The sequence below is a fragment of the Monodelphis domestica genome, chromosome 4, assembly GCF_027887165.1.
Source record: "Monodelphis domestica isolate mMonDom1 chromosome 4, mMonDom1.pri, whole genome shotgun sequence".
NCBI classification, from domain to species: Eukaryota; Metazoa; Chordata; class Mammalia; order Didelphimorphia; family Didelphidae; genus Monodelphis; species Monodelphis domestica.
In genome coordinates, this window is record NC_077230.1 from 430,586,108 (window position 1) to 430,868,625 (window position 282,518).

Genomic DNA, 282,518 nt, shown 5'->3' on the forward strand with positions numbered 1-282,518 from the left:
CGTAAATTCTGTCTCTCCAGCTTGATATCCTGTTGCCATGTCAACCTTAACATATCCCAGACCAAATGGCTCTCACTAACTTCCCCGTTTCTCTTTTCTCAGTCACAGATGTTCCCCCAAGAGCTTCCATGAATATTTCCTCTCTCCCATGTTTATTCTGTTGCTGTCTTGTCTCGACTCCAGCCCTCTCTCCAGTGATATGGCTCTAATTTAGACTTTTGTCATCTCTCAGTTGGACCATTGCAGTAGCCTGTTTTCCTTTTTTTTTTTAAACTTTAACTTCCTAGTTTTCTAACAACTGAGACAGAAGGACAAGGGTTCGGCAGATGGGATGAAGTGGCTTCCTCAGGATCATGTAGCTAGGAAGTCTCAGGCCAGATTTGAACCCAGGGTCTCCCAGTGCCAGGCTGGCACCTCTTAGTCCCTTCTGATTGCTCATTTATGTTGCACTTCAGAGTTTTGATGTTCCTCTGCTGCGATAACGATGAATCCCACACACACACACACACACACACGTAGAATTCTAATCGGATTATCTGGGTGAGTTATTCTTTGTTGTAAGTCTATCGACTTTGCCTCCTAGAATATCTTCGCTCTGCCCCCTTTGTCGTGATGACTGACAAGCCACGGGTACTCTTGAGTGTGGCTCTTGAGACTCGAATTCGTTCTTTCCGGTTGCTTGCTTGCCTTAGAAACTCTGGAGTTTGGCTACAATGGACCTGGGATTTCCATTTGGGGATTGACTAGGAGGTGACATGTGGATTCTGTTTCCACTTTGCCAATACGATGTCTGCCCAAAGATTCCGAAATGCTCCTTCCTCAGTGTGTTTTCCAGGTCGGTCATTTTTGCCATGAGAGAACTTATATTTTCTTATATTTCTCAGTCTTTTGGCTTTGCTTTATTATTTCTTACTGCCTTGGGGAATTTCTAGCTTCTCTTTGGTTCATCTGCTTTTCTGGGAATTTGTTGCTTGGACAAGGCTCATGTGAACTCACTCGTTTCCTTTATGGTCTTTTCCCGAGTTCTTGTTTCGTTTTCCGTGTTTTTCAGCCCATAAAACCGTCCTCTACAACTCTTACATTCTCGCTTCGTCCCGTGCAGGAATTCTAGTTGAACTTGTGCCCGAGTTGTGCTCTTTGAGGCTTTGTTTGTAGCTCCTTCGGAAGCTCTCTGCTCTCCGGCTTTGCTCTTTCTTCTTCCTGACTTTGCGCGTAGCTCTGGATGGCTCTCTCGGAGGCAGCTCGGGGTGGAGTGGCTGCTCTAGAGGCTCCCCCTTAGGAGAATTCCAGTCCTGCAGGCCTTACACGGGACCAGAAGCTGGAAGGAAGCTCTTGTTCTGCCCCGGATCTGGGCTCCCGAGCTTGCATTTGGCCCTGCCCTTGTAGCCCTCTTGTAGCCGCGCTCCGTGTCACGTCCCCAGGCTTCTCTGTGCCCCCTCCACGTCCAGAGCCGAGCCCCCCTCCCCCTTCCTCCTCCAGGCTTCGGTCAGCCGTGTGAACCCCCGACAGCGGCCTATTCCTGGCCTGGGCCTGGGCGCGCCCCCTCCTGGTTCCGCCTCCTCCCTCAGCCTTTCTGGTGAAGATCAGATCCCGCCAGGAGCCGCCCTTCCTGGGCGTCGGGCGCGGACCCCGCACGTGACCACCCACTAGAGAGAGCCGCGCTTACGTGCCTGGGTCCCCTCGAGGAAGGGGGCTGCGGCTGGCCGGGGCAGAGTGGTAGAGGCAGAGGACCCTCCGGGCTCGCTTCCAATGCTCGAGCTCCCCGGAAACCGAGGCCCGGCCAGGAGGCTTGGCCGGAGTGCGCCCTGCTCCTGGCCCCTGCTGAGGCGGAAGCCTCAGGGGTCGCGGGAGGGTGAGCAGAAGCGCCCGGACCCCTTCCCTCCCCCCAGGCCTCTCTGGGGGACAGCAGGCGGCAGGCCACTTCCCGTCAGGTCCAGAGGCCTCCCTGCACGCATCCTTCCCCACCCCAACATGGCTGCAGATGGCGCCCGAGAGCCCAGAGCGCAGGCCCGGAGTTGGGGTCAGATGAGGCCCTATTTACTGGTTAGCCGAAGCTATGGAGATGCTTATTCTCTTCCCCTCCCCCCGCCAGCCATGGGGAAACTGAGGCAGCAGGGAGCGAGGGACCCAAGAGGCCAAGGATAGGCCCATGGGGGGGACCGGAGGGGGTTCGAGGATGGCAGACAGATGAGACGCCCAGCCAGAGCCAGAGGCAGCAGAAGATGACCAGTGGAGGAAGGGCAGAGCCAAGAGATGGAGTCTTGGGGAGCCTTGAACGCCAAGCACAGCTTTAGCATTTGAGCTTGGAGGCCATAGGGAGCTCTTGCAGTTTATGGAGTAGGGGATGACTGATGGGCTCCACTTGGGGGCGCCAAGGGAATGGATAGCCAATTCCAGTTTGGCCCTCTTGGGATGAAGAGGTCTTTGACTTCCCCTCTCAGAGGGCTGGGGGCATCCTCAAGGGGACCCCTGTGGACAGAGGGGGTCCGAGGGGAAAGAGGGTGGGGCCAGACTTGGGGAGGGGGGAGGGGGAAGGGGCTCCTAGGGGCTCTGCCCTGGTGGAGGCATCACAGGGGCAGGGATCCGGGGGCCAAGAGAGGAAACTGCCGGAGAGCCAGGAGGGGCCCTCAGAGAGGGGCGCCTCTTTTTGTGGCATGAGGTCAGGGCAGAAGAGCAGCAAGGGCTGGTCACACCGCTAGGGAGCGTTGGTCACCCAGGTGCCCCTGTGTAAAGATGATTTTAGAGTTGTGACTTAAATTTGGTCACCAGGGAATATTCCAAATAAAATACCCAAGTCAGTCTGGAAATTTATAGTAATTTAATTAATATAGAGGGAAGAAATTTAAGGAAAAAGAGGGAAGATGGTATAGGATTTCTCCCACCTGGCCTGTGCCCGGTGGAGTTTAGAATCCCTGCCTCTAGGTCTCTGAAGAAGATTAGAGGCTTCTAAGAGGATAAAGTTGGAAAGTAAAGGAGGAAACTCAGCCAAAAACTCAACACCAAAACAGACAATAGTTTGTAGCCACGCTAAGATGCCGAAAGCTCAGCACGCTGCTCTCGGCTAACTCTCCGCCACCAATCAGGGAAAGAGTCCCGAAGAGACAAAACATCCCCAATAAATAGACCTTTCACCCTTGTGTCCCCTCCTCTAAATGCCCGTTCTTTAGTTCTCATCTTCTTTGGTTAGATTATATCTTTAGAGTTGCTTCACACTTCTTTGTTAAGTTCACCTTTGGCGAGTTACTTGACCTTTTTGTGAATAATTACTTTTTGTATTAGATCTAAAAATAGACTTAGCTTCACTAGAAGGTGAGAACTAAGTACCTTCATTGTGTAATCAGGATATCACAACTTTATCTTCCCCTGAAGTGCAGTCTAAGTAGGGTGGAGTAATTTAAAGTCACACCTGGCACACCGGCGTACCTCATTTCTTTGGCGCTCCTGCAGTTCTGCTTTGCCCATAGGGCACCCAGCGGCTGTGCTGCCTCTGCCAGGGAAAACCAGGGTTCCTCAGAGAGACCCTGAGTGTGTCCTTGCCTTGGTGAGTTCTCTGTGAAATGCTGCTCTCTGTGGCAGAGTCAGGCCTTGTCTCTCGCCGGGGATCCTCACGCAGGCGGAAGCCATGTGTTTCCTGGCACCGTGCTGCTAGGCCGGCTCGTGGGGATTGGCCAGGCAGAGGGAGGTGAGTCGTGCAGGCTCTCCAGCGGAGCCTCAAACACTGAGCTGGACCACACGGAGATGGCCGAGGGAGGGGAGCTTCTCCACCCACCACCCTGGAATGGGGCCAGCTGGGGGAGAACCTGTTTTCTGGGGGTTGCAGGCCACGGGCGATGCTGTTCCCAGGACTGCCCGGTCTGGAGGGCCACCCACTGGCCAGGGCCTCCGAGGGGAAGACTCGGGGATGGCCGTGGCCTCTCGGAGCCTCCTCCCAGCTCCACACTGAAGTGGCGCCACAGCCCTCCGCCGGTGCTCTTCTTCCCAGGACTCTGCCAGTCTGAGGCCACTGCGGTGGGGCCTCGGCTGCTCCGGCCTCCGTCTCCTGGGCTGTTGGAGCAACCGGGAGGTGGTTAGCACTGCGTCGTGGGCGCCACAAGGGTCGTCCTGGGCTCCGTCCCACTGGGGCCCGGTCGGCTTACCTCCTGGCCAGGGGCTGCCCTTGGCTTTCTCCCTTCCCCCAACGCAGCAGGTGAGTCCTGAGTGTTGACTGATGGGCACAAAGGGAGCGGAAAGGGGAGGCGGCGCCAGCCCTGGATGCCCCCTTCCATGGAGCAGGTGGGGGAGGGGACAGCGAGGGTTTACGTCCTGCACTTGTACCCCCCAATGCTCTGATCTCCAGGGCCCTGAGAGCCCTGGTGGGAGGATGCCTGAACCTGCCCCTACAAAGGTGCGGAGGTGGGACCCAGGAGTGCTTTGGGTGGAGCTTCAGCTGGGGGGCGGGGAGAGGCAGTGAGGACGTGGGTGGAGGGAGAGGAGCGGGGGAGGGGAGGGAGCTGCTTTCTGCGCCCCCAGCGGCCGGATTGCAAAGATGGAGGAGGAGGGGAGGCGGGGACAGTCCCCTCAGGAGCCTGGCTTCTCGGCCATCCCGGGAGCTCAGGGATTAGAGCAGGAGGCCTCCCTGGGCCTCAGCTCTGGGGAGGAGCAAGAGAGGAGTTGGGGCGTCCTGTGATGGGGCAGAGAGGACCCCCCTCCCCGCCCCCCAAGCCACTGTGCTGAACCCAGAGTCCCTTCAGCCCTGGTCTGGGGCTCCTCGGCGCCCCTTTGGGGGTTTTCTTGACAGATGCTGGAGGGGTGGCCATTCCCTTCTCTCGCTCATTTTACAGATGAGGAAACTGAGGCCAACGGGGAAGTGGCTTGCCCAGTGTCACCAGTGTCGGTGGCCAAATTTGAACTCGGGTCTTCTGTCTCCTGGCCCGGAACACGCCTGCCTTCCCAGGGTGACCAAGAGCGCCTTTCCTGCCCCTCCATCTGTCCCCAAACGTTCTCAGGCCCCGCCTGCTCGTGGGCCCCGGGCTTGGGCTAGCAGGGGGGACCCCGTGCCGCGGGGCCCCTCCCCAGGACCCCTCTCCCCCCCTTCTGCAGCAGGCCCCGCCCCACCAGCTGGCCCGAGGTGACAATCCCAGCGCAGCCTGCCTCGAGGGGCTCCCCGAGGCCGCCCTTCCCCCACCCTCAGGAGGTGGCTTCAGCTTTAGAAATGGAAGCTCCCCCTCCCCCCGCAGCCCCTCCTGCCGGTCCAGCTCACCTCCTACAGGAAGCCTTCCGGGGCCTTCTCGGTTCCTCCTCTCCTCTCCCCGGGCAGAGCCTGTCTTAGGCCCTTTGTGTATCCCCAGCGTTCAGCACGCAAACAGGGCGCGGAATCCCCCGCGGGGGCCCCCATCGGGCCTCCCGAGTGCCCAACTGCAGGCTTGCCTCCTCGGGCGCCACCGCCGCAGAGGGTTTGGGTGAGTCCAGTCCAAGAGCCCGCCGTCCTCCGATGGAAGCGGCTTCCGGGACAGCCGAGCCCCCATCGTCCCCCCTCCAGAAAGGCCGCCCGCCCCACCGTGCACCCCCAGGAGGGCGGCCCAGTGTGGACCCCCCCATCTCCTCTGGGCCAGCCGAGCCCTTCTGTGGGCGTTGGTGCTTCCCACAATCGGCAGCAAGAGCAGGCGCGTCGGTAGGTGCTGCAGACGCCACTTAACGCGGCGGATGCGAGCAATCGCCACAGCGGCAAAGGGCCCAAGAAAGCAGGAAAACCACCCGCGTCCAGGGAGGACCAAAGAGGTGCCGCACTGAGCTGGCCTCCGGCAGCAGCCCGGCTGAAGAGGGGAGAGGGCGGGAAAGGGCAGGAGCACAGGGTTGGGGCGCCCGGAGCCCTCTTTGGGAGGTTCAGTACGCTCAGAGGATCACCTCCCTAGCCCAATCCCAAGCGCGGCAGGCTGCGCAGTCTGTACTTCCTGAAAGTAGCGCCCGGTGCAGGAAGCGCTCGGATTCCCGGCACATCGCACTGGAATTCAGGTTGGGTTTGTCCATCGCCCATCTCCTCCTATTGCCGTTATCCCTCGTCTGTCTTGGAGGAGGAACCAAGTCAGGCTGGAAAACCTCCAGGGAGGCAAAGTGGGCCCCAGCCTGATACGAGAGGTCCTGCCACCGCCAGATCTCTACCATTGGGGGGACTAGAACGGGCCTGAGCCGGAAAGGAGCAGCTGATTCGCATATGAGTGCCTGGACATCCCACGGACAAAATCGCCAGCTTGACAGTGATGTCTCCGTGCTTGGCGATTGTCACGTCAGCCCAAGGCGTAGAAGTGACAAAGGGCTTGGCCTCTCCAGGCAGATGACCAAGGAACGGTTCATAAGGAGAAACATGACCATGGTAGGTAACAAAAGCAGCATCTGAGGGGCAGCTGGGTGGCCTAGACACAGGAGCTCCTCAGACTCTTCCCAGCCGTGCAGGGTGACCCTGGCCAAGTCACTTAAGCCCCGTTGCCTGGCCCTGACCGCTCTTCTGCCTTGGAGCCAATACACAGTATTGTGTACCCAATGATCAAGGATAACCAAACCACGTGTCTATCGAGCAACTTTGGGCATGTTTATGAAACTCATTTGAAAAGCCTCCCACGGGAGACAGGCTAGAGGGCAGCCACCGTACGCAACCTCTCTAAAAGCACGTGGATTAAGAGCCCCACATTGAGGACAACCCACAGTGATCCCAGCAGCTGTGTGATTCCAAGTGCTAGCCAGCCTCTTCTTCTTGTATCCACAATTGCCTGTGCCACCAAACGCGGGCCTGCTGCTAACTTTGTTGGGAAGAAATGGCTTGCCCTCCTTACTGCTTAGCTTAATACTGCGTGATCCAGGTGTCACTTCCTTGTCTTCGCACATGATTCCTGTCCAATTTCCTTGAGGGCGAAGAGAATCTTTACCTACATTTGGTTTCTCTTCCGGGGTAGCCAGCCTCAAAGTGATCTTTGGCTGCTGACTGGGCAGCTAAATCGGCTCTTTTGTTTCCTCTGGACACAGGATCACCTTTTTTGTGTGCTGAACAATGTATCATGGATCAACAAGTCCTTTATCAGACCAGAGTGGGCTTGTTTTGTCCAGTGGAGGTGAGGAAGCCCCGTTGGAACCACAGCATTCCCGTGGCGTGGCATATCCCCCCAGCACAGCGAGAATCCGAGTAGACGTTAACAGTCTTTCCTTTGGATGAGAAACAAACTTTCGTTGGTGTGGTCAGTTCAGCAGCTTGGGCACCCCATTGGAAGGCAAAGAGGCTGCCCATAAGATTTCATAGTCCGTAACCACAGCTGCCCACATCAAAGGACAGCCCTGTCCCACCAGTCCTGAGGTGGCCTGTCTGATGGGAACAATTCACAGTCGGGCTAAGGCTCTCCTGACACAGGAAGGTCTGGGCGTAGCGGGGAAGGACTGAAGGTGTTGCATCTCCTTGTGGCGATAGTCTCATAATAGTCACTTCCTGTCTAGGAACTCACGTGCGTTCTGTGTCTCATCCATGGAGCCGCACCGGCCGTCCAAGGACATCCCAACACTAGGTCTAACGACTGATGGGCTGGCAGAGCAGCTTCGGCCACTGCATGCAGATAGGGAGGAGCTCCTGCTGCCACACGGTCTCGCTGAGCTGAGGGGAAGCTACAGGTCGTTGGGGAAAAGCAAAAGTTGCTGCCCCTCCTCTTGTGCGCCAACCGAGTGAAAGAGCGGCACGCCCGAGGGAGGGCGCAGGCAGAGCCCCAAGCTCTTCTGGTGTCAAGGCCAGCGGCTCAGTGCGATTTCCCCATAGGCACGACAGCGTTGCTCATGCTTGCTTCCTAGTCTTGGGAATGCTCAGGTGCTGCAAAGCCTGAACTCTCTTTTTCCTGGTGGCAAGACAAACCCCCGTCCTCGGCTCGAGACACACCACTGCACCTTGTTCTTTGACCCGTCTCTCGAGCAAGCTCTCGGACCAGGTTTCCCGATCTGGCGAAGCGGGGGCCAACCATGGACAAACGGAATCAAAGGAGGGTCTTCCTCTTCCTTGCGATGGTAGTGCAAATCTTGCTGTAGTGTGGGAGAGCAGTCGCACGGATTGAGGTGTATTGCGATGCAAACTGGGGGTTCTGGGCTAGCAGGAGTGGGATGGAAGGCTGCCCATCGATCGGAAGCAGACAAGCGAGTGGCGCCACAAGGAAAGGGGCGACACCCAACAGGGCGTAGAGGAATCGTGCACGTAGCTCTCCAGCCTGGACAAATCCATCTAGATGGGCTTATCTTCAGGGCCAAGTTCACGTTTGTTTTTTCCCCTCGGGAAGTATGGGAGCATCGACTACAGATGGACATGGAACGACAACTCCTTGTTTAACCAATGAATCAATTATGGGGCGATTCCCGCAGTGGCTGCTCGAGCTAGAGGCCGCTGAGGCACAGCTGGTGGCTGCCCTCCTCTAGTAGCAACAGAAACTGGGGCGGGCGATGTGGAGCACCCGGCATCAGGAGAGGGAGCTGCCCACACCTCTGGAGGCGAGGAGGAGGCATCAGGCCAACCCTCGGCACAGCCACGTCGGCAGGTACTCGTGCAGGCTTGCCAGCAGACAAACCACCAATGGCTGCCTGGTTCCCACAGTAATCTTGGCCCGGCGAGGGCGTTCTTGTAGTTGAAGCTCTATTCACTTCGAGGCCTCGGCTCCCACCACATTCGTCGCCTCAGCTATACCCCCTGAGGCTTAGAAATGCACCCAAGAAACGAGAGACCGCATCAGCGCACTTGGGGAAGGGGGGGCTAGAACGCAGGAAAGTCTGCCCCTCCCTTGGCCCGATCGGCGCCTCCGATCTCTGTTCTGACCACTCCGGTCGCTCTGAATGTGTGGATTCCAACTTGGACTGGCCAGTTTCTGTTAGCGTTTCCCACCCGAGCAGCTCCGCGCCTGTTCCCGAAGTTCTCATCCGCGAAATCCTCCCTTCTCTGACGACTTTCTGCATACGGCCTAGCGCAGGCCAGCGTCCTTGAAGCGGAGCTAGAACTGCCTTGGAAGCAGCTTCTCTATCTTTCGCGTCGTCTCTTCCTTAAACACCTGCCAAGAGCCTTCCATGCCAGCCTGGACGGTATTTCAGGAAATGCGCCATCCCAGGGTTAATAGGCTCTAGGCTAGCGAATCTCTTGGCACGTTTACACAGCCTGTCATAAGCCTTCAGAGGTGATCCATCCGCCTCGGGAAACTTGCTATGATTCTCTGGACATTCTGAAAACAAATTCATTCCCTCTTTTTAGGTTAATTCTGGTATCAGCTGAACTATTCTATCCCCAACAGTGTCCTGGATCTTGTACTGAGCGGGTCCCGACCCCTCCTGGGCCTGCCACTATCCTGTTAGTGATTTCTATCACCCCAATCTGAGGGGGGTCTCATCAACATGCCTAGTCTGCCCTCTTTGCCCGATTCTGGGCAAAACTTTGTTCTCCACCCATATCTTGGCAACGTTCCCAGAAACTGGACTCTCAGCCAGGCGTTTGCTGGGTTCCTGATTTTGGACACTGCTCTTCCCCTTTCTAGTTTCAGAATAGAAAGGAGGGGCTAAGAGGGATTGCGATAAAAGGTCCCAGTTTTTTCTTCACCTCTTCCTCCTGCTCAGTTAATTTTTTTACTTTCTTGCTCAACCAGATATTTCCAATCTCCTAAATATTCAAGAAAAATATGTAAATATTCAAAAATTCAAATATTGCCAATTTTCTTATTTCTCTAAGAGGGTTTCTTAATCATAAAATTTTGGGTCCCAAATTTTGGCCAGAAGTTCTTAAGGACTTTAGATCAAAGAAAACAATAGTTAATAGATTTATCCCTATCTTTTCCTTGTTCAAAAGGCAGATCTCCATTATCCCAAGCCTTTAAAAATCTGTCTAGGGGGTAGCCTTCTGGAATCAGTCCCCTCGAAAGTCTAGAGCCCATATTGGGAGGTGTCCCACCTGTCAGGGGTGTGTCAAGGAAGTTCATTCTCTCTCCCTCCTGAGTAGCTTGACCTGTTCATCAAACATTCCTGACATAACACTTGCGCCAGGCTTGCGTCCCTCTATATGCTGTATGTCAATAAAAGTCAAGGCTTTGGGACTTGTGAGGGGGGAGAATGGAGAAGAGAAGGAAGAAGTCAGGAACAGAGCAGGCAGGTGAGAGGGAAGGAGGAAGAGACTTGCAGGCTAGGGACCATGTGGTCAGGTTACTTAGAGGAATGATGAGATTTTAAACTGATTGTCTACCCTTTCTAATAAACTTTATAAAGTACATATCTGGGTAGAAATATTATTTCAAGTCTTACAGGGGTCACAAAGCTTGTCAAGAAGAAATATTAACCCTTCGTGTTCCCTAGACCCTGCCTGCCACACAAAGCACCATGTTTGGTTGGGGGTTTGAGCACTCCACATGCCAGTCTTGGCAAGGGTTTCTCAGGCACACCCAGTCAAGGGGTTAAAACTGAGAAACCCTTGCCAAGTTTCTTTGGCCACAAGACCAGCACTCTGGTCTCCTTGGGAGTTCCAGTTCTCCCGAAGCACACCACAACACACACACAAAACTACACTAAACTAAATATGTGAGTGAGTGGGAACAATTTCAACACAGTGTGAATGACCCCAGGCATAGACCTAGCCGTGGACCCTCTAGCCGCCAAATCTAGCCCTCTGACTCTCCTTCCCCAAAACTTCTTGTCCAAGCATAGGTCCATACACAAAATTTTAAACCTGAACCATAAAAAATAAAAACCTCATGTTATTTATTCATGGAGTCTGCTTTCCCTCATAGAGAGCTAAAAAACAAAAAAAAATCTCAGTTTTTAAGAGAGCATAACACATTAAACAAATAACCTAGACAGCAATACTTAATTTTCTCTCTCCAATTTACATATTACTTAGCCTAGGACATACAGAAAAAAACTGCCTTATTAATTTTAATTCACTAAAAAACAAAACAATTTTTTTTGTTTCTCATTTCCACAAACTATAAGAAGAAAAGTTTTGGTCTCTCTTTTTTCATGTAGCACACCAGGCATGTTATCATCTGGGAAGTATGATTGATGTATTGATATTGTACTACCAGACACATGGTCAGGCCTCTTGATGGTCATCGTATGGAAAGGGACAGGCCGAAGCACTAGCAAAGGACGGGCAAATTCATGGTCTGGGTCTTGACGGGGCCATGCTGCCTCAGCTCGGAGTACTTTTATTAGCATAGCACGGTTTGATTAGGACATTTCTCAGCTCGGACTACACTCATTTGCAAACGGCACCTCTTTGATCTCATCATTGTCAATTCAACCAATGTTAAATCCTTTGTCATGATAGGTATTTGTTGATCCACATTCCTAAAACCTTCAATAAATACTGGGGGACTAGCGCGAAACTCCCTCTTACTAGCCCTTTACCAGCTCTCTTGAACTAGCTCTCTCCCTCTGTTCCGCCTCTCTTCTTACTCTCTTGCTTCACTGTTTCTCTTTCATAGCGACGCGGTCGTCCCAGTGCCTCGGCACCAAGGAGTTGAGACTTCCCACTTTTCCTAGCGACGTTGTCGCCCCCAAAGCAGACTCTTGTCTATAGGAGTATCGAGGGGTTGGTGCTCCCCACCTGTCCTCTTATTCTTCTTATAACAATCTGAGATTTCGGTTGTCATATAAAGATTTTCCTTGTGGGAAGGAGAAGGGAGCCGGAGGAAAATGGACGATAAATGAAGACTCAAAGACAAGTTAATTGACATGGGGGAGGCGCGTTCTCCTGATAATGTTTTCCCTTGAAGATTAACTAAAGGGAAGCATGAGAAATAGGAAAACACGGGGAAGTAAGGATTCCGACACAGAAAGCATGTGGGCGGCAGTGTTGCTAGGAAAGGTAAGGAGAGAGATTAGGAGAAGAACTGGGAGGATGCAGGAATCAAGAGAGAGAATAGCAAGCCTCACCCCGGCATTGTTGTGGATCGAGAGGCGATCAATGAATACGTTCTCAGCACTGGTTGGATAGGCAATGACAAGAGCAGAGGAGTGTGGTTTGATCACTGTGACTTTCAAAACTGCCCCACCCTATTCAGACCATCCATTAGAAGAGGGGATTTGGCTATTTCCTGATCAGTAACAATGGGGATTCTTGGACTAACAGAATCAGGTCTTGGAAACTCCATTTCTCCTCCCTTCTTAGTTTAACACGATCAGGAACGGCTGCAGCAAACTCAAGATTTAATTATCTGAGGAGATGGCCCTCAACAGACACGTGCCAAAAGGACAGACCTCTGGGCAGTCCTAGGTCAAGCTAGAGCCACGATTTACACATGTGAGATGCAGGAAGTGAGGCAGAGGACAGCCTCTGGAGTTCTTGGGACTTCCTGGGAGGAGGGAGAGAGGCAGTGGGAGGCTGGTGCTCGGAGTAGGAGGGGCCCACGGACTGTTTTTCTCCAGATTGGTCTCGTGAGTGATAAGGCCTGATCCCTTTCCCTGCCTTGGCTACCCAGGGCCTTGGGCCCGCTTTGGCTCCGCCTGAGCAGAGGGGGCATTTAAACCCTCTTTCCTTCTCTCCTAATACTTTCTTCCTCCTGTTTGTAATTAAAACACCATAAAAAAGGTTGGCAGCTGACTTGGGCTTTTCATTTAGGAATTTCCTAGCTGAATTCCTGGGCGCCCTTACTCCATATCTGTCTTTCAAGTGACTTCCATGTCACACCAGGTGAGGGCGAGGCCTTTGTGGCGGCTCAGGAATTCCCCTGCCCTTTGGCCTGTAAGACCTGCCCGAGGGTCTGATCAATGAATACATCTAGAACAACGTCAACCTCTCGCCCATACGTCCAGATGCCAACGTGCCTGGTTTGCCCCACTTATTTCCTCGGAGTTCTCGTTCCTCCCCCGTGTTTCTGCTTCTGCCTTTGAGTCATTGTTGCGGCCCCTCTCCTCAGCCTCCTCCCCCACCTCAGGCCCTTCCCACAGATGGTGCTGTAGGACCCCCGGGGGGGGCTACATTTCACAACCTTCTGGCTCACACCGAATCTAAGGGACGGCTGAAGAGAAACGAGAGACAGGTCTGGAGATACCTCCGAGGGGCAGCCTCCGACCTTCCTGGGACGAGAGGAGCCACCGTCCGCCCACCGAAGCATAAATCCGGTGGGTCCCCCTTGGAGACAGCGTTTGTCTGTGTGAAGCGGAGACACCTCGGAGGTGACGAGGCTGTCACGCTTACCCCACCTGCTGTGAAAGAGAAAGCCACAGACTCCAGTAGACAATTGGGGTAAAGTCAGAAAGCCAACGTTCTCCAAGCCAAGGTAGAACGTCGGATTTTATTGGAAGAGGGCCGAGTCCTCCAAGACCCCGGCACGAGGCGGCGCCCAGAGGCCGAGACCTAGCAGCAGAGAGACCCCGTGTAGCAAGTTCCGGCTGGTGTAACGGTCAAGTCAAAGGACCGCGATGCCCGCCCAAGCTGGGGGACACGAGGTCCCGGGAGTCGGCGTCTTACGGGAGGGCCAGCCATCCGGCTGGAAGCGGTCTTGAAGCTTTGGTCCCGAATCCAGGTTACGGAGGAGTCACGGTGCCAAGTGCCTCGCCCATCACCGTCGCTGAAATCCACTCAAGCGGATGGAGAAGGGTGCCTGTGGGCAGTGGCGCTGCGGGGCGGCCCCTCCCCCATCAGTCTGGGAAGGGGAACCCTCCCCACGCCTGCTCCAAGCACTCTGTCACCTCCTGCGGCACAAAGCAAGCAGTGGGATGGCCGCAAGCCCACACAGAACTTAGGAAGGCACGTCCCACCCCAGACCAGCCCCTTCTCTTCCCGGGACTCGGTTTCCCCATCTGTAACATTTTGGACGATCTGCTCTCTTCAGGCCCTCCCAGAACCCTTCCACCCCCTTGAGGTTCACATTGGACACACAGAGTGATTTGAAGAGGGAGAAAGAGTTTGCCTTCGGGGAGCAGCCAGAGCTTCATGGAAGGGGTGGCCCATCGGCTCCCCAGTGTCTGTATTCCCAGGACTTGGGGCACAATGAGTGCTTGATAAATGTTCCTTGACTTGCTTTGCCTTGTCTTGGGTTCAACCTGGGGGAAGACCAGGGTTCTGAGAGAGACAGACAGACAGGCAGAGAGACAGACAGGGAGGGGGGACAGAGAGAGAGGGAGGGGGGAGAGTCAGAGAGGGGGTGGGGGGCAGGGGAGAAGGGACGACGTCAGCAGGGGGTGACATCTCCACTAGGCTGAACCAGGAGCAGAGGAAGGGGTCCGAATGGGGAGGCCTCCGAGTGGGGGCAGTGTGGGGATGGGGCAGAGGGCAGCGGGAGCACGTTGGGGCATCCCCCGCCAGGAGGAGCCTCCTGACTCGAGGGAGCCCCGTGGCCCCCAAAGGTGTTCTCGGTCTCCCTGACCCCGTTTTCAGCTGAAGGAAGGGGCTCCCCCGTGCCAGGGCTTGGGGAGGCTCAGGCCAAGGTTCTCTCCTCGGACGGTCTGGGCCCAGAGAAGAGGCGCCCCGAGGGAGTGGGAGAACCCTTGACTGAGCCCGATGCCCGGCTCTGCAGACAAGCCACAGAAAACGCATCTGGTGGCCTGGCTTTTGCCCAGCCGCAGGCAGCCCCTTTTGTTCCATTGATTCCGCAGGCTGGGGTTGGGGCCTGGAGCCACGGCTCAGTGGGCTCAACTGCCTGGAGATGGGCCACGTGCAGAAAGTCAGGTCCAGAGATGGCAGATCCTGGGTTCAAATCTGGCCTCAGACACCTCCTAGCTGGGTGACCCTGGGCAATGACCCTCATTGCCTAGCCCTTACCACTCTTCTGCCTTAAAACCAATAAATAGTATTGATTCCAAGATGGAAGGAAATGGTTTCTTTTAAAAAGAATTTTTTGTTAATTTGGATGCTACACCATTTGGTGCATTCATGTTGAGTGTTATTTCCTCACTGTCTATACTGCCTTTTATCAGAATCTAATTATCTTCCATTTGGCTTTGTAAGATATGAATTCTGTCTTTTTCCTAGTTGATGCCCAATAGATGTTGCTACAGCCTCTTACCTTTACCCTGTGTGTTTCTTGTAGACAACATATGGTAGGATTTTGGTTTCTAATTCATTCTTTTTGTTTCCATTTTATGGGCGAGCTCATCCCATTCACATTCAGAGTTATGATTCCCACCTGTGCATTCCCCATCATTTTTATTTCCTCTCCTAGTCCTGCCCTTCCTTCTTTCACTATTTCCTTCTACATCAGTGTTTTGCCTTTAATCAGGCCCCCTAAGCCCCACCCTTATTTTACTTCCCTTCCTGTCCCCTCCCTTCTAATTCCCCTTATTTTTCTTTAGGGTCTATTAAATTCTCTCCCCCCCTTACCCTCCTTTTTGGTATTCCTCACCCCACTCCCCCCTTGGTTTTTCCCTCTCATCTTCTCTGTAGGGTAAGATATAATTTGAAACCTAAATGGATCTAGATGTTTTTCCCTCTCAGCGTTGATTCCACTGAGAATAAGGTTTAAGTTTTACCTATTAGCCCTTTCTTCCTCTCCTTCTTATAATAGTATTCTTCCACTCACCTTCCCATAGGTCTCTTTATGCGTTATAATTTATCCTATTTTTCTTAATCCTTCAAGTTTTTTGGTGCCATCTTCTATTCCCCCCATTTCTTTTTTACATATCTTAAACCACTTAGTACCCCAACCTCTCTCTATGAATAATTCTTATAACTACTATGATGGTGAACATAGTTTTGAGAGTTACAAATATCATTTTTCCATATAGGAATATAAACAATTTGACCTTACAAAGGACCTTAAAAAAGTTCCCCCCTTCTTGTTTACCTTTTCATGTTTCTCTTGAATTTTGTATTTGGACATCAAATTTTCTGTTTAGTTCTGGTCTTTTCTTTACAAATACTTGGAAATTTTCTATTTTGTTGAATGCCCATACATTTCCCTGGAAGTATATAATCCGTTTTGATGGGTCGGTGATCCCTGTTTGTAGACCCAGTTCTCTTCCCTTTCTGAATATCATGTTCCAAACCTTGTGGTCCTTTACTGTGGAGGCTGCTGGGTCCTGTGTAATCCTGGTTGGTGCTCTTTGATATCTAAACTGTCTCTTTCTGGCTTCTTGCTATATTTTCTCCTTAGCTTGGAATTTGACAATTATATTCCTGGGGGTTGTCTTTTGAGGATTTAATGTACAGAGTAATCTATGGACTCTTTCAATGCCTATTTTTCCTTTTTGTTCAAGAACATCTGGACAGTTTTCTTGGATAATTTCTTGCGATATGATGTCAAGGTTTCTGTTGATTTCTAGGTTTTCAGGTATACTTATAATTCTCAAATTGTTTCTCCTGGACCTGTTATCCAAGTCATTCATCTTCTCAATGAGATATTTCATATTTCCTTCTATTTTTTCATTCTTTTGACTTTGTTTTGTTAATTCTTGCTGTCATGCAATAATCCAAGACAGTTCTGAGGGACTTATGAGAAAGAATGCTATTTGCATCCAGAGAAAGAACTGTGGAAGTAGAAGCACAGAAGAAAAACAACTGCTTGATCACATGTGTAAATGGAGATATGATTGGGGATGTAGACTCTAAGCAGTAAGCCTAATGCAAGTATTAATAATATGGAAATAGGTCTTGATCAATCACACATGTAAAACCCAGTGGAATTGCTCGTCGGCTCCAGGAGAGAGGTGGGAGGAGGGGAGGGTGTGAATATAAATCTTGTAACCGTGGAAAATATTCTAAATTAAGTAAAAATTTTCAAATCAAATTAATTCTTGATGTCTTATAAGATCATTAGCTTCTACTTGTCCAATTATACAGTGTTTAAATACTGATTTTCAGCTATAATCTTTTAATTTTCCTTTTTTGGTTTGATCTATCCTGCTTTTCATGGCTTCTAGCAGGTCAATTCTATTCTCCAATTTGCTTATCATTTCATTTGATTTCTGGGCTTCTTTTTCCAAATGGGAGATTCTGTCTTTTAAACTATCATTTTCTTTTTTAACTATTTCCCACTTTCTGGCCAAGTTTCCCCTATCTTTCTTACTTGATTCTTAAACTCAAATTTGTGTTGCTTGAAAGCTTGTGACCAATTTCCATTTTTTTGGGAAAGTTTGGGTGTGTTTGCTTGTTTGTTACCCTTTGCTGTCTCCTCTGTAGTCTGCTGCTTTTCTCCATAGAAACTGTTGAGGGTCAGGGGCTTTTTCTTATTCTCTTTGGTAGTTGAAGATTGTAGTTCTTGGGTGTTGATGGCCATTGCTGTGTTAGTTTTTTCCTCCCTTCCAAGCCAGAAGTCTGAGTGAGGAAGGTAGGCAGGTGTAAAAAATATCATTTAAATTACAAAGTTTAAATTCCTTTTGAGAAGAATTTTAGGTAAAGAAAGATGCTACCTCTCTGAATCCAGAAACTGAACTGTTGGAGAAGACACCATGAAGAAGCCTCCAGACCACAAGCTGCACAAAAATGAACTTTGGGTGTAGTTGATTGAACATTTATTTGTATGTATACTTTCATGCCAAAGGGGACTGCCTACCCCCTAACTGGCTTTTTGTCAATGTGTCCAGCAATTATTGGGGTTTTTTTCTCTTATCCTCAAATTATTGTCATCTTTAAATTGATTATGTTTTTATGATCCTTTGGGGAAGTCCTCCCCAGAGGATCAAACGGAGGAATGTAAAAATACACACTTGGAATGGAGAGAGACACAGAGTAAAGACTCACACTTGGAGTGGAACCTCCTTTAAGAAGCAGTTCTTCTGGAGCTGAGGTTGATAAAGAATCTGCTAATCGAACTGACATGTGGTGAGTATAAAGACTGACTTCCTTTCCTTGACCTTTCTGGATGCCTCCAGAAAGGCCCATTGTTCCTTCCCATTGTCTTGAGACTTTTTTCCCCTGGCTGGGGCCTCTGAATTCCTACCTGGCTCAGAGGAAGCTGGAAGCTCTCTCTCCCCTTTTCTTCTCTTTCTCTCTTCCTTAATATCTTCCCTTTATTATAAAATAAAGTACCATAAATTCCATTCTAACTTTAATAATTCATTTTGGGGATTTAGTAACTAAATCCCTGGTGACCAATTAAATATATTCAATCCAGCCATAAATTTAACAGTCAATAGAAGGTATCCATGTAAGTAATGAAAAGTTCTTTTCTCCAATTTTGATAGCCTATGGAGTGGTTAACAGTACTTGAAATGGACCTTTCCAGGTGGGCTGAGTTCCTCCAGGGTCATGGAGTTCTCACAATTTGACCTGTAAATCCTGAATATAAGGAGCAATGGAAATATCCCCCCCCCCCCCCCCCAGTAATGGTGTGTATGCAGGAGAAAAAGATGTAGCCTGTATGGTGGGATGGCCAAAAAGCATCTCAAATGGTGAGACATGTAGATCTCCCCTGGAGGGGAGAACCTCAGGCCATCTCAAGGAAGTCTCAGTGCATAATTTTCCATTCCTATTTTTAAGATTACCATTTATTCTTTCTTCATGGCTTGAGACCTTGGAGTATTAGGGTACATGGAATTGGTGAGTGACCCTGAAACAAGAATTAATCTGAGACAAGAAAGAATTAGTAAAATTAGTTCCCCTGTCTGAATCCACCTGTGCTGGCATGCCAACGCAAGGGACAGTCTCCCTTAAGAGCATCTTAGCAACAAGCGCTACTGTGGCCAGATGAAATATATAATACCCAACCTTGGGTGCGGTAATAAGTCCGTTTGTAAATGCTCAAAAGGTGTGTAAGCCGGAGGGTGCCCACCAAAAGCATGTCATGAAAAGCCCGTTGAGTGGGACAAGCTGCAGACACTTTAGAGCCTGTGCTGATTATACCAGGGGCTAGCCACACCTTTTTAACCGTCGACAAGCCGGGGATGGCGATTGTCTGTGTGCGAGTGTGCACAGACACTTGTGCGTGAAGGAGATTTAAGTGGAAGAGTCGATGCACAGAGACAGCCCCAAGCCTGGGTCCAGCGGCACGAAGAGTCGTTACACCTGGAGACTTCCTCAGCTGCATTGGATGGCCGTGTTGTCCTTTGTGCTCCAACACGCCCTGAGCACTCCACAGTGCTTTGCTGCGTTGCCCTCTCAGCCGTTGAACCTTCTTGTTGCTTTCTTCCACCTGTTCCGCCGAAGCAGTCTTCACATGCTGGGTGAGCAAAGCCCTGGTTCACCAGGGGTCGACGACCCGATGGCTACCCTCCCAAGGTTTAGTCGGCCTGTCCAAGCCGTTGTCCGGGGTGTGGCCGCTGCCGCATGCTAGCAGCTACTGGGAGCCACCAGTGAGAGCTGGGTGTCAGGTGGGGGTCAGAGGCTGGAGAGCTGCCCTAGGAGGGCACGACAAGCCCTCCATACCAGAGATACTACCCCTCCCTGAGCACCCCATACACCCCTACCCCTCCCTGAGCACCCCATACACCCCTACCCTTCCCTGAGCACCCCATACACCCCAGATTAGTAGTAGTATTTTAAATTGCCTGCAGTTTTTACTTCTCACCTGTGGGTGGAGGGCAGGACACTAGAGAGTAGGGTGGGGGTTCCTAAAGATTAGGGAGAAAGAGAAAAAGAAGGGAAAAATTGGTGTAATTGTAGATAAGCCCTGGTGGGCATGGCCAGTCTTTAAGGAATGTTTTGGGGGGAAACTTCCATCCTTTCCCCTCCCCCAGAGGTAAAGCCCATGGCCATGTGTTTTCAAGGTTTGGGGGCTGGGCCTTAGGGGCATTTGGTAGGGAGCTCCTCACTGCCAGTGGCTTTCCGAACTAGTGTCAGAATTTGAATCCAGGACCTCCCGTCTCTAGGTGTGGCTCAGTCCTCTGAGCTAGACTGCTACCCCTAGGTGGGATCAGGGTTTAGAGGGTCTCTCCAGGGAGCCACACCTCAGTCTCCCCCCCTCCCCCCTGCACAGCCAGGGAGCCCCCCCCCCCAGTCAGGCTCTGTGGGAGCTCAGAGCCTGTCAGCTTCCCCGGGCCAACACTGGGGAAGGTGCAGGGAGCCGGGGTCTGGGAAGGGTGAGGACTTCCTGCGTGCTCCCAGGGCCACGTGGATTCGCGTGGGGTTTGCTGAGGCTCAGCCTAGGCCCGGCTGTGTAAAGCTCATGGTCGCGCTTCTCCCCCAACACCCCCTCCTCGAGGCTAATGGGGGGGGGCATGTGGGGGGGGGGGCTCTTACCGACCCGCCCAGCAAAGGTGTCCATGAAAGCATGCACGGCTTTGCCAGCCTCCCTCTTCTATGCTATGCTGTGGCCAAGGAGGGACAGGGCGTCCGCAGCAAAGGCTGCTGTAAATCTTGAAATCTCTCAGACTTGTGAATGTTAAAAATTTCCCCATCGGGGAATCCTCCACTGGAACAAATTCCCTGCTGGGAACATTCCCCATTTTGATGTGAGAACTCGCCAGGATCAGAAATGGGAGGACCTCTACTCCACCCGTACTTAAGACTGCTTTAGGGGAGAAAACTCCTTGCTAAACAATGAAAGTCCTTGGACCCATGCTTATGATGAGGCAGGGAGTTCTTTGAGCCAGGCCTGTTTTTAGAATTGATACAATGGGATGCTAGGTACCTAAAAGGGTCGGGCAAGTTTTCTCTTAATGGGATTAGTTGACTCAGCTGTGTTTTCTCTGGTTCAGACTTACTGAGGGGATTAGTCAACTTAGTAGGAATTCAGATGGGCAGGCCTTTGGAAAGCATCTACAGTGATTGGTAGATGTAGGGACTTAGGGGAGGTGACATGGGAGAAAAACCCCCTATATAAGAAAAGGAATCTCTTGAAAGAAAAAAAAATCCTTTTGGAAGATCTCTGATGAGGATCGCTTGGGAAGAATCTCTTGAGAGAGGCTCTGGAGAAGGGAAGCCTTTGGAGGACAATCTCTAAGGAGGTCTCGCTGGAGCTCCTCTAAGGGGACTCTGTCCCTCTGGAGGCTCTGGAGAGAGGCCCTTTGGAACAGTCTCTGGCTGGAAGGCTCTCTGGTGAAGTCAGCTGAGATGGAGCTGGCCTGGTGTCACTAGAATCCTTGTTTAGGCAGACCTTGTGGTGAGTGTTAAAAGACTGACTGACTGATTCTCTCTCTCTTAAGACTCAGGTCTAGGCCATATTGGCTTGAGGCCCTTCATAATTATTCCTTTCCTACTCTTTCTCTCTTTCTCTAATTCCTCATTATATTATTAATTAAAAATCTCTATAAAACCCAGTTGACTTGGGTATTTGAATAATTGGGAATATTTCCCTGGCAACCACCTTATATTTGATTTAAAAACCAAGACACTGTAGTGAAACATATTTTCTGAGCTCAAATTTACTCACCCTCTCTTATATCTATCACAATTTATATCTTCCACCATTTTAACTCACTACAGTTTAAGACCTCAACCATTTTAATTATAACACTGCAGAAGCACCGCCAGAATGGGCCCCGGATAGAGGCCAGTGTCGGGACAGACAGTCCTGCTCTCTGCCTTCTCCCTGCAATGTCCACTGGCTGGGTCTCCATCTGAACTCTGTCCTGTGACATGGAAATCACTTTAAAAGACTGATATATATTAATTTAAGGTCGCCAAGGAATTCAGCTATGTAATTCCTAAATGAAAACTCAAGTCAGCAGTCAACCTTTTATGGAGTTTTTAATTACAAACAGGAGGAAGAAAGGTATGAGAGAGAGAGAGAGAGAGAGAGAGAGAGAGAGAGAGAGAGAGAGAGAGAGAGAGAGAGAGAGAGAGAGAGAGAGAGAAAGGGGAGAGAAGGGAATAGGGCTTAAATACCCCCTCTGCTTAGGCTGGGCCAAAGGCCCAAGCCCTTAGATAGCTGAGGCAAAGAAAAGAGATCAGTCCCTATCACTCACGTGACCAAAATGGAGAAACAGTCTCAGGGGCCTCCACCTCCAGCCTCCTTCAGAGCAAGCCCTCCTCTCAGACCTCTCCAGGAACTCTCCCTCCAGGACCTCTCTCCTCTCAGACTCCTTCAGAGCCAAACCTCTCAGAGCCAAACCTCCTCTCCTGTCCTCAGACCCCGCTATCTTTAAGGAAACCATCTAAATCCCCTCCCCTCAGTTCTCACATCTACCAATCACTGTCCATGTCTTCCCTGTGCCAATGGTGGCTCTAGCTTAACCCAGGACCGCCCAGAGGTCTGTTTCCTTTGCACATGTCTGTTGAAGGTCATATTCTCAAATAATTAAATCTTGATCTTTGCTGCAGCCCTTCCTAAATCCTGTTACTCTGAGTAGGGTGGAGATTGGAAGTTCCAAGACCTGGTTCTGTCATTCCAAGTATCTCTATTGTATCAATTCTAAAATCAATCATGACTCAAAGAACTTCCTGTTCTATGCTTAAGCATAGGTCAAAGCCCTTTCCATTGTTTAGCAAAAGGTTTCTGTCCTAAAGTAGTCTTAAGTAGGGAGGAGGAGGAACCTCCCATGCCAAGGAGTTTCACATTCCAATAGAGTTCTTACTAACAGTAGGAAATTTTTCAAGTATGAAATTTCCCAATGGGGAAATTTCCAACATTCATAAGTCTAAGAAATTTTAAGGTTTACAGTCCCACCATCCTCCAGCCCAGGAATCAGCCCAGGACTAGGGGACCCAAAGCCTCCCTCCCCTCAGCATGTTGCGTTTCCCTCCTCCTAGATAAGCCCCTTAATTAAACCTAGAAAAGGGAGTCTGATCTGTCTTACAGACCAACATACTCACTCTGAGCTGACGTCAGTGATACCAGCAGAAGGACCGACTTAGGGGGAGGGGAAGAGGCAGGAAGGACAGGGAGAGGGGAGGGGAGGAAGGAGACTGGCCGATCTGGGCTTGAAATTGTCATCCTCCCCTTAAAATAGTCCCCGAATACAGCTGGGCTCCCTGAATAGACTGTACCCACATCCTGGAGAGGAAGCCAAAGAGAGAAGACAAGATGCTCAAACAAATAGCGTGTGGGATGATAGTGTTGGCAATAATTGCCGCCTATTGGGGGTAGTACTAAGACCACTAGTATAAAGATAAAAATTTAGGGAGACTGAGGCAGGCAGAAATTAGTCTCTCTCTGTAAGGAGTATTATATTTTATGAGGTTCATTGAAGATTAAGGATTAAAGAAAATACAAAATGAGAAAGCACATGCCTAGGCCAGAGAGGCCTAGACAAGATAATTTCATGTCATGGAAGAGATGTGTCTGCTCCAAAACGGAAGTCCAAAAGACCCCTCAGTAGGCAGAGAACTCCTTTAAATAATCATTTGTGTTCTCACCCAGGCGAGAATTCAGTGTGATTACAAAGCACTCTGGGGACGTGGATAAAAGGATTCTGGGGATTGGAGTCCTGAATTCGAGTCTATTTTTACACTATAGTACTAGAAACTATGGAGTGCCTAAAAAATACCACCACTTTTATACTAAACCTGCCATTAAAAGATACTATCCTATGGCAAGTACTAACTCAGGCTTACATTTTTACCAAGGCTACAATACAGACTCTTACTTAGAATTTTTAAAGATAAAGGGGTTAGATCAGATCAAAGATAATGGAAATGGACAGGCACACAATGTAACAAAGGATAAAGAAAAGAAGGCCAAGAAAAACAAGTTGGGTGCACAGGGAAATGGCAAGGACAAGGACACTAATGAAAACAAAGAGGCTGAGAAAATTTTTCCATTAAAGGACATTACTAAGATTTCTGACACAGCTGGAGTGTTATACTCCAAAGTCCATAAACAATTCACAACACAGAATTGGATTCTATCAAGAAAAGATTCCCAAAATTTATCTCAGAGCCTCATAGATCTCACAAGGAATTAAAAAGGGCTTTTCATATTTTTGAAACAAGCTTTGATGACACAAAGTTCTTTTTGGCAGAATTATTTAGCCCCCATGAACATCGCCAAATTCATAGACAAAACGAGATCTGAGAGCACCCTGACGAGCTGGCCAACTGAGGAGCATAGAGAGGATATTTACTTCTCTAAGCTGGTATGAATGACCTCTCTGAGGAAATTCAGGGAGGATTTGCTCCAGGCAATCAAGATGTGTTGTTCCAAGTCAAATGCTTGGGGTAAATTTCACAAAATGGTCCAAGAAAAGTGTGAGCATCTATCCACATTCAGAGACTGCCTTTCTGAGACCTCAGAGGCTATCATGGGAATAGAGACAGATTCTGAAGAGTCTAGAAGACAATTTTTAAGAGGGTTCACACCACACCTTGGGAATTTCTTCAAGAACTATTTCCCCAAATATGATTCAGTGAATCTTTCAGAGCTTTGAGACTCTGCATCATATCTTTATGATAGTCACACAGATCAGAATAGACAGTTATCAGAATTAAAACAGAAATTACAGGATACAGAACAGAGCCTAAAGGAAAAAGAGATCCAAGAAATTAAAAATCTCAATACGTTCAAAACATACACAAAACTTCCTATCAGCAAAGGAAAGTACAAAGGGAGACCAGACAATGCTTTTTCTGTCACAAAACTGGACACCTAATAAAAGACTGTTTTCTTAAAAAAAAATGTGAAGTTAACAACAAGAACACACAAATAAAACACTATAATTAGCAGAAAAATACCTGCTGCAAACACTGCACTTTAAGATTTTGAATCTTAAAACTACTCAGACTCTACTTCAGAAGATTTGATTAAGCTATTCCCCATTTTTAAGAATGGAGGTACTTGATCAGGAATGTATTGAGAACTTTTAAAATTACTCCACCCTACTCAGACAATGCCTTAGGGGAAGATAAAGTTGAAAACTCCTAATTGAACAATGAAAAGTCCCTAACTCATGCTTATAGTAAAGCTAGAACCTTAAACTAGGTCTCTTTTTAGATCTACTACAAAAAGGTGATAAGTACCTATAAAGGTTAAATTAATCACTAAAAGGTCAAGCAACTTACAAAAGGTGAGCTTAAAAAAAGAGGTGTGAAGTATGCAGTGGATTTAATCTAACCAGAGAAGGTGAGAACAAAAGAAGATGAGAACTAAGAATGGGCAGTCCTGGGAAAAAGCATCTACTGTGATTGGTAGACGTAAAAATTTAGGGGAGGTGATTTCTTTAAATTTCCTTAAAAGGAAGGGGCTTATTGAATTTGGGAGTCGTATTTGAAGTTAGTTGGAGTTGGAGTTGGGAGTTGAAGTGAGGATATTTTGAATTGAGTTTGCAGTTGAATTCAGTTTGGAGGCTAATTTCAGTTCGGAGTGAAAGAACCCAGCTTGGAGACAATCTTTTGGTGAGTGATAAAGACTGACTTGCTCTCCCTTAGGCTCAGGCCTGGGCCAAATGGCCCAGGCCCTTTTCTACTGCTTGGCTATTCTCCCTCTCTATGTCTCTCTCTCTCCTTCCCTTAATTCCTTCATTTATATTAATTAAAATCTTCATAAATCCCCAGATGACTTGGGTATTTTTCATATTTGGGAATTTCCCATAGCGACCACTTATTTTTGATTTTAAGTCAAAACACAAAAATTATCCTTTACAGTTTGGCCAAAACCATTACAGTTTGGCATTTTACAGTTTTTAACATTTACAGTTTTGGCAACCATGTTTTGGCGGTTACAAGATCAAATCAGGAAGCATCAAACCTTCAGGAAATGTGTGAAGCTATAAATGCAGGAACTAAGCCCAATTATGCAGATATTGTAAGAAAGGACTTATGAAGCGAAAACCATAATGTATTTAGTTTTGTGCATGGAGATAGAGAGGTGCAAATAGTAAGAGACAGGCTGGTATAAAACAAAAGAGAAAACAGAAAAGGGACAATGCACAGGTGATGCAGAAAACTAAATCTGTGAGTAATGGTAAGAGCAAACCAAGCAAAATACCAAGTGAAAAAGAGATAAATGAAGGAGCTAGATGAAGAAGTTAAAATATCATTACTCAGATACAAACTGAAATAGGAGACTCAGAGAGACACTGTATAGTAACCACTCATAAAAAGTAGAAAACAAATTAAAACATACTTAGAAAACTTTTTTCGGTGCAGATTGGGCACAGGGATTGAATTTTGTACAATAAAAAGTTATGAAAACTCATATATACCTAAACAGGAGCTGGTGAAAGACACTGTGAAAAAAAATTTCAATTCCCTACAGCAAAAGGACTGTAGCAGAAAATCAAAGCACTAGTTTACTATTACAAATGATGTTAATGGAGCTGGAAAAGACCTGCAAACACTCACAGAAAAAAATAAAACCCCACATGAACAAGTTAATTCTTTGAATAGCTATATGGTACATATTTCCTTAGAAGAAACATCTAATTTGAACCTAGAGGCTGAAATTTATCATCCTACAGTGACTAATTTAGAAATTACAAATTTTAATGAAAATGAATCTGAAATTACATTTGAAAATAATAATCATATTCAAAGAGGCCAACCAGAAGGGTGAAGAGAAGAGGAGCAGAGAGCAAGGAGCAATAGCCTCCAGGAGCTGAGGAGGTGGTCCATTGGGAGTGGGACTGGCCCACAGAGGTGAGAGAATTTCTACTCTGCTGAATTATTTCTACTCTGGGGCTTTGAGCTGAGGCTCAGGTTCATCCCTCAACTTCTGGACTCATTCCTTGGTTCCCAGGAACTTCAGGGGACGCTCCATCCATCTGCCATCACTCCCAGGGTGAGAGTAGGTGTTCCATCTTGCCTGGTGAATACAAACCAGCTTAGGCTTCTAGATATGTCTGCTTCCCAATGGCACCAAGCCCTTGAATCTCTCTTGAGAAACACTGGATCTGGTCACTTCTGACTGAGCAGACCCTGGGGGTATGGGCCCAAATCGGGGATTGCCAACCCTCATGATGGAGGCAAAGGGAATTGTGGGAAATGTAGTCCAAAGATTCAAGATTCTAATTAATACATGCATCATGAGCTCTCCAGACCAGCTAGGGATCCTTGAGCCCAAGCGTCAGGGTTTCTGAGGACCCAGAGAAATCGCTGCCCTGTTGGTTCATTGGTTATAATCAACTGTTTGCCTTCCTCAGAACGCCTCATCGTCACAGAGGGGCACTTGCAGAGGCCATCCGAGGCAATGGAGTGGGCTTCCTGGGGAGGCAGGAGACAAGCTTCCTTCTAGGGGACTTTGTCTGGGGGAACCACACACACACATACACATACTCACACACTCACACACACTCACATACACTCACACATATACACACACTCACATACACACATACCCACACTCACATACACACTCACACAAACTCATACATACACACTCTCATACACACACTCATATATACACACATACCCATACTCACTCACATACATACTCATATACACACTCACATAAACTCACTCATACATACACACTCATATACACACACATACACACTCATACACACATACACTCACATATACACTCACACACATACACACACACTCCACTCAAGGATGGCCTGGAGACCCAGACTGGGGAGGTCCTTTCCAGCTCCGAGATTCTCGGCCAGCCGGTCTGTCTGATCCGGAACTTAGGCCTGATAAAGCAAAGAGGAAAAGAATAGCGAGATCCGCTGTGAGCCAGCCCACAGTGCCAACTGGAGAGCCCAGCTGCCCTGGGAGGTGACCTAAGTGGATTCCCCTGAAAGAGTCTCACCTCAGATGATGGCATTAAAGCCCAAGAGATGCCCGCTGACTCCAGGCTCTGCTTCCTGCCTCCAAGGAGGAGGCTTTGGAGTCCTGGGCCTCAGTTTCCTCATCCGCCAGAGCTGGAGGCCCCAAGGAGTTCTGCTTGGCTCCAACAAGCTGGCTGGTGGTCTTGAGGCAGCCCCAGGCGCCATCTTGCCATGCCTGCACCTAGGCTGCCCTCGGGTGCCACCGTCTCCTGGTCTGGGGCTTCTCCCCTCGGGAGGGACAGGAGCCCGGTGCTGGGGAGGTGCTCTGGGCACGGAGGGCCCGGCCCAGCCCAGATTCTGGCTCAGAAGCCTGCAAATCAGTGCAGTGGAAGGCAGGTCCTGCCATGGGCTCCTCCCCCCTTTGCACGCTTAACCCAAGACGGATGCAGAAGGGGCTCTTGTCCCGGAAAGCCGGAAGTGGCTTCCTGACTCCAGCCCAGAGCTCTCCAGCAGGCCCGTCTGGGGGAAGTGTCGGTTTTCCCCAACAGAATGGAGGCTCTGGGAGGGCGGACCTTCCTGGCCTTTGTCTGAGTCGGGATCGCCGAGGGGCCCATTCCAGGCGTGGAGGAAAGGCTGGGCAAAGGCTTGAAGGTGGGAGATGGGACCCAGGTATTCAGCACTTCAGCCAACGCCTAGGGGGGGCCTCGCTTCAGGACAGTCCCGGGGGAAGGAAGGTACGCCAGACCGGTAGGCCCCATGGCACAGAAGAACAAACGGGCTCCGAGGCAAGGCAGGATGAAGGGCCCGCCCACCGGAGGAGACGGCTCCCGGAGCAGTTCAGCCAGCTCCGCCAGGCAGCCGGAGGCGTCCTCGTTTCTCCGCAACGCCATTTCCCAGAAAGCACTGCTGGGGACGCTCGTGCCGTAGCCATGGCGACCCGGTGGGCGGGAATGACGCGCTGCCGGTTTCCATGGAGCTGGCCTGGGGCCGAGGCTGCTGAGGGAGGAGGAGCTCGGGTTCTAATTGGCTGATGGCGCTCCTGGATCCCGCCCACCCTTCGATCAGGAGAGTCGCCTCGCGGCTCCGTGTGTGCGCGTGCGCAGTGGCAGCGCGCTTCGTCGAGGCCGGAGGCATCTGGTGAGTGCGGGCTGTGCGAGCTGCGGCCTCTTGGGTCCCTGCGGAACTGCTGGGGTGAGCGGGCAGCTGTCCTCCGGCCCTGCTGGTGCCCTTGTAGCCCGTGCACCCACCTCCACCTCCTGACCCCCACCCCCGCCCTGGCCCGGCCCCTCGAGGCCTTTTGCCCGGCTTTTCTTCCTTGACCTGGAGCAAACGGCGGCTGCGCAAAGGCCGGATGGGGGGGTGAGGTGGAGCGGCTGTGGCGCGGCCCCTTCCGGGAAATGTAGTTCTTGGTTAGACCTGCGTGAGCGATGCCTTAGTTGGCGCAGGCGCAGTAGAAGGCTGGTGCGCGCGCGCAGCCTGGGTCGCCTCTCGGGAAGTGTAGGCTGGGTACCGGCGAGGGAGGTGAGCGAGGGCCAGCTTGGGCAGGAGGAGCTGGTGGTGGGGCCCGGGAGCCCCCTGACCCCCTAGAACTTCTGTGGACACCAGCTGACGTGGGGGGGAGCGCCTCCTCTCTCTCTCTCCTAGAGCTCCCATGGACACAGGCCGGGGTCTGACATTGGGGGAAACCGAGGCTCTGGGGGGCAGGGAAGGACCCCCCCGGGCTGGGGCCGGGCGCCTTCGACAGTGCCGGCTTGGGGGTGCCGCCATGCCGTGGGGATGGGAGCCTCCCGGGCTGGCCCAGGGTGCTCACCCCGCCCCCCATTACAGCGGAGGAAGCTGGGCAGAGGAAGAGGAGGAGAGCCGTCCCCAGGAGCCGCGCCGCCTCTGCTTTAGAGGCCCATGTCTCTGGGAGGCCCCCCCGGAGGCCTCCTGCCGGCCCCTGCACCCCCCGAGAAGCTGGTGAGTGAGGCCTGCAGGCTCTCCCCCTGGGGCGGCCGGGCTCCCAGTCCCGCCCCTGCTCCACCTGCCCTCTCTTCTTGCAGCATCCTTGGCCCGAGCTGTCCTCGCCCCCCCTGGAGGGCCAGGAGCCCCGCCTAGGCCTGGCCATGCCCGGCCCCCTGGGCTGCCTGGGCCTCCGGCCGGACGAGGAGGAGGGGGCTGCCGGCCCCGAGGCCTCCCGCCGCCGCTTCCGGAGGTTCCGCTACCAGGAGGCCTCTGGCCCCCGTGAGGCCCTGAGCCGCCTGCGGGAGCTCTGCGGGCTCTGGCTGCGGCCCGAGGTCAGCCCCAAAGAGCAGATCCTGGAGCTGCTGGTCCTCGAGCAGTTCCTGAGCATCCTTCCCGTGGAGATCCGCACGTGGGTGCGGGAGCAGGCGCCGCAGAGCGCCGAGGAAGTGGTGGGGCTGGTGGAAGGCCTGCAGAGGAACCCGGCCCGCCTGATGCACTGGGTAAGGCGGGGAGGCTCCGGGAGGGAGGCCTGGCTTCCCTCGCCCGGCCGGGAGGCCCCTCACAGCCCCGTTTCCCTCAGATCATGGGCCGCATTCTGAGCCAGGAAGGCCTCTCGCCGGGAAGCAGAGGCCAGAAGGAGGACGAGGCCCGGCCTCCGCCCGACGCCACAGAAGAAACTTCCCTGGGCATCAAAGAGGAGCCCAGCGGGCCTCAGGACACCAGTGAGCGCCAGGGGCCCCGCCTCCAACTGCAGCTCCTCAAAGCGGGGACCAGAGGCGGGGAGGAGGGAGAGGGTGTGACAGGAAGTACCGCCTGGGGAGAGGGCGTGACAGGAAGTACCACCTGGGGAGAGGGAGAGGGTGTGAGAGGAAGTACCGCCTAGGGAGAGGGAGAGGGAGAGGGCGTGACGGGAAGTACCGCCTGGGAGGAGGGAGAGGGTGTGACAGGAAGTACCGCCTGGGGAGAGGGAGAGGGCGTGACAGGAAGTACCGCCTGGGAGGAGGGAGAGGGAGAGGGCGTGGCAGGAAGTACTGCCGAGGGAGAGGGTGTGACAGGAAGTACCGCCTGGGGAGAGGGAGAGGACCTGATAGGAAGTGGGGAGGAGGGAGAGGGCCCGACAGGAAGCACTGCTGGGGAGGAGCCTAACAGGAAGCTCCTGGGGAGGGGCTGTCAGGGAGCTTTTTCCTGGCATCATACTGCTTTACTCCAACACTGGTCGCGCTGGGCTCCTCCCCGCTTGGTGTGGGCAGGGTCGGGTCCTTTCAGACTTCTGTGCCCTCTAAGGCTAGGCCTGCAGGGGAGGGAGGGAGGGAGGCCTGGACAGGAGCCCTTAACCTGCCCCACCTCCTTCCCAGCTGCCCCCACTGCCCAGACTCCTGCCCGACGACCGGAAGGGAATGGCCACGCCGACACGGAGAGGGCAGCCTCCTCCCTGCCTTCGGGATCCCAGGTGAGCTCTGAACCCTCCTGGCCCAGCAGGCCCCTCCCCAAGGTGTTCCGGGAGGCCCCGACTGGCCCTTCAGGGAGCAGCAGCCCCCCCTTCCCCCCCACTGGGTGCCCCAGATGGGGCAGAGAGAGGAGGAGGAGGGATCCGGCAGGGAAGGTCCGGGAGCCGCTGCCGGGAGGCCCAGCAGATTAGAGCTTGGGCTCTTCGGCCTCCTCTGAGGTGCCCACATGGGGCTCAAGACTTGAATCCAGGCTCGGCTGCTCCTGCTTTGCCCTGGCGGGCCCCACCTGGCCGGGCCTGACTGGGGAGCAGGGCAGAATCGCCCTCAGCGGCAGCCAGTGACCCCACGGAAGAGCATAGAATTCCCGCAGGAGGAGACGAGGCGGCAAGGGATGCATCCTGGAGGCCACCCTGGTGGAGGCGGTGGGAGGGGAGGCTGAGCAGAGGCCTGACTCTCCCGTGCTTTCTTGTCCCTCAAGTCTGGGTGCCGGTGAGAGCAGGGGGAGGGTCTGGTCAGCAGGAAGGCCAGGCGGGTCAGTGGGTCAGATGACTGCTAGGCTGCCCAGGCCAGTCGGAGAGGGAGAAGGGTGACCCCTGAGAGTGGGGCCGCCCCTGGTGCCCCTGAGGCCCATCCCCTGCTGCAGCCCAAACCCTGAAGAGTCTCCAAAGCAGCGTGGGGGTCGTCTGTGCCCGAGGACAGGAGGGCTCGGGGGCTGGGAAGGACTCGCCGATCGGGTGGCAGAGGACCTCTGGGGCTTCAGGGCCACTTCCGTCTGTTGAGAAGCATGGCGGACAGCCTGGAGGCAGCGTTCTGACCCGGAAGCTCCTCCGTCTGTGGAGGCTAATGCCCCGGGCCGCCCGCCGCCTTGCTCCGAGCCTCTCCTGGGGCCCCTGCCCCTCCCTTTGCTCCTATGGCTTCCTTCTGGCTCTGGCAGACGGCTGCAGGAGGTGCCCGTTCGCTGGCTCTGGTCAGGACCTGCCCCTTGACCACACATAGGAGCCGTCAGTGGGCCTGAGAAACCAGGGAAGGGGAAAGGTCTGGCGTCAGGAGGACTTGCTAGCTATGTGACCCTGGCCAAGTCACTTCACCCCAGTGCCCTCGGCTTCCTTGTCCACTCCGGGATTTCTTCCGAGTGCGTGGAGTCGGGCAGGATGGTGGCTCGAAGGCCTCGGCTTCCTTCCTGGGCCATCCGGCTCCACAGTGAGCCTCCCATGATCCTCTGCTCCACGGCAAGCCTCCCATGATCCTCTGCTCCACGGCGAGCCTCCCATGATCCTCTGCACCGCGTTCCTCCCTCCCGGCCTGGGGCCCCTCCGAAGGGACCGTCCACCAGTGGGCGGCCGTTCCCTGAGCGGCCTCTGCGGCTCTTTCTGCAGGAGGAGTGGGGCCTGCTGGACCCCTCGCAGAAGGAGCTGTACTGGGACGTCATGCTCGAGAAGTACGGCTCGGTGGTGTCCTTAGGTAAGAGCTGCTCCTGCCCGGGTCGGTCCTGGCACAACTTGGCCTCCAGGATTCCCAGAAGCCCTTGGGGGAGGCTCCGGGAGGAGACTGGCTTCCTCATGGGCGGCTCCCGCGTGGCAGCGGGCCGAGGCTGCTTGTGCTGGGCTCCTGGACAGGCTGGACGGAGGGCTCCCCCCGTGGAGGCCCTTCACGAGGCCCCACGCCCGGGGCTTGTGATTCAGGAGTGGCAGCCTCAGGCCCAGTGCCGACCTCTGCTTCTAGGCTGCAAGGCCGAGGCGCAGCCGGACCCTCAGGCGGCTGGGTAGCCTGCTCTGTATCTCACCTTCTCAAAGCCGCCCTTCCAGGGTCAACCCCACTCACAGAGGCTGGCTGGGCACGCTGGGCCGGCGGTGGGGCCGGCTCTGGCCTCGGGCACGGGCTCTCCGGAAAAGAAGGGCTTGGGGGCCGGAGGGGCCAGAGTGGCAGAGGCCGACGTCCAGGCTCGGGCCCCTGAGGTCAGGCAGGTACTCCGGGCCTTCCCCTCACTTCCTGGCCACGTCCCGTGTCCAGTGGCCGGCGTTATCGGGGCCTCTGTGCAGAGGGCAGCCAGCTGGGCCTACTTGGTCTCGGGCTGCCCGAACTGTCAGTGAGGAGGATGAGCGACAGCCGAGGCCCGAGGACTGGCTGCTTTGGGAAGGCCAGGTGGCTGCTGCTCGCTCCTCAGCCCCTGCCCCTGAGAGGGTGGCCCGGCCCTTTTTCATGTCCCTCGGACCCCGCTGCAGCCCTTCTCACAGTGGTGAGGGCCAGCCAGCGACAGACAGACGGACGGACGTTGATTGGCGGCTGGGTGGCCCAGTGGACAGGGTGCTGTGCCTGGAAGCAGGAAGGCCTGAGTTCAAATGTGGCCTAGGGAGCCTCTGCTCAGGAGGTCCCTGCAGGAGGGCCTGGGAATGCCCCGATCAAGCAGAATCCCAGCCTGCCGTCACCATCTCCTGGGGGAGCAGGGAGTGGTCAGCCTCTGCAAGAGAAGGCAGGGCAGGCTCCGAGGAGGAGATGGCTTTTGGCCAGGACGGGGGTGGGGGAGGATCAGGAAGGACCGAGTGCCAGGCGTGAGGATGGGCATGTGCGGGGCTGGCAGAGGGGGAAGGCTTCGCTGGGGAGAGGCCTGGGCGATCACACAGAACTTCATTCAGCAGCATGCTGGGACTCGAGGTTCAACAGAAGGGGGAGAGGGGGTTTCTGAATTCTTGGCCATGGGGCCGAGGGCGGAGAAGGTCAAGAAGAGGAAGGGGGGGGCTGTCTAGAGGGGAGCCTCAGCGAAGCTTGCTGGGCAGCCACATGCCCACAGACCCTCCTGCCCCCCCAGGGCAGCTCCCAGAAATGGTGGGAATTTCTTGTGGGTCTTGACCTGGGCTATTTCGCAAGGCTCCGGGGCCCTTCCCGCTTTGGGCTAGGGGTCTCAGGCAGTTGGTCCATCACCTGCCAGGCACTGGGGGCCAAAAAAGGGACAAAAGAGGGTCCAGGTGTGGGGACCTGGAAAGAACAGCTGCAGCCAAACAGGCAGGCAAGGAAGGCCCGTGGGCTCCCTCAATCTTGTTAAGCATGTGTGGGCCTGCCCTGGGGCCTGGCTCTTCTGTGCTGGCTCGCCAAAATGGAGACAGTGGCTGGCCAGCTCCAGGTGATTCCAATCCCCTCCACCCACAGGCCCTTCTCCCGAGTGAGCACAGCCCTGGGTCTGGGGCAGTTTCGTCCAGGGCCCCATGCCAAGGCCTTTCTCTTTCTCCCCCCAGGAGGAAGGGGCCAGAAGCCCAGGGAGTGTCCTTCCAGGGATGCTGCCAGGCCCCAGGCATCTCCGCACCCAGTTCCCCGACAAGGCCAGGGAGCCGGGCCAGGAGCCAGTTCAGGGAGAGGCCTTTGGCCTGTGGCTGACCCAGGAAGCCCCGGAAGGAAAGGCAAAGCCCCGTCGGCAGCGGCAGGGGCCTGTGGAGGCGGGGTGGCCCTGCAGGGCCCCCCGGAGCAGGTGTCCCCGTGGACGGACAGGGACAAAGGCTTCTTTCCAGGCCCCGGCCCGGGCGCTCGGGAGAAGCCCTACCTGTGTGACGAGTGCGGGAAGGGCTTCGACTGGAAGTCCGTGTTTGTCATCCACCAGAGGTCGCACGCGGGCCCGCGGGAGGAGAGGAGGGAGCCCCGGGCCGGGGCCGGCGGTGGGGGCCAGTGCGGCCAGGCCGTCCGGGAGCTGGCCCTGCTGCGCAACCACCGGCACAGCCACTCGGGCGGCGACAAGAGCTACCAGTGCCCCGAGTGCGGGAGGGGCTTCAACTGGAAGTCCCAGCTAGTCATCCACAAGAAGGCCCACGCGGGGGGCGACAAGCAGCACCCGTGCGCCGAGTGCAGGGGCAGCTCCGACTGGAAGTCGCAGCTGGTCATCCACAAGAAGGCCCACCCGAGGGGGGATGCCCTGTAGGTAATAAACCCCTTGGCGCCTTTCTCCACGTGTCATTCCTCTGGTTCGCTGGAGGGGGAAGGGAGGCCTCTGGCAGCTCAGCACAATAGGAGGCCGGGCTGGGGGCTGGGGGAGGGGAAGGTCGGGGATTGGCTGCAGGGCCCAGTGAGTCTGTCATAGCCCAAGTGAATGTTTCTTGCCTGAGGACTGAGGACTGGAGGATGGCCCCCTCCTACCCTGTGGAGATTCCTCCCAGAATCAGCTGCGCCCCACATGGCTGGCCTCAGGCGCTGGCTCACTACTTTGGATTGTAAACCAGGCTGGAGAAGGCAGTTCAGATCTAGGACCTCCCCCACACTGGCCACATGCCCTGGGGCCAAGGGGAGGAGGGGTAAGAAGAAGGACTAGCCACCAGGAGGGTCTGAGCTTCTTGCTGAAGCCAGGAAAGAAGGGGGCTCTGGAAGAGCACAGGGGGGCTCGAAGGCATCAGGCCAAGCTGAAAAGGCCCAGACAAGACTCCTTGTCCAGTGCTCAGAAAGCCAGCCCCACGGCATTCCTTGACCTTTGGCCTTTCCTTCAGTGCTGGGGCACAGGCCTAGGCTGAGGAGGAACACCAGGGCACTGTTCAAGGGGTACGAGTGAGTGGGCTTACTTACAAACTGGAGGGAGCGCAGGCCTGGAGAGTAGCAAGCCCAGCTCTCCTCACATCACACCACCTCGGAAGAACTGAAGGCACATAGATCCCGAGTGCCCACGCCAAAAGGAGCTGCACAAAGAATCTGAAGCTTGGAATGGAGCCCCCTTCCTGGCAGGTGCAGAGCCCAACTTTAACGGCTTGTAAATTAGAAGAAAAGAAAAATGTTGGAAAATGAAGAAACAACAACAAAAAGAAACTCAACATAGGAAGGTAGACGCAAAGTCAGAAGAAGACAATGTCAGTCCTGCTGCATCCAAAGCCTCTAAGCTCTCAAGCCCCAAAGAATTAGTGGAGGAGCTCAAATAGGATTTCAAAAGTCAAAAAAGAAAATTGGAAAAAATTAGGGAAAGACATGAGTGATATGGGAAAATCACAAAGCACACATTTAGACTTAGGGTTAAAAAAATGAATACCTTAAAAAATAGAATAGGCTAATGGATAAGAGGCACAAAAATCCAAAGATGATGAAAAAAAAATGCCCTGAAAAGAAAAACTTCTTGAAAGGCAGAATTGACCCTTTAGAAAAAGAGGTACACAAATTCACTGAGGAAAAGAACTCTACAAAGTCTAATTGGCCAGATAAAAAACAAGGTACAAAAGCTCACTCAGGAAAATCATCTCAAGAAGAAACTTTAGATTAGGGCGAGTGGAAGCTACTGACTCCATCAGACATCAAGAAATAATCAAATAAAGTCGAAGGAATGAAAAAGTAGCAGAAATGTGAAATACCTGACAGGAAAATATGATCATCCAGAGTGCAAAGTAGGTAGGACTTCAACCAAGAATCATTTACCCAGGAAAACTGAGAAATTGCGCATAGTCCTTTGGGGGGGGGGGGGGAGATAGTCAATGAAATGGAGGACTTTTGAACATTCCTGATGAAAAAAAAACTAGAGTTGAATGGGACATTTGACTCTCAAGTACTAAACTCAAGAGAATTATAAAAAGGGAAACAGGAAAGAAATCAAAAGACATTCAGTTAAGTAAAGAGAGCTCCAGTTCTTGAAGTAATTAAAGCTCTCTATACTCATGCAAAAATACACTTCAGTCACTATTATAAAGATTAAATCTAACCCTCTCCTGATTGTGAAGATTAACTCCTCTGCCCATTTTTAGATTTAATCACCAAAGGTGTAAACACCCCATTCACACTTGAGTGGAGGAGGTCTGTGACCCATGTGTACAATAGTGGGTGATGAATCAGAATCAACTGATTGCCCCCTGGACAGCCTTAAGCAAAGCTTTAGACTATGATTTGTCCACATAAAAAGTAGAGGAAGGCACAGGAAGTGATGTCCAAAAAAGTGTCTTTAAAAGGGAGTTACAACTTCCTGTGGGGGGTATTTTGACTTCTGGAGTACTAAGTTCAAGTTGGAGGCTGGTGAAGAATCTGCTGACTGGACCTGAGACCTGAGACTTGCTGAGACTGTTCTTAAATCTCTCCCTTCGGACTGATGTGGTGAACTTTCCTGGATTTTCTGAAGAGTTTGGCCTCAGGAGAGACCTATCTTCTTCAGAGAGGCTCCCTGCATCCCCAGGTCCTCAGCTACAAGAGCCAAAGCCTCTCTGATTAAAGGCTAAACTCTGCCTGTTTTGAGCCAGGGGTTTAGTGCTTAGGCTAGATATCTTACCCTATCCTCTCTCTGATTTTCCAAATTCACTCTATACCTTGTAAATAAATCTCTTTGGAATTAATTAAATTCCTGGCGACACTATTCTTCCCCTCACACTATTAAGAGAAATGCAAATTAAAACAACTCTGAGATACCATAACACACCTGTCTGATTGGCTATTATGACAGAAAAGGAAAATAACAAAACTTGGAGGGGATATGGGAAAAGTTGGGAAATGAATGCATTGTTGGGGGAGTTGTGAACTGATTAAATCATTCTAGAAAGTAATTTGGAGCTATGCTCAAAAGCCTAGCAAACAGTACATAGCCTTTGACTCAGCAATACATTACTAGGTTTAAATCCTAAAGAAATAAAAAACCAAAAAGGGGAAGTGTCTATGTGTACAAAAATATTTAAAGCAACTCTTATTGGGGGGGAAAGATTTGGAAAGTGGGGGCATAGCCATCAATCAGGGAACAGCTGAGAAAGTTAGAATATGTGATTGTTATGGAATACCATTTTACTGTAAGAAATGACTGACCGGAGGAACTCAGAAAAACCTGGAAAGACACACATGAACTGAAGCATAGTAAAATAAGCAGAACCAAGAGAATAATGTACAATGGCAGGAATATTTTTACAATGAACAAATGTGAATAATTCTCAACAATATTCTCAACAAAACAGTGATCCAAAACTATCTCAAAGGACTCATGATAAAAAATGCCATCTAATTCCAGAGAAAACCGAGTCTGAATCCAGACCAAAGCAAGCATTTTTCTCTTTCTCTTTTTTTTTTCTATTTGAGTTTCCTTCCACAGAAAAGAATAGTTTGGAAAAATGTTTTACATGATCACATATGTACTATCTACATGAGATTGCTTACCATCTCAAGATGAATAATGGGTTGGGAAGAGAGGAGGAAACACTTATAAGGATTAAAAATTATTGGTTTGACTAGAATATATGAAAATTATAAATAATATTGGTGGTCACCTATTCAAAGTACTATTGCTCAAAGTCTAAGTGGCCTTTAATAGCTTTCATTTAAAAAAGAAGTGGAAAGAGTGAAAGTAGAGAAATACAAAAGGGTAGAAAAGACATTAACCTATCTAACTAAATATTGCTCTGGTGCTTGACTCAGCCAGGACTTATTGACCTTCAACAGGAATTAAACTCTCTCCAGAAGACAGGAAGGGAAAGCCAGCTATCCACTCACCCAAGTTCCCTCCAAAAGGCAGGTCAAGACAATGACTTGAGCTGAAGGTTGCTCCTGAGGCCGACTTTCTTCTTGAAATCACCTTTTTGAAGCTGACTTCCTTCTTTGAGTCAACTTCCTTTTCAGTCCCAGAAATTCAGGGCCTTTTCTAGTGGCCTCTTGTCTCAGCTACCAAATTGTCTAGTACTGCCCAAGGGGCAGTGTTTGTTAGAACCAGTTCTCACCTTCTGGAGGGGTGAATACTCATCAAAAAGGTTCACAGATTCCTGGCTGATTGAATTTCTGAGGGTATAAATTCTCTAAGCAGTTTGCGAGCTCCTCCATTTAGTTCAAACTTTTGTTGATTCAATCAAAAAAATAGACAAAGGAGAGTTAATCCTGTCTTCACAATCTAGTATTATATTTAAATTAATATCTTCAAGTTTCTTATTTTTCATGAAGTTCATTAATAATCACTTGAAATAGAAAAGGTAGATGAGCATAGATTTAAAGTCTCTTCCTCACTCTAAGTCTGACCATGTGTAGCTCATCCTGCAAGATCCTCCATCCTTCCTTCACCTCCCTGCTCTGGGAAGTAGAGAGTGAAAGAAGACCCTTCTGGGCTCCACCCATATCATTTTATTTACGGTCATGGATACAGCCCTGGCTTGTGAAAATGTGATCAACCAGGTCGGCAATCTAGGAGGGGGAGGGGATGAAATTCCCTCAACAAAATCTCTCCCTGTGATCCTTTGGGAGACTAGTCTCCCCAATGGATCATTTAAACATAACTATCTTATACCTCTAAAGATCTTCTAGCTAAAAGTGCATACAATATTGCACTTTCTAAGAGGAGGCTACAAAAGTTAGAGATAAGAGGTGTCATGAGCAGGGTCCAGCCTCACTCTCAACTCCAGGGCTCCTGGCAGGTGGCGAAGGATCAGTCAAAATAAATAAAACAAAATTAATAACAAATGGAAGACAGCTTAATCATAATGGCGATGGGATTCCTTTGCATCTCAGCTGCTCCACTTTTCCGATGTCTGATCTTTATTTTTATACCCATTCTCTTGGCACGCAGATACACAAAATCAAAGAGATAATTGGAAAAGTCATACAGCAACTTTTAACAAATCACTTGATTAACATTCTATATTCTTGTATTGTGATTACAGACAGAATAAAGGTTGCACACAAGATAAATGATTTTGTCACAGGTGGCTTAATTGTCTCATTACCCTGTGAGAAGTTTTGAGCTAACACACAATCAAGGAAAATTACGTATTGCTTTTTTTTTTTAACCCTTACCTTCCATCTTGGAGTCAATACTGTGTATTAGCCCCAAGGCAGAAGAGTGGTAAGGGCTAGGCAAGGGGGGTCAAGTGGCTTGTCCAGGGTCACACAGCTGGGAAGTGTCTGAGGCCAGATTTGAACCTAGGACCTCCCGTCTCTAGGCCTGGCTCTCAATCCACTGAGCCACCCAGTTGCCCTATATGTATTGCTTTTAATAAAATGGAATAATTAATCAGCAGTTCTTGGAAGATGATTCAACAATCATATTGAGGCTGAGGGGTCTGGGAACACAATTCAAATTTAGACTGGTGGCTTCTAGGGACTTACTGATTTGTGTGATCGAGTCACTGAGGCATACTGAAGCTTGATGTACTTGTACTTATTGCTTGAGCCTCTATGATTGATTTGTGTACTGACTTCATGAGAATAGGCTTCTGTATGTGGGAAAGTTTTTGGCTTGGCCTGTAGCTGTGGTTTTGCAGGGAATTATGTACCTAAGTAAAAGTTAAGCCATGATAGTCTTTTGGGATTGGGTTTGAGGGTCTGGTCTTTTGGTGATGTTTTGGGGAATTGGGGTACAGGTGTTTTGCTCTTGCATTATTTCTTTTGAGACTAGGGGAAATAATAATCATGTCAATTCATAGGTAAGGGGCATTGATGAAAGAAGTCATGCAAGGGGGACAGAGTGGGCAGTCATATCTCACCAAGGACCACTCTGATCTCCCCAGATACCACGTGTGACTTTGTCAAGGCGTCATGGACTGATGGCCCCCAGCAAAGAGGGAAATAGAAGAAATGATTGATAAAGGAATTGACAAAATGCCAATTAGGGGGCAGTCCCTTTTGGCATAAGAGTTTACATTGAGAATAAGTATGTCCAATCCCCTTCAGTTCAGTTCATTATATCCCAGAGTTCATTCTGGATCTTTTGATGCAGTGTGTGACTTCTTCAGACATCTTTACAGCACCTTCTTCAAAAGGATCTACTTTCTTGATTCAGGGTGTTGGCAAATTTCTTTTCCTGAAATTTCTCCAGAAGATTTTAAATATTGTATTTTAGGATAATTACACAACCCCCCCCCCCCAACAAGGTGTTGACCAACACCAGGATCACCCCAGGATACATGGCTGAGTTATGAGGTATATGAAAAAATCATCAAAAGAAAAACAACCCCCCCCCAAATAAAAGAGCAAAAATTAAATTCTGGATAAAAATTTAAAAATAGAATAAAAATCTTAAGTGTATAAAATTCTGAGTAAAAAATAAAACCTGTAACAGGTCCTTGAATCACTAGCAAGACACAATTAAAGTGATTTATTTCCCACAAGCCTGTAGGACAATGGCAGCGATATAGCACTTTACCCATCGGCAGCCAGGACTACAGAAAATTGCCAAAGTATAAGAGAGGAGGGACTAGGTTTCGGCAGCAAATGGGAGATATTCCCTGGTCTGATTTACCTTCACTCTCAGGGATAGGGGGAGTCAGGATGATAGTCAAACTTCGGTACTTGACTAAGAGTATTTCACAAGGAGTCCTGTATCTTAACATATGTGAAGCGCCGCAACCTCGAGTCTCACACTAGGTTCAAGTCCTTTCATATTGGCATAGAAGTTCAACAATCCTACCTGGATTGGTTTGGTCCTCTTTGACCTTATGCTCCTAGGCACTGTGAAGATTTTCATCAATCCCATTGGGATTGGTTGGTCTCCTTGACCTTGTGCTAATTGGCACTTATAATGGCTCTTTTGTTCCCTTCTCCTAGAATCAGACACAATCTTTAAGCAAAATCTCATAATGTTTATCAATTCATGGCAGGTTTCCATTGTCTAAAGCTTCTGGGCATGCATAGTTATTAGGGCTAATAGATACTATAAACTTATCATTTAAGTCAAAAACATTAATACTAATTCCATGTATTTCAAGTACTACAAAAGAAAGTGAAAAAAGAAAAAATCAAATGTCCTATTATAAATATTAATAAAAAATGAATAAAAAATCATAATTTCATAGTTCACATTCCATGTGACAATGTGTTAGCTAAGCAGAGGCACAACACAAAGGTTTCTCAATCAAAAATGAAATCTATTTCTCTTAACTTGTCCATGATCCACAGTGTGAGTGTACATGATTTTTTCACCAGGTAAAAGCCTTTTAAAAACAGTAGTACAACAACTAATACAGATTCTAAAAAGTACCAAAATCCTCAAAATTATAAGAGCCCATTTTAGGATAATTGCAAACAAACCCATTCCTTGCAACCATGAGATGTTCCACCATCTATCATTAGGATTCACATGAGTCTCTATGGCTACTTGCTATGTGTCATTTAAAAGCTTTTGAAGCTCATGGATATTTGGCACAAGTTCTCCAGACCTATTTATATAAGAACAAGACTGATTAATAAATGCACAAGCACCTCCCCATGCAGCTGTGAGCATGTTGAGGGCCAGTCGATTTTGTAAAACTGTTTTTACTAAGGAGTCAGTCTCCTCCCGTAGATAAAATATGGCTTTGGTAGTTTGGGAGATGGCTCGAGATGTGTCTTGAGCCAATCTTTCAACCAGAGCTGAGATATTTCTAACAGAGTCTATTACTGCCGTCATTCCAAAATTTGGCAAGAGAGCCCAGAAAAACCTCTGTCCTGCTGATGAAGAGGCTTCAGAGTTTGGTCTTGACCTCTTGGGTCTAGAATGCCACCAAGAACCTAGATTTGTGGCTGTTGATTTGTCTATCCAGCCATTATAGTGATCATGCATGGACAGAGGTGGAATAACATAGGCTAAACCAGAAGTACCATGCCATCCTTGTGGAAGGGTAGAGTAAGCTGAGGAATTGCAAATATAGACCTGTCCAGGGGTGACCAAACCCAATGGGAAATCCTCCCTCCTCCAGGATGGGTTGTAACAGCTGTAAAAGGCATGTATTTAAATGTCCCATCCATTTCATTTTTAAGCTGTACTCTAGCACAGATAAATGTGGAGGTGGGGAATGCAATAGTGCTTTTGCACTTCACCTTGTCTCCCATGTACTTACTACTACTCAATGGACCCTTGCCTCTTCTTACACACAAGTCAAAGGTGGACGAATGAACAGTCAAAGGTAGTGGTGCTCCTAGATATCTGAAAATCACCTCTGAAGACCCATTACAAGTGCTATGTGTGAGCAGACTGCTCCCTGTGTTGTGCTGTCCTGAGCGAGGGGGGAGCTAGGACCCTGTCAGATTCCCCAAGGATTTGGTGCTGGGGAAGGTGCAGGCTTAGGAGTTCCTGCTGAGTCCCAGATCCCCTTGGATTTTTGGTGTGGCTTAGCCTAGGTCCCATCTGTGCAAAAGGCTTCCTCCACCACCCCACTCTTATCTAAGCTAAAAGAATGTGGGCGGTGGAGCAGGCTCACTAGGGAAGCAGCTGCTTATCTGTCTCAGCCAAGGTGTGTCCAGCATATGAAAGCAGGTGGAGCAAACAGGAGCAGTTCTTCTAAAGTCACCCTATTCATTACTCAAAACCCCCAGAAGGAAATTAAGAATTCTTTTTGTTTTTATCCGAATGTGGTTGCCATTTTGGTAGATTTAAATTAATATCTCCAAGTTCTTCTTTTCCATAAAGTTTATTAATAATCACTTGAAATAGAAAAGGTAGATGAGCATAGATTTAAAGTCTCTTCCTTACTCTAAGACTGACCATGTGTAGCTCATCCTACAGGATTCTCTGTCCCTCTCATCTGCCTGCTCCAGAACTAAAGGCTCCACAACGCTCCACTCACACCCTTTTTTTTTTTTACATTCATGGACACAGCTGGCATCTGAAAATTGTGATAAATTGAGTTGGCAATCTAAGAGGGGGAGGGATGAAATTCCCTCTACATACTTGTAAGGTACTATGTAGGAGTATATAGGTTATTGTTAACCAAAGTGTTAGCTCCAAGTAGGCAAAGAGAATAAAGGATTCCCTTTTACACAGTTTTGATTCTAAATACTGTAACAGTAAAAGTTATGGTTGGACTGAATATTTGAGAGTTTGGTCACCAGGAATTTAATTACTAAGTTACAATGAATTACTCAAGTCAGAATGGCTTTTATGGTAGTTTATTTACAAGTAGAGAGAAAGAAAGTAAGGAGAATTAGAGAGAGACAGAGACACAGAGAGAGACAGACAGAGAGAAGCGGGAGAGACAGAGACAGGGAGAGACAGACAGAGAGACAAAGAGACAGAGAGAGAGACACAGAGAAAGATGAGAGAGAGAGGGAGAGACAGAGACAGAGAGACAAAGAAACAGAGAGAGACAAAGAGACAGAGAGAGAGATAAGAGACAGAGAGAGCCAGTGAGCTCTGGTCTGGTCTGAACCAGGCAGAGATTCAGAGGCCCTAGCAAGGGGGGCAGAGGATTAGTTTAAATAGGCTTTCAGCCACAGATGAGGGGCCTCTCCAGAGGCTGGTGTCTCCAGAAAGCCAAGGAAAGGGAGTCAGCCTTTTCACTCACCACATGTCAGTCCAAAGGCAAGCAGTCTGAGATCTCCAATCCTAGCTCCTCCAAGGCCAAGTTAAAAGGTGAATACCTCCTTGTAGGAAGTGATCACCAAATTTAAAGGCAGTTCTTTGTGTCCCTTCCTGTGCCTATGGTCCACCAATGCCAGCTTAAACCAAGAGGCAGTCAGTTGTTTCTGATTGGTCACTTGCTAGAACACATGGGTCATAGACCTTCCTCCCCGACACTTAATCATTAAGTATGCCTTCCTGGTGGCTAAAAATCTAAAGAATAAGTAGGGTGGAGTTCATCCATTTTCACAATACTCTTTGAAAAATGTTGGAAACTTTTTACATATAATTTGGGGGCCATAAAGGTAAATTAAAATAATCAATCTGCTCATCATTTCTTATGGCAAAGCAGGATTCCATCACAATCATTTACCACAACTTATTCAGTCATTCCTTAATTGATGGGCACCCTCTCAATTTTCAGTTCTTTGCCACCAGAAAGAAAAGTGCTATATTTTAGAACATAAAGGTCTTCTTTTCCCTTTTCCCCTAATCACCTTGGGAAATGGACCTAATAGTGGTCTTTCTGGGTCAAAGGGTATACCCAATATTATAAGTCTTTATTAATTCCAGATTGCTATCCGAATTGTTGGATCCATTCACAATTCCACCAGCAATGTATTAGTGGCTCCATTTTTCCATATCCTTTCCAACATTTGTCGTTTTCCTCATCTATCACTTTAGCCAATCTAATAAGTATAAAATGAAATTTTAAAGTTACTTTAATTTGTTTCCCTAATCAATAATTTAAAGCATTTTTCATATAACTGCATATATATATATATATATCTTTGGTTTATTCTTCCAAAAACATCCTGTTATATCCTTTGATTATTTATCAATTGGGGGATAATTAACATTATTAAAGACTTTACAGACTTCTCTCTATGTTTGAGATATGAAATATTTACTGTCAAATAATCTTTCCGCCCAGTTTTTTTGTTTGCCTTCTAACCTTGACTACATTGGTTTTATTTGTACAAAACCTTTTTAATGTAACGTAATTAAATTATTCATTTTATGCCTTACAAAGTTCTAGAACTTTTATTTATTCATAAATTCTATTCATAAATCTTGTAGATAAACTAGGTTCCATTTTTTAAATTCTGCTTATGATATCTCCCTTTATGTCTAGGTCACATATTCATTTTGACCTTAATTTGGTAAACAGTATAAGATATTAGTCTGTACTTAGTTTCTGCAAGATGGCTTTCTAGTTTTGACAACAATTTTTACCAAACAGTTAATTCTTATCCTACAATCCTAAATCTTGATGTTTATCTTTTTGTTAGAGGTTTCAATATTTTATTCAAGTTGTGAGTACAGCATTTGGATGGGGAGGCATCTAACTCCACACAATGTGGAAGACTCCAAAATCTCTCCATTAATTGCTTAAATAAAATTAGTGTGAGAATACAACAAAAGTCCAATTTGTATTCCAAGTGATGTCACTGTGTGAGCACAATTACACAGACTCTTCCCTGCTTATGATTCTGGGTCCAAGCCTCCTCTTTGTATATTACTCAGCCAAAGTGAATGGAACCACAATGAGGCTGGGATTTAAGTACTATACATTGGCTTAATCACATCAAACTGGCTCCACAACAAAATGGTACAAAGGGGCCACCTAAAGGACTCTACAGGCAACTGTTGGGAGAAGAAATAACTTATCAAGCGTGGAACAACTCATAAGAATTTAACTTTAAAAAAGAGTCTACTATGTATCTCCAACACATCCCGACAGCAAGAACTAGAAAGAGAAATTCCATTTAAAGTCACCCTAGACAATATAAAATACTGAGGAATCTATCTGCCGAGACAAACCCAGGAACTATATGAACACAACTACAAAACACTCTCTACACAATTAAAACTAGATCTAAACAATTGGAAAAACATTGATTGCTCGTGGGTGGGACGAGCTAACATAGTAAAAATGACAATCCTACACAAATTAATCTACTTATTTAGTGCCATACCCATTGAACTACCAAAAAACTTTTTTACTGAACTAGAAAAAAACATAACTAAGTTCATTTGGAAGAACAAAGGATCAAGGATATCCAGGGAAATCATGAAAAAAAAAATGCAAAGGAAGGAGGACTTGCAGTCCCAGACCTCAAACTATATTACAAAGCAGCAGTCATCAAAACAATTTGGTACTGGCTAAGAGACAGAAAGGAGGATCAGTGGAATAGATTTGGCGTAAATGACCTCAGCAAGACAGTCTATGACAAACCCAAAGACCCCAGCTATGGGGACAAAAATCCACTATTTGATAAAAACTGCTGGGAAAACTGGAAGACAGTATGGGAGAGACTAGGTTTGATCAACATCTCACACCCTACACCAAGATAACCTCAGAATGGGTGAATGACCTGAACATAAAGAAGGAAACTATAAGAAAATTAGGCGAACACAGAATAGTATATGTAGCATCCCAAGCATATTCACATCTATGAAATATAGATGACTGTATTACTACTGTGTCTCCAAGCATGAGGCTTTACCGATAAGCTTTGTGAAGGTAACCTTGACCTGATCACGAGACCTATTGCCCAACACAAGTCCATTAACATGTTCGGAGACTTGCCCGGGAAAGTGCGGTTGCGTCCTACACGCCCAAAGGTGTTCCCTCTGCCTTGCCACCCAATCTTAATTGTCTATACTTTGTGATGTGGTTACTACGTCCTTGGGAGTACCGCCCAAGCAGGACATGAATAAATTCAGAGGCAATCCCATGAACTTCCTCTTGGCCTTTCTCCCTTCCATGGAGCTCCACTGGGCTCCTCTATGACTATGTCTCTCTCTTCTTGACCTTCTCCTTCCCCGAGGCTGGAACCATCTCGGCCTGCATTCTCTATCTTAATCTCCTCAACCACCTCGTATTCCATTATCCTCATTTTCCGCCTTAAGGAAAATCATAGGGGTTGCCTGCCCTATCCAATCACTGATTTGTCCGTGTCTTTCATTTCCACCCTGGTTCTCGGTTCCTACCTCTCCTCGGGTCCCATCACAAAGGTGAGCCCCTTCCCTTGTGGGACCCTGCTGGTCAGGGAAGTCCATTAAGTGACACCCCACACTTGGCACCCCGGATTTGGGAGCGAAATTCCTTTGTCCCAGGCATTCGAGCACCTGCAACTTGAGGAGCGATCACTGAGGTACGGAATCACAAAGGCGTGACCTTGCAGGTGGCCTCTGACGGTAAGAAACGTCTTTTATTTCAATTTCTCATTTTAAGAAATTATTCAGAACCGGGTCCATAAGCCTCATCATATACTAGTCACCTTAGACGGTTAATGTCTCTAATTGAACAGAAAGGTATTGAGATCTCTGAAGCATTGCTTAAGTGGGCACTGAAGGGAAGCATGAATTCCCAGCAAGGGGAGTTCCCAAAGTGCAGCTATGAGATCTGATTGGTAAAAAAAAAAAAAGAAAGAAAGAAAAAACGAGGCAGTATCAGAAAGAAAGACAAAATATCACAAGTCAGTTGGAATACTTGGGACACTACAAGGATGGCCTTGACGGCACAACCTGTGCAGACTTCAGGCATCACAGGGGCTGGAAAGCCAAGCCTCAGTCTAACCCGAATTCTCAGAATGCCGAAGGTCCCTCCACCTGTGGAGGAAGAAGCCTCTGCTCAAACCTATCTCTTAGGGCAGATGGCCGAGAGAGCGCCATGGGCAAGTCCAACACTTTCTCCTAATCCTTTCACTATGGAGGATTCCATTCTAAAAAGCGCAGAAGCCATGACGTTCAATGCGTTTGGCTCACTGCTCCCTCCTCTACCTTATAAAACGTGGGAAATGAGGCAAAGGGCGTTCCACGCAAAGCCATTTCAGCATCCCGATCATAAGGTAGAAGGATCTTTCCAAATGCAAGAGGACGTCTCTTCCTCGGAAGCTTTCAGTCTTCTTCAGCCACATTCATCCTTTAAGGCTTCTTATCTTGTGCAGCCCGCCCCTCCCCCGCAGAACTCTGCAAGCCAAAACAGCAATAAGGAGGCTACAGATAGCCCCCTGCAAAGGAGAAGCAGGATTTCTAGATTGTGCTGCAGCATGCAAAAATATGGGAAGCTCGAAGCATTGCAGAGCTGATCAAAACTCTTTAGCAACAAATTCTACACCAGACGATTGGAAATTAAGACAAATATTACCTGCTGCTAAGAGCACATGGATTCTGATTAAAGTGCTACATTAAACAAGGAGGATTGACTTATCTCTCAGTCTTTTGCTCTTCCTTTCACTAAAGATACTAACAATATACTTAACTCACTTCCTTCAGCCGACTGATCTATCCTTGCTATCTCTCCCCTGTCTGTTGCTGCAGAAACAGACAGAAATATTCCATGTCAACCTCTGCCTCCACCCATGCTTAATGTAGTATTATGATCATTTAAATGTACAGAAATAAGCAGGTAGAAATGTTTCTTCTACAAAACTTAGAAATGATTCCAATAGTACAGACGGAAGTTTAATTCAGCCTCTGGCCATTGAAATCCTGACTCCTATAGAAATCCAAAGCAGAGTATCGAGCTTCTGGCTAAAGCATACAGGGCTAGATAAGACCAAAACAGACAAGTCCTAGAACCAAACCATTCTTATCAATTAAATATAAGTTCATGGCAAGACATTTCTTGACTTAAACATTGCTTATTGCAAAAGTGAGGCAAGAAAAAAGCCAAAAATCGTAACTCTGTGCCATAACACTCATCTACCAGAAGTTACCTGGCACAGGTGAATGGTGAAAGCTTAATGAGCAACGCTTAAACTTAGAGCAAACCTTTCATCACTTTGGGCTACTAGCGTAAGGTTAAAGTGCTGTGAGGAGACGATCCCTCCCATAAGGACCATAAGATCATATCAAAGCATGAAAACTATTCCTTGAGCACCTAAAGGAAGACCAGTTTAAAAAAAGCAGAGCACGTGTTTGCCCTAACTAGGAAGCAGACAGACATTTTGCTCTCATGAGGACAAACAAGCAAAAAGACTTTCTTATCAGCAAACCTCTCCACCAGTTTAGCATTTCTAAAAGGAACAGGCCTTTTGAAGCAGCACCAGAGAATGCAGGAGGACTATGATTTAAATGTAAAGGTATAAACCTGTTATGTCTTTCAAACAGATCTTTGCTAAGAGATGGTATTATTATGAAGCAAAATTTAAAAATTAAATTGTCTTAATTTGGATTGGACATGGCAAAATTACATAAGAAGGTCCAATTGTATTTCTTATAAGGCAAAGTTTTAAAGTTAAAAAGTCAGAGAAAGACTTTTGTCATATGCTACAGGAGATATTTTATCTGTAATAATATTTTTAAAAGAATTATTGTATAACTGTACGCCAAAAACCAAGGTATAAACACAAATTTATCAAGGTTTTCAGAGGTAAAATCCTCATGGACTCTTGCAACCATGTGACTCACTACCAAAACTATTTGGATCTGGAAAGAAAACTTAATTCAGCAGTTTCATAAATTGATCCTGCCATATAGAAGGCAATGCACCTACACCTCAGGTTATAAGTTTTTATGGCAAGTATTGAATATTATCAAAAGCAAAATTAATAATCAGTGCAAATTTTTAATTGACCAACATCAATTGGCATATGCTTTAGAAAACTTTCAAATATATTCCAATTTTAAATATGTAGAAATCATTAAAAATTTTTAAACAGGACATAAGGTCAACAAGGATAAAAATTAGCAGCCATTATTTAAAAACCTGTACAAAGTTAAAAAATTGTATGTAAAGCACATCACTGCCACTTTATCCAAAAAGCAAATTAATAAGAATTACTCAATATCAAAATAATATAGCATCAATTCTAAATATGAAACACATTCTCAGCATTGCAAAGCCAAGGTGAAATCATTATCAAAGGCAAATGGCCTTGAGGACACTGCTTTTGGGCAGACACAGATCACTTGCACTCTCTGACACATCAGAGTGCCAAGTCCAATATTCCTCAATATTTTATGCACACAAGTGAAATTAGCTACCAGTGCAAAATCCTGTGAATGTTATCATGTCACTCATGCACTTCAGACAGGTGTCCAAACTAAACATTGTGGACTAAGGGAAGCATTACTACATGCCCCTATGGTATAAAAATCTAAAAGCTAATGTGATGGGAGATAATCACTCTCCTGATGTATAGGATCAAGCGCAAAATGATAAAGTATGCAAAGTTGTTACAGATCTTTTAAATAATTGGGCATATCTAACTATCCCAAAACAATTGTGGAGTAACAGTGCTTGTAACAGCAATACATGGGCTGACTGGGATAATCTATGGCCTAAATGCAAGCAATTTCAAAAGGGCTCAAAGGAATTGATAAGTCCCAAACTCCAAACACAAGGAGATATTTTCAGTCACTTTCTAACTTAACAAGACCCAATAAAGGCTTTCTTTTGGGGTCGAGATTTCTGTTTATTTTCTCAGATACCAGAAGTCCATGGAAGAAAACTGAAATGATCCAGCTGAAAGACAGTCTGCCCAGAAAGTCAATGCAGACGTGCCTGGCACCATCCACAACATGGCACCGATACCAGACAGCAGGAAAAGCAGCCAATGAGCGGGAAAAACCATCACTGCCCTATAGGCAGGTCTAATGCAATATCCACACAAATGTACTTGTATGAAAGACAATACCTAGAGAAAAATAACATTGTTACTCACTAGCATTCTATTCTGCCAGTATATGGGTGTTTGTTGTAAGATCTAAGTTCATCATGTACCTGAAAACTTCAAAGGGTATTTGTACAATATGTAACCTGCAATTATTTTAGTGGAATTGTTCCATGTTACCCAAATTTGATCAAATGAAAATCATACTATTGAAATATTGAAACAGTACAGTGAATACTGTCCAATTGTAACAAATTGTTGCTATCATCCAAAATGTATGTATAATATTTATCTTATAGGGTTCATTTTAAATTTGTAAGAACGAATTAGGTCTTCATTAGAATAGAATCAATCTTATTCAAGATGTTATTGGAAAAGCATTAAAGCTTTTAAAAAGAAAAACGGGGTGGAAATGGTATTACTAACCATCTATCTCTCCTACACCCCAGAAGGAATATAAGCTAATATTATTAAATCACAATTCTCATGTAATGACAAACGTTGCATTGTATGTTGTACATGGATTGGGCTGAATATTGCCAGGAGATTAAGACTGTCAGGGACCCAACAGAATGATAATTTTGGGTCGAGGTTTTGTTTGTATGTTTACAGAGAATGAAAACACCTGGTCACCCACCAAGCACGTCATGCCATGAGGCACGGGACCAGGAAGAGAAGCAGACGAGTACCATCTATGATGCCAGCTGATTGCATACCAAGCAAGCGGCAAGAAACCATTATTGGTGACTATAAAAACCAAACACTGACATTACACTACTTTTAATGACATTTACTATTCTACTGAAGGACAATTATCATGCTGACATCCATTGGTCTTTTATAACTAAACCAATATCAAGCATGTCAACTTGTATGGACTAAACCCCACTCATATATATTTATGACGTCAGAGGGATCCCACACTCCAAAGACTTTATCATGGGATCAACATCGAAACAGCTATAATTGTTCAAACACTAATGTATATCTTTCATTTTGGATATCTGTTATATATGTCAAAAGGAAATTTATTTTGTATGCATTGTAGAACTCCTTGTATTGTAAAAAATTGGTCTATCAATAAGGGTATAGACATTGGTATGACTCTCCAAAGGACAGGAGATAGAAATTTTTCATTCATGAATACAAGAATTATGTTCAATGCAAGAGATGTTGAACAGGAATGTTTAATGCACAGATGGTCCTGATGTCACTCTTAAAAAAGGGATGAGATATCAGGCAAAATGCACTTTAGAAATTTTTAATTAGGAACCAAGGTTATTGAAAATTGATCATCTACATCCATGTGTAGGTTATATTCCTGACAAAATCTATGTAGACATTATGTGCCAACTGCCATTGCTGTAGTTAAATGTTAACATCATTGTTGATCACTACTCCTAAAACTCCATCTTTTGGATTAATATCTTTATGGAAACTCTTTCTTGCTCTCTAACACCAGTCCCAGAATCCAGACGGCCGCTGGATTCGGGGTATATTAAGTTCCACTTCAGGTACTGGAAGACGTTCTGGTACATGAAAGTAAAGCCCAGGTTGGACAATCTCTGTGGACGCGCAGTTTTTGAACCTCCTAGATGGAATAGGTTATTACACACATACATGGAGCAAGGGCAAAGTATACACTAAGTTTCTCCTTTTTGGAGTATGTATTGAAAATAAGAAAAATTTTGGCACTAATAAGCTTGTAGAAAAAGCACGTTGAATATTATTCATTTACAACTAGGAAAAGTAAGTTACATCAAACTCTGTATGATCAAGTAACTGTAGAAATTGCTTCTACAGAGAAAGCAACTCAAGCTTCTATCACTCCAAACATTGGTTTGGTGGAATGAATTTTGCAAACATTGGTTATGTTATATTCTTGGTTATTATATTGATTAATTCATTTATAGCAGAGATTTAAATAAGGCTCGTATAAGAAATATGCAGCCAGAAGGTACAAAGTCATTTCATTAGCTTCATTCTTGTTATGTCTTCAACAAATCAAAATGTTATATTTATGGCAAAATTGATATTTGTATTAATGTTTGCACTACTGTTTGAAAAATGTAAAAGATGCTAATATCTTTGGTATGCTATTTAAAAAAAAAAGGGGGGATAAGTCAGAAAGTATTTTTAAGAACATTTTTATATCATTTTAATCCTTTTGAGCAATTTTGATTTGATGCTCTCACTTTATTTTCTTTGAATATTTTGATTATACTATGTTGTTTTCATTTTTCTCTTATATTTTGAAAAATATTTCAAGTACTTTTAACCTTGCAGAATGATTATGTAGCATCCCAAGCATATTCACATCTATGAAATATAGATGACTGTATGGTTACTGTGTCTCCAAGCATAAGGTCATACCAATGAGGCTTGTGAATGTAACCTTGAACTGGCCATGTGGCCCTTGGCTAAGACAAACTCATTAGCATGCTCGGACTCAATTCCCCGGGAAAGCGGGGTTTGCAATGTACACGCCCAAAGGTGTTCCCTCTACCTTGCCACCCAATCTTAATTGTCTATACTTTGTGATGTGGTTACTACGTCCTTGGGAGTACCGCCCAAGCAGGACATGAATAAAATCCAGAGGCAATCCCATGAACTTCCTCTTGGCCTTTCTCCCTTCCATGGAGCTCCACTGGGCTCCTCAATGACTATGTCTCTCTCTCCTCTTGACCTTCTCCTTCCCCGAGGCTGGAACCATCTCGGCCTGCATTCTCTATCTTAATCTCCTCAACCACCTTGTATTCCATTATCCTCATTTTCCGCCTTAAGGAAAATCATAGGGGTTGCCTGCCCTATCCAATCACTGACTTGTCCGTGTCTTTCATTCTCCACCCTGGTTCTCGGTTCCTACCTCTCCTCGGGTCCCATCACAAAGGTGAGCCCCTTCCCTTGTGGGACCCTGCTGGTCAGGGAAGTCCATTAAGGAAAACCCCACAGATTATCACCATAATGGGAATGAAGTTGGGCATAGGCACAGCCTTAAACTAAGGAAAGCAGGAAAAGTTAAAAGAATTAGGCGGGGAGGATGATCGCTATGGATGTGGAACACAGAGCCAAGAAAGAATTCTGAAAGTGGAAAGGTAATGAGGGCTAAGGAGAGAATAGGCTTGGAACTCTATAATCTAATCCATGAGAATTTCCAAAAGAGTTCAAGGACAAAGGAAGATGAGGGGAAGTGTCGGAGGGAGAGCTAGGCCCAACAAATGTCTAAAATCAGAGTCTACTCTTGTCAATCAACCAATAAGCTTTTTTAAAGTACTTTCAGTGCTCCAGGTGCTATGGTAGAGATGGGGATCCAGAACCGCAAAAGGAGACTTCCCTCCAGGATTGCATTCCATTCCATGGGGGGAGATGGTATGTGTTCATCTAAGCAGGATGAAACATGTCAAATCCCCGATCATTTGTGGGGAGGTGATGAGGAAAGGCTTCATGGAGGAGGTGCAGGTTAAGCAGAATGCTAAAGGCCAGTAGAGGTAATTAGAGCAAAGCCTCCGCAAAGCTATGCAGATAGGGCCCATAGTGCTGTGCATGAGGACCAGCTGGAAAGCCTGCTGGATAGGACTTTGAATTTCATGAAAGATTGTAATGAATGTGGCAAAGGAGGTTGCACCGAGATAGAGAAGGCTTTAAATGCTGAGCAGAGGAGGACCCAGGAATTCCTGAGCAAAAGGGAGTCACTAGAGAATGCCATGGGATCACTGGGGATGGAGAGTCAAGTTAGATTCTATAATCAATCACAGCAGCCAGCACTGTGCCCCAGAAAGAGCCCTGCTCGAGGGGGCAGAAGATCTGTGCCAATCCTTGACCTCTCTGAGCTCCTATTTCCTCAGATGCTACATTTTTACCTAATCAGGAGGCAGGGAAGGGGTGGTGAAAGGAAGAGCTCACCCGGCCTAGAGTCAGAAGACTTGAACTCAAATCTGGCCTCAGACCTTTCCTAGCTGGGTGACCCTGAGCAAGTCACTTCTCTGCTTGACTCGGTTTCTCAGTGGTAAAATGAGAACCTACTTCACAGGGTTGTTGTGAGGCTAAAAACCGAGAAGAAGATGTGTAAAGTGCTCAGCATCGTGTATGGCATGTCATAGGCTCACAATAAAAGCCTTGCTATCATCGATCTGTTCGTTGTCTCCAAGTCTATTGCCTTGAAATTTCTAAATTCTCTTCATCAAGTTATGGCATGTTTGACAAAACTCACAGTCCTGCCTGAACCTGAGAATCAATCATTGGGTCTGTCTACTATGAGCCAAGCGCTAGGCAAAGTGCTGAACATGCAAAAAGAGACCAAAAGAGCCCCTCCTCTGTGGAAGCGCCCCATCTAATGGGGAGACAACATGCAAACAACTACACGCCAAAGAGGTCTTCAACAGGATCAGTAAAAAGCCCCGGGAACAGCTCAGAACTGCCTCCCTCCTCCAGCTGTCTCTCTAGTTCCCTCAGCCCTTGTCAGAGTCTCCCTCTCCTCTCATTCCCTACTCACTTGTCTGTGTGCCTTGGGGTGGATGGGAAGCTCCTAGAGGACAAGGACTGCTTGCTTTTGTCCTCTGACTCAGCGTCTGCTGGAGTCCGCACCCAGTAGAGGGTTAATGGATGAGGGGTGCACTGTGGAATCACACTGGGGAAGTGAGGACCCCAGGAGGAGCCCAGACTTCCTTTCCTCTGGAGTCAGGGTTGCCTCAGTCTCCAGAAGCTCGGTCCTTATCTGAACCAGAGGTGGAAGCCCTGGGAGAGCTGGCAGGGGAGGACGTCAAGCGAGGGGGATGTGGAAAGGGAGGATAGCATGGGGGCAGCCTCAGCCACAACAGAGATGAAGGTCCCAGTGCTCCGGATCAAGAGAGAAGTCCCGGGTTCAGATCAATGGAACTAGAGCAGGAGCTCCTACCTGAAAGGACTCACCAGGGCTCAGAGGAGTCTGAGGATTTTCCATCGGATAGTAGAGACCGGCTCCCTTTGGCTTCCTTCCCTGGGCCTCAGACCCCAGAGCTTCTGCCTTTATCTAGCCCAGGCCTGAGTTCTGCCCACACCCCCCTGAGCCCAGCTGGGCTCGCCTCCAGGTGATGTGATTCCCCTCATTTGGGGCTGGTTTATCCGTGAGGGAAGAGCCCTGGGAAGAAGGTGTTAGAGAGGAACAAGATCCTGACTTTACTGTAAGTGCTGCAGGCTCTACAGGTACACTCAGGGTGGGTCTGAGCCCCTGAGCTCTTAGGTCCTACAGATCTGAGAAGCAGAGGCAATGACTCCACAGAAGTGATGATCAGGGCCATCAGAAGAGGGGCCCAAGGCAGGGCTTAGGAAACGGATCCCAGGACCTGGGTGACGACCAGAGCAACCCCCTTTGTCAGGTGGTTAGGAGCCCAGTGTCCCATGTTGAGTGTGTGACAAGGCCCTTTGGTCACAGCAGAGCCTTTCTAATCCCATTGCTATTCCTGGTCTATATTCTTTAAGTTGCACAGTCCCAGTTCATCAAACCATTAGAGGAATCCACTGGATTACGGGGCTGCTTACAAAGGTCACACTCACTCACAAGGTTTTCTTTTCTTTGTCAGTGTGTCAACACAGATGTGGGGCCCAACCTGGGCCAGTTTTTTAAAACAATATTTCATTTTCTTCCTCAATTCCATGTAAAACCAAGTTGATTCTCTCCTTCTTTCCCTTCCCCTCCCTCCGTCTCTGACACAGCCATGCAACCTCTTGAAGATTTCGCATGGGCCATAATGTGAAACCTTTCCCCATATTAGTCCTTTTGTGGAAGAGAAGCCAGCAAAGACAAAAGAAAGTGAAGTATAGAAAGGCTCAGCCTGCCTTCAGACTCCATCTGTTCTGGCTCTGGGGGCAGAAAGCTTTTTCAGCAGGAGTCCTTGAGGACTCTCTTGTATGTGTCTCCACTAACTGGTGCTAAGGAGCAGGTGTTTGCCTGCATGAGGCTCAGAACTGGCAAGAGAGAAACATTTTTCATTCTTTCCTGGAAACTCGTGGTGATAGGTATGTTTTTCAGTGGGCTGCAGGAGGGAGAAAGAGAAGATCCCTCACAGACATATAAAGAAATTGGGCTCCTCAGTATATAATTGGTTTCTGTTTGCTGCCCCCAAAACTTGTGGGGATTTTCCCCTAGTTAATATTCAAAGCCTGACTCTAGGTGGAACTCAGATAACTTGTTCTCCTTTGGGGCACCATTTTTCTCTATACTCTCTACTTCATATTGTTGTGGGGTGCTAGAGGTGAACCCCCAGGGTTGGGGAAGGATGCCTTTTGCAAGAATGCAAGACTCCACAAAGGATCAAGGGTATCCAGGGAAATAATGGAAAAAATACAAAGGAAGGTGGCCTTGCAGTCCCAGATCTCAAACTATATTACAAAGCAGCGGTCATCAAAACAATTTGGTCCTGGCTAAGAGACAGAAAGGAGGATCAGTGGAATAGCCTCAGGGTAAGTGACCTCAGCAAGACAATCTATGACAAACCCAAAGACCCCAACTTTTGGGACAAAAATCCACTATTTCATAAAAACTGCTGGGAAAATTGGAGGACAGTGTGGGAAAGATTAGGTTTAGATCAACACCTCACACCTTACACCAAGATAAATTCAAGATGGGTGAATGACTTGAGTGTAAAGAAGGAAACAATAAGTAAATTATGTGAACACAGAATAGTATACATGCCAGACCTTTGGGAAGGGAAAAATTTTAAAACTAAGCAAGACATAGAAAGAATCACAAAATGCAAAATAAATAATCTGGAATACATCAAATTAAAAAGGTTTTGTACAAACAAAACCAATGTAACCAAAATCATAAGGGAAGCAACAAATTGGGAAAAAATCTTCATAAAAACCTCTGACAAAGGTTTAATTACTCAAATTTATAAAGAGCTAAATCAATTGTACAAAAAATCAAGCCATTCTCCAATTGATAAATGGGCAAGGGACATGAACAGGCAGTTCTCAGATAAAGAAATCAAAACTATAAACAAGCACATGAAGAAGTGCTCTACATCTCTTATAATCAGAGAGATGCAAATCAAAACACCTCTGAGGTATCACCTCACACCTAGCAGATTGGCTAACATGACAGCAAAGGAAAGTAATGAATGCTGGAGGGGATGTGGCAAAGTAGGGACACTATAATTCATTGCTGGTGGAGTTGTGAATTGATCCAACCATTCTGGAGGACAATTTGGAACTATGCCCAAAGGGTGCTAAAAGACTGGCTGCCCTTTGATCCAGCCATAGCACTGCTGGGTTTGTACCCCAAAGAGATAATAAGGAAAAAGACTTGTACAAGAACATTCATAGCTGTGCTCTTTGTGGTGACCAAAAATTGGAAAATGAGGGGATGCCCATCAATTGGGGAATGGCTGAGCACATTGTGGTATCTGTTGGTGATGGAATACTATTGTGCTAAAACGAATAATAAAGTGGAGGAATTCCATGGAGACTGGAACAACCTCCAGGAAGTGATGCAGAGCGAGAGGAGCAGAACCAGGAAAGCATTGTACACAGAGACTGATAAACTGTGGTACAATTGAAGGTGATGGACTCCTCCACTAGGGACAATGCAATGATCCTGAACAGTTTGCAGGGATCTAGGAGAAAAAACACTATCCACAAGCAGAGGATAAACTGTGGGAGTAAAAACACTGAGGAAAAGCAACTGCCTGACTACAGGGGTGGAGGGGACATGTCTGAGGAGAGACTCTAAATGAACACTCTAATGGGAATACCAACAACATGGAAATGGGTTCGAGTCAAGAACACATGTGATACCCAGTGGAATCGGGCATTGGCTATGGGATGGTGGGGGTGGGGGGAGAAAATGATCTTTGTATCCAATGAATAATGTTTGGAAATGATCAAATAAAATAATGTCAATTTAAAAAAAAGAATGCAAGACTCTAAAACTTAGCTTAAAAATAAAGAGAAACTTATTCATTTAGAAAATAATGTTGAATCTAGCCAGGAGGATAGCAAGGTGAAACAGCAAGATAGGGAGTGGCTCCTTGGGAGGACAGCATGGCTGGAAAAGCTGTCCCCCAGATGCCATTAATTCCGGGGGTGTTATACTCTTTATACTCAGTGGAGAAGTGATGCTGTGTCATGGTGATTCTAGAGTGGTAAGCACTCAGGCATTTGGTGAGGGTTTGGTCATCTTCCCAGGTCTGCCTAGAGACATGGGGGTGACCCTCCTAGTTTAGGGGACAGATGGATGTCTGATATACAGCCTGATGGTATCGAGGCATAGCCTGGAGGTTCATCTCTGTGTCCATCTTAAATCTAAAGGACAATCCAAGGAGAAGAATCCTCTCAGGGTCTTATAGGAGTTATCAGATGTTTGGGGTTAGGAGTCCAACAGATGTAAGGGAGCAAAGGAATTTCCCTGTTCACAGTTTGCCTGGGTTTGGGGGGGGGGGTACAATGTCCATGACAATATGTTCTCTAATTTTGGATTGATCTTCTTGAGCAAATGAGTTTCCTCATTATTCAATCTCTTTGCTGTCCCTATGTTCCAGGAAAGCGGGAGGTTCATGGAAACAGGTCCTGGCAAGAGAAGGTGGGAAGGGTCAATTTTGCTTCCCTTGTGTGATTTTTAGATTCTCTCCATCTTGCGTGGTCTAGCACCCAGGGATGTGCACACCCACATTACACAGGTATGTGCTGGCAAATGACAAATCAGAAAAAGTGGACAGACCCCTGGGCTGTCATAAGTCAAACTAAGCTATCATTGGTACAGATGAGACTCAGGAAAGAGGCATAAAACCATCTATATAGGACACATCACTTTCTCTCTCTCCCTATTCCCCAGAGACACGACTCTGGCTGGCAGCATGCTAATCATTCCAACATCTTGGCGTGGTGGCAGCTATTTGTCTGGGTTTGGCAGTGAGTTTGCCCTTGAGCTGATTCAGTTTCAGGCATTTTGGCTGAGCCCTTTTGGAGATCAGGTTGATTCCTTCCTCCTTACTTTCTAGGGCCTCTGGTCTTCCTTCTGGCACTAGTCAGACGGGAGAAATCCTACTCCCTTTCCTTCTTCCTTCTTCTTAATCACTTTCCACTATATCAATTAAATCACCATAAATTTCCAGCTGACTTGGGTATTTTATTTGGGATTTTCCCTGGCGACCACTTAGATTTAGATTTAAGTCACAATGTTAAAATTATCTTTTCACTTGAAAGAAAACATCCAGAGCATGAGAGCTGCCCAGAGGCAAAGTGTTAACTGGAAAAAAAACACAGAACTATGAAATAGTCAGAAAAACCACTCTTTAATGAAGGAAAGGGTTTAGTGCTTTCCTCAAGGCCTCCACACAGATCTTTGCACTTCATACACATTCAGAGTCCCAAGAGTCTGGTTGCTCTGGTCACTGACCTCTGGGAGAGCCAACCATGCTAGACTGACAAGTCCGAGGAACAAAAGAATTTGGGGAACTTGTATACCTTTTGGGAAACTGAGGGACAGGGAAATATGCTTGATTGACATCACCATGGTGTCAACTAGAAAAAACGCAGAACTATTAAATAGTCAAAATCACTCTTTAATCAAGGGAGAAAGGGGTTAATACTACTAAATTATGACAACAGAACTGCTCCGCGAGCCTGCCCAGTGTCTGGACACCCTGGGAGTGCCACCGACTCAGGATGGACTCCAGGGAACAAAAGCATTTGGGGAACCTCTATACCATTTGGGGAGTCCAGGGGCAGGGAAAGATGATTGACATCACTATGGCTACAAGGAAAATGGGAGTGTTCAAACTACACTGACAGGATACAATCAAGCTTGGGAAAGGAATCCTAGCTAGAGGCTGGGTGTAAGAGGAGGGGCTGCTTACAATGGATACAGAAGGATGGTTCCTGCTCAGGTGTGGATCTTCTTGGGAAAAGTTCTGATACAATAGGGGAGACGCCTAAAACAAAGAGGGTCCTTAGCATATGCTTAAATCTCATCCAACCAGGATGGTCATTTCCCTGAGGGTCCCCCACTCAGTCTGAAGCTGCCAGCTTGGGATTCCCTTCAGGGTAGATTCCCAGGGGAACAGGGAACAAGGACAAGCTCCAATTGCTTAAGATTTTCAGATTTGGTCCACATGCCAGGCCTGTTGGAGCATTGCACACTGCCATTAGCAATGCCTCCCTGGCATGGCATAGCTGCAAATATCTGGCCTCATCATTATAATTCCATTGGGTTTTGTTCAGGCCAATGAACTGCATTCCTTCCTCTAGCTCTATTAAAAGTGGAAACGATTTTGCATTTCTCCCATTCAGTCAAAAATTCTTGGAGCAAGTTTTTTTTTTAATTTAATATTTTATTTGATCATTTCCAAGTATTATTCATTAAAGACATAGGTCATTTTCTTTTCCTCCCCCCCACCCCCCATAGTCAACGCGTAAATCCACTGGGCATTAGATGTTTTCTTGATTTGAACCCATTGCTTTGTTGATAGTATTTGCACTAGAGTGTTCATTTAGAGTCTCTCCTCTGTCACGTCCCCTCAACCGCTGTATTCAGGCAGTTGCTTTTCCTCGGTGTTTCCACTCCCATAGTTTATCCTTTGCTTATGAATAGTGTTTTTTTCTCCTAGATCCCTGCAAATTGTTCAGGGACATTACACCACCATTAATGGAGAAGTCCATTACGTTCAATTATACCACAGTGTATCAGTCTCTGTGTACAATGTTCTCCTGGTTCTGCTCCTCTCGCTCTGCATCACTTCCTGGAGGTTGTTCCAGTCTCCATGGAACTCCTGCACTTTATTATTCCTTTTAGCACAATAGTATTCCATCACCAACATATACCACAGTTTGTTCAGCCATTCCCCAATTGATGGGCATCCCCTCGTTTTCCAGTTTTGGGCCACCACAAAGAGCGCAGCTATGAATATTTTTGTACAAGTCTTTTTGTCCATTATCTCTTTGGGGTACAGACCCAGCAGTGCTATGGCTGGATCAAAGGGCAAACAGTCTTTTATAGCCCTTTGGGCAGAGTTCCAAATTGCCCTCCAGAATGGTTGGATCAGTTCACAACTCCACCAGCAATGAATTAATGTCCCTACTTTGCCACATCCCCTCCAGCATTCATTACTTTCCTTTGCTGTTATGTTAGCCAATCTGCTAGGTGTGAGGTGATACCTCAGAGTTGTTTTGATTTGCATCTCTCTGATTATAAGAGATTTAGAACACTTCTTCATGTGCTTGTTAATAGTTTTTATTTCTTTATCTGAGAACTGCCTATCCATGTCCCTTGCCCATTTATCAATTGGAGAATGGCTTGATTTTTTTGTACAATTGATTTAGCTCATTATAAATATGAGTAATTAAACCTTTGTCAGAGGTTTCTATGAAGATTTTTTCCCAATTTGTTGTTTCCCTTCTGATTTTAGTTATATTGGTTTTGTTTGTACAAAAGCTTTTTAGTTTGATGTAGTCAAAATTATTTATTTTACATTTTGTGATTCTTTCTATGTCTTGCTTGGTTTTTAAGTCTTTCCCCTCCCAAAGGTCTGACATGTATACCATTCTGTGTTTACCCAATTTACTTATGGTTTCCTTCTTTATGTTTAAGTCACTCACCCATTTTGAATTTATCTTGGTGTAGGGTGTGAGGTGTTGATCTATTCCTAGTCTCTCCCACACTGTCTTCCAATTTTCCCAGCAGTTTTTATCGAATAGTGGATTTTTGTCCCAAAAGCTGGGATCTTTGGGTTTATCGTATACTGTCTTGCTGAGGTCGCTTTCCCCCAGTCTATTCCACTGATCTTCCTTTCTGTTTCTTAGCCAGTACCAAATTGTTTTGATGACCGCTGCTCTGTAATATAGTTTAGGGTCAGGGACTGCAAGGCCCCCATCATTTGTGTTTTTTTTTTCATTATTTCCCTGGATATCCTTGATCTTTTGTTCTTCCAAATGAACTTTGTTATGGTTTTTTCTAAATCAGTGAAGAAGTATTTTGGTAGTTCAATGAGTATGGCACTAAATAGATAAATAAGTTTGGGTAGGATGGTCATTTTTATTATATTGGCTCGTCCTATCCATGAGCAGTTAATGTTTTTCCAATTGCTCAAGTCTAGTTTTAGTTGTGTGGCGAGTGTTTTGTAGTTGTATTCATATAGTTCCTGTGTTTGTCTTGGGAGGTAGATTCCTAGGTATTTTATTTTGTCTAAGGTGATTTTGAATGGGATTTCTCTTTCTAGTTCTTGCTGCTGAGCTGTGTTGGAGATATATAGAAAAGCTGATGACTTATGTGGGTTTATTTTGTATCCTGCAACTTTGCTAAAGTTGTTGATTATTTCAATTAGCTTTTTGGTTGAATCTCTAGGATTCTTTGAGTAGACCATCATGCTTGGAGCAAGTTTTGCACATCCTGATAAACAGAATCCTGTGTGTGTGTTTGATTTTCTCAGGAAAATGGTAGATAAAGACATCACTTGAGGATGCAGGAAAAGGGTTTCTGTGGGAAGTTAGAACAGAGAAGACACGGTCATGGTGGAGATTAGATAACTCCGTGGTGGTGGACCCAGTCTGCTGAGTTGTATGACTTCTGGCTTTGCTAAGCAGCATCAGAAGAGCAGCCAGTGGTGAGAATAATGCAAGGCTGGGGGTTGGTAAAGGATGAAGGGTAAGAGGACTTGGCACAGGGGATTTGAGAGGAGAAGAGAGAGTAGAACTGAAGTCGGAAAGGAAGAGGGTGTATTGATGGCAGGAAGACAATGGTAGATCACCCTTAAGCCAGGCCACATGTTCTATTGAAGTAGAACAAAGAAGACATAGAGTCAGGGAAGGCCCAAGTTTCCCCATGGATTAGAAGTGCTTTTAGTGTTTACATTAATCATGATACTTGAGGTTATGGCCCCACACTGTTGTTCCCACCAGACTCTCCACAGCCCATGCCTTGTCATTTGCTCATTTGGAGAATATCTTCTATAAGGTTCCCTGAGGGGTATGTGAGAGTATTCATTAAGAAAGAGGGAGCAGAGGAGCTCAACAAGAGTTACATCAGAAGCACACTTTAGCAATATAAGTAAGGAAACAGCTTAATCAATAGAAAAATTACAATAATTTTTACAATTTCCTTTTACCCTGCCCCAGTGGAGGCAGTGTTAAGGGTAAAATTTTAGGGTTGCGACTGAATATAATTTTTAGTGGTCGCCAGGGATTTGAATTCTAAATCCCAATGAAATACTCATCAGGATAGAATTTTATGGTGGTTTATTTACAATAGAAGGAAGAAACTAAGAATGAGAGAGAGAGAGGGGAAAGTGTAGATCTGCTCCAGCCTGGTCTGAGCCAGGAGTAGTTCAGAGGCCTCAGCCAAGGGGCCTTTCCAGAAGATTAAATCTAGCTCAGCTTCTAGACACGAGGCCTACTCCAAGATGAGGGGCTTTCTTGGAGGCTGGTGCCTTCATAAAAGTTAAGGGAAAGGGGAATCAGCATTATCACTCACAATGTGGTTGTCTCAGGGAAGCTCTCTGGAGTCCCACACTGGAGCCCTCCAAGCCAAATCCCACTGCCAAAAGACTGCAAAAGGAGCCTCTCACAGGAAGTGACGAGAAATATAAAGACAGTTCTTTACATCACTTCCTGTGTCTCACATGTGTACCAATGATGGCTTAAACTTGGCTTTGGACTACCCAGAGGGGTCAGTCAGTTGTCCTGATTTGTCACTTGCAACACACTGAGGTCACAGACCATCCTCCCTGACACTTAATCCTTAAGTGGGGGTATATACATTCCTGACTGCTAAAATTCTAAAGACTAAGTAGGAGGGGCAGTTGGGTGGCTCAGTGGATTGAGAGTCAGGCCTAGAGATGGGAGGTCCTAGGTTCAAATCTAGCTTCAGACACGTCCTAGCTGGGTGACCCTGGGCAAGTCACTTGAGCCCCATTGCCTAGCCCTTACCAATCTTCTGCCTTGGAGCCAATACACAGTATTGATTCCAAGATGGAAGGTAAGGGTTTAAAAAAAAAAAGACTAAGCAGGGTGGAGTAAATCTAAAATTCACAACAGAGAGTATTAGAAGAGCATAGAGTAGTTTACCCATCAGATCTATGGATAAAGGGAGAACTTATGTAGTTCCAACACTGTCTGCTTATCAAAAAAAATTTTTTCCAGGCTTCAATATCATTTTTTGAAAATCTAAGCTTGTCCAGGCATAAGGCTTCTAACACCAGAAATTAAGAAAATAATTACATTCTGGAATTACACATAGATAGTGAATACTGAATATTTTACTCTAAAACTTGGAAGAGAAGCCCTGAACAATTGCTATAAATATCTAGATTCATAGATATTAAGGTAATTAGCCTGTGAGAGACTGGGTTCTGGGTAAGAAAACCCATTTGTTGATTAAGCTAGCAATAACCAATAAATGAATTAGTCAGTGATCTCTCTCTGTGATCAGAGACCAAGATATTTTGTATCTTAAACCAAGAAATACAATTTTGGGAGCCCTTCCCTAAGCCTCTCTAATTAGTGAATAACTAATGGGGAGGAAAACGAAATTTCTTACAATCTCTTCCAATTCCTTCCTGGTGGTGATGGGGATCATGCCTGCTCATAATGTTCTAATAGCTCTTGGGGATCTGAGAGAAAGATTGAGTTTGGTCTGATTAGGTTCTGACGTCCATCACTCATTTCAGTGGAAGACCCGAGGAAGCTGCCCTGCTTCCTGGAGACGTATTTGGCTTAAGCCTGTTCTTGTTACCAAATACTTAGCCCTCAATAGTTACCATATCAGAAATAAATCTGTTCAAGCATTCATAACAAGATAAACATAAAGTGATATAAACTTTCTCATTCTAGTTAGCTATGAGGGCACTTCATTCTTCCTTCCTTCCTCCCTCCCTCTCTTCTTCCTTCCTTCCTTCCTTCCTTCCTTCCTTCCTTCCTTCCTTCCTTCCTTCCTTCCTTCCTTCCTTCCTTCCTTCCTTCCTTCCTTCCTTCCTTCCTTCCTTCCTCCCTCCCTCCCTCTCTCCCTCTCTCTTTCTCTCTCTCTCTCTTTCTTTCTTCCTTCCTTCCTTCCTTCCTTCCTTTCTTCCTCTCTCTCTCCCTCTCTCCCTCTCTTTCTTTCTTTCTTTCTTTCCTGCTTTCTTTCTTTCTTTCCTTCTTTCTTTCCTTCTTTCTTTCTTTCCTTCTTTCTTTCCTTCTTTCTTTCTCTTTCTTTCTTCCTTCTTTTAAATCCTTACCTTCCATCTTGGAATCACTATTGTGTATTGGTTCCAAGGCAAAAGAATGGTAAGGGGTAGGCAATGAGAATTAACTGACTTGCCCAGATTCACAGTGGTAGGGAATGTTTGAGGCCAGATTTGAACCCAAGACCTCCCATCTCTAGGCTTGACTCTCAATGCACTGAGCCAACTAGGTGTTCTCTGAGGCTAGTGTTTTCATTTCTGAATCTCATAGTTCTCAGGTTGAAGCATTTCCAGGCTTAAAATGGGCCTTGCCTAGGGTAGGCTATCAAGAGAATTCTCTCAGGGGAGGGGACCATAACTCAGAATACTCAATTCTCCTCTGGAGGCTTGGGGGATGCTCCTGTTGTGGTTCTCTGCTTCTTTTCTGGGTGGCCGAGGGGTTCAAATGGCTCCTAGGGGGCTGGACTGTCTTCTCTCAGGTTGGGGATCTCTTGGATGAGGTAGGTGTATTAGCTATCAAGTCCTTCAGCTTGGCAGTGGACTTGGTAGGGTCCTTTTCACCCGAGCTCTGCTTCAAGGCGTCCCTGTGCATGTAGACCTTGTCTTCTGGGTATTGGTCAGAGCCTGGGTGACTGGGAAACAAGATGGGTAAATTCCGGAGGTTTGAACTGAGTTCTCTGAAGCAGGCCAAAAGGGCGATACTCCTGGTAAGGGAGTTGCTGTGGGGCCAAAAGCGGGGCATCACGCCCCGACTGGCCATCTCAAAGGATGAGAGCAAACTTTCCAAAAGAGGCTGCTCAAAGGTTTAGGAGGACCAAAGGAAGGACTTGCTTAAGGCAGATTTCAATCACCCATGAATTTGGCAAGCTGAACCTCTATAACCAGCCAGGCAGCCACCAGCTGAGACACAACTGAGGCAGGGAAGGGAGTTCTTCTGGCATCATAGAATCCCCCAGATGGGGAAAGTCCTGCCTAGCAAACTCCTAGCCATGGCTGTTGCAGTGGCTTGCAAACAAGGAAAAGCTTCCCCCATCAGGCCTCCGAGAAGGAAGGCTGTAGCAGAACGAGATCGGTCTGCCAGGCTAGAAATGGGGAGAACCAAGGGAAGGGCCAACATCACGTTTCTGGTGGATTTCCCATTGCAGTTAAACATCCACCTCGTCTTCCCCCCCAAAGTGGGCCCCAGTGACTCAATGCTCACAAGTTGTTGCACTAAGTTCACCAGCAGAGGAAAGCAGAGAGCCTTTCAAATCAAAAGTCCGAGTGATTCCGCTCGGCACTCTTTCTACTAGGCTTTTTCTTTTCCAAGCACCTGGAGCCACCCTTGCACTCAGTTCTTAAAATGAGTTCCATCAAAGCCAGTATGGCCAAGGGAAGATGGCGCAGGTACTTTGGACAATCGTGGAATGGGTGCACTCTGAACCTCCCGGGGAACATCTGGAACTTCCCAAGGTCTCCTCAGATACCGAAAATGACTTTACGGGCTCCAAAGAATTAGGCCAATGCCCAGAGGGAGAGGCCTGCCATTCTCTTATCTCTTTTCCTCAGGGCCGAATCCTTGAGGATCCTCAGGGAATGCAGTGCTAGAGAAGGATTCACAATGGGTACAAGGCACAGAAAAGGCTGAGACCACATCTGAAACCGAATAGAGCATTAAAAACTTCAATGGGCAGCGATGACATTGCTAGGGAGGGTGGACATGACTGCCGGATGCCCATCTAAATTCCTCTGTAGCAGGCGAGGCAATAGGGCAGGATGACAGAATTGGAATCTCTTCTCTGCCATCTTCAGGCTCTGGGCCTCCGCTTTCAGGACCTTGGAGAGAGATCTCTGCTCTATCAAAATGACAGTAAAGCCCTTCTTCTCCACAGGACCGATTTCAAACAATGGACAGCATCCTTTTGGATCTATAGCCTAAAGAATCCAGAAATAGAAGAACTAAGGTTTTATCATGGGCATTAAACTGACATTAGGGCCGTACAGACACAGTACAAGCAGTTAAACTAAAAAGGCATGTTAATATTGCTTAGAGGGTTTTAGCCACCACAGAGTGGCTGAACTCCCAAACAGCCTCAATGTCAATGTTCCAGCATTGTTCTCTACAAGGCCGAACCCTTCCAAAAAGAGAAGAAAACGTGAAATGTCTCGTGGAAAAACAACTGCAAAACAAATCCAGGAGAGAAGTGAAGAATTCTTGGACTGCCGGAAAGCTGTCATCCAAGAGAACTCAGATATCATCCTTCAAGGAATCGTTAAGGAGACATCCCGCGAGGGGCACTGTAAGTATTAAAATAGTTGGTTGTCATAAATTGTAGTGATTAAAATAGTGGAAGACTTAAATTGTAGTAGATATAAGAGTGGATGAGTAAGTTGTGACCGCAGGAAATATGGTTTCACTACAGTGTTTTGTTTTAAATCAAATATAAGGTGGTTGCCAGGGAAATATTCCCAATTATGAATATATCCAAGTCAGCTGGGTTTATAGAGATTTTATTCATACAAATGAGGAATTAAAGAAAAGGAGAGAAAGAGAGAAAAAGGAAATAATGAGAAAAGGATAAGCCGGCCCTGGTCAGTCCTGGCCAACCCAGGCCTAAGCCCTAAGAGAAAGATCAGTCAGTCCTTAATCACTCACCACAAGATCTGTCCAAGCAAGGAATCTAGTGACACCAGGCCAGCTCCATCTCAGCTGACTTCACCAGCGCAATCCTCAATCTGAATGCCCATCTGAATGAATCTGAGCTCCTATTTAAAGGGCATTTTCTCCTATGTCACCTCCCCTAAGTTCTTCCGTCTACCAATCACAGTAGACGTTTTTCAAAGGACAGACCATTCTTAGTTCACACCCAAGTAGACTAATCTTTTGAGTAATTCACACCTGAGTAGACTAGAATCTCTGAGTAAGTTCTCACCTCTTGCCTGACCTTTATAGGTACTTAGCACCCCTTTGTATTAGATCTAAAAATAGGCATGGCTTAAGAACTTTTGTCCTACTATAAGTATGGGTTTAAGTACTTTCATTGTTCAGCAAAGAGTTTACAACTTTATCTTCCCCTAAAGCAGGCTTAAGTAGGGGTGGAGTAATGTTAGAGTTCTCACATTCCTGATCAAGTACCTTTACTGCCCAAATGGGGAATGGTCCCAATGGGAAATGTTTAAGGTTCACAGCACCCTAAGGAGCACATGAGCTCTGCAGGGCTGCAGCAGGGGAAAGGGGAAGAGAGCTGAAGAAAAAGCATGGCGGTTCTATTTGGCTGGAACCGTCCACTTTCTTCCAGAACAAGCTGGCCTGGGCTAACTCCAGTGGGATTGCAAAGCTGTCTCTTCCCCGGGGTGCACGGTGCTCTGTTGGGGCTTGAGTTCGTGGATCCATCCAAGGACACGGCAGCTCAAACAGATTGGACTCAGAACTGCCGGCCTGTCTACACCGAGCCTTCCTTCCTAGCAGCTGTGAGGATTTAGTCAGATGCTGTGGTGACTCCAGAAGGCGGCTCACTGGAATGCTGAAGTCCCTTTTCCCCATCCTGGAGTGGCTACCCAAATACCGGCTTAAAGAACAGCTACCTGGTGACCCAATTGCTGGTCTCAGCACTGGGCTTGTGGCCACTTCCCAAGGCATGGCCCAGGCATTATTGGCTGCAGTTCCTGTCCAGTGTGGTCTTCACTCTGCTTTCTTTCCCATCTTGACATGGTTTTTGGAACATCAAGACACAGCTCAGTCGGACCCTTCCCTGCGGTCAGTCCAAGGGTGGGATCTCCTGTGCTAAGCATGGCCTACAATGAACAGTTCGTCTTCCTAGCATTGATGGCACAGTCGACAAGGACACCCGGATGGCCATCGGCGCCAGAGATGTAGAGCGTCAATCGCCAGCATCCTCACTGTTTTGGTGGCATTATCCAGTGGGCATAAGGGGGTTTGCAGGTTGGATTCATCGTTGGATGTCTCACAGATCCATTCATTGGAGGATTCACGACAGCAGCTGCCTTCCAGGTATTTGTCTCACAGCTGAAAACTGCCCTCAACATTTCGACCAGAAATTATAATGGCATTCTCTCAGTAATCTATACTCAGGCTGAGACGTTCGGAAAGGTTGGTACCACAAACATGGCGGACTTCATTGCTGGAGCGCTTCCAACTGTTATCTGCATGGCTGTGAGAGAGATGAGCGATCCATTCAAACTCAGCATTCCGATTCCTCTTCCCATAGGAGTAACTGGGACAATAATAGCTGCAGCCATTTCATATGGAGTCAGCCTAGAAAAAAAAGCACAACACTGGTGTTGTCAAATCCAGCCCAAGGGGGGCTTTGCCCCCTGAGCCTCCATCAATAAACCTCTTTTCTCAGACAGCCACTTCTTCATCTCCCATTGCTGCGGTGGCCTGTGCAATTGCTGGGTCTGTAGGGAAGGTCTAGGCCACCACGTACAATGACACCATTGATGGAAACCAGCAATCAGCAACATTCTCTTGGGATTCCTCTCTTGTTATGTGGCCACCACTGCCCTGTCACGCACTGCTGTGCGAGAAAGCAGGGGAGAAACACAGGGGGCTGGCATCGTCTCAGCCCTGATTGTACTGATTGCCATTGTGGCTTTGGGGAAGCTGCTAGAACCCTTGCAAAAGTCTGTCTTGGCAGCCATTGTCATTGCCAACCTGAAAGGAATGTTCCTCGTCTATGGAGGCAGAATAAGATTGATGCTGTCATCTGGCCGTTGACATGCCTAGCGGCCATCATCGCTGGCCTTCTGTTTGGATTTCTGACTGTGGTCCTGAGAGTTCAGTTTCCCTCATGGAAATACCCTGGAAATGTCCCTGGCACAGACCTCTACGCAAGCACCAAGGATTACAAAAATGTTGATGAACCCGAAGGAGTGAAGATCCTTAGCTTTTATACTCCGATTTTTTATGGCAATGTTGATGGCTTTGAAAAATGTCTCAAATCCACAGTTCTAGGGTATAATAAAAGGCTCAAAGCACCAAGGAAGATACAGAAGCTTATCCAAAAGGGTCAGCTTTGAGCCACAAAGAATGGCATCGTCAGTGATGCCTGTGCCACCAATCAAGCTTTGGGGCATGACGAAGGTCCTGGAGACCTGGATATCCAACGAGAGAAGTCGAGCTCCGAGTAGACTGGAATTCAGAACTTCCCGTCAAAGCGAATGTTCCTAAAGTCCCCCTTCACAGCCTTCTCCTTGATTTTGGAGCAGTGTCGTTCTCCGACGTTGTTGCAGGGAGATCCTAAGAACGATTGTAACAGAATTCCACCAAATTGATGTGAACGTGTGCTTCACTTCACTTAAAGGCCACGTGCTAGCAAAGCTGGAACAGCGCCCGTCCATGAAGACGTGTTCTTCCTGCCTGTTCAGACAGTCAAAGTGAAAACAAAGCTGTTCAAGGCCCTCTCTTGGATAAGATAAATCTGATGCGACTATGAAACAATGGACAGAGCGGCGGAAGAGGCTGCCCCGGATGTCCGGGATGGGGCAGTGCGTCGCTTGCTTCCTGATGGAGAGCTCCTGAAGTTGGCTCCACCATTGTTGGTTTGCAATGTTTGCAAGCCCTCGGCATGCTGGGGAAACCTTGTTGTGCGGACTCTTTCTTCGAGTCTGGAAACTCATTTGTGTGTCTTTCTCTTGAGGCCGCGGTTAGGTCAGCTCTTAAGAGCATTTGCTGCGTCTGTCGCGAAGGTTCTCCGGGAAGTTTGCTGTCCGGGTAAAAGGAGGCGCGTGTTTGCCTCCAGTGCTGAAACGTAAAGCAGTGGCAGCGACGCACTGGGAATGGCGACATCCGCTTAAAAGGGGAGGTGCGTGCGGAGTCTGTACGTGCCGTCCCGCCTGCTTTTACAGGTCAAGGCTGATCTGAGCTGGCGGTGTAGACCGCTCTGCACCTAACAGCAATAGTGCGAGCCCTCTAAGTTCATACCCGTGAAGAGAACCGCTACCGCCTACAAGAGCGCTGGGAGAGAGGCGGCTTCTGTGAGCTTTCTTTACAACTGCCGGCATTTTCTAGGAAAAACTAGCTTTGAGAGATTCTAGACGTACCACATGTAAACCCCCAATAGAGCAGAGAAATGTTGAAAGTCCTTAAGCAATACCTTTCCGACGCTCTGAATTCGGAGCGATTTGGGACTGGCACTAGCTGTCTGCTTGGATGTGCATGTACACACACAACTGAGGAGATCCAGATTTGTGAACGACAAGCTTATTTATTATTTTTCCGAGTGCCAGTGCACGATTAGGCTTTCTAAAAACCGTCGGAGTAGGGGCCGTTAGGTGGCTCCGGGGACAGAGCCAGGCCTAGACACAGGAGGTCCTGGGTTCAAATACGGCCTCTGACACTTTTAGCTCTATGACCCTAGATGAGTCACTTAGCCCCCACTGCCCAGCCCTTATCACTCTTCTTCCTTGGAACCAATACACTGTATTGATTCCAAGATGAAAGATAATGGTTTAAAAAGGAATATCGGAATACGACTGGTCTGTGAATTTCTTTCGTCCTATAATTAAAGAAGTTGCATTTAGAGAGAAAAAGGTCTAGCCACCAAATGGAGAACGTGTCTTATTTAAAGCTAGTTCTCTAGTTAGCATTTATGTGTGAAATTCCATAGGTCTGGTAGCTGATCATAAATGTCCAAAGACGGAATCCCTTTTTCTCCAAGTAAAAAACAAATATAAATAACAATCATAGGATTTAGCGTTAGAAAAGATCTTAGAAATCATCTTGTCCAAGAAAATGAAGGCCTGAACAGGTTAGATGACTTGCCCGAGGTCACGTAGAAAGAAGACAATGGACCTGGGATTTGAACCCAGGACCATCGGACTCTAAATTCAGTGCTCCATTTACTATGTCATACTACTTTCTACTACTTATAGAAATAATTTTTTCCTTTGCATACCAGGTCTGAATAGTTAAGTGGAAACATCATGAAATAAGGAGCATGGCTTAAATACTTCCCAAATGAGCTAAAATGTACTATAATGTAAGAAATTTGTTAGTTCCAAAGATATAATGGGCTTGAATCTGATTTCAAATCTCTTCTGAGTCTTGGACCTGTCTGTTTAGTGACCATTTTAGCCCTAAAAATCCAGCTGTAAAATGAGACCTGGAAGGAAAAGAATGTAGGCCTCTGCTTAATAGGAAGAACACACAGGTTGGTTTTTCTGAGATGGAAAATACCAGTCACATAATTTATAATAAAGTTATTGGAAGTTTGTAAAGCCCAGTGTGTATCTGTGAGCTTTTCAGGCCATACGTGAAGTGACTAATTTTCCAAATAGGTCTTGGAATACCATTTCTTCACGCATTTATGTGAACTATAAATATCTTTACCTGCACTGAAAATTTTACTTGAAATGAATGCCTATTTTGTTATATTTTAAACTTTTATGAATAAGATTTTGATATTGTCAAGAGATTTAAATAAGAAAAAAATAATGTACATACTGAAAATATTTGCACATATTTTTGTTAATGTAAAGTTACCTTTTAAAAGACTATGTGTACTTTAAAATTCTTAAATAAAACATGGAAAACCAAAAAAAAAGAAATCATTAAGGAAAATTGCCCTGATATTCTAGAACCAGAGGACAAACTAGAAATGGAAAGAAGCCACCAATCACCTCCTGAAAGAGACCTCAAAAGAAGAACTCCTACGAATATTATAGCCAAATTCAAAACTCCCAGAATGAGGAGAAAATATTGCAAGCAACCAAAAAACAATTTAAATGTCATGCAGTCAGGATAACACAAGACTTGGCAGTTTCTACCTTAAAGGATCAAAGGGCCTAGAATATGATATTCCAAAGAGCAAAGGAGCTAGGACTTCGACCAAGAATCACTTACCCACCAAAACTGAACACAATCCTTCAAAAGGAAAAAATGGGTATTCAATACAATAGAAGAGTTTCAAGCCTTCCTGGCAAAAAGAACATAAATGAATAGAAAATCTGACTCTCCAGTACAAGACTCAAGAGAATCATGAAAAGGTAAACAGGAAAGAAAAATCAAAAGACACTCAGTAAGTCTTTTTCCTTATTGTCTCTTTGGGGTACAAACCCAGCAGTGCTATGGCTGGATCAAAGGACAGACATTCTTTTATCACCCTTTGGGCATAGTTCCAAATTGCCCTCCAGAATGGTTGGATCAGTTCACAACTCCACCAGCAAGGCATTAATGTCCGACTTTGCCACATCCCCTCCAGCATTCACTGCTTTCCTCTGCTGTCATGTTAGCCAATCTGCTAGGTGGGAGGTGATACCTCAGAGTTGTTTTGATTTGCATCTCTCTGATTATAAGAGATTTAAAGCACTTTTTCATGTGCTTATTAATAGTTTTGATTTCTTTGGCTGAGAACTGCCTATTCATGACCCTTGCCCATTTATTGATTAGGGGATGGCTTGATTTTTTTGTACAGTTGATTTAACTCCTTGTGTAGCATTCCAAGCATATTCACATCTAAGAAATATAAATGATTGTATGGTTACTGTGTCTTCAGACACAAGGTAATACTCTGATATCTCTGGGTGGACTCTTGACCTAGCCATGCCGCCTTTGTTCAAGGCAAACTCATTAACATTTGGTGCCGAGTCAAATTCCTTTGTAAAAGCGCTGGTTGAAGTCAACACGCCCAGAAGGTGTCATCATTACCTTCCCATCCAATCTGAATGATCTATGCTTTGTTACATATTTGTTGGGTATCTCCCAAGCCACACTGTAATAAAGTTGGAAGGCAGCCCCGTGACTTTCTCTTCTGGTCCTGCAATCTTAAAGTTTTCACTACTGTCCTTCTCCTTTATCTTTCCTACCTGCTTTCTACCTCAGAATTCTTACTTCCACTTGTCTGTAAGCTTCTCACATTTTCCTACCAAGGAGAACGTCACAGGGGATGGTGCCTTCCCTATCTATTACATTGACTTGTTTGAGTTCTTTCATCCTTCACCCATTTTCTCAGACTCCTTGCTCCTTCTTGAGCCCCAACCCACACAGGAAAGTTTCTTTTTATAACCCCTGCTGGACGGGAGGTTATCCCTTGTAAATTTGATAATTAGACCTTTGTCAGAGGTTTCTGTTATAAAGATTTTTTCCCCAATTTGTTGCTTCCTTTCTAATTTTGGTTGCATTGGTTTTGTTTGTACAAAACTTTTCTTAATTTCATGTAACCAAAATTATTCATTTTACATTTTGTAATGGGAGAGTGATTCTTGTCACACCAAAGAACTTTATCATTATTAGGGCAAGTAGAAGAAGTCTACATAGAGGGTGAGGGTGTTAGTTGAATATGATGAGATGATATAAAAGTAAATTAAAACATGAGAATGAAGAATCCATCGGGAGGAGGGGGAAAGGAAACTGGACTGGGGTAAACTATTGCACATAAAAGAGGCAGGAAAGAGCATTCCCAATAGAGGAGGTGGGAAAGAGAGCACGTGGAACTTACTTTCATCCGAACTGGCTCAATAGGAGAACATACACAGTCATTGCAATGTAGGAAGTCATCTTCCCCTACGGGAAAATAAGAAGGGAAGGGGATGACTTCTAGAAAGCAGGGCAAATTGGAGGAGGTGGAGCTTAGATCCTAAACAGGAGGAAATGGGATGGAAAGTGTAACCAGAAAAGAATAACTAATAGCTCCACCAGAGCTGGGAGTACGATTTTTGGAACGTAATAGTGGGGTTTTGGAGTAAGAATTTCGTCCCAGGCAAAAGTCTGAGTACATAATCAGTAAGAACGGGGTGACCACCCAGGGTGTCCCTGAGGTATTGCTAGCTTCCGGTGTGTGAGCATTAGCTAGTCCCAAATGAGTTGCTCCCTTAACTTGTCCATCACAGGGGAGCGACAACGAGCAGGAGTTCCTTCCGGGACTTCAGACAGCAGTTTTCTGTAGGCGGGGGTCAGTGTGTCAGTCTATGACTGCCTGGGCCTTCAGAAACTCGCTGGGCGGCTCCTAACGAAAGCATTCCTGGCGGACGTCAGCTAACCCGGGGAGGAGAATGGCTTGGGTTCAAGCTAAGGGCAAAGCCAGGCGCTTGCTGCTTCCCAGTGAGGGGCGCCCAGAGGCCTTGCACGCTGGGCTGTTCTGGTGTCGGCTGAATGACTTCCCGTTTCCCAGAAGTTTTCCGTCCTGGGACTCTGGCCTTGGAAGCTCCTGGTCTCCTCGCACTGCTCCCACAAGGAGAGAGAGGCTTTCCGGCCCGGTCGCGCCCTGGACGGGACGCCCAGAGCCAGCGCCTGTGACGTGGGTGAGCAGGCGGCGCCTCGGCGCCTCAGCTCGCTCTGAGCCGCAGTACCGCCTCCCTTCCCCTCTCCGTCCTCCGCCCTTTGACAGACTGGAAGTCCGGCGGGCGCGTGATTTCCGTGCCCGCGACCCCCAGGCCCTCCCTCCTCGGACTCAGGCAGGCTGGCCGACGTCCTGGGGAGAGGCGCGAACAGGGGGAGTCAAGGGAATGGAGGTGGGGCTGTCTGGACTACTAAAGTGGCCGGAAAGCCCGGCTTTAGTCCGGGAGGGGCCGAACTCTCAGACCTCCTCACGGGCGGGCGCATGCTCAAAGCCGCGCAGAGCCCGAGGCTCCGCCTACTCCGGGAGCGACCCAGCGCTAAATGGCAGCTCCGAGGAACCGTGGCGACTGGGGCGCCCCGACTGCAGTTGATTGACTTTACAACGAAATGAAGAGTTCTATCGGGGGAGGCTGATGCTTTACAACGGACACAAAAGGCAAAGACCTTTTGGGTGGGAAAGCCCAGCCAAGGGCTGGGCTGCCTGGGAACGGGCTTTCGCCAATGGGAGGAGCTAGTAGGACAAAAGGGCACCCAGCCTCACTTTACCGAAATGTAAAAAGCCGACAAACCATAGAAGTGAAGAAGCAGGAGCAAAGTCCACCCCGCGGGTTACTCGGGACTTGTCAGTCTGGAAGAGGCCCTGCCTTGGGTTTGACGGGCTCGTAGCCTTCCCTGAATTCCTGTTGGGCACACGCTTCATTTTCCCGAGTAGTTATTCCTTGGCAAGAAGGGCTCACTTACCATTGAGCTTCTGCCTAAATCTGTAGGGGATTTCATTAGCTTTCCTAGTCACAAAGGTTCTCTCTAGTCTCCCTGTTTCCTGCCTTGAGGCTCCAAAATGTACAAACTTGACTGGTACTGGGGAGCCATTCAGTGTCTCAGAAAGAGAGCAAGAGGAGATCTTGGATCCGCTCTCCTGGGGGTGCGTGCTGTCTGGAAATGGATGGGAAGACAAGACATTCCAGGAACTGCAAGCCGTCTAGCCATCGGCGGAAGGCAGTTGGGAGTGACGTTGGGCTCTAGAATGTGACCAACCTTATGAATGGCTGCCTCTGAGGCTCAGAGAATGTGTGAACGGGGATATCAGGAGGCTAAAGAAAGCAAGAGGCCAGCCTGTTGGAGAGGCAACTCCGGGGGTATTTTAGTCTCCAAGAATGAGCAGGAGGTTGAGTTGGAGGAGACGGTTCAACAGTAGAGTCCAAGAGAAGGACAAAATGGTTCTCGGCTGTTGGTCTCCTCTTTGACAATGCTGAAATGCTCCCCATGCCTTGCAAGTCTCACCAGTGGTACCTTTTGTCCACAGATGAAAAGCCAGTAGTGGGTGGGTGAGAGTTTTGTCAAAAGTCTTCCTGATGCTCTTCATGGCAGGTTTTAAGTCGAGTCTCCCAGTCTCCGTTGGAGTCTCGGCAATAGTCGGGACACGTCTCCATTTCTTCCAGAAGTGTGTAGACCAGCCCTGTAGGCTTCCTTGTCTTACATGAGCAGTCCTTATGCTCCATACAGCTGACTCGGGGAGTCTCCCTGCAGGGACCCCCACTCCGCCTGCACTCTTTGCTGTCCCCAAAACCCATGAAAACAGGAAGTTCATCTCGATGAGCCTGGCGAGAAAAGCTGGAAAGGGAAGATGGAGGAGGAGGAGGCTGGATTCTGTCAGGCAGGGCATCAGAGATCAGGGTGGGAAAAGGAAAGGGGTTGGGGGTGGGCATGGGGAGGCAGCGGGGCCAGAAGAGCCTTCGCTGGGAATAGAGGGGCAGCACTGCAGAGGACCCGTCCCAGAGGGCAGGAAGGGAGAGTTATGGCCCCAGTAGCTAAGGGAGCAGGGCAGAGTGTAGAGGAAGCAGCATGGGAGGGGAGGGGAGGGGAGGGACGGCTCAAAGCCAAGAGCTGGCACCGCCAGGGCTCCCGGACAGAAGGCTTTGCAGGAGCTGCCTCCTTCGGCCCTTGCAGAGAGGGGCTATTAGTGATGCACAAGGAGGGTGGAGCTCTAGTGAAGGCTTTCCCACGTGCCTCGCCTTTACCGGACTTCTCAGCAGTGTGAAAGCTCTGACGCCAAAGGCGGCCGAGCAATGCCTGAAGCCTTTCCCACAACCACCCATGCAGGAGGCTTTTCCCCAATGGCGTTGGTGAAGGCCCCCGGCGCGCCTCACCTTTATGAGCTTTCTTTCCAGTAGGGACCCTGTGCCGGCCAGAGGGCTTCCTCACAGCGCCATGTTCCAAGGCTCCCCCCACCAGCGCTACTGCGCGGACGGACCCGCGGCTGGGCTCAGCTCTTCCCGAGCAGCTGAGCCCCAACATTAATCACCTCACCATAAAGCCGGGCTCTGCTCAAGGCCGGAGACGCCCCTTTCGCTGCCCCAAAACGGAGCATCGTGTCCGATGACAGACGGAAAACACAAAGTGAGCCCGAAGCCGGCCGCGGCGCAGCTGGTGATCACACGCGGGCCGAGTCCGCGCAAAGGGCTCTGGGGGATGGCCAAGAGCTGTGACTCCGGGAGAGCCTCGCAAGGCCTCTGCAGCAAGGGGCGGGGCCTGCGCGTTGCTGACAATCCTTTGGGTTTCCGCCTCACGGCGGCACCCCGGGGTGTCATCCCCAGGAGACGAGCATTCTTCCGTGAACCCCCAAAGGCAGCCCGGCAGTCAGGGTCTGCTGGGCTTGGTAGCAGCTTGGGGGTTCCAGGCTCGAGGTCGACGTGCCCACCGCAAGACTGATGCCGTCCCGAGCTGTATGTGTCAGCGTTCCTGCGAGGCTGCAGAAGCAGCGACTGGGCGATACAAAGGTCACAAGGCGAGTCCGATTAAGATCCAAAAGGGGGCGGGGCTTCCCGTCCAAGTGTCCGGGGTGGGGGCTTCCCCCCATGCGTCCATTTCCCTCCTGTAAAAAATAGACTCGAATACAGGACTACAATCCCCACAAGCCTTTGCTCCACTTCCCCAGAATGCCTTGTAATCTCACGGGAATTCTGAGGTGGGCCCGAGATCGAGGAAGGATTGAAGCTGGTGGCAAAGGTTTGGGGGTCTCTTTTGGACTTCCGTTTTGGAGCAGACGCAGCTCTTCCGTGATGTGAGGTTGTCTGGCCGGGCCTCTGGCCTAGGCACCTGTTTGTTCTTATCCTGCCTTTTCTTTCATCCTTCATCTTCAATAAACCTCATAAAAATGTAATACTCCTTGCAGAGAGAAACTGGTTTCTACCTGCCTCCGTCTCCCTACATTTTAACCTCTACACTCCTCAAGGCCTCGCCCCCACCCTTACACAGGCTTCAGTGAGGTTGTCTGGGGATCCCCTGAGGGGAGTCCCAGGCCCACGGCGGACACTCCAGGCCTGGCCTCCTCCTCTCCGCCCCCATTCCTGCCCGTCACTTATTCCTGGGGGGACCTTTTGGCCGCGAGCCTTGACGGGCTCCTTACAAGGGGTGGGTTTGAGGGTAACCCCGACGAGCCATTTTCCTGAAGATGGTCGTTGGCTTGGCTGGCCGTCGTAGAGCTGCTCCGCGGTCTGTCTCCAACCTCCTGTCCTGCTCGTGCCCCCAAGGTGGGGCGTCTGCAGGAGGACCCGGAGATGGACTGGATCCAGTCTGTGACTCGGGCGATTCGAGGCAGTAGCCCCCCCAACCCCCCTCTAAGTCATGGTTTCCCGGGTAAAGAGGTTGTACTTTGTCAACACAACACAGTGCTGTAAAACAAGTTCTGATTGGCTAATAAAGGCTTTCCCACGTTCATTGTGAAGAGCCAGCTTCTCCCCTGCCTGTCCCCCTCCCCCTCCTGACACATGCAGGAGCCCATAGACCCCCACCCAGGAGTTCCTGGTCACTCCCCCCCCAGGAGTTCCTGGTCACTCCCCCCCCAGGAGTTCCTGCTCACTCCCCCCCCCAGGAGTTCCTGGTCACTCCAGGGTATAAAAGACCTGCAAGCCCCAGACTCTGGGCTTGAGCCAGTTTCAGAGTGTGGAGCCCAAACTGCAGTTTGTTTAATGAACTCCCTCCTGTGCGTCCCATTGTTGGTCTGTTTCATCCTTGGGATCATTCACGGGCACTTCAATTGCATTCATGTTTCCTTCCAGAAGGGCTCCTCTCGACATGGGCACCAAACCCCAGAATCTCGGGCACACTCTGACCCGGGAAGCCCCCTCCTCCCTCGCATCCCTGTGACTCTGAGCCTAAAGCACCCCATGGCCCCTCTGGGGTCCTGAGACGACTGTCCTCCTGTGATCGTCCTCTAGATGGGCAGAGAGAAGCACCCCCAGGCCACACCTCGATCCTATCAGACATCTGTTTGTCCCCTAAAACTAGGGAACCTCTATGTCCCCGGGCAGACCCCAGTACGATCACCCCACCTCGTGCCTGAGGGACTAACCCTCTGTTGTAAAGAGTATAAAATCCCCAGAACGGTGTTGTCTGGGGGAGCAGCCTTTCCGGCCATGCTGCCCTGGTGTTACGGGCGGGAGGGATACCCTTGGGGTTGGGAAGGATGCCTCTGGCAAGCATGCAATGACTCCAAATTAGCTTAAAAACAAGAGAGATTTATTCATTTAGAGAGCAATGTTGAGAGTGGCCGGGAGGATAGCAAGGTGGGACAGCAAGGTGGGGAGCAGTTCCTGGGAGGACAGCATGAAAGGAAGGGCTGTTCCCCCAAGAGGACAGCCTGGATGGAGAACCGATGTCGTCTGGGGGTTCTCACAACAGTTAGTCACTCAGGCATGAGGTGGGGTGGTCATACTGGGGTCTGCCTGGGGACATAAAGATTCCCTAGTTTAGGGGACAAGCAGATGTCTGATAGGATCGAGGTGTGGCCTGAAGGGCATCTCTCTGTCCATCTAGAGGACGATCAGAGGGAGAAGATAGTCATCTCAGGACTCTAGGTGGGGTCATTGGGTGTTTCAGGCTCAGAGTCAGGAAAACAACAAGGGAGTTCCCCCGACAATAGTTTGCCTGGGTTTCTGGGGTACAGTGCCCATGTCACTGGGGGGGGCAGCCTTTCCAGCCATGCTGTCCTCCCAGGAACGGCTCCCCATCTTGCTGTCCCACCTTACTACCCTCCTGGCCATTCTCAACATCACCTCCTAAATGAATAAATCTCTCTTGTTTTTCAGCCAAGTTTTGGAGTCTTGCATGCTTGCAAAGGGCATCTTCCCAAACCCCAGGGGTGCCCATCTGCACCCCATGACACTCCGACATGCAGTAACCATTGGCCCCTCACTGTCCTTTCCCACAGTCACTGTATGTATAGGGTTTCCCTCTACTCTGAGTCCTCTGGAACAGGAAGTGCTGAGCTCCGACTGAAGCTTTTCCCACATTGGGTGCATTCTCAAAGTTTCTCTCTAGCATGAATTCTGTGGTGTACAATCAGTCCTGAACTCGTACCCTATTGGGACTCACTGTCTGGGGATGCATTTTACTTTTGTAGCTGTGGAGCCATAAGAAGTGGGCCAGAGTCACGCGTGGCTGGCTTGGCGCCTCTGCCGCCTCCTCCTTGAGCTGGCTGCCCTGTCTAGAGGCACAGGGGGCTCCTCAGGCTGTGGTTCCACAGGACAAGCTCATGCGCTTGGGGAGGCCCCTTCCCTGAGCCCCTCTGATTTGAGCATCCTGACAAGAGGGACCCTGGAGTGTTTTGAGGGGTTCGTAGTGCACCCACAGTCTCTCCTAGGGCGGGCCATAAAGAGGGAGGGCTCCACCCTCACCCTCAGAGCGGCTCGGTTCAGAGGTGCAGGTGTAAGCTTTTTGCTTTGATTCGAAGGGAGAAAAGAAAAACCAAAGCAAACAGACTGTTCTGGGGTGCCCCAATGCGGTCCAGGGGAATACCCACCTTCCACATCCCCCCCTGAGACATGGGGAGGCAGATTAGCCTCCAACGACTCACCCCCCCCCATGACATCCATCTATTTCACGATCGCCTCTCCAACAGACAGAAGGGCCCAATGCCACGTTGGCCAATGGTCCGTCGTGTACAGTGTCGTCTTCATCCACAGAATCCTGCAGTAGAGCCGAGCCCACGGGGAACCCTCAATAAGTGCCTGTGCCTGGGCACAGCGTGGATCGAAGAGGGAAGGGAAGAGCTAAAAAAAGCCATAAACGCTCCAGGACGTGCCTTCTGGAGCCTGGAGGGTCCCCCCATGGCGTCCTCCCAGCCACTCCAGCATGGATCCCAAAGAAACACATTTCCCTTTTCCATCGATGCTGAGCTGTGGGGTCTGGCCCTCCCGCAAAGGGTCTCTGTCCTGAGCCCAGGAGCTCTCCTGGAGTGCCCATGCCAGGAGGAGGCTCAAAGAACTCCCTGCCTCATCATAAGCATGGGTCCAAGGACTTTCATTGTTTAGCAAGGAGTTTTCTCCCCTAAAGCAGTCTTAAGGACGGGTGGAGTAGAGGTCCTCCCATTTCTGATCCTGGCGAGTTCTCACATCAAAATGGGGAATGTTCCCAGCAGGGAATGTTTCCAATGGAGGATTCCCCGATGGGGAAATTTTTAACATTCACAAGTCTGAGAAATTTCAAGATTTACAGTTTGCTGCTCACTCATATAAAATGGCTAAACATTTCAAGCTGCCTCCACAATTCCCACAGTCTATGCCTCCTGAGGCTCCTTCATCATACAGAAAAGTTGCTAGTAACAGGAGAAAAGTGGGAAGTCACTTAAAATGGGGGAGAAAAGCTCCCGTAATGTGGAATATGAATGCCATTCATTAGCTGAAGAACTTGGCAGAGACTCAGCCCTTCCCTTCGCCCCTGTGGCTATCAGTAACCCATTTCCTCCAGAGCATCTCTTCTTCCAATGATCTTCCCATCCAATCCCCCCTTAGAAGGCCATTCTCTCTCTCCCTCTCTCTCTCCATCTCTGTCTCTCTGTCTCTCTCTCTGTCTCTGTTGCTCTGTCTCTTCTCTCCCTCCCTCCCCCTCTCTCCCTCTCCTTCTATCTCTCTCTCTCCCTCTCTCTGTCTCTCTCTCTCTCCCTCCCTCCCTCTCTCTGTCTGTCTCTCTCTCTGTCTCTCTCCCTCCCTCCCTCTCTCTTGTAAACCTCAAAATTTCTCAGACTTATGAATGTTAGGGGTTTCCCTCATTGGGGAATCTTCTACTTAAAAAAATTCCCTAGCAGATGGTGAGAACTCTACTTGAGTGTGGGGGCTCCTTGCCTTGGGAATATCCCTACTCCACCCTACTTAGGACTGCTTTAGGACAGAGAGCTCCTTGAGAACAATGAAAAGTACTTTGATCCATGCTTATGGAAGGAACAGGAAGTTCTTTGAGTCATGACTGTTTTAGAAGTGATACAATGGGATACTAAGTACCTATAAAGGTGGGGCAACTTGTAAACTACTTAAACCTAAAAGGGTGATAACTTATTCAGAGGTTTTTTCTAATGAAATTTGTCGACACAGCAGCATTTTTTTCCTGACTTACTAAAGAGATTAAATCTACTCAGCTGTGAATTAAAAATGGGCGGTCCTTTAGAAACATCTACAGTGATTGGTAGATGTAAGGACTTAGGGGAGGTGACAGAGGACATTTTGCCCTTAAAAATAAGAGCTCAGGGAAGAGCTGGGAAGTTATTCTGAAACATTCAGATTGGAGAGACTCATTCTGAGGAGACTGATTCTGAAACATTCAGATGGAGGAGGGAGCTGGTGAAAGCAGCTGAGATGCTGCTGGCTTGGTGTCATTAAAAATCCTTACTTAAACAGATCTTATGGTGAGTTATAAAAAACTGACTGATTTCTCTTTTAAGACTCACATCTAGGCCATATTGGCTTTGAGGCCCTTCATACTTATTCCTTTCTTACTTTCTCTCTCTCTCTTTCTTAGATTACTCATTGTATTGTTAATTAAAATCTCTAAAAAACCCAATTGACTTGGGTATTTGAATAATTGGGAATATTTTCCTGGCAACCACCTTATATTTGATTTTAAACCCAAGACACTGTAGTGAAACATATTTCTGTGGTAAAATTTACTCACCCTCTCTTATATCTATCACAATTTATATCTTGCACTATTTTAATCACTACAGTTTAAGACCTCAACCATTTTAAATCTCACACTCTGTCTGTCTCTGTCTGTCTCTGTCTCTCTCTCTCCCTCCCTCCCCCTCTCTGTCTGTCTCTCTCTCTGTCTCTCTCTCTCTGTCTCTCTCTCCCTCCCTCCCTCTCTCTGTCTGTCAATCTGTCTGTCTCTCTCTGTCTCTGTCTCTCTCTCTCTCTCTGTCTCTCCCTCTCCCCCCCCTCTGTCTGTCTCTCTGTCTCCTTCTCTCTGTCTCTCTCTCCAGACTCCAGATTCAAATCTGTTCCTAACAATTCTTTCTGGGATCTGTCATTCTTCCTGACTTCTTCTGATAGATGTTGAGCCAACCCAGCACTCTGGAATCTCTGCTGCAAACCCTCCAATGAACAGATGTTCCTTTCAAACCAGGTAAAACGCTGCTATTTAGACTTTCCTCCTTCAACTGACTTCAGAGACCAGCTCTGCTCTGTCCTTTGGGGTTCTCCACTTTGCTCAGGGGAAACAGAATTTTCAGAGTAGATCAAATGGCCGGTTTCTGTCCACTCCAGAAATCTGTCTAAAGCCAAAGACAATGATGAGAAACAAGCCTTTTCTGGAGCCAGATCTTGGGGCTCCTCCGGATTTCTTGTAGATTCCTCTTCAGGAGTCCTTCCGATTCTGGGCTGCATGAAAATCTGGTCCAGGCTTTGGGATCCTAAGAAGCTCCTGGAGGTAAGACTTTACCAGGTTTTACTCCCTCCACCCTCACGCCAGAACTGGGGGGGACATCCAAGGCATTCCTAGAACTCTCTCAGAGGTTCCCAGGTGGGGAATCCCCTTCTCTAGTAGTGGTCACAGGCCAGTGATCATCCAAAATGATGTGCACAAAACCATTCGTTGTCGCCACTTCAAAAGAAATTAGTCGTCGGTATTTGCTGGACTTCTCAGCAAAAACCTTTTTATCGGGAGGGCTGCACTCTGCAAACTGACCTTCAACATACCCCAAACTGGGTTATTGTTCCTGACTCAATTTTACTTTTTCCCAATCGAAACCCGGAACTTTTTCCTGCAAACACAAAACTTGGGATTCCCAGGAAAGCTTCCAAGTGACCCTAACTCAGAATGCCTCGATAATCCCTTTCCCTTCCTGACCTTAACTCTAGTTTACTTTGGGCTCTGAGTTTGCGTTCTCTTTGCCTGCCTCAAACCCCTTTGGCCAAGGCTAAAGCCGTTTAAACTGTTCCGGGTTTCCTCACCATTCAAAGCGATGTCTTTCCCCCCATATTTCTCATCATTCAATGACCCATCAGGCCTGCAGCTGACCATGCTAAAGTGAACTCTCTTTACTCCAGAACTCACACAGGCATCACTATTTGGAAACAATGAACAGCTAAAAACCATGAAATGAAGCCCTCAAATAACCAGGTGAGTCCCTAGAATCAAATGCACCTTGTTGCCATTAACTGCACTCAGTATACAGCATTTCACACTCCTGTCACCAGATCACCAGCTCTGGTCTCGCCTCTTCAGCTTTGGGGAGGAATTCATTCATTGGTAACAACCGTCAGGTGTGATCGCTAACGGTTAAATCAGCAGCATTTGAGGTTATTGGTGAGTCTCCGCCTAAGAAATCCACGAGACACACAGCAAAAGCCCCCAGAAAGCAGAGAAGAAAGCCAGAACTTGAGCTCTTCAGCTTCTCGCAGAAGCTCTTCCCAAACTTTAGGACCACTGAAGCCTCCAGCCAAGGCATGAATTCGTGAAGGAACTTTCTCCCTTTTAATCAACTTAAAGCAGTTCCTCAGACCCTCTATGGAACACTGGGGCTCTCACACTCCAATTCAAAGCTTCCAGCCAGCCTTTCCTGCCTCCGCCCTGCTCTCCTGCCCTCACTTCTCTCATTCTTACCCTTCTCCCACTCTTACCTGGTCCTTCGGGTGCCTCCCTTGAGCCATTGGTTGAAGACTTCTCTTTCCTCTTCTCCAATCTCTCGACCTGCTTCACTTAAAACAGACTGCAGAGACAATCTTTTCCTTATTAAATGAACCCCACCTCGGCCAGCTTCCCTTTGGATTGGCCTTTGGCACTGTTTGCCATTCATCTAAGTACGTGCCTCCATCAGGTCCACACTTCGAAACCATGTAACTTGTGACCATATTTCTAGGTGGCTCTTCAGGCTGCTGAAGGCCCCCACCTTCCCTTGGGACAACAGAGAAGCTGTTACCCACATCTCATAGTGACCGGGGGGCTATGGATGATGTGGCTCTGTGTACCCCACAGACGCCCAATTAAGAATCCCTTGATTAAAGAGTGAGTCCCTCCCAAACACAAGATGCGAGTCCTGCCTCCAAGAGCCACTTCCCTGGCCCTCTGCTAACCGGACTCCTGACCCAACCCCAAACGGGTTATGGGGGTACCTCAGGTCTCAGGTCCTCATTAGCGAGAGGGCTCAGGCAGCGGGGACTTCGGATCTCGCTGGGGCCTCCATTATGTCAACTAGAAAAAACACAGAACTATTAAATAGTCAAAATCACTTCAATCAAGGGCTAAAGGGATTCAGAGCTAAAGGCCTCAGCACTAATAGGCCACAACAACAGAGATGCTTGCCCCACATGACTGCACAGAGTCTGGATTGACCTCTAGACACCCTGGTCACTGACCCCTGGGAGTGCCACCAACTCAGGATGGACTCTGAGGAACAAAAGAATTTGGGGAACCTCTAGACCACTCTAGGTGACCCAGGGGCTTAGGGTGAGAGGGACAGTTGACTGACTTTACAATGGTAAGAAAGGAAAATGAGGAGTTCCAGACAGGAATAACAGTGAGGGGCTGATGCCCTACAATGGACACAAAAGGAAAAGATCCAGTCCAGGGCTGGGCACCTTGGTAATGGACCTTAGTCTGGGGGAGAAACCACTGGGGCAAAAAGGATTAGTGGCTCCCACCCAAAATACCAGGATGTCCATTGTCTGGTGAAGTGGGACCTTCCCTCAGGGGGAGACTCTCCTGTGACAAGGTCAAACCTGGGCTTTCGACCCTGAACTAAGTAAACTGGGGATCTCTAGATTTCCACGGTGACAAAACCAAGGCAGATTGGAGGAAGAGAGAGAGTGTGGAAGAGCAGTTGTGGAGAGTAAGTTGATAAGGCCAGTGTAGTAGATTGCTGAGAAGCAGTGAGAGCCTGCTGAGGTTGTGTAATGTTTTCTCACAATCGTACATCTTCCTTCGGGATCAATCAGATCTTGTGTCCAGGTTGCTTTGACTGTTGGGAGATACCTGGGGAGAGTGAGCCACCTCTTTTCCTGAATTCTGGGGTTGTATTTGGTCACTCTCCCCCTTCCAATTAGGAAGTCCCTCATCTTTTATCTACCGAGAAATCAGCTGCCATAATGTTGCATTGTTTCCTTTCAATTGATTGGTCTTGTTGCTGCATTGTTTTTAATGTGGGAAAGTCGATCCTCCCTAGATTTGGGGTCCAGCTCTAAGCGGAGGGAAGGACTTCATCCAGATTGATTAGGCTGTGGGCGTGCATTGCATACCAATCGATAAGCTCAGAAAGTCAGAGCTTTTCCTCCTCCACTTCATCTCAGTGCTGGTTACTCATCCCCAAAGCTCCCAATTCCTCAAATTCCTTGTCACCCTCCATCATGCTTTCCTCCCTATTGCTGTTCCCAGTAAAGGCTGCTTTGCCCTTTGGGCATGCCCATGGCTACCCACACCCTCTCCCTTCCCTCTATTCTGATTCATATGGCTCTGCCTCCAACTTCCTCCTTCGCCCTTCTCCTCCCCACTTGGCACCTCCCTTATTCCTCTTTCTTCCCTGGGCTGCTCTTCTCAACCAGGAAGCAAACAGTCCATGGCTCTCAGGTCCACAACTTGTGGCTTGAGAGGGAGGGAGGCATCCCAGCACAAGTGGGAAAGGAAGCTTGCCCTTAAGGCTCCTTCTATGCTCAGCCCCAGCCTCCCCTGTTGCCCTTTATGGCGCTCTCCAGAGGCCCACATTCTACTGCACGGGGTTGACTCGGGAATAGGAGTCTCCCTGGGACATCAGGCTCAGGTAGGCCCCCTGCCATATGTCCTAACTGGTCCTGCTGGGAGGGCCATAGCAGATCATCCTCAAGTGAGTCTTTCATGGTTGGGCTGAAGCAAGAATGCCTCCGTCATTACCCTCCTGGACAGGAAGCAGCCTCGATGTCCCCGTGTACTCCTATGGCTATGCACTTGGCGAAGACCACACAGCCATAGCAGTGATGATAAAGAGTCTTTCAGAGAAGCGCAAGATTCTAGTCAGAGTCCTTCACAGCCCCGGGACGCTGGGGGACCCACTTGGGAAAGAGGGAAGCGTTTTAAAGACGACTTGAGAAAGACCCACAGAAGTGGCTTTACGTGCTAGGAAAGGGGGATCCAAGGCAGGGGGGTGAGGAAGTGGTGGCCCCCTCCGGCAACGCTTCTTCTGGGCACAAGGTTTCCCCTCTGGGAGGCCAATCCCATCAATGACCGTAGCAGGCATCAAATGGCCACATAGTGATACCAGTCTGAGCTTTGCTGAACACGGGAGGGCAAGGAGGGTGTCCAGGAGGGCCTCGAATAGTGGTCTGAGGAGGGAGTCCAGCCCAAAGGCAGCCAAGCAAAGCAGCCACCATTCCAGCATGGGGAAGGAGGAGGCCATAATGGATACACGGGCAAGGCGTGGGATTGGTCCCCTTTGGCGACTCAGAGAGGGACAGAGAGGAAGCACAGTCCATTCCAGGCCGCCAGGCCTCAGACGTTTGGCTGCCTCTGACCTGCTGGAAATGTCCTCTGCCATACAGAGCCTCCTCGTCCAAAGAGACGCTCCATTTAAGGGCTGCCAACACCTGGCTGAAGAGACGACCACACGTGGGCAACAGAAGGGAGCCAGCAAGGAGGCGACCCTCCTCTGCAGCCCAGTCACAGGGGAATGGCTGGGGCAGCGCCAGAAATCAGGTCCCCGCACACAGCAGGGAAGGGGGGAGCCCTTCATCCGGGCCCCCTCCCTCGGGAAATCCCAGCACGGGCAGGTGAGAGCAGCAGGGCTCGGGCCTGGGGTCAAGGCAGAAGCTCCAGAGCCGCGGCCCAGAGGGGGACTGTTGAGGCCCGAGGAGGAAGCCAGAGGCAGCCATTCTGCGGTCTCTGAGGGGCCATCCTCGGGCTGCCTTCAGCCACGGTGAGTAGGGTAGCGGCCCTGCTCTGGCCCCATCGATCTGAACCTGGGCCAGACGCCTGTGGGGTCCGCCCTGGCCCCCCTCCTTCTCCCCCCAGGTGCTCCTCATCGCGCCCTCTGGGTGCCCCCCCCCTCAGCCGGGAGCCCCCTGTCGTCTGGCCCAGCTGTCTGCCTTGGGTTGAGGGCCGACAAGCTTCTAATGGGTTTTCTCGTGTTTAGAGCGTGGCGAGCCCTGCTTTGGGGGTGACTCTGGGGCGGCCCAGGAGCCAGAGCAGCGCCCCGCTTCCCTCTGCCTCTCAGGGCTGCGTCCTGGTTCCCACGGAATCACCGACAGGAGAGACGTCTGCCAAGCGAGCTAAGCCGAAAAGACCCTCCTCCCCTTTGGCTGGAAACCCTGGGGACGTCCGCCAGGCTCTTTGGGCCTCCCAACCCCCTCCCCAACGTCTCTGCACCTCCAGGGCTCTGCTGGCCTGGGGTCGTTGGGGTGACTCGCGGCTGGGCTGAATGGATTTAGTTTGACTTTCGAGGCTTCGTCTCTCTTGGAGGCGTTTTAGGGTTCGCCTATCTTTGAGGGCCAGCAGAAATCCAAGTTTCTGGTGCTCCAGATGCCAAGTGAATCGGTGGCTGTTGGAGCTTGGCCACCTTTAAGGCGTTTCTTCTCAAACGCGGCTGTAAAAACTCGAGAGCAGACATTTTGGACCGTCTTCGTTTATTTCCCTCCTTAGAGAAACTGATCTTGGAAATCCGATGCAGCGAAATCCCCTGAGCACGTGACCCGCCCCCGCAGGTCGCCTCCTGGCGTGCGTTATCCCGTAAGAAAATGAGAACCTGCAGGGTTCCGACTCATCTCCTCGAAGTTGGGTCCAGGAGGGTTAGACGTTGGCTTTGGACATTGAGATAAGCTTCGGCTAAGGAGGGCGCTTGTCCTTGAAGCAAACCATTTTATCTGCTGATGAACAAGTCTCCGTTTTTAACAAGCTGGTGACGCGGTCTGAGCGCTCAAAGGGCACGTTGTTTAATGCCGAGCTGGAGTGAACGGCCGCCCGGAAATGTCCTTCGTTTCCGAGGTTTTGGCCTTTCGCACTCGCTTCTCGTCTTGTTATCCAAGAGAAGGGTCGTTGCTGGCGGTTTTTACCCGCAATCTTGGGCCACAGGACTGAGGCAGAGAAGGGGCATCTGTAAAATGCTGAGTGAATTCAGCTACTCACGTCTGCTTGTATCTATCACGCTCGTGTGCGGACACACACAAGCGGGGTGAAGATTCAGCCTAGTCCAACACGGATCCGCCGGGCTAGAGGGACGCTCAAAGGAAGAGCCCTAGACGGGCTTGGGTCGGGCGCCGAGATCTCCCCCAGGCTCAGACCCAGAGGACCGGCGGCTGCGCAGAGGGTAGGAACACTGAGGTCGTCCCTGTGTGACCTTTTCCAGGGCTTTGCCTCGGGGAGAAGTCGGAGCCTCCTATCTCTCCCCTGATTGGTGAGCAGATATCACACTGCTGTGTGCTGGGGCTTCACGAGGGAACCAAAAGTACCCCAAGAGGCAAAGAGGAAATCGTTCCAAGGAGCCAAAGCCCAACGGGAGGCCTCTCCCTCCCGGACTCCCCAACTTCCCCAACTCCACGCGCTTCTCTTTCCGGAGGATGGAATGCGGGGGGGGGGGGGGGAGGGGCTCCCCCAGACTGGCTTCCCCTTCCTTAGCCCGGTGACATCCACGCTATAACGCCTGCTCTGTGCCTCGGCCACCCAGAGGATGCTTCCGCCGCAACCCGACATCTCTCCAAACGGGTCCGCCACAATCCCGAACGCTGGAGTCTCCTGGAACACTTTCTCTCCTCACTATCCATCTGTAACTCCTCCCAGACTGATCTCTGCCCCCTCCGACAACGGCCCAACCAACCGACTGTAAGGGAAGAAAGAGAGATCCAGGCGGTTGCAGGGAGAAGCCAGCCTGAAGGAGAGATCGCTGGAGAGCACAGAGAGAAACCCGGAGCCTTCGAAGCCAACCTCAACGGGCTTCCAGGCCGGGAAGTGGAGGAAAGCCCATCCGGTTGGGACCTGCTATTCCTTCTGGGACCCAAAACGCCACACGAGGACTCTTCAGGAACAGCGACCGGAATTCTCGAGGGGGTTTATTTGGACTCACGCTGGCCAGAGCCATCCAGATTCCCCTGAGATTTCTCTCTCCCTGACGTCTTTCTGGACTCCTGCAGTAAAAGCTAGTGAGCTGAGCAGCAGGGATCAACCAGCAGCTGCCAGAAGACGGCTCAAGGCACTCAGCCTGGAACCCTGAGAACTTGGGGGGCGCCAGTCTGCCAGAGGGGACAAGTGGTAGGGTTTCCCGCTCCCCCACTTTCCTTGCCTGACCCCCCCACCTCCCCTTCCCTGTGTGAACCCAAGAAAACTGTTCACTACTTCAGAATTAGGTCTGGCGGGTTTCTGACACTAGCAAAGGGGGCAGAAGATTGGGGGAGAATCACATCTCCCCCCAAGAGGAAGATGAACTCGGAATTCCAGTGATCCAATCGGCCTACCCGAGGAACAACCCCTCTCCCGGACAGTGGGGTGAGCCCAGGTTTCTGAAGGGAAGTGACAGCCGGTAGCCTTAAGGAGACCAGAGGCAGAGGAATCCATCCTGCCTCTCAACAATAGCTGGCACCAAAGGGGTGGCAGTGGGGCATCTTACCTAAGCTCATCTCGCCAGTTCTTGTCCTCCATCTCCCAGAACTATTCTCTGAGGAGTCAAAGTCCCTCTGTCAGGGGGACAAGACTTGGCTACCTCTCCCCCAACGAAGGGAGGGGAACAAGAATCTCTTCACCCTCTCTCCTTCCATCCCCCTGTTCACCATCACTTCTTCTATCACAGTATGGATGGTCTTTTCTTGACAGTGGGTGGATATAACAGAGCTTACAGTCTTCCCAGCAGTCTGCCCAAGTTCCTTTGCCCTCCCTGTTATATAGCTGTGCTGTGGTTGGATGACATAACTTACAGGAGCAACAAGAAGACAATTTTTAAAAACAAAGTGAGATTTTATTTCCTAAATATATAATGTAGACTGTTTTGAGAAACAAAAAAGTCCACATTTTGATTGTTCCAAATCCCCTAATCGAAACCATACAGAAAGTTCTAGTTTTCAAACAAGCAATTATTCTAAAAAGCAGACCCTATTAGGAAACAGAAATTCCAATGCTGGTATTTGGATAAAATGGCATTCAATGGAAATCACTACCTAGCTAGAAATGTGAAATATATACAGATTAAGATGAATACCAATCCTACAAGAAATTAGAAAGAAGGAAAGTGAAATATACTATTAAAAATGGCTTCTGTTCTTTGATTGAATCCAAATGAGTTACAGAATGAAAGAAACCAAATCCATTCTCATGGTGTTTACTAGAAATACATTCAGTAACAATCAGAGAGCCAAATTAAACGATGTGCAGTTAAACAATGCGCAATTTCTCAGTATAAATTTTCTGGTGTTGATAAAGATTTGCATTATACTCCTAAAAAGTGTCACATGAAGAGGATATAAAATATTTTTATCTAGCATGATTCTGATGATGCTCAATGTATACTGGTTCTTTACAGAGCCCTTTCCCATATCCAGCATATTTTTACAGTTTCTCACCAATTTGAGCCCTCTGATGTTGTAGAAGATGTGCCTGGTGACTGAAGGTTTTCCCACAGTCATTACATTGACATACTTTCTAACTGGTATGAATTCTCAGGTGCCTAAGAAGGTTTGTATTCTTACTGAAGGCTTTCCCACAGTGATCACATTTATAGGGTTTCTCACCACTATGAATTCTCTGATGTGCAACAAGGTGTGAATTCTGTCTGAAGGATTTCCCACATTCATCACATATATAAGGCTTCTCACCAGTATGAATTCTCTGATGTACAACAAAGTTTGAACTTTGCCTGAAGGCTTTTCCACATTCATTACATATATAAGGCTTCTCACCAGTATGAATTCTCTGGTGTACAACAAGATCTGAATTCCATCTGAAGGCTTTCCCACATTCATTACATATATAAGGCTTCTCACCAGTATGAATTCTCTGGTGTACAACAAGATCTGAATTCTGTCTGAAGGCTTTCCCACATTCATCACATATATAAGGCTTCTCACCAGTATGATTTCTCAGATGTACAATAAGGCTTGACTTGTGACTAAAGACTTTCCCACATTCATCACATATATAAGGTTTCTCACCACTATGAACCCTCTGATGTTGAAGAAGCTGTGAGTGTTTGCTGAAGGCTTTCCCACAATCATTACATGTATGAGGTTGTTTTCCAGTCTGAGTCCTCTGATCTACAGTAAGTGTTGAACTGTGAGTCAAGGCATTCCTAAATTGGTCAAATTTCTCTCCAGTGTGAATAACCTGATGCAAAATCAGTTTTGAGCTAGTAATAAAAGCTTTCCCACAGTCACTGCATTTATAGGGTTTTTCTCCAGTATCAGCCCTCTGATGTAGACTAAGTTTTGAACTCTCATTGAAACCTTTCCCACATTCTTTGAAATTGTAAAGTTTTCCTCCAGCATGAATTTTCTGATGTAAAATGAGTTTTGAGCTTTTATCAAAAGCTTTTCTACACTGGGGGCACTGGTGAAGTTTCTCTCTCTGGTACATTTTTGGTGCTTTAGTAAATCAAGCGGAAATAAGATGCCCCAAATGTGACTCCTGGCTTCCCTGATGCTTTCACCACTTGCTCTGCCACATTTCTTCTTTTCCAAACAGTCATGAAGATGAATATTCTTGCTGTCTTCTTCCTCAGAAATGTTCCAATTTAGAGTTGCCTCCTCAGTCTTAAGCAGTGACTTCCGGTCTGAAAAAAAGATGAAAAATGTATGAACTTCTGTGTTGCCCCTTCTAAGGGAATAGGAAGCACTGTGATGGGAATGAAGTCAGGCACCAAGCATTGCTGACAATAAAGCACAAGAGGATGAGCCTGAGCAATCTTAAACAGTCTTGAATTAAGGGGGGAAATACAGAAGATCCCCAGAACTGGGAGGGAAGGCAGACCATGGTGCAAGACAAAGGCAGAGCAGGAAGGAATTTTGTAGGGGAAGAGTAATGAGGAGGGATCAGAGAAGAGGCTTTGGGGCTCACAATGCAGGAGCCTGTGGGAGAGTTGAAGGAGGATGAACGAGAAGGGGGAGAAACATCAGAAAAAGATCTGGCCTTGGTGAATGTCTGAAAGCAGCCCCTGGGCCTGTCAAGTGACTGAAGCTTTTCTCCACGACTTCAGATGCTCCAAGGGCTGGGCTAGAGCTGGGGAATCCAGAGACCAAAAGGAAGGAGCCTTCCCTCCAGGAGCCAACATTCTATGGGGAGAGCCAGCATCGGGGCAGCCAAGAAGAGATGCAATGTGCCCTCCAGAGCAGGTCATTTGGGAGTGTGTGGAGGGGGCTGGGGCTGAAAGGCTTCATGGAGAAGGAGCATGTGAAGCCAGATTCTGAGGCAATCAGAGCTGAGGAGAGGCAGAGCTGAGCAGGGACTGTGCCAAGCTGTGGAGAGGGGGCTCTAGTAGTGCCAGGCGGAGGACCAGCAGGAAGGACTGTGGATGGCACGAAGGATGACGTCCATCAAGAGCCTGGAGGAGCAGGCTGGAACTAATGAGAGATGGCTTTGAAAACAGAACACAGGGGGAGGTACGAGTTCCAGAAGCAGAAGGGAGTGGCTGGAGCTGACCAAGCAGGAAAAGGCAGCAGCCTAACAGAGGTGGGAGAGCCAGGGTAGACTCTACCATGAGTCAGCAGAGGCAGAGCCTTTGCCCAGAGAGAACCCTGCCTTCAGAGGCAGCCGATCTGCTCTTAGAACAGCTACTTGGCACATGCACCGTCGGCCTCTCTGGGCTTGTTTCCTCATCTGCTAATGGAAGTGAGTGTCCCACCCAGTGGAGGGGCAGTCTGGGCATGAGGGGGGAAGGTTTCTGCTGGGAAGACTTGAGTTCAAGTCCAGCCTCTGACCTTTTCTAGGGGGGTGACCCTGGGAAAGTCACTTCCCTTCTTCCTGACTCCGTCCCCTTGATGTTACAATGAGAACCTCCCCCAAGGGTTATTCTGAAGGATAAAACTGATTGGTGGCGTGCTTAGTCCTGGGTCAGGCACATGATAGGTTCACACTAAACAATTGCTCTCCTCATTTCATGCCTTCATTCCCTGATCCACTGTTTGTCCTCTCTCAGTGTCTCCTCTGAAGCCTCCAGATTCTCCCAATAAAGACACGCACGTGTCATAAAATCCAGTCTTGTCTGTCCATGGCCATGAACGGAGGACCTCCGAGGAGCCATGCACGAGGCTGCCTCCTGGTGGCATGTACTAAGAGAGCCCAGAACCAGCCTGGGTCCTCCAGCAACTCAGTCAAATGGGCAGATACCGTGTCCCCGAGTGGAGGCCAAGAGAACTAGCAGCAGGATCATCAGGAGATGTCAGGGACCAGCTCAGGGACCGCCTCCTACAGGCAGCCTCTCCTGGTTCCCCTCAGCCCTTGTCCGAGTCGGGGTCTCCCCATCTCTCTCCCCCCCAAAGTCCTGCCCCCTCTCTGTGTGCCTGGACTAGAGGAAGAACCGCTGGAGGACAGGATCTGTTTGCCTCCCCAGAGCCAAGGCTGCCCCCTAGCAGAGGGCTCATTGGGTGAAGGCAGCCTTGTGGAACCTTGCTTGGGCCTGAGGCCCAGGAGAGGGCAGGGCCTCCTTGCTTGTGGAGGCTGGAAGGTCAGGTAGGGCTCGGGGGAGCAGGAGAGAGGGGGGAAGAGCACCCATGGGGGCCCAAGGACCAGGGTTCAGTCCAGGGCATGGGGGAAGGAGCCTCTACCTCCACAAGGCTGAGGATGCATCCAGGGAGCTCCGGCCTCCTCCTCTGGGCTCTCCAGCCTCCTCCTCAGGGCTCTCCAGCCTCCTCCTCGGGGCTCTCCAGCCTCAGCTCGGAACCCCCCAGCCTGAGTGCTGCCAGCCCTTCTTCCAGGTGATGGCAGTTCCCTCATTGAGGCCTGCTCTCTGCCCAGGAGGAGGAGCCCCAGCTGTCCACAGGACAGCCCAACCCACATTAGAAGGGAAGCCCCAGCTGGTTGGGAATCAATTGGCCTGAAGTTTCTTTGATGAGGCTCATTTCTCAGAGGCTGAGAATGAAGTAAAGGAAAAAGGTCACAGGACCTCCAACCCATCTGATAAACACATCCTCCAGCTATGCTGCCCAGTCAAACATTTCAGCAGATAGCTGACCGTAGGGTGTTTCAGGACTGTTGCAACATTTCAGAGAAATCACTAGCCTCAAAGTGCTCTAGGGTTTAAACAATCATCCAGGTTAAGTAATATTGTAAGGTATATATGTAGGGTCCCAACTCTGGGAGGACGGAACTGCTTGGCTGAGCTTTCCCCTAGCATGCTAGTGATAGTGTGCTAGTAATAAAGGCTTTCCCTTGCTTGAATTGCATTGTCTTCGTGTGCTCCTTGGGTGGTCTGAAACTCGGACCCTAACATTTGGGGGCTCGTCTGTGTGACCCCCCTGAGGACCACCATGACAAGGGAAGCTCTTTTTCCAGGTCCTGTGACAATTCTCAAGAGGTGAGACTGGGGAAGTGTGAATGGTTGTATGAATGTGTATAGGGGGATTTGGACTCTGGTTGGACATAAGGCTTAGTGGACAAGAGATCCAGTACCCCCGGATTGTAGGGGTTGTCCTATGCCAAGCCCCCAGGGAAAAGTCCTAATCCTCACTTGTTTCTGAGTGTAGACCACCAAGTATCTGCATTTCCTGTTTTTCTGCGAGGAACCAGGTTGGGAATGGTGGGAAGTGACTGTGCTGTGATGGGTAGGGAGAAATGTCCGGTGCCTTGAAATCTCATCTGGAACATGAGGGGGTTTGAGTCCCTCTGCCCCAACATTGTAGCAGGGGCACCAGAGTTCAAGTCTCTTGTGGTCCAGGGTTCAAGTACCTGAGACTGGGGTTTGAGTCCCCAACAAGGTAAGTCCCGTAGTGGACGTACTAGGGCACAGATTAAGTGAATGGGCACTGTGCACTGCAGGCACAGGACAAGTAAGAGGGGGGGAGTTGAAAGAGAATTCTTTGTTTGTCTGTTTGTCTCTTTATCTGTCTTGTTCTCTTTGTTATTGAACCACAGAAAAATCCTCTGTTTGGCACTCTGCCTAACACTTCGCTGTCTTGTTCTCTTCCTCTTCTTTTTTTGCCCTTGATCCTTTCCTCCATCCCAGTCATGGGCCAGGGGCAGTCAATCCCCCTGGACTTGGTTCTGAGCCATTATCTGGACTTCAAAGCCTGTGCCCATAAATTGGGAATGAAGGTAAGGCGGGGAAGGTAGTGGCTGTTCCTCCACTTCCCCCACCTGTATCTCAATGGGGTGGGTTATGGGGGAGGGGCTGTGACTGCTCCAGCAGCAAGCTCCTAAGCAAGAGAGAGAGTCTGAATAGGAGGAGATTTAGAAGTTCCTTCCTTGATAAAAAAAACCAGCGAGCCTCAGGAATAGCCCACCTCCAACCCAATTGGCCAGATACTCCAAGAGCATTTTGTTAAGAAATCTCAGTCAAAAAGAGTCAGTTTTTTATAAGATCAGTTCAGAGAGGGATAGGTAACAAGAAAGGCAGCTCAGCCAATCAGATGGCTTAGCTCATCACAGCTTCCCCAAGTATGCTGAAACTGTTTTAATGAATTTTTCTCCCTGCAAATATTTTTTTCTTAAGAATGGATCCTAAAAACACCTATTTTTTTCTCTCAAAGCATGATTGTCACAACTTTGTATGTTACTGTTTGTCTGTGTCTTTGTCACAGTCTCGTTTCTATGTGAAAAGAAGGGTGGAGTGGCAAGCTTGAACTTTCCACTGTCAAAAATCCTCAGCAGAGGACAAAAGCAAATACCTGTTCAGTGATTTTTCCCTCTTTCTTCCCTTGGATGGGCCCCCAAGGCAGCGAAAGAGAGAAATTCTGAGCAGAAAAGGGAGATTTTTTACTCCACAGTTAGCAATTTTCATTTAAAATAAATTCTCAACTTGGAGGGATTGCTAATGATTTTGATAGGTACAAATGTAATGTATTGTGGTTACTGTTTGTCAGTTAAATGTGAAATGTTAGCCAGATCTTATTGAGCACAAAAATTCATGGTTAGAGGGTTGTTTTGCTACATCTTTCAATGCATAATGGGTTCAGTGAATTTTTGAGAATTGTCCAAATGTGATTGCCTGACACAGAGAAGAAATGTTTATTCTATGAGGACAGAAATTGTATGGCTACTCTATCGATGCAAAAGTCATCCAGAAGAAGCTGTTATGTTGTTGAGAACTTATTCTAGGATTTAATATTGGGAATCTTCCAAATCAGTTTCATTTTAATGCATGTGATGTAAGAACTAGAAATCATGTAACACAAGAAGCTTTCAAAGTGGGTAATCTGTGCATAGGATTTAATAATACTAGTACTGAACTAAACAGTATTTTCTTTGACTAAGGTAATATGAATTATTTTAAAATGCATAGAAAGGAATTTGTGATCTAGAGATAAGTATTCAGATATAAATTATGTGAGCATTTGTACTATATTTGCTCCACCAAAAAAGGTTAAGGGCTTATGATATGCAAACTGTATGTCCTTAACAAGACGAATTTAACCAGCCCTGAAACAGAGAGGGCTTGTCATGAGGATTAAATACAGTCTAGTGCCTTTCCTCTACTTACAATAATGGTAAAGAAGAGAAGCCAGAAGAAATAATGAAGTAGTCTCCCAATAAGAGAAGACAATTAAATTGAAGTAGATAACGCAGATCTATCCCATCCTACATTCTTCTTAGGAAACAGACCCAGTCCCCTTCCCGCCAGGAGGTCAAGCAGGTAGACAGGCCACAGAATGGACTATAATTAGCCAAAGGATAAGAATTAGGAGGGTCGGGAAACAAAAGGAATTTCAGGAATATCAAAGAGGTCAGGCTGGAATGCCAGGAAACATGCAGCTAACTAGGGAAGTGATTAAGTACATGTGGAAGAAACCAACCCCTAAGGACAAACCTAAGGATTGTCCACTCATCACTGACCTCTATGCATAACTATGTCTGTGATAAGGTTTGCTTGATTGCCAAAGAAGAACCTGTATGTGAAAGGAAATAACTTTATGTCTTATAACCCATCTATATAAGTTAATAATTGAAATTTGGGGTGTCTGGATTTGTTCTATGAAGTGCTCCACTTCAATAAGAGTAATGAATAGAGATACTAACTGATACTATGAATTCTGGTATGAAATAGATCTAATTGGAATAATATTGATGGAATTCAATTAGGAATGCAGCAATGTTTTGAGCTACAAGAAGACTAAACTGAAGGTTCTATTCTACTTTGGACAGGTTTGAGAGAAATACAGGAACATGCTTTGCACTTCAGTTTGATCACACTGAAACATGCTAAAGGACATAATCAGAGTTATTTGGAAGTTGTGGGGCTCAAACTGAAATCCATTGAGAGTAAATTATTATGAAAAGAGTTTGATGCATTCAAACTTTTAAATTATAGTAAGCTCACTGGTTAAAGAAGGATGGGCCAAGGTTGCTAAGTAATAAAATCTAAATCAAGCCAAGCAGCCTTAGGATCAATTGCTCAGAAACTATTAACCCCTTCCTTGCTCACAGGAAGGAGAAAGAAGTTCCACACTGATACTTGGGGACTGAAATAGGGACCTCAAAGAGGTGACAACCACTGTGTGATAGAACTTAAGGTGTATATTTTAATTGTACATTTTGGGGGTTTTAAGGTGCTCCAGCCAGTGAACGTTGTCAGCCCTGTCTGACCAAGATGCTTGCTAGAAGCTGTGGGATATTACTGCAAACATTCCATGTCCAGAGTGATAAAATGAGTTGGGTGAGATGCAATTGATGTTACCTCACACAAGTTTTGGGGATTTGTTGGTTGATATTTTGATTACATTTTTGATCTGTATAAAGATATTTGTGGCACATAGTAGCCAAAGAGCGGGTAGGATGTAGAAATATGTATTTTAAGTATTGTTTGCATGTAAACAAAAGCTCATTGTAAACCTGTGCTGCAGATTTTGTTCAATACTCAGTGGTTACCTCAGTTTACCAATTTGTACTATGAACTGAAATTTATCATGGATGAGCACTCTGCTACAGATAGTGTTTCAATGATGTAATCCTTTAAATCAGAATTCGTTTGGGTTACTGATTAGGAATTGAAGTGATACCACCAATGTTTGTTTGATATGAGTTAGTCAGAGAAGGTGGGATGGTGTGTTGGATTTGAATTGGGAAGGAAGGGACTTTGATCTAAAGTCCATAAAGCTTCCTTAGAGAGATTCCTGACTGATCTTGTCTTATCAGATGGCCTAAGGTCAGGATTTGATCTGGCCCTGATTTGTGTTTACTGTAGAGCTAGAGTTCAACATTCCTGTTCAGGTTTTTGACTAAATTGTGATAAATCAATTATTGCCAAAATAGGCAAGAATAATTGCTATGTAGACTCATAGGCTTTAGGGAATCCTTAGAGAGGCCAAAAGGTCAGAAAAGCTTGTTTGAGGGTATGGAGATTTGTTTCTGGACTGCTGATAAGCAGAATTTCTCTGAGCTGTAATAGGTGAGACTTGTCCTTTAAGGAAAACAGAAGGCTTCTGGGATCCAGTGGCAACAAAGTTCTCTAAGAAGAGAGAAAGTCCTAGGATGGTTAGAGAAGGCAGCCCAAAGTTCACCTTGGACTGGACTTTCATGACCATCTAGATTGTTAATCAAGTGAAACAATAATGGCAGTGACAGCCTTGCTTGGGACATGAAGTCACTCACTGTGTCCTTTGTGACACGAGGAGATGTTTTCCCTTCTGGGCCTTCTTCCTTGGTGACATTCCCATAATCAGCACATAATACAAATTGGAAAATTAAAGTTTCCATTTCCCCAAACAACCTATTAGGTTACTAATTGAACATTCTCAAACTGTTAGGGAGCATACTTTGAGAAGTAGGTGAAGTTTATTCCTAGATGGCTTGTATTTGCAGCCTTAATTTACCACAGTTGAAGTTTGGATCTTGAGCTTGGTAGTATAGCTCAAAGCTCTCTTGAATTTCCCCCAGAATCTGAGGTAAAGGAATACATCTTTAAAATGTTGTTACTCCAGTGTTTATAGAGGTTATAGTTAATGAGTATTTTGCAAAAGGATATTCTTTAACAGAGACATCACATACCAGCTCTGCAAACAACTCAGGAATCCGATTTCCTAAAGGGATCTATTCCTGTCAGAAGATGATTTCTGAAGAAGTCTGTTGGATAAGATACCCAAATGCAAATGTGTAATCTCTGTTTCTATCTGGTGTTCTAGTGTTTGCCCAGGTTCCCAGCTACCTAGGACCCAGCATTCACTGAGGACATGTCCCTAAGACCCTGTGCCAGCAGCCTTTCCTTCCCTGCTCTCTTAACCCCTTTTACTTTAGCTCTTAACTACCTGGCCATAACTATTTCTTTCCTTAAATTTTGGGTCTTCTTCTATGTTTTAAATCATGCACGCCCAGCCAGCTGGACATATAATCCTATGATTCAGCTTGGGGGAGCAGTAGCCAAAGTGGGTCCCTCTAACTGTTGGGTGTGTAGGAAGCATCCCCAAAGTGGAGAGAACCCCAGGCCTCTAGCCCAAAATCTCAGTGCCTCTGAGTTGTATCCAAGACCTGAGGCTTTAAGGAGATTAGCAACCACTCCAGTTTTGGCTACTCCCTCGCGGTGGGATATGTGGACCTTGTATTTGTAACCTTGTCATCACTCTGGTTGCTTCTAGGGTAAAAGCACTCATGCGAGTCACCCAGATGCCAGATGCCACCATAGCCTCGGCCACCATCCCAGCCTGACGCTCTGGACATGGCCTACAGTCAATACCTCTCTCTCTCTCTCCTAATGTTAGGCAGGGACATCTCTACACCCATTCTCAGCTGTGAAGAAGTTACAGAAGACAGACCACCGTCCCTTTTCCCTTACATATTAGGAGAGGGGGGAGAGGACATGGGCACTGTACCCCAAGAACAGACTATTGTCAGGGAGATCCCTTTGCTCCCTTACATCCTCGTGACTCCTGGCAACAGTAAATACCTTCTGCCACCGGAAGGCGCCCCGTGCTTGTGCGCATCCTCAGGTTTGACCCCTGTGTAGCCAAAGACGCCATAGACTCAAAGGTCTTAATTAGAGAGGGGGAGATCTTCCATTCTCTGTGCTGCCCTTTGGGAGGAGGGTTGCTTCTACACAGACCGTACTGGAGAGTCCCCGGCAGACCTTCAGAAGGGCCCAAGTTCCTGCGACCTGGCTCTGTCCGGATCTCAGGCGTGGCCCCTGCGAGTTTTCCAGACACGCCCTGGCTCACGCCTTTGATCTCGAGCCTAGTACTCCTCCTCTTAACCTTTGGGCCCTGCATCTACCATGGCTGCAGAAGGGGTTCCCCCGGGATGAGGCCTTTCCCAGGGGGACGATTCCTCGTGGTGGTCCCCAAAAAAAAGTGAGGAATGAAGTAAGGGGGGGCGCAGGACCCCCAACCCGCCTGATGAACGTCCCCCAGCTCGGCTGCGCAGTCAAACTTCAGCAGATGGCTGACCGCAGGGTGTTTCAGGGCGCTGCAACATTTCAGAGAAATGACTCGCCATGAGGCGCTCCGGACAGTAATCCGGTGAGCTACACGTGCAGGGCCCCAGCGCGGGGGGGACGGACGCTTGGCTGAGCTCGCCCCTGGCAGGCTAGCGCTAGCGCGGAAGGCTCTCCCTTGCCGGAATCGCCTCGTCTTCGTGAGCTCCTCGGGCGGTCAGCGGCTCGGGCTTGAACGAGGAGTCGGCGAGGAGCCCAAGTTCGGGCCCGCCTGCCCAGGGCCGACGGCTTTCCCGGGGGGCCGAGGCTGCCTCTGGGCAGGGGGGCTGCTTACAGGCCCTCCTCACCCCTCTCAGACGGCCGGAGACAGCCGAGGACAACAGCACGTGCGGGCGGGGAGGAGGCAAACCTGGCACACGAGTGCACGGCTGGTGGAGCTGAGAACTGGCCCAGCCATTGGGGAGGCCCTTTGGGCCTGTGCCCTGTGCTCGCTGCTTGGCCCAACAATGCCCGTGCTGAGAGGAGGCAGGGAAGTGGGGGGGGGAGGCGCTCCGGACCGGGTCCGAGAGCTGCTCTTCTGTCGGGCCTGGAAAGCAGAGCCAGAACAGGCGCCGGCAACGGAGCGTCAGGGGAGAGGAAGGTCGGGCCAGGCTTCGGAGGCTCTGAGGTGCAGAAAGAGCTCTGGCTTGGGGGCTTTTAGCCTGACCAGAGAGGCCGAGGGGAGACTGAGGGAAGGGAAGGGGGGACGGCGGCTTCCTGGAGGCCCCCAAACCTCAGCGTGACACACAGCTTCGGGGAGGCTCCAGGTGTGCCCCGGTGGGGAATCGCCCGCGTGCCAAGGCTGCGGCGCATCCCTGAGGCCCCGACCTGTTCCCAGGGGGCAGCCATGGCACACCAGCAGCAGGATCCGGGCCACGTCCTTCCCAGCCCGCAGGGGCCAGGCTCCCCGTGCCCAGGCCTGGCCCGGCGTCCGCGCCTCCTCGGGCCCTCCGGGGGGACACGACGCCACCAGCCCGGCGGCTCAGAGAAAGAGGAGGCGGCCAAGGAGGAGCCTTCCTTCCGGTGACTCCCACGGGGGCCTCCAGAGAAAGCCGACCAGGGAAGGCAGCACTCGGCACGGAAACCGCTTCCGGTCCGAGGAAGCCTCCTCCGGGCCCGGCAATCCGTCCCAGTCACAGCGGAGCGGCTGGGCAGCGCCAGAAATCGGGGCCCCGCACACAGCCGGGAAGGGGGGAGCCCTTCATCTGGGCCCCCTCCCTCGGGAAATCCCAGCACGGGCAGGTGAGAGCAGCAGGGCTCGGGCCTGGGGTCAAGGCAGAAGCTCCAGAGCCGCGGCCCAGAGGGGGACTGTTGAGGCCCGAGGAGGAAGCCAGAGGCAGCCATTCTGCAGTCTCTGAGGGGCCATCCTCGGGCTGCCTTCAGCCACGGTGAGTCCATGTAGGGTAGCGGCCCTGCTCTGGCCCCATCGATCTGAACTGGGCCAGACACCTGTGGGGTCCGCCCTGGTCCCCCCTTCTCCCCCCAGGTGCTCCTCATCGCGCCCTCTGGGTGCCCCCCCCCTCAGCTGGGAGCCCCCAGCTGTCTGCCTTGGGTTGAGGGCCGACAAGCTTCTAATGGGCTTTCTCGTGTTTAGAGCGTGGCGAGCCCTGCTTTGGGGGTGACTCTGGGGCGGCCCAGGAGCCAGAGCAGCGCCCCGCTTCCCTCTGCCTCTCAGGGCTGCGTCCTGGTTCCCACGGAATCACCGACAGGAGAGACGTCTGCCAAGCGAGCTAAGCCGAAAAGACCCTCCTCCCCTTTGGCTGGAAACCCTGGGGACGTCCGCCAGGCTCTTTGGGCCTCCCAACCCCCTCCCCAACTTCTCTGCACCTCCAGGGCTCTGCTGGCCTGGGGTCGTTGGGGTGCCTCGCGGCTGGGCTGAATGGATTTTTAATTGGTTGCCAGAGATTTTAAACCCTAAAGCCCAATGAAATACTCAAGTCAGAGTGGAATTTTATGGTGGTTTATTTCCCATAGAGGGAGTTCAGCGGCCCCAGCCAAAGGGGGAGGGGGTCAGAGGATTAGATCTAGCTGGCTTCCAGCCATGAGGCCTCCTCCAATATGAGGGTCCTGCTTGGAGGCTGGTGCCTCCAGAAAGCCAAGGAAAGGGGAGCCAGCCTTGCACTCCCCACATGATTGTCGAAGGCAGCGGTTCTCAACCTGTGGGTCGCGACCCCGGCAGGGGTCAAACGACCAAAACACAGGGGCCACCTAAAGCCATCGGAAAATACCTATTTCCAATGGCTTTAGCCGCTGAGAAATTGCACTACTTTACAGCAAGATCTCAGAAAGAACGGGGACCCTGCTGCCCGCACATTGTACTAATATTAGTTACCTATCAGCAGTCCTCCTCCTATGAGGGGCGATGGATTTACCCTGTTGCCTGGAGACCAGACTCAAACAGAGACCCAGAGAGAGCACCCGGGCGCTGGCTCCAGAGGGGTTAAGAACGAGTCCTGGAGCAGATAACTCCTGGAGTGGATACCGGAGCCGAGTAACCCCAGCAAAGTGAAGCCTCAGCTCGAGCTGTAGGGAGACGACAGGAAGAAGGCAGCATCTGCGGACCTCCCACCCCAGTGCTCAGGCTGCCTCCTGCTGAACTAATATTTCTCAACATACAATTAAATAGTTTTTGTGATTAATCACTATGTTTAAATTATGTTTGATTTGTAGCAACAAGAATACATAATGCATATCAGGTATTTACATTCCAAATCATAACTGTAGCAAAATTACAGTTTTGAAGTAGCCACCAAAATAATTTTTTGGTTTGGGGTCACCGCAACATGAGGAACTGTATTGCGGGGTCACGGCATTAGAAAGGTTGAGAATCATTGGTCTGAGGTCTCACACTGGAGATCCTCCATAGTCCATTCCACTTCCCAATCCCTCTCACAGGATGTGATATGAAATAAAAAGGCAGTTCTTTACATCACTTCCTGTGTCTCAAATGTACTAATCGTGGCTTAAACTTGGCTTTGGACATCCCAGGGGTCAGTCAGTTGTTTCTGATTTGTCACTTGCTAGCACACTTGGGTCACAGACCATCCTCCCCACACTTAATCCTCAAGTGGGAGTGTATATATTCCTGTTCGCTAAAATTCTAAAGACTAAGCAGGGTGGAGAAAATCTAAAATTCACAATCCCCCCTGATGATGACTGGGGGACTAGTCTCCCCAATTGATCACTTAACATAATAATCTTATACCTCTAAATCTTCTAACCACAGATGCCTACAAAATTTCACCTTTTAAGAGGAAACTGCAATAGTTAGAGATAAGAGGGGAATAGAAGAAAGAGACAGCAAAACAAATGTTTTACTGGGCACACTGACAAAAACCAATTAGGAGGTAGTCCCCTCTGGTACAAGAGTATACAATCAAAATAAAATCAGTTCAATCATCTGCACCCCAAAGTTCATTCTGGATCTTCTTGATGTAGTGTAGGTTTTTCAGGCATCTTTATGCAAACAGTTCATTCTCTGGATTTTAGGAGTCAGCAAGCTTCTTTACTTGAAGATCTTTCTCGAAAAAAAATTTTTTTTAATCTTGGATTTTTGTGAAAATACAATCCCCCCTGAAGAGGGTGCTGAGAAACACCCAGTTAGAGTTATGGGGTGTCTGAGTCAATTATCAAAAGAAGAGAAAAAAGCCAAAAACATAAAGAAAAAATGGAAGATAGTTAAACTTTTGGGAGAAAGTAAAAAATTCAAAATCAGAAACAAAATATCAAAATCTATGTATATAAAAATTTTGAGTAAACAAGAATAAATTCATAATAGGCTCTTATATTATGGTCCAATTAAAGTAATTTTTATGCCACAAGTCTATAGGACAAAAGGCAGTAATATTTCACTTACCCATTTGCAGGCAAGACTACAAGAAGTTGCCATAATATAAGAGAGAAAAAAGGACTAGATTTTTGTGTGTGTGATAGGGAAGTGTCATTCCCTGGTCTGATTTTATCTTCATTCTCAGGGATAGGGTGAGCCAGGATGATAGCCAAACTTCAGTACTTGTCTGTGAGTATTTCACAAAGAGTGTGGCTCCTATGTCTTAACATATGTCTAGTGTTGCAACCTCGAGTCTCACACTAGATTCAAGTCCTTTTGTATTGTCTTAGAAGTTCATCAATCCCACCTGGATTGTTTTCTTTCTTTTTTAACCTTGTGCTCCTTGGCAATGTATAGGGGCTCTTTTTTTCCCTTCACCTGGAATCAGACACAATCATTGATCACAGTCCCAGGAAGGTTTCCATAGTTTAAAGCCTTTTGAGTATGCATTAATATTACAGCAAATATATATTTTAACTTATATGACTACAGAAAAAATATTGATTGTATGTACCTTAAATACAAGAAATGAAAAAAGGGGGAAATCAAATATTCTAATGAAAAGAAAAGAAAAGCAATAATAAAATAAGGGGGAAAAGAAAAAAAATCAGGAATTCAATGTGTTCTCGACAGCATCCACTTGTCAATGGATTATTATCTCCAATGCATGTGATAGGGTACAGTCAATCAGTCTCAGCAGAAGATGCTTTCTTCACATGTGAGCAATGAATCCAAGAGTCCTTTTCTCCAACCTTTATAGATGTTGGAGTAGTTAACAATATTTGGAATGGCCCTTCCCAGGAAGGCTGAGTTGCTCCAGTACACTGGAATGTCTATATATAGCTTGTCCTCTGGGTTCGGAATATGAAATGAAAAGTCTACTGGTCCAGCTTGTACTGCAGCTCCGGATTGTAAAGATTAAAATTTAGGGAAACTTAGGCAGGTAGAAATTAGTTTCTCTCTACAAGGAGTATGATATTTTTAGAGGTTTATTAAAGGTTGAGAATTTAAGAAAAATACAAGTAAGAAAGGCACGTGCCAGGTGGGCTGAGAGGCCCAATTCAATTTCACTCACATCATGAGACGCGTCTGCTTGCCAGCGGAGACAGGAAGAGAAGAGAGCCTGCCTATGGCGGAGACCCTTTAAATCATAATTTGCTCTCGACCCAGGTGAGAATTCAGTGAGATTACAAAGCATTCTGGGGAAGTGGAACAAGGACTTCTGGGGATTGAAGTCCTGGATTCCAGTCTCCATTTTTACAGGATTCATGGAGTTCACGCAGTTTGTGCTGTAATTTCTGTATATAGGAAGCAATAGTAGTATCTCCCCCTAATAGTGATATCTACAGGGGAGAAAGCCTTAGCCTTTATAGGTGGATGTCCAAAAAGCATCTCAAATGGTGAGATGTGTAGGTCTCCTCTAGACCTGCTTCTAAGATAAAATAGGGCCAGAGGGAGAATTTCAGGCCATTTTAAATGGGTCTCAGTGCATAATTGATCAGTCATAGTTCTAAGTTCTCTGTTCATTCTTTCAACTTGGCCTGAGCTCTGGGGATGAAAAGGTACATGAAATTTGGGAGTTATCCCCAAGCAAGAATATATTTAATTTAGGACAGAATCAGTAAAGTGACTTCCTCTATCTGAATCAATACGTGCTGGCAGGCCAAAGCAAAGAATAATTTCTTTTAAAAACACCTTAGCAACAAAAGCCACTGTGGCTCGGGTCGCAGGAAATGCTTCCAGCCATCTGGTCAGTTGATCCACTATGACTAGACAAAATTCATAATATCCGGCCTTTGGCATTCTTATGAAATCTATCTGTAGGTGCTCAAAAGATATGTAAGCCAGAGAATGCCCACCAAAGGCTTGCCCATGAAAGGTGTTTTGGTTATATGCTGGCAGGTAGAGCAGGCTGTACACACTTTAGAGGCTATAGTAGTTATACCAGGGGCTATCCATAATCTCTTAACAGAGTCCACAATGTCCTGGGTGCCAAAGTGACCATTTTTATGAATAGATTGGCAAATTTGGTGATAGAAACTTCTAGGGAGCAGGGGTTTCCCTTCAGATGATACCCACACTCCATTAATGTTTTGCTTTGAATTTTTGCTTCCATTTTTCCACTTCCTTTTCATTATACAAAAGTGATAAGTTTAAGTCATCAGTGGTTGTTAATGTTAAAAATTAATTCAGCCCCTTCTATGGCTGCTAGCTTTGCAGAGGCATCTGCTCAATCATTTCCCCTAGAGACAGGGTCAGAGCCACCTGTATGGGCAGAGCAATGAACTACAGCTAAGGCTTCAAGAAGCTGTAGAGCAGAAAGAACTTCATTAATAATTTCTGCATTAGCTATGGATTTTCCAGCTGAGGTTAAAAATCCTCTCTGGAGCCACAGCATCCCGACTGAGTGACAAATGCCAAAAGCATATCTAGAATCCGTATAAATTGTTGCCTTTTTGTTGGCAATTATATAGGCATGTTTCAGAGCTATGAGTTCTGCCCCTTGAGCACTAATGTTAGAGGGCAGTGAAGCTGACCACTCAGGGGCAAATTCTGAGACTACAGCAGCTCCACTGTAATGTATGCCATCCCTCATAAAAGAGGAACCATCGGTAAATAATATCAGGTCTGAGTTTCCAAGAGTGTCCAAGAGATCATCCTGAGGCTTTTCTGCCATGGACACTAGTGTTTCACAACTGTGTAATGGTTCTCCTGAAGTTGGTAAGTCTGGAAGCAAGGTGGCAGGATTAAGGGTTGTACAGTGTTTCAAGGTGATGTTTTCATTGTTTAACAAGGTTATTTCATACCTTGTAATTTGCTCATCCGAAATGTCTGTGTTCTATGCCTTAGCAATAATGCTTCTACCTCATGTGGGCACATAATTGTTAATGGACATCCCAATACTAGATCAACAGTTTTTGTCACTAGTAAGGCTGTAGCAGCTACTCCTCTAAGGCATGGTGGTGCTCCTGCTGCTACTGGGTCTAGTTGGGCAGAATAATAAGCAATTGGGTACTGAGAAGGCCCCAGAGTCTGAGTTAAAATGCCTGAAGCTACTCCTCTTCGCTCATGCACATATAAAGTAAATGGCTTGTTGTAATCTGGGATGCCTAGAGCAGGGGCAGACATGATAGCCTTTTTTAGATCTGATAGAGCTGACAAGTGTTCAGGCTCTAATTTGAGGGGTTCAGGGACCGAATCCCTTGTTAGTGCTATAAGGGGTTTAGTAATTTCCCCATAGCAAGGAATCCATTGTCTGCAAAACCCTGTTGCTCCTAAAATTGCTCTCAGATGTTTCTTAGTGGTAGGAGCATTCAATTTTTGAATATTCTCAATTAGTTTGGGAGAAATAAAGCAGGCACCCGCAGTCAGTATGAACCCCAAATATTCTACTTTAAGGAGACACCACTGAACCTTATCCTTTGAGATCTTATGTCCTCTTTTGCGCAATTCCAAAAGATGATGTTTGCTATCTTCCTGACATGTTTCTGTGTCTGTTGAAGCCAAGAGTAGATCATCTACGTATTTGATTAATTTGCCATTTTTAAATGTTATCTGTGTCTGTGCAAATAAACTCGGGCTTTCCACATAACCCTGGGGCAGGCAACTGCATGTATACTTGGAGTCCTTCCAGGTGAAAGCAAAGATATGCCTGGAGTTCTCATGTATAGGTATGGAAAAGAAGGCTGAGCACAAGCCTGCTATAGTAAAGTATGTAGCTGTGCTAGGAATAGAGGAAATAATCGAATTGATGTTGGAAACTACGGAGTGTCTCTTTATAACGTGGTTGTTCACAGTCCTCAGATCCTGCACAAATCTATAGAGGTGTTTGCCATCGGGCCCCCTTTTTGGTTTTTCAATGAGCAGGATGGGCGTGTTGTATGCAGATATGATGCCCTGATCAATGAATGAGTTTATTATCAGGCATCATCTTCAGCTTCCTCTCATGTTCTTTTCCCTTAACACAATGTAAAGTCCTAGAAAGGACTTTCTGCTTATTTTCTGCTTAGCAGTGTGTCTGGCACCAAACTGTAAATGCATAATAAATGCCAGACTCTCAGGAACTCCCGGAAAAGGTGGAGTGGGTGGGGGCAAAAACAGAACTTTAGAAATGCGCGCTGGAGCTGTCCTTTGCCAGGTCCTGAATGGCCAGAAATAGCAATGATTGTGGTCCTGGAAGCAGGCCAGCAGACTTCTCAGTGGTTTATCAGGTAGATATCGATGGTCATCTGCAACTTCCGGAGGAAATCACCAACGATTAGCCCGGAGACAAGATTCAAAGGGCTAGAAGAGTAGTCTTTAGACATCTAAAAAGCTTCGGTGGGGGGAGAAGAGATGTTTGGGTCTAGGAGGCAGAATGAAATCACTGAGAAGTCACAAGTAGGAAACTGAAGCCTGCTGTCCAGGAAATACGCCGTTACCCGTAGCTGATCCCTTTCCCTCTCTTGGAAATCGTCATGGGCCCGTGGTTCTTTCGTTTTCAAAGGGACCCGCGACATCACAGGACAGCATCTTGACTTGGGTGCCAACTGGACCTCGGTGAGGCGGAGTGGGGCCACGCCGCAGCCCCCTCTCTCTTCCAGTTACTATCGTCCAGTGGCAAGGCAGAGGGCAGGCCTAGCAATGGCTCAAGACGTGACGGGCCACCTCGGCTTCTTCAGCGTCTCACCAAGCTCTGAGTGCCAACAGTCACTTTCTGCCTCTCCGCCAGGGGAAGCCTTCACACGCCGGGGGAAGACGTCCCCATAACTCAGCAATGCATTTGACATCTGGTGGCTCCCCTCAATCTGGTTTAGCCCGCCTGCCAGGATCTCACTTTACCGTAACGGGTCACGGGCACTGCCGTGCGGCAGAGGGGCCCCAGCATCAGGGGGAAGCAGCCCCCAAAATGAACCAGAAAACATCCAAGGTGCCCGTCTTTGCTGGGTGCCTGGACACCCCTCCGGCGGTCGTGTCGGCAAAATGTAAGTCCACCATAAAGGGTGAGGGGCGGGCCCTAACCATAAGGGGATCACGAACCAGAGAAACAGTGACATTTCAGGGCGTTTCATCGGTTTGAAAAGGCGAAACGGACTTTACTCCGTCTGAGCCCCGCGAGCGAGGAATCAGCAGAGGACAAATCAGCTCTGCACGGTGCGAAGGGCTGGCGGCCCTCGTAGATGAAGCGCGAGAGCTTCTTCGGAAAAGGCACTTCCTGACGCGAGAGGAAGCGGAGCTCCCGTCTGGGCGGCTGGCTTCTCCCTGGCGTGGATCTTCTGGTGGCGGGTTAGGTGGGTGCTGCGCGTCAAGGTCTTCCCGCACTGCTCGCACCTAGAAGGCTTCTCCCCGCGGTGGGTCTTCTGATGCTTGCTGAAGTTCGAGTGGTGGTGGAAGGCTTTCCCGCACGCGCGGCACGCGAACGGCTTCTCCCCGTGTGGGTCCTCCGGTGGACGATGAGGGAGGAGCTGCTGCCGAAGGCCTTCCCGCACCTGTCACACGCGTACGGCTTCTCCCCGCTGTGGATCCTCTGGTGGACCGCGAGCTCCGCGCGGTGGTTAAAGGCCTTCCCGCACTCGGCGCACCGGTGGGGCTTCTCCCCGCTGTGGATCCTCTGGTGCTCCACCAGTTCCGATCGGTGCCGGAAGGCCTTGCCGCAGGCGGGACATTTGAAGAGCTTCTCCCCGCGGTGGGTCTTCTGATGCTTGGCAAGGCTGGACCCCTGCCTGAAGGCTTTCCCGCACGCGCGGCACGCGTACAGCTTCTCCCCGTGTGGGTCCTCCGGTGGACGATGAGGGAGGAGCTGCTGCCGAAGGCCTTCCCGCACTCGGCGCACGCGTACGGCTTCTCCCTCATGTGCACCCGCCGGTGAACGACGAGGGAGGAGCTGCTGCTGAAGCTTTTCCCACACTCGGCGCACGCGAACGGCTTCTCCCCGCTGTGGGTTTTCTGATGCACGACGAGGGCCGAGCAGTGGCTGAAGGTCTTCTCACACGCGCCGCACTGGCGTCCGGTGGCCGCGCCGCGCGGCCGAGGCTCCGGCCCTCTGCTCGGGGCCTCGCGGGGGCGCCCAGCCCCCTCCGGAGCTCTCAGGGCCAGCCCGCCCCCCCGCGAAGGGTCTCCTTTGGGGACGGCGCCCGGGAGCGTCTCCTGCGGGCTCTGCCGCGTCACGTCCCAGCCTGAAAGAGAGAGCAGGGAGGCCGAGGCTGCTCTGAGCCAGGCAGCTCGGGCGGTCCCCCAACGCGCTGCCCTCCCTGGGGGGCCGGAAAGGCTCAGACACGGGAAAGACAGCTCCAGGGCCGCACAAAGAGGCAGAAGGCGCCCCGCCATGAACCCCAAGAGGAGGTCGACCCCCCACACTGACCGCCCCCCCACGCAGAGGAGGCCGCCTCCCCCCTCACCGATCGCCCCCCCCGCAGCAATCGCCCCCCCACGCAGAGGAGGCTGACCCCCCCCACTGATCACCCCCCCAGGTATTTAGGGTTAGGGTTAGGGTTGCCATGACTCAGCGAGCTCAGACCAAGGGAAGAGCCTTGGCTGAGAGAGGGAGGAGTCCAGGGCGGGGCCGGGAGAGGCACCTCCCCGGGGCGGCCACAGGAGGGGCAGGACAGAAAGGTTCGGACCGCCTCAAGGCGCGGCTTGGGGGAAGGGACTGGTCCAGGGTCACCCAGCTGGGAGCCTCAGCAGGGGAACTTTCAGAGGGGACGCCGGGCTTAGACTCCAATGTCGGTGAGGCAAAGGCTGGGGGGGCAGCCCGGTGGCTCGGGGAGGTCCTGGGTTCAAATTTGGCCTCAGACACTTCCTAGCTGTGTGACCCTGGGCAAGTCACTTAAGCCCCACTGGGAAGCCCGCGGGAGGCGGGGAGGCAGGAGAGGACAGAGACAGACAGACAGAGGGGGGAGGGGGCGGCACCCCCCCCACCTCTGCCATCGGCGCCTGCCCTGGGGTGAGGGAGGAGACAGCAAAGATGGCGTCCAGGCAATAGGTGCCGGGCGGTGGCCGGAGAGTGGACAGGCCAGTTGGTCACTGTGGAGATGAAGGTGACCAGGGGGTGGGCGCCCGAGCAAAGCCCCGGGAGAGGCTGTGCAGGACTCCTGCAGAGGCACGCTCAGACCCAAGGACACGCACGTGGGCACACACATGTGCAGGCAGCACCCTCACGAGGCCCGCTGAACCCACGAACCAGAAGCACACTCCCTGACACGCGCAGGCACATACGTGTGCACATGCACACTCAGGCAAGCACACCCACATGGGGACACACGCGTGGCATAAAATACACACATGTGGAGACGCGCAGCTGCCGCACAGGGGACAGAACAGCCGCGTCCGCACACTCTCCTCGGCACGTGCAGACATTCGCTGACACGTACAAGACGCACACGACACGCAGGCACACACACCAATCGCGGGTGCAGCCCCTGCAGCCCCACCGCATTCACTGAGCGCCCCCCGACCCCGGGCGGCCCGAGAGGCCGGCCCGAAGCTGGGCCGCCCGTGCGATGCCCGAGGCCGAGCGGAGCCACCTACGTGAGCCAGGGCCGGCCCGCACCAAGAAGAGCTTGTGCGGAGGGCCCGCCTGGACCTCGTGCCCAGCAGACTCGCGGACGGGAACGACGGCACCAGAGACTCAGTTTACTCAGGAATCAGGTCAGTTTTCTTCCTTGTTTCTTACACAGCAGGCACCAGCCGCTTCTCCCTGGCCCCGTCTCGGCCCCAAAGTCTCCGAGTTAATACGCGTGGGGGGGGGGGGGGAGATATGGAGGTCTGAAGCCGCGTCCCCTGCTGTACCCACAAACGAACCTTAAATCTACACACGTGGGTCCACTCGTGGCAGTCCTCCAGTCCCAGCCCAGCCCCCAAGGGCCCCAGCCAGGAAGAAGAGGCTGCGTCACAGGGCCGCCTTACCCAGGGACACCAGGTTCCGGTACGTCTCCAGCATCACGTCCCAGTAGAGCTGCCTCTGCGCAGGGCCCAGCCGTCCCCACTCCTCAGGGGTGAAGTCCACGGCCACGTCCCAGAAGGTCACGGCCCCCTGAAACACCAAGCACATGGCAGCTGAGGGAGTGCAGGGAAACCAGGAAGAGGTTTTTCTAGGTCTTTGGCCTCCATTTCTTCTTTTGTCATGCAAGGTCTCTGCCCAGCAGGAGTGCTAAATACTAAAGTAAGGCCAGGGGCGTGGAAAAGCCTCCTGAACGAAGCAAGATCCATGTTCAGTCTGGAAGGAAGAAAAGCAACCTGATAGGTGGACAGGAAAAGACAGAGCACTCCAGACACAGGGGAGAGCCAGGACAAAGGTGTGGAGGTGGGAGATGTGGAATCATGTGAAGAATAGTAAGAAGGCAAAGATCACTGGATCCTGGCACACACAGAGGGAAGGAACCTGGACAAAGAATGAAAAAGTAGGATGAAGCCAGGCTGGGAAGACCTTGAAATTCGAAACAGGGGGAAGAGGGTCTGGAACTCAATGAACAAGGTGTAGACACAGGGGGATAGAGGATAGACTAGAGAGGGAAGAGGCACACAGAGCCCCCCAGCAACCACTGCAACAGGCCAAGCATGAGGTGATGAGGGACTGCACCAAGGTGAGGGCAGTGTCCAAGGAGAAAAGGGAGTGTATTGGAAACATTGGGAAGAAATTAAATCAATCAAATATGCTCCAGAGGTGAAACTGACCAGAGATGCTACAGAAGTGAAATGGACTAGAGATGCTGCAGAAGGGAAATGGACCAGAGATGCTACAGAAGTGAAATGGACCAGAGATGCTGCAGAGGGGAAACTGACCAGAGATGCTGCAGAGGGGAAACTGACCAGAGATGCTGCAGAAGGGAAATGGACCAGAGATGCTACAGAGGGGAAACTGACCAGAGATGGTGCAGAGGGGAAACTGACCAGAGATGCTGCAGAGGGGAAATGGACCAGAGATGCTGCAGAAAGGAAATGGACCAGAGATGCTGCAGAGGGGAAACTGACCAGAGATGCTGCAGAGGGGAAACTGACCAGAGATGCTGCAGAAGGGAAATGGACCAGAGATGGTGCAGAGGTGAAATGGGAGGAAAACAAGAGCAGAGGTGAAATTCACCCAAGATGCTTAGATGAAATCTAAGTGAGGTCTCCAAGGGAAAAGGCAGCCCAGGACAGAGCCTGGGGAGGCCTGGATGCCAAAAGCCAGTGAAGGAGACCCAAAGAGTGACCTGCTCAGAACCCCAGGAGAGAGCAGAGACACAGGAAAAGAAGGGAAAGGAAAGAGGCACAATGGGGATGACAACGGGACATCGGGCAGGGGCGTGGCCAGGAACCAACCAAGCGGGGCAAAAAGGGGAGGGAAGAGAGGAAGCTGAGGCTGCACAGTTTGGGGGTCTGTGAAAGCCCAGCAAGCCAGCTCCAATGGTGCGGGAGGCTCCTTCAAGCAACAGGCGCTGAAGACCAGTGAGGGGGGCTCTAAGGAGGCAGAGAGGCCTATGGGGGAAGGGCAGGGAGGCACGTGACCTCCATCCCTCGCAGCAGACCCCTGGGGTTTGAGCCGGGTAGGTGAGCCAGCCTTTAAAGCACCAGGGCGGTCCCAGAGTGCAGAAAAGGCGCACAAGTCCCTGCAAGCTGGGCTCTTTTGCCACCTACCTGGGAAGGGGCCTCTGGGAGCGTGGGGGTGGCTACACTGTCCTCCTCCTCCTGGTCCTCCTCGGTGGGCAGAGCTGGGGGAGGACACGAGAGCCTTGAGGCCCACCCCTCCCCCCTCCTCCTTCCGGGGGGGACCCAGAACAGCCCTCCCCCGCTTCCCTCCCTCCTCCAGCATCCCGTGAACGGCTGGTCCCAGCGCTCCCGCAGAGGGAAGGCGTTCTGCCAGTGTCCAGGTCCAGAAGAAGAGACCGAGGTTCAGAGAAGGCCGCACAGCTCCTCCACTGGGCAAACGAGGAAACCAAGGCTCAGGGAGGCGGGGGACAGCAAGCATCCGCCGGGGCCCCAACTTCGGCTGACGTCACGGCTCCTCGCCCCCCCCCCCCCCCCCCCGCCTGGAGCCCTAGCAACAAGCGACGTCACGCAAGCATGTCCCACTCTCTCCCCGCCCAGGACGCCGAGCACCTCCTGGAAGGGCTTGGAGGGCTCTACAGGCGGGAGCGGGGTGCGCGCGCACCCCAGAACCCGGCGCTCAGCACGCCTGCGTCCTGGAGGCTCTCTGAAGCCCCGTCCCCAGCCGCCTCCTCGCTCTGGGCGGAGTCCGAGGCCGGCATTCTGTCTCCATGGCAACCGCCTGGCTGGAGTGCTTAGCCAGGCATGGCAGGAAGGGAGAAAGGAGACTCCGTCCTTCCTTCTCGGAGCACCCCGAGCCCTTCCCAGGCCCCCTCCCCTACCCAGGCGCCAAAGTGGATCTGAAAGGTTGGGCCGCGCCCCTGCCGTCCCCTCCGCTTGCTTGGAGTCGGTGAGGTGCTGGTTGGCCTGCCTACCCGCCCGGCTCTTTCTGTGTAAAGCTGAGGGGTGACCTTGCCCTTGTCATTGCCGTGCCCCATCCCCAACCGTCCGTCTTGAACATGTGGGCCCGCTGGGGTAGAACGGCCGCCAGCCCTGCTGACCCGCCTTGGCCCCAAGCTCTTCCTCTCGTGGTTGCCTGTTCCCCACCAGGCAGACCCTGACCCTATGAGGTCGGAGGAGCGAAGCTGGGCCTGCAGGAGTAGCACCAGCAGGTGCACCCCAACCTCGAAGCACCTCCCCCCACGGTTCCAGTCCCAACATGGCTACTCCTCCCCCAGGCACTTCTAACGGCCAGTAACTGTCAGGTCCCATTTGGGGTGCCAGCTGTGAAGGAGGCAGGACAGGGGAGAGGCAATGAAGGGATCGCTCCTCTCCTCCCTTACTTGTGGCCTGCCCCCTTGAAGGAGGAGGCTCCCCAGAGAGGGAGGACAGGAGACCAGAGTGGGAACAGAGCCAAAGCAGAGCACTGAGGACCCGAAGCGTGGGGGGGTGACAGAGAGAGTGAGCCCGGCATCTCCCGGCCTAGGAGAGACCCCATTCAGCCAGAGGGAAAGAACTCGGGATCCCCCTGGCCCCCAACCGTGGGAGAATAAGGAGAGAGATTCTGCATTTAGGAGACACACCTGTCTCTTGGAGGGACCAGCTGAAGAGAGTGGGGGAGGGGTGAAGAAGAGCTGAGAGTTCTGAGGAAGACTCAGAGGCCTCCCGAGTCCGACTGACAGTTAGCTCGCTTCCAGCCTGGAAGGTGGATGTCCTGAAAGCCGAGAAGCACATTTCATTGGAGATTTACTCTCCCTGCGGAACCGTCTCTGGAGGAGCTGTGTCAAATCCTCGCGGGATCGCGGATTTGGACTTGCCTCGTCCCCGGACCCCTACTTTCAAGGGCTGGGAAGCCTTTGGCCTCCAGGCTCTGAACGGGGAACTCTGTCCCTTTGGGAAGCAGGAGTGTAAGATCCTCTCGCCTCTCAGGGACATCTGATGTGAGGGGGGTCTGGCCATCTCATTGGTCTCCTGTGGTCCCTCTCCGGGGAGCCGTCCTCCTGCTTCAGGGGGCCACAAGTAAGGGAGGAGAGGCACAACCCCTTCGTTGCTTCCCACCCCTTTCAGTGTCTCCACTCTGGGACACCAAGAGCTCGCAGTGTCCCAGCCGAAGCTGGCCTTGGCTGCCTCTCCTGCCTCTCCAGACCCAGCGTTTACCTAGGTGTAACCTACTTAGATTGGAGGAGGATTGCTAGTAGGGCTGGTCCCGCTGGGGAATGACAGGGAGACCTTGGCAACCTCTTTGCCGCGCCTTTCCTAACTTGTCTCAGTAAGAGACCCCGATAAGGCTCCGAGATGTGTCAGAGAGGGCGCTCCAGGGACTTCAGGTGAGCAAAGGTCCCAGGTCGTCCGCCATCGCTGACATCCTGGCAGGCTGGAATCAGAAAGACCTCGACGGGTGCTTGGCACTTGGCCGAGTCTGTGCCAAAGGTCTCTGCCTCACCCTTTAAGGGTTTATCTGAATGCCGGATCCCGTCTCTCCCTGCACTGAGTTTCCATCCCAGGGGCATACCGTGGAGGCCCGCCGGTCAGTGACAAGGGCAACCCAGCTGGGCTCCCCCATCATCAAGCCCAGCTAGCAAATAACAGCAGATAACAGGTTCTGGTCCTCCTTCTGGCAGCCCCCACTGCAGCCCCTTTCTCCACCTCTCCCCTTTCCTGGCTTCCTCTGACATGTTCTCTTCCCATATTGGGTTATAAGCCCCTTGAAGGCAGCGGCTGTCTTTTTCTTGTTTGTAGCTCCAGCACTTGGCACCTTGCCTGGAATACGGTGGGGGCCTTTGTTGTTCTCTGCTGCTTTTTAGTTGTTTAGGTCTCTTCATGACCCAATCTGAGGTGTTCTTGGCAAAGATCCTGGAAAGGTTTGCCATTTCCTTCTCCAGCTCATTTTACACTTGAGGAAACTGAGGCAAACAGGGTTCAATAACTTTCCCAAGGTCACCCAGCTGGCAAGTGTCTGAGGCCAGATATGAAGCCAGGAAGAAGAGTCTTGGTGGCAAACCTATGGCACGCAAGCTCCAGGCGGCACACAGGGCACTCTCTAAGGGCCCACGCTCCCTTGCCCACCAGAGTTTGTTACTAGAAAGGCAAAGGAATTTGGGGCCAAGAGGCTCTCCGCCCTCTCTCCATGTGTGTCTGAGGACAGTTTTTCACTTTAGCCCTCCCTCTGCCCAGCAGCCCAATGGGAGCACTTCCTTCCCCTGTCTGGGGGGAGGCTGGGGGAGGGGCCATGGCCCTCAATCTCTGAGAGATTTGCCATCCCTGTCTAGACCCAGCCTTTTGTCTCTAGTCTCCGTAATTCTGGCTTGTTCATACGTGTAGTTCCTTGGTCCATGGCCAGTGCACGTGGACACGCAGATGAGCGCCTTTGCCCACGTGGGACGGTCTGGACCCCTGAAGTAATCACGGGCCGGGACCTTCGTTCAGAGCGGTGGCCACCGAAGGCTCTCCGAGGAGGGGGTTCCTCTCGTGATTTAGGGAGCAGCCCAGGCAAAGTGACGATCCACACCTCAGTCTCCGATGGGGTTCCCTCGAAGACTATCTCCAGGAGACGCTCCGCAGGGCTCTCCTTCCCGAGGATTCCCCGAGGGGTTGGGTGGCTTTTATAGGCCTTTCCTGTCTCCGCCCCTTTTCACTGGACCAATCACCGCGCTCGGCGCTGCCTGTGGGACTGACCCCTCTAAAGGTGTTCAGTCTCCTCCCAGGATTCACAAGTTTCTGATTGAGTTAGAAGAAAGGGGGGAGCGTTCCAAGCATCCTGCTGGCTTCCCACCTAGCACTAACGCCCCGGGGTGGGGTGAGTCCCTCAGGGAAGGTGGGGCAAAAGAGTAAAAGGAAACTCGAAGGCTGGAGTTCAAGGGGGCCTCCGCGCGGGTCAGGCTGCCGGAGAGCCAAGGATCAAAAGGCGCAGGCGCAGGGCGGGCTCAGAAGGGCCCAATTTCCTGTCGAGTGGCCGCCCCTTTTAAAGGGGCCCCGCAGAAAGGGCAAGCAATCGTCCAGGAGAAAGCCACAGGAGAGCGGCAGGAAGGCAGATGGCGCAGCGGGGCAAGGACCCTCGAGGCCATGCAGTGGCCAGCAGGCGAAGGGGAGGGGCCTCGGCCTTCCGGTGGCGTCCAGGAAGTGTGGCCGGTGTACGGTATTCATTTGCCAGACACGCGCTCAGACCAGTTCACGGTCACTGCAAGGAAGTTACAGTCCGAAGGGCAAGAGGATGTCCGAGCGGCCCCAGGCCTGGCCCACCCCTTGTCAGACCGCTTTGCAAGGCGCCCATCAGGTGGATTCAGCCAATGTTAGGACCCGCCGCGCCATGTCATGTCCTCACGGCTCACCGCCCCATCCCCATCCCTAAACCCTCCAAGAAAGGCCGGGGACAAGCGCGAATCCCTCTTACTGCCCTGGGACTTCGGACTCCCCTGTCCTCTCTCCTCCTCCCGACCTCTCTCCGACCTCTCTCCGGCTTCCTATTCTTCCTCTGGCCCTCGGAGATGGCGCCACGCCCACGTGTTTTAGTCTCTCTTCTTATCCGCCCACTTCCTTAGTCCCCCTTCTTCTGGGTTATCGCCCACAGGTAAAACACACGGGTCCTTATGCCTTCTAGCTGCGTGACTTTGGACAACTGCCTTCCCCTCGCCTCTCCTCTCTGCCTCGGACCCTGAGACACGAGGTAAGAGTTCCGCGTCTCTGCTGACTATGGAGTTACTTCCTCAACTCCACGCTGCAGGGCCATTGGGCTCTTTGAACAGGACGGCCCTGTGCGCGCCGAATGAATGACGCCGAAGCGTAGCCCACGCGGCGCTCTCTCAGCCTTCCACACACGCACTCTCACTCCCCGTTGACTCTGGGCTTTGCTTTGGCTGCCGGGACCCAAGGGGGCACCGCGGCGGATGGGGGTGACGCCTCAGCGTGACCCGACTGTAACTTGGCCGTCAGTGACGAAGGGCAGGGCACAAAAAGCGAGGTCACAGGCATAGGGAACTCCCCAGGAGGAACTCCTCCTCTCTTCTCCGCCACCTGTCGTCTTGGGCACGTGACTGGGGGAGTCCTTCTGGCCCCCAGGCCACGCCTCCACACAGCGCGGTCTTTTCATGGAAGAAAGTGGATTATGGGGGACTTGCACTTTGAAACAGTCAGTCCTGGCGGCCACCGGCGTGTTCTTGTGCCCCAGAGTCGGGGAAATTCTGCCCAAGAAAAGCTTTTCTTACATGTCCCCGTATATAACAAGTCTGCCCAGTGTGGATCCCCGTTAATAATTGCCACCATAGTTTTCCCTTTATACATACTCCCACTTGGCCATCCCAACAGCCCGAGAGGTATGACAAGTCCCATTTTACGGATGAAAAAAGTGAAGCTCGGTGCTCGCCCACGTGTGTACAGTGAGGGGCAGCCCAGGTGTTCCTGATGGGAAGCCCACCCCCATGAGGTCTCGGCCTTCCCACTCGTGACACTGGCAAGGTGTCTCTCCGGGATGATGTCTAAAGACTTGAGCCGTGACTGAAGCCTTCAGGATGCCGGGAGGACGTCAGGACGGCTCCATCCGGGCCGTCGGGATGGAGGCGGAGACGGCGGCTCCAGCCAATGGCACGGGGGGGGGGGCGGGGCGATCAAAGATTCTGGCAGGCGGGGCGAGGGGTTGGGGCTCAAAGACCCTAAAGGGGGCGTGGGGCCGAAGCGGCTTCCCTGAGCAGAGCCCGGCGCCTGCGCACCCCCTTATTCGCCTGCACAGGCAGGCGACTGGACTTCCAGGGTGTCCTTCGACGGCCAACAAAGGCCGGGCCACGGCCAGTCTTGAGACCAAGACGTCTGAGAAGCGCCAGGCTGGGTGCCGGGGAAAGGCCTGGACCTGCCCCAGCCCAGGGGGCAGGCGCGGGGAGACGGCCTTACGTAGGAAAGGGGGGGGCAAGGGGGCAGCCAGGACGGCGACGAGGACCCCCGACCCTCTGCAGCACGTCCCCAGGCCGTGCTCGTCCCGAAGCCAGCCTCCTGGCAGCGGCCATCTCTGCTCCGGCACCTGGCCTCCCCCACTCGGACCACAGACGTCCCGGGCTTCCGTCACGCCTCGGCTGAGACCCCCGTCCGGGCCTCCCTGTCCCTCTTGTCCTCTCCCTGCCCCCTGGAGCTCGTGTGGCCAGGCCTTAGCGCAGGGCCTGGCACCCAGGGGGGCGGGGTGGGCGTGGAGGGGGAGCCCCGGGGCTGAGCACGCCCGAGGAGATGCGGGGGACCCGTGGGGCAGACCTCAGGGAGGCCTGAGCAAAGCTCTCCAGACCCAGTGGGAAGCCTCACCAGCCCTGGGCACAGGAGGGGCACAGAAGGGGGCACACGAGCGGGCAGGGCGGCCATCCAGGCCAGCACGAGGCGAGGGGGGAGCTGGCGGACACACATGGCCCCGGAGGCTGCAGAGGCTGGGGAAGGGGCCCAGAGGGGGAATGACCTGGAGGCGGGAGGGAGAGCACCTCTGAGGCCGCCACCCCCTTGCTCCAGCCAGGAGATCACTCCTCCCGGGCCTGGAGGGGGACACGCCCGGGCCGGACGGGCTCTGGCGGGGCTCCAGGCCTTCTACTGAGGGTGTCCCGGCAGGGGCTGGGGGCGCCGTGCAGGGCTGCCTCAGGGACTTCTTGGGGAAGGAAAGACTGCAAAGGAGCCGCCCAGGCTGCCATTCTGCTCTGTGAACTGAAGCGCTGAGGAAGCCTGGAGGCGGCCAGGAACCTCCCCCAAGCCTGGCTTGAGGGCCCCACTCGGAAGGCGGGCAAGAGAGGGCAGGGGACAAAAGGGGGCCAGGAGGCCGATGTCCCTGGGGAGCAGCCCTGAGACAGGGCAGCATTTCGAGAAGGGAGGAGGAAACCCCAACTCACCATGGAAGTGGCCTTTGGCGACCCAGCGAGGGCCGCCTCTTCCTGCAGCTCCTCCCCTGCACGCAGGTGCAGGTCAGGCCCTCAGAGGGCAGAGCTGGGAGAGAGCGGAGGCGTCGTGAGGGAGGGCAGCCCGAGGAGACCCCCTTCTGGGGCACCCCCCAAGGGCCTCCCAGGAGGGAAGATGATCCCGTGGCCGAAGCCTCACATGACAGATGGGGAGGCCGAGGCCCAGCATGAGCAGAGGAGCCCCAGGTTGGTGTCGGAGCCACCATGACTCTGAGACGAAGGCCACACGCTCTGATGGGGGTTGAGAGGCAGGAGGAGGGTCCAGAGAAAGTCACTCTTACTGGCACCCCCAGAGCCTGGGCTCCTCTTCTCCTTGAGCCCTCAGGTGGCTTCTCCCAATCTCCTTCCCTTCCAATCTTGCCATTTCTCCTCCCCAGGCCCAGTTGCCTGGAGTTGCCCAGACCCCCACCTAAGGCAAGGTGAAATGGCTGTAAGGAATGTGAGGAAGTTTGCAGAGGGAAGTGGCATGAGAACAGCAGGAAGACTGAAACTTTGAAGGAAGGCGAGGCTGGGACCAAGGCTGTTAGCTGGATCTCTGGAGAAGCTCTGAAGGTGGTGGCTATTTCTGTCCTTTCCTGATTGCTGTTTGCTTGCTGTATTTCACTGTGGCCATTTCTGGTGACCCGATCCGTCTGCAGGGCTTGTGAGATCGAGTCTGGATCCTTTTTGGATCTAAGATCTTCCCTGGCCCTAGCAAAGCCTTACATAGACCCTTTCCTTAAATCCAACTAAGGGGGGTTGAGTTGAGGGGATTAATTAAGATCAGGGACTGGAGATTTAGGGAGTTAGGGAGGATTGGAGTAGGAAAGTCACTCAGAAGAAATCCCTGTGAAGGGATATTGAGATCTGGTGGGTGGATTATCCCAAATCCCCTTTTCACCTTCCCTTCTTTATTGAACACAAACAACTATCCCTGTGTTACATAGTGGTCTGTGTTTAATAGCTCAGGGTCTGGCGCCAGATTACTGGCCTAAATTACCATCCCCTGAAACCCAACAGTTATTCCTTACAACAAAACTGCCCAGAGATGTAGGGGGGTGAAATGGACCAGAGATGGGTGAAATGGACCAGAGATAAAACTGACCAGAGTTGTAGCTGTGAAATGGACCAGAGATGCATTAGAAATAAAACTGACCTGAGATGTAGCTGTGAAATGGACCAGAGATGGGTGAAATGGACCAGAGATGTGGCAGAGATAAAACTGACCTGAGATGTAGCTGTGAAATGGACCAGAGATGCATTAGAAATAAAACTGATGGGGGGCGGAGTCAAGATGGCAGCTTAGCAAGCAGCAAAAGTTCAGACCTCGTGGAAGACCCTTCCTTACCGATACAGACTGAATGTTCCTAGGGCACCGAAACCCAACCTGAACAACAGGACAGAAGCGGGGAACCCTCCTTCTGGACTCAAATCAAAAGGTACGCCCCCCCAAAAGCCAGAATCTGAGAATACTCAGGGCTAAGGGGAAGGCAGAGGGTAGGTCCCAGGACCCCTCCCCCACAACCCAGAGCGCTGAGCCCCCAGCAGCAGCGGGAACCTCTGAGTGGGCAAAGGTGCTGGTTTGCAGGGTCTACCTTGGGAGCAGTGGGGCTCCGGGCTCAGAGCATCCAGCTTGGACAGCGGGGAGGAGCCAGGGAGAAACGGGAGGTGGCTGGGTCCCTCCATCAGGCTCCAGCCTCACCTTTGCCTCGGGGTACATCCAGACCAATCCAGTTAAATATAATCCCATCAAAACTCCTCAGAGTTTAGGGAGGCGGGCAAAGGCACTTGCTGACAGTGGAGAAGCAGCTGGAGGGAACTGGAGAGCCTGGGAAGCCCAGCCTTCCAGGAGTCTTCAGAGCCTCAGTGCTTCATACCATATACAACTTGACCCAATTGAACTCAATCCAATCAAAAGCCTCCAGAGGACAGGGAAGCTAACATTCCTCCCCTAGAGACTGTACCAAGAGATCTGACAAAGCTCCAAGAGGGGAGACTGACAGCCCCAAAACCAAAACAAAATGAGAGGAGCAAGAGCACAGCCAAATACAGGGAGCAAAGAAGGGGTAAACTCGAGCAAACAACAGAAAAAGAAGAAAGAAATTACAATAGACAGCTTCTGCACAGGTAATGAGCAAAGATCGAATGACAGAGGGGGAGGACCCAGCAAAGAAAAAATCAGAAATCCCAGCAAATTGGATACAGGCTTTGGAAGAACTCAAAATGCAATTCAAAACACAATTAAGAGAGGCTGAAGACAATTGGGAAAAGAACTTAAAAACTAAGATAAATCATCTGGAAACAGAAAATAGTGTCTTGAAAGCCAAAATCAACCAGCTGGAAAATGAGGCAAAGGAGATGAAAGATGAGGTGAAGAAGATGAAAAATGACCTCCAAAGAAAATCCGACCAAAAGGAAAAGGACGACCAAAAAACTAAGGATGAAATCCAGTCTTTAAGAACCAGAATACAACAACTTGAATCGAGCGACCTCACAAGGCAGCAGGACTCTATAAAACAAAACCAAAAGAATGAAAAAAATTGAGGAAAATATGAAGCATCTCATTCACAAAACAGAGGATTTAGAAAATCGTTCAAGGAGAGACAATTTAAGAATGATTGGCCTACCAGAAGACCATGACAAAAGAAAAAGCCTGGACATTATATTACAAGAAATTATTAAAGAAAACTGCCCCAAAATCCTTGAACAAGAGGGAAAAGTGGAGATTGATAGAATCCACAGATCACCTCCTGTACTTAATCCCCAACTGACAACACCCAGGAATGTTATAGCCAAATTCAAGAACTATCAGACCAAAGAAAAGATATTACAAGCTGCCAAGAAGAAGTCATTCAGATACCAAGGAACCACAGTGAGGATAACTCAGGATCTGGCTGCATCCACACTGAAAAAAAGAAAGGCATGGAATACAATATTCCGATATTCCTGAAAGCAAGGGAACTAGGTCTACAACCAAGAATCAACTACCCAGCAAAACTGACTATATTCTTACAGGGGAAAGTATGGTCATTCAACAAAAGAGAAGAATTCCAAGAATTTGTAAATAAAAGACCAGACCTGAACAGAAAATTTGATGTCCAAGCACAGAACTCAAGAGAATCATCAAAAGGTAATTTAAAAAGAGGGGAAAAAAGAAAAACAAACAAAAAATAAATAAAAAACCTTTTTTTTAAGAGACTCAACAAGTTAAAATGATATGTATCCCTCTAAGAAAAGAGGTCATTGGTAACTCTTAAATAAAACTGTTGCTATCACCTGGGCAGCTAGAAGAATTACACTCAGAGGGAACAGTGACAAACTGTATAGGATGAAAGGACAAGACATAAATAGATATATAGATATATGCATGCATAAATACATATACATGTGTATGTATATATATATATATATATATATATACACGACTAAAGCTAAAAAAGAAAAGAGGTTATGACCAAAAGAAATGGGAAAAGAAACAAATGGGGGTAAATTTATATGTCACAAAGAAGCTCATGGCGGGAGGGGGGAGAACATCGATACACTGGAAGGGTAAAGAGGATGGAGATAGGAAATGTGGGGTTTTCCTTAATGGACTTCCCTGTCCAGCAGGGTCCACAAGGGAAGGGGCTCCCCTTTGTGATGAGACCCGAGGAGAGGTAGGAACCGAGAACCAGGGTGGAAATGAAAGACACGGAAAAGTCAGCGGTTGGATAGAGCAGGCAATCCCTATGATACTCCCTTTGATAGGAGAGTATGAGTACAAAGGAACACGAGGTGGAGGAGGAGATTAAGGTAGGAAATGCAGGCCGAGATGGTTACAGCCTCAGGGAAGGAGAAGGTCAAGAGGAGAGAGAGACATAGTCATTGAGGAGCCCAGTGGAGCTCCATGGAAGGGAGAAAGGCCAAGAGGAAGTTCATGGGATTGCCTCTGAATTTATTCCTGTCCTGCCTGGGCCGTACTCCCAAGCACGTAGTAACCACATCACAAAGTATAGACAATTAAGATTGGGTGGCAAGGTAGAGGGAACACCTTTGGGCGTGTAGATTGCCAACCGCGCTTTCCCAGGGAACTGAGTCCGAGCATGTTAATGAGTGTCTTAGCCAAGGGCTGCATGGCCACTTCAAGGTTACATTCACAAGCCTCATTGGTATCACCTTATGCTTGGAGACACAGTAATCATACAGTCATTTATATTTCATAGATGTGAATATGCTTGGGATGCTACATATCCCCCTTTTTTTTTTTATAAAATGAAAGGTGGTTGATATAGAAATGTGACTAAAATTAAAAATATAAAAATCATGTAGCATCACCAATTGATGCTTCAAGTGATTAAAAATAGACATTCACCATATATTGCCAAAGCCTTGGCTGAAAAAAGTGTGATTATCAACAAAAATAAATCTTCCTCTTTGCTCATAAAGATTATTGCAAAGATAAAATGTGTTCTTAATACTAAACAATCAAGATCAAGGATGAAAGTTTCATAAAAGATTAAAAATAATGACAAAGAGTAATAAGAAAATAGTTTTCACTCTCATTTTCATGAATTATTGAGGAAGTAGCCCCATAGAACATAGGACAGGTGCATTAGCTTATCGCCCACACACAGTTAGGAGTATAAGAAGTTGCCAGAGCTTTCTTAGCCAAAGTAAAGATCACTGTGTCTGGATATGAAGGGGAATTTCCTTATTCTCCCTTGTACTGATTATGCATTTTAGGGATATACCCGCCTAGATGCCTGCCACATGGCAATATGGTTGCACTTTGATACCCTAGCCACCTGTGAATGAGGGTGTCAAACACCGTGTCGCAGTACCTCCAACCTCAGCAGCCCACATATATCCATCTCTTATGGAATATATATCTGTGTGTGTGGCTTTGGCTGTCTGGCCCATTGAGGTGTCCTCTGCATTCCCTTTTTATGCAATCAGTGATGGTTTCCCAGGATAGTCACCTGCAACTTAACAAATGCTGTCATGTTCTTATAATCTCATTCTGTTGGGTACATATAAAGAGAAAAATTTGCACCTTCATTGCTCAGGATTAGAGTGTTAAAAGTACTTGAAATATACTTCAAAATATAAGAGAAAAATGAAAACAACATAGTATAACCAAAATATTCAGAGAAAATAAAGTGAGAGCATCAAATCAAAATTGCTCAATAGGATTAAAATGATATAAAAATGTTTTTAAAAATACTTTCTCTTATCCCCTTTTTGTTGTTTTTGAATCGCATACCAAATATATTCGCATCTTTTACATTTTCCAAACAGCCGTGCAAACATCAATTCAAGTATCAAAATGGCCATAAACGTTACATTTTGATTTGTTGTTGAGATAACACGCATGAAGCTACTGAAGGGACCTTGCACCTTCTGGCTGCATGTTTCCTATATGAGCGTTATTTAAATCTCTGCTAAAAATGAACCATTCAATATAACCAAGAATATAACATTGCCAATGTTTGCCAAATTCCTTCCACCCAACCAATGTTTGGACTGATAGAAGCTTGAGTTGCTTTCTATGTAGAAGCGATTTCTACAGTTACTTGATCATACAGAGTTTGATGTAACTTACTTTTCCTAGTTGTAAATGAATAATATTCAATGTGCTTTTTCTACAACCTTATTAGTGCCAGAATTTTCCCTATTTTCAATACCTACTCCAAAAAAGAGAAACTTAGTGTATCCTTTGCCCTTGCTCCATGTATGTGTGTAATAACCTATTCCATCTAGGAAGGTCAACAACTGCGCGTCCACAGAGATTGTCCAACCTGGGCTTTACTTTCATGAACCAGAACGTCTTCCAGTACTTGAAGTGGAAGTTAATAGACCCCAAATCCAGCGGCCATCTGAATTCTGGGACTGGTGGGAGAGAGCAAGAGTTTCCCTAAAGATGGGGTTCCAGGAGTAGTGATCAGCAATGATGTTATCATTTAACTACAGCAATGGCAGTTGGCACATAATGTCTACATAGATCTTGTCAGGAATATAAGCTACACATGGATGTAGATGATCAATTTTCAATAACGTTGGTTCCTAATTAAAAATTCCTAAAGTGCATTTTGCCTGATATCTCCTCCCTTTTTTAAGAGTGACATCGGTACCATCTGTGCATTGAACATAATTTTTGTAGTCAGGGTTGCTAGGTTTGTGCTATGAATGAAGATTTTCTATCTCCTTTCCTTTGGAGAGTCATACCAATGTCTCTTCCCTTGTTGATAGACCAATTTTTCACAATACAAGGAGTTTTACAATGCATACAAAATAAATGTCCTTTTGACATATATAACAGATATCCCAAATGGAAGATATACATTAGTGTTGGAACAATTATGGCTGTTTTGATGTTGATCCCATGATAAAGTCTTTGGAGTGTGGGATCCATCTGACATCATAGATATAGACGAGTGGGGTTTAGTCCATACAAGTTGACATGCTTGATATTGGTTTAGGTATAAAAGACCGATGGATGTCAGCATGACAATTGTCCTTCAGTGGAATAATAGTAAATGTCATTAAAAGTGGTGTCATGTCAGTGTTTGGTTTTTATAGTCACCAGTGATGGTTTCTTCCAGCGTGCCTGTTATGCAATCAGCTGGCATCGTTGATGTTCCTCATCTGCTTCTCTTCCTGGTCCCGTGCCACATGGCATGACGTGCTTGGTGGGTGACCAGGTGTTTTCACTCTCTGTAAACATACAAACAAAACCTCGACCCATAGTTATCACCCTGTTGGGTCCCTGACAGTCTTAATGTCCTGGTCATATTCAGCCCAATCCCCATATATCAATCAATGCAACGTTTATCATGACATGGGAATTCTGATTTAATAATATCAGCTCATATTCCTTCTGGGGTGTAGGAGAGATAGATGGTTAGTAACACCATTTCCACCCCGTTTTTCTTTTTAAAAGCTTCACTGCCTTTCCAAAAACTTATTGAATAAGATTGATTCTAATGAAGATCTATTTTGTTCTTACAAATTTAAAATGAACCCTATAAGATAAATATTATACATACATTTTGGATGATAGCAACAATTTGTGTTACAATTGGACAGTATTGACTGCATAGTTTTAACATTTCAATAGTATGATGTTCATTTGATCAAATTTGGGTAACATGGAACAATTCCACTGAAATAATTGCAGGTTACATATTGTACAATTACCCTTTGAAGTGTTCAGGTACGTGATCAACCTAGATCTTACAACAAACACCCATATACTGGCAGAATAGAGTGCTAGTGAGTAACAATGACATTTTTCTCTAGGTATTTGTGAGACTCGATGGCTTGCAAGACTCATCCACAGGGTCGGCCAGTCCTGTGACATCCTGCTTGGGGTAACGAAAAATGAAGAGTAACAAAAGAAGAGGTGGACACTATATGAAAAGAGAGAAATAGTGCCAATTTTATTTGCTTCACCCAGAACTTTTATAGGCAAAGACTACTTAGACAAAAGCCACAGGAACTGATGACTCTTCATCCCAGAGACCCTAACCTTGGTCCAGGGATAGGCAGGTGTTCAAAGGTTAACCCACATCCTTCCTTTACTATAGATCCAAACAAGGGGAAGAGGGGCAGACAAGGGGATAGGCGCCCACCTAATCGCAATTTGCCCTTCATAAATGTTATCCCGCAGTCTTCTTGTTTACTGTTCCATCCTTGGTCCCAGGATGGGTGAAGGTTAATCCTCATCTTTGTCTGAAGCAAAGACAAGCAAGTCCACAACTTTATCTTAAGCAAATACAAATAACGAAAAGAGGAGGTATTCCTTGACTACAATTCCCCCTATTTGTTCTGCAACAGTGATCTGTGCAGGGCCAAAGTCCGGTCAATTTTGCCCAAGCTGGATGAAAGAGTTGGAACAGACGGGGAAGAAGGACCGCTAAGATAACTATGAACAGTATGAAGGTTAATATGGTTATACTCATTTGAGCTAAAGGAGATAGCCAACTTTGGCCTGACTTAATCCAGTTGTATAAGGAATCAGCGATATGTTCGGGGCGAAGGTCCTCAGCTAAAGACTTGTCCATCTCATCAATGATACGGTTCAGTTGTTGGATGTCCTCTGAGATGTTACTCTTTAACCAAAGACCTTGTAAATCATTTCTAATTTCTTCAAATGCATCCGACGTGTTAGCTTTAACAGGAAGAAGGCAAAAGGTTGAATAGCGATAATCACCCCTTAATTTACCCTTGATAGCTAAAATTTCTACTTGACTGGTTAACAACGATACCTCTTTAGATATTTGTTGTAAAGCATAAAAACCCTGTATTAATATCCTGCTGTGAGTGCAAAGCATGGGCTACGTTCTGCGCCAGCCCGTGTAAGTATGCCGCGTCATGTTCCAGGGTCGGTACATGAGCTACACTTTGTGCTAGAGAAACACTACTGACCGTTGTGGCTGTTATGGCGGCTATCAGGGCTACAATTCCTAAAACTAAGCAAGAAGTGCGTCTTCTCTTCCTGGGCTGATTAGTTGAGACAGTTTCTCCATTGCTCCATCTGCCGGTGGGTGATACCATCCCCCTGAGTGTCTAGCTCGAGTGTCCAATGTAGGAGTTCTAGTCACTGGTGTTTGGACGTTCCCAGTATTAGTGACAGTCACACAGGGAGACACGCTCTCTTTATCCAACGCCAGGGCTGTCTGTCCGTAATCAGTCAACGTCTGGGTGACGTAGCAGAGCGTCACCGATTAGCTCCGGGCGTCACCCACACATGTGAGCCTCTAAAACAGTCATGAAATCTATGAGTCCAGTTTCTGTCCAATCCGCCTTGTGTCGTCGTGCCAAGACTCCCAGGTCATGTTTGTCCAATGAATACGTGACGCCCTCTTAGATCTGCACGACAGCGAGGGCGGAAACATATTAACGGTGTCTCCTTGTTCACATCCCATCACAGAAGGACAAACAGGTCTTTGTGGTCCCCAAGTACTATCACAAGGTTCCCGCAGCCAACCTAGATATTGCCGTTGGTCGTGACCTTCCTATTTTACCCCTTTGTCTACACGACAAGGTCCTGTCCAGAAGGAGTCTGACAGGTCAGGATGGCCATAGTAAGGCGCCTGCAGTGATCTGAGGGGCAGGCAGGCAAGATGGTCTCGTGCGAGGCCCACTGGGGCGCCCCAACCAGTCCAGTCCAGTTGAAAGGCACAAACCAGTTGTTGGCCTATTGCTGTCCTTAGCTTGTCTCTCCCAATGGTAAATGCCAGGAATATCAGTTAGTTTGTGTATAGAAGACGACTCCCAGTAAAGCGTGTCCCATGCCGACAGACTCTACCCAAGGGGGTTGTTCCCCAAAGACCGTCTCTTTACTCCAGGAGCTGCACTTAAATTCTGGAACAGAAGCAGAAGAGGCAGCATCTCATGGAGACGTGGTCGAGGCTCCTTGCGAGGCTTCCTGCATCCTCTCCTTGCCCTTCTCTTTGGGGTCCATTTCTCGAACTCGGCGGGAGGGAGCCGAACTCTGTCTTCACCTGTGGAGACACCAACACAGCCAGCCTGCAGGACCCCTGGGTGGGGGCCTTGCCAGGATTGATCATCGGCTTTCCACATGACAGATTGTTGTTCTGGGGCAGGCAGGGAGCCCGGGAGTGGCGGTGCCTGAATTCTGTTCCTAGGAAAATGCAGAGAAACATTTTCCAGCCCTGGATGTTATTGGAAGCAAAGATCAGATTATGGATAGTATATACAGCTATTGCCAATCGTCGATGCGGGGTGCTGTCTCCCCCTTTTTGTTTAAAAGGAATGTTTTTAGTGTTTGATTACTGCGCTCCGCAGTAGCTTGTCCTTGTGGATTGTACGGATACCTGTGAGGTGTTGGATGCCCCGAGTTTGACAGAAAAGGAAATAAGCCTGTGGAGTGCAGGCGGTCATAGCAATGGGTACACCAATAGCCAAGACCATTCGTCATGACTTTGTAAGTATTTCTGTGGTATTTCTTTAGCAATGGGTCCCCGGATGTCCTGAGGATGCCGTCCTAAACCTCAGACCGCATGCTCTATGCCCTTCCATATAACTGAGCTATGAGACAGTCAGAACTCTGTCAAGCCTTTCCCAAATTGCTTTTTGGACGTAGCCATTCAATGACTCTGTTTCTCAGTTAAGGCACCTGTTGGTAACATTGAAGAGGCAAAAAGAGTCACTTCCACGGCGAAGGGAGGCGGATATGGTTAAGTGGAGCCTGATTCACTTTGTCTTCTACCATCCCTAAAGCAAGAGAGGCCTCGGGTGTCCGTATTCCAGGGGAATTCAAGTCAGAACTGCCTTCCAGTGTTGTGAATAACAGTTCTAATGTAGTAAGAAATAAATGTTGCCTGGCCCAATTGATGTCACCTAACCATTTCTGATAATCATTAAGACAGTCCTTTCTTTATTGTATTTGTGAGGCACAACAGCTGTTGCCTATAGCTGAGCCCCTCGAGAGAGAGAGTGCAGGACGTGTTTTGTGAATCTTTCCTTGAGCGATGGCTAAATGGTATTTTTGCCAGGTAATTTCCAACTGACTGTCGCACCTGCTTATTTGGGATTCACCTTCAGCCGCAATAAGAATATCATCCATATAGTGGATGATGTACAGAGCAGGAAAGTGCAGCCTTACAGAATGGAGGGCCGAAGCCACATATTGTTGGCTGAATAATCTCATCATTCTGGACAGGGAATGTTTGCACTAAGATTCCACAGCTTCAAACAAGCTACTCGGTCAGACGGGGCTGGCAACGTGTGTTTGTTTGAGCCTCTTAAAACCTCTGAATCTACAATTAAAATACCCTCCTCTTAAGTCCTATCACACAGTGGTTGTCACCTCTTTGAGGTCCCTATTTCAGTCCCCAAGTATCAGTGTGGAACTTCTTTCTCCTTCCTGTGTGCAAGGAAGGGGTTCATAGCTTCTGAGCAACTTATCCTAAGGCTCCTTGGCTCAATTACGTTTTATTACTTAACAGCCTTGGCCCATCTTTAACCAGTGAGTTTACTACAATTTAAAAGTTTGAATGCATCAAACCCTCTTCATAATAATTTACTCTCAGTGGATTTTAGTTTGAACCCCACAACTTCCAAATAACTTTAAGTCCTTTAGCATGTTTCAGTGTCACCAAACTGAAGTGCAAAGCATTTACCTGCACTTCTCTCAAACCTGTCTAAAGTAGAACAGAACCTCCAGTTTAGTCTTCTTGTAGCTCAAAACATTATCACACACCTGATTAATTCCATCAACATTATTCCAACTATATCAGTTAGTATCTCTATTCATTACTCTTATTGCAGTGGAGCACTTCATAGAACGAATCCAGACACCCCCAGATTCAATTATAAGCTTATATAGATGGGCTATAAGACATCAAGTTACTGCCCTTCCCATACAGGTTCTTCTTTGGCAATCAAACAGACCTTATCACAGACATAGCTGTGTGAGGTCAGAGATCCTTAGTTTGTCCTCGGACAACAGGCTGGTTTCTTCCACATGTACTTAATCACTTCCCTAGTTAGCTGCATGTTTCCTGGCATTCCAGCCGGACCACTTTGATATTCCTGAAGTTCCTTTTGTTACCTGACCCTCCTAATTCTTATCCTTCAGCTAATTAGAGTCTTTTTTGCAGCCTGCAAAAACTGTTTGACCTCCTGAGGGGGAGGGGCTGGGTCTGTTTCCTAAAAAAAACTTAGGAAGGGATAGATCTCCTTTATCTACTTCAATTAATTATTTTCTCTTATTGGGACTACTTCATTATTTCTTCTGGCTTCCCTTCTTTACCATTATTGTAAGTAGAGGAAAGGCACTATATGGAATTGTATTCAGTCTTCATGACGAGCCCTCTCGATTTCAGGGCTGGTTAAATTGGTCTTGTTAAGGACATGCAGTTTGCATATCATACCCTTAACCTATTTAGGTGGAAAACTGAATTCTCTTCATAATACAAATGCAGACATATTCTGTATTCACTCAGCATCACTAACTTCCAGCATTTGGTATCTGAATACATACATGTTCATCTCTAGATTACAAATTCCTTCCTATGCATTTTTCACATTTAAAAACAATTCATATAACCTTGATCAAAAACATCATTTAGAAATTCTCTCTTGCAAAATACCAAATTCTTAGTACTAGTATTATAAAATTCCATGAACAGATTAATCACTTAAACTTCTTGTGTGTCATATGATTTCTTGTTGCTACTCCTGACAGCACATGCATGAAAATAAATCTGATTTGAAAAAATCCCAAATTTAATTTCCAGAATAAGTTCTTCTCAACAACAGGATGACTTTTATATCTATAAAGTAGCCGGTGCAATTTTTTGTCCTTATAGAATAAAATATTCCCTCTCTGTGTCCGGCTGGCTATCAGCCACATTAGACAATTCTCAAATTCACTGAAACCATTATGCATAGCAATATTTAATAAAACAAACTTCTAACCAGGAGTTTTGTTGTGCTCAATAAAATCTGATTCATATTTCACATTTAACTGACAAATAGTTGCACGAAATTAAATTTAGATCATATCAAAATCATTAACAATACTCCCAAATTGCTTACATCAAACCATAGGATTAATCTTAAGTGAAAAATAGCCTCTAATTGTGGAGTAAAAATCTCCCATTTCTGCTCTGAATTTTTCTCTTTTTTGCTCCTTTGGGGGCCCATCCAAAGGAAGAAAGAGGAAAAAATCATTGAACAGGTATTTGCTTTTGTCCTCTGCTGAGGGTTTTTGACAGACAAGTTCAATCTTGCAACTCTCCCATTTTACATTTTTTCTTTTTGTGAGTGTCCAATTCAAGAATACACAGAGATGAGACTTTGACAAAGACAACCAAAAACAGAAACACACAACATTGTGACAAGCATGCTTTGAGAAAAAAAATCAGTGTTTTAGGATCCATTCTAAAGAAAAAATATAATTTCCCTCTCACCCTTAGAGTATCTCATATACTCACCACCGAGGGGATCTCCGTAGCATTGAAACTTTGCATGACCAGCACACAGCGTCGGGGGTTCTCCAAAGAGAACTGAAGGAAGGGTTCCAAGAAAAGAAAAGAATGGGGGGAAGGGGGTCCTAATAGGGGGCAGTTTAAACTAAAAAGCGAAAGAGAGAGAAAAAGTTGGGGAATAGAGGAGGCCCACAAATACTGCACTCTCTCTGTTCGATTCTTCTGCCCATCTGAGCTGCAGTCTCGGGGCAAAAGCTGTTAACTCTTCGTCATCCTTTGACCAGCAAAGGAATCAGGGTTACCAATGAAAGTCCCTGTCCGGGCGCCATTTGTGAGACTCTGTGGCTTACAAGACTCATCCACAGGGTCGGCCAGTCCTGTGACATCCTGCTTGGGGTAACGAAAAATGAAGAGTAACAAGAGAAGAGATGGACACTATATGAAAAGAGAGAAATAGTGCCAACTTTATTTGCTTCACCCAGAACTTTTATAGGCAAAGACTACTTAGACAAAACCCACAGGAATTGATGACTCTTCATCCCAGAGACCCTAACCTTGGTCCAGGGATAGGCAGGTGTTCAAAGGTTAACCCACATCCTTTGTTTATTACAAATACAAACAAGGGGAAGGGGGGCAGGCAAGGGGAGAGGCGCCCACCTAAGCGCAATTTGCCCTTCATAAATGTTATCCTGCATCCTTCATGTTTACTGTTCCATCCTTGGTCCCAGGATGGGTGAAGGTCAATCCTCATCTTTGTCTGAAGCAAAGACAAGCAAGTCCACAACTTTATCTTAAGCAAATACAAATAAAGAAAAGAGGAGGTAATCCTCGACTACATCCAGTGTGAGATTTCCCAATGGGGAAATTTCCAACATTCATAAGTCTAAGAAATTTTAGGGTTTACAGATTGGACACGGCAAAATTACCCAGAAATATCTGACTGTATTTCTTTATCGGCTATTTGTCCTATGCCACAGTCTCCTTAGATGAGAGATATTTTGTCTGTAATAGAACTTTACTCTAAATTCTAGTATAACTGGAGGGTGAGTACCAAGGTGCAAACAGAATTTTTTAAGGCTCTTGGTGAGAGGTGAAGCCACATGGGCTGCTCCAGCCATGTGACTTGCTTCTAAACCTGTTTGATCTTAAAAGGAGAGTTACGCCAGCAGATGAATAAATCGATCCTGCCACGTGGCTGGCAGCACATCTGCTCCTTAGAGCAAAAGTTTTTCTCACAAGTACTGGAATTAGTCAACAGGACAGTTAATACTCAGCACACTTGTTAAATGACAAGCACACACTGGTATAGGCTTCAGGGGAATTTCTAATATAGCCAAATTTCAAATATGCGGGAACAATTGTTTGTTAACAGGACATGAGGTCGACAAGGGCAGAAATTATTAGACATTGTTTGAAAAGCCTGAATGAGGTTCAGAAACTGTATATGAGGCACATTAATGCAACTTTACCCAAAAAGCGGATTATTTGTAATTCTTCATTCTCAAAATGAGGCAGCATCAGTTCTAGAGATGAGGTGCACCCTCGTCGTTGCATGACACCAGAGTGGACACAGTGTTGGGTGGATTCAGACTTTTAACCAGTAGTTATTAACTTTATTCATTAATTTGTTAACCAGGAACGTGATTTATTAGTAATTCAGTACTGCTACTTACCCAAATGGCAAATGTCATATTAGTCTAAGACCAACGACAAGAATATGAGTTCAAATGTTACTTGCACAATGTCTATTTTGGCCATGGAATTTTGCAAAGTTTGTAGGTAAGATTGATAATTCTAGTCATAGTACCAAAATCTTTTCAGTTATGAATTTGGATGTGATAGTTTAAACATAATAACATCAGTGCAACCGCTTGATAATGCTGTGCCTACTTTTACTGCATCTATTTAGGGAAAAGCACAAGTTCTATAGCAGACAGTTCTGTAATATTGATGCAGCCACAGTAAAAGTTTTTGCAGGAAGCAGAGTTGCATGCAGGTAGACGAGTGCTTTAGATCATAGCATAAACTTGTCAACTCATATATGATGCATTGCTCGGTGTTTTTATGATTATTGGTTTAAAAGGTGTATGTTAATCATCAATGTATGCTATCTTGCAAAGTCAAAGTGAAAACCTTATCAAAGGTCAATGGAGGCCACGGCTTTTTAGCAGGCAGATCACTAGCACTCTCTGCTCTATCAGAGTGCCAAGTCTATTATTCCTCAATATTCTATGCACACAAGTGAAGTTACTTGGCAGTGCAAAATTGGGTGGGTTTTATCATGTCACTCATTCACCTCAAAGAGGTATCAGCAGAATTTTAAGAACTACACAATGTGGACTACATTACAACATGCTCCTGTTGTAAAAATGGAAAACTAATATGTGATTGGAGACAATCACTCTCCTGGTGTACGGGATTAAGCTCAAAATGAAGAAGTATGCAAAGTTATTGCAGATCTCTTAAATAATCGTGCACATTCAACTATTCCAAAACAATTTTGGAATAACAGTGCTTTTACTAGCAATAGATGGGCTGAATTGGATAAATCATGGCTTAAATGCAAGCAATTGCAGAAAGGGCTCAGAGGAATTGATAAGCCCCAAGATTCAAAAACTGGAAGGATATATTTTCAGTCACTTTCTAACTTAATAAGACCCAATAAAAGCTTTCGTTTGGGGTTGAGATTTTCTATCTATTTTCTCAGACACCAGAAGTCCATGGAGAAAAACCAAAGGCATCCAGCTGAAAGACAGTCTGCCCAGAAAGAGAACAATGCAGATGTGTCTGGTACCACCCACAGCACAGCACAGAGGCCAGACACCAGAAAAAACAGCAGATGAACTAGAAAGGCAAAATCACTGCCTTCAAGAGGCAGATCTATTGCAACATCTGCACAAATTAACTTTTTCTGAGAGACAGTCGACCTACGGAAGATGATCATTAAGTTACTCACAGATATCCTATGCTACAAATATATGGGTATTTGTTGTAAGATCAAGGTTTATCATGTACCTGAAAATTTCGAAGGGCATTTGTACAATATGTAACTTGCAATTATTTTATTGGAATGGTTCCATTTTTACCCAAAGTTGATCCAATAACAAATTGTGCAATTGGGAATGTTATGGCAGTACATTGGATACTGTTCAATTGCAGTGGAAATTGTTTCCATCATCCAAAATGTATGTATGATAATTGTCTGATAGGGTTCGTTTTATGTTTGCAAGAAGGAAGTATGTCTTTATTAGAATCGGACTTATCTAAAAGTCCATTTTGTTAGCAATGGCATTTCCACTTTTAAAAGAAAAAAGGGGGCAGGGGTAATGGTATTCCTGACCATCTATCTCTCCTACATGCCAGAAGGGATATAGGCTAAGCCTGTGCGATTACACTTTGAATGTAATGATAAAGATTGCATTGAATGATATACCTGGATTGGGTTAAGTATTACCAGGAAATTGAGACTCTAAGGGACCCATCAGGCTGATAACTTTGGTTCGAGGTTTTATTTGTATTTTCACAGATAGTGGAAGCATCTAGTCACCCACAAAGCACATTATGCCAGATGACACGAGACCAGGAACAGAAGCAGACGAGCAACACTGATGACACTGGTGAACTGCATACCAGACACACTCCAGACACGCTGGAAGAAACTGTCACTGGTGACGACAAACACACCAAAGACTGACATGACACTGCTTTTAGTGACATTTACTATCATTCCACTGATGGACACTTGTCATGCTGACATCTACTGGTCTATCCTACCTAAACCAATATCAAGCATGTTAACTTGTATGAACTAAACCCCACTCGTGGTTGTTAATGACACCAGATAGATCCCACACTCCAAAGACTTGACCATGGGCTCAAAAGGGAATAGCTACAATTGTTCAGACACTACTGTATGCCTGTCATTTTATAAGCCAATGCTCTGGACTGTCAAAAGGAATTTATTTTGTATGCATTGTAAGATTCCTATTTGTATTGTGAGAAATGCTACTATTATACAAGGGTATAAACGTTGGTATGACTCTCTTAGGAGAAGGAGATAGAATTTTTCATCCACAGCATAGACCGAGTAAGCCTGACCACAACAAATGATGTTTAAAGCAGGAGAAGTTGCCCAGGGATTTAGGATGGACAGATGGTCCTTATCGAACTCTTAAAAAAAAAGGAGGAAATGTCAGGCAGAATGTACTTTGACATTTTTAAGTAGGAACCTAAGTTATTGAAAACGGTCATCTACATCTATGTATAGATGATGTTCCTGACGATACTTATATAGATATTATGTGCCAACCGCCATTGGTGTGGTTCCATGTTAATACCATTTTGGGTCATTACTCCTAGAAAACCACATCTTTGGGGGTGATATCTTGATGGGAACTCTTCCCTGCTCGCTCCCACCAGCCCCAGAGTTCAGGCAGGCCGCTGGATTTGGGGACTCTCATTTCCCCCTTCTAATACTGGAAGACGTTCTGGTCTGTGGGAAGTCTAGCCTCAGAGGTAACTGAGTGCTCCAGGTTGGCCCTCCTCGGTGGACGCACAGTTGTTGGCCCTCCTCGGTGGAATTCTTCCACACCTCCATGGGGCAGAGGCCACGTGTGCCCCAGATTCCCCTTCGGAGCGTACATTTAATAATGGGATAAAGCTGGCCCTGGTGAGCTTGCAGAAAAGGCACGCGGGGCGTTTCACGTGTGCGAGGAATGAAGCCAGATCCCGAGTGGGCGAGAAGCCGATCGAGCTTCTGTCCGCCCAAAGGCTGGTCGGTGGAGTGAATGTGGGCGGCGATGCTCCAGCCTTGGCTCTATTGGACGCCTCTCGTTTCATTCCTGAGCACAAAGGGGGAGGCGCAGCGCGCAGGCGCGGAAAACTTGGTCAGGTCACTTAATGGTCAGCGCAGGGGCGGCAGCACCCCTGGCCTGAGCCACCGACCTGATCCACACTGGAGGCTGGGGGCGGCGCAGCCCCCCCCCTCCTGCCGCCTCCCGGAAGTCCCGCCTCCATGCTCTTGTCCTCCCCTTTTCCTGCTGTTACTCTTCCGGGAGACCCGGTGCTGAGTGTGTCTGAGTCCTCCCTCACCGCCTCCCTCCCCGGGCCCCTCCCCCCTCTCAGCCGCATCCCACAAGAGGAACTTGGAGGGCTGCCCTGGCCGCCTGCCACGATGCTCAGAGGGGCCTCTCCGCCTCCGGGCCGGCCCGGCCTGGACGAATGACCGACTCTTCTGGGCTTCCTGCCTCACGGTCTGCGGGGGGAGGGGGGTTGCCGGCCCTTTTAGCTCTGCCTTCTGGCGTCTCGGAGAAGCCTTCTTTGGGCGGGAAAGCGGAGCAGGCAGGACCTGGGTTCGAATCCTGCTCCCGAGGGAGATGGGGCTTCGACTTCCTCTTCCCAGCGAGCTGCTGGTGGACTCGGGTCGGAGCCTCCCGAGCTCTTTCTGCCCCCTGAAGCAGGGATGGGCGGCCCCGGACCCAGCGCTGTTCAGGTGGGGCTCCCGGAAGGGCTGGGCCCATCCCTCACTTGCTCTCCAGAAGCACGAGGGAGCAGGCGTTCCCGGAGGGAGACCCTGCATGGGCACACACAAGGCAGCTGGGAGAGGCCATCTAAGGGCAGGCGGAGGCAGGCTTCCCCGATGGTTGGGCCCTCATCCCACGAGTTCCCCCCAGGCTTGACTACGAGTCCTGGGGCCCTGGAGAGCCCTTGGCACGTCTGTGGGAGGCCCCGGAGCCTCCTCCTCTGCCTGGGCTCCGCCTCGCCCCCTCGAGGCTGCCCGCCCCGCCCGCCTCGCCCGTGGCGCCTCCTGGCGGGCTCCGCGCTCAGGAAAGTGGCTTTTGCACCCTCCGAAGCGGCTCCTTTCCAGGCTCCGGCCTTGGGTCCGAGCACCGTCCCAGGAGCCTCCTCTCCAGCTCGGGGGCGCCGGGGGACCCTCCCTCTGAGAGACGGGCTACCGGGGAAACTGAGGCCCGTGTGGGAGGGCTGACAGAAGAGACGCGCCTCCCTCCCAGCCTCCTCAGCCCCCCTCAGACTAGTCTCCTCCAGGAAAAGGCGGGGCTCTGAGGGAAGGGCTGCGGGGTGCAGCCTGGGCTCCCCCTCCCCCTCCAGGGGTCACACCTGGTCTTCTTGGGGCACGCACCGTGCCAGAGCTGGCTGGGACTGGGTGGAAACTTGGGAACCAGGAGCCCAGAGTTCTGAGTTCGAGTTCTGCCCCCTCCGCCTGAGTGGCTCGCCCAATCACCTTCCAGCCCCGCTCCCTGATCCAAGAAGGGTGCGGGTGTTGGGAAGTGGGGCCGGACCCCACCACCTCCCCCTCTGGTTCTCAGAGCCGCTCCCAGCCCCTTCCCTTGCCTCTGTGGCCCCCCAGGCCAGCTCGGCCGCCTCCTCAGGCTGGTGTTGGCCCCCCTCCCCACCGGCACCCCCTTCTTCTCTTTCACTCCCAAATCCAGACGCCGGGCCCTGGGGAGCGTCTGGACCCTCCGTGGGCTCCTCCCCAGGCCCCGGGGAGAAGGGGCTGGGGGAGGGGGGACAGCGCCCTCCAGTGAGCTCCTGCCCGTCTCCGGCTGCCTCAGTTTCCTCCTCTGTAAACTGAGGGGGGCCACGCCGTGAGGCTCCGGAGAGAGCATGTGGGCCCAACCCAGTGACACGCGCATTTCTTGGCTTTTTTCCAGACTGTCCCGTCCCAGCGAGGACGTGCCAACCTCCAGGCCAGGGGCTCCAGGACGTACCGGGGAGGCCCGTGTCCGGCCTCTGGCCTGGAGCTCCGCCCTGGCCACCCAGGAGAGGACACACAGCAGGGAGAGGCCCTACGCGTGCCGCCGCTGTGGGAAGGCCTTCCAGGGCAGCTCGGACCTGAGCCAGCCCCAGAGTGTGGGAGGACCTTTGCCTGGAGCTCCACCCTCACCCGGGCGGGCCTTTGGGCAGCAGAGGATTCACCGTGGTGCCCAGAGGCCTTTCCTTCCGCTCCTGCCTCCTCCTGCATCAAAAGCAGCACCCCGAGGCCTCTTGGGAGCCTTCTTCTCCCCGAAGCTCACTCCCTGCCTCGTGGCGGCCCTCTCCTCCTTCCCATCCGTGCTTCTGCCTCATCACAAGACCCCTCCAAAGGCCGGGCCACCCTCTCCCGGCGCCTCCTTCCGGGACTCTCCTCTGTCTGCCAACCCAAGCACCCCCGGGGGAGGCCCCCCTCCACAGGCGTGGGCCCTTGTCCCTCCTCCCCTCCCCCGCGGGCTCCCTTGGCCTCCCACCTGTCTAGACAAGGCTCTGCTCAGCAGCCTCTGCTAGGCTGGCAGCCACTTGCTCTCAGCTCTCTGTGTGGCCCCAGAAAGCCCTCCAAGTAAATGCCTATTGGCTGACCCACTGTGGGGGATGAAGGTTTGAGGGCTGCCGAGCCGGCTGGGAGGGGGGCTCGCTTAGCCGCAGGGATGCCCAGGCCTCCCGGAGGTGAGTCAGGGCCGACCTCCTCAGGTTCAATGGCAGTGGCCCAGGTCTGCATGTTTGTGTGGGCTGGGGGGAGAGGAGAGGAAAGGACAGAAGAGCCTCGTCCCCCTGTCCCTCCCCAGCAGGCCTCAGGCAGGTGAGGCTCTGCCCATTGGGTTCCCCAGCCTCAGCTTTCCTGGTGCTGTTCCGTCGGGGAAAACCGATACCCTCAAGATACAGAGATTCCAGGACTGGGACTTGGGTATCTGAGGGCCAGGAAACGTCCAGGAAAAAGGCCCCTCGGCACCTCCTGGGTAACTAGGCCTATCCTTCTACTTCTGGGCCTCGGCACCCTTGTCCAGGAGCTCACCAACCCTTCTTTTAGGGATGGGGAAACTGAGGAAGGGGCTCTGGGCCCTCAGCAACTCGCTATCGCCCACTGAGTTGGGCTCCAGCTGGCTAAGAGTGACAGTAACTGACTGTGCTCGGCCAGTCTGGAGGTCCCTCTCAGCTCTTGTGGGTGAGATTTTGGACTCCGAGTCCTGGCTGAGACCATGAATGTTCCAGGACCCTTCCAGGAGGCCTGACACTGAAAGTCCTACATCCTAGCTCTGACAGTACATCTTAGACGGGCAGGGGCTTCCCTGAAGCTCAGAGTGTGGCATTCCATGCTTCTAGACCCATAGAGATAGGAGGAGGAAGAGGAGGCAGCCCACCCCAGGAAGAGATGCTCCTGCCTCTGCTCTGGGCTGAGCTGGCCCTTCTCAGCAGGGCTTCAGGAAAGCAAGGCCACTTCCTTCTCTGCCGTGACAGCCAGGCTGAAGAGCCTGGGGGGAAATGAGAGTTGATGAGATGGAGCCAGCATAGTCAGAGGGGCCCCTGGGCTTCCTAGTGAGCCAGATGCCTCTTGTCCCCCAGTAACAGCCCAGTCCTTCCAGGACAGAAGTGCCCTGTGAGCCCCATGTTGATTGGCTGGATGCCCTGGAAGCCCAGAGCCTTCCCTTCCTGTCATGGCCCTGGGCAGCTCCTCTCGATCCCCCCTCTCGGCCTAGGTCTCTCCCGCTCAACCAGACCAGTCTATTGAAACCTCACCTAGAAGGCGCACTCCAGGGGTGTGTCTGAAGGGGAAGATGCTGCAGGCAGAGCCAGGATAGACTGCCCAGAGGAACCTCAAACTTGTCCAAAGCAGGGCTCAGTCTATCAACACCTTCTCTATTGGGGGGGGGGGGGGCACAACACCGTCCTTCCAGTCCCTCAGGCTCCCAGTCTAGGAGTTCTTATTTTCCTCTCTATCTCCTTCGCCACCTCTCCTCCAATCCAATATGGAGCCAGGACTGTGCATTTCACCTGGCAGCATCTCTGGTCAGGTATCTCTGATGGATTTCACCTCTGCAGCGTTTAAGGTCAATTTCTCCTCCGAACCATCTCATGTCAATTTCATCTCTGAAGCAGCTGTGGTAGATTTCACCTCTAATATCTTCTGTCAATTTCACGTCTTTGTGGCATCTCTGGTCCATTTCATTTCTGTAATATCTGATTTGGCCCCCTTCTCTCCTCTGACACTGCCCTCACCCTGGTGGAGGCCCTCATTACCTCATCCCTGGGCTAATAGGCTGGGGTAGGGGGAGGTCTGCCTACCTCCCTCTCTCCCCACTCCTGTCCATCCTCCATTCAACCAGGGAAGTGATTGTCCTAAAGCACAGGTCTGACGATGACCCCATCCCATTCAGTAACCTCCAGGGGCTCCCTATTTCCGGAACTTGCCACCACTTAGTCCCCCCACTCAGAAATATGCATTGGCTCCCTCTTATCTCCGGGGTAAAATACAAGTTCTCCAGGCTGGCATGTAAAGCCCTCCCCAGCCTGGCTCCCTCAACTACTGCAGCCTTCCTTCAAGTTGTATCCTTTCATCGGTTCTCCATTCCAACAGAATAGTCTGCTGGGAGATCCTGTGGTAAAGCGTTCCCTTTCCCATTGCCATGCCTTTGCATTTGCTGTCCCTTTGGCCTGGACTGCCCTCTGTTTTCAAGTCCAACTGCTGCACGTGGCCTCTCCTGCCGCCCGCCCCCAGTCCATTGCAAGTGGTGCCTCCTCCCCTCCTGAAATGATTCTCCATAGATTTCATATGGACTGCTCTGTGCACACCAGCCTGGAAGGGGGGTCTGCTTCCCCTTGGGGCTCCCCAGCGCCAACGCTGGCTCCTGGGGCACGGTAGGTGCTTCCATGTCTGCCAAGTGGAGCCGGACCAAACTGTCTCGGGCTGACTGGGGGCCCCCAACTCTTCTGATGGTCAGATGGCCGTGGCAATGGCTGTCACCGAGGGGCGGGGATCAGGCGGCGCTCTTAGCCTTACTGTTCTTTGGTCAGGACCCCCTTTCTACAAAAGGGGAAACCGAGGCTGAGGAAGAGCTTCCATAGCAAGCCCCTGCCTGTACAGAGAGGGAAACTGAGGCCTGCAGAGAGGAAGCGACAGGGAAGGGTCTTGGATCCAGGCCTCCCAGCTCCATCCTTCCTGGTCCTCCCAGGCCTTGTCCGGGCTTTTCTCTTTCTCGCATCTTCCTCGGCACCGAGCGAGGGTCTCCGCCAGCCCTTTGCTCCTGCTTAGCCCCCCTCCAGATTCAGAACTGCTCTGGAAGGCCCCGGCAAACAGCAATAAGCAAAGGGCTCTCTTCACAGCCCCCATTTACAGAGGAAGCGCCCGAGACTGAGGGGAAGAAGCCCCCCAAGGCTGCCAGCGAGGACGGAGAAGGGGCGCCCCCTGGCTCTCTCCCTCCCGCTGCGAGCCCCGGGCCGTGCTTTTAGGGCTTCTTCCCCATCCCTGCGGTTCTAAGAAGCCGTCACAAAGTTCGAGGTTGTGTCGCCGGACGCCAGGGTAGCGCGTGGGACCCCGACTCGAGGCCGGAGGCCCGGCCCGCTCAGCCTCTCGGAGGGGCCTGGCGAGGGAGGTCCTGAGCAGCCCTGCCCATGCAGGAGGGCGACGCCTCGCAGCAGACAAACCGTGAATGTGGGCGCTGCGAGGGACTCCGGGGGCTCGTCCGCCCCGGTCGGGGGGGCCTCGAGCACGTCCTGGAGACATCGAGTCTTACCAAGCCCAAGACGGGGACTCGATCCGCTCTGAGTGGGGTCACCGGCCTCCCCGGAGCTGGAAGGGGCAGAGCACTGAGGGAAGGCCTTCGGTCGGGGTCATCCCGCCCTCCTGTGATGGGCGCAGAAGGGGCCGCCCCCTTCCCAGAACCCTCTGGGTGTCATGAGTGGGAGGGGCTCCGTGGATCAAGAGCCAGGAGGTCCTGGGTTTGAATCTGGCCTCAGACACGTCCTGGCTGTGTGACCCTGGGCAGGTCACTTGACCCCCATTGCCTAGCCCTTACTGCCCTTCTGCCTTGACCATACGCAGTATCGAGTGTGAGATGGAGGGGAAGGGAAGAAAGAGCCTTTGTAACGGGGCGGCTCTGGTGGGAGTGTGGGCAGCAAGGCTGGCCTGTGGCAGGTTTGGGGTTCTGGTAGTCCGGGTCTCTCAGGTCCCCAAGAGGCCGGGGCTGCAACTCCTCGGGTGCCGTGTTGGCGAGCCTGTGGCCAGAGGGTGCTGCTCCCCTCCCCCTCTCATGCGGATCTGAGGACACCCCACGCTTCTCCTGCCCATGGGGTGCTTCCCCCTCCCCAGTCTGGAGTCAGCGGGGGAGGCAGTTTGGGCATTCAGTCCCTAAAAGGTTCGCCATTGCCAGAAGTCGTGGTGGTCTGGGTTGGGGGAGGGCAGTAGTGAGGGGGAGGGCGCGGGGGCGGCGCTGCCTCAACTGAAGTCCTCTCCATCGATCCCCCCCCCCGGAAAAGGCGAAGGAATGGCAGTGAAGAAGACAGTCACCTCCTGCAGACCTCAGGATTCCTGGCTTCAAGCAGTGACCGTGGGGTACCAGCAGCAGCATCCATAGCCAGACAGGGGAAGCGTTTGAGAAGGCAGCTTAAGCCAGAGAATGTCCGGGTCCAGCCTGCACGGTGCCAAGGCCGGACTCCGAGGAGGCCCCTTTTCTAGCCGAGGCCGCCATCCCTGAAGAAGCAGCACCCGCTGGCCTGGGAAGGGCCAGCCCAAGCGGCGTCTCGGCTGAAACCGTGGCCCACGCCAGGCCCGTCGGCTTCGTGTGGAAGGACGGGCCGGCAGGCGGTGTGTGCTTGGGGCTGGCTGCTCCCTTGCGACGTCAGAGCGCTTTGAAGCCGTCTTGATGGAGTTCTTTTCAGGGAAGGAGGAGGAGGAGGAACCGCATCTGCACGCCAAGAGGCCACGTTTGGAAAGCAGTCGGCAGCCTACGGTCTTGGCCAGGAGGCCTTTTGAAGCCTGGGGCGTCTTCAAGCCTTTCTAGCACTTCCGTAGACCAGCAAAGGCTCAAACTCGAGTTTTCTTTGCTTCTGGCTTGGGCTGGAGCGGCCACCATCCTGCCTCTCAGGCTGCAGATGACCTGGGGAAGGTATTTCCTGTTCTAGGGGGACAAAAATCAGGATCAGACTTTGTAGACGGAATCCCCTACATACAGGGTTAGCGTTCCAGGGAGTGTCTCCCGGGCCACTGTTCCTCCCCAGGCGAGATTTCAAGGCTTTCATTGGCCGGCACTGCCCCGTTTTGAGACCAGAAGTTGTATGGCATTTGGGAAGCAAATGTACACTAGCCGCTTAAATGACCCTTTGATAATTCCACCCTGTTGTGCCTCTAAGACTGAGCAACCTGAGCTGGTGCTGAAGGCTAGGTGTTCCCTTAGGTTCAATTTCCTGTTTGAAGTACCTTCTCCTAGTCACAAGGGGGCCACATTCCCTCACTGAAGCCACAGAAACTGGTGGAACTTGGAAACAGATTAGCAGAGGCACAATTAGAATAATTGCGTGGTAAAGATTTATTTAGAAAAGGAGGGGCACATCCTGGTGAATTGCTTCATTATGTTTAGTCTTGGCGAGCCAGCTAAGTGTGCCATGAGATGCCCGGGCAGCTGTGTCTTCCTCTTCTGTGACAGGAACCAGGTGCATCATGACCTCATCTGCTCCAGGGAGCCTTGGATTTCAAGGGAAGCACCTGGGATTCTACCAGGATCCTCTTAGCTGCTCTCCCCCTCGAGCCGTCTGTTCCGAAAGCTACCCAGCACATAAAACGACTGATGTTGCTATGAGAGGACTTTGCTCTAGAGTTAAGCTTATTTGAAGGAAGCCACTTCGCTTGGCTGGAATTGACTTCGACTTGGGTGAGAGAACTAGGAAGGCAAAGAACAAGTTTAAATGAAATATGCCTCCCTTTCCACGGCTTGCTCCTTCAGCGTAAGTAGCATTTGCCACAGATACTTGAAGAAGCAATTTAATGTTAGGAGAACATTATGGCACCAGCGGGGAAAACCACTTTGGAATGGGCACAATTCTGTCTTCGGTTTTTGCTGATGGAAGAGCATTAAAAGCCTTTCCCTCAGAAAGTCTTTCTTGGAGGGAGAGCTGTATATTCTGTTGTCTCTCCTCTCCCCACCACCCTTTAAAAAATCTGTCAGGTCCAAAGAAGTGTAGGATGTTTTCCGGAGACAGTTTCTAAGTTGTAGGAAGCAGGTCCTAACCAGGTGGGTCTGCAGAGAATGGGGAAGGAGCACATTAAAGTCTGCCCTTCACATATAGACACGGCCAGCAGCCACATACGAGGGGAAGAGAACTGCTTTGAGTTTTGAAATACCCCAATGAAACTGGTGAGCAAACAGCTGGGAAAGGGATTCAGGTTCTTGTTTCCTTCTAATTAAAATAAGTTGTAGAGGATGAAACCATGACTAGGACAAAAGAATTGTTTCTGTCTTCCAAATAAATGCAACCATTTCAAGGAGTGGGTTATGGAACTCCAACCCCTCCCTAGCATGCTAAATCAAACTCCATCTTGTCTTTTGCAGAAATGTCTACAGGATTAACAGCCCCAAATACTATCACACCACTATGAGGCTGCTCTGTCTAAACTCAATCGTCTTTTTAAACATCTCAGCTCCATCTAGTAAGATCTTGTGCTTGTATCGTGCCAACATTAAATGCAGCATTAGTGCAAAAAAAGAAAAGAAAAGGTTCGCCATCACTGCACATGCCAATCACTGGGAATCCATCTGAGCTTGCCCTAGCCCACTGGTGTTTTCCCCAGAGGGGACTGTTCCCATTCCACAGGAAAAGTTGGACCCAGAAAAGGAATACAAAATAGTAAGGAGAAGAGCCGGCATTTGAGCCCTGCGCTCTGCCTCTAAATGCAGCTCGGTCCCACTGGCCTCCTCTGCCTGCTCATGAGGGAAACCTGCTTCTGCTTGTGAGAGGAGGGTTAGATAAAAGGACTGGGCCCAAGTGGAGGGGAGGGTCCTGTAACCAGGGACTGCACCCTACAGTCTTGTAGCAGTCCAGACCATATGTATAATTAAGATGTAAGGATTGCGTGTGGACACATGGCCATTCTTGCGCATGGCAATGAACTCTGATCCCAGCATTGCTAAGGTTAAGGAGCGAAACTTAGATCCCTTTGTCTTATCCACCCTGGGATAAACTCCACCTTTACCTTGTTGGAATCTACACCTGAACCAATCAATACACTCTATACTCACGTTTATGCATTTTGCATATTTGCATATCAAAAACATTAAAAGGAGTGGGCCACAGTCACTTCCCTCTCTCTTGGATCTCACCCTTGCCTAACTGTCTCTTCTCTCTCTTCTCTCTCACCTGGGACCTGGCCTTTGGCCAGGCACTTTCCTTTTCCAATGCTAATACCTAGCTCTTTCTAATTCATCCTTTTATCTATACCTTATTCTCTCAGCCATAGGGTTCTTGCTTGGTAGGAACCTAGGCTAACTTCTCAGCTAAGCTCTATTATTTCTCTGACCGGAGTGGTGTTAATTTTGGATTACCGGATGGTTCTTTCCTTTGAGATTTCCAGTGGTCGGAGTGTGCTGTGGCTCCATTAAAATCAACACGGCTTGGTTTCTGACTCAATTCTGCCATCTCCTGGCTCTGACTCGCCCCTGCGGAATTTAAACTACTATCCTTTCTCTCTTCTTGGGGCATTCGCCGGCGAGTGTCTCATCTCATCAACCTTGAGAAGATGGGAAGGAAGCAGAAGGATCAGAGAACTGGAAGGGGGCTGGTGGTGGTGGTGGTGGTGGAGCTGGGGGATGACAAACATGTATTAGGCACCTTGATGTGCCAACACTGTGCTAAGTCCTTTACCAATAGTGTCTTATCTGGTCCTCATGACAACCCTGGGAGCTATTTATTATTGTATCCATTTTACAGATGAAGAAACAGAGGCAAACAGAAGTCCAGCAGTTTGCTCAGCATCACCCAGCTAATAAGTAAGAGCTGGAGGGGTCTCATCTGGAGGAGAGTTAGACTTGTTCTGTTTGGCCTCAGAGGGCAGAGCCAGGACTCAAGTCATCAAGTGTTAAGTGTCTACCAGTACCAGGCACTGTGTGTACTGTGGAGGGTACAAAGAAGGGCAAAAGAATGGTACCGGCCATCAGGGAGTTCAGTTACAGTCTAATGAGGAGACAGCAAGCAAACAACTATGGGCTAAGAAGCTACCTACAGGCTAAATCAGAAACAATCTAGAAAAGTACCAGTGCCAGGCTCAGTTATGAGCAGTTTTGAATGCCATGCTGAACATTTTGCATGTGGAGATGATAGGGAGCTCATGGAATATAACCGAGAGGCGTGAGAGATAGATGTGTGACACAGTTGAACCTTAAGTTTTAGGAAATTCACTATGGTAACTGGAGGATGGCTGGAGGTGGGGAGAGACAGGAGGCAGGAAGAACCTCCTTCTCCCCCCTCCCTCAATTCCAGATCCCATGAAGTTATTGCTATATTTCCAGGCATGAGGTCATAAGGGTCAGAATGAGAGTAGGGCAGTGTCAGGGGAGAGGAGGGGGCTGCTGAAGAGGTGAAATGGACCAGAGATGCTGGGGACTGAAATAAACCAGAGATGCTGTAAACTGAAATGGACCAGAGATCCTGGGAGGTGAAATGGACCAGAGATGCTGGGGACTGAAATAGATCAGAGATGCTGTAAACTGAAATGGACCAGAGATCCTGGGAGGTGAAATGGACCAGAGATGCTGGGCAGTGAAATGGACCAGAGAGACTGAAATAGACCAGAGATCCTGGGAGGTGAGATGGAAGTGACATGGACCTCCACTCTCAGGGCCCCTTTCCTCTTCTGTAAGGTAGAACAAGAACTGGTGTGGGCTCTACTTAATGCAGGGCTGTTGAGGAGAAAGATGTACAAGACCAAAAGCAAGCTGGCAATGGAGGCTGGGATTAAAATGAAAACTGCAGGGAGAGGTGACTGCAGTGTGGGAAGCCCAGAGGCCAGGCTACTCTGAGAGGGAGGGAGGGGGGAGAGGAAAGGGAGAAGGGGAAAGGGGGTGGAGAAGGGGGGGAGGGCGTGATGTGAGCCTGCTGACTGGGCCCGGGGAAGGACAATCTTCCCAAGAGCCTGGAGCCCAAGGGTGGGGTGTTAGTGGGCTGCTTCCCGGCCTGGGGAGGGCCTAGGGGTGGGCTCAGTCCAAGTAGGGACTCGGTATCTCCCGTGGCTGGGAGGCTGCTTTTGTCCAGCCCTGAGGGCCCTGAAGGGAGAGGCCACCCAAGCGCACTCAGTGGGGTCGAGGGCAGAACCAGAGTCCCCTCTAGGCAGGCCCCCCTTTATCGGACGCCGACTTTGTCCCTCCCCTCCCCACTGGAGACACGGATAAGGCAGGCCCGGCTCAGGCTCTCAAGGGACCAGTTGGACCCGGGTCAGCGAGCAGCAGGGGGAGCCCCGCCCCCTCCCTTAAGAGTCCCAGAGAGACTAGCGAACAATACAGAGTTCACCATGGCTAAAGGTGACCCCAAGAAACTGAAAGGCAAGATGTCTGCTTATGCCTTCTTTGTGCAAACTTGCCGGGAAGAGCATAAGAGGAAGAACCCAGAGGTTCCTGTTAACTTCACAGAATTTTCTAAAAAGTGCTCCGAGGTGGAAGACTATGTCTGGGAAAGAGAAGTCCAAGCTTGATGAGATGGCGAAAGCCGAGAAGGTACGGCATGATAGAGAAACGAAGGGCCAGCCAAAGGTGGTAGCAGGAAGAAGAAGGATCCTAATGCATGCACCCAAAAGGCCCCTGTCTGGCTTCTTCCTCTTCTGTTCAGAGTTTCGTCCCAAGACCAAGTCTACAAGCCCTGGCGTATCCATTGGGGATGTGGCAAAGAAGCTTGGCGAGATGTGGAACAGTCTCAGTGACAACGAGAAGCAACCTCATAAGAAGGCAGCCAAACTGAAGAAGAAATAGGAGAAGGATGTCGCAGATTATAAGTCAAAAGGGAAGCTCGATGGGGCAAAGGGGGCGGCTAAAGCTGCCCGGAAAAAGGTATAGGAGGATGAAGAAGAGGACGAATGAAAAGGTACCACATTCTGTCTCCACGTGAATACCACAGAGTAGGGGAAACACCATAAATGAAAGGCCTCCTTTGTGCTGGTGTCGATTGCCCTCATTGGGCTTAGTTGGCTTCTGATCTCGTGGCTTCTCAAGAGTGCTTCTAGATAGACTTTGGAGCTGGTTTCCATGAAGTGGCCATGGGTATCTAGGAGCACCCAGAAATGGTGTCAACCTTGCACAGATTTCCAAACATTTTTAAAAACGAAAAGGCGTTCTCGTGTTCTCCTCGCTCTGTGTGCCCTTTTGTTGTTGGTGTAAAGGCACTTACAAATGTTTCAGGCATTTTTCTTTAATTTGTGGGGTGGTGGTTAACCATACGGTTACTGGCCAGACCTTTGAGTTCTAAACTGCACATATCCTTAGTTTGTAAAAACAAGCCCCCTACCCCTAGCCAGATTCTTGGGGTCCAGGCTTGAGGGGGCGCGGGGCTTGCCTGCCTTTCCTAGGGAGCTGCAGCCCAAAGCCTACACTGTGAGGGTAGATCGCAGGTATACTGCAGTGGGTGTCCATTTAGTTAAAAAGTTGTCCTTCTGTATGTATAGTGGAATAGCACCCTGCTCCCATTCTTGGGTGTCAAAAGGGGGGGGGTGAGGGGCAGCTGGCATGAGAAAAGTGTCTGGATTTTTGGTTTTCTTTTTAGTTGAAGTGCAGTAGTTTTAAATGGAAAAACTGTAGAGCTCCTCCTTGTTTAAGGAAGTCAAACAGAAAGCCAGGCCAATGATGCAGGAGAAAAAAAAAGAAAAAGGCGGTCCTGAAACAAACTTTAGAATGTTTTGGGGTTTTTTTTTTTTTGTATGTTTAGAATGCTGAAATGTCTTTTGAAGCAAAATAGACAGTATTACACTTTTAAAAACCATTCAGAATTTCTGGGTTTCAGCTGACTTCAAAGTCCCAAACAAAACAGTGCTTTGTAAAACCAGGATCCCCAGAAGTCTGGCCGCTGCAGGTATCTTCTCCTTGTCATCTCTTCTTCCCCGCCCCTCCCCCAACCCATTTCAAAAACAAACCAAGGAACCAAACCTGAGCCTTGATGGGAGTTCAAGGGAGTGTCTGCTTTAGGCTATTTGCTCCTTTAGATTATTGATCTGCCAGTAGCATTAGGAAGTCTGAGCTTACTTGGACAGTGCGGTGGTGACTCTTCATTGGCCTCTCAGGTGTGGAAGCTACACTATTTGAGAATCCTGAAAAGCAGGTGGTGAGGTTTCAGGCTGCTGCCACTGAGCTGCGTTTTGGCTTCCCCACCCTGCCCCACCCCTTCTGGTTAAGTTGGGTGTGCATTGCTATTCGTCCTAAAATGTGCCTTTTATGTTTTTTAGTACTGGGGGTTCCTTCCTGCCCCCCTCAGTTTTGGTCCAGAGAAACACTAGAAGCTTCTCTTCAGCTCTACTAGCTCGTAGGGGGAGGGGCCACGTAGCTCATCTCAAGCCTCCTGGACTCTGGGGGGAAGCCCCAGGTAGCCGCCATTTCTCTCTAGGAAGGGCAATTCTGGCCACCAAGTTGTGGCATAACCTCTTCCCTCCGCCTCCCCCATCACTACAGGTAGGAGTAGTTGGGCATCCCTCGACTGGGCTGCCTCCCCCGACTGCCCGCTTCCTTTTAGTCATTAAAGACGCGTAGAAAATAAGGGTGACACCGTCACGTCTGTGACGTCTGGCCTCCCTCCTCGTCATGTGGATGGAGAGTAGATCTAAAGCTCAAGCGATTGGTTCTTAAGCCCGGCGGGCGGGCAAATTCACCGGGGCTTGGTGTCGGGCCGAAGGGCCGGCCCAGAGGTGCCCAGGTGTGTGTGTGTGCTGAGAGACAGCGCTGAGTGAACCCGCCACGGCCTGGGGCCCCCACCGCCCGCCAGACTGGATGGAGATGGGGACGCTCAGCTGAAGGGTCCCATGTGTGTGGAGAAGGCCTTTCTCAAGGGCTCCTGGGAACAGCGTAAGCTTTTAAAGGCGCCATCAGGTGGTCCTCTTCCAGCAAAGCAGTCTCAAGGGAGGGAACAGCAAGGAGGCCTGTTTCCTGTGCTCTTGTTCTCCCCTACTCTGCTGCTGCTCTTTATTCTAAAGGCGGTCGAATGCTCTTTTGTTGATGGTTTTTCCTTTGTGCTGGGGCAGCATTTCCCTGTATCCTGAATGCTGCTGAAGGCTTGGGGTTGCTCTGCCTGGTGGAGATGAGCTACTCTGCCCAACGTGCTCCCCTGTGGAGCCTCTGTAAGTTGGGGCGACGCAGAACGTGGGGTTTGGCTGCTCAGTGCAGGCCTGGAGGCACCCTTCAGCCCCCTCCCAGGAGAGAGGCCTCCTTTCTCTGTAATGCCGCCCTCGCCCCCCTCACACTGAGCTCCAGAGATGGCATCGAGGACTAAAGAGATAGATGCTAGGCCCCTCCGCCTCCGTCTTTACATCTGGCCTCACGGAAAACTCAGCCCAAGGACCCAGTCTCCTGCGTAGACAAAGCCAAGGGGACAGGATAGCCACGCTCACGGGCAGCCGGTCAGGAATGGGGCGTGAGGTGGGCCTGCTTCTCCATCCGCCGAGCAGCTGCCCAGTGGCCTCCCCTGTGATCCGTGCCTCAGTCTTGGTGCTCAGTCAGCACCGTGCCCGCCAGACAGAAGCCCTGTCCCTTTGAACTCTCTTTGGATCCTGTGTCTGCCACTGCACTTGTCCTTGAGCTGTCGTTCCAGGCTGAAAACTATAAACCTCTGGGCAGACGTGGGGTCTGTCAATGAAGGGCACCCAAATACCACTGTCATGTGGCCCAAGATAGGTCCATGTCCCACCTGGCCCCACCCTCCATCCTGTCTAACTTACTGCTGCCAGCTGCAAGAGCAACTGCATGATACACTTCCAGTGGCTATTGGGATGCAGGATTGCTAGTCAGATTGCTTCCAAATGAAGGAAAACCACGGGCGTATCTCCCAACCCGTTAAGATTTGGGGTTTCATTGTTTCTTACCATGCTAAGCTGTTTTAGGGTACCCCCAATACTTCAGTCTCATGCTCTCCCCTCCCCTGTTCTGCTTCTCTTACCTCCTTCCTCCCTGAACAGTCCCATTTTGGGGGGGGAACAAACACTCAAAAACAAAAAACAAAAAGCCTGAGCTTGATGATGTAACAACTGTTGTCAAAAGTGTATCTGGGGGCCTTCTTGGATGCGTTAATTTCCTGTAATAAAGTTTATTAATCAGTCTTCCCCCCCCAAAAAAAAGAGTCCCAGAAGCTGGCAGGAGGCCCTCAGCCAGCCCCGAGCCCTGCTGGTTCCAAAGTCCAAGACAAGCCCAAGAGGCGCCGGGCCTCCCGGCTCCCGATGTGGATCCCCTGGGCCCAGCCTGGCATCGAGGCCGCTCCGGCACCCCCGCGCCGGCTGGGACCACCTCCGGGGACTGCCGGAATTGCAGCCCTGGCAGAGCAGCGGCACCCCAGCTTAGTCCGGCCACGGAGAGTGGCAGCCATGGGGAGAGGCTTCGTCCCCCCTGGAGCTCGGAGGGGAAGGCGGCCCGGCTCCCTCCGCCTTTTGGGGCGGTGTTCCCAGCGTTCCCCGGGTTGGGGTCACACTTGAACACAGGCCAGGGAGGGAGGGAGGCCCTGCCCTCCCTGGGCCGCCTAAGGGAAGGCGCCCGCCGGGGGAAGGTCCTGGGCCCTGGGCAGAGAGCGTCCGGGGCTCAGTGGACCGCTAAGGTCCGAGGCCCCCCAGAAAGGGCCCGGAGAGAAGCTGAAGGCACTGCTGTGAGACGGCCTCCAAGGAGCTCAGCCCGCGGAGGTGACCCTGGGCGAGTCACTGGCGCAGGTGAGGGCTTACCAGGAGAAACCCGTGGGAGGGAATTGGGCGGGGGCAGTTTGTGGGGGAGAAGGCGGGAGGGGTCTGGCCCCTTCCCAGGGTGCCAGCGGGGGGCGGGGCGGGGAGGGCCCAGCGTGAGAGCTCTCAGCCAATCAGAGCTGGGGAAGGGGATGAGCTCCCTTGGTTGTCATGGAGACAGGACGCCCGCCCGCCAGGCCAGGAACATGTGCAATAGGGTCCAGTCTGGGCGCAAGGGGGGAGGGCGGGCTCTTGGAGCATTCTGGGAAATGTAGTCGAAGACTGCCAGGCGCACTGCACTGCACCGAGGAGAGGCTGGGGATGCGCGCGCAGTCTCCTCCACCATTCCAGACCTTCTGCGCCCTCTAGGCTCCCCACCCCGCCAGTTTCTGGAGGGAGTGCTTCGGTGCGCCTCCGGAGAAGCGCCAGAGGGGGGAGGGGGCGGAGATAATGACGTCACAGGGGCTGGGTCCTTCCGGGCCCGGCGGAGCGGCGAGCCTGCTGACGTCACTTGTTGCTGGGTCACAAGTGGGGGGAGGGGCGGGCGGGTGGTGACGTTACCCTCTGCCAGGGCCCCCGGCAGGGACGGAGCTGGGCTCTGGAGGCCTCCTCTGCTCAGGCACCCTGCAGGTATTTAACCTGTGCTCCTCGAGCCCCACGGTCGGTCTGGGCTCCGTTCCCGCCCGCCCAGGACGCTTTCGGTCCGCGGACAATGGGGTCACGACGCCCTTGGCCCCGGGAGGCTCCGAGGACGCCGAGCAGCCGACCCTCTCCTGGCGGTGCAGCCTGGGGCCAGGGGCCTCCCTGATCCTCGGGCTCCTCTTCTAGACCAGGAGACAGTGCCGGCCGCGCGCTCCCTCCCTCCTGCTGACGCCTCCCCCCTCCTGTGGGCCTCTGCAGACCCCCAGAAGCCCCCACGCCTGACCTTTGTCCGGGGAGAGAGGAGCCCCCTCTGGAGGTGGCCCAGATGCTTGAGGAGGGAGGTTAGGAGGGGCTTTGGGGTCAGGGCCCTGGTTTGAGTCCTTATGGCATAGCCCTGTCTCTGCCCAAGCCTCAGTTTCCCTCTCTGTAAAACAGGGTTCTTTGAGCTCCCAAACCCCGGAAAGGAGTGGAAAGCACGTCTTCGGCATTTGTCAGTGTGCAGCGTGGGCCGACGAGCTGGGGATGCCCGTAAAGCGAGCCTGTCCTGCTCCCCAGCGGAGTGATGAGGAATCTGCTCTGTGCCAGGCACGGTGCTCCCCTCCCCCGCCAGCCCCAGCTGCCCCTTCACTCTATTGGGCTCTCCAGTGGCCCTTCCACGGCTTCTGCTGGGAGGTCTGAATTGTGCCCATCCGCCCCCGGCCCAGCACACTCCCTTTCCTTCCAGGCTGGCTTCCCCCTCACCGGACCGCCCAAACTGCCCTCCCCGGTCACCAGTGATCCCTGAGCTGCCAAACCCCAGGCCTTTTCTGCCCCCTCCTTCTCTGGGAGGGCTCTGCAGCCTGCGCACTGCTGCTCGCTCTCCTCCCCATATTCTCTTCTCCCATGTCTCCTTGGCTCCAGATCTTCTCTCGGGCCCTCTTCTCTTCTCCCTCTTGGGGATCCCATCATTAAATTTCATGGATTTAACGACCATCTCTATGCTTATGGTCCTCATGTCTGCCTCAGCCCGTCTCTCTGCTGACCTCCAGGCTCTCATCTCTGGGCCTTTCCAACATGTCTAGTAGACATCAGAAACTCATATCCAAAACCCTCCCCACACCCCCACCGCCTACCTTCCCTGTCATCACGGAGGGCACCACCAGCCCTCTGGTTACTTCCGACTCCCAACCTGGGAGGCATCCTGGACTTCTCACTCTCTCAACCCCCCCCCCCCAGCCAAGGTGGGGCCAGGCCTGTGGATTTCATCTCTGCGCCATCTCCCATCTCAGCATTTCATGTGGATTTCAGGTCTGCCCCATCTCTGGTCCATTTCACCGGGCTACATCTCTGGTCAGTTTTATCTCTCTCTTCTTTAATTAAATTAAATTAAATTAAATTTTTTTTTAATTTTTATTTGGTCCTTTCCAAACATTATTCATTGGAAACAAAGATCATTTTCTTTTCTTCCCTCCCCCCTCCTACCACCTCTCCCATAGTCCACGCGCAATTCCCTGGGTATCACATGTGTTCTTGACTCAAACCCATTTCTGTGTTGTTGGTATTTGCATTAAGGTGTTCGTTTAGAGTCTCTCCTCTGTCATGTCCCCTCAGCCACTGTAGTCAGGCAGTTGCTTTTCCTCGGTGTTTTTTCTCCTGGATCCCTGCAAATTGTTCAGGGACATTACACTGCCACTAATGGAGAAGTCCATTATGTTCGATTATACCACAGTGTATTAGTCTCTGTGTACAATGTTCTCCTGGTTCTGCTCCTCTCGCTCTGCATCACTTCCTGGAGGTTGTTCCAGTCTCCATGGAACTTCTCCACTTTATTATTCCTTTTAGCACAATAGTATTCCATCACCAACATATACCACAACTTATTCAGCCATTCCCCAATTGATGGGCATCCCCTCGTTTTCCAATTTTTGGCCACCACAAAGAGTGCAGCTATGAATATTCTTGTACGTGTGTTTTTCCTTATTATCTCTTTGGGGTACAAGCCCAGCAGTACTATGGCTGGATCAAAGGGCAAACAGTCTTTTATAGCCCTTTGGGCAGAGTTCCAAATTGCCCTCCAGAATGGTTGGATCCATTCACAACTCCACCAGCAATGCATTAATGTCCAACTTTGCCACATCCCCTCCAGCATTCATTACTTTCCATAGCTGTCATGTTAGCCAATCTGCTAGGTGTGAGGTGATACCTCAGAGTTGTTTTGATTTGCATCTCTCTGATTATAAGAGATTTAGAACACTTTTTCATGTGCTTATTAATAGTTTTGATTTCTTTATCTGAGAACTGCCTATCCATGTCCCTTGCCCATTTATCAATTGGAGAATGGCTTGATTTTTTGTACAATTGATTTAGCTCATTATAAATATGAGTAATTAGACCTTTGTCAGAGGTTTTACTAATGAAGATTGTTTCCCAATTTGTTGCTTCCCTTTTGATTTTGCTTGCATTGGTTTTGTTTGTACAAAACCTTTTTAGTTTGATGTAGTCAAAATTATTTATTTTACATTTTGTGACTCTAAGTCTTGCTTGGTTTTAAAATCTTTCCCTTCCCAAAGGTCTAACATGTATAGTATTCTGTGTTCACCTAATTTGCTTATAATTTCCTTCTTTATGTTCAAGTCATTCACCCATTCTGAATTTATCTTGGTGTAGTGTGTGAGGTGTTGATCTAATCCTAATCTCTCCCACACTGTCTTCCAATTTTCCCAGCAGTTTTTATCAAATAGTGGATTTTTCTCCCAAAAGCTGGGATCTTTGGGTTTGTCATAAACTGTCTTGCTGAGGTTGCTTGCCCCCAGTCTATTCCACTGATCTTCCTTTCTGTCTCTTGGCCAGTACCAGATTGATTTGATGCCCACTGCTTTATAGTGTAGTTTGAGATCTGGGACTGCAAGACCCCCTTCCTTTGTATTTTTTCCTTCTTTTTGTCAGTTGATGCCCAATAGATTTGGCTCCACCCTCTTACTTTCATCCTATGTGTGTCTACCTTTCTCATATGTATTTCTTGTAGACAGCATATGGTAGGGTTTTGGACTCTAATCCACTATTCGCTTGCGTTTTATGGGTGAGTTCATTCCATTCACATTCAGAGTTATGATTACTAGCTGTGTATTTCCCAGCATTTTGATTTCTGCTCCTTTACCTGCCTTTTGTTCTTTCACTATTTCCTTCTACACCAATGTTTGCTTTTGAACAGTCCCCCTTGTTCCCACCCTTATTTTACTTCCCTTTCTACCCCCCTCCCTATTTATACCCCTCCCTATTTTCCCTGTAGTCTTTCTAAAATTAACCCCCCACTCCCTCCCTCTCTTGTACTGCTTCCCTCCCCACCCAACCGTCTGTTACCCTTCTACTCCCCTATAGGGTGCAAATCTATTCTCTGCCCCCAATGGATTGGATTGTTTATCCCTCTTTGAGTCACTTTCAAAGCACATAAAAGTTGAGTATTTCCTTGTAGCATCCCAAGCATATTCACATCTATGAAATATAGATGACTGTATGATTACTGTGTCTCCAAGCATAAGGTGATACCAAGGAGGCTTGTGAATGTAACCTTGACCTGGCCATGCGGCCCTTGGCTAAGACAAACTCATTAGCATGCTCGGACTCAATTCCCCGGGAAAGCGCGGTTTCCCATCTACACGCCCAAAGGTGTTCCCTCTATCTTGCCACCCAATCTTAAGTGTCTACTTTGTGATGTGGTTACTACGTCCTTGGGAGTACGGCCCAAGCAGGACAGGAATAAATTCAGAGGCAACCCATGAACTTCCTCTTGGCCTTTCTCCCTTCCATGGAGCTCCACTGGGCTCCTCAATGACTCTCTCTCTCCTCTTGACCTTCTCCTTCTCCTTCCCCGAGGCGGTAACCATCTCGGCCTGCATTTCCCACCTTAATCTCCTCCTCCATCCTTTGTACTCACACTCTCCTACCAAGGGAGTATCATAGGGGTCGCCTGCCCTATCCTACCACTGACTTGTCCTTGTCTTTCATTTCCACCCTGGTTCTCGGTTCCTACCTCTCCTCGGTCCCATCACAAAGGGGAGCCCCTTCCCTTGTGGGACCCTGCTGGTCAGGGAAGTCCATTAAGTGACACCCCACACTTGGCACCCCGGATTTGGGAGCGAAATTCCTTTGTCACATTCGAGGCATTCGAGCACGTGCAACTGGAGGAGCGATCACTGAGGTACGGAGTCACACAGGCGTGACCTTGCAGGTGGCCTCTGACGGTGAGAGACGACTTTTATTTCCATTTCCTATCTAAGAAATTATCTAGAGCTGCGGGTCTGTGAGCCTCCTCACATACTCGTCCCCTCAGACGGTTACTGTCTCTGACTGAACAGAAAGGCATTGAGGTCTCTGAAGCACTGCTTAAGCGGGCACTGAAGGGAAGCCTGAATTCCCAGCAAGGGGAGCTCCCAATGTGCAGCTCTGAGATCTGATGGGTGACAAAACGAGGCCGTGTCAGAAAGAAGGACAGAAAGTATCGCAGGTCAGCTGGGACACTGCAAGGATGGCCTCGAGGGCACAACCTGTGCAGACTTCAGGTGTCACAGGAAAGCCAAGCCTCAGTCTGACCCGAATTCCCAGAGTGCCGAAGGTGCCTCCACCTGGGGAGGAAGAAGCCTCTGCTCGAACCCATCTCTTAGGGCAGATGGCCGAGAGGGCGCCATGGGCAAGTCTAAAGCTTTCTCCTAATCTTTCCACTATGGAGGATTCCATTCTAAGAAGCGCAGAAGCCATGACGTTCAATGCTTTTGGCTCACTGCTCCCTCCTCTACCTTTTAAAACGTGGGAGATGAGGCAAAGGGTGTTCCACGCGAAGCCATGTCAGCATCCCGATCATAAGGTAGAAGGATCTTTCCAAACGCAAGAGGACGTGCCTTCCTCGGAAGCTTTCAGCCTTCTCCGGCCACCTTCAGCCTTTAGGGCTTCTGGTCTTGTGCCGCCCCTCCCCCGCAGAACTCTGCAAGCCAAAAGGGCAACAAGGAGGCCACAGAGAGCCCCCTGCAAAGGAGAAGCAGGATTTCTAGATTGTGCTGCAGCATGCAAAACTATGGGAAGCTCGCAGCATTGCAGAGCGGATCAAAGCCCTTTAGCGGAAATTAAGGACAGTATTTCCTGCTGCGAAGAGCACGTGGGTTCTGACTAAAGTGCTGCATTAAACAAGGAGGACTGACTTGTCTCTCTCTTGCCCTTCCCTTCACTAACGACACTAACAATACACTTAACTCCCTCCCTTCAGCCCACTGATCTGTCCTCGCTCTCCCCGTCTGTTGCTGCAGAAACAGACAGGAATATCCAACGCCAACCTCTGCCTCACCCCTGCTTCAGGTGCTGTCAGGACCATTTAACTGTACAGAAACAAGCAGGTAGAAACGCTTCTCCTACAACACTTAGCAATGACTCCGATAGCCTCTGGCCATTGACATCCCGCCTCCTGTAGACAGCCAAGCAGAGTATCGAGCTTCTGGCTAAAGCACGCGGGCTAGAGAAGACCAACACCGACAAGTCCTAGAACCAAACCCTTCTCATCAATTAAATAAGAAATTTCTTTACTTAAACTTTGCTTATCGCAGAAGTGAGGCAAGAAAAAAGCCAAAAGTCATAACTCTGCCATAACACTGTCATCTACCAGACGTTACCCGGCACAGGTGAATGGGGAAAGCTTAATGAGCAACGCTTAAACTGAGAGCAAACCCTTCATCACGTTGGGCTACTGGCGGAAGGTGAGAGTGCTGGGAGGAGACGATCCCTCCCATGAGGACCACAAGATCAAAGCAGGAAAACGATTCCTGAAGCACCTAAAGGAAGACCAGTTTAAAAGGCAGAGCACGTGTGTGCCCCGACGAGGAAGCAAATGGACATTTTGCTCTCAAGAAAACAACCAGAGCAAAAGGCTTTTTTTTTTTTATCAGCAAACGTCTCCACCAGTTTAGCATATCGAAAAGGAACAGGCCTTGTGAAGCAGCACCAGAGAATGCAGGAGGACTATTGTTTAAGCATAAATGTATAAACCTGATATGTTTTTCATACAGATCTTTGCTAAGACATGGTATTACCATGAAGCAAAGTTTAAAAATTAAATTGTCTTAATTGGGATTAGACATGGCAAATTTATATAGGAATGTCCGATTATATTTCTTGATCGGAAAAGTTTTACAGTTAAAAATCTTTATCTGGATTTTGTCACATTCTACAAGAGATATTTTATCTGTAATCATATTTTAAAATGAATTATAGTACAAGTGTAGGTTAAATACCAAGGTATAAACAGTATTTTTCCAAGGCTTTTAGAGGTAAATCCACATGGACTCTTGCAACCATGTGACTCACTGCCACAAGTATTTGGATCTGGAAAGGAAATTTCATCCAGCAGTTTGATCAATTGATCCTGCCATATAGAGGGCAATACTCCCACACCTCAGGTTACAAGTTTTTATGACAAGTATTGAATACTATCAAAAGCAAAATTAACAACCAGTGCCATTTTTAACTGCCTAGCATCAATTGGCATATGCTTTAGAGAAATTTCTAATAGATTCAAATTTTAAATATGTTGGTATCATTACATTTTCAAACTGGACATAAGGTCAGCAAGGATAAAACCTAGCAGCCAATATTTAAAAACCTGAATGAAGTTCAAAACTGTATGTAAGCCACATTATTGCAACTTTAACCAAAAGGCAAATTATTTAGAATCATTCAATCTCAAAAGAATATACCATCAATTCTAAATATGAGACACATTCTCAACATTGCAAGGCATCAAAGTAAAAACAGTGCTGGGAGGATTCAAATTGTTAAACAGCAGTAAATTATGAAGGTTAAGAATTAATTTGTTAACCAGCAACAGTGCCTTATTTGTGGTTTAGAATCGGCGACACTACCACTTATTCAAATTGCATATATCGATCCTGAGCATGATTGCAGTCTAAAAGCAATTACTAGTATACAAGCTCAAATATTACTTGCGCAACGTGGTCCATTTTGGCAACAGAACTTTGTAAAACTCATAGGTCAAATTGATAATTCCATTCATATTATCAAAATCTCTTCAGTCATGAATTTAAATTTGATAGTTTAAAAATAATAACGTCACTGCAATTGCTGTGCTTCCATTTACTGCATGTATTTAGGGTACGGCAGATATTGATGCATGCACAGTATAAGTTTATACAAAAGCAAAAGTTACATGCAGATAGGCTACTGCTTAAGATCACAGCACAAGCTGGTAAAATCAAATGTGATTTATGGTATAAGGCTTTTATGATTATTGGCTTAAAACGTGAATATTAAACATCTACGCAGGCCTCATTGCAAAGCCAAGGTGGAATCATTATCAAAGGCAAAAGGCCTGGAGGCCACGGCTTTTTAGCAGGCACAGATCACTTGCACTCTCTGACGCATCAGAGTGCCAAGTCCATTATTCCTCAATATTTTATGCACACAAGTGAAATTAGCTACCAGTGCAAAATCCTGTGAATGTTATCATGTCACTCGTGCACTTCAGACAGGTGTCCGAACTGGACATTGTGGACTGAGGGAGGCATTACTACATGCCCCTGTGGTAACAAATTGGAAAGCTGACAAGTGATGGGAGATAATCACTCTCCTGATGTATGGGATTAAGCTCAAAATGCTAAAGTATGCAAAGTTATTACAGATCTCTTAAATAATTGGGCAGATCTAACTATTCCAAAACAATTGTGGAGTAACAGTGCTTGTAACAGCAATCCATGGGCTGAATGCAAGCAATTTCAAAAGGGCTCAAAGGAATGGATAAGCCCCAACCTCCAAACACACAAAGGAGATATTTTCAGCCACTTTGTAATTGAACAAGACCCAATAAGGCTTTCTTTTGGGGTCGAGATTTCTGTTTATTTTCTCAGATACCAGAAGTCCATGGAGGAAAACTGAAATGATCCAGCTGAAAGACAGGCTGCCCAGAAAGTCAATGCAGACGTGCCTGGCACCATCCACAACATGGCACCGATGCCAGACAACAGGAAAAGCAGCCAATGAGCCGGAAAAACCATCACTGCCCTATAGGCACGTCTAATGCAATATCCACACAAATGTACTTGTATGAAAGACAATACCTGTAGTCGAGGATTACCTCCTCTTTTCTTTATTTGTCTTTGCTTCAGACAAAGATGAGGATTAACCTTTACCCATCCTGGGACCAAGGATGGAACAGTAAACATGAAGGATGCAGGATAACATTTATGAAGGGCAAATTGCGCTTAGGTGGGCGCCTATCCCCTCGTCTGTCCCTCTTCCCCTTGTTTGGATCTGTAATAAACAAAGGATGTGGGTTAACCTTTGAACACCTGCCTATCCCTGGACCAAGGTTAGGGTCTCTGGGATGAAGAGTCATCAATTCCTGTGGGTTTTGTCTAAGTAGTCTTTGCCTATAAAAGTTCTGGGTGAAGCAAATAAAGTTGGCACTATTTCTCTCTTTTCATATAGTGTCCATCTCTTCTTTTGTTACTCTTCATTTTTCGTTACCCCAAGCAGGATGTCACAGGACTGGCCGACCCTGTGGATGAGTCTTGTAAGCCACAGAGTCTCACAAATGGCGCCCGGACAGGGACTTTCATTGGTAACCCTGATTCCTTTGCTGGTCAAAGGATGACGAAGAGTTAACAGCTTTTGCCCCGAGACTGCAGCTCGGATGGGCAGAAGAATCGAACAGAGAGAGTGCAGTATTTGTGGGCCTCCTCTATTCCCCAACTTTTTCTCTCTCTTTCGCTTTTTAGTTTAAACTGCCCCCTATTAGGACCCCCTTCCCCCCATTCTTTTCTTTTCTTGGAACCCTTCCTTCAGTTCTCTTTGGAGAACCCCCGATGCTGTGTGCTGGTCATGCAAAGTTTTGACAGTATGGAGATCCCCTCGGTGGTCAGTATACGAGATACTCTAAGGGTGAGAGGGAAATTATAATTTTTCTTTAGAATGGATCCTAAAACACTGATTTTTTTCCTTTCAAAGCATGCTTGTCACAATGTTGTGTGTTTCTGTTTTTGGTTGTCTTTGTCACAATCTCATCTCTGTGTATTCTTGAATTGGACACTCACAAAAAGAAAGAATATAAAATGGGAGAGTTGCAAGATTGAACTTGTCTGTCAAAAACCCTCAGCAGAGGACAAAAGCAAATACCTGTTCAATGATTTTTTCTTCTTTCTTCCTTTGGATGGGCCCCCAAAGGAGCAAAAAAGAGAAAAATTCAGAGCAGAAATGGGAGATTTTTACTCCACAATTAGAGGCTATTTTTCACTTAAGATTAATCCTATGGTTTGATGTAAGCAATTTGGGAGTATTGTTAATGATTTTGATATGATCTAAATTTAATTTTGTGCAACTATTTGTCAGTTAAATGTGAAATATGAATCAGATTTTATTGAGCACAACAAAACTCCTGGTTAGAAGTTTGTTTTATTAAATATTGCTATGCATAATGGTTTCAGTGAATTTGAGAATTGTCTAATGTGGCTGATAGCCAGCCGGACACAGAGAGGGAATATTTTATTCTATAAGGACAAAAAATTGCACCGGCTACTTTATAGATATAAAAGTCATCCTGTTGTTGAGAAGAAGCTATTCTAGAATTTAAATTTGGGATTTTTTCAAATCAGATTTATTTTCATGCATGTGCTGTCAGGAGTAGCAACAAGAAATCATATGACACACAAGAAGTTTAAGTGATTAATCTTTGCAGGGGATTTAGTAATACAAGTACTAAGAATTTGGTATTTTGCAAGAGAGAATTTCTAAATGATGTTTTTGATCAAGGTTATATGAATTGTTTTTAAATGTGAAAAATGCATAGGAAGGAATTTGTAATCTAGAGATGAACATGTATGTATTCGGATACCAAATGCTGGAAGTTAGTGATGCTGAGTGAATACAGAATATGTCTGCATTTGTATTATGAAGAGAATTCAGTTTTCCACCTAAATAGGTTAAGGGTATGATATGCAAACTGCATGTCCTTAACAAGACCAATTTAACCAGCCCTGAAATCGAGAGGGCTCGTCATGAAGACTGAATACAATTCCATATAGTGCCTTTCCTCTACTTACAATAATGGTAAAGAAGGGAAGCCAGAAGAAATAATGAAGTAGTCCCAATAAGAGAAAATAATTAATTGAAGTAGATAAAGGAGATCTATCCCTTCCTAAGTTTTTTTTAGGAAACAGACCCAGCCCCCTCCCCCTCAGGAGGTCAAACAGTTTTTGCAGGCTGCAAAAAAGACTCTAATTAGCTGAAGGATAAGAATTAGGAGGGTCAGGTAACAAAAGGAACTTCAGGAATATCAAAGCGGTCCGGCTGGAATGCCAGGAAACATGCAGCTAACTAGGGAAGTGATTAAGTACATGTGGAAGAAACCAGCCTCCGAGGACAAACTAAGGATCTCTGACCTCACACAGCTATGTCTGTGATAAGGTCTGTTTGATTGCCAAAGAAGAACCTGTATGGGAAGGGCAGTAACTTGATGTCTTATAGCCCATCTATATAAGCTTATAATTGAATCTGGGGGTGTCTGGATTCGTTCTATGAAGTGCTCCACTGCAATAAGAGTAATGAATAGAGATACTAACTGATATAGTTGGAATAATGTTGATGGAATTAATCAGGTGTGTGATAATGTTTTGAGCTACAAGAAGACTAAACTGGAGGTTCTGTTCTACTTTAGACAGGTTTGAGAGAAGTGCAGGTAAATGCTTTGCACTTCAGTTTGGTGACACTGAAACATGCTAAAGGACTTAAAGTTATTTGGAAGTTGTGGGGTTCAAACTAAAATCCACTGAGAGTAAATTATTATGAAGAGGGTTTGATGCATTCAAACTTTTAAATTGTAGTGAGCTCACTGGTTAAAGAAGGATGGGCCAAGGCTGTTAAGTAATAAAACGTAATTGAGCCAAGGAGCCTTAGGATAAGTTGCTCAGAAGCTATGAACCCCTTCCTTGCACACAGGAAGGAGAAAGAAGTTCCACACTGATACTTGGGGACTGAAATAGGGACCTCAAAGAGGTGACAACCACTGTGTGATAGGACTTAAGAGGAGTGTATTTTAATTGTAGATTCGGAGGTTTTAAGAGGCTCAAACAAACACACGTTGCCAGCCCCGTCTGACCAAGTAGCTTGTTTGAAGCTGTGGAATCTTAGTGCAAACGTTCCATGTCCAGAATGATGAGATTATTCAGCCAACAATATGTGGCTTCGGCCCTCCATTCTGTAAGGCTGCACTTTCCTGCTCTGCACATCGTCCACTATATGGATGATATTCTTATTGCGGCTGAAGGTGAATCCCAAATAAGCAGGTGCGACAGTCAGTTGGAAATTACCTGGCAAAAATACCATTTAGCCATCGCAGGAAAGATTCACAAAACACGTCCTGCACTCTCTCTCTCGAGGGGCTCAGCTATAGGCAACAGCTGTTGTGCCTCACAAATACAATAAAGAAAGGACTGTCTTAATGATGATCAGAAATGGTTAGGTGACATCAATTGGGCCAGGCAACATTTATTTCTTACTACATTAGAACTGTTATTCACAACACTGGAAGGCAGTTCTGACTTGAATTCCCCTGGAATACGGACACCCGAGGCCTCTCTTGCTTTAGAGATGGTAGAAGACAAAGTGAATCAGGCTCCACTTAACCGTATCCGCCTCCCTTCGCCGTGGAAGTGACTCTTTTTGCCTCTTCAATGTTACCAACAGGTGCCTTAACTGAGAAACACAGTCATTGAATGGCTACGTCCAAAAAGCCAATTGGGAAAGGCTTGACAGAGTTCTGACTGTCTCATGGCTCAGTTATATGGAAGGGCATAGAGCATGTGGTCTGAGGTTTAGGATGGCATCCTCGAGACATCCGGGGACCCATTGCTAAAGAAATACCACAGAAATACTTACAAAGTCACGACGAATGGTCTTGGCTATTGGTGTACCCATTGCTATGACCGCCTGCACTCCACAAGGCTTATTTCCTTTTTGTCACCACATCCTGTTGTCTTTCCTCGTGTTCTAAGAGATCGTCCGGTATCAGGACCCAACGTTTACGTTGATGCGAATGTTCCTTACGAGGCAGGCGTATACGGGACGGCAGCTCCCCTGTCATTTTTACCCTCCTTTTCTTCTACCCAACAAACTGAATCAACAGCTGTTTGACCAGCCTTTTGGTTACTTCAGGAGCCTTTACTCTAAATAAAAGTGTCCTCATTGTGTTCCAAACCACCCCCCAATGCATATTGCTGTGAATCCCAGAGGCTTAATAGTACAAATGGATGTGACCCATGAACGGTCCTCTGGACGACGTCAATATATCCACGTCACTGTGGATACTTTTCCAGGATTTTTATGGGCTTCCTGCTTGATGGGAGAAAGAACTTCTCATGTTATCAATCACTGCTTAATGACTTTTGACATGGCCGGTCCCCCCAGAACATTAAAACAGAGAATGGACCTGCTGATACTTCCACACTTGGGCTATTCACCTCACAGGTATCCGTACAATCCACAAGGACAAGCTACTGCGGAGCGCAGTAATCAAACACTAAAAACATTCCTTTTAAACAAAAAGGGGGAGACAGCACCCCGCATCGACGATTGGCAATAGCTGTACATACTATCCATAATCTGATCTTTGCTTCCAATAACATCCAGGGCTGGAAAATGTTTCTCTGCATTTTCCTAGGAACAGAATTCAGGCACCGCCACTCCCGGGCTCCCTGCCTGCCCCAGAACAACAATCTGTCATGTGGAAAGACGATGATCAATCCTGGCAAGGCCCCCACCCAGGGGTCCTGCAGGCTGGCTGTGTTGGTGTCTCCACAGGTGAAGACAGAGTTCGGCTCCCTCCCGCCGAGTTCGAGAAATGGACCCCAAAGAGAAGGACAAGGAGAGGATGCAGGAAGCCTCGCAAGGAGCCTCGACCACGTCTCCATGAGATGCTGCCTCTTCTGCTTCTGTTCCAGAACAAAAGTGCAGCTCCTGGAGTAAAGAGACGGTCTTTGGGGAACAACCCCCTTGGGTAGAGTCTGTCGGCGTGGGACACGCTTTACTGGGAGTCGTCTTCTATACACAAACTAACTGATATTCCTGGCATTTACCATTGGGAGAGACAAGCTAAGGACAGCAATAGGCCAACAACTGGTTTGTGTCTTTCAACTGGACTGGACTGGTTGGGGCGCCCCAGTGGGCCTCGCACGAGACCATCTTGCCTGCCTGCCCCTCAGATCACTGCAGGCGCCTTACTATGGCCATCCTGACCTGTCAGACTCCTTCTGGACAGGACCTTGTCGTGTAGACAAAGGGGTAAAATAGGAAGGTCACGACCAACGGCAATGTCTAGGTTGGCTGCGGGAACCTTGTGATAGTACTTGGGGACCACAAAGACCTGTTTGTCCTTCTGTGATGGGATGTGAACAAGGAGACACCGTTAATATGTTTCCGCCCTCGCTGTCGTGCAGATCTAAGAGGGCGTCACGTATTCATTGGACAAACATGACCTGGGAGTCTTGGCACGACGACACAAGGCGGATTGGACAGAAACTGGACTCTTATACATTTCGTGACTGTTTTAGAGGCTCACATGTGTGGGTGACGCCCGGAGCTAATCGGTGACGCTCTGCTACGTCACCCAGACGTTGACTGACTACGGACAGACAGCCCTGGCGTTGGATAAAGAGAGCGTGTCTCCCTGTGTGACTGTCACTAATACTGGGAACGTCCAAACACCAGTGACTAGAACTCCTACATTGGACACTCCAGCTAGACACTCAGGGGGATGGTATCACCCACCGGCAGATGGAGCAATGGAGAAACTGTCTCAACTAATCAGCCCAGGAAGAGAAGACGCACTTCTTGCTTAGTTTTAGGAATTGTAGCCCTGATAGCCGCCATAACAGCCACAACGGTCAGTAGTGTATCTCTAGCACAAAGTGTAGCTCATGTACCGACCCTGGAACATGACGCGGCATACTTACACGGGCTGGCGCAGAACGTAGCCCAGGCTTTGCACTCACAGCAGGATATTAATACAGGGTTTTTATGCTTTACAACAAATATCTAAAGAGGTATCGTTGTTAACCAGTCAAGTAGAAATTTTAGCTATCAAGGGTAAATTAAGGGGTGATTATCGCTATTCAGCCTTTTGCCTCCTTCCTGTTAAAGCTAACACGTCGGATGCATTCGAAGAAATTAGAAATGATTTACAAGGTCTTTGGTTAAAGAGTAACATCTCAGAGGACATCCAACAACTGAACCGTATCATTGATGAGATGGACAAGTCTTTAGCTGAGGACCTTCGCCCCGAACATATCGCTGATTGGTTATACAATTGGATTAAGTCAGGCCAAAGCTGGCTGTCTCCTTTAGCTCAAATGAGTATAACCATATTGACTTTCACACTGTTCATAGTTATCTTAGCGGTCCTTCTTCCCCGTCTGTTCCAACTCTTTTGTCCAGCTTGGGCAAAATTGACCGGACTTTGGCCCTGCACAGATCACTGTTGCAGAACAAATAGGGGGAATTGCAGTAGAGGATTACCTCCTCTTTTTGTTATTTGTATTTGCTTAAGATAAAGTTGTGGATTTGTTTGTCTTTGCTTCAGACAAAGATGAGGATTAACCTTCACCCATCCTGGGACCAAGGATGGAACAGTAAACAAGAAGACTGCGGGATAACATTTATGAAGGGCAAATTGCGATTGGGTGGGCGCCTATCCCCTTGTCTGCCCCTCTTCCCCTTGTTTGGATCTATAGTAAAGGAAGGATGTGGGTTAACCTTTGAACACCTGCCTATCCCTGGACCAAGGTTAGGGTCTCTGGGATGAAGAGTCATCAATTCCTGTGGGTTTTGTCTAAGTAGTCTTTGCCTATAAAAGTTCTGGGTGAAGCAAATAAAATGGGCACTATTTCTCTCTTTTCATATAGTGTCCATCTCTTCTTTTGTTACTCTTCATTTTTCGTTACCCCAAGCAGGATGTCACAGGACTGGCTGACCCTGTGGATGAGTCTTGTAAGCCATAGAGTCTTACAACTGGAAAAAATTTCCTACTGATAGTAAGAACCCCCTTGGCATGGGAGGATCCTTCTCCTCCCTACTTGGGACTGCTTTAGGACAGAAACCTTTTGCTGAACAATGGAAAGGGCTTTGACCTATGCTTAAGCATAGAACAGGAAGTTCTTTGAGTCATGATTGATTTTAGAATTCATACAATAGAGAAAGTCGGAATGACAGAACCAAGTCTTGGAACTTACAATCTCCACCCTACTCAGTCCTAACAGGATTTAGGAAGGGCTGCAGCAAAGGATCAAGATTTAATTATTTGAGAATATGACCTTCAACAAACATGTGCAAAGCCACAGACCTCTGGGCGGTCCTGGGTTAAGCTAGAGCCACCATTGGCACAGGGAAGACATAGACAGTGATTGGTAGATGTGAGAACTGAGGGGAGGGAACTTGGATGGTTTCCTTAAAGATAGCGGGGTCTGAGGACTGAGGGGGTGGTTGGAGAGGTTTTGCTCTGAGAGGTTGTGCTCTGAGAAGCTTGCTCTGAAGGAGGCTGGAGGTGGAGGCCCCTGAGACTGTTTCTCCATTTTGGTCACGTGAGTGATAGGGACTGATCTCTTTTCTTTGCCTCAGCTATCTAAGGGCTTGGGCCTTTGGCTCAGCCTAAACAGAGGGGGTATTTAAGCCCTATTCCCTTCTCTCCCCTTTCTCTCTCCCTCTCTCTCTCTGTCTCTCTCTCTCTCTGTGTCTCTATCTCTAATACTTTCTTCCTCCTGTTTGTAATTAAAAACTCCATAAAAGGTTGACTGCTGACTTGAGTTTTCATTTAGGAATTACATAGCTGAATTCCTCAGTGACCTTAAATTAATATATATCAGTCTTTTAAAGGGATTTCCTTGTCACAAATCTAAACTTGAGCTATATACCTTTAAATCGGAGTTCACGGTAACTTAATCCTTTTGCAAAGATCTTTTAGATTTAGATGTTTTACCCTTTTGCTTTTACACAATCGTGTGTCTGGATTCTCTGGGAGTGCTTCAAAGAGTTTCCCAGACCCCCTTTTGATATGCTAAAATTGTGCCCAGTTCTTCTGCACAGAGCAAAGTTCATTGCTTTGGCCATCCGCTTGAGGGGAAAATGTCTTTGTTTTAACTAGCCTTTTCTTTGTTGTTCTGAATTTTAAGGGAATCGGGATGATTTCATCGATGTACCAATGTTGCTTAGGCCTGTGGTCTCAGTAGAAAAACGTAAGAGACCATCTGTGCTCTGCTGTAAACTGACCTGATCCTTTGACGTGGACAGCTTGGCTGGAGGCCAAGCAAACACATGTTCCTCCTTTTAGGCTAAACTGCATCCAGATTCTTCAGGACTAAAGGTAAAGGTTTGTTCTGCGTATAACAACTGCCTCTCAAGCCTTCAAAATGTACCTGTGCGATAATTCCTGACAGAGAAGGGGCACATGTATTCCCTCATGATTTTTAGCTTGTTCCTGGCATCACTTCTGAAATAAGCAGTTTTTAACTTGAGAAATCTCTTGCAATAAACTTCAATTCAATTGATACCAATGAGCTGGCCTTAGAACTTGCTGGCCTTCTCTAGCCCCGTAGTCCTTAGTTAAAAGAGCTTCACTATCCTACTGAATTACCCTACTTTAAATTTCTTCAGGAGTTAGGAGTTCAACACCCTTAGGCTGTGCTAAATCTACGTCTGCACTTTCTGAATCATCTCTAATTTTTGTTGGAGAAGCTGTTTACCTGCTTTTTTCTACCCATTTAAAATGATCGCTTTAAGAGTTTTGAGTACTACAGGGCAGGCTAAAAACTCTGCTCCTTTTTCTGTAGGGGCCATCTGCAGCCTTACTGGGGGGAGGAGCAGGATGTGAAAAGAAGCAACTTGCATTTGTAAAGCTTTTCCTCCCATATCATTGGAATACTGTAATGGCTCTGTATTTAATGCCATTTGTACAATGTTCCACGTGCTCCAATTAACTTGTAAGCAATGCTTTGATCTTAGCCTCTGAGATCTTAGTGCCTCTCTTTTCAATTAAAACCGAATATAGAGAAAGTTTAACCCATTTCTTAAACAAACAGCACGTTGCCTTGCTGGCCAAGCACAGGTTCTGCATCCAGACTCCAGCCACGTCCACGAATTCTCCTCAAGTGAGATGTGATCATGATTTTAGCGCCTTGTGTCCCACGCTGGGGTGCCAAATATAGCAGTCCGTCCAGCGGTTGCTATATTATTTTCCTTTGTGGGATATAACTTGAGAAGGAGGAAGGAGTCTGAGGAAGATGGGTGATAAATAAAGTCTCAAGGACAAGTTAATTGATATGGGGAGCGGAGCTTGCTCCTAATAATATTTTCCTTTGAAAATTAATTAAAGGAAAACATGAGAAATAAGAGAACATGTGGAAGTAAGAATTCCGAGATAGACAGCACGTGGTCAAGAGTGGAGCTAGGAAAGATAAGGAGAGATAGAAGGAAGAACTCCAAGGTGGCAGGAATCAAGAGGGAGAATAGCAAGCCTCACCCCAGCATTTATTGTGGATTGAGAGGTGATCAATGAATACGTAACCTAGCACATAGGTCTTAACATTGGTTGAATTGACAATGACAAGATCAGAGGAGGTGGGGATTCCCCTGACATGAGCTTTTCAGAGGAATGAGGTCCGACCAGGTGAGGGCTAAGCCTTTGTGGCTCAAGCTCAGGAATTCTCCTGCCCTAAGAACTGTCTATACATTGATCATTAACTGATCTGATCAAGTATTTAATACATCAATCATACTTCCATGCCTGGTATGTTACACATAGGGAGAGGCTATGCCCAGGAGCACGGAGTGCCAGATCCAGCGGAGGGTAAACACTTATTAAGCATCTGCTGTGTGCTAAGCCCCGGAGACGGTCCCTGCAGCCTTCAAGTAGGGAGAAGAAACTAGGCAAACAAATGCACCTAGCACACCATAGCCAGGATGAATAGGAAACGTTCAACGAAGGGAGGTACTAGACTCCAAGAGAACCAGAAAAAGCCAGGGAGGGCAGCAGTTGGAATAGGAGAGATCAGAGGATGCCTAGAGCTGAGAAATGCAGGGTCTTATGTGTGGAACAGCCAGGAGGCCAGGCTCACCTGCTCAGAGAGGATATGTTGGGGAGTGAGGTGAGTGAAGATCAGATGGGTGGTAGGAGATCTGAATGACAGACTATTTTCCCTTTACTCCTGGAGGTGATAGGGAGCCACTGGACTTGCATCAGGTGCAGGTGACATAATCAGACCTGTGTTTTAAGATAGCCACTTTGGGGCTGAATAGAGGATGGCTTAGAAGAGGGAGAAGACTTGAAGCGGGCAGACTCTGCAGTAGCTATTGCCATGGTCCAGGTGTGAGGTGACAAGGACCTGCACCAGGGTGGGGGAAGAATCAGAGGAGAGAAGGGGGAGCATTGGAGAAATGTTGCATAGGGGAATTGGACTAGAGATATTGGGAGGCGAAATGGACCAGGGCTGCTGGGAGGTAAAATGGACCAGGGCTACTGGGAAGTGAAATGGACCAGAGATGCTGGGAGGTGAAATGGACCAGAGATGCTGGGAGGTGAAATGGACCAGGGCTGCTGGGAGGTGAAATGGACCAGGGCTGCTGGGAGGTGAAATGGACAGAGATGCTGGGAAGTGAACTGGACCAGAGATGCTGGGAGGTGAAATGGACCAGGACTCCTGGGAGGTGAAATGGACCAGGGCTGCTGGGAGGGGAAATGGACCAGGGCTGCTGGGAGGTGAAATGGACAGAGATGCTGGGAAGTGAACTGGACCAGAGATGCTGGGAGGTGAAATGGACCAGGACTCCTGGGAGGTGAAATGGACCAGGGCTGCTGGGAGGGGAAATGGACCAGGGCTGCTGGGAGGTGAAATGGACAGAGATGCTGGGAAGTGAACTGGACCAGAGATGCTGGGAGGTGAAATGGACCAGGGCTGCTGGGAGGTGAAATGGACCAGGGCTGCTGGGAGGGGAAATGGACCAGGGCTGCTGGGAGGTGAAATGGACCAGGGCTGCTGGGAGGTGAAATGGACCAGGGCTGCTGGGAGGTGAAATGGACCAGGGCTGCTGGGAGGTGAAATGGACCAGGGCTGCTGGGAGGTGAAATGGACCAGAGATGCTGGGAGGTGAAATGGACCAGAGATGCTGGGAGGGGAAATGGACCAGGGCTGCTGGGAGGTGAAATGGACCAGGGCTGCTGGGAGGGGAAATGGACCAGGGCTGCTGGGAGGGGAAATGGACCAGAGATGCTGGGAGGGGAAATGGACCAGAGATGCTGGGAGGGGAAATGGACCAGGGATGCTGGGAGGTGCAATGGACCAGGGCTGCTGGGAGGTGCAATGGACCAGGGCTGCTGGGAGGTGCAATGGACCAGGGCTGCTGGGAGGTGCAATGGACCAAGGCTGCTGGGAGGTGAAATGGACCAGGACTGCTGGGAGGTGAAATGGACAGAGATGCTGGGAAGTGAACTGGACCAGGGCTGCTGGGAGATGAAATGGACCAGGGCTGCTGGGAGGTGAAATGGACCAGAGATGCTGGGAGGTGAAATGGACCAGGGCTGCTGGGAGGTGAAATGGACCAGGGCTGCTGGGAGGTGCAATGGACCAGGGCTGCTGGGAGGTGCAATGGACCAGGGCTGCTGGGAGGTGAAATGGACCAGGGCTGCTGGGAGGTGCAATGGACCAGGGCTGCTGGGAGGTGAAATGGACCAGGGCTGCTGGGAGGTGAAATGGACCAAGGCTGCTGGGAGGTGAAATGGACCAGGACTGCTGGGAGGTGAAATGGACAGAGATGCTGGGAAGTGAACTGGACCAGGGCTGCTGGGAGGTGAAATGGACCAGGGCTGCTGGGAGGTGAAATGGACCAAGGCTGCTGGGAGGTGAAATGGACCAGGACTGCTGGGAGGTGAAATGGACAGAGATGCTGGGAAGTGAACTGGACCAGGGCTGCTGGGAGGTGAAATGGACCAGGGCTGCTGGGAGGTGAAATGGACCAGAGATGCTGGGAGGTGAAATGGACCAGGGCTGCTGGGAGGTGAAATGGACCAGGGCTGCTGGGAGGTGAAATGGACCAGAGATGCTAGGAGGTGAAATGGACCAGGGCTGTTGGGAGGTGCAATGGACCAAGGCTGCTGGGAGGTGAAATGGACCAGGGCTGCTGGGAGGTGAAATGGACCAGGGCTGCTGGGAAGTGAAATTGACCAGAGATGCTGGGAGGTGAAATGGACCAAGGCTGCTGGAGAAGTTAAATAGGCCAAAGATGCTGCAGAGGTGAAAAGGTCAAGCCTTGACAACACATTGGATCTGGGGGATGAGAGAAAAAGAGGACTCCAGGGATGACTCCTAGGTTGTGATCCTGAGGTCTGGGAGGATGGGGGTGCCCTGTACAATAAAAGAGAAGGGGTGGAGCTTGGGGAATAGCTGAGTTCTGTTTTGGACAAGTTGAGTTTGATGTCTCTTGGACTTCCAGGGCAGGAAAGGTAGATCTGAGGCTCATCAGCAGAGATAATCATTCAATCCAGGGAGCTGAATTCACTAAGTGAAGGAGTACAGAGAGAAGAGGGCCCAGTATTGAGTCCTGAGGGCCAAGTCTAGGGACAGGAAGTCCTGGATTCAAATGGGGCCTCAGATACTTCCTAGATGTGTGACCCTAGGCAAGTCACCTCAATTGCCCAGCCCTTCCTTAGTTACCTCAGAGCCAGGACCTGGTAAGGTAGATAAGGGGGGAGAGGGAGGGAGGAGGAGACAAGACAGACAGACAGACAGAGACAGAGAGACAGGCAGAGACAGAGAGAGAGAGAGAGAGAGAGAGAGTCAGTCTCGGGAACCCCAGGCACGCTTCCCAAGGCAGCCTTCTTGGAAGCAGGGGACAGTGCAGTTGTCTCCCTGGCCTCACTGGAGCCCCCCTTTGTTGTCCACCCCTGGGACCCTTCCCGAGACGGCAGCCTGCCAGCCCTTCAGGAACAAGGAGCCAGGGCCTGGGATGCCCCCTTCCTCTCTGCCCGCTCTGAGCCTCCCTCAGAACTCTCCCCCATTGTCTGCATTTCTCCCCGCTTCCCCAGTGGGTCACAGTCCGTAACTCCAGATCCAGGTCTCATCCCAAGGCAGAGGAGGGGCAGGACAAGAAGGAGCCTGGCCTAGGCTTTCCTGCAGACCCACTCCTGGGGCTTCTCTCCGCAGTGTCCTCAGGGCTTCTCAGCCTACCCATGGCAGAGCCTCTCCCCACAGCCAGGGCTTTCTAAGTCTACCTCTGGGGCTCCCCTCCCCGCAGGGAACCCTCCAGTGTCTGCTCTGGCTGTGTGCTGGGCTTGGAGATCTCCCCAGTGGCCCACCTGAAACTGAGAAAAGGCGCCAGTGTGCCTGGCTGGCAGGGACCAAGGAGGCAAGGAGGGAGCAGAGCCTTGAGGGGCTCTTGGAGACCCCCCCCTTCCAGCTCAATACGAGCTCAGGCTTTAGGGCCCCTTGGGGGGAGCCTTGGCCCACAAAGAACTTCCAGGGCACTCAGGCCCCCCACTCAGTAATGTGACCAACCCAGCCCCAGAGCAGCTGCCATGAAGGGGGGCCGCCTGGCTGCAGTGCCCCCCCATCAGAGATGGGGCCAGGCCCTGGCAGAGTCCTGGGGGTGGGGTAAGGGGCTAGAAAAAGCCCCAGAGGCCTGGAGTTCTAGGAGGGGAAGGGAAGAGCTCAGCAGCCCCTCTACTCCTCCCTGGGGCGGCCAGGATGGCTCTCCATCAGCCCCTCCGCACACCAGCCAGACCGGCCTTCCTGCCATTCCTCAGCTCCCATTTCCAGGCCTTTGCACAGGCAGTGCTTCTCCCTTCAAAGGTGAGCCCCAGGCAGGCCCTGCTCTCCAGGGGTGAGGGGTGCTCTTCTCTGCTGTCTGTGGCCACTCCAGTCCGCCCCCCCCCTTCCCATTTCACAGATAAGAAGGCTGAGGCCAGAGGGGGCTAAAGCCTGCCCTCAAAGGGCTTCCCCTCTCTTGGGGTATCATCTCCCACCGCCAACCCTTTGGCCGCCAAGAAGCGCCAGGCTGGGGAGGGGAAGAGGGGGAGAGGAAGGGGGGGCTTCCGAGGCTCTCACTTCCCAGCCGGCCTCAGACTCTCCCTCCTCTTGAACCTTCTCCCGGGGGTGGGGGCACAAAGTGGGCCCTTAATTAGTGCTTGTCCCCCGCCCTGGGGGGCCCCAGTCGGCGATCAGGGAGGGCTTCCCAGAAGAGGGGCTTTAGGGGGGACATCAAGGAAGGCTGGAAGCAGCCAAGAGGGACAGGCACACAGGAGGAGCACGAGGAGGCAGGGAGAGGCAGGAAGGGGGAGAGGCCTCCCCGTGGACCGCCGGGGCAAAGTGACGCTCACACACGCACCCAATGCAGCCCCCCTCCCACCCCCCACCCCCGTCCCTCCTCCGCCCCGGGGCGGGGCCGGACTCACCCCCAGCCAGTCCAGAGCTGGACAAATCCGACCGCGCTGGGCCTCCCAATGCACTGCGCCTGCGCTCACGGAAGCACAAACTACAACTCCCAGCATTGCCCGAGGGCCGCGTTTCCTCCCCCTCCGGGTTACGTCACTTCCCAAGAGGGCCTCAGGGCTTCTGGGAAATGGAGTCCTACAGAGCTAGGCTCAGGGAAGGCAATCGGGAGACCAAACAGCAGCCGCAGTAGCGGTAGCGGCTCCCGTCTCCATAGTAACGGGGGGGGGGGGTGATGCCTTTAGGCAAGCTCCCCCTCAGCTTTCCCCAGGCAGCCTGAATACTGGGCCGAAGCTTGATAGGAGGCTCCCCTTAGATCTAGGTACAAGCAATGATTAAGCCCCGCCTGCACGCTGGCTTCTCCAGCCTTCAAGCCCTGGGGGCTCCCCACGTAGGGTCAGGAGAGCGAAACGAACCCGGAGTCCCAGCCCAAAGAGCAGTGCACAGCCCGAGCAAGGCCTGGGGTTCAAATCCAGCCTCAAAAGCTCTTTGTCAAGCAGCTAAATAAATGCGTGTGGCCTCCCCTCCCCCACTGCCCTCCCTGGCATGGCTCAGGCCTCCTACAGGATTCTGACCATCCTGGTGCAGGGGACGAGGATCCCCGCCTGGCTTCCTTCTGTTGGCCTCTTGGCTCCTTAGGGCCAAAGGGCTGATGGGACAGAGCCTGGCCCGCCCGCCTCAGGCCCCCTCGGGCCTGTTCCCTGTACAAAGGGAGCAGCCAGACCGCGCCCAGACTGGCTCTCCACACCAGAGATGCCCCAGAAGCCGGCACTGATGTCCTGGGTCTAGTCTGCTCTCCCATGGGCCTCTGCTCCCTCTCCTCTCTCTTTAATCCCTTCCAGGCTGGCTTCCCCCTCACCGGCCCACCCAAACTGCTCTCCCCGGTCACCAGTGATCCCTGAGCTGCCAAACCCCAGGCCTTTTCTCCCCCCTCCTTCTCTGGGAGGGCTCTGCAGCCTGCGCACTGCTGCTCGCTCTCCTCCCCATATTCTCCCCCTCCCTCTCAGACTTCTCCCTCCCTTTCAACTCCCACATCCAAGATAGTGTCAAGGCCTATTGATTTCCCCCCTGCAGCAGCTCTGGTCGATTCCCCCTGTGGTGCCCCCCCAAGCATCTCTGGTCCACCCCACCCCCCCAGCTCTGGTCTATTTCCCCTGTGGAGCATCTCTGGTCCATTCCCCCCCCCCCCCAGCTCTGGTCTATTTCCCCTGTGGAGCATCTCTGGTCCATTCCCCCCCCCAGCATCTCTGGTCCATTCCCCCCCCCCCAGCTCTGGTCTATTTCCCCTGTGGAGCATCTCTGGTCCATTCCCCCCCCCCCCCAAGCTCTGGTCTATTTCTCCCTGCAGCAGCTCTGGTCTATTTCCCTTCTGTAGCATCTCTCTTCTGGGTCTCTCTGCTTTCCTCTGACCCAGCCCCCTCCCTGGTACAGACCTTCCTCACCTCATGCCTGGAATATGGCAATAGCTGCTATGGGGAGGGTTCCACTCCAACCCATCCTCCATGCAGGCATCAAAGTGATTTCCCCAAAGAGCAGGGGGGCCCACTTCTCACTCCAGGGACTTCCCATCATCCAGAATCAAATTCAAAATGATTGGTCTGGCCTTCGAAGTCTTTGATCCCCTGCATTCTCCCCTTTCTCGCCTCCTGACTGCTACATGAGGAGCCCTCTGTCTCCAGACTTGGGGCATCTCACCCTGCTGTCCCCCAGGCCTAGACCACTGGCCCTCCCGACCAGATGGTACTTCTATATGTAGCATTCCAAGCATATTCACATCTATGAAACCCAAATGACTGGATGGTTACTGCGTCTTCAGACACGAGGGGATACTCGATATTTGTGAGTGGAATCTTGGCCTGGCCATGCGGCCCTTGCCTAGGGCAAACTCATGAACATTTTGGCTCGGAGTCCTCGGAGAAGGTGCCGGTTGAAATCTAGACGCCCCAAAGGTACCCCCTCCACCTGGCCACCCAATCTGAATCGTCCCTGCTTCCTATCGGGACTGCTGCGTGCTTGAGAGTTCCTCCCTGATCACTCAGGAATGAACAGAGGCGGCCCCATGATTCTTCTCTTGGATCTTCGCTCTGCTGCTCTCAGCCCCTGGGCTGATTGTCCCCAAAGCCGTCAACCCCACGAGGGGCTGGTAGAGAACAGAACGGGGTTCCCTGTTTCCCCCCAGATCTGGGAAATGGGTCCATAAAGGTAGCTACTTAGAGACCAACCCCGGGAAGAGAAAGTGGCTTTCAGCACGGGCTGACGCTCCCTCCTTTTCTGCTCCTTCCCAGCGGGATGGGATGTCCAAGCCCTTCCTCCCATAATCCCGTGCTGTCCACCCGCTGCTGCTGCGCCTTCGGACCAGACTCAGGCTCTCCACAGCCCAGACAGCACCCCCAGAGGCAGCGGCAGGAAGGGAGCGCTGGGCTCTGAGAGACGAAGCTGCGTCCCAAGTGGACCCCTCTCAAAAGCTAACCAAGCTCCGGAGCCTAGTACGGAGGGAGCCCGAGAGGCTGCCAAGGGCCCCCGGCGCCCTCCCCCCACCGCTGTGAGACCAGGGTCCGGCTCTGGAGCAGCAGCAGGGGCCGCCCAGTCCAGGAGCCCCTCCAAGGGCTGGACCTCCGACTCGAACCACGAACAAGGGGCGAAGAGGGCGAGCCCAGCGCTGTCGGTGGCAGGGGGAGATGATGAGCCGCACAAGGGGCACAAAGAGGGTTTGGGGCGCCCCGTACGGTGGCGGGACAGGAAGGCCCCCCCCCTCACCTCGGTGAGGACGTTGTGTCCACATTAGCCTCCCCACAAGCCGCTCACGAGCCGGGGCGGTCCCCCCTCCAGTAGGCTCTTCCCAGGGAGTCCCCCTAAAGTGCGGGAGGGGCGTGCTCCAATGCGGTGGGGGCGGGGCTATGCAAATAAGCACGATGGGCATGAATCCCTGGGTTCTAGCCCAGCACAGCCAGGGCCAGGCAGCCGCCCCTCTTGACTGCGCCAAGAATTCGTTGCTCTTTTTTTTTATCCAGGGCCCAGGGCCCCCACCCCAGAGGGATGGCTGCCTTAGCTGGGGGGGGGGATAGTCCACACCTGCAGTTCCTTCTGGAAAATCGCGGTCCAACAGGAAGCCAGGTGCGGGGCAGCCTTTCCCCCTGGGAGGGCCAAGAGTCTCCAGAGCCTTCCAATGGCCACTGGCTGCTCCCCAGCCCTCCAGAGGAGCTGGAGCCCCTTGGCATTCCGGGGAGTCTCTACGAGCCAGGCAGAGAGCGCCAACGGTTACTTCCGGGAGATGATTTACAGATGAGGAAACTGAGGCAGTGAAATGATTTGCCCAGGGAGCAGCAGCCGCCATCACAAGGTGAGGGCCAGGCCGTCCCTTTCACCCCCGCTGTCAGTGCTGCCAGGGCCCAGCCGCCTCCTCCTCCTGATGCCAGGCCGGCAGCCTCCCGAGCGGGCTTAGGGTGCTCCTCCGCCCAGCCAGCCAGCCGCCAGCCCTAGGAGGGATGCCCTGCCCTGCGGTGGGCTCTGAAGGCAGCTCCTCTGCCCCGCCCCCCCCCCCCAGCTTCCGAAACAGGGAGGCGGGGACGCGTCACCGGAGCTGCCGGCAGGCAGGTTTAATAGGGGCGGCCTGGGAAGGGGCCACAGAAGCAGGAGCTCCGGGTCACGGCCACTGGACCCTGCGGGCATCAGGGAGCCACAGGCGCTCAGGGCTCCAAGCCCTGTAAGCCGATGCAGGCCGAGCTCTGGTAGGAGATCTCTAGGCCGTGCTTGGCCCGGGCCACCGCAGCCAGCTCAGTCTTGGCCGCCTCGCTCAGCCCAGACCGGAACAACCTGCAGATCAAGGCTCCAGAGTGGTCTGGGGACGGGAGGGGGAGGGGGGGGGGAGGGGAGGGGAGGGGAGGGTCCCGCCCCGCCCCGCCCCGCCCCGCCCCGCCCCACACCCACCTGAGGCTCCGCAGCCGACAGCCAGGCTGCTTCAGGCCCCAGCAGAGCCACCTCGCGCCCTCCTCGCCGGGGGAGCTGTCACTGAGGTCCAAAAGCCTCAGGCCGGGGCAGTCACTGAGCACCCGGGCCAGGGCCTCGAAGTCCCGCCCCGTGAGCCCGCACATCTGGACCCTGCGGGGCGGAGAGGGCAGGGCGGCATCAGCAAGGAGAGCCCCTCCCTCCCTTTGGCCAAAGCGGGGTGGGCCAGACCCCGAGGCTCCTCCAAGACGGCGCCACCCCCACCCCCGGGTCTCTCCCCCTGGCACACACAGCACCCCCCACCCAGGAGGCTCCAGCGGGCTCCCTACTGCCGCCAGGCCCAAATAGCGAACGCTGTGCTCGGCATTCAAGGCTGCGCTGCCCTCTGCGGCCCACTTTACAGAGGAGGAAACTGAGGTTCAGAGCGGGCTGGGGCGCTCACCGAGCAGCGGGCACTTACTTGAGCTCGCGCAGCGCACAGCCGGGCCGCCGCAGGCCCTCGCACAGCTCCCGGACGCCCGCATCTCCCAAGGCGTTGCCGCTGAGGCAGAGGAACTGCAGGCTGCTGGGGGCGCCCAGCACGGAGGAGATGCAGGGGCCGCAGGCCGGGCCGAGGCGGCAGTTCGCCAGTCTGCGGGAGAGCGCGGGGAGTGCTGGGGGCTGGGGGAGGGGCTGCCGCCCCGCTCCCCGCCGCCCGCGGCCTCCACTTACTCGAGCTTCCTCAGTCTACACCGCGGGGCCCCGAGGCCTCGGCACAGCAGCCCGAGCCCGGCGTCGCCCAGGGCGTTGTTCCGCAGCCGCAGATCCAGCAGGCGCGAGCCCGAGCTCAGCACCGCGGCCAGCTCCGGGCAGCTCCGGCCCGTCAGGCTGCAGTTTCTCAACCTGGCGAGGAGTCCGAGAGCTGCCAGGCGCCGCCCGCCGCCCTGCTGCCCCCCCGCGACACCCCCCGCGTGCGGAGGCCACAGGCAGTGTGGGGCGGTGGTTAGCGCTTCTGGAGACCAACCTGAGCGTGCGCAGCGGGCAGCCGGCCTGGCGCAGCCCCGCGCACAGCAGCCCCACGCCGCGGTCTCCCAGCACGTTGAAACTCAGGTCCAGCCACTGCAGGCTCCGGCTGCCGGCCAGCACAGAGCCGAGACCCTCGCAGGCCTCCTCCGTGAGGTGGCACTTCTTCAGACTGGGGGGGGGGGGCCCTGAGCAGCAGCAGGAGCCGCCGTAGCGCCAGGGCCCTCCCCCAGCGCGACGCCCGCAGCACTAGGCTGCCCCGCCCCCCCCGCGGGAGGTCAGAGCGCCCGCAAGCGGGGCGGAGCTCGTGCCTGAGCCCCGCCCCCACCCCATCGGCCCCCAATGCGCCTCCGAGGGGCGGGGCCAAACCAGCCCCGCCCCGCCCCGGGGGAGGTCAGAGCGCCCGCAAGCGGGGCGGAGCTCGTGCTTGAGCCCGCCCCCACCCCTCCGAGGGGGCGGCGCTAGGCCAGCCCCGCCCCGCGGCCGGGCGCTCGCCACTCACCAGAGACTCCGGAGGCCGCAGCCCCGCTGCTGCAGCGCCCGGCACAGCGAGGCCGCTCCCGGGTCCTCCAGCGGATTGTAGCTCAGATCCAGCCGCGTCAGGCTCCGGCCCCCGCCGAGCGCGAGCGCACAGGAGAGGCTCGCGGCGAACTCGGACGTGAGCCAGCAGTTGAGCAACCTGCGAGAAGGCGGCCCGTCGCGCGCGGCCCGTCGCGGCTCCCGGCCCCTCCCCGGCCGCCCGGCACGTACGTGAGCGAGTGCAGCGGCCAGCCGGGCTGCTCCAGGGCGCGGCAGAGCCAGCGCATGCCCGCGTCGCCCAGGGCGTCCTCCCCCAGCCCCAGCTCGGACAGGCTCCGGCGGACCCAGAGCCCCGAGGAGATCTCCCGGCACACGTCGTCCAGCGAGCACGTCCCGGCGCCCGGGAGGCCCAGGCCCGCCGCTCCGCAGCCCAGGCCGTCGAGCTCGAGCGCGCCGGGGCTCGGGCCGCCGCGCAGGCAGAAGGCCACCACCAGGCCGTCCATCCGCGTGCGGACCCTCACCCTGACCTCCCGGAAGCTCGCCATGGCGCTCCGCACGAACTCGGGCTCCTGCGCCTCGAACAGGCAGTACAGCAGCCCCAGCGTCCGCGCCCTCCCGGGCCGCCGCGCCGCCTGCGCCCGGACCCAGCGGAGCAGGGCGCGCCGGCTGCCGCGGGCCACGGGGCCCCCCAGCAGGCGCTCCAGGGCGCCGGCGCGCTCGGGGCTCGAGAGGCCGAAGAGGAAGCGCACGGCCAGGGGCGGCGGCGCCTCGGAGCCCCGGAGCAGGCGGCCCAGCGGGGCGCGGCCCAGCGGCCAGGGCGGCCGCCGCTCCAGCAGCAGCGCCAGGGCGGCGAAGAACTCCTGGAACGTGGCGTGGAAGAAGCTGTAGGTCGCCTCGCGCTCCGCCTCGCGCTGCAGCTGCTCCACGTGGAGGAAGGCGGACACGGTGGCCGCGTCCAGCCCGTGGCGCCTCAGCTCGGGCTCCCGGAACCACAGGCGGCCCTGGCGCAGGCCGGCCGCGGCCAGGGCGCACAGGCCCCGCAGGCCGGCCGCCGGGCTCCGGGCCGGCCCGGGCCGCAGGAGGCTGCCCACGAAGGCGGTGTAGACGGCCGTGGCGGTGCGCGCCGTGGGGGCGGGCGCCTCGCCGCTGTCCAGCTGCTGCCGCAGCCCCGTGCACAGGACCCAGCACACCAGGGGCACGAAGCACATGGTGAAGAGGACCTCGTTGGCCTGCACGGCGGCCCAGGCGCGGCCGGCCTGGCCGGGCTCCGGGAAGTACTTGTGGAAATAGGCCTCCCTCTGGGCCACCCCGAAGCCCAGGACCTCGGCCACGCGCGGCTGCTCCAGCAGGGCCTGCAGCGGCTCCAGCGCCAGCGGCCGGGTGGTCACCAGCAGGGAGGCCTCGGGCAGCAGCCTCTTGGCCAGCAGCTCCCTCAGGTGCTCGCAGGCCGGCCGCCCCGCCCCCGCGGCCCGCCCCCCGGGCCCCCCGCGGCCCCCCAGCAGCTCGTCGAAGCCGTCCAGGACGAAGAGGAGGCGCGCCGGCCGAGCCAGCAGGGTGGCCACGGGGGCGGGCCCCGAGCCGGGCGCGGTGCCCTCCAGCCAGTCGGCCAGCAGCTCGGCCACGCTCCGGGGCGCCGCCCCGTCCAGCGCGCCGCAGCGCACGTAGAGGGCGTAGTGGAAGCGGCCGGGGTAGAGCGCGCCCGACGCCCAGTCCAGCAGCACCTTCCGGGCCAGCGTGGTCTTGCCGATGCCCGCCACCCCCAGCAGCACCACGGTGGTCGGGGCGCCGCCCCCCTCCCCCGCGTCGGCGTCGAAGAGCTCGGCCAGCTCGAGGGGGCGGCCGCGCTCCTCCCGGAGGCGCCCGTGCAGCCCCCCGGAGGCCCGCAGCTCCTGCTCCCGGCGCCCGGCCCCGGCGTGGCCGCTCCGCAGCAGCAGCGGGGTGTAGCGCCGGCTCAGGGGGACCCACTCCCCCAGGCGGGCGTTCCTCTCCTCCAGGGCCTGGAAGCGCCTCCTCACGCGCTCACGGTACTTCTCGCGGTGACCTGGGGTGGGGGAGGGAGTCAGGCCGCCCAAACGAACTCCAAATGGGGCAGCTCCGTGGGTCCTGGGTTCAAATCTAGCCCGGGCACACCGAGCCAGCCAAGCCATTGTCATTCGTTGGGAGCGGGGCTTGCCCATAGGAGCGGCTACATTTCTCGGCCCAGAAAACCCGGGGTCTGGAGTCAGGAAGAGCTGAGTTCAAATCCAGCCTCAGACACTCTGCCTCACTTTCCTGCTCTATCCGTGGGGACTTGAGGGGCTCCTGGGTGGGCAGATGGAAACCTGACCTCTCCTGCATGTCCGCCTGTACCACGTGGCAGCGGCTGCCTTTTGGGGGGCGGGACGGGGAGGCTCTCGGCCAGGTTCTGGGAGAAGGCCTGCCTTGGTCCTCCTGCTGGCTGCTAACCTGTGGCCCTGACCTCTCTGTCTCCCTCTTGAGCTCCAGAGTCCCCAAAGGCTACCCCGTGGGAGCCTCGAACTCAGAACTTTGGGTACAGAATCTTCCCTAAGTCCCCAGGAGTGCTGAGGGGCTCCCCGGCCCAGTGGCCCCAAGGCCCCCTCCCTCCAGCCCAAAGCCCAGGTCCCCAGGCACCAGCAGTGGTTTCCTATCGGCCTAATGCTGGTCTTGGCATTCAAGGCCCTCCCTCCCCTTCCAGACTTTTCCCTCTTCCATCCAGTGACCCGGCCTGGAGACGTCTCCCTCCTCTGCAGGGAATAGGCTCCCCTCCGCCTGGGGACCACAGCCTTGTCTCCTCTGGATCCCACCTCTGGGGAGGGGCCCAGGGCTGCCAGCTCCACTCTCCTCCCCCTCCCGCAGCCTCACAGGCCTGGAGCCCACCTGCCTCAGTTTCCCCTCCTGTTCTGGGTCACCAGATGGGCAGCCGTGGGCCGGGTGGAGACCCCATCCGGGCCCAAGTCGTCTCCCCACCCTACCCCATCCGTACCGACCTGGCTCTCCCTCGGGCCCAGAGGCCTCCTCCCTGGGTGCTGCGCAGTCTGGCCCGCCGGCCTCAGCGGCATCTGCGACAGACAGAGGCCGCCGGCCTGTCTGGACACGGCCTGCCCCCCCAGCACCCCCCAGGACACAGGCAAGCAGAGTGAAGAGACTTGCCCAGGGTCGAACTCGGTGCTTTAGCCCCTGGGCCACCGAAGTGCTCGCAGAGGCAACTAGTTCTCTGAAGGGTGCGGCCTTGGGTGGCCCCCCTTCACCCTCCCCGAAATGCTGGGGTCCCGCTCCACAGCCTTCTAGGAGTCAGGGAGGGGACGGTGAGTCTGAGCGCGCGAGCACAGACCCTCCCATCTGGGTCGTCCCTGCCGCGGCTCCTCCTTTCACACCGGGGCGGAGCTCCTCCGTCTCTGGCTCCTCCCAGCAGACTCCGCCCCGCCCCTCCTTCTCTGGCCCCTCCCTCCGGCCCCGCCCAGCGGACTCCGCGGGTCTTTGGGGAAGTGACCCACGTGCCCCGCCCCTCCCCCGGGCTCCCCCCCCTCGGGCCCCTCCCCCAGGCCCCGCCCAGCGGACTCCGTGGGTCTTTGGGGAAGTGACCCACGTGCCCCGCCCCTCCCCCGGGCTCCCCCCGTTCTCCGCGCGCCTTACCGGGGGGTGGGGGCTCCTTCGCGGCCCTCTCCCGCAGCTGCCTCAGGCCCAGGGTGTCCAGGGCGCTCAGGGCCGCCCGCCAGGCGCCCGCGGCTCCGAGGTGGCTGACCAAGAGCGCGGCCAGGTCCGGCCGGTCGGCCGGCTCCATCCGGCCCCAGGGCAGCCAGCCCGGGGGCCCCGCCTCGCGCACGGTCAGCTTGAACTTCTTGAGTTCGTGCTCGGTGAGCTCGTCCAGGTACCGGGCCAGCCTGCACGTGCCGCCTTCGGCCATGGCAGCCCTCGGCGGTGACTGCTCCAAGGCCACTGTGCCGGCTCGGGCCTGGCTCCGGCCTCCCTCAGCGGTCCGACGCCCCTCCCGGCACTCCCGGTCCGGATCGCTGGGGGGGGAGGGGCGGAAATGAGGGCGTCGCAGCCGCCAACCATAGGCTGAACCAGGTGGGAAGGGGCGCCGGGCTCCGCCTGTCCGAGGCCAGGCCCTGAGGGGGGTCCCCGGGCAGCAGCAAGTGGCCCTCCCCTGGCCAGTCCCGCAGCAAAGGAGGGAGAGCCACGTGACCCGGGCTGGGGGAGGCCCCGCCTCCTCACTGACCCCCTGTCGTAGCCATTCTCGGGGCCTCTTGAGGGCGTGGACGGGGGAGCAGGAGACAACGGCCGCCCCCCACTGCTTCCGGCTCTCCCCTCTTCCGCGGCCGCAAGAGGTCTTCCCCCCCCCCCCCTCCGGTCTCCCTGCTTCCCACAGTGCTGCCTGGGGCTCCTCCACCTATGACCGAAAAATTGGTCTCCGGACGCGACGCCTTTGCACTGGCCGTGCTCCCTGCTTGGGACGGCCCTTCTCCCTCCTTCCCATCTGCAGTGTCTCCTCCCCTGCGAAGATCTCCGAGCACCGGCCTGGATGAGCTTGGCACGGGGGGTGGGTCATCGCCACCCTTCTCAGCCTCGAGCCCACAGGGTCTGGGCCCGGCCCCCCCTTCTCCCTTCTTCCTCCGAGGCGTCTCTCCGGGGCCTCCACTTCCCCTTCTGGGCCCCTCCCGGGGCGCTTCTCCTCGCTGCGGGTCCCAGTCAGCACCGCCGAGCCTGGACCGAGGGAAGTTCACGGAGGACTCCGGGAGCCCGAGCTCCGCCCCGCGAGCGCCAAGCTGCCCTCGGGCACCGCGGGGCCTCCCTCCCTCCGTCATCGCCCCCGAGCGGCAGGCGGGGCAGCCCTGGGGGCTCCAGGGGAGGGGAAAGAGCCTCCCGGCCCCGCCCCGGGAGGAGAGACAGGACTGTCCGCCGTCCGCAGCAGCCCCGGACCCCGCTGGGTCTCGGGAGTGCAGAAGACCCGAATGCAAACGTGACCACAACGCTGACCAGCTGTGCGAGCCTCCTGCTGCCTCGGTTTCCTGCTCCGGAGTCAGCAGGGAGCACACACCCGCGGGAAGGGCTCCACGGAGGACTTTCCCGATCATGTGGAGTAAATGCTAGTTATCATTGCCGTCCCCACTGCATGCTCTGCAGACATCTGAGACCCGCCTCCCCCCCTCCCATCCTCTCAGTCCCTCACAGCCCCGCCCGGCCTCACCCAAGATCCTCCCCCTCCCCCCAGGTCCGATGTGGTGCCGCCTCTTCAGCATCTCTGGTCAATTTCATCTGAGCCACAGCTGTTTATTTCACCTTTGGCGCCATCGAGTTTATTTCACCCTTCTGACCTCCTGACCTCCGGTCACTTTCCCCTCTGAGACACCAATGCTCCCCTTTCCCTGACCTTCGCTCCACACCTGGGCTACTCTGGGAGCTTCTTGGGCTGGGGGGCCACTCAGAGCTCTCCCCATTCCAGACCATCCTCCCTTTGATATGAAAAGGCCAGTCCTCACCCTGCCATGCCTCCAACATGATGCTTCACTGCTGGTGCCCTTGCCTAAGTCGTGGCCTGCACCTGCGGTGCTCTCCCTCCTCAGCTAGGCCTCGGGCTCTCCTCAGGAGCTGGTTCAGACTTCCCTTCCTGGAGGTGGCCTCGCCCTGCCCATCTGCTCCTAAGTGCTGAGGACCCTCTGGGGTCTCCCCTCAGGATTCTCCAATGCCAGCGGCATTGCTCTCATCTCACATTACTAATGCCATCTTGAGGAGATGGATTATGGGCTGACCAAATACTCCCCCCCCCCCCCAGCCTGTGACCTGAGGGGGGAGGAAGGGCCCAAATCCTGCCCCCCCCCCCACGGGCACTCAGGCTGTCAGCTCCCATTCTGTGCAGTGGAGATCCTTCAGGGGGCTCCTCGCAGAGCCCTGACTCCAGCCAGTGTCCCTCAGCTCCCAGGATACAGGCAGTGGCCGGAGGGGACCCTCCAGAGCCTGTAAGATCCTGGCCTCTCCCGGCCCCCACGATGGCCTGGCCTTTCATTTGGGACTGGCGTATGCCTCACCTGGCCTCACCTCGGTGCTCGGGGGACTTGGGACTGTGCCCCGGCCTTGGTCCCTGGCTGAGAGGGAGGCTTATTCTGCCCTGGGAGGGGTGCCCGAGCCCAGTTCTGACTGACTCTATCTCGCTTCTACCGCACTGGAGCGGGGGCTGCTGGAGGCAGGCTCCCGGCACAGGCTGGCGTTCCCTGACGGACCACCCTGCTTCGCCAGGGCACTTGGTGGGGGGGGGGTCACCCCAAGAATAAGCCCCCAGCTATTGTCCAGGGGCCTTCTGGGGGCACTGGGCTACACTCATTGCTCCCTGCCCATTCAGCAGCCAGGATGAGCTGCAGGGTAGCACCCCAAGAGGCTGCCCAGGGGAGGCTATACGAGGAGGTTTCTGGGAGTCTGACTGAGAACAAAGGGGGCCAGGCGTGCAGGGCGACAGGATGGGCCCTGGCTTCTTTGGCCGGGAAGATGTGGGGATGCTGGGACAGCCCAGAAGCAGCCCTGGCCCAGGGGCGCTGGAGGCTGGACAGGGCCGTGACTCGGGGCAAGATCTCGGGAGAAGCAAGGAGAGGCGAGAGCTGGGGCCCGGAGCCCAGCACCCAGCAGCCAGCAGATGCCTCTGGTGTGCCAGGAGGGGCGACAGGAAGAACAGGAGAGAGCGAACGGGGACTTGGACCGTGCAAGCAACTGGAGGCTCAATTAGGGGCTTGCCGGGGGGAGCTGTGCAGGCCCCCAGGAGGTGAGCAGGTGGTGCCAGGAGCCCTCAGGGACTCGGGGAGGGAAGGGGCAGCCTGAGACAGGGCTGGCAGGAGCCCACACAGGGAGGGATCTGCGCCAGCCAGGGCCAGAGGTGGGGGAGCGTCAGGGAAGGGCTCTGAGGCGTCCCCTGGAATCCAGAGGCCCTTCCTGCACCCACGGGGCAGCTGACAACCGGAGAGCCCCAAGGCCGGGCACACCAAGCGGTCAGGACGGGTGACGCAGGCCCTCGTGGGGAAGAGACATGGTCCGAGGGGTTACGGGGCTCCCGAGGCAGGAAGCTGGGGACGTCAGAGATCTCCGAGCAAGCCAGGACACAGGCTCGGGGCCGCATAGCAGCCTGGGAAGTCGTGGGGGATGCCGGCACAGGTTCTGGAGGCCCGGAGCCCAGGAAAGGCCAGCAAGATTCCCAGCCTGTCCTGGACTCCACGGAGGCCTTTCCTGGCCCAGCCGCCCCTGCAACTGCTCATTCTCCCCCACAGAATCGGGGCTCCCCGAGGGCAGGATGGCCTCACATCTGGGCCTCCCGGAAATACTCGACAGAGGGCCCCTGCTGAACCCGGAATCCCAGCGGCGCCGGAGGACAGGGATGGGGGCTGAGCCAAGGGAAGCGAGGGGGAGAGAGGGACGGCCCCTCCCCTTCCAGAGGGCTCCCAGCCCCCCAATAACCTTCTGAGGGCCCAGGCACTGGGCAGGAGAGGCTGGCGGCATCACAGAACTTCTCAGCCGTCTCTCCCGAGCCTCAAAATGGGGGCCGCCCCCACAGGGCACATTTAGGGCTCCTGCCAGCAGCAGTCCGAGCATTTCAGTTCTGTTTGAGCTCTGCCCAGAAGCCTTTGTTCTCGGGGGCCCCGAGTTCCAGTCTGGGCAAGTCCCATTGCCTGAGCCCGATTCCTAGTGGTGGTGGGAATGGAGAAGGCAGCCCCTTGGGGTAAGGAAGCCTAGCAGTCGTTGCCGGTTGTGCCGAAGGCTTTCGGGCTGTGAGGGGGTCCCTGGGAGAGCCTCAGGCCTTATTGTAAACCCTCCCCTCACCTCTTGGGGTCAACACTAAGGGCCGGCACCAAGGCCGAAGAGCAGTAAGGGCTGGGCCACAGGCTGAAGTGACTGGCCCAGGGTCACCCAGCTTCGAACCCAGGGCCTGCCTGGCTCTCCACCCACCCTAACCAGGGGTCCTGCCTCCCTTCTCTTATTCGCTGCAAGCTGGCGGCACAGCTGCGCGAGGGCGAGGCCGGCGGGGCTCCTTCTCCGGATCCCCGGCAGCGCTACGCACGGGGCGCTGCATGGGGAAGACGCTTCTTGCCTGGTCGGTCTTCCGGATCCCCCAAATGCCAAAGGAAGCCAGCGGGATCGAAGCGGCCCTAAAGGTCCACCTCGGAAGCCCGGCCACGTCCGGAGGGCCTCGCCACGGAGGCCCTTTCTCCCCCAAGGAAGGGTGCAGAGCACCCGCCACCGTGTAAGCTCCAGGCCGAGAGCTGGGTTGGCTTTGGGGCTCGTGCCCCGAATCGCACCCTGCGCTTCCTGCAGACGCAGCTTTATTGGCCCGGCCTCAGCCCTCGGCCTCGGCGCTTGCCCTGCGGCCCGTGTGTCGCTTCTGGTGCTCGTTGAGGTTGGAGCGATGGCTGAAGGGCTTGCCGCACAAGGCGCACGCGTAGGGCCTCTCGCCGGTGTGGATGCGCTGGTGGCTGATGAGCTCCGAGTTGCGGACGAAGGCCTTGCCGCAGTCGCCGCACACGTAGGGCTTCTCCCCCGAGTGCAGTCTCTGGTGCTGCCGCAGCTCGGAGCTCCCGCGGAAGGTCTTCCCGCAGTCGCCGCACGCGTAGGGCCTCTCTCCGGTGTGGATGCGCTGGTGGTGGACGAGGCCGGAGCTGCCCTTGAACGTCTTCCCGCACTGGCCGCACGCGTAGGGCTTCTCTCCCGTGTGGATGCGCTGGTGGCTGAGGAGGTTGGACCGCTGGCTGAAGGCCTTCCCGCACTGGGCACACGCGTGGGGCTTCTCTCCGGTGTGGACGCGCTGGTGCTCCGTCAGGTTGGAGATGAGGATGAAGGCCTTGCCGCACTCGGCACACTCGAAGGGCCTCTCCCCGGTGTGGATGCGCTGGTGCTGGATGAGCTGCGAGCTCTCCCGGAAGGTCTTCCCGCACTCGCGGCACGGGTACGGCTTCTCGCCGCTGTGGATGCGCTGGTGCTGCCGGAGGCCCGAGCTGCGCATGAAGGCCTTGCCGCACTGGCCACACGCGTGGGGCTTCTCCCCCGTGTGGATCTTCAGGTGCTCGATGAGGTTGGAGCTCTGGCTGAAGGCCTTGCCGCACTGGCCGCACGCGTGGGGTCTCTCCCCCGTGTGGATCCTCTGGTGCTCGATGAAGTTGGAGTTCCAGTTGAAGGCCTTGCCGCACTCCTGGCACTGGTAGGGCTTCTCGCCGGTGTGGATGCGCTGGTGCTGGATGAGAGTCGTGCTCCTGCCGAAGGCCTTGCCGCACTCCCGGCACTGGTAGGGCTTCTCGCCGCTGTGGATTTTCTGATGGTGGATGAGCTGGGAATGGGCCCGGAAGGCCTTGCCGCACTCGGGACACACGTAGGGCTTCTCCCCGGTGTGGATCCGCTGGTGCTGGATGAGGTTGGAGCTCCAGGCGAAGGCTTTTCCGCACTCTCGACAGCGATAGGGCTTCTCTCCGGTGTGAACTCTCTGGTGCTGAAGGAGGTAGGAGCTCTGGCTGAACGCCTTCCCGCACTCGGGGCACGTGCAGGGCTTGTCCCCCACGTGGCCCCTCTGGTGCCTGGTGAGCTCACACGCGTGGGGCACGGACACCCCCACGCCTCCCTCCAGAGAAGGGGCCTTGGGGAGTCTCTCCGGCCCTCCCTGACAATCCCAGGCTCCCGCGTGCTCCGGGCTGGGGGCAGCTTCCGATCTCCCCTCCGGTGGCTCTCCTTCCTCAGACCTTTGCTGCCAGGGAGCCCATTTCTGGTCCTTGTCGGTGTGCTCACAGTCTGAAAGCAGAAGCAGAAGCCATCAGCATCCCCCGACTGGCTGAACCCACTTCTGCCACAGGGCAGGGAAGGGACACCCAGGCCAGGAAGCCCATCCCCAAAGAAGGAGGCTAGACCAAGGGCTGAGGACATCCAAAGGGGAGCCAGTGCTCTTGGAGGAAGGGACAGAGTAAGGGCATGGGGGGGGGGGCATTCCCCAGCTCTGCCTCCCTCACCCACCTGTGCTCCTAGCCCCCGGGCCTTCCCCTCCTTCCAGACCGGCAAGCACCTCGGAACTGGGACCTGGAAAGAAGGGTTCAAAGGAAGAGAACGTGAGGCCCGGCCTTTCTCCCGTTAGCTGAGGGACCGCATTCGAGGCTTGGGGAGCAAAGGACCAGGGCAGGGAGGCCGAGCCAAAGGCAGCAGAATGGGGGCAGCTCCCAAGGGCTGAGCTGGCGAGCCTAAGCTGGCCCAGAGGTGGGGGGCCGTAAAGCTGCCCTCCAGGCCCCAGCTCTCTCCTGGGTCTGGGGGCCCATCACTGCGCCCCCCTCCCTCGAGGGGTCCCCGACGCTGCCAGAAGCACAGGCAGACTGTGGTAGAAGCATGCACGCAAAGGACAGAAGCTGGAGATGGGTCATCGGTCGGTCAAATGAAGATTCCATTTGGAATGTGACCGGGAAACAGTTTGGAGCCAAGCCGACTGCTTGCCCGGACTTGAGGTCTTTGGGGCTTCTGGCTGATTGGAAGGCAGAAGAAGAAGGACGAGAGTCCACATATCTCTCTGGCTGGCTCTGTTTCATACCAGTGACCGAACTGCCATTTCTCTCAGCATCCTCCAAGCATACGGATATCCCACCCCTCTTAGCTCATCCTCCACCCTCATCCTGTCTTCCCCAGTAAACCCCACGTTGGACAAAGGATCAAGAACATTTCATTGAAACCTCCCAGCTCACACTGAGTGCTGAAGAAGGGGGGAGGGGAGGCTGAAAGGCTTCTGAAGAGGGTGGCACAAAACCCGATCCATCAAATATACCCCCAAACATCATCTATTACAAGGCCTGGCCACCACGATGGGCAGCCGGCCGGGAGAAGCTCCCCGAGGGGGAAACCCTGCCCAGCCCAGCCAGGGCCTCCTCCCCAAGCCCAGCAGCCTCTCTCAGAGTGGGGAAGAGGCCCAGAGTCCCCCCCAGATGCTTCCCTAACACGGCTTCTGTCCGCTGCCTCAGTGTCCCCGGCTGTAAAACGGGGCAGGCCGGCGGGGCACGGAGCGCCTACCTGAGGGGCCCCCGCGGAGGTGGCCTGCTGGCCTGGCCCACAAGTCATCGTGGACCCCGGTGTTGGGCGGCTGGGGATCCTCTTCCGGGGACAGCTAGGGACAGAGAGGAGCGCACAGCTGTAGGTGGGGCCAGAGACCCCTCCCCCTCCCGCAGCCCCGCCCGTGCAGCCCCGCCCCCGCCGCACCTGGGCGCCCCCTCCCCGCGGCGGCCCCTCCAGCAGGCGCACCGCCTCTTCCCCGCTGCCGGGCCGCCGCGCTCGCACCCGCGCCCTCAGGCCGGCGGGCAGGACGCGCAGGAACTGCTCGAGCACCAGCAGCTCCAGCATCTGCTCCTTGCTCAGGCTCTGCGGCCGCAGCCAGCCGCGGCACAGCTCGCGCAGCCGCCGCAGCGCCTCGCCCGGACCGCCCGCCTCCCGGTAGCGGAACGTGCGGAAACGCCGCCGGGCCACCTCGGCTGGGCCCCAGGCCCGGGCCGCCGTCGCCCCCTCCTCCTCCTCCGCCACGGCCTCGGCCAAGGAGCCGGCCGCCATGCTGCTGCTAGCGGGGGGCGGGGCCAGGACTCTACCAGCCTCGAGGGGCGTGGCCTAGCGGGGAGGGGCGGAGTGAGGGGGCGCCGACCGCCCCGCTCCCCCACTGTCACTTTTTCTGCCCGGGCCTCTCGGGTTCTAGTCCTGGAGCCTCCCTTCGGCGCAGGAGGCCCACAGATGGGGACGTAGAGGCCAATGTCCTGGGAGGAGGAGCCCGGGGGCCCCCTTAGTGCCCCCTAATGTGGCTCTGCCCCTCCCTTGGGGCCGGCTCCCTTCTCCAGGGCCCCTCTCCCTGGCTGAGCCCAGGGCAGGGTGGTGTGGAGCCCGCAGGAAGTCACCGGAGGTGAGACCCCGCGGGAGGGGTTGCAGGTCTCCAGGCTGCCCCATCCTCCAGATCTAATATGGCGCCAAGGCTGGCTTCCCTCTGCACGTGATGGGCAGGGGTCCTTCCTGCCTCCCTCGGGCCCCCAGGATCAACGAGAGCCCCTCCCCACACCCCCATCCAGGGAGGCTGGCCTCCTCCCTCCCTCCTTCCGGGGCTCCCCAGCTCCAGTCGGGACAGGGAGGGCAGCTGTGGCCCCTGGAGCCTCCCCAAGAGGGGCAGAGAAGGCCCAGAGACGAGAAGTGGGCAGGCCTGGGCATTCCGGGAGCCTTTGGTAAGGCACAACAGGCCAGAGAGGCCCCTCCCTCCCGCTGCCATCCTCAGAGCTCTGCAGCTGCAGGCTTCCAGGACTCTGGGAAGTGGGCCGAGCACTGGAGCATTTCTAAGGAGTCTCACGGCAGTCGCCCATGCTGCAGGCATTCTCCCTATTTTACAGATGAGGGAACTGAGGCTCAGTCACTGAGCCTCTGTGGGAGGCCTCCCCCATCATCCAGTTGGGTCCCTGGGTGGGGGGAGGGTGAATGGAGCCTTGAAGAGCGAGGGGCTCCCCAAGGCAGAGGGTGGGCAGGCAAGCAGCCGGTAGAACCTCAAGGTCTACCTTGGAAGCATAGACGGCCTTCACCCAAGTCCCTGGGCCCCAGCTGGGGCCATGCCAACACAGAGGCAGTGCTGCGGCAGTTAGGAGGAGGGGCTGGCACAGACAGCCTTCCGGGGGACAGGAGGGCGTCTAAACAGGCTGGGGCCTTCCAGGAGCCTTGTTGAAAAGGCTCCCATTTGCCATCAAATCCCTGGCGCACCAGCACAAGGTAGGACAGGGACCCATGTGCTGAGGAAGAGCTGGGGGTCTCAGTGGGCTGTCAGATGAGGCCACCTGAAACCTCAAGCAGCCTGGCCCCTGCCTCAGCCCAGAGGTCCCGCCTGTCCCTCTCCACAGCCTGCAGGCTGCACCCCAGCCACTGCCTCCTGGAAGCCAGTGAGAGGTCTTCACTCCAGGAATGGCACAACCCAGTGGCCAAGCACTCAAGGAGCCGGGAGGGAGGCAAAGCTGCAGGCCTTCCCCTTCCGAGGTCCCTGGCCAACCTACCCCAGCCGGAGAGAGGGAAGTGCCGACTCCAGGGCTGCCTCCCTCTGCCTGGCAGGCTCCAGGACAAGGCCTCTGAGCCCCTCATCTCTTCAGAACAGGCCCGAGGTTGGGCAGCCTCCCGGAATTCGGGTGACAAACTATCAGAAACCCACTCTTTAGCCAAGGCTGAGTTAGGCCTCCACACCGGCACGGAGCCCTGGGAGAGCCCCCTGCGCTGGGCTGGCAGCTTGGAGGAAAGAGGATTCAGGGGCCTCTAGACCATTGGGGGGATCCGGGCAGGGAAAGCAGATGGGCATCGCCACGGCGACAAGGAAATGGCAGCCTTCAACTCTACCCACAGGATACAGTCAAGGTGGGAAGGAATCCCAGGCAGAGGGAAGGGGCCGCTTCCAGGGGATGCCAACAGCGAGGTCGGGGGCTTCCTCTGATACAGTGGGGAGACCCCTTGGGCAAGAAGGGGGCTCGGTGTCTGCTTAGCCCCACCTAGCAGGGATTGTCCTTCCCCTCAGGGGGGGACAAGGACAAGCTTTGGGGTCCCCCACTTACAAGCCAGTCCTGAAACTTGGGGTTCCTCAGATCTTACCAGGCTACCAGATTCCATGCTGATGCCCCCTTCTGGGCAAAGGCTTGGCACCGCTGCCAGGCAAATGGACCAAAGGGTGAGGCTGCACAGTTTGACTGTTACTCAGGGTGGGCACAGGAATGGGCATCAGAGCCTCCTCCCCTGCAGACTCCTCTAGGGCAAGCCAGCCCCAAGGCTGCAGGGGAAACCCAGAAACACTGGACCCCGGCGCCAGGCCTGGTCAGAAAGCCGCAGGAGGAGCAGCCCCTCAGCTGAGGAAGCAGGACAGCCGCCCTTCCCCACCGGCCATCAGAAACCAAAATGGCGTCCGAGGGGGTAAAAGCCTCAGGGAACGTTTTATTGCAAGTCCCTTTTAAAGAGTACCCCGGGGGCAGCTGGGTGGCTCAGCCCGTTGAGAGCCAGGCCTAGAGATGGGAGGTCCTGGGTTCAAATCCGAACTCAGACACCTCCTAGCCAGAAAGGTGAGGGTTTAAAAATCCATAAAAAGTGCCCCACGATTTCAGCTTCAGGACAGTCAAGTTTAAGTCTCCAATGGGAAAGGAGCTCCCAGAATTCCAAACGCTTCTGAGGGGCCTTCACCCCCCCACCCCCCAGCTCGCCCCGTGGCCTGGCCCTTCTTCCTCTCCCTCTGCCGGGCCTTCAGCCCCTTCAGCTCTAGTCAGAAGTGCCCGGCTCTGGGCCTAGTCTGCAGGGGGCTTCCCTGTGCACGGCCCGCTTCCGGGGTACCGGGGAGCCATTCGGTGCTCTCGCTGAAGCTGGCTGGTTACAGGCGCTGCCCCGCCCGCTCCCGGGGCTTCCTTCGGGATTCCAGGACCCTGGCGGTGCCGGAGAAAAGCCCCCAGACTCGGGCTGGCAGCCAGCCTTCCTTCCGGGGCTTGCAGCCCCGCCGGCGCTCCGGCCACCTTAAGCCGGAGCCGGGGAAGCACAGGGGCCACGTTTACGTCCGCTCAGGCACACCCCGGCCGGCCTCGGGTTCTAGGTGGCTGCAGACGCGGCACATTCCGGGGCGGGTTCGGGCTCTGAGCATTGATGGCCCGACCAACCCGGAGCTCGCGCACCCCAGCCCCCCCCCCCCCTTCGGGGCCGAAGACCCCCGGGGAAGGCTCCCACTACCAGCAGGAAACAGTAACGCCCCCCCCACAGGGAGGGAGGGCACCTCCCGCCTCCAGGCCCCGCCCCCGGGCCCCCCTCCTCCACCTCAACTAGGGCACGCCCTGTCTCCCAAGGCCTGACCAAGGACCCAGGCGAGGGTCGGTCCAGGAAAACCCCGTCGGGGCGGGGGGGTTAAGGGGGGAGCCAGGGCCGGCTCAGCGGCGGGCGCGCGCCACAGCCCGTTAGCTCACGCTTGCGCAGTCTGTAGCTCCAGCCGTAACCCTGTCCCAGTCCACGGGTCAGAAGAGACGGCGGCTTGCTCAATGCGCATGCGCAGGGACGATAACCCGGAAGTAATCGTGGAGCACATATAGGCCCAGATCCCGGTGGCAGGTCTCTTTCCTGTTCCGGCCTCTGCCAGGCGCGTGGACCGAAGCGTGAGCCCCCGCGGCAGGCATCTAGAGGCTTCCCCTCCCAGTGCCCCGAAGGACGAGCGAGGACCGGACCCCGAGTGAGTGAGTGACTCCGTGGAGTCTCCGCGTTGTCTACGGCGCTCTCCCCCTCCCCTTCGTGAGCGCTCGCGGGGGAGACCGGCCGGGAGGCGGGGGGAGTCGAGTTTCCGCGGCTGTTGGGGGGAGGAGTTCGTCTCCACGCCGGGAGGGCTCCTGGAGCGGCTCTCTGTTCCCACGCTGGAACGGCGCCGCTCCTGACCCCCTCTTCCCCCCTCCCCCCGCCGCCCGCAGCATGACTGAGTGGGAGGCGGCGGCGCCGGCGGTGGCCGAGACCCCCGACATCAAGCTGTTCGGCAAGTGGAGCACGGATGACGTGCAGATCAACGACATCTCCCTGCAGGTGAGGGGGCGCCCGGCCGGGGGGGGGAGACCGGGGGGGGGGGGGAAGCTCGGGGGGGGGACGGCCTTCCGGTGACCCCCGCCCCCCCCCAGGACTACATCGCTGTCAAGGAGAAGTACGCCAAGTACCTGCCGCACAGCGCCGGCCGCTACGCCGCCAAGCGCTTCCGGAAGGCCCAGTGCCCCATCGTGGAGCGCCTCACCAACTCCATGATGATGCACGGCCGGAACAACGGCAAGAAGCTCATGACGGTGCGCATCGTCAAGCACGCCTTCGAGATCATCCACCTGCTCACCGGGGAGGTAGGATGGGGGGGCGCCGGGGGCGGGGCTCCAGCGGGGGGCGGGGCCGCGGCCAGCGCCAACAGCTGCCCCTCCCCCTCCCCAGAACCCCCTGCAGGTCCTGGTGAACGCCATCATCAACAGCGGCCCCCGCGAGGACTCCACCAGGATCGGGCGGGCGGGCACCGTGCGGCGCCAGGCCGTGGACGTGTCTCCCCTCCGGCGCGTCAACCAGGTAGGGGCGGGCCGTGCGGGGGCGGGGCGGGGCGGGAGGCCGGCCGGGGCGGGGCCTCACCGCGGCTCTCCCCCAGGCCATCTGGCTCCTGTGCACGGGCGCCCGGGAGGCGGCCTTCCGCAACATCAAGACCATCGCCGAGTGCCTGGCCGACGAGCTCATCAACGCCGCCAAAGGCTCCTCCAACTCGTACGCCATCAAGAAGAAGGACGAGCTGGAGCGCGTGGCCAAGTCGAACCGCTGAGCCGACCTCCGCCGCCGGCCCAATAAATGGCCCTGCCGGGCCCTCCCTCACCCGCCGTGTCTGTGTGCTTCCTCGCCGTGGGGGGGCGGGGCGGGGCGGGGAGGGCGGCGCGCCGGGCATTCCGCGGCGCCCCCGCCATCCGGCCCTGGGCAGTCCCCCCGGGTGCCCGGCTCAAGGGAGGGCCTGGGGGTGGGGCCCGGGCGGGGAGGCCGCCCGACCGGTCGGCCTGGAAGCGCGGGGAAGTCGAGCCGGGGAATGAGTGCACCCCACCCCGCCTCCGCCCCCTTGCCAGTTCTGGAGGCTCCGGAAAGCCGGGCCTGGGCAGACGCAGCCCGGGAAGGAGACGCGTCTGGCAGCTGTCCGGCGTCCGCGGCTCCCAGGACTGTCCCCCGCCTCCAAGTAGGTCTGCGGGCTGGGCCCCCCTTTTCCCCCGGGGTGGGCCGCCCCCCGCCCCCCCCCCCATCCAGCCTCCCCGGGCTTGTCCATCCTCTGAGCTGTGCCTCCTCCGGGCAGCCCTCTGGGCCGGGAGGGGGGAGGGAAGAGGCGGCGGCCGCCGGGACAGGGACCAGGCAGGGGCACGTCCCCTTCCCTTGTCTCCCCCTGTGCTGCCACCCGGTCCCCGCCCTGACGGACGGCGTGTCTTCCCGGCAGGGCCCCGATGCCGTGCCCTCTCGCCTGCCTCCGGTGGGCCCGGGGCCCGGCGCGCTCCTGGTCCATCCCTAGCTCCCCGGCCGCGCGCTCCCCGGCAGCCGAGAGCGAAGACGAGGACGGCGGAGGGGGGCGGGGCGCGACGGCGGAGGCGGAGTCTCCCATCCTGGCCCCGCCCTCCCCCACGGACTGCCTCATCTGCGTGTCGCCCTTCGACAGCACCTTCAAGCTGCCCAAGCGGCTGGCCTGCGGCCACGTGTTCTGCCTCGAGTGCCTGGCGCGGCTGTCGCTGGCCACGGTGGGGGGCGGCGAGGGCGTGGCCTGCCCCATGTGCCGCGCGCTGACCCGGCTGCCGCCCCGCCGCGGGCCGCCCGCGCTGCCCACGGAGGCGGGCCTGGTGCCCCGGGCCGCGCGGAGCCCCAGCCTGGGCCCGGACTCGGTCCGCTTCGACCGCCGCCGGGGCCTGCTGTACGTGCGGCCGGGGCCGGGGCCCGCCAAGGCCCGCCAGGGCGCCCCGCTGCCCGCCCCGCTGCGGCTGGGCCGGCCGCAGGCTCGGCCCCTGGGCTGGGACCGCTCCACCTGGGCCTTCCACGCGGCCGTGACGCTGGCCGTGCTGGTGACGGCGGGGCTCGTGGTCTCGGGCGTCTACATCTTCTTCCTGATCCCGCACTCCGCCGCCCCGGCCGCGCTCCTCCCCCGGCCGCCCCCGGCCAACTCCTCCGCGCCCCCCGAGGCGGAAGGGGCGGGCGGCAGCGGGGACGCGGACTTGGGGCTCTCTGAGCCGGCTGCCCCCGCCGCAGGCAGGGGAGGCGGGGCCTGGGCCCGCCTGGGGGGCGAAGGGGCGCGGCCTCCCCTCTTGGCGGAGCAGCAGCAGCGGCGCCTGGGGCCCCGAGTGTGAGCAGCAGCCAGGGAGGAAGCCCGGCCGCCCCGGGGTGCCTCCGGAAGCCAAGAAGACCTCTGTGAGTGGCCCTGGTCATCTCCCGCCTCCTCGGGATATCGGACGGGGGCTCCCTCGAGGCAGGCCTGCGGCGGACGCCTGGCACAGGCAGGCACTCCTTGAGCCGTGCCTTGGTTTCCCCCTCTGGACAGGCTAAGGGGCGCTGCAGACCTCTTCATTGGGATGCTGCTGTTAGATTTTGTAATAAATAATATTGGTTGGTTGATTGACTGACGGACGGACGCGGCTGTCGGTCTTTCCCGGGACTACACAGCGGGCGGGACGGGTGCCATGGCACCCGTCCCAGGCTGAGCTTCCCGCGGATCTGCTCCGTTCCCGGCCTGCTCGTCCGGTCGCCCAGAAGGGGCGCTGAGCGCAGGCGCGGGCTTCTGCCCCCGGGCCTCAGTTTACACCCCAGACTGGCCACCAGCACCCGGGATCCCAGGAAAGGAAGGGACGGCCGGGCCGAGCCAGGGAGGGGAAAATGAGGCAGGCAGCCCCGCCAGGGTTAGGGCCACGGAGGAGGCGGGGCCAACAGGGAGGGGGAGGGGCGTTCCACGTGGAGTACCGCCTGGAGAGCCCCCCTCGCCCCCCGCGGAGGGTTCCCGGCCGCTTGGCTGGGGGGGCTGCGGCGGGCAATGGCTAGGTTGGGGGATCCCGGAGCCAGGCGGGAGGGGCTCAGCGAAGCTCGGCCGGAGCCCGGCCCACTGCCCGGTTCTTCTCCGGGGAGCTTCGGCTCCGAGCCAGAGGCTTAAGCGGGGCGCCTGGGGGGGAGGGGGGCTGGAGCGACTCCCTTAGGCGGCGCCAGGCCGGCCCAGCTGTCCCGCCGCGCGAGCGTGGCGGCCGAGTAACGGCCTGCAGAAGGGGCTCCACCAGCGGGGCGCGGGGCGCGGGGAGGCCCCTGAAGCGCCACCGCGGACCGGATCCGGCCGAAGCCGGCCTTCCTCAGCCGCCGCCGGAGCATTAGGGAGAGAAGCAAAGCGGCCGGGCACGGCCTGTCCAGGGAGGGCCACGCCTGCAGGGACCCCATCCTTGGGAGGGCGGGGCCGGCCCGGCGAGCGGCTCCTCTGGCTCGGGCTGCCCCGCCCTCCCCCCTCCCGCTTTGACCCAGGCCCCGCGCCTCATTGGCTGGCCGCAGGAGGAGGGGGCGGGGCCTAGCCTGGAGCTCGGCGCTCACTAGAACTGGAAGCAGACGGGGCCTCCTGCCTGGAGCTCTTCGGGGGCCGCTTGGCGCACGCGTGGAGGCGGCTTCAGGGCCGGGCTGAGGGGACCTGCCGGCCAGGGTGGCTCCCCCAGAGGAAGCGCTTCCTTCTCAGGCAGGCCGGTCCCCGCGGGCAGGGGGAAGCGCTTCCTGCACCCGCACTCTAAGGGGGCTGCGAGGCTCCATCTCCCGCCGCTGCTGCCGCCTGCTTCCCTTCCCCGGGCGTGTGTAGCGCTTCCGCTGGGCTCCCCTCGGGACCTGCTGCCGGTCTGGAGCATCTCCGGCCTCGCTTCTTCCCTCCAGGCAAGTGGGGTGTTTCCCTTCGGGCCCGAGGGGGGAGCGGCCGGTTGTACTTCCGCCCTTTTCCCTCCCACCATACCGAAGAAGCCAGCGAGCCAGAGCTGGCCACAAGCTCGCAGCCTGAAGGTCCACACGGAGAAGCCTCCCCGTCCGGCCACTGATTGCCGAATGCTCCGGACCTGGGCTTGGCCACAACCTTCCTCGGGGTCTTTAAGAGGGTTTCCCCCTTGCTGGGTCTTCTCGGCTCTCCTGCACTGCAGAGCGGTTTATTGTCTCAGTGGTCTGTCAACGTGGAATCTAGGAACCCCAAACTTGGGGCCCAGTGAGACCTGATAAACCCCAAGTTTGTGGATTGGAGACCCCAAAGCTTGTCCTTGTTCCCTTTCCCCCAGGAATCTACCCTGAAGGAAATCCCAGGCTGGGAGCTTCAGACCCTCAGGGGAAGGACCATCCTAGCTGGGTGAGATAAGCAGATGCTAAGGACCCTCTTGGTCTCCCCTATTGGATCAGGCCCTTCCCAAGAAGATCCACGGCAGGGACTGTCCTTTACTATACATTGTAAGCAGCCCCTTCCCTTACATCCAGCCTCTGGCTAGGAGTCCTTTCCCAAGCTGGATTGTATCCGGACAATGTGGTTTGAACCCTCCCATTTCCTTATAGCTCCTCTTTCCCTGCCCCTGGATCCCCCAAATGGTCTAGAGGATCCCCAAATTCTTTTGTTCCTGGAGTCATCTAGCCTGGTGGCCCTCCCAGGGACAACAGCCCCAGAGCCCAGGGTTTGCACCCTGAAAAGTTGTGGCACGACTGAGGAAAGGGCCAAATTGGGCTTCTCCCTCTCCTGATTCAAGACTTGATTCAAGGTTTTTCTGACTACTTAATAGTTCTGTGTTATTTCCAAGCTAACAGGTCTGTCAGTGAGCCTGCACTTGTCCATGCACTGTTCAGGCTTGTTCCGCAGAGTGGCCCTGGAACAGTCATTGCCAGTTGAGGAAGGGCCACCCTTGTGGCTTTGTTGGAGCGATTCCTCTGTCTGCCCTTTCACTGTCCGTCCTCCAGCTCCGCCCTGTCTCTATTTCTAAATCCACTTGGAGCTTGTCTTGGTACCTGCTGTGAATGGGCAGGTCCTGCCCCCAGCCGAGCCGGCTTCCCTCCCCCACCTCTACCCAGGGCAGGGAGGAATCAGTCCCACCGGCCTGCCCGGTGGTGGGCAGGGGATGCAGTCAGGCTGGGGCCAGGCGCCCTGCTCCCCTCTAGTGATGTGAGCCGGGATCCCCCAAACCGAGCTCCTCTCCAAAGTGGACATTGGGGGGGACCTCAGAAATGTCAAAGGCGCCCTCTGGCGGCCATTCAAGGAACCCGAGAAAAGAGAAGACGACGAAGGGCCAAATGAGACGTCAGCGGGAAGTGTTGGAGGGTCGGGAGGGCTGGAAGTCGGGGGGCCCCTCCGGCAGGCCGGAACTCTAGAGCAGCCCTCGTGGTGGGGACAGACTTGGAAATGGAGGACACGGTGGACATTCCGGGAGGCGCGCTGATGGCAGCCCTGGGCAGCCCCAGGGACGCCTCCGCCTCCAGAGAGGGAGCTGTGGCCGCGGCTCTCCCGTAACTGGGGTTCGCCTCTAGAGGGCGCTCCACAGCGGCCAACGTGCACGTGTGGTTTCCCTCTTGGGTCGCCACAGACACACATACATACACATATTACCTCCCATCCCTCCCCCCATCCAACACCACTCCCCTCAGGTCCGGAAGGCCTAGGACCAAGGTGGCAGACAATGGAGCAGCTGCCTGGCTCTTCCTGTGGCCCACTTCCCAGGGGCGGCCCAGGTCCCATTGGTATCGGAGCCTGGCCGAGCAATGAGCTCCCGGACTGTGGAAGACAATCCGAGCCACCCTCTTATGGAGAGTTATCATCAGCGTGAAAACCAAAAACCACTGAGCCGTTGAGTGATCGCCCATTTACCTGCAGGAGTCGCTCCGGAAGGCTTACTCTGACCGAGCCCTGCTTGTTCTCATTCCTCGGTTCTTTCTCTGGCCGCCCACGGACCTACGGGGGGGCTCTTCGCACTCGGCCTCGGCTCTGCACCGCTCCATCGCAGTCCCAGCCCAGCTTGCCAAGGCAGGATGAGGAGCCCCCGAGAGCTGCCTTGAACGGGCCATAGAGCCCCCCCCCCCAATAGTGTATTCGTCAGGCCTAGTGAGGGAAGGTCCTGGGTTCAAATTTGACCCCAGATACTTCGGAGCTGTGTGACCCTGGGCAATTCACTTTTCCGCCTTAGAACCGATACACAGCCGTTGACTTTAACATGGAAGGTGAGGGCTTAAAAATCCATTCATAGCCACACTTTCCAGGATTTTTCATAGGAATAAGTGTTGTATTCCATCAAAAGCTTTTCCTGCATCTATTGATACAATCATGTGGTTTTTGTTATCTGCTGTAGATATAATGTTCCTTATATTAAGCCGTCCCTGCTTTTTGGTATAAGTGCTGTTTGGTCACAATGTATAATCTTTGTGACAGATGACTGTGGTCTCTAGTTAGGGTTTTATTCATATCCATTAATGAAATCAATCTATCATTTTCTTTCTCTGTTTTAGCGCTTCCTGGTTTAGGTATGGGCACCATATTTATTTGTAAAAGGAGTTTGGTAGGACTCCTTTATGATTATTTCTAGTCATTTATTTACTATTAGACTGAGTTCATCTTTAAATACAGGATAGAATTCACTTGTGAATCCATCTGGCCTGGATGGCCTGTTCAATTCCTTTCTCTGAAATGGACCCATTTCAACATTCTGTTTCCTCCTAGGATAGTCTGGGCAGTTGGTGTTTTTGTAAGCATTCTTCCACTTTCTTACATTGTTAAATCTGCCGGCATCTAATGAGCCAAAGAACATCTCATTATTCCTTTGAGCTCATCTTCGTTGGTTGGTGGCGGATTTGCTAACCTTTTCCATTTTTAATGCAGTGATTTTCTTTTCTTTTCTCTCTCTTTTTAAATGGTATTAAGCAGCAGTTTATCTATTTTGTTGATTTTTAAATAAAACTCATGCATTAATTCAGTGGGTTTCTTACATTCAACTTTATTAGGCTTGTCGTTGATTTTTAAGATAGCTCGTTTAGTATTTCGTTGAGGATTTTAAATGGATTCCCTTCCAGTTTCAATCACGTTCCCAATTCATTGATCTGTTCTTCCTCTATTCAATTGCCGTAAGCATTTAGAGAAATTTCTTCTCCTGCTGCTGTGGTTGTCTCATTATCACTCTCTCTGATAAAGTTATTCATGGTTTCTAGGGCCTGTTCTTAGATTCACTCACCACCCCCCTCCCTTCTAACTCTTACTTTCGGTCCTCCAAAGGATACCGATTGTTGCTTCTAAGGAGAAGAGTGGAAAGGCGGAGAACTTCACCAAATCTAGATCAGTGCCTGTTAGTGAAGAGAAATAATCACTCCCCCCCCCCCCCACACACACGAAGGAAACAATAGTGATTGGAAACTCACATTGATTTCCACGTGGGTGGAGCTACTCAAATGGGGGAGGGGCCAAATGGTTTCTCCCTGGCTGAGGCCAGAATTGAACCCAGGCTCCCTGCTCTCCAGCTGCCCCAAGCCACCCATTGTTTTTGGTTACCTTTATTTTTAAAAATAGGTGACAACAGAGTATGTAACAAAGCAATACACTACATGGGATTTATTGGAAATATGTAACCAATTGCAATAAAGGTGTGTGTCCAAGGACACCCTGCTATCACTTTTGCCCAAAACTCTTTCTTTTCTCTCTCTCCATCCCTTCCCCATCTCCCAGGCAATTAGATATAGATTATACGTACGCTATCACACCATACATATTTCCCTGTTTGTCAGGTTGTGAACCGAGCCGTGGACTGCCTACAGGACAGGCAAATTCGCCGAGGAAATCAAATGCAGAATAGTGTGTTTCCATCTGAACTTGGTCTCTGTTGCTCCTGTGGGCAGTGGATGTCCTTTTCCATTGGAGTCCCTTGGAGTTGTCTAGATCCTGTCCTTGCTGAAAACTACCACGTCAGTCCTGACTGGTCATCAGACGTTGCTGCTATTGATAAGCTAAAGCTGTTATAGGTGATAAATACTCTCGGTGTTGGTGGAGGTCGAAGTTGCAGAGAGCTGTTTGGCAAACCAATGTCCTCATTTATTATGGAGGCGAGAGGTAGGGAAAGGCAATAGGAGGCAGGATAGAGGAACTATATCTACTTATCTTATATTATGTCTAAAATTCAAACCCTATACTGAAACTATCTAAATAAACCCCGCCAAGGTCTAACTGCTTTCTTTGCAGTTTCTTCTTGTCTGACAGAGCAGACCTCTTTAACCTTACCCTCACTGTCTTAGAATAATGTCATCTATCTAAGTAAACTGTTCTAATTAATAAAATCTTCTTTAACCTCCTTAACGTAATATGTAAGAACAAACTGTCAAAGATAACTGTCAGAATCTCTTGGCAGAGAGACACTGACCCCAGGCCCTCCTCCCAAGTTAGAGAGAGTGGACGGAGCCCCTCTGACAGTCCCTTCCCCCTCCAGGAGAAAAGCGCTCCAGAACTCAGCTTCCTAGATGTATCCCAAACTGTCTCAAGATAACTAACCAATCTTCTTTGTCTGAGAGAATGAACCAGCAACCCTGCTCCCAAGGAAGCCAGAGAAACTCCTCCCAGAACCAACGGAGGAATTCTCTCTTTTATGATAGACCTCTTAAAGTGATGGAGGGGGAGAGCTATCTGCTTTGCTTCTTATAGCGTCCCAATGGGAGGTAGAGCGACCCCCCACAGGAGTCCTATAACATCTATCTGTGGGAATAAATAACCTGAGATGGAAAGAGGGGGCTGAGGAGATGGGAGAACAATAACGACTCAAAGACAGAAGTAGAAACACACGGAGAGGAACGCGAACTCCGAGGAAGCAAGAGGAACAAGAGAATCGGTGGGGAGCACCAACTCTTTGATACTCCTAGACAAGAGACTCTGCTAGGAAAAGTGGAGTCTTACTCCTGATACCTCTATAGCAATAGTTGGCACTGGGGCGACCTCGTTGCTATGAAAGAGATATAGTGAAGCAAGAGAGTAAGCGTGAGGAGGGAACAGAGGGAGAGAGGAAGTGAAGGGTGAGAGAGCTAGTCAGAGAGAGCTGGCAAGAGAGAGCAAGAGAGCGTTAGTAAGGGAGGAGTTCCACCCTTGTTCCCAGTATTTATTGAGGGTTTGAGGAACGTCTACTTAACATGACATGGGTTTTAGCATTGGTTGAATTGACAATGACGAGGTCAAAGAGGTGGAGTTTAATCCATCCCATGCTTTGTAAATGAAGTCCCAGCAGAGCAACAAGCTGATTCAAACAGAGCTATGTTAATGAATGAGCTCCCAGCTGAGGCAGCTTGGCCCTGTCAAGATCCGTGAATTTGCCCGTCCTTGGCTAGTGCCTAGGTGTAGCATCCCAAGCACATTCACATCTATGAAATATAGATGACTGTATTACTACTGTGTCTCCAAGCACGAGGCTTTACCAATAAGGTTGGTGAAGGTAACCTTGACCTGATCACGAGACCTATTGCCCAACACAAGTCCATTAACATGTTCGGAGACCAGCCCGGGAAAGCGCGGTTACCTCGTACACGCCCAAAAGGTGTTCCCTCCACTGTACCACCCAATCATGATTGTCTACGTGATTAGAGGCATCCCTCTGCCTCCTCATCAATAAAAGCAAGGCAACCCGTGGAATTTTCTCTTTTTAGGAAGGTTCTTTCTCTAGATAGGATCACCCTTTCTCTCTCTCTTTCTCCTCCAAGTCCTTTCCTTCCCCGAGGCTGTGACCATCTCGGCCTGCATTCTCTATCTTAATCTCCTCAACCACCTTGTGTTCCATTATCCTCATTTTCCGCCTTAAGGAAAATCATAGGGGTTGCCTGCCCTATCCAACCACTGACTTGTCCGTGTCTTTCATTTCCACCCTGGTTCTCGGTTCCTACCTCTCCTCGGGTCCCATCACAAAGGGGAGCCCCTTCCCTTGTGGGACCCTGCTGGTCAGGGAAGTCCATTAAGGAAAACCCCACACTAGGACTATCCCTTTAACATCCAGAGGTCTGACCATGAGTCTGGTAGTACAATATCAATACATCAAACTTCCCAGATGCCAACATGCCTGGTGTGCTACACTTCTTAAAGGCAACAGTGTGGTATTATAAAGCTTCCTTTAACGTAGAACTTCTGCTCTTAATGAGACAGAATAAACCTAATAAAACTCCTTATAACAGTACCTTTTAACACAATGTGGTATATTCTGCTCCAGCCCTTTATGTTGATTCTATGTGTGTCTCTCATTTTGAAATGTTTCTTATAAACAACATGTTGTAAGGTTTTGGTTTTTGAGCCATTCTACTATGTGTCCATTTTACAGGCAAATTCATCCCATTCCCATTTAAAGTTATAATTATTCTTTGTGCATTTTCCTCATTCCATTTACTTACTATTGGTCTTTTTCTCTCTTTCTTTGTACCATGTCTTTCTTCAGAAGTCTTTCTTCTGACCAGACCTGCCTAGGTAGCATACTTTCTGAGAGTCCTTCACTCATGCTCTCCCCTTGCCTTCCTAGTTCTTAGTCTCCACCCTTCTAGAAGTTTGTCTTAATCCCTCATCTTGCCCTCCTATTTCTTAATATGAACTCCCTTCTATCCCTCCCTTATCTCATTCACTTAATCCTTCTAAGAGGCCCTCTATTATCCTGTCCCCTCACTCTCCTCCTTCTCTGTAAGTTAAGAGGACTTTCACCCTTCTAGATGTATGTATTATTCCCTCTTTGACCCAGATCTGATGAGAATGATGTTCTAGCACTACTGGTCCTCTTTCCCCTTCTCTCCCTCACTGTAACAGTTCTTCAACTCATGCCTCTTTTGTATGAGATAATTGTACCATTTTACTTCTTCCTCCTATTTCTTTTTTGCTCATTCCATTCTATACAACTCAACCTCAAGTCTTCTTTCTATCTGTCTATCTGTGTGTCTGTCTGTCTATTCTTTTAAACTACCTAAGCAATGTCATTCTTAAGGGTTACAGATAATGTTTTCCCATGTAAGAAGTAACAATTTGACCTTACTGAATCCCTTATAATTGGTCTTTCATGTTTACCTTCTTATGATTCTTGTAGATCAGTTTGGTTTTTTTTTTTTACTCAGGTCTGGACTTTTCCTTAAGAATATCTGATAGTTCTTCAGTTCATTAAATATTTATTCCCCCCTTGTATAATTGTGTTCGGTGTTCCTGGATATGCCATTCTTTGTTTTTTGAAATATTTGTGCCATTCTTTTCATTCATTTAATGTTGAGGTTGCTAAGTCTTATGTCATTCTGACTATAGCTCCACAGTATTAATTTTTTTTCTTTTCTGGTTGCCTCGTAGTGTTTTCTTCTTAACCTGGGAACTATGGAACTTAGCAATTATATTCCTAAGAGCTTTCATCTTGGAGTCTCTTTCAAAGGGTGACTGGTAATTCTTTTAATTTTTATTTTTTCTTCTGGTTCTAAAACTTCTCAGAAAATTTCCTTAATAATTTCTTGAAGTATAGTGTCTAAGCTCTTTTTTTAACCATACCTTTTCAGTAATATGATAATTCTTACATTGTCATGTTTTCCAGGCCTATCATTTTTGTAATAAATATCTCCTGTTTTCTTCTACCTTTCATTCTTTTGATTTGTTTGATTATTTCTTGTCTTAAGACATCATTAACTTCCCCTTGCCCAATTCTAATTTCTTTTAAAAATCCTTACCTTCCATCTTAAAATCAAAACTGTGTATTGGTTCTAAGTCAGAAGAGCACTAAGGGTTAAGTGAGTTGCCCAGGGTCACACAGTTTGGAAGTGTGTGAGACCAGGTTTGAACCCAAGACCTCCCATCTCCTGGCCCTTTTCTCAATCCACTAAGCCACCTAATTCACCCCACCCCCAATTCTAATTTTTAATAAGTTATTTTGTTCAGTGAGTTTTTGGATCTCTTTCTCCAAATGGTTGATCCTTTAAAAAATACTTTTCTTAGTTTTCTTGTAGTGTTCTCTTTTTTTCCCCTCTTTAAATGTTTTTCTTCAACCTCTTTCCTTTGATTTTTTTAGTCTTTAAAAAGCTCTTCCAAAAACTCTTTTGGGGCTCATGACCAGTTGAAATTTTCCTTGAAGTTTTAGAAGTAGGTGTTTTAACTTTGTTATCTTCTGAATTTGAACCCTAGCCTTTATCCTCATAGTAGCTATATATGGTTGGATTCTTTTTTGCTTATTCACTTTTTAAAAATCCAATAGGCTTAATTGTTAGCTTTATGCTAGAGTCAAACTCTGTCCCCAGCACAGGGGATGATATGTTATTTCCTGAGTCCTCCTTGATTGTAGCATACCAGGCATGTTGGCATCTGGGAAGTATGATTGAGGTATTGACATTGTACTACCAGACACATGGTCAGACCTCTTCGTGGTCATTGTATGGAAAGGCACAGTCCTAAGCTCTAGCTCAGGCTGGCCTTGGTGGCCACCTGCCTTGGCTCGGAGTACACTCATTTGCAAAGTGCGGGTCAGATTAATCTCCACCTCTTTGATCTCATCATTGTCAATTCAACCAATGTTAAGACCTATGCCATGTTACGTATGCATTGATCTCCCAATCCACATTCCTAAAACCCTCAATAAAGGCTGGGGAATAAGCAGGAACTTCCCTCCTCTCCTCTCACCTCTCCTGCTTCAATGTATCCCTTTCCTAGTGACGTGGTCAGTGCCTCCTACTAAGGCTCAGACTCTTGTCTATAGGAGGCACCAAGGAGTCGTGATGCCCCCTGTAATCTGGTAGTGGTGGTTACAAAAAGGGATTTTTCCTTTGTGGGTTGTGTAAACCTCAAAATTTCTTAGACTTATAAATGTTGGAAATTTCACCATTGGGAAATTTCATACTTGAAAAATTTCCTATTGATAGTGGGTCTTGGCTATTGGAATGTGAACCCCATTGGCATGAGAGTTTCCCCCTCCTCCCTTCTTAAGATTACTTTAGGACAGAAACCTTTTGCTGAACAATGGAAAGGACTTTGACCTATGCTTAAACATAGAACAGGAATTTCTTTGAGTCATGATTGATTTTAGAATTGATACAATGGAGATACTTGGAATCAATCTCCACCCTACTCAGTCCTAACAGGATTGAGGAAGGGCTGCAGCATAGATCAAAATTTAATTATTCCAATCTCTACCCTACTCAGGTTAACAGGATTTAGGAAGGGCTGTAGCAAAAGATCAAAGATTTAATTATTTGAAAATATGACCTTCAATAGACATGTGCAAAGCCAGAGACCTCTGGGTGGTCCTGGGTTAAGCTAGAGCCTCCATTGGCACAGGGAAATTGATGGACAGTGATTGGTAGATGGGAGAACTGAGGGGAGGCAACTTGGATGGTTTCCTTAAAGAGAGAAGGGGTCTGAAGACTCAGGGTTGGTGGTTTTAGGAGTTTGTCGGAGTGGTTGCAGTGGTGCTCTGAGAAGCTTGCTCTGAAGGAAGCTGAAGGTGGGGGCTCTGAGACTGTTTCTCCATTTTGGTCATGTGAGTAATAGGGACTGATCTTTTTTCTTTGCCCCAACTATCTAAGGGCTTGGGCCTTTTGGCCCAGCCTAAACAGAAGGGGTATTTAAGCCCTATTCCCTTCTCTCCCCTTTCTCTCTACCTCTATTTCTCTATCTCTAATTCCTTTCTTCCTCCTGTTTGTAATTAAAACTCCATAAAAGGTTGACAGCTGACTTGAGTTTTCATTTAGGAATTACATAGCTGAATTCCTTGGCGACCTTAAATCAATATATATCAGTCTTTTAAAGTGATTTCCTTGTCACAGTTGGGACCTGAGAAGAAGGAGCAAGGAGTCTGAGAATATGGGTGAAGAATGACAGACAGAGACAAGTCAAAGTAATAGATAGGGTAGGCGGGATCCCCTATGGTATTTTCCTTGGTCAAAGAATTAAAGGAAAATATGAGAAGCTTGCAGACAGGTGGAAGTAAGACAGGTGGCCCAGAGAGGCCTTAGTAAAGAGACAGTAGTGAAGCTTTAAGATTGCTGGAACAAGAGAGGGAATCACGCCTTTACGCCAGGCTTTCTTGGGGATAGCCAGGATCAATGACCAGATAAGAAAGCATAGATAATTCAGATTGGATGGGAAGGTAATGATGACACCTTTTGGGTGTGTTGACCTCAACCCGCCCTTTTACCAAGGAATTGGAGTCCTCACCAAATGTCAATGCACCAAATGTTAATGAGTTTGCATGGCTAGGTCAAGAGTCCACCCACAAATGTCAGAGTTCCAACCTTGTGTCTGAAGACACAATATCCATACATCAATTATATTGCTTAGATGTGAATATGCTTGGAATGCTGCATATCCCCCTTTCCTAGTGATGCTGTCGCCCCCAAAGCAGACTCTCTTGTCTAGGAGTATTGAGGGGTTGGTGCTCCCCACCTGTTCTCCTGTTCCTCTTGCTTCCTCCGCCATGTGCTTGAACCTGTTGCCTTTGGGTCATTGTTATTCTCCCATCTCCTCCCATCTCTCTCCATCGCAGGCTATCGCCCCCACATAAATAACAGAGGACTCCCGGGGGTCGCTGTATTGATTCTTCCAGTTTCTGTAATCCAGGGCCAGGTGCCATCCCTGCTCCCTCAGCTCACTCCAGTCTGGGAGTGCCATCAGGGGCTCCTCCCCTCCCCTGAGTCTCAGCCAGGGGTCCCCAGCAGGAATATTAGCGTTACTACTACTACTAATGACCAATAATAGCAGGACTATTCCTTGTGGTTCTCCGGTGCTTACAAGCATTAGCTTGCTTGTGTCCTGAACCTGCAACCGGGGTCTCTGCTGGAAGTAGCCCCAGCCAGCAGCGCCCTCACCTCAGGACACCTGCTCCTCCTCTCCCCAAGGCACAGCTGGGGATGGGATGGGATCGGATCTGCTCAGCAACCCCAACTCCCTAACGTTTTCTCCCGGCCACCTGCCCAACCTTGGCACCCTGGGTGCATGTGTGGAAACCTGGGGATTGAAGCTGCTGCCCCCAGGGCTTGTTTGTTGATTTTTCAGTATTTGTCAGGAGTTATTTGTGCTTCGGTCAAACAAAAGCGCCACCCTGGAGGTCAGAGATCCACCTCCCAGGTTGTTCTGGTGCACACTGTTTCACCCCGATTCCTAATGATGTCTGCTGCTCCCAAGTTGATTCTTTTTTTTGAACCCTTACCTTCCGTCTTGGAGTCAATTGGCTCCAAGGCAGAAGAGCGGTCAGGGCTAGGCAATGGGGGTTAAGTGACTTGCCCAGGGTCACCTAGCTGGGAAGTGTCTGTGGTCAGATTTGAACCCAGAACCTCCTGTCTGTAGGCCTGGCTCTCCACCCACTGGGCTACCCAGCTGCCCCCTCCCAAGTTGATTCCAAGGCACTCGTTTTTATATTTGGGGGAATTTGGAGAGTGAGGTCATCGCACACCCACTTTTTGCTGCCTTCTCACAATCCTCCCTTAATATTAACATTTCAATACAATATTAACTGAAATGTTTAACAGTGATGCAATGAGTTGTCTAGATTTCCCGACATAGGCCAGGGAGGGGTCTCTGCTCAAGATCCGGCTTACTCAGCTCAGCATCAAGTTGAAGCCTGAAGGCGGGAGTTTGCTTTGGGATTCCTGAGTCAAAGGATCTTTTCTGAGTTCTAGCAAAGACTGAGAAACCCGCTTTCCCCTCTGGGAGTCCTAACCCTCTGACCTCTTCACAGAAGCTGGGCTTTTGTCCTTTACCAGAAGAGCAGGAAACCCATCCTGGGCTTTAAACCAGGGACTCGTCGCCCGTTTTGTCCTTGGACCGTTCTGGTGGCGTCTGGGGACGCCTGTGGAGCGACCATTGGTCACAGTCGTGCTGTCCAACGCACAAAACCCTTGGACACTGGATTACAAAGAAAGCCCAAGATCTGCGAATAGTTCTAAACAGATTTTTAAGAAACACACCTTCGCGGCTCCCGGATTCCGGACAGAGATATGGCGGAATCCACCAGGCCAGCCAGCCCATTGCCCGAGGACTCCTGCCAAAGGCAGATCCCAGGGCGGAGAGGAAGTGGAGCAGCAGAGCACACTTCCCCTAGCATTTCCCACTTCATTTGTTTCCCCTTTGTAAAACGTTTAGTACTTCTTCTTAACAGTTTGAGCTCCGAATTGTCTCCCTCCCACATCTTCCCCACCCACTTGAAGTCAGACAACAAAGTCATATCAATTCTACTGTGAACTCAGCAAAGCCCATTTCCATATTCATCATAGCCAAAACAGCAAGAGACAATCCAGGAGTTCTCTCCAGAGGTGGAGGGCATTTTGTTTTTCATCGGCCTCCCCTGAAATTGCCCTGGGCCACCGTGACTCCCTCCTGACAAAACTGCAGTGGCTGGGCCCCGTGATTTCCACTTCCTCTCCCTCTCCGTGGCTCCAGCTTCCTAGAGCTTTCTGGAGTCCTTCCAGCACAGAGGCACTCGGCATACCACACCTCGGTCAGCCATTCTCTAAGGCCTCTTTGGGGTCCAGACCTCCTAAGAGGATTGCAGGGTTTTATGGCCCTTGGGGGGGAGGTGTCCGGGGTTCCAGATTGTTCCTCCCAATAGTCGGTCACTTCCCTGGAAGTTTGGTCAGGTGGCCTCTCTGGGATGGTCATTCCCAGGAAGTGGGAGGCAGCATCTCTGGGGGTCAACAGTAGTTGGAGCATTTGGGTCGGAGGATGGGGAGCTCGCCTGGCCCATTTGCCAGTGGGGGGGGGGGCGGGCTCAGTGCCCTAGAAATGGAGAAATGGCACTTCTCTGCAGCCGCTCCTGCTACGTCTCCCCGACTGCCTTTGACTTGTTTGTCAGAGATGAAGATGGTGCCCTGTGGCCCCTCCTCTTACTCTGGGCGTCTGTTGTCTTGGAATCACTCTTGCATACTGGTTCTAAGGCAGAGGCTAGGCGATGGGGCGAAGGGACGTCCCCCAGCTGCCCCTGGAGCTCCCAAGGCCACCCAGCTCTGCTTCCATTTCATGGACGAGCTCCCTGCTCTGGCCGCCCCCCCTCCCCCAGCTCCCGAGGCCACCCGGCTCTGCTTCCATTTCATGGACGAGCTCCCTGCTCTGGCCGCCCCCCCTCCCCCAGCTCCCGAGGCCACCCGGCTCTGCTTCCATTTCATGGACAAGTTGGTGCCCTTCACATCCACCTTCCCTGCTCTGGCCGCCCCGCTCCCCGGAGCTCCCGAGGCCACCCGGCTCTGCTTCCATTTCATGGGCGAGTTGGTGCCCTTCACGTCCACCTTCCCCGCTCTGGCCGCCCACCCCGCCCCCCAGGAGCTCCCGAGGCCACCCGGCTCTGCTTCCATTTCATGGGCGAGTTGGTGCCCTTCACATCCACCTTCCCTGCTCTGGCCGCCCCGCCTCCGCCCCACCCCGCCCCCGGAGCCGCCTAGTGGCGTTGGCGCAGGGCGCGGTCCAGGGCGCGGCGCAGGGCGCTCTGCATGTCGTGGTTGCGCAGCGTGTAGATGGCCGGGTAGAGGAGCGGCGTCAGGTAGATGTAGACCAGCGAGACGAGCTTGTCGTGCTCCAGCGAGCGGCCCTCGAGCGGCCGCGCGTACATGGCCGTGGCGCTGCCGTAGTGCAGGACGGCCACGGTGAGGTGCGACGTCACGGTGGCCAGCGCCTTGCGGCGGCCCTCCCCGGCGGCGGCGCGCAGGATGGTGGCGAGCACGCGCGCGTACGACAGCAGGATGAGCGCGAGCGGCAGCACGAGCAGCAGCAGGCAGGCGGCCAGCAGCGCGCGCTCCTGCAGCGCCTTGTCCCCGCACGCCAGCGCCAGCAGCGCCGGCAGGTCGCAGAACACGTGGTTGACGCGGCGGCCGCGGCAGAAGGGCAGCCGGAAGATGGCGGCCGTGAGCCCCAGCGCCAGGCCGGCGCCGCCCGCGCCGCAGCCCGCCAGCAGCCGCCAGCACAGGCCCGGCGTGACGAGCTGCGGGTAGCGCAGCGGGCGGCAGATGGCCAGGTAGCGGTCCAGCGCCATGGCGGCCAGCAGCAGGCACTCGGTGCCGCCCAGCGCCACGAAGAGGCCCATCTGCGCGGCGCACGCGGCGGGGGGCAGCGGCTGCCCGCCGGGGGGCAGCAGGAAGCCGACGAGCGCGCGCGGCGTCAGCACCAGCGTGTAGGCCACCTCGACGGCCGACAGCGCGCCCAGGAAGAAGTACATGGGCGTGCGCAGCGCGCGCTCGGCCGCCGCCAGCCCCACGATCAGCAGGTTCCCGGCCAGCGTGGCGGCATAGAGCGGCAGGCCGAGCGCGAAGAGCCCCGCGCGCAGCCCCCGCGGCCAGCCCGAGAAGCCCAGCAGCACGAAGTCCCGCCGCGCCGCCGCCGTCCCGTTGGCCTCGGGCCGCAGGCTCATGGCAGACGCTGGGGAGGGACGGAGGGACGCGGGCTGGAGCCGGCCGGGGTCCCCCTCCCCCTCGGTTCCCCAGGCTCCTCCCCGCCCCCACCTGGCCGCGCCTACCTTACTGGCCGCCGGGAACTCTGTGATCCAGCGACGCCAGCCTCCCGGCCCCCCCTCGAGCAAGAAGCTTGGTCTTCCGATCCGGCTGTGTGACCCTGGCCAAGTCACTTAACCTGTTTGCCTCCGTTTCCTCCACTCTAAGAAGGATCATACGGGGAGTTGTTGTGAGGATCGTGTGTGATAGTATTGTAAGGCTAAATGCTTCCCCCCATCCTTCCAGCCTAGGAGTCGTCCTGGATTCCTCACTCTCTCTCGCACCCAGACCTTCTTGTGCCCCCATCTCTGACTGTCTCCACAGTCTGGACTAGTGCAGGGGCTGCCTTCAGGCCCTCCCCCTCCCAGCCACCAGTGCAGCCCCAGTCACAGCACCCCCATCCCCAGTAAACTCTGGTGGCTCCCCATCGCCCCAGGAGCAGACCCAGAGCCCTCCCGGCGCTCCCTGACCCGACCCACGGCCTGGCCTCCTGACTCTTCCCCCACCCGGGCTCCCTGGCGCTCCACCCTGCCTGCTAGGCTGGCTCCTGCACTAGGCTGGGAGCCCTTGGCCGAGTCCAGTGCCTGGCACAAGACGTTCAGTCTGAGCATGCGCAGTGAGTCCTCAGCCCTCCAGCCCAGCCTTTTTTCGTGCCCCGCGGCTGGACACGGACCAGGCGGCTCAGGGCCGACTCATCCCGTGCTTGGATGCAGATGCCATCTCGGCCCCTATAACTAAGCGGGGAGGAGCTGCTTCCCGGCCCCCCAGGCCACCTCGGCGGGGACTTCGTGGCCCTCGGGCAAACTGGGCCCAATGGGCAGAAGCACCAAAGAGGTTCATGGGAAGGACGACCCCTCACTGGCAGAGGCGAAGGCTGCCTGCCTGCCCCTTTGTGGCTCCGAGCTGGACTGGACCCCCCAGGATCCTCTGGGCCATCTCCTCGTCGGGGGGCCTCCGCCCTTTCCCCACTAAATCAGGAGCAGCCGTGTTGGTCCAGAGGAGGAAAGATGGAGGGCTTCCTGGTCACCGGGAGGCATCGCAAGGCTTGCTCTTGGATTAGACTAGTTCTCCCAGGGGCTGGCTAGGGAAATGGAGCAAAGCTCCTCAGGCCAGGGGGCTGGCCCCCAGGCCTCTTCCTCCTGGAGGGCTCCAGGCATGCTCCCTGGATCGCTCCAGACCCTTCCTTGGGGCCCTTCCAACTCTGACAGACTGTGTGAGCCAAGGAAGTCGGCAGGAGTCACAGCACTCCTGCTGGTAGGTAGCAAAAGCTTTCCATACAGTTGGGGCTCCATAAGTGCTCTTTGGATTCAAAGGAAACAGGCTTTGGAGAGGAGCCTTCCAGGGGAAGTAAGACCAAGCGAAAGGAGAGAGCCCAGCACCCAGCACCCAGCACCGCTGACCTCCCCACCCATCCCTCATCCTTGATGTGGATTGACCGTTGGGATTTCCCAGGAGCACTCAGAACAGGGGCAGCCCCCAATGGCTCTCAGAAAGCGGGCGCCTCCTCGTCATGTGCCTTCTGCCCCTCAGGATCTCTCTGAAGGCTTGACTCGCTCCTCTGCACGCCCGAGGATGTGCCAAAGGAACCTCCATCCAGGATCCCTCGCTGGAATATTAATCCTGAAAGGGGGCATCAGCTTCCCCCTCCCCCTCTTAGGTTATGGTGCACAGAAGGTCAGAGACTGCAGGGGGGGCAGGGCTGAGCCCCTTCCCTGGCTGAAGTCGGCCTGGGGACTAGCTGGGCTTGGTTTAAAGGTCCCCAGGCAAGGAGATGAGCCGAGAAACTGCCCAAACCATGGAGTTGGCATCAAGGGTGGCTATTCCTGCTCTGACTAGTGCCAACATGGCCTATGACAAAAGCTATGAAGGAAAGGCACAGAGAGAAGAGAGGCAGAGGCAGGAAGAGACAGCAAGAGCTGGAGAAAGACCGAGACAGAAGAAGGAAAACCTGAGAGAAAAGGAGACAAGGAGCAGGATGTCACTGGGAGACACAGAGAGACACTAGAATCAGGGAAAGACAAAGACAATGAGGGGGGCAGAGGGAGGGAGATAAAAGGGTGATGTACAGGGACAGAGGGAAGACACCTGGAGACCCAGCAGGCATAGACACAGGGCAACTGGGGGAGAGCAGGAGCTCCTATCCCAAGACGAGCTGGGGTCTCTGCCTGTTCCCCGTCAGGGCTGCCCTTCCATCCTTACCTCTCTCCTCTTCCCCTACCTTCAGCCTTGGCCACCTCTAGCCTGTGTCCCTCAGGCCCTGCCCTCAACGGCTAGGGCACATCAGCCCCAATCTGAGCATCTATAATAATGACCCTTCCTTTCCGCCTCCACTCCAATCCAGCTCATTGTCCCCTGTGCTTCCCCAGGGCCTGGGGGAGTCTATGGGCTTTGGGACTTGAGGGACTCAAGAGGGGAGCAGGCAGGCAGGAAGGAAGGAGGGACCTTCAAGTCTCAATTCCCTAGATCTTTGGGCAAAGTTGGAATCACTAATGAGCCCCCTTGAGCCTTGTTAGAGGCCCAGTCCCCAAAGCCTCATTAAGACCTATGGGCCTCCAGTGGACCCTGGGGGCTGGAGGGAAAAGAGGGAGAGCTCAGGGCATCAGGGTATTCCAGGATTGTTGGGACTCTCCAGGCCCTGCCTCTTCCTCCTGTCTAATTGGAATCTCTCTCAGTTATGACCAGTCTTCAGCCTATATGCCCTTCCCCTCACCTAATCCATCATTCACATGCTCCTCTAGGTCCCTTCCCCATGATTCCTCTAGTTGTGTCTCTCCCCCCTGCTCAGATCTTCCCATGGCTTCTCATGACTTTGCAAGGAGACTTTTAGCTGCTGATCCTAGCATTAAAGGCCATCCACCCCACCTGGCAATAGCTTGTCTGAGTCCCATTAGTCCTCATTACTTCCTTACCCAGACCCCAAGTTTCAGCCAGACTGGAGGACTGCTCTCATTGGCTTGGCTCATGGTATTCCACCCTTAATGGTCTCTCCTTGGAGCCAACTTCTCCATGCTGCAGCTCTTCTGAGGCCCACAGTGTGCTCTTCTGGACACTATTTAACTTTTGGTAGAGTTGGGGGTGCTGATTCCCATCTCTGGACTGTGATTTCCTACGCCTGAAGGCTGGGCCAATTTTCTTACTAGATCCACAGGAGACAAGATTTGGAAAGAACCATAGACATCAATGGGTCCGATCACCTCCTTCCCCTTGGGAAGAAAACCAAGGCCCATGAAGAGGCAGGCACTTGTATATGAGGTGATACCCCAGGGCAAGGATCAAGGCCAGTTCCAGATATTCCACTCCCATGGGCATCTTCCCACCATGTCTACTATCCAGTGGCTCCTTAGGAAAGGGTTGCCTCTTGGGACCCTAAGGGAGGGAACAGTGGAATGAGAGGAAGGGAGCCTTGACCTAAGTTTTCCCCCTTCTTAGCTGGGTGCCTTTGGACAGGCTCTGAACTTTTCTATTTCAGAGTTAAACTTCCCAAGCCAGAATTTAAAGAATTGAGCACAATATAGTTCTTATTGATGAAAAATCCTGGTTATCCCTGGAGCCTCAGTGTCTGTCTCTGAAAGATGACAACAATAACCCTTGTACCATGGGTCAACTGGGCTAGGAGGGAACTGTTCAGTTCACCACCCATTCCCCACCCTGACAACTCCCAAGAAGGAAGCGTGTTTCATCATGACTCCTCTGGAAATGAGATGGGTCTGTGTTGAGAATTCTGGAGCCTTTCAAATTTATTTAACTTTACAATATTGTCATAGTATGAAAGAAATATTCTGGTTCTGCTTACTTCCCTCTGCATCAGTTCATATGTCTCCCCAGCTTTCTCTGAAACCTTCATTTTTTATACCACAACAGTATTCCACGGCGATAATAAGCCACAGTTTGTTCAGCCATTCCCCAATTGATGGACATCCCATCAGTTTCCAATTCTTTGCCATCACAAAAAGAGCTGCTATCAATATTTGTGTGTAAAAGTGTCCTTTTCCTTTAAAAAAACTTCTTTGGGAGATAATAAGGAAAAAGACTTATACAAGAACATTCATAGCTGCGCTCTTTGTGGTGGCCAAAAATTGGAAAATGAGGGGATGCCCTTCAATTGGGGAATGGCTGAACAAACTGTGGCATATGTTGGTGATGGAATCCTATTGTGATAAAAGGAATGATGAACTGGAGGGATTCCATGTGAACTGGAACGACCTCCAGGAAGTGATGCAGAGTGAAAGGAGCAGAACCAGAAGAACATTGTATACAGAGACCGATACAATGTGGCACAATACAATAAAATGGACTCCTCCATTAGTGGCAATGCAGTGATCCTGAACAACTTGGAGGCATCTATGAGAAAGAACATTATCCACATTCAGAGGAAAACTATGGGAGCAGAAACAGAAGAAAAACTGCTTGATCACATGGGTCGAGGGAATAGGATTGGGGATGTAGACTCTGAATGCTCACCCTAGTACAAACTTCAACAACATGGAAATAGATTCTGATCAAGGACACGTGTAAAACCCAGTGGAATTGCCTGTCAGCTACGGGAAGGGGGAGGGGGAGGGAAGGGACGGAAAGAATATGATTCTTGTAACTAAGAAATAATGTTCTAAATTGACTAAATAAAATTTTCAAAAAAAAAAACAACCCTCTTTGGAATATAGCCCTATTAGTGACGTTGGAATAAAGGGCATGCATAATTTTATAGACCTTTGGGCATATTTCCACAACTGTTCTTCAGACTTAGTGGATCAGTTCACACTCCACCAACAATGCGTTAGTGGCCCAATTTTCCCACACCTCCACCAACATTTCTCGTTTTCCTTTTCTGTCATGTTGGCCAATCTCATAGGCATGAGGTGGTACCTCAGAGTTGTTTTATTTTGCATCTCTAGTCAATAGTGATTTAGAGTACTTTTTTCTCATGATTATAGATAGCATTGATTTCTTCATCTGAAAACTGAGTATTTATGTTCTTTGCCCATTTACCAACTAGAGAATGACTTATATTCTTGTAAATTTGATTCAGTTCTCTATGTATTTGGGAAATGAGGCCTTTTCAGAGAAACTTGTTGTAAATCCCCACTTCCTAAGTTTTCTGCTTTCCTCCTAATCTTGGCTACATTGGTTTTGCTTAGGCAGTTTTTTTGTTCTTGTTTTTGACTGAAGCATACAACACACACACCGAGGCACACACACACATCCTATTAATGTCACTGAGTCAAAATGTATTAATTACTTTTGGGGCTTCTCATCATTACTGAGAGCTAGTTAATGAAAATTCCTATAATTATTAGTGAATTGAAGTCTATATGTTTCAGCTGGATTTTTAGATTTAATTTTAAAATTGGCCTTCATTTTCTCCTCCTCTTACCTGATCTCCCCCTCCCCCCATTGAATTGTCCCCTTTTAGACCTCAAAAACAATTTGATTTTAAAGCTGAGGCAACAGTTTTTTCCCCCAGGACTTTGAAACTGGATTAAGTTCTCCCTCCTTTTGTTGGAATCTTTGTGAGAGCAACCTGAGTAGCCATTTGACTTTCTTTAAGAGAAGAGATGATAAAGTCAGCAGGCTCTAGGGAACCATTTTGGCTCTCTAGGTGTCCTTAGGGCACTGTGCCTCCTGTAGCAAAGGAGTTGAAGCCCCGAGACCACTTCCTGCATGCCTGTTTTCCAAACACACATGTCCTGGGGAGGGACTAAGTTATGATGTCACAGTGGGTATTTATATAGACATATACATACATATATATTGTTAAATTGAAAAAACACAGAACTACTAAAGTAGTCACAAAAAACCAAGTCTTTAATCAGGAAAGAGATATCAAAGATATCAAAATAATCAAAGGTTATCACAGAACCCAGCACCCAAAACTACACAGAGTCAACACCCTAGGGTTCTTGGGACAGTATCTCTTGGGAAGATCAACACCATAGAAGATTCTCCAAAGAACAATAGAACTCCAGGATGTTTTATACCTTTTGAGGAACTCAGGACATCAAACCTCCACTGATAGATTGCAAGCAGGCTTGGGAAAGAGGCAGTAGCCAGAGGTTGGACTATCAGGGAGTGGTCTTACTTACAATGGACACTAAAAGGATGGTCCCTGCACAGGTGTTGATGGGGGAAACTTGTAAGACTAAAGGGGTACTTAACATATGATTAGGTCTATAGTCCCACCAGGACTGGGATCCTTAAGTACTTTAAATTCTATTGTTCAATCTGAAAGGACTGAGTCTGGGACTTTCTTTGGGGTGAATTCTCAGGGGACTGGCAGAATTGGGGGATCCAGATATAAAGTTTGTGTGTGTGTGTGTGTGTGTGTGAGAGAGAGAGAGAGAGAGAGAGAGAGATGCTTATTTCTTGCCAGCCTAGCAGCTTGACCTTATATCTCTCTTTTGGATCTTAAAGACATTGAAAAGATTAATATTAGCTATAGGGGGGTAAAATCCTGGAGTTAGAATATTGGTATTTGTGAGATGCTTTAGTAGACCCATCCTCCACAAAGATTCTAGTTTAACCAATCCCCACTCCTCACTTTCCCTTTTTCATTTTCTTCCCTACCACAGTCCCTTTCTCCTCAGAATCCACATCTCCCTGGTGGGCACACCTGCCCCTATTGCTTTACCTTTTCCTCTTTCCCTTTTCCCAGCTTCCATTACCTTTGGTACAATGTAAAAATGTATTGTTTTGGACTTGAATATTTAAATTGGTTGATTTAAGTTGGTGGTTGCCAGGGATTTAATTTCTAAGTCCCAAAATGAATTACTAAAGTAGAATGTAAATTATGGTAGTTTATTTACAATAGAGGGAATATGTTCAGGAATGAGAGAGAGAGAAAACTCCAGCTTCTTCTGAGCCACGTAGAAATTCTAAGGCCCTAATCAGGAAAAAAGAGTCTCAAGATGATGGGCCTTTCTCAGAGGTTCACACCTCCAGAAAGGCAGGGAAACTAAGTCAGCCTTTCACTCACCAAGGTGACTGTCTAAAAGGAAAGCAGTCTGAGGTCTCCTGCAGGAGTTCTTCCAGGGGTCCAGTTCCACAGCCAAGTCCAAGTGTCTGTCTTCCAGTCTCTCCTCCAAGTGACTCTTCTACACTCCAAGCTCCAGAGACTGATCCTCTAGTCCAACTCCAAGTCAGAGTTCTTTGATCTATATTGAATCTCGAATATCTTCTCTTCTGGCCTCTGTAGTCCTCTTTTCAAAGATCTTTTTCTCTTGTGTCACCTCCCCTAAATTTCCCATCTACCAATCACAGCAGATGCTCCTCTCCAGGACTGCCCATTCCTTAGTTCACACCTTCTTTGGTTAGATTATACCTTTTTTGGTTATATTACATCTTTTGTAGTTAGTTCGCACTTTTAGTGGTTTAAAATGGATAGATCTACTTCAAATAATGAGTTATCACTTTGGGGGGATTAAAATCTAAAAATAGATTGGGGATTACAATTCTATCTTAACTAATAAAGGAAAAGCTAAGTACCTTCCTTGTTACAATCAGGAGATAGCTAAATACAATTTTTACAGTATCTTTTAACAAATATAGTTTCCTTGTTTATGCCTTTTGGTTAAATCTCTTAGTTTTAACTTTGTCAGGGATCATGACTGCTACCCCTGCTTTCTTTGCATCAATTGAGGCATAGTATATTCTGCTACAGTCCTTTATTTTTTTTCTATGTGTGTCTCTCATTTCTAAGTGTGTATCTTGTAAACAACAATTGTTGGGTTTTAGTTTCTTAAACAATTTTACTATTTTTTCATATTTATCTCTTGTGTTTCTTTTAGATCAGATTTTCTACTGAATCCTGGGTTTTCCACCAAGAATAGTTGAAACTCCTTTAGTTCAGAAAATATCCATTTTTTCCTTGTATAATTATACTCAGATTTGCTGGGTATTGTTATAGATAAAAATTAATCTTGGAGACTTTACACTAAATTTATATATATTTATTAGTAAAGAGAAATAAATAGAGAAGGAAGGAGAGTCTATCAGCCTAACTACCCAATCTCTTCAGCTTCATTATTTCTGCTTCATTAGGTCCTAGATTCCCCATGGGGTCAGTTAAACATATGGTTGATACAGACAAATTAATGTCAGCCAAGGAGTGCGCTTGAGTTCAGGAAGGGAACTAGAGCCAGAGACCCAAGTTCCAGGATTCTCAATCCACTGGTGGCCAACTGCTAGAGGCCATCATACCCCGACCATTTGACAAGATCACGGTCCAAGGAAGGAAGGTGAGCAAATCAGACCCCAGAATGAGGATCTCCTGCTGATCCCCCTTTGTGACTTCTTTCCCCAAATTTTCCCCACTAGTGGACTTGTTATGATTATTATTCTCTCCCCAATACAGGAGAATAACATGAGAGCAAATACTTATAGGATCAATAAACATATACCCTACTTTAAACCCCTTAGGTCATTACCCAGAAATGATTGCAATTACAGAATAAAAGCCCAAAGATTACTGCCCGTGACCCCTCCTTTATCAAGCACAAGATACGCTCCAAGGCCCTACAACATAATGAATCTTGTCCCACAGTTACCACACTTGAATGAATTTGTTGGAACAGAAGCCAAGCAACATTGCTAGGCATCTCAAAGTAAAACAAGAAAAACAGAACTTGTAAATTGAGGCAAACCCCAAAATTCATCTGCCTAAAGTCCCCACACCTAGATACAAAGATGTTTTGTTGTTCATCTCCCAAGCAATTATGCTGGAGAGTGAAAGCTGACCAAAAGCACAGTGATCCTCTCAGCAAGTCAAGGTGTACTAACCTACAAATGGCTTAATTCACATTAATCTTATCTATCACAGTGTTGTAGAAACCTAGTAAATGATCACAGAATTCTTTGTTGTAGTAACATCACAAGAGTGATTTGATAATATCCAATCAAACTGTAGAATGTCACATACATAGAGAATTGATTATGTGTGTGTACCAAAAACCTATATAATAAACATACCACAATACTATGGCAGAGCACTGTGTGTGATGTCTGTGTACGTGGGCTGAATGCACGGTGTGTCTCATCTCATTTATCAGACCATGACATCACACTTGGGCAGACAGACCCTGGTCCTCAGAGAGGCTGCTGGATGGACCTCAAGAGCCAACCTCCTGTTTCCCAGCTTGTCAGAGATGGCTTACACAGATAAGCACCTGGGTGACTTTCCAGAGAATCTTTCACAAGCTTCTTTCAAACGCCCCCAAAATGGCAGAGAGCTAGCTTGCTCAGTATAACCCTTCCCTTAAGATTTTCTAATTTGCCAGGATTTCACTTCAGTCTGTACATGTCACATCCCTTGGCTACTGCCAGTCAGAAATCTCATCTGCCATGATGACAAATTAAGACACATGACTCTGTGATGCCCTATTATAGGTGAATCTTCTAGCATTGGGGGTCCCCTAGATATTTAGCTCACCCAGTATTTATTCTTGGTTATAAACCCAGTTCTTTTGCTATTCAAGATATAGCAACCCCCCATGGGAGTCCTGTAATATTTATCTGTGGGTAATAAGTTGAAACACATGGGGAGTAGCTCGAACTCTGAGGAAATATGAGGAATAAGAGAATAGGTGGGGAGTACCAACTCCTTGATACCCCTATAGACAAGAGAGTCTGAACATTAATAGGAAGCTTCAGGGGTGACAGTGTCACTAGAAAAGGGGGGAGTCTCAACTCCTTGGTGCCTCCTATAGACAATGGAGTCTGAGAATTAGTAGGAGGCACTGGGGGCATCCACATCCCTAGGAAAGAGATACAGTGAAGCAAGAGAGGCAAGAGGAGAAGAGGGTGAGAGAGAGAGAGAGAGAGAGAGAGAGAGAGAGAGAGAGAGAGAGAGAGAGGAAGGGCAAAAGTCAGAGAGCTAGTAAGAGAGAGTTTCACACTAGTTCTCCAGTATTTATTGAAGGTTTTAGGAATGTGGATCAACAAATACGTAACATGACATAGGTTTTAACATTGGTTGAATTGACAATGACGAGATCAAAGAGGTGGAGATTAATCCAACCTGCACTTTGCAAATGAGTGTAGTCTGAGCTGAGGAATGGCTGTTAACCTGCACTTTGCAAATGAATGTAGTCTGAGCCAAGGGCCCTAATCTGACCGTGCCTTGCAAATGAATGTACTCCGAGCCAAGGCAGCATGGCCACCAAGGCCCAGCCTATACTAGAGCCTAGGACTGTGCCTTTTCATACAATGAACATCAAGAGGTCTGACCATGTGTCTGGTAATACAATATCAATACATCGATTATACTTCCCAGATGCCAACATGCCTGGTATGCTACAATGAAGAAAGGGAAAAATATGACTATTGAAGAACTTTTATGGAGGGAAAACCCAGGTTATAGAGGAAAAAGAGGATGAAATTCAAACAAAATCAAAACCTTCCCCAAAAAGTGGAGATTGTCCACAAGCTCTGGAAGAACTCAAATTGGAGCTTATCCAAAAGATGGAAACCTTCTGGCAAGAAAAACGGGAAAAAATTCAGAGAGAGGTCAACAGTCTGATAGACAAGTACTTCCAGTTGGAGAAACAGCTGGAAGCCTCAAACAGCAGGGAAGACCAAACTGAAAAGAAAAACCAGTCCTTAAAGACCAGAATTAAGCACCTGCAAAAGAATGATCTTGCAAAACAGCAAGAATTAATAAAGCAAAGTCAAAAAATTAATGAATTAGAAGAAAACATAAAATATCTCACTGACAAGGTGACAAACCAGGAAACAGAGGAAGGAGAGACAATTTGAGAATCATTGGTCTACCTGAAAAACCAGAGATAAACAAAAATCTCAATGCCATACTAAAAGAAATAATCGAAGAGAATTGCCCTGATGTTCTCAAACAAGGGGGCAAAATAGAAATTGAAAGGGTTCATAGAATACCCTTTATACTAAATCCCCATAAGACAACCCCCAGGAATGTAATTGCCAAATTCAAGAGCTTCCAAGCTAACGAGAAAAATCTTACAAGGAGCCAAAAAGAGAAACTTCAGATACAAAGGAGCACCAATCAGGATTACACAAGACCTAGCAGAGGCCAGGCTAAAAGACTGCAAAGCCTGGAACATGATATTAAGAAAGGCAAGAGAATGGGGTCTTCAACCAAGAATCAGCTACCCATCAAAACTGACTATATACTTCCAGGGGAAAGTATGGGCATTCAACAAAATAGACTTCCAAGTATTTGTAAATAAAAGACCAGAACTCAGTGGAAAGTTTGACATCCAAACACAAAGAGCAAGAGAAACATGAAAAAGTAAATATGAAAGAAAGGGAAAAGGATAAAAATGTTTTTTTTCTTTTATTCAAACTCTCTTCTATAAGGGCAACAATTAGAACAAATTATATATACTAATATATGGGGGAAATGTTATGTGTAACTCTCAAAAGTTGTATGCATTAATAGAGTAATCAGAAGAATCATTCCTAGGGAAAAATTGGGACATTAACATGATTTGGAGGGAAAAAATAAAAAGAAAAAAAAAGAGAGGGGGGAATCAATGATGGTACCAAGATATACTTGAAGAAATAGAAATAAATTAAATAGAATAATCGTTGTCACACAAAGATACACATGGGAGGGGGAGGGGAAGAATTCTCTCATAAGAAGGAGAGGAAGAGAGTGCTAATTGGTAATACTTAAACCTTACTCTCAGTGAAATCAACTCTGAGAGGGAAGAGCATCTAGATCCATTGGGATCTTGAATTCTATCTTATCCAAAAGGGTAAGGGAGAAGGGAAAACTAAGGGGGGTTAGGGGGAGGGAGTTCAAAAAGGGAGGGAAGGAAAGGGGGGAGGGAAAGTAGCAGCCCCCCCCCCAAGAAGGGAACAAAAAGGGAGGGGCCAGAAAGGGAAGCATAGCAAGGGAGGGGACTAGGGGGACTGATTTAAAGTAAACCACGGGTTTAAAAGGTTATAGCAAAAGAAGAAAGGTCAGAATTAAGGGAGGATATCAAAATGCTGGGGAATTCACAAATGACAATCATAACTTTGAATGTGAATGTGATGAACTCACCCATAAAATGTAGACAAATAGCAGAATGGATTAGAATCCCAAACCCTACCATATGTTGTCTTCAAGAAACACATGTGAGACGGGTAGATACTCACAAGGTCAGAATTAAAGACTGGAGTAAGACCTATTGGGCCTCAACTGATAGAAAGAAGGCAGGAGTTGCAATCATGATATCTGACAAAGCCAAAGCAAAACTAGACCTGATTAAAAGGGATAGGGAAGGTAAATACATCCTGATAAAAGGGAGTATAGACAACAAGAAAATATCACTAATCAACATGTATGCACCAAATGGTATAGCACACAAATTGGAGAAACTAGGAGAATTAAAGGAGGAAATAGATAGTAAAACTATATTGGTGGGAGATCTGAACTAACCACTATAAAATTTAGATAAATCAAATCAAAAAATAAATAAGAAAAAGGCAAAAGAGGTGAATGAAATTTTGGAAAAAATTAGAGATAATAGATATATGGAGAAAAATAAATAGGGACAAAAAGGAATACACCTTCTTCCCAGCACCACTTGGCACATTCACAAAGATTGACCATACACTGGGTCATAAGAACATGGCATACAAATGCAGAAAAGCAGAAATAATTAATGCAACCTTTTTGGATCATAAGGCAATAAAAATAATGATCACTAAGGGTACATGGAGAGCAAAATCAAAAATCAATTGGAAATTAAATAATGTGATGCTCCAAAATTGGTTAGAGAACAAATCATAGAAACAATTAATAATTTCATCGAGGAAAATGACAATGGTTAGACATCCTTTCAAACCTTATGGGATGCAGCCAAAGCAGTACTCAGAGTAAAATTCATATCCCTGAGTGCATATATTAACAAATTAGGGAGGACAGAGATCAATGAATTGGACATGCAAATCAAAAAACTTGAAAGTAAACAAATAAACCCCCCCAGAAGAAAATCAAATTAGAAATCCTAAAAATTAAGGGAGAAATTAATAAAATCGAAAGTGATAGAACTATTGAACTAATTAATAAGACCAGAAGCTGGTACTTTGAAGGAAACAAACAAAATAGACAAAGTACTGGTCAATCTAATTAAAAAAAGGAAAGAAGAAAAGCAAATTAACAGTATCATAGATGAAAAGAGGGACCTTACCTACAATGAAGAGGAAATTAAGGCAATCATTAAAAACTTCTTTGCCCAACTACATGGCAATAAATATGCCAAACTAGGCAATATGGATGAATATTTACAAAAATATAAATTTCCTAGACTAACAGAAGAAGGAATAGAATTCTTAAATAATCCCATATCAGAAAATGAACTCCAACAGGCCATCAAAGAACTCCCTAAGAAAAAATCCCCAGGGCCCGATGGATTCACCAGTGAATTCTATCAAACATTCAGAGAACAGTTAATCTCAATACTATACAAACTATTTGACATAATAAGCAAAGAGGGAGTTCTACCAAATTCCTTTTATGACACAAATATTGTACTGATTCCAAACCCAGGCAAGTCAAAAACGGAGAAATAAAACTACAGACCAATCTCCCTAATGAATATAGATGCAAAAATCTTAAATAGGATCCGAGCAAAAGGAATCCAGCAAGTGATTCCACTATGATCCAGTAGAATTTATACCAGGAATGCAAGGCTGGTTCAATTTTAGGAAAACCATCTACATAATTGACCATATCAACAAGCAAACCAACAAAAATCACATGTTTATATCAATAGATGCAGAAAAAGTCTTTGAGGACTTCCGGTCAAGATGGCAGCTTAGAGAAAGCTAAAGTTCGGAGCTCCAGCAACCCTTCCTTACCAATCTCAAACGGAATGCTCCTAGGGCATCGAAATTCAAAACAAACAGCAGAATAGACCCTGGAAACACTCCTCCTGTACCTCGATCAAAAGGTATGGCCCCCCAAGAATTGGAGCCCGAGATCACTCGGATCTAAGGGGAAGGCAAAGGGAAGGTCCCAGGACCCATTCCCCCCCCAACCCAGAGTGCTGAGTCCGAGGCAGCAGCAGGAACCTCAGGGCAGGCAGGGGGGCCTTGGGAGCCGGCTGTTCTGAGGGCTGCCCCCTGAAAACGACCTGAGCCAGACAGCAGGGAGGCAGGGGGGGGGGCCTGTAGCCCCCTGACCAGAACCTTCCATCTGGGTCTCACTGAAGGTCACTGCCTGAGGGCATACTCAGTCTGAGGTTAATCCTATCACCAGCCCTCAGAGCTCCAGGAAGCCATGGCACCTTCCCCCTCAGAGTGCAGGGTCATCTGAAACAACAGTAACCCTCAGAGCTGGCAAAAGGGCCTCGGAGCTGAAGGCCGAATCCTGAAAACAACCTGACCCAGTCGAGGGGGCACCCAGACAGCAGGGAAACAGAGAGAGACAGGAGGAGCCTGTAGCCCCCTGACCAGATCCTTCCATCTGAGTCTCACTGAAGGTCCTTGCCTGAGGGCATACTCAGTCTGAGGTTAATCCTATCACCAGCCCTCAGAGCTTCGGGAAGCCGCGGCCCCTCCCCCCTCAGAGTGCTGGCTCTTCTGGCCGGCTGAGGCACAGAAACAAGGGCCAACAATCTGCCTAGGGCTAAAACCTCTGAACGCCAGACAGAGATAAGAAAAGCTAATCCTCCCCACTCAGATAGAGATGGCAAACTCCACAGAAGCACAAAAAACCCAAAATTCCAAAAAAAACAAGAAGAAGGGGGTGACTTTGGACACATTTTATGGAGCAAAAATACAAAACACAGAGGAGATAGAAGAGGAAACACAAGCAAATGCTCCGAAACCTTCCAAAGGAAATGGAAACTCTCCACAAACCCATGAATAATATGAATCAGAAATGATCAAAAAGATGGAAGCCTTCTGGGAGGAAAAATGGGAAATAATGCAAAAGAAATTCACACATCTACGAAACCAGTTTGACCAAACTGAAAAGTAAAACTAGGCTTTAAAGCAAGAACTAATAAAGCAAAGCCAAAAGACTAAGAAATTAGAAAAAAAAAAACATAAAATATCTCACTGACAAGGTGACAGATTTGGAAAATAGAGGGAGAAGAGATAATTTAAGAATAATTGGACTTCCAGAAAAGCCAGAAATAAACAGCAAACTCGACATCATAATACAAGATATAATCAAAGAAAATTGCCCAGAGATTCTATAACAAGGGGGCAATACAGCCACTGACAGAGCTCACAGAACACCCTCTACACTAAACCCCCAAAAGACAACTCCCAGGAATGTAATTGCCAAATTCCAAAGCTCTCAAACAAAAGAAAAAATCGGAAGCCAGAAAAAGACAATTTAGATATAAAGGAATGCCAATCAGGGTCACACAAGACCTTGCAAGTTCTACTCTGAATGATCGTAAGGCATGGAACATGATCTTCAGAAAGGCAAGAGAGCTGGGTCTTCAACCAAGAATCAGCTATCCAGAAAAACTGACTATATACTTCCAAGGGAAAGTATGGGCATTCAACAAAATAGAAGATTTCCAAGTTTTTGCAAAGAAAAGACCAGAGCTCTGTGGAAAGTTCGACACCGAAAAACAAAGAGCATGGAATACCTGAAAAGGTAAATATGAAGGAAATGGAAAAGGAGAAAAATGTTATCTTCTTCTTTTACTCAAACTCTCTTCTATAAGGACTACATTTATATCAATCTATGTATACTAACATGTGGGGGAAATGTAATGTGTAAATAGGGGGAAAAGAAAGACCAAATAGAATAATCTTTCTCACACAAAGATTCACATGGGAAGGGGAGGGGGAGGAAACTCCTATAAGAAGGAGAGGAAGAGAGGGGGGGTTACTTAAACCTCAATCTCAGGGAAATCAACTCTGAGAGGGAAAAACACCCAGATCCATTGGGATCGTGAATTCTATCTTACCCAACAAGGGTAGGGAGAAGGGAAAACCAAGGGGGGTGGGGGGGAGGGAAAACAAAAGGGGAGGGAAAGAGAGGGGGGAGGGGGAGGGAACAAAAAGGGAGGGACTAAAAAAAGGAAACGTATCAAGGGAGGGGACAAGGGGGACTGATTTAAAGTAAATCACTGGACTAAAAGGTAGAGCTGAAGAAGAAAAGGTTAGAATTAGGGAAGGATATCATAATGCCAGGGAATCCACAAATGACAGTCATAACTTTGAACGTGAATGGGATGAACTCACCCATAAAACGTAGACGAATAGCAGAATGGATTAGAATCCAAAACCCTACCATATGTTGTCTTCAAGAAACACACATGAGGTGGGTTGACACCCACAAGGTCAGAATTAAAGGATGGAGTAAGACCTTCTGTGCCTCAACTGACAGAAAGAAGGCAGGAGTGATAATCATGATATCTGATAAAGCCAAAGCAAAAATAGACCTGATCAAAAGGGATAGGGAAGGTAATTATATTTTGTTAAAAGGGACTTTAGATAATGAGGAAATATCACTAATCAACATGTATGCACCAAATAATATAGCACCCAAATTTCTAATGGAGAAACTAGGAGAAATGAAGGAAGAAATAGACAGTAAAACCATATTAGTGGGAGATTTGAACCAACCATTATCAAATTTAGATAAATCAAATAAAAAAATAAATAAGAAAGAGGTAAAAGAAGTGAATGAAATCTTAGAAAAATTAGAATTAATAGACATATGGAGAAAAATAAATAGGGATAAAAAGGAATACACCTTCTTCTCAGCACCACATGGCACATTCACAAAAATTGACCATACATTAGGTCACAGAAACATAGCACACAAATGCAGAAAAGCAGAAATAATAAATGCAGCCTTTTCAGATCACAAGGCAATAAAAATAATGTTCAGTAATGGTACATGGAAAACTAAATCAAAAACTAATTGGAAATTAAACAATATGATACTCCAAAATCGTGTAGTTAGAGAAGAAATCATTGAAACAATTAACAATTTCATTGAGAAAATGACAATGGCGAGACATCCTTTCAAACCTTTTGGGATGCAGCCAAAGTGGTAATCAGAGGTAAATTCATATCCCTGAGTGCATATATCAACAAACTAGGGAGAGCAGAGATCAATCAATTGGAAATGCAAATAAAAAACTCGGTAACAATCAAATTAAAAAACCCCAGCAGAAAACCATACTAGAAATCCTAAAAATTAAGGGAGAAATTAATAAAATTGAAAGTGATAGAACTATTGATTTAATAAATAAGACAAGAAGCTGGTACTTTGAAAAAACAAACAAAATAGACAAAGTACTGGTCAATCTAATTAAAAAAAGGAAGGAAGAAAAGCAAATTAACAGCATTAAAGAGGAAAAAGGGGACATCACCTCCGATGAAGAGGAAATTAAGGCAATCATTAAAAATTACTTTGCCCAATTATATGGCAATAACTACACCAATTTAGGTGATATGGAGGAATATATACAAAAATACAAACTGCCTAGACTAACAGAAGAAGAAATAGAATTCTTAAATAATCCCATATCAGAAAATGAACTCCAACAGGCCATCAAAGAACTTCCTAAGAAAAAATCCCCAGGGCCCGATGGATTCACCAGTGAATTCTATCAAACATTCAGAGAACAGTTAATCTCAATACTATACAAACTATTTGACATAATAAGCAAAGAGGGAGTTCTACCAAACTCCTTTTATGACACAAACATGGTACTGATTCCAAAACCAGGCAGGCCAAAAAAAGAGAAAGAAAACTACAGACCAATCTCCCTAATGAATATAGATGCAAAAATCTTAAATAGGATACTAGCAAAAAGACTCCAGCAAGTGATCAGAAGGGTCATCCACCATGATCAAGTAGGATTTATACCAGGGATGCAGGGCTGGTTCAATATTAGGAAAACATCCGCATAATTGACCACATCAACAAGCAAACCAACAAGAACCACATGATTATCTCAATAGATGCAGAAAAAGCCTTTGATAAAATACAACACTCATTCCTATTAAAAACACTAGAAAGCATAGGAATAGAAAGGTCATTCCTAAAAATAATAAACAGTATATATCTAAAACCATCAGCTAATATCATCTGCAATGGGGATAAACTAGAAACCTTCCCAATAAGATCAAGAGTGAAACAAGGATGGCCATTATCAGCTCTATTATTTAATATTGTACTAGAAACACTAGCAGTAGCAATTAGAGAAGAAAAAGAAATTGAAGGCATCAAAATAGGCAAGGAGGAGACCAAGTTATCGCTCTTTGCAGATGACGTGATGGTCTACTTAAAGAATCCTAGAGAATCAACCAAAAAGCTAGTCGAAAAAAAATCAACAACTTTAGCATAGTTGCAGGATACAAAATAAACCCACATAAGTCATCAGCATTTCTATATATCTCCAACACAGCTCAGCAGCAAGAACTAGAAAGAGAAATCCCATTCAAAATCACCTTAGACAAAATAAAATACTTAGGAAGCTATCTCCCGAGACAAACACAGGAACTGTATGAACACATCTACAAAACACTCTCCACACAACTAAAACTAGACTTGAGCAATTGGAAAAACATTAACTGCTCATGGATAGGACGAGCCAATATAATAAAAATGACCATCCTACCCAAACTTATCTATTTAGTGCCATACCCATTGAGCTTCTAAAAAACTTTTTTACTGAATTAGAAAAAAACCATAACAAATTTCATTTGGAAGAACAAAGGATCAAGGATATCCAGGGAAATAATGGAAAAAAAATACAAAGGAAGGAGGACTTGCAGTCCCAGATCTCAGACTATATTACAAAGCTGCGGTCATCAAAACAGTTTGGTACTGGCTAAGAGACAGAAAGGAGGATCAGTGGAATAGACTTGGGGCAAGTGACCTCAGCAAGACAGTCTATGATAAACCCAAAGATTCCAGCTTTTGGGACAAAAATCCACTATTTGATAAAAACTGCTGGGAAAACTGGAAGACAGTGGGAGAGACTAGGTTTGGATCAACATCTCACACCCTACTCCAAGATAAACTCAGAATGGGTGAATGACCTGAACATAAAGAAGGAAACTATAAGTAAATTAGGTGAACACAGAATAGTATACATGTCAGACCTTTGGGAAGGGAAAGATTTTAAAACCAAGCAAGACTTAGAAAGGGTCACAAAATGTAAAATAAATAATTTTGTTTACATTAAATTTAAAAGTTTCTGTACAAACAAAACTAATTCATCCAAAATTAGAAGAAATGCAAAAAACAATAACATGGAAATGGCTTAGAATCAAGAACACATGTGATACCCAGTGGAATCGCGCATTGGCTATGGGAGAGGTGGGAGCAGGGGGAGGAAAAGAAAATTATCTTTGTCTCCAATGAATAATGTTTGGAAATGACCAAATAAAATAATGTTAAAAATAAAATAAAAAGCAAAATAAATAAATAAATGGGAGGTTTCCATAGTCTAAAGCTTTTGGGTATGCAGAGTTATTAGGGATCATAGATACTGTAAACTTATACTATAACAGTCCGACCTGGGGCTGCTACATAATGTATTTCCTTAGTGGGTTTGGGCTCGAGAAGGAGAAAGGAGTCGGAGAAAATGGGTGATAAATCAAGAGACACAGAGAAGTGAATTTAAATGGGGAGTGGCGATGGCCCCTGATACTATTTTCCTTAGATAAATAATTAAAGGAAAATATGAGAAATAATAGAACACGTGGAAGTAAGAATTCCATGATAGAAAGCATGTGGCCAAGAGTCAGGACAGATAAAGAGAGACAGCAGGGAGAACTCCAAGGTTGCAGGAAACAAGAGAAAGCAGTGAGCCTCACTCCATCCTTTATTGTGGATTGAGAGGTGATCAATGAATATGTAACAAAGCATAGTGGATCCACATTGGTTGCATAGACAATGACAAGATCAGAGGAGGTGGGGATTTGCCTGACATGAGCTTTTCAGAGGAATAAGGTTTGACAAGGTGAGGGCTAAGCCTTTGTGGCTCAGAGTCAGGAATTCTCTTGTCCTTAGAACTGCCGATACATTGATCATGAACTGATCTGATCAAGTATTTAATACATCAACCATACTTCCATGCCTGGTGTGTTACACATACTGTAAACTTTATCCTTCAAGTAAAAAAATATTAACATGATTCAAGTATCACCAAGGATAGAAAAGAAGAAAGAGAAAAATAAAACATCACTGTGCAATATAAAGAAAAATAAAAAATAATAATTTCATAGTTCACATTTCATGTGACAATGTGTTAGCCAAGCAAAGGCACAACATAAAGGTTGCTGACTCAAAAATGAGATTTATATTCCTCTTAACTTGAATAGGATCCACAGTGTGAGAGTACATAATTTTTCCACCAGGTAAATGCCTTTTAAACAAAGTAGTACAACAACTAATACAGATTATAGGAAGTACCAAAAACCCCCAAATTATAAGAGCCCATTTAATGAAATATTTTTAACAAAGTCTATGAATACCATCTTTCCAAAATTTGGTAGGAGAGAAACCAGAAAAACCTCTGTACTGTTAATGAAGAATTACAAATGTAATAAACCCATGTCAAACCTACTAGGCTTCACAGGAAAAATCATTCCCACCTCCCAGATGTTACCCTCACAGGGTAACTAAGCCACTTGGGCACCTCCCTCCCTCTTGGTATGAGACTGTGTTAAATTTATGGTTGGACTGAATATATTTAATTGGTCGCCAGGGATTTAATTACTAAATCCCAAAAATGAATCAATAAAGTCAGAATGGAATTTATGGTAGTTTATTTTACAATAGAGGGAAATTACTAAGGAAGAGAGAAAGAGAATAAATGGAGAGAGAGAGAGAGAGAGAGAGAGAGAGAGAGAGAGAGAGAGAGAGAGAGAGAGAGAGAGAGAGAGAGAGGGAGAGGGAGAGGCAGAGGGAGAGAGAGGGAGAGGCAGAGGGAGAGGCAGAGGGAGAGGCAGAGGGAGAGGGAGAGGGGGAAGGAGGGAGGGAGTTTTGGCTTTGGCTTCCTCTGAGCCAGGTAGGACTATTCAAAGGCCCCGTCCAGGGGAAAGGAATATCAGGACAATGGGCCTTTCCCAGAGGCTGACGCCTCCAGAAAGGCCAAGGAAAGGAAGTCAGCCTTTAGACTCACCACATGTCAGTTCAATCAGTAGATTCTTTATCAGCCTCAACTCCAGTAAAACTGCTTCTTACAGGAGGCTCCACTCCAAGTGTGTTTCTTTCAAATTCCCAGAAGAACATCACTCAGGCCCTTGTCTCTTTCTTTTAAAGACTTTTTTTCTTGCATCACTTCCCCTAATTCTATGTCTACCAACCACAGCTGACGCTCTGCTCTAGGACTGCCCAGAAGGCAGTTAGTCGATTCTGATTCATTACCCACTAATGCACACGTGGGTCACAGACCTCCCATTTCATGATTAAGTGGGATATTTACACCTTTGGTGATTAGATAGAGCATGGGAAGATCTTCCCACTCAACTTTAAGTACTGTGCTTACATTTTTGGGGGATTCAATCAACAAATAGATAGGGGATTACAATTTAATCTTCACAATTAAGGAAGAGCTAAGTACCTTCATTGATACAATCAGTAGAGAGCCAAATCCAATATTCACAACTGTAATAGTGTAACAGAACTGTCTCCAATATGTCCCAAGCATTTTCACATGGAACCCAGGACTAAAAAGTGAAAATCACTTCAGATGTCTCATCCATTACATGTTCAATAAATGCAGAGATGGGAAAAGCCAACAGTGCCATTGCACTTTACTTCAGCTACAAATGGACCCTTACCTCTTGTTACAAACAACTCAGAGGCAGGCAAATGATCACTCAGAGGTAGGGATGCTCCCTGATATCTGAAAATCACTTCTGAAGACTTGTTAAAATCAATTGAAATTATTAAACAGTTAAATTCTCCAAAACTTGTGTACAGGTTGAAACCAGTTTGATGGAGTCCATGCATCATCTCTGTGTGACATTTAAGAAAGGCTAAAAAAAAAAGAACAAAAGGCTATCTATGGGCTTTTTTTTTTTTTTACAATGAAATGTTCTTCAGTACAGACACAGGGGAGGTACAAATAAAGACAATGTAACAGAACATTTCAATTTTGATAACTTATAAAATGGTCAACAGTAAATTACATCTTGTATTTAGAAGTGTGATACAGAGACTTCTTCATTCTGTAGAGGGGAACAAACTGAAACAGTTAACACCAATAAGAAAATGAGGTCTGAAAAGGCTTAAAATTCACCTCCAGACTCTTTGAGGTTTCTCCCCCTCCCCCCAAGTACCATCAGTCATCTAAATTCCTTTGTCCACACCTCTGGGGGTAACCCTATGCTGAGGGGAGTTCCTGCACTGAGTACAGGTGTTTGGGTGTGAGTTTTGATTTGCCTCATTCAAATAACTATTCCTCCTATCAATATCATTATTCCTGAAGCTTCTATTCTGATATTCCTGATTTCTCTTCTTATAATTCATAATTACATTACCTACTTTTCCACAAAAATAACATGTTAGTAGTTGTTTTGTGGATTCTTGTAAGGGAGCTATGATCTCTCCCTGCTTTGTCCTTCCAACTGCTTTGGTTAATTATTTTATTTCCTTCCTCAATGTCTCTACTAAAGTAGTCATTATCTTTATCCTTTTCACCCTGTTTAGAAGTGAATCCCTTTATTTCCTTCCTTATTGTTTCTATTAAATCAGTGTTTTCTCCTTTTCCTTATGTCCCTCAAAAGCATAAACTGCCAGTCTTTTTAATTCTTTTTTTTTAAAACCTTACCTTCCATCTTGGAGTCAATACTGTGTATTGGCTCCAAGGCAGAAGAGTGGTAAGGGCTAGGCAATGGGGGTCACACAGCTAGGAAGTGGCTGAGGCCAGATTTGAACCTAGGACCTCCCATCTCTAGGACTGGCTCTCAATCCACTGAGCTACCCAGCTGCCCCCTAGTATTTTTAATTCTTTAAGGTCCATAGTAGGTCAGTTTGGACAGCTAGTCAATTCTTAACTACTTTACAATGGTTTTTCACAAATTGTATTCTGATTTGTCTAACATCCATTTCCCTATCAAGATGCTATTCTATATATCTTCCTCCCAGCTCAATAAGCCTATCCATAAACTGAGAGGGGTTTTCATTGCCTTCTTGCTTAAGATTTTCAAATTTAGGCCACATACCAGGCCTATCAAAACAGACTCTCATAGCTTTTAGCAATACATTTCTAGCCTGGCATAGTTGTAAGTAATCTTGCTCTGAATTTGGGTTCCATTTGGGATCTTCCATTGGCCAACTAGTTGTTCCCTCTCCCTGGGACTGATTAACAAGAGAAAGGATCTTATTCCTTTCCGTTTCCATTAGCAAGGCCGGAGCAAAACTTAGACATAAATCCACGTGGGATTATATGTGAGGAAAAAATGCTTTCAACCTTATTTATGAGAAATATAGGAATCTCAATGTCCTGTGAAGAGAAAGGTTTATGATGTCTAATGTTTACTAAATCTCCACATCTGTTATATGTTGGAACATATCTTAGAGGGAAAAGACCTTTATTCGAATCATCTGTGGTAACTGCTGCTTGGCCTGTGTTCTAGAGTTCAATGGAGTGGGTTGTAGTGGGGCCAATAGGGGAAGGGGTTGGGGTGGGCAAATGGAGAGGGAGGGGCTGGTCAGTGGGTGGGGAGGCAGGGTGAAATTATTGGGGGTAGGGCCTGGTGGAGAGGAAGGAGGGAGGGCCTGGGGGCAGGGTGGAGAGGAGGGGGAGGGGCTGGGGAGGAGAGGAGTAGGATGGGTGAGATCTAGAGGAGGAGTCATAGTAAGGTGGGTGGAATCAGTCAGGAGGAGGAGAGTAGGGAAAAGGATTGCCAAGAGAATAAGGTAAGTAGGGATGGTATAGGTGGGAATAGGGGAGATGGGCAAGCACTGTGTAGTTATAAGAAGGAGGGTATGAGTAGTGGTATGGTAAGGGAGGGTAGAGAGTTAGATTGGGAGGGAGGGGATGGGAGGAGTAGGGATGAACGAGGTCTGACAGGGAGAGGAACTGAAGGATTCAAGTCCTTATTTGGGTCAGTATGACGAGAAACCTCCTCACAAGCGAGGTGGGATGATCTCATCAAGGGTGCAGGAGGAGGAATTGAAGGAGTTAAATCAAAATGGTCTGGTTCCAAAGACAGAATGGTTTCCTCACTGGAGGGAATGGTTTACTTATCAACATGATATGCCCACAAAAGCCAGTATTTATAATCTGGAATCTTTGTTTTTAATGGCTAACTTCATGTCTTTATAAGATCTTGAAGTCAAAAGAGCCATATTTTGGCCATGTATAAGATATGTCCAACCAGGTCTTGCAAAATATTTTAGCTTCTTTTTTCATCATCCAATTCTCCTTAGGTAGATTAGGATCACCCCAACAATTAAAAAGTTTATGCAGGGGTGAATATGGAGGACTATTTCCTGATTTCCCTTGATTTGTTGCAGGTTTTCCCATAGGTTCAAGTCTACCTATCTTAATATGCCTATAATCTGCCTTAATCTGCTAATCTGAGTATTGCTAAATGGTCAGTTTAAACAATGAAAAGTTCCTAAAACATTAAAAAAAATGGAGACACAAAGTTCTTTAATGTTATTTTGGAAGGCAATGAGAATAGGATTTTTAAAAAGCTAATATATGTAACTAAATAATTGTTTCACAGCAATAGTATTAATAAAAATGTGTATTTAGTATAATTATTATTGTAATTAATAATATGTATTTATTATAATCATTGTTGTTATTAATGATCAATAATAGTAAATAATAATGAGCCTTGGTGGAGAGAGGGAACCAAGGCTCATTTCACAGATGAAAGCAGACAAGCAAACTGAAACCTCTTCTGTCTCTCTAATACCCTATGCTGCACTCTGAAACTCCAGAGTGTCTCAGAAGAAAAATAAAGGTCCTCCAAAACCGACGTGGTCGCCATCTGTTACAAGTGAATAGTAATATCTCTACCCAGCTATTAATTTTATAGTTTATTAATAGGAAAGGTGGATCAGCATAGTTTAAAATCTCATCTTACTCTAAGTCCTCCAACCATGTTTCCCCTATTCTCCATAATCTTTCCCTCCCTCACCTGTCTCTTCAGTCCTGTGTTCATCCAAGAAGCCCATGTATGCCCAAACTACTTTCTTTTATTGACGTTAGGAGGTTCACCAGGGCAAACTCTGGTACAACCCCAGCATGCAAATAGTTCTGATGGACAGGTCAGGAACCCAGGAGAGGGAGGGGATAAGATTCCCTCAGCACATTCTAAGGCAATAATTATCAAACATCATCTGGTACCGGCTAAGAAATAGAAAAGGAAATCAGTGGAAGAACATAGATAAACAATAAGCAGATGTAAAAGAAGACAATAAACCTGTGGTTGCTAAAGGTAAAGATCCACATTTTTGTAATAATTCACTAATTGGTAAAAATTGCTGGGAAAACTGGAAAGCAGTTTGACAGCAACTAGATCTCTTTACCACTTACCAAGATAATATCAAAATGGGGGGCAGCTGGGTAGCTCAGTGGGTTGAGAGCCAGGTCTAGAGATGGGAGGTCCTAGGTTCAAAGCTGGACTTTCCAGCTGTGTGACCCTGGCCAAGTCACTTAACCCTCATTGCCTAGCCCTAGCCACTCTTCTGTCTTGGAACCAATACACAGTACTGATTCCAGGACATTAGGTAAGGGTTTAAAAAAAAGATAACATCAAAATGGATACATAACTAGGTATAAAGGGAGGTATTATAAGCAAATTAGAAGAACAAGGAACATATTACCTATCAGATTTATGGATAGGAGAATTTATTGATAAATCAGGATAGCATTGAGAAACTGAATATGTTAAATTGAAATGTTTTTTTATAAATAGAATGAATATAGCTAAGATGAAAAGAAAAGCAATAAGTTGGGAGTGGGTCTTTTATCTAAAACTCTTGGAGAATTTTGTCAAATATATAAGAATATGAGCCATTCCACAAATGATAAATTATCAAAAGATATGAATAGTTTCTGGATTAATAAATCAAAGCTATATATAACTATACAAAAATGTTCTAAATCATTACTGATCAGAGAAATGCAAATCAAAACAACTCTGGGATATCATCTCACACCTATCAGATTGTCTAAAAGGACAAATATTGGAGGGGATGTGGGAAAATACATTGTTCGTGGAGCTGGGAACTGATCCAACCTTTGGAGTGCAAGCTGGAATTATATTCAAAGAGCTCTAAGGCTGTGTGCACCTTTCGACCCAGCAATACTACTGCCGAGTTTATTTCCTAAATGAATCAGGAGAAAAGGGAAAGAACCTAAGAATTCTAAAAGATATAGAACCTCTCTCTGGGGTGGAGAGGACTAGAAATGGAAGGGATCCCCATCAAGTGCAGAATGACGAAGCATGTGGTGGCCTCTGATTGTGACAGAATACTACAGCATTGTAGGAAGTGACAAACATGCTCATTTTGGAAAAAAACATGTAAAGACTTACATGAAATTATGAAGCATGAAAGAGAAGAACCAAGAGCACATTCTATACAGGAACTGAAATATTGTTGAAAGAGTAACTTGTGAAAGCTCAACTACAGAGAAAGAAGTGAGAAATATAGAAGGCAATAAGACATGATGTTGCAGGGACAGGTCTGTTTGTCAAATGATGCCTTCTTTAAAGCCAGGACTGTGTAATTGGAGTTTTGCGAAAAAAAGGAGTTCTGATTATATGCTTGGCAGGTAGATCAGGCTGCACACACTTTAGACGCTATGGTAGTCATGCCAGGGGCTATCCATACTCTTTTAACAGTGTCCACAATACCTTGGGTACCAAAGTTCTTGAATGTATTGGCATATTTGGTGATAAAAATTTCCAGGGAGCAGAGGTTTTCCCTCAGTCAACATCCATACTTCATTTATCTGTTTTGCCTTAAATTTATGCTTCCATTTTCCTACTTCTTTTTCATTATAAGAAAGGGACAAATTTAAGTCATCACTAGTTGCCAATGTTATAATAAACTCAGACCCTTTTAAAGCCACTAGCTTTGCAATGGTATATGCCTGGTCATTCCCCTTAGAGACGGGGTCAGTGGCACCTGTATAGGTGGGACAATGAACTACAGCTAGGGCTTCAGGGAGCAAAAGGACAGAAATAACCTTGTTAATAATTTCTGAATTTGCTATATATTTTCCAGCTGATGTTAAAAATCCCCTTTGAAGCCATACTATACCCACTGTATGACATATTCCAAATGAATATCTAGAGTCTGGGTAAATTGTTGCCTTGTTATCTTTGGCAATTATACAAGCATGTTTTAGAGCTATAAGTTCTGCACCTCGAGGACTTATATTTGAGGGCAGTGAAGCTGACCAAAGAGTGGCAAATTCTATGATTATAGCAGCTCCAGTGTAGTGTATGCCATCCCTCATGAAAGAAGAACCCTCAGTGAATAAGACTAGATCTGGGTTGTCTAAAAGAGTGTCCAGGAGATTATCTCAAGGCTTTTCAACAATGGACACTAAAGATTCTCAACTGTGTAAAGCTTCTCCTGAAAATGGTAAATCAGGAAGCAAGGTTGAAGGATTTAGAACTATACACCATTTTAAGGCATTTTTTTCATTACCTAACAAGGTTACCTCGTACCTTGCAAGTTTGATCAGAAAAAGCCTGTGTTCTATGCCTTAGCAACAATGCTTCAATTTCATGTGGACACATCATGGTTAAAAGGTATCCCAAGACTAAAGCACCAGATTTAATTACTAGCAAGGCTATGGCAGCTATGTCTCTAAGACATGGTGTGCTCCTGAAGCTCCTTGGTCTAGCTGGGATGAATAATAAGCAACTGGGCACTGAGCAGGTCCCAAAGTTTGAGTTAGAACTCCTGATGCTACCCCTCTCTGTTTGCATACATACAAAGTAAATGGCTTGTAATCTGGGATGCCTAAAGCAGGGGCAGACAGGATAACCTGTTTTAAGTTAGAAATAACTGACAGGTGTTCTGCCTCTAATCTAAGAAGTTCAGGGACTGAATTTTTTTAAGTGCTATAAGGGGTTTAGTGATTTACACATAGCAAGGGATCCACTGCCTACAAAAGCTGTTGCTCCAAGAATTGTCCTCAACTGTTTCCTAGTGGAGGGTGCACTCAATTTCTGAATATCTTCAATGTGCTTAGGGGAAATGAAGTGAGCACCAGCAGTTAAAATAAACCATAAATATTCCACTTTGGGGAGACACCACTGAACTTGTGCCTTGTGGCCTCTCTTATGCAGCTCTAAAAGATGTTTGCTATCTTCCTGACATATGGTGTCATTTGGTGAGGCCAAGAGAAAAATCATCTACAAAGTGTATCAAACAGCTCTCCTTAAACTTAATATTTGCTAAATCTTGTATTAAAATGTGAGAACATGTGACTCTCCATGGACTGTTGGGGTAAATGACACCAGGTCCATTGGGAACCTTTCCAGGTGAAGGCAAATATATTCCTAGAATTCTCATGAATAGGGATTCAGAAGAAAGCTGAACACAAATCCACCACTGTAAAATATTTTGCTGTTCTTGGAATAGCGGAGGTAATTGTGGCTGTGTTTGGAATCACAGGATGTCTCTTAATGACATAATTATTTATAGCCCTTAAATCCTGGACAAATCTATAGATTATCATTCCATTGGGGCCTAATTTTTTATAGGTAGATAGGTGTATTATATTCATATTTGCATGAAATGATTATTCCTTGCTCAATTAATGGATCTTTGACTGGGGTAATTCCCTCAATTGCCTCTTTTGATAGAGAATACTGAGGAATGGAAGAAGGTGGATCACCTTTTGTTTTTTATTTGAACAGGAACAGCTGATTTAAGTAGGCCTACATCGGAAAATGATGTGGCCCAGAGACTTAGGTATATCAGCTGGGATTTCAAAGGTGGGAGGCTCCTTCATCTTCTGACTGAAAGAAATACAGGGAGCAAATTTAAGATTTCCTCAGTGTAAAGATGGGATTAACTCTCCCCTCTCCAATTTTAGATTTAATCACCAAAAGTGTATACACCTCACTCATCCTTAAGTATGGGGAAGTCTATGACCCAAGTGTGCTATAGTGAATGATGAATCAGAAATCCATTGCCTGCCCCCTGGGCAGTCCTAAGCAAAGCTATAGCTTCAATTGGTCCACATAAAGTGGAAGGAAGACATAGGAAGTGACAAAAGGAAGGGTCTTTAAAAGTGACAAGAACTTTCTGTCACTAGCTCTTTTGTCTTCAAACTTAGCCCTGGAGGAGGTGTGGCTGGGGTCCTCGGACTGCTCTTCTGTTTTCCCTTTGAACTACCATATGGGTGAGTGAAAAAGGCTGAGTTTCCAGAGAGGATCCTTGTCTTGGAGGAGGCCTCCTGGCTAGAACCCTTGTTTAATTTACCTCTGGGTCCCTTTGCTAGGGCCTCTGAAGACCTGCCTAATTCAGACCAGGCTGGAGTAAATATCTCTCTCTGATTTCCTTACTTTCACTCTTTCCCTCTATTTTATAAATTAAATTGCTATAAAGTCATTCTGACTTGAGTAATAATTTCTGGTGACCACACTTATAAAGTTAGTCCAACCCTTTAATTTTTAACCCTTACATCAGGGAATATCTAGTGACACAGAGCCATCTGGAGAGCAAGTTATTGTGGCTCTAAGCTTACATAAAAGATCTCTCCCTAGAAAATTTATAGGGGAGCTAGGCATTAGAAGGAAAGAATGTTCTACTGATAGGGGTCCCACAGACAACATTCTAGGGGAAAGCTGTGGGACCTTTAGAGGTGGCCCTGATATTTCAACTACATTTAGTGAGCCAATGGAATCACAATCAGAATCAGGTGTACTTATCAATAACAATCTGGAGGCAGCAGTGTCTAAGAGGCAATCATAATACATATTTCCAACATTCAGGGTTACATGAGCTTCATCACTATGGGGGTGGGAGTGGATAGGGATAACTGACATTAAAACATCAGGGTCTGGGAAATCAAAGATTTCACTCTGATTCTGATGCCCTTACCTACCCCCTACTTTCATAAAAATCCTTGGGTATTTTTCTGGGATCCCCCATGCTGAGGGGCATTTTCGCCCTGATTATAGTGTGGACAAGCCCCACTTTGGATATATTGTTATTGGATATTTTGGTGTAAGTTAGCCTTTGCCTCATTTGGATTATTATTTCTCTAATTGTTATTTCTAATCATCTGATTCCACTTCTTATAGTTCATCATTATGTGAACCCTGTTCCCACCGAAGTGAAATGTTGATTGATTTTTTTGATTCTTGAAAAGGGGAAATTGCCACTGTTGTCCAGCTTCTTAATAATTACAATAAGATCATTTTCAAAAGAAGGGGTATTTCAATTGAATCTCTCAATATCTTAAGGGGGTAAGAGGTGTGTGGTGCCTTAGGGAAATGATATCTCCACCTTCAAGGTGAGCACTTCCCTTAAGGAGAATAGGCCTTTAACGGAATTGTTCGTGGTTTTTGTTTCTTGGCTGGATGTCTGTGTTGCTATGGAATAAGGGTGGTGGTGGGGAGCAGGTGAGGTGAGAGGGAGGGTTTAGTCTGGGGATGGGGAGGCAGAGTGAGAAGACTGGGGGTAGGGGTGGGGAGAAGGGACAGGAGAGGATGGGGAAGAAGTCAGGCAAGGAGGTAGGGTAGCCAGAATCTTCCCAAGGCAAGAGAGGAGGTCTTCAACCTGAGGCATAGATGGGGAGGGATCTTCCTTTTCCATCTTGTGATTACTCAAGACTCAAATTTTTCCATTTGGGTCTGTAAGTTAAGCAGTCTAGCTTTCTGGTGTTTATTCTTGAGAAGTAAATAAAGTGTGAAATGCCCAAGGAACATAAACATTTCCAGGAACAGTATTAAACAGAGCCAATCTGAACTTTTTAGGTTTTGCAACTCAGTAAAATTCTCTGGGAACAAAAATTGTTCCCTTAGAGTTTGAACCATGCTTTGTAACTCCTCAGATAAGCTCTATGGTTTTTGATTACAGAGAAAACAAGACTTTCTTGAAGGTAAAAAAAACAAACCAACCTAAAACCTCAGGAGTTAGGTGTGAGGTTTGGAAGATTATTCTTCCTTCCCCTTCCCCTACAGGTAAAAACCAGTGGTTACATGACACCTCAGTTCCCACCCTGACAGCTAGGAGCATGGAAGCCCCTCTAGGTTAGCCAGACTGGGGTTAGGGTGAATAGTGTGTAAGGGGATGCTTCACAGTGTTCCCCTGGTGAAAAGTGACTAGTGCAGGCTTGAGATCCCCCTGGTTGTAGAGGGGTAGTAGCCCAAGGGGATTTGGATCTCATCTTTCTGGCAGGAAAAAGAAGGTACTTCCAAACAGCTCTCAAACCTTTGGGCAAACAGTGGTGGTAGGGAAGCAGTGGCTGGGAGCAAAGGGAACAACTAGGTAAACTGCAGTAGCATGTAGACAGCAGAAATAGTGGGAGGCATCTAAAGCTAATCTGCCTTTAAAAACTGCTCAACAGAGCAGAGCTAGGGTCCTATAACTCCAGACTTTTGATCGCCAACAATGTAAAATGTGAATTAATATCCAATAACTCTTAGTATTACATTTTATAAGGTTTATATATCACTTGAAGTAGTTAGGCACCACTGAGTCACGTGTTTCAATTTGCCAATGTGGCAGTGCAGTTCCTCACCAATGGAAGTCAACATATGTGATGTGTCTGCTCAGGTGGGGACTGAGGTCAATCCCTGGCCAATTAGAAACTCTGATTAGGAGGGATAAAATTAGGATTGAAACACCAGCAGGGTCACTGCCATTTTTCCTTGGGGGATCAATGCGCCTGTCTCAGTGGAGAACTCCTGCTCTTATATGACTTTATAATCTGGTGCCAAAGAGAAGCCCAAAGCAGCAGTTTGGGCTACAGCTTAATGGAGGAATGATCTCTTAAGCAGTAGCTACTTGGGAGAAGCAGCCAGTGGTGGCCATCAGGGAACTTGGGGAGAGAAGCAGTACAACTTGGAGACCTTCTAGGCAGACTCTCTTCTTTCTCTCTCTTTTACTAACAAATCACTGTAACTAATAGAAAGTCTCCAATATTAATTTTAACATTAACAATGTTTTTTCTCTAGTGTGGATTCTCTGATGTCTAGCAAAAGGAAAATGTCTAGGAAAAGTTTTACTGCATTCCAGGCATTCATAAGGCTTCTCCCCAGTGTGGATTCTCTGATGATAAGTATGACTGGAGGTGTGTGTGAAAATCTTGCAATAATGATTACATTGATCAGATTCCTCCCCAGAGTGGATTCTCTGAAGCATATCAAGCTTGTAGCGGCTCCTAAAAGTCTTTCCACATTGATTTCATTCATAAGGCTTTTCTTCAGTGTGGATTCTCAGATGTACTGCAAGACTACAGTTCTTTGTGAAACACTTCCCACATTCATTACAAGCATAAGATCACTCCCTGGTGTGGATTCTCCAATGACGAATACATCTGGCCCTGCCTGTAAAAGTTTTTCCACATTGACTACATTCATAAGGTTTCTCCTCAGTGTGGCTTATCTGTCGTATAGCAAGCTAGTTGCTTGACAAACTCCCTCCGCATTGATTACTTGCTAAGGTTTCTCTCCAGTGTGGTTTCTCTGATGATAGGTAAGGTGGGAGTTGCTTCTGAAAGCCTTTCCACATTGATGACACTCATAAGGTCTCTCCCCAGTGTGCATTCTCTGATGATAAGTAAGATGGGAGCTGCTTGTGAATGTCTTTCCACATTGATTACACTCATAAGGTCTCTCCCCTGTATGCATTCTCTGATGATAATTAAGACTGGAGCTGCTGGTGAACGTCTTTCCACATTGATTACATTCATAAGGTCTCTCCCCTGTGTGCATTCTCCGATGATAATTAAGACTGGAGCTGCTGGTGAATGTCTTTCCACACTGATTACATTTATAAGGTCTCTCCCCAGTGTGCATTCTCTGATGATCAGTAAGACGAGAGCTGCTTCTGAAAGTCTTTCCACACTGATTACACTCATAAGGTCTCTCCCCAGTGTGCATTCTCTGATGAGAAGTAAGATGGGAACTGCAGGTAAATGTCTTCCCACACTGATTACACTCATAAGGTCTCTCCCCAGTGTGTATTCTCTGATGGTAAGTAAAACTGGAGCTGCTCGAGAATGTCTTTCCACAATGAGTACATTCATAAGGTTTCTCCCCAGTGTGAATTCTTTGATGATAAGTAAGATTGTAGCTCCTTTTGAAAGCCTTTCCACACTGATTACAATGGTAAGGTTTCTCTCCACTGTGGTTTTTCTGATGCACAGCAAGATTGGAGCTGCTTCTGAAAGCTTTTCCACACTGATTACACTCATAAGGTCTCTCCCCAGTGTGAGTTCTCCGATGATAAGTAAGATGGGAGCTGCTTGTGAATGTCTTTCCACACTGATTACATTCATAAGGTTTTGCCCCAGTGTGGACTCTCTGATGATAAGTAAGACTGGAGCTGCTGGTAAATGTCTTTCCACATTGTTTACATTTATAAGGTTTCTCTCCAGTGTGGCTTCTCAGATGTACAGCAAGACTGCAGTTATATGTGAAACTCTTTCCACATTCATTACATGCATAAGGTCTCTCCCCAGTGTGGATTCTTTGATGATGAATACATCTGTCCCTACTTCTGAAAGCCTTCCCACAATGATTACATTCATGAGGTTTCCCTCTAGGGTGGATTCTATGGTGTACAATATGGGAAGAGGGATCCCTAAAAGCTTTTCCACATTCATGACCCTCATGAGGTTTCTCTTCAGTATGGATTCTCTTATTTTTGGCAACACTGGAACCCTTCCTGAGAGCTTTTCCATGCTGATTGCCTTCATAATGTTTCTCGCCACTGTGGATTCTCTCAAGTTTACTACAATCAGCTCTGGATTCATTGCTGTGAAAGTATTCCTTCCAGGAGGTCATTTTCACCTCCGTGGGCAACTCCTTCACATCAACCCTGGTCTCTGCATCTGATGGAAACAAACACAGAAACACAGATGAGTATATAGTCTTCCTTCTGTGGGTAGAAAGTGTATTGATTGACATTTGGTTTCCTCAGTCAAAAACAAGACCCTTCAAACCTAAATGGGCAGAGTCAATCATTTTCAAATGGTATTGCCTCACAGCAATAAGATGATTTAATTAACAAAGCCTTCCACACACAGTCCCATTGGATCCTCACAACAGACCTGAGAAAAAGACACACTGAACACTCTCATTATGCCTTCCCACCCAGGCCAGGAATCCTGAATGGCTGAGTGATCTAACTTAAACCCCAGCAGCTGAAAATCAAACTCAGTTTTCTCTGTCCACTGCATTGGACAGATGGCCTCCACTTCATGTTCAATCTTTCCTTCAATTGCATTATGTTGAGATCAATTCTACTCTGCTGTGTTCAAGTGATCCTGAAGCTCCATCACATGGTCTTTCTTTACAAGTTTTGTGCTAACCTGAAAAATGTTTACTTTTTCAGTCATTTTGAAAGAATTTGCACTTTTCTTATACTCTCTTCAGATCTATGGATATTGTACCATTTGTTGCATACTAAAAATTCCTATTATTTCAATATCTATCATATCTTTAAGAATAATGGAATTGTTCTAGTGATCTCATTTAAAATTCCTTTCTTGTTGCTGTAGAACCCAATTGGGGGGGGGGGTGTCAACCTTGTTTTTTTGTCTTCATCTGAGGCATAGAAGATTCTGTTCTGGACCATTACTTTTTGGAGATAGCCATTGTTTCTTTCTTTTTTAAGATTTTATCTATAGCGTTCAATGATTCTGATTACCTAACTTAAAAAAAAAAGGGAAAATACCTCAATGTTTCCCTCTCAGAAATAGATAAATCTAATCATAAAATAAATAAGGAAGAAGTTAAGGCTATGAATAACATTTTAGAAAAGTTAGTCATGACAGACTTTTGAAGAAAAACTGAATGTGTATAGAAAAGAGAGCACCTTTTTCCAGAAGTACATGGCACCTTCACAAAAACTGACCATTTATCAGGGCATCAACAAACAAATGCAGAAAAACAAAATGAAACATTTTCAGATCATAAGGCAAGAAAAAAATTATATTCAATAAAAAGAAATAAATTATTTGTAAATAATCTAATCTAAAAGAGTCAAAGAATTAACCCTAGAAACAAACAATAATTTAATTAAAGACAATGACAACTATGAAGCGACCTGCCAAAACTGATGGGATGAGGCCAAATCAGCACTTGGGGGAAATGTTTATCTCTGAAATGCTTACATCCAGAAAAGATAGAAAGAACAAATCAGTCAACCAGATGTGCCACTAAAAAAAGAACAAAATTGAAAATCCTGGATATCAAAGGAGAGATTAATGAAACTGAAAGAAAACTTTGAACCAAAAATTAAACACAAGAGCTGTTTTTATGGAAAAATCCCAGCCAGTAGAAAAACCGTTGGTTAAACTGATTTTAAAAAGGAAAGGAGAAAACTGAAGTTATCTGTGTCAAAAATTAAAAGGATGAGTTGAAAATCAATGAAAAATAATTATAGTAATTATTAAGAACTACTTGGCCCAATAATATTCCAATAAATTAGACTTTAACTGAAATGAATATTTACAAAAATATCCAATCACCCAATTAACAGAAGAGGAAATAAAATGTTTACATAACCCTTTTGTACAGAAAGAAACCGAAAGAAACATCAGTGTGAGCACGGTCCACACAGCTGGGCCCGAGTCAAGTCTAGGTAAGTCACTTCACTTTTGTTTGCCTCAGTTCCCTGAAATGCAAAATGGGGCTCAGTCTCTCTTTGCTCCCAGGACTGTTGAGAGAATCAAATGAATTCTGTTGAAATGCTCAGCACAGAGCCACTCCATTTTCTTCATACGTATATGTCTGTACTGTCATTAGTGCATCTCCTTGTGTAAGCTGTTCTACAAACAGATCCCCCCTTTCCTGCCCAGGTCCCCACTACACAGTCTTGTCCAGAAACCGCTAACCCTGAGACGGGATGAGCCGGAGCCCCCTCTCCCTGGCCTGCTGCTCCCTCCCTAAAGCCCAGAGAAACCTGTGTTCTGTCCCCTGGGAGAATCTTTGCCTCTGTGGGTCACACTCCCACGGGTGAGCCCAAGAAACCCCATTTGGCCCCAATCCTCTTTCTCAGCCATCTGGCAGCAGCGCTGGCAGGGACCTGGTCACGTATACACACTCGTTATCCCTGACGGAATTTAAAATCATTCTTAGAAAACGCCCAACACAGAACTTCCATCATCACGTTGTACTCATGAACTTAACATTTTGTGCTGAATTTTCAGAATTCAGGTTGACGTTTGACATCAGATGATATAAATCGATGACACCTACCGTCACTGGTAATTTGGAGTCACCACGGGGAGCCCTGAATGCATACATTTAAAAGACCATTCTGAATAGTCGAGTCAGTAATCAGGGGATCACACAAACTTTTTTTTCCTTCTAAAAACCCTTACCTTCCATCTTGGAATCGATACTGTGTATTGGCTCCAAGGCAGAAGAGTGGTCAGGGCTAGGCCCTGGGGGTCAAGTGACCTGCCCAGGGTCACCCAGCTGGGAGGTGTCTGAGGTCAGATTGGAACCCAGGACCTCCCATCTCTAGGCCGGGCCCTCCATCCACTGAGCTACCCAGCAATAACCTAATAAACTCTGCCATTGGTCCCATTCTCCCATGGTCTTTTCTCCATCACACCCTCCTCTCATCCTTCTCCATCTTGGGAAGGGAAGGGAATGGGGTCTATGACTGTAGACATCGATCAGTGACATGGCGTGATCCCCATCACTCAGCAGTCCTTGTCTTCCTTCCATCCCAGGCCCAGGCCCCTGGCTCCAACACGACTGATCTCTTTACTTGTTTTCTCCAGGAGGCAGCTGGGTGGCCAAGTGGATACAGCAATGGGCCAGCAGTTGGGCAGACTTCAGTTCCAGTTCCGCCTCAGGCACTAACTAGCGGAGTGACACTGGAAAAATCCCAGTGCCCTACACTGTGCTGAGACCACGGCCTCAGAGCTTCACCAGGGAAACGGGCCATTTCCCTGGAGCTCGCTTATCCCCACCCCCTCGCACATCCTTCTACTCCTCCTTTGACCCTATCTCTGAGAAGTGAACATAAATCTACATCCCTCTTTCCCTTTTAAGAGGAAAGCTTCTATTTGGCCTTCACTCCCACCCTCTGATTGGATGAAGAACAAGGCCTCAAGCTTATCTGCTTAATGAGCCCTTAGGGAGGGTGCCAGAAGCCAGAGGCTCTTGAGGGTCCAAGAAGATGCCAGCCTCTTGTCCCACTTCCTCTTTCCAGACAAGCTTCTGCCCAGCCTGAGGCCAAATCTGTCCAATCGGGGAGACCCAGAAGAAGTGATGGGGGCATAGGGGGATGGGGGAGAGATATACAACATCCATGAAGCTTGTGGGGCGATTCCCAGCCAACCAACGGGAGTAAGTAGACACTCAAGGTGAGCAGCGAGCTCTGTGGCCAACCAGGTGACGAGGCGCCTTTTCCTTCTCCAACCCCCTTTTCTCTCCTTGACATGACAAATAATTACAAATCAACATCCAATCTTCAGAGAATTTTCATGCTAACACTCGCCAGAAGAGGGTGTGCTTCTTCTTGCCAAAGCCAAGTCCTGCAGATACATAAATGAGCCAGCACATCCCATCTCCTCCTCCAGCGCAGTCTCTCCTGGATCACCCCATTCCCCCCCACTAATTTTGAATCTCTCTATTGGCTCCTTTCTAAGTCCCAGAAATAAACTGTGTCTGCTCCCTCCATAACCACAACCTATCCCGCCCCTGGACATGGTGCCCCTTTTCATGGCTCAACAGCTAGACACGTGGGCCACCACTTCACCCTAAACACGGTCTCTCAGTCTGGCTCCCACCTTCCCTGCTCCCCTCTTTCCCGAGTTCTCCGTGATCTCCCGCTGGCTGAAACCAAAGGCCTCTTCTCCATCTTCCTTCCTCCTGCCTTGTCGCGGCCTCTTCCTCTTCCCCTCATGCTCTCTGGCTTCCCTCTAAGTTTTGGGGATGCTACTCTTCCCTGGGATTTGTTGCCTGAGGGAGATGGAACTGAGTGGGCTCTTCCCAGAAGGAGCATTCAGCCTACTCCTCCCCCACCCCCACCCCCAGGTGGGAAAAAGGGATGTGGAAGGCCAGCTTGGTCCCTTTTGTTGCTGACTACTTATCTAGAAGATTCCGGGGGGACAAGCCTGGGAAGGTGGTTGATAAGAAACCAAAGGCTCCCATTCAAGGGCAATAAGCAACATCTCTTAAGGATCTTCAAAGGAATGTTCAAAAGGACACTCGCCATACCCTAAACCCAGTTAGAATAGGCTGTGATTAGACTGTACGTTCAGACCCCAGGCCAGGGCTGGACGGCAGGAGGGTGGGGGGAGTCCCACAGGAACCCAGAAAATGTCTGGTTTTGCACCCAGCCATGGCATTTGCCAGGAGGACATCTGCCTTCCTCACGGGGAAAAGAACCAAACAATGGCTTCTCTTTCCTCTCGTTTTCTGCCTCCCCATCTGTAATTGCGACTAGGGCTTGGTGGTCGTCTCTCTCCCATCTCCTTATTTTCCTGTTCTCATCCCGGCTCCTAACCCTGGTCGCTCGCTCACCCCACACATGCACATGCAATCTTTCCCAAAGCCCAGGGACCGAGCCTTTGCCACATCTCTCAATACATGCTTTTCTGCCCAGTATCGTATCGGCCTCTGTGGCCAGTTAGTCAGGGCTAATGTTCTCACACCTGAGTGATTGCCAAGGACTGGCTGCAGTTCTCTAACGGCTCCCTCCAGGCCAATCAGTCCCCCAACCAGCTGACAGAATCCTCTCCCTCAGGCCGACTCCCCTTACACCATGGGCTCCCTGGCCCCAAGATCCAGTATGAAATCCTCTGTTGGGCTGTTCTTCCATCTCTCTGCTCTTCATTGCCCTCACCTCCCAGGCGGGGAAGGGGCCTCCCTTTGGCTCCATGAACAGACAGACACTCCATCCCCCAGCTCTCCGGCTTTCCCCCCTCAGGCCCTGGGGCCTACAGGGCTCTCCTTGGCTTCTCTGAAGTGCAAATATCCCACCTTCTAGAATTAGCCTTTTCCAGTCCTCCTGGACCGCAGTACCTGCTTCCTCCTCTTGACTGGATTTTTTATCCTATATGTAACAGCAGGTTTTCCATAGATGTGACCATGTTGTCTCTCCCACTAGGCAGTGAGCCCCTTGAGAGCAGGGGATGTCCCTGGCAACAGGTCTGACATATGGTAGGACTTAATCAATGCTTGTTGACTTAAGGAAGGTCTAAAAAAGAGCTCACACTGGACCGCCTCAGCCCTTTTGATATAGTTGTAGAACAGTTCCAGGCCCCAAAGTTCCCAGAACAATAATCCCAGGATTATTGACTTAATATTAGAAGGGAAAGGAAAGGCCATGGGGTCCAACCCCCTCATTTCCCAGAGGAGGTTCAGTGAGTTGCCCAGGGTCTCAGTGCTAAAAGTATCTGAAAAATAATTCTGCATCAGGTTTTCCTGCCCCAAGTCTAGCTCTCCCTTCCCTCCCAACATGAAGAAGCCCCCTGTGACAACAGTGCACATATGCCAGCTTTCACCTCACTCACCTAGACAGGAATTCCTTGGGCCTTCTTGCTTAAAATGAGAGATCAGGTATCCTCTGGGAACTGGAATTCCTGGGCATGAGGAACAAGGTAGGATGGTGAGAAACTTGCCACTGAAATTCCATTAGGGAACGGGGGAAGGGAAGCAAGGAGCACAGGGTGGATTCAAGGACTCCTCAGAGACGGGTCCTAGCATTTGAGGTAAAAATTTGGGGGACCTCTAGCTCATCGGCGCAGCTAGGGTCACTGCCTCCATCCTGGGGTGACATCGCCACTGAAGGAGGAGCTGGCGCTCCAAAAGCCAGCACAGGAAGCCGTGTCAGACTCTCTGCCTCCTTACCTGTCTCTGGGCTGGGGCTTTTCTCTGAGCTCTTACCGTGTGTCATCCTGCAGAGTCCCAGAGCACGGACTACAAGGAGGGACCATTTGCATTTATGCCTAAAGTTACAAAGTTATTTCTCCCCTTTTTTGTCTTTACTAGTAAATGCTTTTGACTCTAGTAAGAAGCCTCCAGAGGAACTTTATTTGTAACACCAGGATGTTTACTGCTGGCCGCTCAGGGAGGTAGAAGGATGGAGAACACACACCCAGTCTGGATTCAGAACCACCCCTGTCTACCTCCCTCATAGAGGGATGGCCACACTGCATAGCTTCCATTTTCTGTGAATTAGAGGAAGCTGATGGTACAGAGGGGAAAGAGTACTGAGCCTGGTATAGGAAGACCCCAGTTCAAATCTAGTCTCAGACACCTCCTAGGTGGCTATCCACCGGCAAGTCACCGAATCTCTGCTTGCCTCAGTTTCTTCAACTATAAAATGGGGATAATAGCACCCAAACGAAAGGGTATGGTGAGGATCGGGGCAGGTAATATCCACACAGAAAGCCTTCAGCACAGTGCCTGGCTCACAGTAGATGTCCATAAATACTGCCTTCCTTCTCTCCTCCCCTCTACATCTTTCCTGGAATTTCAGAGTTGTACAAAGGAAGAACAAAGACATCCTTGCAATGCTGGGCCTCTAAGAGCAATGCCAGGATCAGTGAGTCACAACTTCATCCTTATTAACCCCCCAAAGATACCAAAGACAAAAGCCTTCCTAGAGAGGAGGGGTGGTCCCGGGAGGACCCATCCTCAAGGAAATGATCACCTTCTTAGAAGTTTTGCAGACAAAATACCCGTCTGGGTGGAGAATAAGCTTGATAATGCCTGAGATCCACTCCAAGGCTGAGACTCAGAATCACCTGGAGCTGCCCAGAACCAGGAGGAGACAGCTGGGGAGCAGCAAAGGACACTCCCAGCTCCCTGTCACACAATGGAACCAGGCACCTCGGAGGGCCTAGTTTCTTGGACACAGGAGAGCAGCTCTTGGGCCTGAAAGTGCCTACTCGGGAGGGGAAGGCATCCCTTTGGATGGCAGATTCAGTGACCAGGGGAAGGTGTCCTTACCCAGGAACAGCAGGTTCTGGGCATTGTCCAGCATCACCTCCCTATACAGCTCCTTCTGGGGAGGCTCCAAGAGGCGCCACTCTTCCTGGGTGAAGTCCACAGCCACATCCTGGAACGTCAGCGACTCCTAGAACACCCAAACTCATAGGTCTTAGAGCTGAGACACATTTCAGAGCGGAGCTGGTCAGTGTTCCTCAATTACAGAAGGAAACCGAAGGATGGAGAAGGGATCGGCAAAGGTGCCCCCATCATGAGCATCAGAGGTAACCCTTGAAACCCTGAGCTGTCCCTTCCCCAGATGAGAAGGAAAAGCAACCGGCCGGACTCTCAGTAGTTCTGTGAACAAGCAGGCCCCTTCTCTGAATCCCACCTCGAAATGGGAACTGCCTGCCAGATGCTGAGGACCTGTTTTTCTTGGCCTTTAACCAACAGAAATTCGCCTTTTCTGCACCTGTTTCTGCTTAAGGGTTCTGCTTAGCGTCACGGGACCCCCAAAGGGCTCTCCCCTCTCTGCCTGAGGTTTGGCAGGAGGAGAGAAAACGTATGGCAGCCAGGGGAAGGAAGGACAAGGATGTCTATCCCAGTGGATAGGGCGAGTCACCTTTTGAGGGGAGGCAAGTCCTGCCATGCACCTGTCTAGCTCTACCCTGGGCTGTCCCAAGCTAGGGACAATAAGGGCCAATGAGGCGTGATTCGTGAGATGCCCTGTCCCTCCAGGCTCCTCTTCCTCCTCTCTGGCGCAGGAACACTGACCTCCTGACTGAGCCTTCACAAAGACTCTCCATCCCTTGACTCAGGGCCTTGCCAAAGTCTTGGAATGTTCGGCCTCCTCCCCTGAGCCTCCTGGCTGCCTGCCTCAACTGAACTCTGGCCCTATCCTGGGCCCCAGGCAAGAGCCTTCCCTTCCCTACTGTAGACCCAAGCCGCTGGCATTAGACTGGGAGCTCTGGAGGGCAGAGCCCAGCTTCTTTCTTCCTTGGCTGCTCCAGCAGGTCCCCACAGAGGCCCTTCCTTGGTTAAATGCTTGCTGACTAAGAACTGGTAGGAGGGGGGGGATTCAGAGAGTCCAGGGCTGAGGCAGAAGAAATGGGGGGGGGCAATGTCTGCTTTGAGGGGGGCCACGAGAAGGATGAGAGCTGGGGGAGCCTTCAGGGCTCTCCTCCAGGCAGGTGCTGGCAGCACTCAAGGGTTTTCCTGGACTTTCAGGTCCTACATGGGAGATCTTGGCCACGAGAAAGGGGAGACCCTTGGGGGGGGGGGGGAGCCCAGGTCAAAGACAGAGTGTGTTGAGGGAATAGAGAAAAATAGGAAAAGTGGCTCCCCTTGTCAGTCAGTCCCGAGGAGGGAGAACTGGGAAAGCGAAGGGGGGATGGCAGCAATGGGGGCCAGAGGGTAATGCTGTAGCCGCCAAAGCGCGGCGAGGCACTTTGAAAGCTGCAGCAGAGAGCAGGACGGGGGGCGCCCACCCCAGCCCACTTCCTGCCCCACTGCACACTGGCAGCTGCCCACCCAGGTCTCTGGAGCTCAGCCCTAGGCACACTGCACTCACCTGGGCTGGGGGGCTGGGGCTCCCAGGGGCCATCCCTCTGGCTCCTCTGCAGGCTGAGCTGGGCAGGGAGCGGCAGGGATCCTCGGGGGAGAGCTCTCCCACTCCTTTTCCTGGGCAGGAGGCCGCTGACAAAGCCCCTGGCCAGGCCGGCGTCAGTGCAGAGACTGCAGCCTACCTTGGGAGGGAGAGCACAGGCTGGGTCAGACTGGGAATGCAGCGGGCCCTCCCCTCCCCCAGGAGGCCGAAGGGGCTGGGGATCCCGAAGCAGAGCTCTCCCTCTTCCATCCCTGCTCCCACCTTCCCCTTCTAGGCAGGAAACTGCAGGAACCTGGCATAGGAGCCCCGGGAGCGTTTGCAGTGAGAAATGAGGGTTCCAACATCCCCTCCCCCACCCGGAGCCTCGGCCAGCGGAGACGCCACGGGAGTTCCCCTCCCCGGCTGGTTTGCATAGCCTGGGAGGGATCCTCCCAGGAGCCCCTCCCAGAGCAGCCGGGCCGGAACTCCGCCCCTCTTCCGCACGGAAGAGCTTAGGGTTCGCTTGGTGACTCCCCCAACAACGTTCCACCCGGAGGGCCGGCTTTCCCGCTCCCCTTGGGGAAGCGGCTCCACAGGCTGGCCTCGGCCATTTCCACTGCCTGGCCTGGGGGCCGGACGCCGAGCCGAGTCTGGGAGCGAGACACCGCGCCGTGTGGCGAGTGCTCCGGCTGCGGACGCGACTTCGGGCCGGGAGCGACGGGGGAGGACACTCACGTGGACAAGAGAGGGCGAGGAGCCGTCCCGGGGCTGCGCGGGGCCCGGCTGCAAGCCACGCGCGGGGTGAATCCCCCAAAGAAACCCACCACATTGCCCAGACTCCCTGGACACGCCGCTTCCGGTGTTGGCGAGCGGCCTTCTGGGAAACGTAGTCCAGGCAGCGCTGCCGCACGCGCAGGGCGGGGCCACGCCCGCCGGGTGTCTGACTGCCTGGACTCCGCCCATTGCTTCTGACCAGTGTGGCTTTCTTGGACCTGTGGCCCAGGGGCGGACGGGAGAGAGAATTGGGCAAAGAGCGGCTTAAATGTCTTTCCAAAGGTTCAAGGAGAGGACCGGACGGGAGCGCTCCCTGGACAGACCTGCGCCTTTCCCCACGCCTGGACGCAGCCGGCGCGCAAACGGCCCCTCCCGCCCTTTTAGGGACATTCCCCCTCAGCCTTGGGAAGCGCCAGCCCGGTTCTCCTGGCACAGGCCCCCCAGGTGGAGAAGGCGGAGCGGGACGGGGATGGGCGTGTCCTCCGGTTTGAGGAGCCAATCGGTGCCCTGGGGCGGGACCGGAGGCGGTCGCTGAAGCCCCGTTTCGCCTCAGCCCTGGAGGACCCACGTTTGGCCATGGCCCTAGGCTGGGAGATCCCGGTGCTGGCAGCAGCCACTAGGGGGCGCCGGTGTGGGCCACAGCCTTCAGGCTTGCGAAATGTCGCCACTTGCGGAGGAAGAGCTGCAAAAGCGCTCCGAGACCTCCTCCTTCCCGGCCCTGTCCAGGGTCCTCTGAGCAGCACGCGGCTGCGGCTCCTAGTCCTCCAGGAAGGTCCGGGCCACATCGGGGAGGTGGGGACGTGGGGGGACCGGAAGGTCGTCGGGAGCCCTTCCAGGGCCTGCTCCTCCGAGCACTGCGCCGCTGCAAACTCGCTCTTTCGTTCTTTTTTGAAATTTGTTCATTTAATTAATCAATTTAGACGATTTCCTGGCCACGTGATTCACGTGCTTTCCCTCCCCTCCGCCCCAGCAATTACTCCGGGTTTTACATGTCATTGAGCAAGACCCATTTCTGTACCTTTAATATTTGCACCAGGGTGAGTGCTTAGTCTGCATCCCCAGTCAGAGCCCCACTGACCGACCCACCTGACCCCACAGGTGCTTTTCTGCTCCCACAGTTCTTCCTCTGCATGTGGAAGGCATCTTTCTCTTATGTCTCTCCAGGTTGTTCAGGGTCACTGCATTGCTGCTAATGGAGAAGTCAGTTACATTCGATCCTGCCACAATGTATCCGTCTCTGTACAGTGTTCTCCTGGTTCTGCTCCTCTCATTCTGCATCAGTTCGTGGAGGTCGTCCCAGTTCACATGGAATCCCTCCAGTTCTTCATTCCTTTGAGCACAATAGTATTCCATCAGCAACATGTACCACAATTTGTTCAGCCATTCCCCAATTGAAGGGCATCCCCATATTTTCCAATTTTTGGCCACCACAAAGAATGCTGCTATGAATGTTCTTGTACAAGTCTTTTTCCTTATTATCTCTTTGGGGTACTATCCCAGTAGTGCTATGGCTGGATCAAAGGGCAGATAGTCTTTTATCGCCCTTTGGGCATAGTTCCAAATTGTCCTCCAGAATGGTTGGATCCATTCACAACTCCACCAACAATGTATTAATGTCCTGACTTTGCCACACCCCCTCCAGCATTCATTACTTTCCTCTGCTGTCATGTTAGCCAATCATCTAGGTGTGAGGTGATACCTCAGAGTTGTTTTGATTTGCATCTCTCTGATTATAAGAGATTTAAAGCACTTTTTCATGTGCTTATTAATAGTTTTGGTTTCTTTATCTGAAAATTGCCTATTCATGTCTCTTGCCCATTTATCAATTGCAGAATGGCTTGATTTTTTGTACAATTGATTTAGCTCTTTGTAAATTTGAGTAATTAGACCTTTGTCAGAGGTTTTTGTAATGAAGATTGTTTTCCAGTTTGTTGCTTCCCTTCTAATTTTGGATGCATTAGTTTTGTTTGTAAAGAAACTTTTTAATTTAATGTAAACAAAATTGTTGATTTTACATTTTGTGACTCTTTCTAACCTAACTCTTGCTTGGTTTTAATGTCTTCCCCTTCCCAAAGGTCTGACATGTATACTGTGGGGTTTTCCTTAATGGACTTCCCTGACCAGCAGGGTCCCACAAGGGAAGGGGCTCACCTTTGTGATGGGACCCGAGGAGAGGTAGGAACCGAGAACCAGGGTGGAAATGAAAGACACGGACAAATCAGTGATTGGATAGGGCAGGCAACCCCTATGATTTTCCTTAAGGCGGAAAATGAGGATAATGGAATACAAGGTGGTTGAGGAGATTAAGATAGAGAATGCAGGCCGAGATGGTTCCAGCCTCGGGGAAGGAGAAGGTCAAGAAGAGAGAGACATAGTCATAGAGGAGCCCAGTGGAGCTCCATGGAAGGGAGAAAGGCCAAGAGGAAGTTCATGGGATTGCCTCTGAATTTATTCATGTCCTGCTTGGGCGGTACTCCCAAGGACGTAGTAACCACATCACAAAGTATAGACAATTAAGATTGGGTGGCAAGGCAGAGGGAACACCTTTGGGCGTGTAGGACGCAACCGCACTTTCCCGGGCAAGTCTCCGAACATGTTAATGGACTTGTGTTGGGCAATAGGTCTCGTGATCAGGTCAAGGTTACCTTCACAAAGCTTATCGGTAAAGCCTCATGCTTGGAGACACAGTAGTAATACAGTCATCTATATTTCATAGATGTGAATATGCTTGGGATGCTACATATCCCCCTTTTTTTTTTTTAAATGAAAGGTGGTTGATATAGAAATGTGAACAAAATCAAAAATATAAAAATCATGTAGCATCACCAATTGATGCTTCAAGTGATTAAAAATAGATATTCAATAAATATTGCCAAAACTTTGGCTGAAAAAGGTAATTGTGATTATCAATAATAAAATCTTCCTCTTTGCTCATAAAGATTATTGCAAAGATAAAATGTGTTCTTAATACTAAACAATCAAAATCAAAGATGAAAATTTTCATAAACGATTAAAAATAATGACAAAAGTAATGAGAAAATAGTTTTCACTCTGATTGTCCTGAATTATTGAGGTAGTAGTCCCATAGAACATAGGACGGGTGCATTAGATTATCACCCACACACAGTTAGGATTACAAGAAGTTGCCAGTGCTTTTGTAGCAAGATAAAAGATGACTGCATCTGGATATGAAGGGGAATTTCCTTTTTCTCCCTTGTACTGATTATGCATTTTAGGGATACACCCGCCTAGATGCCTGCCACATGGCAATATGGTTGGATTTTGATACCCGAGCCACCTGTGAATGAGGGTGTCAAGCACCGTGTCCCAGGACCTCCAACTTCAGTAGCCCACATATATCCATCTCTTATGGAATATATGTCTGTGTGTGTGGCTTTGGCTGTCTGGACCATTGAGGTGTCCTTTGCATTCCCTTTTTATGCAATCAGTGATGGTTTCCCAGGATAGTCACCTGCAACTTTAACAATTGCTGTCACATTCTTGTAATCTGATGCTGTTGGGTACATTTCAAGAGAAATATTGGCACCTTCATTGCTCAGGATTAGAGTGTTAAAAGTACTTGAAATATTTTTCAAAATATAAGAGAAAAATGAAAACAACATAGTATAATCAAAATATTCAAAGAAAATAAAGTGAGAGCATCAAATCAAAATTGCTCAAAAGGATTAAAATGATATAAAAATGTTCTTAAAAATACTTTCTGTCTTATCCCCCTTTTTTTTGAATAGCATACCAAAGATATTAGCATCTTTTACATTTTTCAAACAGTAGTGCAAACATTAATACAAATATCAATTTTGCCATAAATATAACATTTTGATTTGTTGAAGACATAACAAGAATGAAGCTAATGAAATGACTTTGTACCTTCTGGCTGCATATTTCTTATATGAGCCTTATTTAAATCTCTGCTATAAATGAATTAATCAATATAATAACCAAGAATATAATATAACCGATGTTTGCAAAATTCATTCCACCAAACCAATGTTTGGAGTGATAGAAGCTTGAGTTGCTTTCTATGTAGAAACAATTTCTACAGTTACTTGATCATACAGAGTTTGATGTAACTTACTTTTCCTAGTTGTAAACGAATAATATTCAATGTGCTTTTTCTACAATCTTATTAGTGCCAAAATTTTTCCTATTTTCAATACATACTCCAAAAAAGAGAAACTTAGTGTATACTTTGCCTTTGCTCCATGTATGTATGTAATAACCTATTCCATCTAGGAGGTTCAACAACTGCGCGTCCACAGAGATTGTCCAACCTGGGCTTTACTTTCATGTACCAGAACGTCTTCCAGTACCTGAAGTGGAACTTAATATACCCCGAATCCAGCGGCCGTCTGAATTCTGGGACTGGTGTTAGAGAGCAAGAACGAGTGTCCATAAAGATATTAATCCAAAAGATGGAGTTTTAGGAGTAGTGATCAACAATGATGTTAACATTTAACTACAGCAATGGCAGTTGGCACATAATGTCTACATAGATTTTGTCAGGAATATAACCTACACATGGATGTAGATGATCAATTTTCAATAACCTTGGTTCCTAATTAAAAATTTCTAAAGTGCATTTTGCCTGATATCTCATCCCTTTTTTAAGAGTGACATCAGGACCATCTGTGCATTGAACATTCCTGTTCAACATCTCTTGCATTGAACATAATTCTTGTATTCATGAATGAAAAATTTCTATCTCCTGTCCTTTGGAGAGTCATACCAATGTCTATACCCTTATTGATAGACCAATTTTTTACAATACAAGGAGTTCTACAATGCATACAAAATAAATTTCCTTTTGACATATATAACAGATATCCAAAATGAAAGATATACATTAGTGTTTGAACAATTATAGCTGTTTCGATGTTGATCCCATGATAAAGTCTTTGGAGTGTGGGATCCCTCTGACGTCATAAATATATGAGTGGGGTTTAGTCCATACAAGTTGACATGCTTGATATTGGTTTAGTTATAAAAGACCAATGGATGTCAGCATGATAATTGTCCTTCAGTAGAATAGTAAATGTCATTAAAAGTAGTGTAATGTCAGTGTTTGGTTTTTATAGTCACCAATAATGGTTTCTTGCCGCTTGCTTGGTATGCAATCAGCTGGCATCATAGATGGTACTCGTCTGCTTCTCTTCCTGGTCCTGTGCCTCATGGCATGACGTGCTTGGTGGGTGACCAGGTGTTTTCATTCTCTGTAAACATACAAACAAAACCTCGACCCAAAATTATCATTCTGTTGGGTCCCTGACAGTCTTAATCTCCTGGCAATATTCAGCCCAATCCATGTACAACATACAATGCAACGTTTGTCATTACATGAGAATTGTGATTTAATAATATTAGCTTATATTCCTTCTGGGGTGTAGGAGAGATAGATGGTTAGTAATACCATTTCCACCCCGTTTTTCTTTTTAAAAGCTTTAATGCTTTTCCAATAACATCTTGAATAAGATTGATTCTATTCTAATGAAGACCTAATTCGTTCTTACAAATTTAAAATGAACCCTATAAGATAAATATCATACATACATTTTGGATGATAGCAACAATTTGTTACAATTGGACAGTATTCACTGTACTGTTTCAACATTTCAATAGTATGATTTTCATTTGATCAAATTTGGGTAACATGGAACAATTCCACTAAAATAATTGCATGTTACATATTGTACAAATACTTCAAAGGGTAAGTTTTCAGGTACATGATGAACTTAGATCTTACAACAAATACCCATATACTAGCATAATAGAATGCTAGTGAGTGACAATGATATTTTTCTCTAGGTATTGTCTTTCATAGAAGTACATTTGTGTGGATATTGCATTAGACCTGCCTATAGGGCAGTGATGGTTTTTCCCAGTTCATTGGCTGCTTTTCCTGTTGTCTGGCATTGGTGCCATGTTGTGGATGGTGCCAGGCACATCTGCATTGACTTTCTGGGCAGCCTGTCTTTCAGCTGGATCATTTCAGTTTTCTTCCATGGACTTCTGGTATCTGAGAAAATAAACAGAAATCTCGACCCCAAAAGAAAGCTTGTTGGGTCTTGTTAAATTACAAAGTGGCTGAAAATATCTCCTTGTTGTGTTTGGAGGTTGGGGCTTATCAATTCCTTTGAGCCCTTTTGAAATTGCTTGCATTTAGGCCATGGATTATCCCATTCAGCCCATGTATTGCTGTTACAAGCACTGTTACTCCACAATTGTTTTGGAATAGTTAGATATGCCCATTTAAAAGATCTGTAAAAACTTTGCATACTTTATCATTTTGAGATTAATCCTATACATCAGGAGAGTGATTATCTCCCATCACATGTTAGCTTTTAGATTTTTATACCACAGGGGCATGTAGTAATGCTTCCCTTAGTCCACAATGTTTAGTTTGGACACCTGTCTGAAGTGCATGAGTGACATGATAACATTCACAGGATTTTGCACTGGTAGCTAATTTCACTTGTGTGCATAAAATATTGAGGAATAATGGACTTGGCACTCTGATGTGTCAGAGAGTGCAAGTGATCTTCGTCTGCTCAAAAGCAGTGTCCTCAAGGCCATTTGCCTTTGATAGTGATTTCACCTTGGCTTTGCAATGAGGTCTATGTAGATGTTTAATTTTCACGTTTTGAACCAATACTCATAAAAGCCTTATACCCTAAATAGATGCAGTAAATGTAAGCATAGTAATTGCTGTGATATTTTTATTTTTAAACTGTCAAATTTAAATTCATGACTGAAAAGATTTTGATAATATGAATGGAATTATCAATTTTACCTAAGATGTTTACAAGATTCTGTTGCCAAAATGGACCACCTAGTGCAAGTAATATTTGAGCTTGTACACTAGTAATTGGTTTTATACTGCAGTAATGATTAGGATTGATATATGCAATTTCAATGAGTGGTAGTATTGCCCATTCTAAACCACACATAGGTCACTGTTACTGGTTAATCAAATTAATTAATAACCTTAATAATTTACTACTGATTAACAATTTGAATCCTATCAGCACTGTTTTTACTCTGATGCCTTGCAATGCTGAGAATGTGTCTCATATTTAGAATTGATGCTATATTATTTTGATATTGAGTAATTTTAATTAATTTGCTTTTTGGATAAAGTAGCAGTAATGTGCTTTACATACAATTTTTTAACTTTATACAGGTTTTTAAATACTGGCTGCTAATTTTTATCCTTGTTGACCTTATGTCCTGTTTAAAAATTTTTAATGATTTCTACATATTTAAAATTGGAATATATATGAAAGTTTTCTAAAGCATATGCCAATTGATGTTGGTCAATTAAAAATTTGCACTGATTTTTAATTTTGCTTTTGATAATATTCAATATTTGCCATAAAAACTTGTAACCTGAGGTGTAGGCGTATGGATCAATTTATGAAACTGCTGAATTAAGTTTCCTTTCCAGATCCAAATACTTTTGGTAATGAGTCACATGGTTGCAAGAGTCCATGAGGATTTTACCTCTGAAAACCTTGATAAATTTGTGTTTATACCTTGGTTTTTGGCCTACAGTTATACAATAATTCCTTTTAAAATATTACAGATAAAATATCTCCTGTAGCATATGACAAAAGTCTTTCTCTGACTTTTTAACTTTAAAACTTTGCCTTATAAGAAATACAATTGGACCTTCCTATGTGATTTTGCCATGTCCAATCCAAATTAAGACAATTTAATTTTTTAAATTTTGCTTCATAATAATACCATCTTTTAGCAAAGATCTGCATAACAGGTTTATACCTTTACATTTAATACATTTAAATAATAGTCCTCCTGTGTACTCTGGTGAGGCTTCAAAAGGCCTGTTCCTTTTAGAAATGCTAAACTGGTGGAGAGGTTTGCTGATAAGAAAGTCTTTTTGCTTGTTTGTCCTCATGAGAGCAAAATGTCTGTCTGCTTCCTAGTTAGGGCAAACACGTGCTCTGCTTTTTTTAAACTGGTCTTCCTTTTGGTTCTTAAGGAATATTTTCATGCTTTGATACGATCTTACGGTCCTTATGGGAGGGATCGTCTCCTCACAGCACTTTAACCTTACGCTAGTAGCCCAAAGTGATGAAAGGTTTGCTCTCAGTTTAAGCGTTGCTCATTAAGCTTTCACCATTCACCTGTGCCAGGTAACTTCTGGTAGATGAGTGTTATGGCACAGAGTTACGTTTTTGGCTTTTTTCTTGCCTCACTTTTGCAATAAGCAATGTTTAAGTCAAGAAATGTCTTGCCATGAACTTGTATTAATTGATGAGAATGGTTTGGTTCTAGGACTTGTCTGTTTTGGTCTTATCTAGCCCTGTATGCTTTAGCCAGAAGCTCGATACTCTGCTTTGGATTTCTAGAGGAGTCGGGATTTCAATGGCCAGAGGCTGAGTTAAACTTCCGTCTGTACTATTGGAATCATTTCTAAGTTTTGTAGAAGAAACATTTCTACCTGCTTATTTCTATACATTTTAAATGATCATAATACTACATTAAGCAGGGGTGGAGGCAGAGGCTGACATAGAATATTTCTGTCTGTTTCTGCAGCAACAGACGGGAGAGATAGCAAGGATAGATCAGTCAGTCAAAGGAAGAGAGTTAAGTATATTGTTAGTATCATAAGTGAAGGGAAGGGCAAGAGACTGAGAGATAAGTCAATCCTCCTTGTTTAATGTAGCACTTTAATCAGAATCCATGTGCTCTTAGCAGCAGATAATATTTGTCTTAATTTCCATCATCTGGTGTAAAGTTTGTTGCTGAAGAGTTTTGATCCGCTCTGCAATGCTGGGAGCTTCCCATATTTTTGCATGTTTCAGCACAATCTAGAAATCCTGCTTCTCCTTTGCAGGGGGCTCTCTGTAGCCTCCTTATTGCCCTTTTGGCTTGCAGAGTTCTGCGGGGGAGGGGGCGGGCTGCACAAGACAAGAAGCCCTAAAGGATGAATGTGGCCGGAGAAGGCTGAAAGCTTCCGAGGAAGAGACGTCCTCTTGCATTTGGAAAGATCCTTCTACCTTATGATCGGGATGCTGAAATGGCTTTGCGTTTAACGCCCTTTGCCTCATCTCCCACGTTTTAAAAGGTAGAGGAGGGAGCCGTGAGCCAAACGCATTGAACGTCATGGCTTCTGCGCTTCTTAGAATGGAATCCTCCATAGTGAAAAGATTAGGAGAAAGTGTTAGACTTGCCCATGGCGCTCTCTCGGCCATCTGCCCTAAGAGATAGGTTTGAGCAGAGGCTTCTTCCTCCACAGGTGGAGGGACCTTCGGCACTCTGAGAATTAGGGTTAGACTGAGGCTTGGCTTTCCAGCACCTGTGATGCCTAAAGTCTGCACAGGTTGTGCCATCAAGGCCATCCTTGTAGTTTCCCAAGTATTCCAACTGACTTGTGATATTTTGTCTTTCTTTCTGATACTGCCTCGTTTTTTCTTTCTTTCTTTTTTTTTTTTTTACCAATCAGATCTCATAGCTGCACTTTGGGAACTCCCCTTGCTGGGAATTCATGCTTCCCTTCAGTGCCCACTTAAGCAATGCTTCAGAGATCTCAATACCTTTCTGTTCAATTAGAGACATTAACCGTCTAAGGTGACTAGTATATGATGAGGCTTATGGACCCGGTTCTGAATAATTTCTTAAAATGAGAAATTGAAATAAAAGACGTTTCTTACCGTCAGAGGCCACCTGCAAGGTCACGCCTTTGTGATTCCGTACCTCAGTGATCGCTCCTCAAGTTGCACGTGCTCGAATGCCTGCGACAAAGGAATTTCGCTCCCAAATCCGGGGTGCCAAGTGTGGGGTTTTCCTTAATGGACTTCCCTGACCAGCAGGGTCCCACAAGGGAAGGGGCTCCCCTTTGTGATGGGACCCGAGGAGAGGTAGGAACCGAGAACCAGGGTGGAAATGAAAGACACGGACAAATCAGTGATTGGATAGGGCAGGCAACCCCTATGATTTTCCTTAAGGCGGAAAATGAGGATAATGGAATACGAGGTGGTTGAGGAGATTAAGATAGAGAATGAAGGCCCAGATGGTCACAGCCTCGGGGAAGGAGAAGGTCAAGAAGAGAGAGACAGAGTCATTGAGGAGCCCAGTGGAGCTCCATGGAAGGGAGAAAGGCCAAGAGGAAGTTCATGGGTTGCCTCTGAATTTATTCCTGTCCTGCTTGGGCCGTACTCCCAAGGACGTAGTAACCACATCACAAAGTAGACACTTAAGATTGGGTGGCAAGGCAGAGGGAACACCTTTGGGCGTGTACATTGCAAACAGCGCTTTCCCGGGGAATTGACTCCGAGCATGCTAATGAGTTTGTCTTAGCCAAGGGCCGCATGGCCAGTTCAAGGTTACATTCACAAGCCTCATTGGTATGACCTTATGCTTGGAGACACAGTAACCATACAGTCATCTATATTTCATAGATGTGAATATGCTTGGGATGCTACATAATCATTCTGCAAGGAAAGGTCACAGGAAAGCTTAAGTATTTCTTTCATCTCTTTCAGATTGGAAGTCTAGGTCTAAGACGGAGGAGGAAACTTCAAGGTTGGACATTTCTGAGGAAGAAAGAAGCAACAAGTTTTGTCTTTGTGACTGTTTTTAGAGAATCAGATATCTATGAGGACAGGTTCTGGAGGCATTGAGGAAAGCAGGAGTGACATTTGGGGAATTTTACCTTCATTCACTTTAGAAAAGTACCCAAAATGTATACTGGGAAGAACCTATATCAGTGTTCCCACTGAACAGAACTGTTAATGAAAGCTCAAAAACCATTTTATATCAGAGAATTCATACTGGAGAAAACCTTTATGTATGCAATGACTGTGACAAAGGCTTCATGAAGAGTTCAATACCTATTGTACATCAATGGACTCATACTGGAGAGAAACCCTATAAATGTAATGAGTGTGGGAAAGCCTTCATTCGAAAGTCATCACTTAATGTACATCAAAGAACTCATACTGGAGAAAACTCTTTTGAATGTAATGAATGTGGGAAAGTCTTCAATTTTTGGTCCACATTTATTATACATCAGAGGACTCATACTGGAGAGAAACCATATGAATGCAATGAGTGTGGGAAAGCCTTCAATCAAAGGAAAGCACTTACTTTACATCAGAGGACTCATACTGGTGAGAAACCATATGAATGCAATGAGTGTGGGAAAGCCTTCAGTCAAAGGTCAACACTTACTGCACATCAGAGGACTCATACTGGTGAGAAACCATATGAATGCAATGAGTGTGGGAAAGCCTTCAGTCATAGGTCAACACTTACTGTACATCAAAGAATTCATAGTGGAGAGAAACCATATGAATGTAATGAATGTGGGAAAACCTTCACTTGGAGTTCAAGCTTCCAGGTCCATCAGAGAATTCATGCTGGTGAGAAATCCTATTAATGTAAAGACTGTGGGAAAGCCTTCAGTTACCACTCACATCATCTTCAACATCAGAAGGTTCATACTGGCGAGCAACGTTAAAAATATGAAGTGTGTGTGAGAAAAGGCTCTGTAAATACCCAGTACACAATAATCATCATGTGATGGTGCTAGATATCAACCTTTTAGATGCTCTTCTTGGAGGATGTGTTGGAGGAAAATATACAACATCCTTCATCAGAAAATTCATTCTGAAAAAAAAAAACCTTAACTGCACACAGTTTAATTTGGCTGTATGGTTGGCACTTAATGTTTGTTTGTTTGTTTGTTTTGGCAAATGATATACTAATGAATTGCACTTATTTCACTCTTATCCTTGTATTTTATTTAATTAAAAAAATGCAAACCACTCATTTATTTTCATGAAGAGGTTTTTATGTTTCTCATGTAATTATTTCTAATTTTCTGTAAGATTGATATTTTTCTTCATACATTCCAAACTAAGTAATGTTTCCCAATGTGAATGTCACTTTATCCAAATACTAACACTGTAATTTCTGTCTCTTAATAGGTTGTGTGGAGCATACCAGGCATGTTGGCATCTGGGAAGTATGGTTGATGTATTGACATTGTATTATATATATATTCATTTATCAGATCCTTGGGCAGATCTTACAGGTCTAAGGGCAGGAAAATTCCTGAGCTGCCACAAAGGCTTAGCCCTCACCTGGCCAAACCTCGTTCCTCTGAAAAGCTCATGTCAGGAGAATCCCCGCCTCCTCTGATCTTCTCATTGTCTATGCAACCAAAGTTAAGAACTATGTACTATGTCACCTATTCATTGATCACCTCTCAACCCACAATAAAGGCTGGGGTGAGGCGCACTGCTCTTCCTCTTGATTCCTGCATCCTCGGAGTTCTTCCTCCTATCTCTCCTTATCTTTCCTACCAACCTAGTCGCCCCAGTGCCTACTATTGTTGTAAAGGCACCCGGAGCTGAGGCTCCACCTTTCCTAGCGCCACTGCCGCCCACATGCTTTCTATCTCGGAATCCTTACTTCCACGTGCTTTCTGATTTCTCCTGTTTTCCTTTACTTAATTATCCAAGGAAGACATTATAAGGAGAACGCCCCCCCCCCATGTCTTTTAACTTGTCTGTGAGTCTTCATTTATCGTCCATTTCCCTCTGCCTCCCTTCTCCTTCTCAAGCCATAACCCACAGGAAAATGTATATAGCAGTTGCCGGGCGATTGCTATATTGTGATTTAAGGGCAATTCTTGTTGAAAACTAGAGTTTGGGTTGCTCGTTTCTTGTCAATGATTTTAAAGAATAAGAATCCCGAACTTTTCAGTCCTTGCACCGTTCTCAAGTCTTTTATTCAGAAGCTGCAGGAAATGAAAATTCAACCTTTTCTCTCCAACTTTCTTCTCGTTTTTCTTGTTAATTCCACCAGCGGTCCGCAGCAGAGCTATATGACGGGAAGGCAACTGGATAGGGAGGTAGAGGAGCCGGGGAGCACTGCCGAACAGACTCTCTCTGTTGGGATTTCCACCACGCCCAAGTAGAGCGTGTGCAGATTGGGCAGTGCTGCAAGTGAAAAGTAATACATCTCCCCTAGTTGTCGATTTTGAAGGTTTATTAATAGGAAAGGTAGGTCAGCGCAGACCAGACTCTCCTCCTTTACTCTAAGCTGCCTGAACGCCGGTGGCCGATTCCCCTGCTCAGTCCCAGCCCCTGCTGAGCTGGCATCTGAAGAATCTCGAGGACCACTCAGCAACCCAGGAGGGGGACGGGATAAACTTCCCCTGACACAGCTGCCTGTCTGGAGAGGCCCGGGTGCAAGAGATGAGTTTGGAGCTGTGCTCCTGGAGGTAAATCTAGACTGAGAGTAAATGGGGAGGCCAAGGGGTCCAAGGAAATGCTAGGCTTCAAGATAATGGGGGCAGACAGTTTTACGTGATGCTGGGGCCTGAGGCACTGGATGTTTAGAGGCTACAGAAATGGGAGGCCACCCTGGTGGAGGGGGCATCCCCAAGGGCAGTGAGCTGGAGAAGATGGTGCTGTTGAGCACTGGAGCCCGAGAGAAGGGAGGGAACGGCTCTCGGCTCTTCCCAGGAACACTGTCACGCTCACCAGTTGCTCCCACGTTGTACCTGGTGCTCCTGTCACCCACAGTGGAGTGGGTGTCACCGTTGCCAGAAGCTCTTGATCCCAGCTCTCAAGGCAGGCTTCCCGGTGTCCTTTGGAGTGGGAGCCCTGGGCAGCAGTTGGGGGAGATTTCTCCATTTGTGTCACCAGCTACCTTGAGACCATTCCTGCAGCTCCCCCCTCACCTGAGGGGTCCTCACACACCTTAACCCTCACTCGGGGAGGGCCAGAGAAAGAAGTCTCCCTGCAGGGCCCTCTGGTTCTCTCGGCTGTCTCTCTGCTACGATTGAAAGGACAGCGGGAAGGGCGGCTGTTGCTCCCCTGAAGAAAAGCATCCTGGGCAGCGGCTGTTAGGGGAGGGAGAGAATCGGAGGGGTGCCGCGTCCCGCTTTGAGAGGCAGCACAGGATCAGAATGGGCAGGTGGGGGAGGACACTTCCTGCTCTGACTGGCTTCTCCGTGGCTCAGGAGCCCTGGGCTACATGGTCTTCGGGTGGCCTTGGGTCCCTGTGCCTATCCAGGCTCTCTCCTGACCAGAGTTTCATCTTGTGCCCAAGGTTCATCCCCCTTGGGGGAACAAGGGGAGGCCGAGGCACTGTAGCCCCCAGAGAAAGCCTCCTTCCCTTCTAGCCAGCCACACCAGGCTGGAGAGATGGCAGGGTGGCTCAGACCGAGCCTGATGTCCCAGAACTGGCCCTTGTGGTCCAGCCGACCACTTGCAGCAGAGGGAGATAAAACGTGCAGGGTCTCTCCGTCCGACCCTCTGTCCACCAGAACCAGGAGCTGAGCCTTCCATGGGAGCAGGGGAGGGGGAGGGAGTCCAGGAGCCCCCCTGGGAGCCAGGAGGGTGGAGGAGGGCAAAGAGAGCCCCAGGGGTGGGAGGGGAGAAGAGCCCATGAGGACAACAGCTAGCTTTTACTTGGGGCTCGAAGGCTGGCAGATAAAAAAACTGAGGCTGAGACAGGTAGTAACTTGACTAGAATCACACACCTGGATTTCAAGCCACTCTTAGAGCACTCCCCCTGCCCCATCTGGCTACCTCCCAAGCAGGCGGGAGACTGTCTCCAGGTGGGTCCAATCTGCTAGACCATCTAGCCCAGATGGGCCACAGGAGACTGCCACCCCCCCCAGGTGTTCCCTGAGCCAAAGCAGTGCAGTGAGACCTGGACCATAGCGGTGGTAGTTTCTGAAGTGAGCCTCGCAGGCAGTGGGGGTCCTTCAGTCCCATTTGGAGGCCTCCCTTTCTTCCTGAGGTAGACACCCCTGCTCTGGGAGGCCCGCAGCTCTGGGTTAGGGGCAGGGGTAGGGTAGCTACAGCAGCTGTGACTGGCTTTGCCCCCTTCCTGCTTCTGGAAGACTATGGCAGCCAAGGCTTGGCCCCAGTGCCAAAAGCATAGCAACAAGCTCTTCTTAAAGCCCTACTGTGTGCCAGGCAGGAAGAAAGCCAGTGCCTGCCTTTAGGAAGCTTTCATTTTAATGGAGGAAGACAACATGGAGAAGGGAGCTGAAAATGAAGGGGGTGCAGAGGGATGGAAGATGACTCCAGGAAGTGGGTGGCGATGGTAAAGAAAGGTAGGAGAACTAGGAGGGCAGCCTAGAGAGCAATGAGGACCTCTTTCATTTGGATGTCTTCCTTAAAATGGTGCCTGTAGGAGGAACTAGCCAATCAGAGGAAAAGGATCCATGGGCCTGAGTGGATTTCCAAGGAGGGAAGTCCAGGGTGAAGAGGTTTCTGGGGCATAAATGGGGCCAAGACTGGGATGCAGCTGGCCCCCAACATGCAGAAGGAAGCAAGACCATTTGGGTAACCTTGACCAGAGAAGGCTCAGCTTTGAGTAAAGCACAGCCACCATTCTGATGGTCATGGTAGGGATTCTTTCCCTCCTCCTTGGTTGGGAACATGGCAACCCAGCAATGTGGAGGACCAGCATACTTGGTCAGTCTTAGATGAATTTGGTTTGAAATATATTTCAAGAATCATTTCAACCCATTGCTTTCTTCTGTACTGCTCTGATTTTGTTTAATACTTTATGTAACCACGGAAATGTGGGTTTCAAGACTGTGAATTGCCAAACTTTAAAGATAATTTTTAGTGTCTTGATTTAAGTAAAAGAATAAGTGGTCGCCATGGGAAAAATTCCCAAATATGAAAATACCCAAGTCAGCTGGGTTTTATGGAGATTTTAATTAATACAAATGAAGGAATTAAGGAAAGGGAGAGAGAATAAGAGAAAATAGTATGAAGGGCCTAGGCCAAATGTCCTAGGCCTGAGCCTTAAGAGAGACTAGTCAGTCTTTAATCACTCACCTCAAGATTGCATCCTAAAGCAAACTCCAGTCCTTCACTGAAATCCTCAACCCCTGAACTGAGTTCAGAGACCCAGCTCCTCCAACTAACTCCAAACTCCAACCTCCACAGCAAACTCCCAAACTGAACTAGGAACTCCAACTAGTCCAAACTCCAGCTACCTCAATTTCGAACTCTCCTTCCTTTTAAAGAAATTTTCTCTTGTGTCACCTCCCCTAAATTTTCACATCTACCAATCACAGTAGATGTTTTCCCCAGGACTGACCATTCTTAGTTCTCATCTTCTTTTGTTGTCACCTTCTCTGATGTAGCACACCAGGCATCTTAGCATCTTGGAAGTACGATTGGTGTATTGATATTGTATCCTGTATATTCATTTACCAAACACATGGTCAGATCACTTGATGTTCATTGTATGAAAAGCAACAGTCCAAAACACTAGCAAAGGATGGACAAATTCCTGGGTGGGGCCTTGACAGCCATGCTGCCCTGGCTCTGAGTACATTCATTTGCAAAGCCTGGTTCGATTAGGGCATTAGGGTGTTGACAGCCATGCCTTGGCTGGAGTACATTCATTTGCAAAGCGCAGGTTGGATTCATCTCCTCCTCTTTGATTCCATCATTGTCAATGCTACCAATGTGAAAACCTATGTCATGTTACCTATTCTTTGATCACTGCCCGATCCACATTCCTAAAACCCCCAATAAATTCTGGGGAACAAGCATGAATCTCTTTCTTACTTCCCTGGATCTTCTGACTTCTCTGCCCTATTTTTTCCTCCTGATCTCTCTTTCCTCGGGACGCTGCCGCCCCCATGCTTCCTATTAATGTTCGAACTCTCTTGTCCATAGGAGACATTAAGGAGTTGTTATTCCCCATGTGCTTTCTTATTCCTCATGTTTTCCTTTAATTAATTATCCAAGGGAAATATTAAGGAGTTCGTGCCTCTCCCCATGTGTTTTACCTTGTTGTCTCTGAGTCTTTATTATTCACCTATTTCCATAGTCTCCCTTCTCCTTCTCAGGTTATTACCCACAGGTAAAAATATATAGGGACTGCAGGCTGGTCCTTATATCTGATTAGATTATATCTTCTGAGTATTTCACATCTCTTTGCTAAGCTGCCCTTTGTAAGTTGCTTGACCTTTTACTGATTAATTTAACCTTTACAGGTACTGAGCACCCTTTTGTATTATATCTAAAAATAGACCCAGCTTAAGGTTCTAGCTTCATTATAAGTAAGAGTTGGGGTCTTTCATTGTTCAATCAGGAATTTGCAACTATCTTCCCCTAAGGCACTGCCTGAGCAGGGTGGAGTAATGGTAAAAGTTCTCACATTGTTACAATAGGGGAATTGCTTAACCAAATATTCTAAGGTATAGTCTGAGCAATTTTAAGATTCACAATTATCCAAGCAAATTAAAACCCACTTGTGATTTCAGGAAAGCTGCCATCATATATCCCATCACACCCTTGTCCTCTTTCACATCCTCCAAAGTCTCTTTGCCAAACCTGTGGCCGGTATGTGCATGCCCTTTGCTCTGGCTCCCCTCAGTGTTCCAGGGTTGGGTCTGTGCAGGATAATGAGAGAATTCCACGTGGAAAAAGAAGTGGAGCTCCCTGGTGTCTCTTCTGTCTGTGTTAATGGCTTCCAGTTGCTTCAGTGATTCATAGATCTTCCTCCTGTTAAAGTTAAAAACTCCTGGTTCTTAGTTTCCATAGAGTCTATTAATATTGCTTGAATAAAGAAAGCAGATAGCGATTTAAGCCTTTTCTAATCTCATTCTAATCTTACCATGTGGCACTCTACCTCCTGGCTCCCAGCCAGTGTCCTACTGTCCAAGGAACTAGAGAGAGCACCCCTTGGCACCCCCTCTTTTATCCTCTCCTTTATTCAGGATACCCTCTTTCCCCTTCCAGGTGATGTGCCTAGGTCCCTGTCCCAAGGTCTCATGGGACATAGTGCAGGCAGTGCAGGAATGCAGGTTGGACAACCCCAGTATGTGGTCCTGGGGGAGGGAGGTTCTCTTTACACACTTCCCCCTGAGATTCTTTGGGAGACCAGCATGTTAAAATGTCCTCCCTTGGGGTTTCTAGGAAATTAACGAGTCAGGTGTCCCCAGTGAATCATTCCACATATGTGACTAATACCTCTAAAGCTTCTAAGCAGAGCTGTGTAAAACATTGCACTTTATAAAAAGGGCATCATGGGAAAGAAAAGAAAAATTATTAGTAGATACATGACAAAAAGGCAATTAAGGAGCAGTCCCCTTTGGCATAAGAGTTTACATTCAGAAGAAATGATAGGTTCAACCCCCTTCCGTTCAGCTCATTATATCCCAAAGTTTCCTCTGGATCTTTTGATGCATTGTATGCTTTCTGCTGACTTTTTTATGGCACCTTCTCCAAAAGATCCACTTTTTTGATTTGAGATGTTGATGATTTTCTTTTCCTAAAATTGCTTTAAAAGTGTAGCGTACCAGGCACGTTGGCATCTGGGAAGTATGGTTGATGTGTTGACATTGTATTATATATATTCATTTATCAGATCCTTGGGCAGATCAGGTAATGATCTTACAGTCCAAAGGGCAACAGAATTCCTGAGCTGCCACAAAGGCTTAGCCCTCACCGGGTCAAACCACATTCCTTTGAAAAGGGCATGTCAGGGGAATCTCCACCTGCTCTGATCTTGTCATTGTCTATCCAACAAAAGTTAAGAACTACGTGTGCTATGTCACGTATTCATTGATCACCTCTCAATCCACAATAAAGGCTGGGGTGAGGAGGCTGCTCTCCCTCTTGTTTCCTGCATCCTCGGAGTTCTTCCTCCTATCTCTCCTTATCTTTCCTACCGACCTAGTCACCCCAGTGCCTACTATTGTTGTAAAGGCACCCGGAGCTGAGGCTCCACCTTTCCTAGCGCCACTGCCACCCACATGCTTTCTATCTCGGAATCCTTACTTCCACGTGCTTTCTGATTTCTCCTGTTTTCCTTTAATTAATCTTCAAGGGAAAGCATTATCAGGAGCTCGCGCTGCTCCCCATAACTTCTAACTTGTCTTTGAGTCTTCATTTACCATCCATTTTCCTCCGGCTCCCTTCTCCTTCTCAAGCTATAACCCACAACAAAATTTATATAGCAATCGCTGGACGATTGTTATAAAAAGACCTAAACCTTGGATTTTAGGATAATTATAAGTCCCCCCGAGGAAGGTGTTCAAATTACAAGTAGAAAAGAATAAACCCATAACAGATTCTTAAATTACTAGCAAGGCTCAATTAAAGTGATTTATATCCTACAGGCCTGAAGAACAATTGTAGCAATATTGCACTTACCCATTAGCAGCCAGGACTACAGAAAATTGCCAAACTATAAAAGAGACGGATGATTCCCTGGTCTTATTTTACCTTCAATCTCAGGAAGAGGGGAGCCCAAATGAAAGCCAAACGGAGGTATTTCTAGGAATCTGGCATGGGGAAGTCCTGAGTCTGGATATGTTAAATAGCTGCTTCCTCGAACCTCAAAGCAAGTCCTCTGTCTTGGTGCAGATCCTCATCAATCCCACAGGGATTGTTGGGTTTCCTTGACCTTGAACTTGTTGGCACTGTGCAGTGGCTCTCGTGATCTCTTCTGAAATCAGACAGAATTCTTAGTAAAAGTTCCGTAATACTTAACAATCATTAGCAGGTTTCCATAGTGTAAAGCTTTTGGGTATACATTGATATTAGGGATAATAGATATTTTAAACTTATTCCTCAAAATCAAAAGCATTAATACTCTTTCCATGTACTCAAGTACAAAAAAATCAAATGTCCATTTAAAATATAAAGAAAAACTAATAAAAAAACACGACAGAACTTCATATTGCACATCCCATTTGACAATAGGTCAGCCAAACGGAGGCACAACACAAAAGATTTCTCTCTCAACAGTGAGCTCTGTTTCCTCTCTAACTTGGCCATGATCCACAGTGTGAGTGTACATAATTTTTTCATCAGGTAAAAGCTTCTTAAAAACAGTAGTACTGTAATAGGGAACTGTTCTAGAGGGATGCGAGATGATACAACCCACTGAAGAACTCCCAAGGGCCAGTAAAGCACAAACCCCTGTGAAGATTAAATTAATTCTCTCCTGATTGTGAAGATTAAATTAACCCTCCCCTGCCCATTTTTAGATTTAAT

At 49.6% G+C, this 282,518-nt stretch overlaps 9 protein-coding genes, 1 long non-coding RNA gene and 2 pseudogenes across 22 annotated transcripts; 5 read left to right on the plus strand and 7 right to left on the minus strand.

The window, feature by feature from the left end:
* Positions 1–18,371: 18,371 nt before the first annotated feature.
* Positions 18,372–27,611, minus strand: LOC130458794 (uncharacterized). The gene is made up of 3 exons (XR_008918173.1): positions 27,474–27,611; positions 22,598–27,354; positions 18,372–19,455 (listed from the first exon to the last, which is right to left on the minus strand). It is a non-coding gene; the product is annotated as an uncharacterized LOC130458794 (long non-coding RNA).
* Positions 27,612–28,430: 819 nt separating this feature from the next.
* On the plus strand, positions 28,431–34,752 carry ZNF446 (zinc finger protein 446). 6 transcript variants are annotated; one of them, XM_007505672.3, is made up of 7 exons: positions 28,431–28,569; positions 29,260–29,391; positions 29,475–29,876; positions 29,957–30,098; positions 30,732–30,826; positions 32,201–32,285; positions 34,055–34,752. In XM_007505672.3, the coding sequence occupies exons 2-7, from the start codon at positions 29,332–29,334 to the stop codon at positions 34,726–34,728; spliced, it is 1,458 nt and encodes a 485-aa protein (XP_007505734.1). In that variant the 5' UTR covers positions 28,431–28,569; positions 29,260–29,331; the 3' UTR covers positions 34,729–34,752. The 6 variants fall into 6 exon arrangements, with proteins under 6 accessions (XP_007505734.1, XP_056681464.1, XP_007505736.1 ...); XM_007505674.2 differs by having other exon boundaries at positions 28,540–28,623; XM_007505676.3 differs by lacking the exon at positions 28,431–28,569 and adding an exon at positions 28,678–28,791.
* Positions 34,753–43,308: 8,556 nt separating this feature from the next.
* Positions 43,309–180,780, minus strand: LOC130458784 (uncharacterized). Of its 2 annotated transcripts, XM_056825450.1 has the most exons (3): positions 169,427–180,780; positions 161,094–168,701; positions 43,309–46,861 (listed from the first exon to the last, which is right to left on the minus strand). In XM_056825450.1, exon 1 carries the CDS (start codon positions 177,806–177,808, stop codon positions 175,793–175,795), a length of 2,016 nt encoding a protein of 671 aa, XP_056681428.1. In that variant the 5' UTR covers positions 177,809–180,780; the 3' UTR covers positions 43,309–46,861; positions 161,094–168,701; positions 169,427–175,792. The 2 variants fall into 2 exon arrangements, with proteins under 2 accessions (XP_056681428.1, XP_056681429.1); XM_056825451.1 differs by lacking the exon at positions 43,309–46,861 and having other exon boundaries at positions 159,865–168,701.
* Positions 67,938–71,245, plus strand: LOC100017242 (pendrin-like; annotated as a pseudogene).
* Positions 92,245–94,033, minus strand: LOC103093568 (zinc finger protein ZFP2-like). Its single transcript, XM_016426943.2, has one exon. It carries the CDS (start codon positions 93,855–93,857, stop codon positions 92,928–92,930), a length of 930 nt encoding a protein of 309 aa, XP_016282429.1. The 5' UTR covers positions 93,858–94,033; the 3' UTR covers positions 92,245–92,927.
* LOC100011070 (high mobility group protein B3-like) lies at positions 151,937–152,932 on the plus strand (annotated as a pseudogene).
* A 2,552-nt stretch (positions 180,781–183,332) lies between the features above and the next one.
* On the minus strand, positions 183,333–190,386 carry LOC130458782 (NACHT, LRR and PYD domains-containing protein 3-like). 3 transcript variants are annotated; one of them, XM_056825439.1, is made up of 9 exons: positions 188,859–190,386; positions 188,213–188,284; positions 185,457–187,266; positions 185,209–185,385; positions 184,708–184,878; positions 184,416–184,586; positions 184,165–184,335; positions 183,687–183,857; positions 183,333–183,572 (listed from the first exon to the last, which is right to left on the minus strand). In XM_056825439.1, exons 1-9 carry the CDS (start codon positions 189,127–189,129, stop codon positions 183,446–183,448), a joined length of 3,141 nt encoding a protein of 1,046 aa, XP_056681417.1. In that variant the 5' UTR covers positions 189,130–190,386; the 3' UTR covers positions 183,333–183,445. The 3 variants fall into 3 exon arrangements, with proteins under 3 accessions (XP_056681417.1, XP_056681418.1, XP_056681416.1); XM_056825440.1 differs by having other exon boundaries at positions 183,333–183,597; XM_056825438.1 differs by having other exon boundaries at positions 183,333–183,857.
* Positions 190,387–190,471: 85 nt separating this feature from the next.
* Positions 190,472–196,763, minus strand: ZNF497 (zinc finger protein 497). Its single transcript, XM_056825452.1, has 4 exons — positions 196,419–196,763; positions 196,233–196,326; positions 195,198–195,260; positions 190,472–194,978 (listed from the first exon to the last, which is right to left on the minus strand). The coding sequence occupies exons 1-4, from the start codon at positions 196,761–196,763 to the stop codon at positions 193,540–193,542; spliced, it is 1,941 nt and encodes a 646-aa protein (XP_056681430.1). The 3' UTR covers positions 190,472–193,539.
* Positions 196,764–200,645: 3,882 nt separating this feature from the next.
* RPS5 (ribosomal protein S5) lies at positions 200,646–201,563 on the plus strand. The gene is made up of 4 exons (XM_056825499.1): positions 200,646–200,753; positions 200,846–201,055; positions 201,141–201,269; positions 201,346–201,563. Exons 1-4 carry the CDS (start codon positions 200,646–200,648, stop codon positions 201,511–201,513), a joined length of 615 nt encoding a protein of 204 aa, XP_056681477.1. The 3' UTR covers positions 201,514–201,563.
* Positions 201,564–201,601: 38 nt separating this feature from the next.
* RNF225 (ring finger protein 225) lies at positions 201,602–203,735 on the plus strand. The gene is made up of 2 exons (XM_056825494.1): positions 201,602–201,912; positions 202,165–203,735. The coding sequence occupies exon 2, from the start codon at positions 202,172–202,174 to the stop codon at positions 203,057–203,059; it is 888 nt and encodes a 295-aa protein (XP_056681472.1). The 5' UTR covers positions 201,602–201,912; positions 202,165–202,171; the 3' UTR covers positions 203,060–203,735.
* A 14,333-nt stretch (positions 203,736–218,068) lies between these two features.
* Positions 218,069–219,034, minus strand: LOC100017969 (olfactory receptor 10AC1-like). The gene has a single exon (XM_001371326.4). It carries the CDS (start codon positions 219,032–219,034, stop codon positions 218,069–218,071), a length of 966 nt encoding a protein of 321 aa, XP_001371363.2.
* Positions 219,035–250,648: 31,614 nt separating this feature from the next.
* Positions 250,649–262,720, minus strand: LOC100619254 (zinc finger protein OZF-like). 5 transcript variants are annotated; one of them, XM_007505677.3, is made up of 5 exons: positions 262,444–262,709; positions 261,694–261,864; positions 260,145–260,271; positions 258,704–258,772; positions 250,649–253,057 (listed from the first exon to the last, which is right to left on the minus strand). In XM_007505677.3, the coding sequence occupies exons 1-5, from the start codon at positions 262,669–262,671 to the stop codon at positions 251,661–251,663; spliced, it is 1,992 nt and encodes a 663-aa protein (XP_007505739.1). In that variant the 5' UTR covers positions 262,672–262,709; the 3' UTR covers positions 250,649–251,660. The 5 variants fall into 5 exon arrangements, with proteins under 5 accessions (XP_007505739.1, XP_007505742.1, XP_007505741.1 ...); XM_007505680.2 differs by having other exon boundaries at positions 261,694–261,868; positions 262,444–262,575; XM_007505679.3 differs by lacking the exon at positions 262,444–262,709 and adding an exon at positions 262,022–262,181 and having other exon boundaries at positions 261,694–261,868.
* Between the last annotated feature and the right edge of the window lie 19,798 nt (positions 262,721–282,518).

Bases quoted from the DNA above. Each gene is read 5' to 3' on its own strand.
- ZNF446 (XM_007505672.3), top strand. From the start codon at position 29,332: ATGTCTCTGGGAGGCCCCCCCGGAGGCCTCCTGCCGGCCCCTGCACCC. The intron at 29,392-29,474 runs GTGAGTGAGGCC...CTCTTCTTGCAG, and splicing joins CTGCACCCCCCGAGAAGCTG to CATCCTTGGCCCGAGCTGTC. The intron at 30,099-30,731 runs GTGAGCGCCAGG...CCTCCTTCCCAG, and splicing joins CAGCGGGCCTCAGGACACCA to CTGCCCCCACTGCCCAGACT.
- LOC103093568 (XM_016426943.2), bottom strand. From the start codon at position 93,857: ATGTACCAGAGAGAGAAACTTCACCAGTGCCCCCAGTGTAGAAAAGCT.
- LOC130458784 (XM_056825450.1), bottom strand. From the start codon at position 177,808: ATGATTATCTCTGCTGATGAGCCTCAGATCTACCTTTCCTGCCCTGGA.
- LOC130458782 (XM_056825438.1), bottom strand. From the start codon at position 189,129: ATGGCCGAAGGCGGCACGTGCAGGCTGGCCCGGTACCTGGACGAGCTC. The intron at 184,587-184,707 runs GTTGGTCTCCAG...ACTCCTCGCCAG, and splicing joins TGCCCGCTGCGCACGCTCAG to GTTGAGAAACTGCAGCCTGA. The intron at 184,336-184,415 runs GTAAGTGGAGGC...GCTCTCCCGCAG, and splicing joins TGTAGACTGAGGAAGCTCGA to ACTGGCGAACTGCCGCCTCG.
- ZNF497 (XM_056825452.1), bottom strand. From the start codon at position 196,763: ATGGCGGCCGGCTCCTTGGCCGAGGCCGTGGCGGAGGAGGAGGAGGGG. The intron at 196,327-196,418 runs GTGCGGCGGGGG...CTCTGTCCCTAG, and splicing joins CGCGGGGAGGGGGCGCCCAG to CTGTCCCCGGAAGAGGATCC. The intron at 195,261-196,232 runs GTAGGCGCTCCG...CCTTCTTTCCAG, and splicing joins CCTCCGCGGGGGCCCCTCAG to GTCCCAGTTCCGAGGTGCTT.
- RPS5 (XM_056825499.1), top strand. From the start codon at position 200,646: ATGACTGAGTGGGAGGCGGCGGCGCCGGCGGTGGCCGAGACCCCCGAC. The intron at 200,754-200,845 runs GTGAGGGGGCGC...GCCCCCCCCCAG, and splicing joins TCAACGACATCTCCCTGCAG to GACTACATCGCTGTCAAGGA. The intron at 201,270-201,345 runs GTAGGGGCGGGC...GCTCTCCCCCAG, and splicing joins CCCTCCGGCGCGTCAACCAG to GCCATCTGGCTCCTGTGCAC.
- RNF225 (XM_056825494.1), top strand. From the start codon at position 202,172: ATGCCGTGCCCTCTCGCCTGCCTCCGGTGGGCCCGGGGCCCGGCGCGC.
- LOC100017969 (XM_001371326.4), bottom strand. From the start codon at position 219,034: ATGAGCCTGCGGCCCGAGGCCAACGGGACGGCGGCGGCGCGGCGGGAC.
- LOC100619254 (XM_007505677.3), bottom strand. From the start codon at position 262,671: ATGGGCGGAGTCCAGGCAGTCAGACACCCGGCGGGCGTGGCCCCGCCC. The intron at 258,773-260,144 runs GTAAGGACACCT...CCTCATGCCCAG, and splicing joins CCAGAACCTGCTGTTCCTGG to GAATTCCAGTTCCCAGAGGA. The intron at 253,058-258,703 runs GTGAGTGAGGTG...TGTTTCCATCAG, and splicing joins CCCAAGGAATTCCTGTCTAG to ATGCAGAGACCAGGGTTGAT.